The following is a 288,358-nucleotide window of genomic DNA, read 5'->3' as shown; positions in this document are numbered from 1 at the left end:
GGTGCCCTGGGAGGTGCCACTCACCTGGAGCCTAAGTTTGGATGAGATGATGGCAAGGGGGTTTCCAAGAAGCCCAGGTCAGCCAGGGAGGCCACGGGGAGGGCTGCCTCCACCTCCAAACCCTGGCCAGCTCCAGACACACGGAGGCTGCTGCAGATTTGCGGGATCGGCGCCGTCCCAGGCGGCAGCGGTGTATGTTATTGCTGGAAGGTTCACATTTTATCATTTAATCAAATAAAGTGCATTTGTGGATTACACAATCATTTGCAGGCCTTGATAATCTTTTTCTGGTGAGCTCTGCACTAGGACAGAGGAGGCAAACCAAGACATTTGTAGCTGTCTTTGGAGGCCCTGGCTTCCTGCCAGAAGCTCTTACTCCTTGGGAAAACCGGTGCAATTTGTATTGAAGAACATCCTGGTGATGGTGAAATACTAGATATTTATTTATTTACTTATTTATTTGGTCAACCAGGAGGTTTTGAAGTTTTTGTTCCCTGGAAAAATAATAGAACCATTTTTAAAATAAAAATCCTGCTTGCAAAGGGCTCAGAGTAAAGCACCAAAGTGCAGAAAGGTCTTTTCAGGGAGACACCCTCATCTCTGTGCCTTGAAAAAAGCAGTGAAAGCCCCACTACATGTTAGACTGAACTTATTTAAATACAGTTTCTGTACCCATCACAGTGCTCACCTGTTTGATGCTCAGCTGCCACCTGCTCCCATATGGCCATGAGAATGGTGTTTGGGGCAGCACAAAATTGGGGAAGATGAGGGTCTTTTTCCCACTGCCCTCAATTAAATCCTCCCAGAAACCTGATCAAAATTCAGTTAAAATGTGATTTTCGTAAGCATTTGAAAGGTTGGTAAAAGAAAACTTTATTTTTTTTAAGATAGGAAAACAAGATCAAAATAATCTTTGTTTTATTGATGCTATGGCAAAAATAGTGGGTGCTTAATACCTGCCAATGATGTTCTCGCTGGAGAGTAGGAAAACTGCAAGAGAAAACATGAAAAACATCCAGTTTATACACACACTAAATGCAGAGAAAATATGTATTCATCATCCACAGTACAATCAGCCCTGCCAGCCCAATCCCTCGGAAGACTGGCCCCAGGGCAGGAAGAGGCTAAGGAAACAATAAAAAACAAAAAAGCAGCCTAATTTGTGTGACTTTGGTCTGTGTGCTGGGCTCCTGCTGACCCCACACCCCAGGGATTCACCCTCTCCTCTCCAGGAATGCGTCCCCACAGCTGCCACAGCCACCAACCTCACTGAGGAGGGTCCCCCTGTGAGGAGGGTGCTGAGGTGACCGGCTGCACCCTGGCCTTCGTCTCCTGGTGTTCACTTTGGGACCCTGCAGAGACTACAGAGCAGTTTGGAGGTACTCAGAGTGACAGGGTGACACAGCTTTAAAGACAAGGATCAGGAGCTGGAAAAGATGTCCCTGCAGTGTGCAGAGCCTGCAGAGCCATGACTGCAGCATCACCTCACCACCGTGTCCTTCCTCCCAAGCACTTCTGCTGTCACCCTGTTATGTCCCATGGCAGGAAGGGCCAGGGTGCCCGAGGGGTAGAAGTGAAGCTGCCTCAACCCTGGTCGGTTCCTGTGCACCCCAGTGAGTGGCAGAACAGTCAGGCAGGTATCCACCTCTCTGTGCTTGCAGCGTGGCAGGCTCAGCTCCTCTGTGTCTGACCAGCTCCAAGGAGTTTGAAAGGCGACGAGTAAAATCAAATGACGCAAACCAATTTAACACGAGCTACCTAGGAAAGGAGCTGATGGGGAAGCATCTAAATCCCCCTGTGAGTGTCTGGAGCTCCTTTGGTGGGTGTTAACAACCACACCTCAGGATCTCCACACCCAGACATGTACTGCATTGCTGGCACATCATGATGGCATTTTGCATCACATCCTCCTGGCACTGCCACGGATTTACCCACTGCTCCCAAAGCTGCCTGCTCCATGCACCCACATCACCCCCAAAAACACAGGCAAAACACCAGCTTTAGCAAAAATGTTTAATCTCTCCTTGATGCATGTGTTTATTTACAAGTACTAAATCTGAAGAACATTAAAATAGGAAATAGCAGGATATTTACACGATCAAAGGGTGCTCGACCAGCCACGCTGGCCTGTTGCTTCAAGTCTGAAACAATCACAGAAAGGGAATCAGGACTCCGGAGGGTGATTCTTTTTTTTTTTTCCCCATTTAATTTTCTAAAACTATCAGAATTCTCTGCCTCTCACCGGGTCCACCTTAGGTTTTCCCCTGCCTTCTCAAAGGACAGCTTGTTGTGCGCTTTGGTCAGGAGCGGGTGAGCCTGCGGGGGTCCCCCCACATCCCCCTGCTCCCTGTCCCCAGGCTGGGGCCAGCTCTGGGTGTGACACGGGGCTCCTGCTAAGGGGGACACTGCCAGCCCAGGCTGCACATTTTTTAACCCCAAACCAAAGCGAAAGGCAACGAGAGCAGGGAGGGACCTCCTTGCTTGCAGTGGTGGGGACAAACCTGCATGGTCCAGCTGCCTCTGGAGGGGGGCCAGAGCAGAGGGCCCAGAAATGCAGGCTCACAACAAAGGATGCTTCTGCATCTCACCCCATTCTGGGGCAAGGGCTGCACCAGCAGTAAGAGGAGCCTTGTAGATGCTTCCCAGCTTCTCCACACCTTTCCCCCTTCCGAGGCAGGGTCTGACAGGGTCGGTTCTGACCCCACCAGGCCGGTCAAGGGAGGGTGGGCAGCTGCCTGGCACAGTTAAGGACGCTGGGCATCATGTGAAAGGCAAAGGTAGCACCAAGAAGCGCCAGAGGCTGCGGGCAGCACTGCAGTGCCCACCTCGCTGACCAACACCCTCCTGTTAGGGGCAGCAAGGGGACCCCTGAGCCGTGGGGAGCTGCTGGGGTAGCCCTCAGTGGAGCAAACCACAGACACCCCAAAGCTCTCCAGGAGGAAGCCAACAGGAACCCATCCCAAGGATCGCACTATGGGCAGTCAGCATCGCCAGGAGGCTGGAAGAGCCAGGTCACAGCACAAGGGGAGCCCAGAAAGCAGAGCCACACCACCGCACTGCCAGCCTGCCCAGCATGACCTCCTCAGGAGCCCCTCTGCTGCCCAAATCCATCCCAGACCCAACAAAAAACTCACTTGTCCCTCCAGGCTGGCTGAGGGAGCACCCCCAGCATTGGTGCTGGGAAAGCAACAGGCTAATAGACTTCAGCAATTAACAGTGCTTCCAACCCTCTGTGTCAAAAGCGAAATTTTCAGGGAGGTGTTCTTAGAAACACATCTCCATCCCCTCGGAACCACCACAAAACCCATGTGCTTGGCTGCCCCAACAGCAACCAAAGCTCCCCCAGACACTCTTACCACTGCAGCAGGCAGAACCCACTCCAGTCCTGGGCAGAGAGCTCAAAGCCATCGCTCCCCTTCCATCACACCGCAGTGGTCACCGATGCATTGCCTCCATCCTCCGGGCCATTTCCAGGGCCTCCACCAGCACCACGCAGCCAGCAACGCCACAGGGAAGAAGGTTTGCACAAAGGGAGCTGCAGGCACCCCTCCACCCCATCACAGCAGCAGTGAATCCTACAAAGGGACCCCCGGAGGGTTCTGTCCCACCAGAGCACCCAGGAGATGCTGGCAGCCAGCAGTGGCCCCAGCACAGGGCACACAGCTGTCCTTTAAGGCTCTCCAAGTACCACATTTGAGATGTAAACCTCTAAAGTCTTTCTTTTTGCTGTTCCTTTTTTTTTTTTTTTTTTTTTCCTTTTGGACGAGAAAGTGGCAAATTAATTTCAAATTAAAAAAAAATAGGTAACAGGTCTAAACAAACCTCTAATATTCAATACTCGCAGTTTGTTTTATGGGTTTTTTTCTTCTGTTTCTTAAAAAGATCAACTCAGACTAAAATCTAGCACAGTCATGCAACAGCCCACAGCTCTCAGAAATCCAGCGACAGCTCAGGGTTTGTAGGTTTGGGAAACAATTAAAAATTCTTTTTCAAACAGTTTTGCTGTTGTGGTTGGTTTCTTTTGTCGTCTTTTTTTTTTTCTTTTCTTTTTTTTAATCAGCATCTTCTCTCCTTTCCCTCCTTATTAAAACAAAACAAAACCAAACAAAATTACAACATAATGAGAGATGTGCAGTCTTCAAACGGTTGTTCTGCGTGGTGAGAAAGGCTTGGAAGTTCCTTCCACACCATTTGGTATCCTTTTTAATTTTTTTTTTTTTTTGCAGTGGTTGTTTGTTTTGTTTTAACTGGCTGTGTAAATTCATCTCATTTTTATATTGGTTCAATTCTCCTTCAGTTAACTATACAGCACCCCACTGGGGCACGAGAATTAGATTGTAACCACATATATATATATATACACACTTTTATTATTTTTTTTAATTAAAAACTTCATTATTTCTCCCTCTCCCCCCCTTAACTTGCAATTTAAGGGAATGGACAGAAATCAGCTGGGCTCCTCTCCGCTCGGATTTCGACAGCCATCCGCTCCTGGCAGAGTGTGGCCCCATGTGCTGTGGCCTGGGCAGTGACAGGAGCTCTCAGCACAGAAAAAGAAAGGGTTTTGCTCATTTTTTTTGGAAGTTTTTGGTCACCTGCTGCCATTCAGGGCAGCATTCAGCACCTTTTCATCTCTGGAAAACACAAGCCCACAAGGAACTGACATTTCCAAGGGGAAAGCTGAAGGAGAGACCTCAGATCTCCAGCGAGGCCCTGTCAGGGCAGAGGCAGCGGAGGGCAGGCAGGGTGACAGCAAGGAGAGAAAGGGGGAGAAAGAAGGAAAAGACAGAGAAAGAAAGGTCAGTCTTGGGTGGAAGGTCCTGCACACATTTGGGCTCCCCAGGTGGAAGAACAGTCCCATGGCAGCCAGAATGGCAACCCCTGCATGGGCTGGGAACCCAGTGGGGTTTGCCAGGGGGATCCCAGCCAGGAGTGCAGAGGAGCTTCCTTCCCTTTCACTGGGGACCTGGTCTCTTCCCCTGCATCAGCACAAAAAGATGATGGGAAAAAATAAACGTAAAGGGGCTTTGTTCAGGCGGCTCCAGTGCCAAAGAATCTGACACAAAAAGCCAGGCTGGCTCTCCATCAACCCTCCTGACAGCCCCAAGGCCCCACAGCCATCCTCCAGCCCACAACATCCCAGGGCAGGCAGGAGCAGGCAGTACTGCCCAGACCACCCCATGGCCCCTGAACTGGGAAAACAAGGATGAACTCAACAAAATACCAACCATCCTTCAGCAATCACCCAGGAAAAGAAAAACCAGCCTTGGGATCTCCCTTCCTCTCTGATTTTGACCTCCAGAACCACTCAGCAGCATTAAAATAACAGCATCTATCCAGCTAACAAAACTCCCAACTTTTTTTTCTTCAATTTTTTTTTTCGCACTAAACAACATTCAAATAAAACATGGCACAGGACGTATTTCAGAAATATCAAAGCTCCCTTTCCTGCCCACCCTTAAAGCCCCAACCCCAAATCTCCCCAGCATCAGTCCTTTAGCTTATCTCTTAAAATTGTTTTTGTTAGTTTGTTGCAAAAAATTCAGAATATTTTTCCCCTCCCATTTTTTGTTATAATTTTTTTTCCCTTTAAATTAAAAATTTTGTTTGTCTCATGTAAATTGTGCAAATATAGCAGTTAACACTAGTGGCAGAAGGCCAGAGAGAAAGAGAGAAGGGGGCAGAGACAGAAAGAGAAAGAGAGAGGAGGAGGAGAGGGAGTGGACAGCTGGGAGGAAGGAAGGGAGAGCAAGTCAAGTACAGTAAAAATAGGAGCCCACCCACCCTCCCTTCACCAAAGTAACAACAACATCCAAACGCCTTCCTAGAAAGCCCCGCGGTCCCGACCCTCCTTCCTTGTGGGCTCAGGGGCTCTGCCCAGGCAAGGGATGCCCAGCAGGTCCGTGGGGCAGGCCAGCCCTTCTCCTCTGCCCGCACTCTGCAGGGTCCCTGCTGCGTCCCGGCTGGACACGGGGGTTTGTCCGTGGGTCAGGGAGTTCTGTCGGCGCCGCTGCCGGCGTCGGGATTTGTGGTTTTCCGTGTGTCCGTGGGAAGCGTGCGGAGGCACGGCGGCTCCCGGCCGGTCCCAGCCCCAAAGTCTGGTGCCCGCGGCTGCCGCTGGCTGGTCCTTCCTCCCTCTGTCCGTCCATCCGTCCGTCCGTCTGTCCGTCCTGCCGCCCCGCTGCCGGACGCTGGCGCCGCCGCCGCCTTCTCAGCTGCTTAAGGCCATTGTGTCGATCGCCTGCTCCAGCTTACTCCGCAGTCGCTGCCTCCGGGCCTGCTCATCCTTCTCCAACGCAGCTAAAATCTGGGGAGAGAGGGGAGGAGAGAGGGTGAGGAGGTGCCCTCCAACCCAAAGTGGCTCCTTGTGGCCCAGTGGCATCAGGACATGGGGGTGTGGCCCCATGGGTGTCGGAATCTGAACTATTGATGGTTCTGAGATTGTAAAAAGTCTCTGTCTTTCTGCCCCGTTGCCAAAGAAGAAGTCATAATTGGTCTGTGCTGGTTTCCAGGTTGTTTATTCTGTTTATCTCTAACATGTTCTGCTGCCCTGCCCAGCTCTGTCCTGCAGGGCAGCGTGTGGGGCTCTGCCCTCAGTGGGATGTTACAAACATTAAATACCAGAAACTCCCTGGGCTGGATTTACAATAACGTGCCAGTATCTGTCACCTACGTTGGACAGTGTGTCCCCAGCCTGAACCAACAGAAAAATGCCAACACTCCAGTGAAACATGGAGGGCGTGAAGAAGGAGAAAAAGGACAAGGCACACCCAATTTCCTCCATCTTGTCCCCTTTAGACCCCTAATCTAGAATCCTAAAATTTTACTTTTGCACCTGTGCCGCACTTAATTATTACTTACATCAAACACTCAGAGTTGGTAATTCATCCTGTAAGATTAAAAACTCTTTTCCATGGACAGAGATCACAGACAGTGTCTCTGGGGGCTCTGTCCAGGGGGGTTCCTGACCCCTGCCAGGGTCCCAGGCTTGCCAGGGCAGCCAGAGGGATGCCCTGGATTCCGACACATGGGAAGTATTCTTGTGCCCCACAGGGCCAAAGGAAGTGCAAGGTGAAAGACACCACTTCGAGTGGTACCATCCACAAATTGAGCCCACCAGGACACCCAAGGGGTCTGCAGTGACACCAGGGACCTGCCTGACACTAACAAGGAGCCAACTTGCACATGGGAAGTGAAGAAAACATAGTCAAACAGAGAGTGAACCCTATGCCCAAGCCAACGACACCGTCCCGCCACATCTGTGACTCCAAAAATCCTGTAAGGCCTTAGGGAAGGAGGGGTTGTGTTTCAGAGACTGCAGTCAAACCATGAACTGGTTCCACATGCACAAAACCACCAGATCCACAGGGCTTCAGCTGCCACCACTGTTAAAACCTGTCTCATTTCATCCCAACAGAGGGACAGTGAAGTGTTGGAAGGGGACATCAGACAGATGCACCAGCAAAGCCTGGGAGCCCCCAGTCCTGTTCAAGGGGTGCTCCCACAGACACCTGAGAATGACTTTCCACCCTTGAAATCTTTTCTCTAAACAAGCTGATAAGGATGACAGACTGCAGGCTGGAGGGACAGTCCCCTGCCCTGGGCAAGATGTGACAGTGCTCCCAGGGCTGGGGAAAGACTAGCAGTAGCAGAAATGTAGAGGATGAGACTCAGAAAAGAGAAAAGTGAGTAACAAAGTGTAAAACAAAGGGGCAATTGCCCTCCCAACAGCCAGGAGTCTCGTCTCAGTATCATCATGCCAGCAGAGTAGAAAAGCTGATTTAAAAAAACAAACCTGACAGAAATCTCATCTCCTCGGGTGAGCTAGTTGAGAGAGCAAATTTTTTGCAATTATATATCAAGGCATCCGTCAAAGGGGACTTGATTAACCATTTCATTGGCTGCATAATTGGAAACCAACTGTTGTATAATTAATAGACCTACTAGGAGGCAGGAAAAGTCCATCAGGAGCCCTACAGGTAACTTCTTAATGGGGAATCAGCTCCCTTTGATTAAGAGCTGCTGCAGTGCTGGCGAGTTGTTGAGAGAGGCAGGCAGAGGCAGTGCTGAGGAGCATCCACCACACTGCCACAACCAGCCTCTGGCCACCAAGAGACTGGGTCACCCCCAGGCTGTTTTGGGGCAGAACCAAGCTGGCCCCTGCCTCCTTGGGCAGCAAGATATGCCTGATGAGGAGTCTCCTCCCAAAAGAGAGCTGAAAGCTACATCTGGGCACTGGTGTCAACTCCCAAGGAGAGGAAAAATCACCAGCAAGAGCTGGACACATCTGATTTACCTCCCCTGGCAGCAACAATCCAGGGCAGCAGCTGGACTGGGAAGAATGCATAGATTCTGCCACAAGCCTGCTACTGGGGACACTCCCTACAGATGCTCTCAGCCCTCAAGCTACACAGAGTAAAATACCTGTAGTGACACACAGAAATCAAAACCCACGTGCCTGGAAGGTGCCTGAGCTGGAACCAAGTGAGATTGGTCAGAGAAGTGAAGGGAAGCCTATTCCCCCTACCTGCCTCCTCTGCCTCTCCCAGCCAGACAGCAGTATATCCTGGAAAGCTGAGGTGCCAAATGATTCCCAAACTGACCATGTATTTATTTACTCCTCTCTTATCTCAGCCTTATGGAAACAATGCAGTCAAAGGAAACCTGTGCTGAGTGTAGAGACACCCAGGTTTGTCACCTGGTGTAAGGAGCCAGGACCACTGATTACCAAGATGCAAGTACCCAAATGAAAATTAATTATGATTTTCATTCACAGCCAATGACAGCATATTATTGCACTGAACAACAGGAAAAATTATTCTCTCCCATTTTGCATCAAAGAGGGTGCAATCGGGCTGCATATAATTGTGCTTAATGATGAAAACAAACAAAGGGAACAGCTGCGATTTATTAATCCCATTACAAATAATAAAAGAAGTTCCTGAGAGCTGTGAACACACTTGTGATGCTCAGAGAGCAGGCATCAGCAAGACACTCAACAGATGTCAGGCTGCTGTTGGCAGGCAAGAAGAGGACCTGTGCTCCTAAAGAGCAGCTCATTAATGTCATGGGTTCATCTCACATGTTCCCCTCTATGCTCTTGCCCAGGGCTTGGAGGATTTATTTAAGGATTGTGGGTCTTTTAGCCTGGAGGAAGCAAGCAAGCATTGGATGATGTCTCAGGGATGATAGCTGGACCACAGCAAATCTAGATCTTCCAGACTGCTCCACTTTCACTCTCATGGTAGCCACAGAGCTGTGTACAAACTGTAAAACCCCAGAACCCTTTCATGGCCAGCTCATTACCCAGAGCAACAGGGGCCTCTGGGATGTGCCATCCAAAATCATCTAAGCACTGGCACAGAGGTCCCACCAGCATGGTCATCAGTACATGGCCACCAGGCTGCACGGTGATCACCACACAGCATCTTCCCAAGAACTAGGAAAACCAGGATGTCCTCTTCCCTCCTGTAAAGCACTGAGTTCCATAGGATACTGGCCACCACAATCCCAGTGCTGACCTTAAACCCACATGCCAGGTCTGCTACAATCTGCCCATGGACCTCTTAAATTCACACCTCAAAGAGGCACTGGGAGAAGCCTCTTTGGATCGCTGCATGGTACAACAGGCACCCCATTTCCTCTCCTGGCTCTGAGTGGGAAGATGTTCTGGCACTCTGTCACCTAAATAGCCACTGTTCAAATACAGTCATCAAACCCCTTTATTGGGACAATAAAACCTGTACTATCATGCTATGTGTATAGACCTAGATTTTACTGTAGTTACATATTTTATTGCTTTAATAAGATGCAGGCTGTGGATTTGAGCAGAGTTTTGAGAAATTAATTTGTATAAAATACAACAGAGGAGTTCGTAACCATCCTTACTGACATTCACAAAACAAGCACTGGAGAGGCCACCACATCCTCTAAGATCCCTGGGGAGAGGAGCCAAACACCACCTGTGCAGTTCTACAGCATTGGTACCACCATGGTGCAGGATTGGTGGCAGTGGATAGGGGAAGCACACTGAGATAATGCTGGGAGCTCTGCAGCCTCATGGAGCTCATGTGCCAAATGTGTAGAAAAATAGGTGTTTCCCACATTATTCACTGCAGAAAACATGAGGAATGAGCACTGCCCACTCCAGCTCCTGGCTTCATGCCTCCCAAACCTTTCTTTCTCCACCAGCCCAAGCACAGACATGGAATATGTTACTATTTCACATTTCATGGAGTGTTTTTCCATAGGAAAAAGCAGGGGATGCAGAAACAAGGACAAAAGGACTCAAGTGGCAGCTCAGGTCTGACTCTGCCTCACCACATCTTACCTCATCCTTGTACTTGGTGATGTAGGAGTAGATCTCGTGCAGGGCACTCATGCTGTTGAACTGGCTGAGGTGTAACCGTGACTGCTCTGCCAGGTAGGCGCTCATGTCCTGGTCACTGATCGCTGGCATTTTAGCTATATCTGCATAATATCTGCCAGGGAGGAACAGAAGAGTGGGTCAGGAATAGGGACAGGCAGGAAGGGATGGGTCCCCACCACAATGGTCACAGAGAACAGCCACTGGAAAAGCAAGTGAAGAGCATCTTTCATCCAAGCAGTGACATACAATCACCCATTTTAAAACACTGTTCACTCTCTGAGCACCCCACAGAGCAGTCAGCACTGTTAAGAATGTGGTCCTGATGGAGCAGCACCCAGCTCAGTCCAATTCTGCTCACCATGCTGGGAAGCCAAACAATCTTTCTTGAAGAGTTTTCCACCCTCTCCTAAACTACACATTTTTTGTCCTTCCCATCCCATTGGCATGTTTTGCCACCAAACTACATGCACCAGGACCCTCCACACCTGCAGTAACAGACAAGGTTTTGCTACCACTCTCCTAAGGTCACCATGGTCCCTAAAGCCAACAATGGCCCTTTGCATTCAATTAAATACTTGGAGTGTGAACACATGACCCTGCAATCTGCAGCAATACACGTGCTGTGGTAGTGGAAAACCAGAATATCCAACAGGATGTTGATCACGACCCTGAGAGGACAAAGCTGCAGCACCCCATTACAGCAGGAGAGTTACCCCAAGCAGACACACCAGTAGAGTGGCTGCTGAGGACTTTTTGGAAACCAGGGCTGTGCCCACAAGCCTCATTTTAAAAGAAAGCCCACTCACAGCACACAAGCTCTGGGTGCTCCCAGGAGCAGCATTACCAGCATTTCCACCTGGAAATACAGAGTGCCAGCCTCTCTCAGGTTTGCTCTGCTCCTCATGACTCCCCACTTGGTAAAGTTTCTGGTACAGTGATTAGCATCATTTAGCTGAATGCTGAGATGGAACACTGCTGAAGCACTTGGATAGGAGCAGATGGCAGCAAGATCACTTGAGAAGATGAATATGAGGATCCACTCCATCCCACTGCACTGAACTCAACTAGTGATAAACTACTTGGGCAGTTTTTACAAAGAGGCTCATTGATACCCAGAAAATGATGCAAGAGAATTTCTGGATGCTACCAGGAGAGCAGTGGTCTGAGGTGAGGACCTCTGACTAAACCAGGCATCTCCTACACCCCTAGAGAGACCACCCCAGAGTGACATCTCCTAAAGCAGCAGTTTCACACTCCAGGTGTTATCATGACATTTAGGATGGGAAGAAACCATCATTTTTCAATACAAGTGTGCATGTCTCACATGGACCAAGATTCTAGTCACACCATCCATTTTCAGAGGACACCTGTGACCCCAGCAGTAGTCCCCTTGGGTTTCTCCAGGTTTCCCTCTTCCTAAGCCCTTCCCTGTGCTATTCCTGCCTCATATTGGCAGGATGCCCTTCTTTCAGCTGGTGCCTGAGCCACAGCAGCAGACAGACCTGCTGTTGGGACTGGCAATCCCACTCAGCCAGCCCCGCACCACTCCCATTCCTCCTCTGCAAAGCTTTGTGACTATAACTGTGCCAAAAGCCAGAAATGCTGATTATGCCATAAATCCCTGCAGTAGAGGAACAGTAGTAGACATAGTCACCCCCTGCACAGGACATCTCTGCCCCCTGCTCATCTCCCCCTGGGACCATAACAGAGGTAAGCAATGGCAAGAACAACTGTCACCACTGAGATTTCCCACCTCCTCCCCAGGGACGCAGAATGTCTAGACCAATGTTTAACTCTGAAATGGTTTTATGCCTTTTTTCTTCCAGACACATACACAGAGCTGAACATTTTTGTCATAGAGATGGCAAGGTCAGAGAAATTCACCTTATGAAGCTTGTGATCCTCCTACGGGACCCCACACCAAAGCCCCATCCAGCCCCATGCAAAGAACTTCCTCCTATTAAAATGCAGCTCATCTCTCATCTCAGGCATCATATTTCAGGGGCACCTTTCCTTCTGATCCAAGCCCTACCTTCCTCGAGGGAAGACGCTTGTCTTTGTACTTGCCTGTGAAATAGCAAGCATGCCAATGGTGCAACAGAACTATCTGTGTACAAGCGAGTACCCAAGGATGACTTAGGCTACAAAGTTCCACCCTTACAAACTAGAGAATGTGACATTTACTGTTGTCTGGACATCCTTCATTTAGGTCATTTTGTATTTGGTCAAGATGCTGAAAAATGGCCCTCAGTTAAGAAAAATCTTTAGCCCAGCACATCATCATAAAGGAAAAGTTGCATAAGCAATCTGAAATCTGCCATTTTTTAAGTTTCATGAAGTTCCACTTCACAAGATGGCAACAATTTAACCGTAGCTCTATTTGGAGGGCTTTGGAGGACATCTCCTAGGTTTCTCTCCCAAAAGGATAAAGCTAAACAGAGCATTATGCCTGAGTGCATCAATTTGCAATCAGTCTCATTCAAACTCTGAACCTTTAACACTACATTAATTCAGCAGGACAGAGGGACATCTCAGCTAACAGGGAAGGCAGAGGGTGTGGGAAGGTGTCAGCGGACCTGCTCCTCAGCACAGAGACTGCAGCCTGAGCACTGGGAAATGATAATTTTCAAGCATTTCAGCAAAACCTGCATGTATTGTTGTGATACAAAAAAAGCACTTCTCTAGTCCAAGGTTGAGTTCTCACTGCCCTTCAAAAGCAATCAAGCGAGGTGTTAGTAATTCCCTAGTACAGACCAAGTTTTTACAACAGAAAACATCAGACTACCTAATAGTGGAGGTTGCTTTTAGCTCCCCCTAAGCAAGTCATAAACAGCTCTTTAAAACAGCCACTGCAAACTCATTCCAGGAGACGATCATGAGAAAGAATCATCCCCCAAACAAGAGGGACCACCTTCTGCAACATTAGTACAGTCCCGCTTCAGTCAGCTACCAAGAGGAGCCTTCCCAGAAACCCACATCCCCACATCCATGAGCATCCACTGCAAGTCCTCCAGGAGAAGCAAGGAGCTATTGCCAAATCTACTCACCTTTCTACCCAGCTCTTGTAGTTGGGGATGTCCTTGGCATACAGTAGTTTGTTGGAGGGAGAGTCCTTTCCTAGCTTGTGCTCAGAAGTTGAGCAGGAGTCCATGAATGTCTGAGCTACCACGGATAGGCAGGCATCAGTAATACTGTTCTTGTGAATGTCGAACACAAACTGGGGGTTCTTAATCACATTCACCCAAAAACGTAGAGGTAGACTGAGGGACAAAGGAAATAGCAGTCAGCACCTGAAACACACCCTGCAGGCAGTTGGCAAATACATGCACCTCCAGTTGTGGAGAAAGAGCTTCGCATGACCCAGAATTGGGTAGGTTGCTTTTCCCAGCATTCCAGGGATGCAAACACCCTGGGTAAATGGCCATTCCCCCCTGCCCACCCTAAAAAGGCTGCAGTTCTCCATGAAGAAATTTCTCAGCACTGACAACACCCCAAAGGCAAGCCAGGGCAGTGCAGATCTGTGGTTTCTCCAAGGATCCACTCTCACTGAAGAGACCTTGCTGAGCCCGTGGGTCAAACCAGACACAGTCCCTTTCTCTGACATTAATAATCCCTTCGAAGTCGCTGTGTGGCATTTCACACATCTCCCGTGTCAGAGGAGGGAGTTGGCTGAACTCAAGGGACTCATTAGCACATTTAACACCAGAGGAAAATTTAGGTGGCCTCAGATGCTGGAAATAAAGCTCTCAGCTGTAGAGACAGCAGATCTCCTGGTGAGCCATTGACTGGTTGTTTGCTGCATACTGACACATATGTGCCACCCTCCATGGCTCCACTTCCCAATCCTGCTGCCCCTCTCCTCAGAGCTTCCTCACTCTGTCATCCTCCAGCACCTACTCTCAGTGAATACTTTTATCTTAAACAAAACACACTTTGTTCCCTAGGACTTTCCTAATGAGGGTACTGGGTGCATGTACATATTTCATTTGTGAAGGGAATGGCCTGGAGAAATTAGCTCCACATGTCGAATTAGCGCCCAGAGATAAGCACAGGCATTAGTATGCAAGAGCCTGCATGCCCAGCCCCTGAAGAGTGGGGCTTTTCTCCTCCCTTGCCTTTCACTCCTTCTTTTAATATAGGAAGCTGAGTTATAAATCAGTTCAAAGCACTTCCGCGCTCTCACATCTCCATTTAAAAATGTTTCTTTTCCTGCCCTGCTAATTGCAAACAGTTACTGAACTACACAAAAGCGATCTGGCTGCCATTTAACAAATGCCAGACACGGGGAACATACATACCCATCTCCAGTCACAGTAAAATCAGAGAGATGAAACCAGTGAGGCAGCAGAAATGAAAAATGCCGAAGGGGGCTAAGGAGCCAACACCTGCCAGAGCCCCAGCGCGGCACCCAGGAGGTGTCACAAGCTGCCCCGCCCCAGTGTTCAGCCAGCGATTAGCAGAGCAGGGGCTGGCTCTGCAGGCAAGGGCAGGGAGGATGTGCACACAGAGCTGTGCTGACTTTGGGCACGGCTGAGTGACAGCAAGAAGTGTGGAAACACCTTCAGGACAGCAGAGACGAGAATTGGGGCTGGCATCCCTGGAGGAGCCGGGAGGATGGAGAGGCCAAGGTGAGATGGGAGCACCGCTGTGCCCTCAGCGACTGCAGCCGTCAGGGGGAGCGTGCTGCTTGGGATCTGGGGAAGGGCTGAGGGAGCACTGCATTCCTGGGATTTTTTTCTTCGAAGGAAGGCATGCAAGGGATTTACCCACACCCCAAATACAGAGATATGGGCCTCTCTTGTCCTGGATCATTTCCAGGTTCATATTTCTGCTCCCTGCAGGCAGTCTTGGAAGCTGTGATGTTGTCAGCCCACCCCCAGCCCACTGTCCTTCTCCATTACCAGTTACTCTTCCAGGTGTGCCTGACATCATAATCATTGATCTGATGCTTATCAGCTTGTTCATCCAGGAAATCAAACATGTATTTGATGGCGAGGGGCAGTGCACTCCCACGGTGAGCTGTGCTAAAGATGGTCTCAAACAGGTCATCTACAAATTTCTGCAGCGTGCCCTGAGGAGGAGAAAGAGAAAAGGGCTGCTCAGCAACACCCTGGGCCAGCAGAGAGGTGAGTCTTTAACTAATGGTCAGCCTCTAAACCGATTTCACTTCTATTCCTACACCTGAAGGAGCAGCACAGTACAGTCTGTGTAACCCTGCTGGTTCTCAGTGGTTTATACTGGGAAACAGACACTGCAGTGATGAGCTATCTCCTTCACTCTATGATCTGGCATGCTAAAGGTATACAAAGAAAAACACCATATAAAACAAAAAAGTGCTGTATGTGCTGAGGGAAGTGGAACATGCTGCAGTGCCGAATGCCTTCATCCTTCCCACATCACCTGTTCTGCAGTTTTATCCCAAACACCAAAGAGACACCTATCCCAGGGAATCTCTGCTTTGCAGACCAGCAGCTGCTCAAGGATACAGGGAATAGTAAAAACACCAAAAGGTGCAAAGAGTAAACAGGAAAATCCACTCAGGGGATATTCACTGATGGTTTCAACACACAAACCCTTCACCTCCAGCTCAGAAAAGAGACCAAATGAGGACCTCTTCCTGTGCTAGAGCAGGAGGTAAACAGTGCGTACCACTTTTGGACAATATAAATCACCACCCTTCCCCATTCCAATTTTCAAAGCCAGGCACCAGCTCTGGGTCTCTGGGCCATACCTTGGTGGCCAACAGACGGGTCAGGTAGATCTCGGAGACCATCTTGCTGCCCCGGTCGCCCTCCCGCTGGTCCATGTGGTCGTGGTTTTTCACCAGGTGCCAGAGCTTCGTGCCGCTCTCCAGGTCGGGGGTGATCATGGGGGTCCGTGAACGCAGGCTGTCGGGGCTGCTGGCTGTCCTCAGCATGCTCTCTGCAAGCACAGGGGATGCTCCTACCCTGCCACCTCTGCCTCACCACCAGCCCCATCATTCCCCCTCCCTCCACAGGAGCTTTGGGATTCAGCCTCTGCAGCCACCATGAACTGGGAGCTCTGCTGTGAGCATACTCCTGTGACCATACTCCTGAGCCTGGCTGATGTACAGGGGCCAGGGCAACCACGGAAGGAATTCTGCAGAGCCTGTCCTGCTCCCAGCACACAAGTGCCAGGATCACAGATGCTTCCTGTGCCAGTTTGAGCTGATCACACTATTCCCTTCCAAACCAAGGCTGAAGTACAGCTGCCAGTACATTTGTGGCAGACTTCAACTCTGCTCTTTTAAGTGCTAAGTGCCTCTGTGCTTATTTTAATTAGATTTCAGGGGAATAAAAGGGAAAGGATCCCTTAACAGCAACCATCTAACATTTGCCTTTTTCCCCTGAGTCCAACACACTGCAAAGAAAGATGGCTCTGAGGGCACCTGCTCCCTCTCCACCACTAGAATAAGTAGCATCATGCAGGAGAGCTGGGAGTTTGGAGGACTTTGTTCACATGAGTTACAGATATAGTCACCTGACCTGTGCCTTGGTCCGCATGCCCAGCCCAGTGCCACCTCCCCAGCCAGCCCAGAGGAAGATGCCCATGTGCACTCACCATATCTGCTGAGGGACTTGGTGAAGGTGGAGGAGTTGGAGATGTTGTATGCTGAGTTCTGCTTGGGCACCAGGGCTACTGAGGATCCGTCCGTCACCTGTGGGCAGAAATGGGCTGAGCAGGCTGCCTCACCAGAGAGGCACAGGGGGAACAGCCCCAGCATGGGAGAAACCAGCCCCAGAGGGATGCAGTGGTACTGTCACCACCCCAGGGACATCATCTCCAGCAAAGGAGCCTGACATATCTCTGTGACAGCTGGGGGAAGGGGAAGGACAGGAACACACCAAAAGCTCAGCATGAAAATGGCAGGGTAAGGTCAGAGTGGGAAACAGCCTCTATGACCCCTGGAAATACCCATTTAAAAGGACCAAAAACACAAGGTGCAGGCAGGAAAGTGACTGCAGACCTCCTGGCCATGGCCCTGGAGAGCTGAGCTCAGGCCCTGACCAAGCTGAGAAGGGAGAAAAGATGCTCAAGCTCAAAGCAGCTGATGACTGCTTCATGTTCTCCATCATGGACAGCCTTACCTGGTAGTGGGCCAGGGTGTTCAGCCTCTTCCAGTCATTGTCAATCTTTGTGGTGACATCTTCATCCTGCAGGATGATGCGGGCCATCCTGCCCTGCCGCCACTCTGTCCCCAAGAGGGAGAAGGACTCGTAGTTAGTGGATAATAGGAGCACAAAGATAAGGCAAGGGTATGAGCACAGTCCCAAGGCATCAACTTAAGAGGCCTCCCACGCCTCTCTGAGCCCCAGAGCTGATGACTATCGAAGTGTTAGACAAATAAAAGCACTCAGGGACAGACAGCATCAGTTTGACCCTGGTGGCCTTTGCTCCTCTCCATTCCCCTGTCCTCCCTTTAAGAACAGGACTATTAACATTGCTCTCAACTATCGCTGGTCTCCTTGGATCTCAAGATACCTCAAGCCTCCAATTGAGACCCCAGAAGACACAAGGGGGCTCTTCTCCCTACCCCCTCCACTGGCAGGATCCACACTCTCGTGTCAGGGCTCCCCACACACAGTCAGTGCCACCAGCATGGCAAAAATGGACTGAACAAATCCACCACAAATGTGCTTCTATAAGGATCTGTTGATTTTCCTGCCCTGCATGGATTTATTGGCACTTCTGCTCTTAGTCACATCCCTGTTCTCCACAGGGAAATGCTTGGCTCTCTTACCCAGGTCCATGTCTCCAGCTTTGGGTCGCTGGGAATAGGGCACACCCTTGTAGACAGCATCCAGCAGCTTCTCCTTCACCTGGGTGATGGTGTCGCAGTTCAGCACCTTGACAGGGATCTCTGGGGCATTCTCATTCTCAGGGTTCACACAGTTGAGGGTCTGCACAGGGGCAGAAAGGGTCGAGTGAGAGGCTGTGACACACTGGCTGCAAAGGCAGGTCCAAGGACACAAGGCTACAGCTGCCTACAGGCCATGTCTTCTCAAATCCTGAGCCGCTGTGCAGTTGTAGTCACATGGCACATTCCTGCTCCCCTTTCCCCACCTCTCCCTGAAACTCTCAAACCTCCAATTCCCAAAAAGGAAGCACAGTGTCAGTGAAGGAATCCTTGCAAACTTTGCCCAGTGCAACAAAGCCTGTTGAGAACGAACAATGCCCAGGCACACTCCACTCCCCTCCCAAACCATCCCTGTGGAGACTGAGCTGCAGGTGAAGAACCAGCTGCACGCTCAGCCAGGGGAAGGGTCTGGCTTATCATTCAGCTGGACAGAGGATATGGCTCAGAAGGAAGAGGCAGAAGTATCTCTCCTGCAATAACCTCAAAGCTCTAACTTTGATCCCCACTGAACATGAGCTATGGGCTGTTCCATATAGCACAAGCTCAACAGCATCCCCCACCCAAACCTGCCATTGCCAGGGGTTTGCTTGGAGAGATGTGGAGCAGATTCAGTTCATGTTTGGCTTCCTTGGGCCCATGGCAAGAACGAACCTTGCCAAGAAAAGGCCCTGTTTCTGACCTTGTCTGAGATGGGGCCCACTCAGACAGGGTGAGAGGCAACCCAGGAATGCTGGAGAGAACAGCAGACAAAACTCTCTCTAAAGTATTTTGTGTGCTCCTGCTTGCACTAACCAGCATTTTGTAGTCAATCTGCTGCCGGATGAGCTTGTCCTCACTGAGGGAGTAGCGAGCCTCTCCTGTGATGGCATCAATGGGCCCCTTCTCCATCTGCTGCTTGATGGCACAGTAGAGCATGAAGAGAGGTTCCCCAGCACACTCCTGTGGGACAGAGGGTTGGAGTAGAGGAGAGAGAGGAGTTAGAAGGTGCCAGGCACCTGTTTTGCCTTTTAAGAACCACCACCATGTCAGAAGTCTCCTGCAGAATCAATCCCCACCCATGGCATTATAAAAAGTCTTCATCCCTTACTCAAGACTGCAAGGAGGGGGCGTCCATGGTAAAATTCATCCTGTGAAGGAGCTCACTCTCTCTTTCCAAGCCCACTGGAAGTTGTTTGTCTATCAACCTGTACGCTTAGATTTCCAGGGCTTCCAGACACTTCTAGGTGAATTCTGCTCATTCTGCAAGGCAAAGATGAGCTAAACAGGGTAAATTCAGGTCTACTAAAGAGCAGATTGAATCTGGGGACCTTGAGTATGGGATACAGCCTGTCTTTTGAGCTGCTCCAGACAAGAGAAGCACCTGAGGACTGGAAAGAGCACCCCCAGTGGGACAGCCTGGGGGCTCTTGCCCAGATATCAAAATGCAGTTCTGACATCTGCCAGGAGCCCAGTCTCACATGAGAGAACGCCAAAGGAGGTTTCTCCAAATGACAGCTAGGCACAGCCAGCCACACCCACTGGAAAGGAAAAGCAAGGGAGCAACCCTCAGACAACCCTGAGTCTCCAGGTGACAGAGGGGAGCAGGCAATGAGGTTTCCTGCAGTTAAACCATTTGCCACCTACGCATCTCCACTGCCAAAGCCTTGTAGTCAGAGCCAGCTTTAGCTACCAGATAGAGCCACATCAGCATCTATCTCATACATGGGAGGAAGGGAAAGGGAAACTGGACCAGACACTTCCCCCTAAAACATGCTGGATGCTGGATTCAGAAACACCAAAGGACCTGCCAGGGTTGGAAGCACCAACCAGCCCAGAGCCAGGATTTGGCATAGCAGGACTGGGAATAAACACCCATTCATAACCCAGGGCCCAAACAATTCCCCTGAGCTGCATCCCAATGAGCCCTTCCAGATACAGGCATTAGCCCTAAGGGAGAAAAAAGAGTACAATGGGAACAGAGAGGATGGAGAGAAGTCCCAGCAGATTTTACCCCACTAGCCCTCATCCCTCCCTCCCGGCCGCCTCACAAATAAATTGTACTTTGGTGCAAAGTGCGGCTGCTCTCCCTGTCACCATATGCTGTTAGCATCTCGTTAGCATCTGCAGTAATTAAAGAGACAGCTGCTAACGAGCAGGAACAGGCATACATCATCCCCAGACCTTCCGACAACATGCCTGTCTTTGAAATTATGTTTCATTTGCAAACTTGGCTTCATTAAGTCAGCTTGGAAAAGTGAGAGACCCGAGTGGGTGCTAGGCTGCACATCACCGGCTGCCTGCAAGGTGAGCTTGGCTGCAGAGTGGTGAGAGCCCAGGGGTCCCCAGGGCACCCCAAGCCTTCCCTTCCGGTTCTGCTGGAAGGACTTAAATTCCCGTTTTTAGTTGTTTGCAAAAACTCCTTGTGAAAACTCCGAGTCTGTGGAAGTGGTATGGATGGAGGATGGCTTGGAGCAGAACTCTTGCTTCCATCTGCCCTGGTTGCTACAGTCTCAGCCCACAGATTTCACCTCTCCAGTAAGGCATGACTGCTGCCCCCACATCTGCAGCTCTGCACCCACCTCTAGGGATTCACACCAAGAGAGGTGGGCGCAGTCTTTCTTACACTGACTCCTCTGTCTGGTCCTAGTGTGGACCCTTAAAATGCAACACATCATTCCCAGCTCATTGTCCCCACCAGCTCTTGAAGACCAGGACCGAGGTGTTGCTGTGGGTCACAGCTCACTGAGACAATGCAGACGAGGATGCTTTAGGGATCATCTTTGACAGAGACCAACAAAATGAACAGGGACCAAAGAAACTCATGCTGGACAGTTCATCTGAGATGAACTCCATCAGATGAAATACAGAAGAAGACCACTGAGATGTGGCCAGGCGGTCCCTCAGGTTGATGAAGGGCAGCCTGTTCCCCAAATATGACTGTGCCCACCCTGCCAGCCCTTATGCCCCCTTATGCTCACTGCTGGGGACCTGACTGAGGGGAGCTCTGAGGGCTCTCCATGGGAGCCAAGCTGGAGGAGGGCAGCTGCAGACACCCTGTGCATGCTTGTGTTGGTATGTTGGGAGCAGGCTGAAAAAAGCCATCTAATTCCCAAACTGTCTTACTGACTAGATCTAGCTCATCAGGCACCTAATATTGTGCATTTTTCAGCACTTGTCTCAATTTATCCACCTCCCTTTCCCTGAGGTGTCTCATTAAGAGTCTGATAAATGCTTCTACAGGGCCCTCCTGAAAGCGCCAGCCCTCACTGGCTCCCCACGCTGCTGGCCCTGGGCATGAGGGGCTGTCCTGTGCCTGTCCCCATCCCTCATCCCAGTGTATCTTGCTCTGCTCAGGGCAGGTTTGCTGAGAGCTGGGCACATGGCTGTCTGCCTCATTTACATGCACAATTACTGCAGTTTGGGGCACTTTCCCTGCTGGCAAGCTGTCTGTTGTGATACTCTCCATCTACTCCACAGCCTTCTCCTGCTGTTGCTGCCACCTGTGATCCTCACTGTCCAGAGACAGGTGAGAACAGCCTCGTGGGTCTCCTCTGGTGGGACCAACCCAGAAGAGGGCATGAGCACATCCTCAAGTCTCTTCCTGTTTTAACTCAAGTGACTCAAGCAGTGGAGTTTCAACCACTTGTCAAGGAGATGAATCCCAGCGTAACGAATTTCACATCCAGCAAGTTCATCCAGGCCCTCTGTGTATGTTTTTCTTGTAATGGTGCACATAGATCAGACCTTTCTCCTGCTGCTACCACCCAGAGACTGGAGGTGTTTTCCCACCTAAGTCATGGTGTAGCCAAGGACTTTTTTATAAAGAGGCATTTCCCTGGTTCCACCATCCCCACACCTCTCACCTGCTACTCCTTATCCTCTTATTGCTCCACAACTGGTAATGTGCCCAGAAGCCTCTCTGAAGGGGGACAAGGACAGATGCAGGACATTGGTGGTGCATGAGCTAATCTAAAGTAGCTTCTGAACATGGCCCAGTCCAGCCAGGGACAGGTCAAGGATGTCAGGTCACACACAGAAATACAGTGTCCACAAACTCTGCTGTGGGCATTCACAGGCTGTGCACTGCACTTTGCTCAGCCAAAGCATAACCCTGTTCACTTCAAGGAGCCTTGGAGGAGTCTATCCACAAGGAGAACTACTCCTGTCTGTCCCACCAAGTTCACAGAGCCCAGAGAGCTTTCTGCCAGTGTTCTACTCAATCCCACTGGCCACTACTGATGCAAAAGGGCCCTGCTGGACAAAGCCCTGGCACAAAGGGGCAGTGGGAGGTTTGACATCTCCCTGTGACCAGCACAGCTCTTCTTCTCTCCCACCCCTGGCAATCAATCTCCAGCATGCTAGATAGATTTTTATAGATACAGGCTATTCCTTGACAGAGGCAAAAAGCCAAGAGCATGTAAGTGATATTATAAATCACTTCTCGTTGACGATCACTTGAGTTCTGCTGAGACTCCTGCTCGCTCTCATCACTTGGCTGGAAATAGTTCAAACCTTCTTTATCTTAATGAGGGATGAAATCCCACAAAAACAGCAGTGTGCCACCCAGTGTGCCACTGACACCAGGCAGGATCCCAAGAAACAGCCCTGCTGCCTGACAAACCAGCTGCAGGATCGCAGGTACTGTTCACCCATCGAAGTCATCCCAAAGTTGCAGCAGGGCTGAGCCTGGGGTCCATGCACTGAAGCTGCTGCTGTGTAATCTGCATGGAAACTAGTGCAGCTGTAGCAGGTGGAAGCACTGGTGCTGATGGAATAAATGTTCTCAATATGGGTAAATGCACCAGTGGTAAAAACAGAGCTTACACTGTGGCATCCTCGTCTCCTACCCCGATGAAATTTGAAACAGGTGAATTCAAGCTAAAAGCCTCTGCAGCCTCATGCAGGTGCACTGGAGAGCTCTGTCCCTGGCTGTCAACAAGCCCCTCTAGGATGCATCCCCACCAGGACACCTTTGTCAGGGGAAGCAGCAGCAGAAGTGGAGATGCCTGAAGGAAATAATTCCCCTACCTCAGCACCTTAGTGTTGGAGATATGAAGGAAAAGCAGTGGCATTACATGAAGAGCACAACTCATCAAACTACAACTTAAAGAGGCAGAAACAGCCCCTGATCACAGCCATGTCTATAGGAGGATCAGCTCTCAGGGCTTTTTCCTCCTGAATTACACAAGCAAAGGCAAGAAGAGAGGAATGGGGACCACTCCAAGACTCAGCTGAGTTGCTTTGGATTTATCTTTCCTCAGGGCACCATTGTTAAAATCTCAAACCCACTGTGCATTAAGCAATCCCGATCTGGATTTCATTTCCCAATCTCAGCTATTTCCCAAAAAGGAGACCAGAATTGCATGTCAGAAAACCAGGATGGAAACAGAGATCTGGGAAGCAATCCTCCCTCTGGGAGGGAGCAGCAATGCTGAGGAGCATGTCAGCCTGGGCTTTGGGTAGCATGCTACCTGGCCCAGCGAGGCAGGAACCACCTCCCTGTCCACATAGGTTTGCCATCCCTTCCCAAACTCACCTTCAGAAACTTGTACAGCAGAAATGTGAACCAATTTGTCAGCATCTTCTCTGCCACTGACTCCGTTCTGTAGGGAAGGGAGAGAGCAAAGCCATCAGCAGAGAATATTAAAGGTCTCTGATCTCACCCATTGCCACCTCACCCTTAGACTATAGCTAAATTGTTTTTGGCTTTAAAAGGCTTCATCTAGAAAGGAGGCTCAAAGCAAGGTGCACAAGCAGGCAGCACAAGCTCTGCTGGAAAGCCTGCCCATCAGCAGCCCCCCAGGAGAGAAAAGCAAATTGGTCTCCAGTGTATTTGGAGAACTGCAACAAGTCAAGCTCAGCTTGTTCCACTGGGAGTCTCACCAGGGGATGAGAAGCTTTCTGCTTTTCCCTGGTACCTTCTACTTCAATGAACTTTGTCTCTTCTATGATGTCCCTTTGGAACCAGGCAGCTCTCTCCACAGGAGGATTGTATGAGGCACCTAAGCCAAGTACAATATCTCCAAATGTAGCTCAAGCTCCCCAGATAAAGTACAACCTGAAAGAAGGGCTAAGGTTGCAGGCAAAGACAGATCTAGCTGGAAGCCCCTTTCCCCACTGGGAGCTGCTGTTGCCTTCTGGTCCTGCAGTGCTCTCAGTACTACCATTACCCTGATGCAGGCCACCAGTACTGGTGACATGGGACTTCCCTGCAACCCCTCGAGCAGCCCTTGATCTCTAAAGCATCAAAGTCCAGGGCCCATAGTAGAGCAAGAGGACACTGACCACCACCAGCCCACTGGTACATGGCCTTGGTTAAAGCCACAACCAGATTTAGGTCTGGAAACTTTGACCCAAGTATGTTTTTGATCAAACTTATCCTCACTACTAATTCAGCTGAAAACAAGGGCATTAAAGAAGGAGGGAGTAAGAGCAGTGGTTGGAAACCTAACCTGTTTTCCATGTACTTTTGGATCACAGACACTGTGCCAGGCTTGCAATTTAACCCTTCCATGCCTGCATGGTGAAGTTTAGGGTTGCTGTGTGTCTCCTTGGAGTGGGGTAGTGATGCAGGAGTTTGCAAGTGTACACTGCTGCACACCCGCTTGCTCAAAAAAAAATCTAAAAATGGAGCTGTGCCTCTCAGCTTTGGGATATGCACCTAAAGGAACCAGCCAAAGCTGCCTTGAGAAAACCTATGTATTACCCCTAGCTTCCTAAAGCACAGTTCAAATCCAGGTGCTAAAGCAGCATAGCAGGGAAGGTCCAGGGAGTTGCCTGTGTCTGCTGGGGACAATGCACAAAAGGGAGAGCAGGATCCCTCAGATGGGTGTGAAACATGTGAATGAGGGTACTGAAGCCAGGATGTGCCACACCAACAGAGAGAGGGACATGGAGGCATGAAGGGAGCTGAGGGTGACACCAGACCCTGGTGAACCCTGCAGCCCTACAGGTGCAGCTAACATGCCTGTCTCTGCACCACACCTTATCTCTCTGCCATAAGATTAAAACTCCCCTTAACATGTCCATTATTTTTAACGTGGACTTCACTCCTTCTAAAATCTTCAGCTTATCCACCCTTTAATTATCAGATCAGCCACTTGCAAATGCAGATGGTCCTGAAAGCACGGGCAATACTAATAACCTCAGGGACATGGCTGCATTCCTCTTGCACCAGGGAAACAAATACAAATGGTTGACTCAAGAAACAAAATCCAGAAGGAACCAAAATGTTAGAGCTACCAGGAGTCCCACTGCCCAACTCCATGCACTGCCCAACTGCAATGCCATGCCCAGCAGATGGGCCAGGAGCAGCTCCCAAAGACCAGATGGCTGGGGCAAGAAATCCACTTTCCCAGAGTTTATTCAAGCTGACTCGGTCATATGGTCCCTTCCAAGGTTTTCTCTTGTGCTAATGGGGCTTAGCCCTTTTTGCCCTCCCTGGAACAGCACAGCCCTCCTTAAACCATTTGAGGACAGCATTACCTGAGCCTTCAGAGAAGGGAAGGCTCCATGCTCCCACCAGGAAAGAATAAGGGAGAAGGAAAGGGACATGTAGAGAAAGCCAAAGGTGAAGTGGACTGCAGCTATTTAGCAGACATCCTCCCTGGTCCTAGAAAGGACCTGACAAGCCCATAATGCTTATCTGAAGTGCCACCACTCAGGCTCTGGAGGATGTTTGTCTTTATCCATGATAGAGCCAGATGCCACAGCAATGGGGGGATTATCCAACAGCCAAATAAATAAATAGCAGCTCTCCCCAGTTAGATCAATGCTAATCCAGTTGCCCTGGGCAGTAAGCACACTCTCACACCCAACAGCAAGGCTAATCAAACAGATAGAGAAGCACAGCTCTCTGCACCGTGGCTTCAAGAACAGTGTCTCTTTGTTAAATATCACTGAGGGGGGCAGAAGCAAGGTGCTGGCCAGGGGACTTATCCCTGTCCTAACTGCAATGGCCCTCAAGCTCTGTGGCTGGGGACTGACAGTCTTTGAGCACTGGTGCAGTTGGGCTCTGCTCCTGTGCCACAGCCCAGTCACTGCTGCTGCCGGCCTCCTCATGATGCCTTTTATTTATATTTTATTGATTTACTTCAGGAGCTGGAAATGCATTCTAAATATTTCAGTGAAACCTGGTGTTATGGAGGATTGGAAGAGAAGAGCCCAAGAATGCAGTCAGGGGACAGGGGAACAGCAGTTGGCACCTCCAAGACCCACCCCACTCCCAGACAGCCATCATCAGCACAACACACCCCCTCTGACACACTGCTAATGAGATACTTTGAGACATTAAGGGCACCCTTGTAATGTGATTAATGAAGCAGAGAGAGTAAGAAAGCAACGTGCCTAACAAGACGGGCAACACGAATCTAACTGGGACCAGCTCACATCTGGATCTTCTCCAGGAGTTCTCCCAGGGCCAAGCATACAGAACCTTGATATTTCCTCCCCCTCTCAGCCCCTAAATTATCAGGCTAGCCCAGAGATCCAAGGCTTTGAGGGGAGGAATATCAGGAGATAGGCAAAGATTTCCAAAAGAGGCTCTTACTCCGATGCTGTTCAGCTCTCTTTATTCTGTGATGCCCAGGGGAAAGAGCAGGGCAAAAGAGGATGAACAGGAAGGGTTAGGGGTTTATCTAGGCTCTGGACAGGGAGGGCTTCTTGGCTCTCTGCCAGTCCTGTTGGGGCTGGAAGGAGGAGACCAGACTTATCTGATCAGAGTCACAGGGGTCCCAGGGAATGGGGAAAAGGCATGTCCTGAACGCAATGTAACAGAACCTGACAGGCTTTGTCCAGTCTGGCCATGCCATGAACATCAGTTTATATTTGAAAGATGCCCTGGGTTTCTTGAGCCTTTCTGGTGACATGCCAGCCCTATGCCTCTCAGCCATCCTTGCTTCTCTGCCAAAGGTGGTGGCACCAGGCTGCTGGACGTTGGGATGGGGAGGCACCGCATGGTGTGCAAAGGAAGAAGATGGCACGAAGGGCCTCGAGCTGAACCAGTGGAGCTTATTAATAGTTTTTGTTCAGAACTTGGTGTATCTTTCAATATTCATCAGCCCGTGATGAAGGAGAGCTCAGAGCTATCGTTAAATATTGATGGGGCAGGCAGACTCACGGCAGGGCTTGGCAGACTGCCTCCTGCTTGCACTTCCCCCGGCCCCAGAGAGACTCCCAGCTTGCAGAAATCTGACTGACTTTCCCAGGAAAACCCCCATGTGACTGGCAAGGCAGGTAAGCCCTGAGGAGACAGCAGGGAAGGGAGGACTCCTGCTTGCTGCCAGCCCACAGAGGCACCCACCAGGCAAGGCAAGAGCTGCTCCACATGCCAAGTGATGTGGGGGACCACCTGGTCACCTTCCCTTCTCCAGGTGACCTACAGCAACACATCACAGTGCCTGGCACCAGCATGTACCCTACCTGCACCAGCCTGAACAGCTGGTGAGCACCTTGCTGTCTCCTGGCCAGGCAGCACGAGCCCAGGCCAAACTGGAGTGAGAGCATCCCACAGGTGCTCCTGGCTGGGGCCAGGTAGTCCCACATCCCTCTTATACTTGCACACAGACAAGGAAATGCTTGACCACAGACTCAGTGCCCTCACTGCCACAGCCAACACCAAAGCCATCACTGGTGGCATCCTCAAATGACACCGGCTCGTGTCACTGTGCTCAGAAGTGCCTGGGCACTGTCCCACAGCTCCAGCCTCTCAGGGGGACACTCACCTCCGCAAAAGCAGCTTGGGGTGGTTCTTGCTCTCCAAGTTCTTCTCAATAAGGTCTGACAGGAGCTGTTTCAGCACCCCTGTGGCATACTCCATCTCGCCTTGCAGCGCCGTCATGATGAGCGAGGCCACGTTGCCACGGTCCCGCATGGAGAAGCTCCTCTGGGCCTCCAGAGTACGGATGAAGGTCAGCAAGAAGTGCTTCTTGTTCAGGAGCTGACCAAAGAGGGTCAAGGACTTCTCCACATTAGCCTGGACCTGCAAGGATAGAGCAAAGCTGAGAGACAGGAATGATGGGGAGGGTGACGAGAAGGTAGCTGGACTGAACCACACCCTGCATTTACTCTCACGATAGGAAATTATGAAAAAGGGTCAAAAAGCAGCTGGACTAAGTCTCTCCCTACTACCAAGCTTCCCCTTTGGTGATCAGTCTCAGTTCCTCCAGAAGAGTTATCTAGTTTGTAAAATCCCAGCATCAGGTTAACACAGTCTCAGGGCATCAATGTATGTATATGTCTGTATAGACACACCCTTCCACACAAAGATTCTCTCCTACTTTTGTGCAGACACATAAATATACTTCCCTCCCATAAATAAACACTCCTTCTCTTCCAAGCACACACACAAATTATAATTTTCAATTTCAGCTAACAAGCAGCTCAATTCCCACCCAAGTCACTGCAACATGCACTTTGGGTATTACATAGAAAGCAAATAAAGCCACAACCCTGAGCTCCACCAGCAGCAAACCCATGTGGTTTGTGGGGGGGTGGATTTCAGATAGGGAAATAATAGCAGAAATATGTCTCTGTCCCACTGCAGATACACTCTAAAAAGTCCCTGTACTCATGAGACATTTGAAGTTGTATTTCTCACCATATTTGGCCACATATGACCCAGCAGAGATTGGGTTTGGCTGCTATTGCACCTGCATTGCCATCAGCAGCCCAGGTCTGGCCAGTCCTGGCCACATTTGTTATCAGAAATGAGTATTTTTACAATACTCTATTTTCCCATTAGAAAATATGGTTTCGTCTGAATAAAAGCCTTCCTGTGATAAAACATCAAATTTTTTTTCTTTAATTCCCCCCCTTGTCTTCCTGATTGGGAGAATAAGCATTAAATTTCGCTTCATGTCGGTATTTAGAGACAAAACAACACTTTTCATTTCAAAACACCAACTCAAAATGAAGAACAGAGTTTTGACACATCAAATCATTTCACTTCAATCAAAACTTTGGATTGGTGCTCTTCAGTTCAGTGAAATTCCTTGCAGTTGTAACTTCCCTCTCCAAAATACTGGAGAGGGTTTTTTTTTGTCTCGCTGGAGAAAAATCCTGTTTCCCACCACTTTGTCAATTCAAAGCTCCCATGTTCAACTTGCTGATCATTAGCAGAAAGAAATGAACAACTGAGTTAAATATTTAATCAGGCTTAAATTCTTATAAAGCAGCCAGCCTCCCCCTAAACCCTGCAGAGGAAGGGAGCTGGTACCGGTGCTCACTGTGGATTAGCATGTGCATGAGCAAGCTTCCTTCCGTCACTTGCAATAGCTAATGTTACACTCTGAGTAAAGAGACAAATAAAAGCAAACCTGATTAAATTATATGAAGCTTACACAACTCTAGTTGCTTTATTTAATCTCTTTTGGGGATTTTTTTTCCCCCTTTGCAAGTTTAACCCCTCACTTCCCAGGCCAGGCTGAGCTGGTGTGCTCTCTCAGGCAGGATGTTTTGATTTAGGAGCTGGAAATAGACAAAGTCCACCCAGCCTGCCACAGCAAATGCAAAATTCCTGCTCTGATACCCTTTTTGATACCCTTTCCACTTTCCCTCTTCAGGGAAAATCTTTAAGAGCAAGAGCAGAGGTGAAAGGAGAACCAGGCATCTGTACAGACAGGAAGGGCTGTGCCCCAGGGGGACCTACACGCCTGCTTTGGCTCTGAGTATCCGGAAACCTGAGCTGCAAGGGGAAATCCATGGAAACAGGGTCCCCACCACCCTCCAGAGCTGGGATTAGGGGCTGGGGAAACAGAGCAGGCAGGAGGCCAGGGCCCACGCCATAGCCATGCTGGCGTACAAGAGCAGCACGTGCACTTGCAGTTGGTAAGAGCTTGTTGTGTTGTAATTAGTGACCGTGCATCTTGCAGCAGGGCCAATTACTTCTCCTAAATACATTGTGAAGCCCACGTCGACATTAATTACTGTGCTGGGTCAGCAGCGAGGGGAAGCGAAGGTCACCCCCCTCCTTCCTCTTGTAATCAAGAGTGGCCTCAGCAGCCCAGCACACAAGAAGCAATTGCTATGCAATTGCATGCACTAAATTATACAGAGGTGGGCAGGACAGGAGAAGAGAAGGAGCTGGTTTGGGGAGCAGAGGAAGGATGCCAAGGATGGCTTCTGCATGGGGAAATGGAGCCAAGCAAGCAGGCGATGTCAGACAACCCTGCTAAAAACAAGCGACCAGTCAGGCATCAAACAAACCCAATTGAATAAAGCAAGTGCTGTAGAAAATGACAGCAGCAATGATATTAATATAAATATTGATATTAATGTCAGAGAACGCAGTAACCATTTGGCAGCCAGTCCACATCCGCGCCGGCTGCCACGTGGAGAGATGCACCACGCCGGGCCAGCATCCAACCAAAGCATCTCTCCAGCCCGGGGGGCACAGGGGCTCGTGCAGGGGACTGTGCAGGGGCACATCCCCAGTGTGAAGCACTACAGAGACAGACAGACAGACCCACACCTCCATCTCTTTCAGCACAGGGTGATCTTCTATCCCCGGGAACAGAACCCGCATGGCGTAGGTGCGGTAATCCAGAAAAGGGATGCCAGCCCCATCCAGGTCGTTGGTCAGCTCGTTGATGTCTGTCTGCAGCTCAGCAAAGGCTAGGGCGGGAAAAGCAGAATTAAACAACACATCCTGGAGTCTCAGCACACAGCGTTGGCATTCAGCCCCTCATCACACCCCCAGCACCCCACGGGTGGACCCTCCCCAAGGCATGAATATTCTCAGCATTTCTCTTCCTGGCAGGCTGTGATTGCCGTCCCCATCTCACAGATGGAGAAATTGAGCTGCAGAGTGTGGGGATGACATCCCTGGAATAAATGAAGTGGCAGATTTGGGAACAGAACTGCCAGGTCCCAGGGGGGTCAAATCCCCCCTGCCCAGCACTCACAGCCTCCCAGGGATGCTGGGGGCAGGGAGGAACAGCAAGGTTTGAACAAAAACAGAGCTTCTTGAGGAAAATGTTAGCCTAAACCACAAGATTGCCCTCATTTCTTTTTGACCTAAATACTACTTGAGAGAAGAGCTTGAACACACCCACCCCAGAACCTCCCGATCCCAGCAGAGGCAGCTGTGACTCCCAGGGGAACATGATCCAGGGGGGTCCTGAACCTTTAATTGCACCTACAGGGAAAAGCTGATGGGAGAAGAGTCCTGGAAATGCAACAGGGAGGGGGGTTGGGGTGGGGGGAGAAAACCCTCAGAAAAATCAAATTAACAGCACTTTAAAGGGAGCTGAAAGCCAGGCAGAGGACTGCAGGCTTGTCAGCCTGATGAGAAAAAACAAACCGTCAGCTTGAAAGGCGTGCTATCTTATCTGTAACTAGTGGGACTAGAAAAGAGAAAAGGCAGGGAAGAGATTGTGCCTTTTAATTAAAAGCAGATCCTTTTATCTGCCAGCTGTGGAAGACAAGACACCATCCCCTCCACCAGCTCCCTCCCCTCTCCCTGTCACCAGTGCCATCCACAGGCATGTGGAGGGATGGGGACTTGGGGGAGCAAAGGTTTGTCTTTCTTTCCCCTTTTTATTATCTCGTTTTCAGCGCCTGCTTCATTGGTAGTGTCCAGGCTGCTTGTGGCTGTGGCTGGCAGGGTCAGGGCCTCTGGAGCCAGCTCAAGGGGATAATGGGCAATTAGGTTTTATCAGCAGTATCATACAAGGAATTCTGTCCAATTTCACAGCTTCTGTCTGTCACATAATGAGAGATCCACTGCCCACTCACAGGAAGCCATCGCTACCCTGCTTGCTCTCTTTTTTCCCACTTGGAGAAATGGAGAAGAACTTCTTAACTGGAAAAATCCCCAAATCCCACCTAAAATGAGTTCACTTCCACTGACAAAGCAGCTCTGCCCATTCCCATTCTCTCTCTGAAAGGCAGTAAGGAAAGGGTAAGAGCACACTGAGCCTTGGAGCAGCTAGAAACACCCAAAGACCCCCATGCTGGTGGCAAAGGGACCCCTCACCCTCTTTGCACTCCAGGGCCACCCGGGACTCCAGGTTGTCCATCTGCAGCTGGAGACGTTTCAGGGTGCGGTCAGCGTCCCGGGACTTGCGCTTGTAGGCGATGAGGACGATGATGATGATGAGGAGGAGCAGGCCGCCGCCGCCGCCGATGCCGATGATGGCGGGCAGGGTGAGCAGGCTGTCTGAGTAGATCTGCAGCGTCCCCGGAGAGAACTCGAACCCCCCAGCCTTGATCTGCACCACAGCAGGGGAAAAATGGACCTGCTGTCAGGGAATACGTGCCACAGGCAGCCCTCCCTGCTGTGCCCACCCTGCTGGGAACTGGGGCATGACTCCCAGCCCCTGGCATGGATGACGTGGACAAATGCAGGTATGGCAGGGGCTGATCTGGAGCAGAGTGAGGCGCTTTAATGGCATGCAGCACACATGCTGCCAGTGCACGTGGAGCAGGCAGAGTTTGATGTCTCATTCAGACAACATTACAGTAACAGATGGGATGTAAAGCAAGTTTCCCCACGGATGGGGAGCCTGGGGAGGACTGTGTTTGGTCTCTTTTAACATGGTAGAGTCCTGGAGCGTGAGCACTGCTGCACTACAACCCCACAAACAAAGGACCCTGCCTTGCAGCATGTGCCAGCACTGAGGGGGAGAGGTGGGAATCCCCCTGCCTTGCATTCAGTGCCAGCCAGGGCAAGTAACACCAAGCTGAGTGTGGGGGAGGGTGACAAAGTATTTGGTCTTACCAAACATGCAGTTAGGAAGAGGAATGCCTAGGGAGCAGGAAGATGACTCCTGAGGAACTCTCCTGCACATACACCTATTATCTGGTCCTCATTCAAGGACAAGCACACAGCAGGGCTGGTGCTGGGATAAAGACTGACATTCTGAGACACATGAGGCACAAGGAGCAAAGGCACTGGTGTCAGCACTTACTGTGACTTTGTGTTGGCCAGTGAGGTTGGGGGACTCGCAGAGGAGCTGTGTCTCAGACACCGTGAGGGTGCAGGGAGTGTCTCCGATCAGCACCGTGTAGTTGAGGCGGGAGTTCCCAGCAGCTGGTGGGAGCAGGTTCCTGCCCTTTGAGGGAACAAGGAAGGAGACTGTCAGTTCTCATGCAATGGGGAATGTTTAAGAAAACCCGACACATGGCAAAATCTTTGCTCCAGGACAAAGTGCCACCTCCACAGAGGGACATGTCCTACCTCTGCCCCTAGGCACAGACTCTTTACCTTGAGGATGAGAGGAGAGCTGGGCTTCAGCTCCAGCATCCCTGTGGGGCTGAGTGGCTCAAAGACAGGGTCTGGGTAGTAGACAAAATTGGTGGTGTTGATGATCAGCAGGGCCTGGACGTTATCCATGACAAAGCCGATCTCATCCGGGCGGTCGCCGAGCTCCGGAGGGCTCCGCTCGGGGTTGTCAATGGAGGGAGCGTAGCACACCATGGTGGTGTCGTTGTAGACAGTGCAGTTCTGCAGGAGGCACACAATGAGGTCAGACCCACTCCCAACAAGGTGGGCAGGATCAGACCCCACAAGGACTCCTGAAAGGAGCAGCTCTGGACACAGGGGATGGGCTCTTTCTGGCAATATCCTATAGATGTCCCACAAACCTCCCACCAGTGTTGAATGCTGAGATCTCAACCCTCTCCTGAAAGCACCTCGATAGAGGCTCTGCAGAGATATTGGTGTCTCTCTTGGGGGCAGCAGCCCCTGGACCTCAGCCTCTCCAGACCATCACACCTGAAGGGCAAAGGGTGCACTTTCTGCCCTGTGTAGCACAAGGCAATATTACTCCTCTTTGTGCTCTGCCCCCAGCCCCAGCCAGCACCACTTACATTCTCCCTTTCAGAGCTGCAGTACTTGGCCCGGATCCTGGGCTCTTTGATGGTGGCCAGGTTGGTGCCAGTCACAGTCAGCAATGTCCCACCACTAGAGACATGAAGACAGTGGATTAGGAAAGGCAGCTTGGCACTGGATGCCCAGTTTTAGGAAGGACGCAGCCATCATCTCTAGGCAGATGCCCATCTGCCCCAAGGGCACCATGCCCCAAGGATCTCTTATCCCACCCGTGCTGCATGGCTGGCAGGACCTGGCATGTACCAATGTCAAATCATTTCAGCTGACTCAAGGGCCAACTAGAGATATAAAACCTGGTAATTAATACTGACATCCCACCCTGTGTGCAGGTTTAGGGTCTGAAGATGACTCCCAAGCTAAAGCCAATTAAGCATTCACAACAGGAAAGCATCCCAAGGAGTACAAGCTCCTCTCTGCTACCCTTTCTCCACCACAGAGGCAGCGGGTGACAGGAGAGGTTGAACTCTGCCAGGTTTTCTCCATGACTTGGTGTTAAAAGCCCCGTGCTCCCAGAGACCTTGGCCATGCCTCTGGGGAGCTTGCTCCTCATCAACAGCCTGGGGAAGGTTTCCCTTGGCACTAGCTCTTAATGGATTCCTTTGCCTCCTCTCCAGCCAATTCAAGCCTTTTAGAAAAATATGTAAACATTTCAAAAAATCCCCCGATGGGAAATATTTTAATTTTATTTGCCGCCACCAAATGTCAAGCTGAAATTAAGCAGATCCAAAGCACTCTCTGCTCTTGCCCCCTGCCAGGCTGAGCACTGTAGGCCAGGAGTTAGCAGGGCCCTGGTGCCAAGCCATTGCTCACACTCCTCTTGCCACATCTCTGGAGTGCAGCCTGGCAGTTATCACAGCACTGAGATGTGCCCATCAGGAGCAGGAAATCCCAATGGGAAACAGTCCCCCATGCATCCCACAAGCTCCTTGCAATTCACCTGTTGATGCTCCATTCAGGATCAATCTTCTGGATGGTGGGGTCCTCTGTGTAGTTGTACTTCACCTCCGGGTTGCTCAGCTCTGCCCGGTTGATGTTGATGAGGATGGGGGAGCCGCCAGGGGTGTGCCCTGGGGGGGTCCTGCACCGAATCTCACGGGCGCTTCTCCTGGGGCAGAAATACACAACCTGTCAGTGCCTGGGCAGGAGGGAGGCCAGGGCAGCCAGGGAGCCCTGCCCCAGCCCCTCTCCCCTTCTGAAACAGCTGGGGGATGAAGAGAGAAAGGAGGAAAAAAAGCAAGAACAAAAATCCAAGAAATGAAACAAAAGGCAGCCAGGAAAGACTGAGCAGCTCCTGAGCGTTCCCATCGTGCGGCGGCTGCAAACAGCAGCGATTAGGGCTGATAACCAGTAATTACCGCAGGAAAATATTTAAAGAGCCGCTCCATTATCGTCCCTAATCTAAAAATTATCCACTTCATGCCTCAGGGCTTTGTGCTTTTAGAGAAAAATCTCTGTTCTTAGGGCTCTTCCTGCAGCCTCTGACACACAGAGGTTTCAAGAGGAGACACCTTTGGCCACCCAGGGGGTTTGGATCCCATGGTTTCTCCTGGCTTCCTAGCCCAGGCCTCTGGCTACTGCTCTGTCTGGGTGTCCCACTGCCTTTGAAGGTGCCTGTTGCCCACCCTCCACACCCTCTGTGCCCCTCACCATGAAAAAGCACAGGGCCGTCCCCCGATGGTCACGGAGACGTTGCTGCCGGCATTGAGGTGGGTGCCTTCGATGGAGATCCAGGTGCCACCAGAGAGAGGACCCCGGGCTGGGACAACACGGGAGAAAGTGGGCATCTGTCAAAGGAAAAGGGCATCCCTGGAGTCAGACAGGCTGGGAACTGAAACCCACATCCCCAGGCAGCTCCAACCAGGTGACAGGGCCACACAGGAGAGGGACCTGTGAGACAGCAGCTGGGCACAATACTAAAGCCTGGCAGTGCCAGCACATCAGTGGGGAGGCAGAGCAGTAGCAGCCTTGGAGAAATTCAATCATCATGACTCAATGCCTGATCAGAGAACCCCTGCCTCCCCCTCAGGAAAATGATGGCAAATTTTCCAATTCAGCCAGAAAACCACCCAGCATCACGTCCCTTTTGAGGTGACAGACCTGTCCCCAGCACAGGGCTTACCACAAAGGTGAAGGTCTTGGGAGATATAGCCCGGTAGCTGGGTGAGCAGTCACGGATGCACACTTCTACCCGTGCCTCATGCACCTTGCTCAGGCTGGCATCTCCAATTTCACACACAATCCTAAGAGATAAGAGTAAGAAACTCTCAGTGTCCTGGCACCAAGACACTCCTTGTGCAAAGCAAAGGTCTCAGGTGCCAGCAGATCCATGAGAAACCAAGGTGGTGGCAGTTGACACTGCCAGCCCTCAGACAAGCTCCCCAAAAGCCTTGGAGCTCTTCCCAGAGAACCATAACCAACAGGTACTTCCCTCCCAGTTCAGCCCAGTCAGCTCTATGTCTTTTGCAGCCACGGGCAGCATTTGAACACCATCACTGCTGTTCCTAATCCTCCTGAGGTGATTTGGAGCACGCCCAGCCCTCGGCAGGCACTTACTGTTCGGCGCTGATGTACTCGCTCTCGATGGGGATGCACACCACTTTGCCCACTCGGACACCCCAGCGAACATCTTCAAACTTCAGGCCCAGGTTCTCACCAGTGATGGTCAGACGGGTCCCTCCTTGTCTGGGGCCAGTCTCAGGGAACAACTAGGAGAGAGCATGGTCTGTCACCAGGACGCAGAGCCACAAGTGTGGGAATCCAGGGCATCCCTCTGGCTGCCCTGGAAGGCCTGGGACCCTGGCAGGGGTCAGGAACCCCCCTGGACAGAGCCCCCAGAGACACTGTCTGTGATCTCTGTCCATGGAAAAGAGCTTTCAATCTTACAGGATGAATTACAAGCTCTGAGTCTTTGATATAAGTAATAATTAAGTGTGGCACGGGTGCAAAAGTAAAATTTTAGGATTCTAGATTAGGGGTCCAAATGGGACAAGATGGAGGAAATTGGGTGTGTCTTGTCCTTTTTCTCCTTCTTCATGCCCTCCATGTTTCACTGGAATGTTGGCGTTTTTCTGTTGGTTTGGGCTGGGGACACACTGTTCAACGTAGGTGACAGATATTGGCACGTTATTGTAAATCCAGCCCAGGGAGTTTCTGGTATTTAATGTTTGTAACATGCCACTGAGGGCAGAGCCCCACACGCTGCCCTGCAGGACAGAGCTGAGGCAGGGCAGCAGAACATGTTAGAGATAAACAGAATAAACAATCTTGAAACCAGCACAGACCAATTATGACTTCTTCTTTGGCAAGGGGGCAGAAAGACAGAGACTTTCTACAATCTCAGAACCATCAATAGCCCAGATTCCGACACATAAGGACACCTCACTTGGGCAGGCTGCAGCCCCAGCAGCTGCAGGATGTGTGTTACAAGCTGCAAGGAGCAGACCAGTGATGAGAAATGCCAGCATGTCTGTAAGCTGCCCACAGAGCAGGAAAGACCACCCCACTAACAGCTGTATCCACAAAATCTCCCCAGGAACAAGCCAGGAGACATGAGATGTGTCCAAGCAGAGGGCTGGGGTATGGACACCCTGCTGCAGGCACAGCCATCTCCTAGGTGACAAGGACACAAGACTTGAAGGACACAGGGCAGCTTCAGCCATGGCTCCAGCTGAACTGGCAAGGAAGTCCCTGGATGTGCCTGGCTTTTGGCCAGGTGCCAGGTGCCCAGGGATGAGAGTCCCATGTCCAAGATGTCCTCAAAAAAGAAAGCATCTCCAACGGGTCCCTGCAGAGGTGAAATGGCAGGCAGGGGGAAATTTCACCAGCAAACCCTGTGCTGAGGCCAGTTGGGAAGGGAAGGGACCTCAGCACAGCACCACGCCTCATTTACCAGGATGATGCCAAATAAAGCACACAGGTGTGGCCTGACAGACAGTGGCAGAATGAGTGATGAACAGAGGTGTGGGCCCTGTTCCAAGGTACGTGGGGACACTGCCTCTAACCAGGCAATTACAGGCAGTTTTACATCAGTGATTGCTGGCCCCGAGGTCAAGCACCCACCTGCAGCACTAACTGGGATGAATGGCAGAGCTGCATGCCCTAAGTGGGCCCGGGGACACAGCTGGGTCCCTAGTGACACGAAGGCACAGCAGAGAAGGCAGCTGTGAGGGAGAGGAGAATGTGGGCTGGGTCAGTCCAGGAAAAAATCACACCCTGACCCTGGGGACGGGATGGTTATGTTGCAGGTGATGGCCTCCTCTGCTCTCCTGGCTGAGAGCAGCCTCTTGTCCCCTCTAGCACTGGCGGGCACTCTGCCTGCACTAAGCCCAGCTCCTGGAGAAGTTCAAGCCACGACCAAGCACATGTAAGCTCTTTCCATTCTTGGCAAATCTGAGCAGCTGTAGCCTTGGGGCCCGAGCCACATGGATCCTCCTCCTCCTCCTGAAGGGCTCCTTCCTGAACATCATCTCCACAGCAAGGAAAAGTGGATGAGCTGAAGGTGGGAAACATGCAGCAGTGGACAGTGTCCACATCCTCAACCCTGATGGACACATGGAGCCAGGGGCTGCTTTGGCACTAGAGCCACTGCCACTGGGATTAACTTCTGCTCTCTGGATTCACACTGGGCTGCTGACTTTCAGCACACACAAACTCAGACAGGAGCACCCAGTCCCCTTCCACACAGACGTCCTGCAGGACATGTCCCAGGCCAGCATCGGAGCTGGGACTGGTGCCTGAGCCCTGGGTCATGCCGAGGCAGTCACAGATCACTATTTACACAGCAACAAAACCCTCTGGGGCTGTGGGGAACCCCTGCTTTCCTCAACCTTGCTCAGCCCCTGCCCAGACCTGGGATTGGAGCTCGTTCTAGCAGCTGCAGCCAGCAGCAGGTTGGGTCTTCCCCTTAAGAAAAGCTCTGGCGGGGAGGCTGGCAAGAAGTGGCTGTTTGTTTGGTGTTTCTAAATGAGTGCTAAAAGCTGCTCCGGCGTGTTGGAGTCCTCCTCCTCCGCAGCAAAGCTGACAAGGGCCACGTGTTCGGGGAGGAGGGAGCCCGGGAATGAAATGACATCGCTGGCCAGCCAGCACAGGGAGGTCACAGCTAAACAAGGTGTGTGGGAGGGGGGAGCTGCCAAGGAGAGCAATAGCTGCTCAACCCCCCCTTTCCCCTCTCCACCTCCGGACCCCTGGCCCCAACAAACAATGCTGCTTTTCTCCTAATTGGTTTCATAGGGTCCTTTTACATCAACAAGCAAGCAGCTCCAGCGGGTAACAAGCAGTTGGCTTGCTCTCAGCTCTGGTGGCCACAGCACAGCCAGGAGATGCAGAGGCCAAGGGGTACCCCCTTCCCAAGGGTAAGGATGCCACTCTGAGGGTCACAGTGGGCACAGAGGTTTGGAAGGGGCTTGTCCCCACCACTGAACAATGGGTAAATGATTCAAGGGTGAAGAATCATGGCCATCTCCCAGCCCAGCCCCACCACCCATGAAGACACTTGCACTCCGGTGAGCTGGCCAGGAAGGAGGCTCCACACCTCCTCATGAAACCAATGTAGGAGACTCTTCTCCCCCATTGGCATATGCTGCTCTCTCTGCACTAGGCTTTTGTCTGGACCATTTGCAAGCATGCCCACAGCCCAGATGTGGGACTGGGGTAGTGGGAGGCAGCAGGCAACAGGCAGGCTACAGGAGCAGCATCACACCAACAGCTACTACACATCCACACTGACTGCCACCTCCCAGGGCACTGACGCAGAGCATGCCAAGGTCAAGTCCACCTGCTAGCAGATCTGTTCCTGCTACACCTGCAATTACTGTAAAATCTCATCATGACTCAGGGTGGGAGAGCTGTTACCATCAGCTCTGGACCAACTGCTGCGACCAATGCTGGGCACCATCAGCTGCTGGGAAGCTGCTGTGAGTGGTGTGTGTGTAAATAAATGCCTGCAGCTCTGGTCACCTGAACACAAGAGGAGCAGGGCACAGCCTACAGCAAGGCCACCCTAGCCATGACCTGCCCCACAGTGTTCTCCACTCCCATCATCCCTAGGGGTCCAGATTTTGGAAGGTCAGCCTAAGCACAGTGGGAAGCTGACAGGGAGCCCTGCAGTTCTGCATACAACAGCAAACTTTCATGTAGGGATGCAGGTTCTGAGGCTCAATTCCACTTTCTCAGGAATGGATCCCCTCTCCTGCCGGCACTCCACCAGCTCCAGGCAGCTCAGTAGGCAGGGCTCTTTGCAGGCAGGAATGTGCCTAGCAGGGCTGTTCCCCTCTCTTTCCACATGGCTGCCACTCGGCACACTGCAGGACTCATCCCTGTGAGAGGCAGGCAGCAGGCACTGGGAAAAGCCAAGACTCATTTCCAGCCTCCATCAGATAAGGCACTGAAACCCAAACAAATCAGATCCTGTGCTAAGACTCCAGTAATTAACACCTTTGAGGCCTGGCCAGCCCTGGGTTAGCAGAAGGTATCCAGCTGAAATACCCACCAGTCCCTCTTTGTGAACCTGGATCCCAGTCCAACAGGCATGTGAATATTAATACACACAATCTTAAAAGCAAAGGTCATAAAAGCTGTCAGGGAAATGGGATGATGATGAACTACTGGCCCCAGTGCACATAGCAACACAAGGAGCAACCTAGAGCTTTCCTGGATCTCTCAGTCATGTGCAGGAGGGGTCCGAATTTTGGAAATGAGCCAGAAAGTCCAGTCCACACCCGGTGGAGAGAGGATTTTAGGCTTGGAAATGAAAAGAAACAGAAAGCGACTAAACGCTGAGTAGATCTGGCTGCTGTGAGCTGCCCCTGAGGAGCCCCATGCCCATGTCCATCCCCCCATCGCAGTGCCTCGGCACAGGGCAGCACCAGCCGCCCATCCCCACGTACCCTGGTGATCCTGGGGTCGGTGCAGCGGCTGTTGCCGCTGCTGGCGTGCATCCAGCTGTTCTCGTGGGCCAGGCAGTGCTGGCGCAGGGAGCAGCGCCGCTCCGACACGCACCAGCCGCACTCGAAGCGCGGGTCGGCCTTGAGGCACAGCCCGCAGCTCTCCCGCAGCGCCGAGCACTTGTACAGGTGGGCTGCAAGGGCAGGAGGAGGGCAGCGTCAGCACGGGCTCCCCAGCCCATGGGAAAAGGTTTGGGGGATAAAAGGCACCTGCTCTTGCCCCTTCCCAACTCCCAGTGGGACAAACCCTCACAGGCAGGAGCCAGCAGCATGCCAGACTCAACACCAAAGTAGAATGCCTCCCAAAGCTCCTTGGAAAAAGCCTCTTGTTTAGAAACCCACCAAAGCATGGTGCAAACTATGGGCAGAGCTAGAGCAGGCTGGAGGCTGAGGGGGCACTGGGCCAGGTCCCATTCCTCACTCACCCTGGATGTTCTGGGGGTTGTCAATGACAAAGTTCCCATTCCAGACCACAGACAAGTTGACGGGCAGGTCACTGATGTCATTCCCTTCGTAGAAATACTGCAGGAGGAAAGAGAAGGAGGCAGAGCCTGTTAATTATCGAGACAAAATGTCCTGGTGGTGACATGCATAGAGAGACACACAATCCCATTACATGGATGTCTCCCATCAGCCCAGAGGAGAGGGATGGGGTCCTGGCTGGGACTTGCTGGCTAGGGACAAACAGGTCTGACAGTCATTCGTCAAAGCATCAGTCACAGCACAGGAAACCAGTGGGCTGGACTGACAAAAAAAGATAAAGCAGCAGAACGGAGGGTTTGTAAATAGACTCAAGGCCCATCAACCCAAAGGTCTGAAGCTGCTGCTGTTGAAAGAGGAAGAAACAGATGGTGCTTCTGCAGCACAGATGTACTTCTCCTCACAAGGCTCTTGAGCCCTTCCCCATGTCCTCCCCAGTCCAGGGATACGCAGTTGGATATCTGGGATTATGGTCATCACTAGTGAAGCTTGGGGAGGACAGGCTGGGCACATCACAGGAGTGGATTCAGTAGAGTCACCCTCCACAGTCCCCTTCAGCCCCATTACCCATAACAAAATGACAAAGCTGTGGCCACATGGCTGTGATGGGACAAAGTCAAGGACCACTCCAGTGCCACATCAGCCCTCAGAAAGATCTCGGGAGAGAGCACTCCTCCCCTCCACACCACATCCCCAGATGCCCCACTCCCAGCTCTACACTGTGCTTGGACATTGGCTGCTTTCTATTTCAGGACTGGAACTACCACCCTGAGTTTCCATGTAGGAAGGTGACACCAGGGAATCCTACCCCCCCAGCTTTAGGGGATCCAAAACTCAGGCATTGGACCTGCTGCTGTCCAGACAAATCCACCTCCATTTCTCCTTCTGTCCTGCCCAGCACCTTCTCCCCATCCAGAGCCCTCTCCCTTGCCTCAACATCTGAGTCCCAGCCCCAGCAGCACCATCAGTATTCCCTGCAATGCAGACAGAGAGGTTTAATCGATACGGAGGCAGGAAGGCATTTGGAACCATCCCTGACAGCTAATGACCTCCTTCGGCAAGAGATTCCCCGCTCCTCGCCTGAGAAAATGACAGGCGTGTCAGGAGAGATTAAATGAATGATTCATGGGTTGCTGGAGTTTGTTAGAGAGCAGTGGATGCACTGGGCTGGCCACAGCCCTGCCACTGCCCCTAGCCAGCCCCAGCATCACCTTTCCAGCCCCAGGCCATACCTAGAGGAGGTGGCCCCAGCATCTCCTCCAGCACTGCCTCAGCTGCTACCCCACACAGGACCCTCTGCAGTGGGTCTGTTCAACTCCACCCCTCCACAAGGCCAGGTATGTGCCCATGAAGGAGGCCAGTGTGCCCTGGAGAACAACACTTCAGTCTTCTCACCTGGCCATCAAAGCTGGTGCCTTCTGTGCTGAGTCTCTCCCAGACAGGCAGCATCACCAGTCCAGCATCAGATATGGCACCAAAATGGGGCACATGCCCAGTGTGAGACCTGGCTATGGCAACACACCCCTCCCTCAGTGCTACAGGCTGCCAGTGACAGCCACACCTGGTCCTCCATTACAGCTTCTTCTTGGTGATCCCTTGTCCACGAGCCACCGCACCCAAACACAGGGTGAAGGACCCCAAAATGCAGCCCTCCCCAGGGAGGAAGGCTGCTGCTGGTCAGCTGCACACAGCTGTTGCCAGACATAACACAGCCAGCTACAAATCCAAGAGCTCCTACACCATCTCCTCTCTACAGGCAGAGCCCCATCGCCCCCCACACAACCCCCCAGACATGGCACCTCTCATCATGTTCGCTCAGATGACTTTCACCACATCTCCACCATGCACCATCCACCACCAGAGCCTCTCAGCAACATTCCTGTTACCAGGCCTGGGAAGATGAAGCTAGAACTTGGCTAGGGGTCCAGATCTGTTCACCTTGCCCTATCCTACTCCACCCAAAGATATCCTCAACAGAACCACAACAAGGAGCTGGCCAGACCCATAGCAGTGAGCAGAGACCATTCCCTGGCAGCAGGAGGGAGCACATGCTGGGGAGGGTGGTGGCAGAGCTGGAGCAGAATTTAGCTGTGACGAGCCACGTGGCAGCATAAGTGAAATTGGCATTTTCAATTTGTACTCTGACATGTCTCATTTGGGGCCCTGGCATCTCGGGAAGGCATCCAGCCTGCAGCTGTCCAAAACATTTATTTGCATCTCTCTGCCCCGGCTGCTTTTGGAAATTAGTTCTTCTGGGAGGTGGGTTGGAGGAAGAAGAATAGGGGGAGAGGGAGGGAGAACATTAACTCTTCATGCACCAGTCCTGAGACAGCAAAAGGCCAACTGGATGAGAGACTGTCTCCCTCTGGGAAAGGACACAGCACTGAGGATGCTGACTTTGCTGTGGCAGGGAGCTGGAGCAGACAGTGGGGAGCAGCGGGAGCACAGGACTGTGACAAGGGAAGTGACAGACCAGGAGTTGTTACCTCAGCTGGTGTTCAAAGTGTGGGATCACTAAGGGAATGTGGATATCAATGAAAATGGTGTCCTCTGCATCTGCATGACTGTCAGCAGCCTCTAACCTGCCCTGCAGAGACAGAAGTGGGTTTGTGGCTTGGATAATGTTCCTGGTCCCTGTGGAACACTGGAGCTGGAGTCAGGACTTGGCTGTGCACAGGCAGGAGCTGCAGCTGCAGGGGCTCCAGGCTTGTCCTCCTAGGACTTGGAGATCCATCCGATCTAATTTCCAAAGCATCTCTTATTTTGAATGGTGTTTCCAAAAGGTCTCCTCACAACAGCCCTTGCCATACTGTAAGCACAAAAGTGGCCTCTCCACCCAAAAGCACAGCCACAGCCAGGGAGGCAGCAGCATCCAGGTAAAGCAGTAGCCACCTTCCAGCCCTGAAGGCCCCACAGCTGGTGGGGATCAGGCAGGGAGTGCTTACCAATCTGTCCATGGGAACCAAAAAAGAGTTCACAGACAGCCAACAGGTTCCATCACACTCGCTCCTCCCTGTTCCCAGCTAACATGGTGTTAAGCACCCATTAAACTCTTATTAACCTCCCAGTTAATCAATCCCAGTGGCTGGCAGCAGACGGATAAGCAGCAGGAGAGTAGGCCAGGATGGGTGTGAGTGGGGGGATGCACCTACCCAGGCAGTCCTACTGTCAGACCACTCTTCACTCTATAGAGGGGCCCAGGACCCTCAGCTGTGCCAAAGGATGACTTGGCTTGGCAATTGCTGAGGACAAGCTATGGGAAAGGGATGTTTGCTCTGGGAGCAAAATACAACAGGCACAGCCTGAGAGCAAACCGACAGTGCCCAAAAGTGATGTGCTCTGATGCAGTACAGCCCACAGAAGGGGATGGGAGAAGAGATGCCATCAAGTGAGCCAGCAATTGAGAACTGCCTGGCTCCTTACCTAACCCAGCCAGTCTCCCTGTCCCTCCCTGAAGAGCTTACAAGGCAAATGTGGAAGAGAGGACAGAGGATGTTTCAGCCCCACCCACCTGGATACTGGTGTTCCCAGCAAGGTCTCCTTCTGCAGTTCAGGCAAGAGAACTCCTCGCTAAGCCTTTCTCAAGGCTCTTTACCCAAAACTTATCTCAGGCATCTTCCCAAGTAACAACCACCAACCTCACATTTTTTTCGCATCTCTGATTCTCACACCCACCCTGTCTCCATGCAGGGAATGCCACCAGCCCTGCACACAAGGGCTATGGCTGTCACCTGCCCTGAAAGTCCCACTTCTGATTCTAGGAAGCCCACTGCTCACACACACACCAGCTAGCAGCAACAGGCACTCAGAGCTACCCAGCTTCCCTTGGGATGAGAGATTCAGCACTCTGAGAAGGTGCCTCCAGGGAACCACACAGGAGACACAGCTGCAGTTAGCAGGAAACACCCCAAATCTGTGGGCAGATTGCACTGAGATGCACTTCAGGATGCTCCTGCAAATGCCTTGCCAACTGGACAAGGCACTAGCCCTTCCCATGGCAGAGGAGGTAGGGCAGCCCCACAGCCATCACACCCCTTTCCACAGGGCATCCATCCCACTTCAGCCACAACCTGCCCAACCCATCCCTGGGGAAGGCAGCAGAGGGGCTGCTCCTCTGCAAGCAAACCCACACATCCAAATTTCCTGTGCAGCCCCCCTCACTCCCACATGCACCATCCCCCTGGGCTGCATTTCTGGAGGAGCGCTTGGGCTGCAGCTGTGTCCTATTTTTCTGTAGTTGATGACCTCAACTCCTTCCCTGCACTACAGGGACAGCAGTAATGTACATCGCGTCTCGCCAGGGCTCAACTGCAATTCATCATTATTTTATCTGCTGGAATTTAATTGGATCCTATCAAACTCTCCTGATACTCCCTTTTCACTTTAAACACTGCTGCAGGAAAGATAAATGTAGGCACTGCTAGGATGGAGAGCGTGGCTTTGTTGGCGAACGGAGCTGGGGCTGTGGGCTCCAATCCCGCTTCCCTCTCCATGGCTGGTTAATTAGAGATACATATACTGGAGGTGTGCAGTGCTCAGAACAGGGCATGTGTGTATGATTTATGTTCCTCTATAAATATACCCTGGGCCGAGTAAAATACCGTCATCCGCACAACAGCACAACTTGACAGTAACGCTCAGCCTCTGATTCTGCATCTCCTTTCTCTCTTTCCACATGGATCTCCTCCTTTCCTCCCCAATCACACACAAGCTTCTTCACCTGGATTCTTCTTGCCTCAAATCCAGCATGATATGACAACCTGAGACCCTGGGAATATGTCAGAGCAACACCCAGGTTCTACAGCAACAAAAAAATATCCAGAAAACATAAATCTGAGAGGTCTTACTTCACTTCCTAGCATCCACACTTGGGGCTGGGCTTCAGCATCCACACTGGGGTACCACACATGTGCCCACCCTGCCAGCCCAGCTTGCTCTGCACCCACATCACTTTGTCCCAGCAATAATGCTCACTCCAGGTGAACATCCCAACCCAAGTCCAGCCAGAGGGCAGGAACCTCCACAGCCACAGCAGAAACGGTGGGCAAGGTGGGCTCTCCATGCCAGGGGCACTGGTGAGAAAGGAACCAAAAGGGAGCCAGGGAGGTGGCACAGCTGCTCCTTACCACGTGGGGCTTTGGTTAAAAAGAAAGGGAAATAACTGAGGCATGATGCTTAATTTAAAGTGCTGAGACAACAAGCTCATGAAAAGGAGATCAGGGGTTCTTCCTATTTATATATTTAAAGGGAAACAGCAGCTCTGGGGCTATTTCAGCCTTAAGAGGAACATTACAGAGAGAAAAATCCAAAGCCTTGACAGTGAGAAACACCTGTAGCCATTTTGCAAAGGCCAAGACTAAATCAGATCAAGTCCAATGTTACAGGCATCAGTGCAGATTTGGGACTGTGGCACTTTTCAACTGCAAAACTGCTTCATTTTTGCAGCAGTCAGGTGGATGAACTCTGTTGAGAGATGTCAGGTGGGAAAGAATAGGCAAAGGCAAGGATATTTGGAAAATTAATCTCAGTAGCATCAACCTTATGCATTAAGACAGGTGACAGTTTCTCCATCCTCTGCTGCAAAAGGCAAGCCTGGAAAAGTCTGCCTCCAGAAGATTAAAAGCAATCAATTTGCAAAAATTAGTTTATTGGCAAAGATCTTAATTTTCTTAGTTAGGCTTGTCTTTTCTTTTTGCATCTATACAATACATGTGAAAAACCATTAGGGTTGCTTTTCTCTTGAAGAGCAGAAAGAGACCAAAGTGAGGAGGCAGCAAATGTTCCTTCAGCTTGGTTTATGGCCTGGGACGCTGGGGAATACCAGAGCTGGTCTCCCTTGAGCTTGCCAAAGATCTATTGGGTGTTTCAAACGATGTTTATAGTCAACACTCAGACCTTAATGAATGAACTGCTGAATATTTAACCAAGATGTCCTTTCTTCAAAGTGCTAACAAGTCATTGGAGTTTGACAAGCACTAAAACAAAAGACAAAGAGTTTTAAGGGGCCTGACTTATTATGCCTTTCATTCACCAGTGATTCAGGAGAGCATCCCTTATTCCACAGAGTATTTAACCTCTTGTTTAGATCCCACTGAACTCCTGGAAACACTGTGTGCTTAAATGTCTTTCGGCATCCATCCTTCACTTGGTGGGAGGATGTCATCCTTTTCCTATTTCTCCATTTGCCAGTGTTCTCCACACCAAAATCCTAACCCAAAGGATGAAGTGCAATGGAAGAAGCCGTGGGGCCATGGCTGGGAGAGCCTGAAGCACTATCAAGCAACCAGATGGACTGCAAAAAGGCATGAAGGAGACAAACACCACACAAGTGTGAATCTGAATCCCCCACACCATAATGCAGCCTGGCTCAATGCCCTCAAACATTAAAGCAGGCAAGCAGACCCTGAAAGCAAAGCAGCTTTTTTCAAGTCAAAACTCTATTTTCCTCTGTGAAGCCAACCTACACCCAAAAGCCACATCTCCTGCCTCAGATTGTAGCCCCATAGAGCTGCAGCTACCTGTTCCCCATGGACCTCACAACACCACACACATGCTCTTCTGGCAATCTGTGCTGTTTTAACAGCATCCCTGACAGTTTCCAGGTCAAACATCCACCACTGTCAGCCCATGAAGAGGCACTGGTTACAGCTGTCCTGTCCCTCTGGAGAAGAGCTGCAGAGGCCATGCAACCCTGGCAGCCACGGCATCCCCTGGGAAACAGGGAATGCATTCTGCTTCAGACTGTCCCCCCTGCCTGACAAGCTGAAACATACTGGGGAGAAATGAGTCCACATGGTTCAGAGCCTCTCAGCAAGCTCCACCTCTGCAAAGGCATAGGCATCTCTCCCCAGCACCCCACAGGAGCCATCAGGCTGCTGCTCTCAGCACTGTGCAGCCACAGCACTTCCCTACAGGAGCATCCTGCAGCACACATGTCCCGGACTGCTTCGGAATGAACTCAGCCAAACCTCACACCACAGAACTGGGCAGGAGACAGCTGCCAGCTCCAGGCAGAGGAGACCTGGCAGGAGGCTGGACTGGCTGCACAGCATCCCCCCAGGACAGGAGGCAATGGCTCAGGATGCTCCCTCCTCCTGTCCAAAGGCTCTCTTGCCCTGGGATCACTGGAGGAGAGAGGGAGCCAGTGCTCATCTTCAGTGGCTTCTAAATGTCACTTGTGCCACCAAAGAGAGCAGGGATCAGCACTGGTGTTAGGCTGCAAATGAGCTTTCACAGTATGAGAGATGAAAAACAAATTTTAAAAGGATTAAACGGGAGAGCAAAGGGAGAGGCTGGCTGCATTTGGATGAGGGCAGGTCGGTGTAGAGCACAGCAGGCAGCTGAGGCACTGAGCAATGGCAGCTCCCAGTGGGGCTATTAGCACCCAGAGTGGCTTTGTTCATGGGCCTAGTGCTCAATGAGAGGCACACACACAGCTCACCCAGGACAGAGAAGGCAGAGACACCTGCAAGAAAGAGCTGAGGTGACAGGGCTGCAGGGGCAAGGACACAGAGGCAGGGAGCGATGCAGGGAGCATGGGATCTCCTGGCAGGCAGGCAGGGGAAGGAGGCAGCTGCTGGTCAGATCAGGGATAGAGTCAGGGATGGACAGAGGCTGCAGGGGAGGAGGGGAAGTGCTTGCAGGGCTGGCAGGCACAGCTGTATGTGGAGGGCTCCACGTGTGCAATGGGACACAGAGGTGTTACCTCCTTCCCGCCTGTAAAATGGGACAGCTTGGTGTTGGGGGGGCTCCAGCACATCCGAGCCCATCTAGCTCCAGTCCAGGCAACTTTCTTCAGCTTTGCAAACCCAATTTCCTTGGAAATGCTCCCTAAAGCCTGGTGGCTTCAGCACTGATCCTATCTGGAACAACCCCAAGCAGCCTCCCAGTGCAGCAGGGGGTGGTGGCTGGGAGCCCACCTCGCACCCCACAGGCAACAGAAACCCTGTGACCTGCCACCAGAGAGCAAAACTGCCATGCAACAAGCTGGGGTGGTCCTGGGGCAGGCAGGAAGGAGCAGCCCACAGACAGGGCTCCTGTGGCACTCACCGAGGTGTTCTGGCACTGGATGCTGGTGCTGTTGAAGCGCAGGGCGGTGACGCGCGTGGTGCTGCCGGGGATGTGGAAGATGCACTCGTAGTTGCGCTGCCCGGACTGCGGCTGGGGCAGGTTCTTGGCCGTCAGGGTGATGGGTTTCACCACACCCACAGGGATGTAGATCTGGGTGGAAGGCAGGATCTGAGGGCAATCCTGCAAGGGGAAAAAGAAGCAGATGATGAGATGGGAATAATGTACAGCCTCCCCCAGCACCCCTGTGACCGTCTCCTGGCTGGCAGGCTTGGCAATCCACTGCAAAAACACCACCTGAGCACATGCTTGAGAAAATCCTCATGTGCAGCAGCCCCAAACCAGCATCCTATGCCTGTTCTGCCCAAAGCCCTGAAGACAGGAAAGAAGAGCACAGGAAAGGAATCTGGTGGCGGAGCAGTAGAGTGTTTTCTACAGCTCAGGTTGATTTAGGTGGGAGAGGATCCATCTCTGGAATCTGTAACCTAACACTGCAACAGCAACACGTATTTGGGCCGACTGGTAACAATATGGATTTCAATGCCATCATTGCAACCAGCAGGTTTCAGAGTCAATGTCCACTGGACTGTGCATTGTCAAGCTACCTGCTCAGCCCTCTGTTTCCCTTACAGCCTCCATCCCCCTTGCTTCATAAGCAGACAGAAGAGACTTTTCTCTCTTTGATACAGCAATGTGCTCCTGGAGTGTGGCAAAGAACCTGCTCTGCAGCAAATTTTGCTGCTGCTGCTCCTATTTGCACCAGCTCAAAGCAGTACCACCCCACCCAGCCCAACTGCAGGCTGCCCAGCAGCAAGTGATTGCAGCCAGGGGATGCTGCTGAGTCTGAGCTGGAGGGGAAAGCACCTCCCTGCCAGCCCCTGGGGAAGGAGGCATTGGGAGGGCAAAGCACTCCAATTTTAATAGCCATGGGCTCCCAGCTGCTCCAGGGGAGCTGGTGACTCTTGTGTACAAAGCACAGGGGAGCAGGAGGGAGCAAAAATAAATGAGCTCAGGTAGCAAAACAGCTCTGCAGCCCTGGCGGGCAACACTTCTGCAACAACAGCCTGATGCAATCCCACACCAACTTTGCTGAGCCGGGCAGAGGTCTCACACCTACGGCAGCTACTCCTGGGAGTGTTGGCTTGAAATTACATCAAGAGGAAATGACATGTGAGCTGCTTTAGAAACAGAAATGCAGTGGATGCAGCCGCTCCACTGCTCTCACAAAGCTTCCGATGGCCACAGTGCGGCTGCAGGGGCAGCCCTGCCCCAAGGCCACCAGCAGCCACGTGTGACCAAGGCTGCCCAGCTGCCTCCTGCCATCCTGCAGCAAGCCAGGCTGAACCTTGCAAAGTGCCAGGCTTTATCTCAGCCAGTGTGATTAATTAACTTTCAAACAATGCAGAGAAAAGAAAAAGAAATTGTTTCATTTAGTGAATCTTAACAGAAAAACCCAACCACTTTTACTCTTTGGGTTTTCTGTTTTTCACAAGTCTGTATTCCCCAAAAGCACAATTTTCAAGGGGAGAAGCTATTTACCTCCAAAACACACTAAAAAATAAAAGCCGAGAGGAACAGTAGTGTTAGCCCCAAACCAGAGATGGCAACAGGGCTGGGGCAGTCTGGGGATGCTGGGCACTGCTCTGCCACCTCCCTGCTCCATATCACAGCTGCCACCCAGCAAAGTGGGGCTTCAGTTTCCCCCCACTTCCAGAATCAGCTCAACTCACAGTGAGGAAACACCTCATGCCCATTGCCATTTCCATGGAGTGTCCCCATAACTGCATGGTGGTTTTCCCCCACCAGTTCCCAGCTTCAAAATGCTGTCAGAGGAAGCAGCCCCTGCCTGCTTGATCTCCACATTGCAGGGGGCCCCCATGGATGGCACAAGCCTTCCCCATGAGACAAATTCAAACTTGGCAGGTGTAAACTCCTGGCTCGCTCTCCAACACTTCCATCTCCTCCTTTTTCAGTAATTATTGCTGCAGCCCAGCTGGGGTGGTGGGTAAGTCCACGCCCCCCAGGCTGGGCTCACCAAGACTGTTTGCAGGCATGCCCAGGGAGCACAGCAGGCAGGTGTGTCCCTCTCCCCACACAGGCAGGGGGCTCATTCTGCTCATTTGCAGTTTGAGTGATCCCCCCATGATGTCACACGCTCCACATCTGCCAGCAGAAGTGTCTCATCCAGCAAAAATGTCAGCCTGTGCCCAAACAGGAAGCACCTGGCGCTGGTGGGCGCCCAGGGTGCCCGGAGGGGTGGGGGTACAAGGACAACTCATTTCCCCTATGAGCAAGTCCAACCACTGACACAACTCGGTCTGGCATTGCCCAGCACTTCCATCCCTTGGGAACACTGCACAGCCCACAGAGCTCTGTGTCCTGCCAAAAATAGCCCCTCCCAGCAGAGCCCCAAGCCCCAGGAGGAGGCAGCTATGAAGGCGTGAGATAAGCAGAAAGCAAGGCCCCAAACATCACACAACTCAGAATTTTCTCCATTAAAACCATTTTTCTAGCTGGATGAGAACATGACTTGGAAGTCCAGGTTTGTCTGGCGAGGTAAGAGCTTTAGAATGACACTGCAAATGCTGCCATTTGGGTTTCTCTGGCAGCTGCCAGCTCCAGCTGCAAGGCTGTGCATCAGCAGAGATAGGATGAAGGCCGTCTGGGACTGGGCCTGACCCCAAATTTGAGGTTCCTTCACAAAGTCCTCAGCCATTCCCACTGATGGGGAATGAAGAACAAATGCAAGCTGAACCTACCTAATCTGAGCCAACACACTTGTTCCCCACAGTCCAGGAGCCTTTCCCCCTCCACAGCAGATCTGCATCAGCAGGGGCTGTCTCAGAAGAGCAGCCTTGTGGGATGGGATGCTCCAAAGTCCATCACTGACCACCCTTTGCCCACCACTGCACACCACAAGTGGAAAAAAATGAACAGCAGCCTGTGCTGCTTCATCGCCTCTTCCCCAGCCCTGCACCCTCCCAGCAAAGCCACAGAGGAGGGGAATCCCCAGAGCCCAGGCTTTCAAGCCACCACAGCCAGAGGACAGGGACATCCTGACTGCTGTCACCGTTTCCAGGCACATTTGTGTGAGTCGTGGCTCCTACCCATGCCCATTCCAGCTCTGACACCCCCAGAAATACAGAAAAGCATTCCTGGCATGCCCAGGACACAGTGCCATGGATCACTCTGTTTTCCTACAAAACAACCACTCTCCCACTCAGGAAATTGTGGTGAACTACCCATGGGAAGGAGCAGAGACAGTTACCCTCTGTCCCTGCATTTCCTGACCAGTGCCCACCCCACTTCAGCCAACACACAGAGACCAAATCCTGCTTAAAATAACCTTCCTGCAGAGAGGATGGGGCTGGATGTCTACCATTAACTTGTCTGGTGGTGCCATGGGACTGGCACCAAGCCCCCACACCCACCACATCGCCCTGCTGGGGACCAGGATGGCCAGGGATGGGGACAGGATGTCTCATCCCAGCTGGGTCACAGAGCCCACAGCTGCAGCTACTCTGAGGGTGCCTCACCATCCCTGCTGGGAACTGCTGAGCCCACACCAATGTGCAAACAGGCTGAGCCAGGCAATCCAAACCTCAAACCAGGCACTGGTCCATTTCCCAGTGTGGCCAAAAGGTCTGCTGGGGGACACCCTGCTCACACTGGGGAGGGACACACGCTCCTGAGCAGGCAGGGCATGGGAGAGCTGCACACATCCCAAGGGCACCACCACTGTGGGGACAGTCAGATGCTTTGGGGTTCACCTGGCAGGGATGGGGGCAGATCCCATGGCCTCAGTGAGGGTAATGGGCAGATGAGAACTGCTGTGTTCCAGAGGTCTGAACACCACGTGTTGTATTTGCAGAAGCAATGCCAGGGCTGGCTGGAAGTGTGACCTCAGGAGCAGGCTTCTGGGGTGCCTGAGATAGGCAGGTTGCTTGCTCACTGGATTTCTTCACAGCACAAGCTAGGAGAAAACAGCTTTTTCCAACTTTCTCAGGTTAGTAAATTCCTCTGGAGGCAGCAGGACCCTTCCCACTGGGGCCATATAAAGTCAGTGGGAAACCCATTTAAGTTAACTGGACCCCCCTTCCAGAACAGGGACAGAGTTTCCTTCCCATAACTCTCCCTTCAGGATCCAAATCAGCATTTACTGTAGAGGCAGCAGAAGCTTGCCAGACCTCCATACCCAAGCCAAGCAGCCAGTGATGCCACCACAGGCTGGGGACAGCAGGATGTCCTGCAAACACCCTGCCAAAGGCAGCTTTCCCCAGTGGGTGGCATGGATGCTGCACAGGATGAACCCCCCACAAAAGAACATGTTCCTTAGCAAAGCAGTTGAGATGAAGAAGGCACGAGGTGCAGCAAAACAGTTTGTTTTACAGATTTCAACCTTCCCCTCTCCAAAAACAAGTTGTTCTGCAATGACAGTTCGAGCTTGCTCCTTCACAAACATCAAAGGAAAATGCTTTAGCGATTCTGCCTTTGTTTTTCCTTTCATTCAGCCTAAAGTGCTCCGGGCTTCAGCCGACTTCCCAAGCTGCCTCTCCCCACCAGCAAGCCCACAGTTCCACCAACATTTCCCTTTCCTCCCTCACTGCTCCTCAGGTAGTCCCAGCACCTCAGGAGAGGCAGTGGGAATGGTTTTCTGACTGAGTTTGCCTTCTTCTAAGCCCTTCCCCAGAGGGCAGGGGACCCTGACAGGACCAGAACAGGCAAAGGGTGCAGTTTCACACTGTCTTACCTCAGAGAGCTTGACACGTCCCTCCAGGAAAGAGCAGTCAGCAGCGTTGTGGGTGCAGATGTGGCGGTACTTGCACCAGTGGCAGGGGAAGGAGCCGTTCACACAGGACAGGCAGCTGCAGAGGGAGAGAAGTGGGCAGTGTTAGGGCACCATCAAGGCAGAGTCCACGGGGACATTTCTTGGGATGCTTCAGCAGGACAGCATTGCCTAGGTGATCCTGTACCTCGGGGTGGAAAGGATCCTTTATCCACAGGGCACAGGCCACGCACTGGGAGGGAGATGCCTGCACAACCTGAGCTCACAGGCTTTGCCCATAGCAGGGTGGGGGGATATGGTCTTTCAGGCACTGCAGGATTTGTGTCCCAGCTGAAGAGGCCACGTTCCCTCTTCTTCTTGGCAGGCTGACCCTGACTGCCCCACTCCAGCAGGAGCTGAGCTCCAGACTTTGGGAGCTTTATTTGGGTTCACTGAAAGACGATTTTAGTAAGAGGCAGCAGAACAAGGGCTCTGCACCACAGGGGAACAGGGGAGAAAGGGCCAGATTAATGCATGCTCATTGAGAGGAAAATTATAACTGGTGAAAGGTTGGGTCAGATTAACATTTCGGGACTGTAGGGCCTTTCAGGCACTCACAATAGGTTGTGTGTGACCCCCTCCCTCACCCTCCCAGCCCAGCCCAGCTCAGCCGCGTGTGCGTTGTGCCTGTGCCTTCCACCCCTCCTCAGCCCCAGACGCTTCCATCTCCCCCCCAGCCTCCTCCCAGGGCTCTTTGTGCACAGGGATCACTCCTGCTCCCCTCTCCCCATCTTTTCTGGGCGTGTGTTCAGGACCCAAGGATGCCCCATGCTCTGCTTTCCAATCCTCCTAGCAATGAAACCAGCCCCAAGGATCTGATGGCTCTCCCCAGAGCAGGAGGGGACACACAGAGTCCCAGAGCCATTCACAGGAGTGGCACCTCGACAACCTGGTCAGCTACCCTCACTAACCCCCTCCCAGGCACCTCTGTTTGCATCCCACAGTTGGAGGGAGGTTTTGGGGGTTTCAGTCCTGAGGAGGGAAGGGGCTGAGCCCCCCCTGCCATGCTGTCTGGGGGGGCATAGCAGACAGGTCCCACATTTAGAACACGAGCCTTCACAGGGCGGGTCTGCACCAGGCATGTCTGTGCAGCCCAAGCTGCTCTCCCAAGGAGGAGATGGGAGAGCTGCTGAGACATAGGCTAAAAGGCAGCAAAAATAATCAGCCTGGCTTCAAAAAAAAAATGAAAAAAAAGAGAAAAAGAATAAAAGAAAAAAGCAGCAGCACTAGTTTTCACCTTAGAAGGCTCATACCTGCTCCTCACCGATCTGAGCATCAAAAGGATCAGGCCCAAAGCAATTATATTTAAACAAAGACAGGCTCTTTCCCTGAACACAGCTCTGGCAGGAGGCAGACAGCCCTGCCCAGCCCAATCCTCCTCCTAATCACAGCTACCTCTCTGCCTCTACCCCTGGGAAACGACAGGAAAACACAGCATCACCCTGTGAGGCAGCTGAAAGACAATCTTCCTGGAGAAGATATCCTTGGTGGCAGAGCCTGGCATGCCAAATCCCTTGCCCTCCAGCAGAATTGTCACTTTGGAGGTGTGGGGACCTGAGGGGGCCACAGGGTGCAAAGACACACCCAAGGCTTTGCAGGACTAGGTCTCCCCGCCTGCCCTGGGGTTTCACACACCATTACATATACAGCCAGAGCTTCCCAAATCCATGCACACACACTAAGGAAATATTTAATTAAGCTGCTTGCAAAGGGGGCTGGAAGTCATTTCCATGTTTCGCTCACATTTTCACTTCCAAATGAACAGCCCTTTTAGCTTTACCCACAAATATGCTAATTGAGATGCTCCTTATGCAAATATATGCAATTTTATTTCAGCTGCAGAGATTCAACTTAAAAGCAGAGCCCCAGCCTCCTATCTCTGGTTGCTTTGATAGAGGGAGGTGCAGAGGGTGGGGGAAATAGGGAACACAAACAAAGGCAAAGGACAGTCCTGCCCTCCTGCTAAGGGCTCAGGCAGGACCAATGGACAGATAAATCCAGGATATGGAGGGGCAGGACAGGGAACATACAGATTAATCCTCACAGGAGTAGCTCAGCCCCAGAGAGGTCACATAAGAGAGAAGCACAAGCAGCCACAAGCCACATGCTGGGGCACAAGCTCCCAAGAATCGCCCCCACCATCCTCCAAAGAAAAGATTTTTCCAGTCACCAGGTCCTTCAGGATCTGCAAAGGGACTCCCCAGTCCTTTTCACCACCACACAAGGCATCTCAAAGCATCTGGGTGAAGTTCCTGATGCAGCCCTGCCCTGGGCACCCCAACCCCAACAGCTGCAGCTCCACTCACAGTTCTTCAGGATCAAAGCCAAATCTTGGCTATTTCAAGACCCTCCTCACCTGAGGATCTCCTTTGCCATATTGGAGGTCCCAGCTGGTGTCCTGGTCTCCCCTTGCCAAAGGATCTCCGGTTATCCTCCAAGTACACACTGAGGTGCACGGTTCCCCTTTCCTACTTTGGCTCTCCCAGTTGCTCTAACTTAACTGAGCCATTCCTAAAGCCCCATCCTCAGCGATGGTTTCCACACTCTCCCTTCTGCCACAAGGACATCAAATGCCACTGTGAGAGCACTCACCACACACACCTCGCTCTGCAGCATTTCTGCTGCATTTAGAGCCAGCCCAGGTCAAAGTGGTGAGTAAGTCAGCACCTGGGTGCCACTAACATGGTGAAACACTGTCGACAGCCTGCCTCAGTCCTGCTGGCCTCAGCACGGCTGTTTGACCACCACAGCACCCTGCAAGGCTGCCCAGGAGCTGAGGCAGGGATCCCTGGCTGCTGGTCAGGCTGGGCAGCCCGGCTGGGGCTGTGTCCCAGTGTGTCCGTGTGCCATGTGGCTGCTCCTGGCACGGGAGCAGGCTGCTCGGCAGCGTGATGCCATCTGTGCCGTCTCTCTCCTTCCCACGGTCAGGCACTCTTCCCTCATCACTTCTTGCCTAAGAGGCTTTCATCACTCCTGGTAATTAGAGGGAGGCTCTCCTTCATGTGTTGAAGTGTTCCGCCTCCCCAGAGCGTGCCAGGAGAGCAAGAAGCCCAGTGAGGCAGGAAACTGATGGTGGGGGTGCAGCACTGATATGGACCCACAGCTTGTCCCCCATCTGCCTCCTCCCCAGCCCTGCCAGGGGCCAGTGGGATGAAGCCCAGGCAAGCAGGGAAACGGGGCCAGACCCACTGGCAGTGCCCTCCTTGCCACTGTTGACCTGGTGAGAGTGGTGTGGCACCAGCCTCAGAGCAGCACTTCAGGGTCACTCTGTGCCACATGCCCCATCCCAAAACAAGTCCAGGCTCACTGCTGGCCTGAAACCTCCCCCAGCCAGGGCAGGCATCCTTGCAGGCAACAATGCAGCTCTGCTCAACTTTGAGTGCCCCAGGGTCAAAGCCAGAGCCTCCTCACAGCCCCAACACTTGCTTCGTCAAGTGTGAGGAGCCAGAGCCTCCTCACAGCCCCAAAATCTCACCCCACAGCTGGGCCAAAAACTCCCCTCCACTTCATAAATTATTCCAAACTTGGTAATGCCATGCTAGGGAAGGGGTTGCAGAGAAGCAGAGGTGCAGATAGGGCAGAAGGACAGCAAAGACCAGGGTGGGTACAGAGCCAAAAGCATCACTGCAGGATCAGCCCAGACCCAGGAGCAGCTTCAGGAACTGACTCCTCCCTGAGTGTGCAGGCACCTTCAGTGACCATGGAGAGGTTCCAGCTGTCTCCACACATGACCCAAAGCAAAGCTGTAGCTGATGGGAAGTGTGGAGAGCCAGCAGTGCTGGATCCAGACTCCTCACTCGCTCTCCTTCCTGCATTGCCAGCCCCAGGTGTGCCACGATGCCACGTGCCCAAAGCTCTTCATCACACGGAACAGCAGGGGCAGAAAACAAAACCAGCATCCACAGGAGCAAGATAAGGCTGAGCAGCAAACAGGAGCGGGCCAGGAGGTGTGAGCGCTGCGGGCACACACACACAGACACCGAGGCTATTTCTATGGCACAGCACGTCCCTGAAGGAAGGAAGGACATGGAGTGAAGGGCAGGGAGGAGGAACAGGGGGAAGTTGAATGGCACCAGGAGCAGAGCAGGGGAGGTCCATTAAGAAGGGAAATTATAAACACAGTGCTGATGAAAACAGCATCTGTACAGGCACAGCACAGCCGCCTGCGAGCCCCCTGACTGTTCCTCAGATCTCCTCTTGGCAGGAAGATGCATCCTTAGTGAATACTCAGCTCCAGCACAGCCTGCATCTGGAGCAGCAGCTGTCAGGGCTGAGGGGCTGAACTGCAGTGCTTTGGGCTTTATATCCATCTCTCTACCCTAGGGAGAAGGGGAAATCCTGAAGAGCAGTGGAACCTGACACTCAATGTCCCCCCAGCCCCACAGGCAGCTTCCTCACTGGTGCCCAGGAAAGGTGTGGGGTGGGAGTCAGCTCTCGCCTCCTTCCATCCCTGCCAATCTCAATCCATTTCTGCCTTTCCTTTCACACCAACCCAATTCTTTTCCATCCCTGCCAGCTTTTGCCAAGGTCCTTACAGGGTGGTTCAGAGCATCCACCATCACACTGGAGGATGCAGAATCATGCCCTGGGTTTTAAGATAATACTCTTGAAAGATACTCAGCTGCCTCCCTTTACTGAAGCATAAGACCAGGCTGCAGCAGCCCTCCTCATTCCCAACATACATGATGTAAACCAGGTTATCCTGAGCTGTCTCTGGGGCCATCCTACAGGATTTTCTACCTGCACCAGCTCAGGAACACACAGGGGTCTGTTACCACCACGCCACTCAGCCACAAAGACTCAGATACACTCACTCAACTTCTTGCAGCCATCTGTCCATGCCTTTAAAGAGAAAGCATCTGTAAGCATCTGGAAACGAGCAACAGTGGGCCAACGGAGAAGCAGCCACGCCATGTGTGGGCAGAAAGAAAGGCTGCAGAGAGGAGCCCAGTGGCACAAGGGTGCCAATGGGTGCCTCAGCCACCAGAACAGCCCTGCCCTGCCTTACCAGCACAATCCTGCTGCTCCCAGCCCTTGGGACATGCATTAAAATCTCATTTACTTAATGGAGGCTTATAGGGAAAGCCTGACCTGTGGGACTGAGACACAGCAGAGTCACATCTTTCCAGCCTGGAGGAGTTAGAGCCATTTGGCATGTCTGCCCTTGCCCTAGTGTCAGAGAAATTCAGCACCCTGCAGCTGATGGGACATGGGTGTCACACCTGTCACTACACTGAGGCACAACAATGAGGCTGGTAGCATCATGACCACCTCCTCGTCATGATGACCACATCCAGGTTTCCAGGATGCTTGGATTCCCTCCTGGAATCAGACTTGCTGATATGATTCTCCCCCTTTCCCTGTGCTACACCTGGATTTTTGCTTCCACATTGCAGTGGCAGGACATGCTGGTGATGAGCTGAGCACGTTGGTGCTTGAAAAACCAGCAGCTCTGCAAAACCTGCCCACAGAATTGAAGGAAGCACCAAAGGCTCTCATCTTCTTCTTCCCCATCCCACTCTACTTGCCAGCTCCCTTCCCACAGCCACACACTCCAAAAAGCCAAACCACAACAGGATTTATGAAACAGAGTTTCCAGAAGAGAAATCCAGCAAGGCAACATGGAAACAGCAGGAAGAAATAAATACATCTCTCTATTCCCTGGAATTGCTCACTAGCTTTCTGTGAGGATTCCCTACTCCCCAACCCCGCCAGCAAGCTCTGCCAGAGGCAGGCAGGGAGCCTGGTGTTACATCTTTATCTTAAAAGGGGACTCATTTCCCCACAAATGCTTTGAAGAAGGCGTTTAACTCTGACAAAGACGACCTCAACATCTGCCTGTGCACGCGCTGGACTGGGGCTGACTCATTACACGATCAAAGGTGCCGAGCGGCCTTTAAATGCCTGCACTTGATCGGTGTCCCATCGGAAACCCCCACGGGAATCCACCCTGGCCCTGCTCGGGGGTTTGCATCTCATTCTCCACTGCAGGAACCACAGCCTGTCCCCAGGAGCTGCAGACAAGCCTGTGGGCTCATCTACTCCCTCATCCACCCACATCCCCCTCTGCAAGGGCCCCATTTCCCTGCATCAAACCCTTGGCTTCCAGTCCCCTGTTAAATCCATACCCCACAGCTCAGCCAGAAGCATCCCCTGCCCAATGCCCAAGCCTTTAGGAGCAGAATCCCCAAAAGGCACCACTGCCTGCAAACACATGCCAGGGCCCTCAGGAACCCTGAGTACATAAAGCTGGGACCTCCACAAGCTTCCCAGGTAACTCCTGGAAAGGAATGAAGCCCCAGAGAGGATGCAAATTCCAGACCAGGGCTCCCAGGGACCCTGCACAAAGTATCCCAGGACCCACTGATGCTGGTCTGTGATGAGAACAGTTCGATAACACAGGCACAAAGCCCTGCATTAACAGATGGGACAGCGTTGGGGCTCTACCTGGAAGGCACCCCCTCTGCTCAGAACATCACAGCCAAACATACAGGCAGCGCAACCCCCTCTGTACCCTCCTCTCCTGTAGAAGTGATCAGATGCATCTTCCCTTCTGTAACCCCTCCCTTGGCCAGGCAGGCTTCAGCAGCCCTTGAAAATGCATGGGAAGAAGACCTGCCAAGGTGGTGGGAAATAAGAGAGCCAGGATGCTCACGCAGCAGCAGGATCATCCCCACAGCCCGCATTTTGCTGATGCCTTTCCAGATGTCTGCTGAAAATAAGAAGGGTCAGACTCTCCCCCATGCACATGGTGGAGCTGCATTGGTTTCCTTTGGAGCTACCCCAGCTGACATCAGCAAAGAGCTGCCTTACTAGCCTCCCATCTCCCCACAACCATCTGAAAAATCTCACTCAAACATTTTGTCTTCAGCTGAGAAATGATTCAACATGCAGAACTCTGCCTTCCAACCTAAGCAAAGCCGTCCAAATATAAAAAGAAAACATAACACACAGTGATCAGAGATCTCCACAGGAAAAACATTAGCCTCATGGAAAAGCACATTGTTCCTAATACAGAATTTATCAGGCTGACGTATAGATTTTCCTCCACAAAATATGAAACCTGGATCTGAAAGGCTATTAACTCCAGAGAGATCCATTAAAGACGCCTGTCTGCAAATGGTATTTAAAAGTATTGCATCATCCCAGGAGGAATTGTCATGCTCTTTGGCTACGATTCGACTGCAGGTCACATAGTTAAAACTACCTCCAAACCCTAAAACTCTTGATGTCAAAAAAATAATAATGTTCACCAGCTTAGAACATGGGCTTTTCTATCAGCTTCAGCTGGGGCCATAAATATTAATGCATCCATAATTAGCCTTTTTAAATAATGCATCCAAAATTAAACATCAACGCAGTAATAAATCAGTCAGGCTCTTTGTTGCAGGTTTGTTTCAGGGAGGTAGGGGTTTTTTCCCCTCCTGTGTCAGGCACATAAAATAAAATGCCAATTCCCTCATCACCTCTTCCCGCCAGACCACTGATTGGACCAAATCTGATGCCATTTGTACTTAAAAGTCATCTTTCTTTCATTTACAAAAATAAAAGTCATATCTGCTTTTTGATTTGCAAAATACTGACATGCAGCCAGCCCGAGCCAAAGCTGAGCTAATGTTATTGAAACCACAGGACGTGAAGGGAGACAAAGCTCATCTCAGAGTCAAGGTGAGGGAGAAAGTCAAGTTTGCAAAGTCTCTCCTCCCTCACTGGCACAGTGCTCCCAGGAGGAGCCCTGTTCCCTGTGCAAAGAGCAGGAGGGAAGGAATCCCTGTGATGCAGAAACTTTGCAGGGGCTCTCCTCTGACACATCCCTCCTGGAGCTCACTGCGGGTGGGTTCCCAGCCAGAACACCTGCACCTCACCTGCTCTTCCCTGATCAAAGTGGAAACTCTGAACAGGCTTTGGAGGAGTGAACTTCCCCCAAGCCAGGCTCAACACTTTGCAAGAAGACATCCAAAAGAGATCACTTGGCATTTGCTTCTCTATAATTACTGATCAGCCAGAGCACCACCATCCATGGGAGGTTTCTGGCAGAGAAATGAAATTTCTTGCATTTTTGAGCTCCAAATTCTTTGCCCAAACACACCCCAGCATCAGCTCTGCCGGTCCTACCACACAGTCATCCCCCACTGCTCGAGAACACTGTCTGCAGCTTCTCAGCAGGAGTTGTGGTTTGAGACTTTAAACACCTTGCTTAGACAGCACATCAATAATCCACACCTCCTCTATTTTATCAAATGCATATCTCAAGCTGTCTAAAAACCCTTACAGGAGTAGATTTCACAGCAGCCTGACAAAAAAGCAAATTCACAATTACTTCCAGTTAGGAAATTCTTGGGTAAACGCCCCAGGACATGTGGCATGTTCCATCCCATGTTGCTGTAACTTTCCAGCTCCCTCTCCACAGCAAGCCTGGAAAGCAGGTACCGTGGCAGGAAAGCACAGGCTTCTCCTTTTGCATTGCCAAGTCACTCCTATTAACTGTTTCCAGGAATAACAAGATGCTTGCCGTTTTTGGTCACATGGATTGATTTCTAAGGTCTGCAGTGCAGTAAACTCGCTTTTTCTTCCAAAGTTTTGCCAAACCCAAAGCCCTGTTTTTATGTGAGGTTCTAGCCTGACGCTACATGTTCCCACACACCCAAACCACCTGTGGGTTCTCTGGTCACTGTCCCAGTTTACACAGGCAAAAGGAGGTGGTTTCTCACTGTGAAAACCACTGTACTCAAATGCCCTTTCCTCTTGCAACATCAGCACCCACAAAGCTGAGAACTCTCTCCCAGTCTCACACCATCCCACCAGTCTTTTCCTGGAGCCCTCCCACAAAGTCCAGGCCACTTACGACTGATGGACGCTGCAGTTGTAGAAAACAAAATCCACAGAGGCAAATTTCTTCCCTGTCTCCTTGGATTTCAAGTAGAGCTTCACCACTCGCTTGTCCCCTGCAAGAGACCCAGGCAAAGAAAGGCATCAGAAAGGACACAGTGCTTGGCCCAACATTAAGTGCAAGGCTTGTGAGGGGCTGGAGGGAGCTGAGCATCACCACTCAGTCCAGTTAATTAACAAAATCCTCCAAGAGTGGCAATAAAAAGAGAGGATTCATCCACACCCATTCAGACACCTAAGAGGCCAGCAGAGCCTAAGTACAGCTCTGAGCCCCTACAGCTAAACACAGCCTGCTGGCATGGAGACTGGGGCATGGTACTGAAGGGGTGTTTAATAGTTTTGGGGTCAGGAGAATGTCCTAGATCCCATGGCCACATCTGCCCAGGAATGGTTCACAGATGGAAATAGTGTCAGCAAATAAAATCACAAAATTGATTGGGTTGGAAGGGACCTTAAGGATTATCTAGTTCCAAGCCCACTGCCACAGGCTGCATCAAAGCAGCTGTGTCCATAGCTTGGAGGAGACAAAAACACCAGCCTCCTATATCCCGAGAACCCAAGTGGTGTTCAGATCCCGAGACTGGGATCACTGTCACGGGAGGACTGTCCTCCTCTACCTCTGCCTGTGGGGTAACACGTGGGACATTTGTCTCAGGCTTTCTTCCAGCCTGGGGCACAAGCTCACCGCGGCCCCTGGTGATGGGGATGACATCCTTGGCAGAAGGAGAGCTGCAGTAGATCTTCCCATCCTCAATGCGGCTCTCTGACTCGGTGAAGTCTTCAAAGGAGCAGTTGACTCCTGCCGAGAGGTCTGGGACATTCCAGGCCTGCAGGACCAGCTAGGGAGGAGAGGCAAGAGCATCAACACAGAGAAATAGGAAAATAGGCTCCTCTGTGTCTGCCGTGTGTAAGTCTAGCCAACAGAAAAGGCCAGGGGGTGCAAGCCTTCCTCTGCCACCCACACATGGTGAGGAGACCTGCTCTGGGCTTTTGCAAGGGAGCTCCATCCATGCACCTTCCTGCTCAAGCAAGGAGCACAGGTTTAAATGAGTTAAGAGCTGGAATGACTCACAGCCTCTGTCCTCTGCCCTTGGCACACCACAAGCCATTATGCCTCAGCTCTCTACAGAGACCAAGAACAGCATTGAGACTGAAGTATCTTGCACAGAAAGGCAGAAAGGCACCCACTCCAGCAGAGGTGAGGAGGGGAAGAATGCACCTCTTCCTTCACAAAGTCATCCCCAGGGTCAGCAGTTCTCACTTTACAAAACGCTTGCCTTATTTCTAATTTGAATTTTTCACAGCTTCCAGCCATTAGTTCTTGTTATGCTTTTCGTTGATAGATTAAAAAGCCCTTTAGTCCCTGATATTTGCTCCTTGTAAAGGCACTTATACTCTGTAATCAAGTCACCTCTTAATCTTCTTTTTGATAAGCTAAGCAGATTGAGCTCTGGAAGTCTCTCACTGCAAGGCATTTTCTCCAGCCTTCAACTCATTTACATGATGTTTACGGGAGCTTTTCAGCCCCTCCCTTTGACAGCTGCACTCCAGCCCAAGCAGAGCATCCTCGTGTCATCCACCCCAGACCTCTGTGCAGCATCCTGCCATCAGTATGGAGACAATTACCCCAGGAGTGAAAATACTGCCCAGCTCCTGGCTTCATCCAGGAGCATCAAGAGTCTGCAGCGAGGGCTCAGCCCCAGCACCACTTTCCAGGACAGTAGGTGAACTTCCATCCATGGTTAACTTTAGACTGGGCAATACCAAACCCCAATTTCTCTGATAAACAGCCCCACTCAAACCCAGCTGCTCTGAGGAATTTCACCCATACCACCCTCCAGTCCCAGCAGGTCCCATCTGCAGCCATACCACGTTCATCTCCACATTACCAAAGAACATCTACCCCCACAGAAGTGCTTTCCAAACTGTTTCCATCCAGTACAATTCCCCTCTGATGAAAACTTTTTGAGATCTGTCACGGAGCCAGTTCTTAATCCACTTAACATGTGCTTTATCAATATTGTATAATGCTAATTTTTAATCAGAACGTTGTGTTGTACCAAGTGAAAAGCCTTGTAGGAGCCTAAAGACATCACATCCCCACAGTCTCTCTTCTAATTCAAGTCATAAATTCACCAAAGAGCAAAATGGGGTTTGTCAGACACAAACCCACTTTGACTGGCATAAATTATATTCCCATCCTTAAATCATTATAAGGTGTATTCTGCATTTGTTCTTTTTCTTCTTCTAATTCTGAAGTAAAACTAAGCAGTCTCTGGCTATTTGGTCCTTTATGCATCTGAGAAAAAAAATGAGCACCTTTTCTGTTTCTGTGGCTTTTCTCAACATTCGGTTATTTATTACAAAGTCATGTTATAACATACATCCCCAGGCCACAGAACTCCTTGGCCAACTTCTTTAGGATTCCTGAGTGCCAGATATCTAGGCCTGGCAGTGTATTACTAGTATATGCTGTTTCTTATTCTCTTCATGGTGCTAATGGCCTGAAAAATACTTCAGGGAAGTGCCTCATCCTTTCTGCTTGCACAGAGAGAGAGCAGCAAGTTAAGCATCAAAGTCTCATCCCAAAATATCTACTGCAGGCTGGAGTCAGAGACAGGCTATTGAACTGGAGCTAGAACGCTGGCCTACGAATAGCATTTTTGATGGGTGTGCTGTCATTATGGAGAAATATTTATTGCTCAGTTATGTCATTTCTGAATAATCATCAACTGGTTTACTATCTCCATCAAGATGGAGCCAACGGCTTGCCCTCATCACTGCCTTGCACTTTGCTCTGCTTCGTCTCAGATCTCTCTTCCTCTTTTTCCCTATTCATCGTCCAGTCATCAGTTATTTTTAATTGCCTCCTCTGCAGCCTTTGCCTCCAGAGGGTCAGGAGGTGGCAGGAGGAGTGTGAGGGAGCAGAGGTGTCTTACCGGGACCTCGGACATGGTGACTGAGATGTTCTTGGGCTGCACGGTGAGCTGCACGCACTGCCGCAGCTCCGAGGCGAAGCGCTGCGGCTCGTCCGCCCGCTCGCACCGGTCCTTGCGGGAGCAGCTGCGGGGGAGGAAAGCACCATGGTGAGGAGGATCCCCTGGGGTTCTGCAGGGCTTTGGGCTGGCACCATGGCAAACAGACCCTCTGGCATGGAAATGATACCCAGACAGGGACCTTGGATGACCGAGGCCAGTACCAGAGCTCTGCTGTCCCCTGAAACTTCAGGAGTATTTTGTATTCAGTTATTTGTATTTGTATTCTTATTGGCACAAGAATGCTAAACCCAGGAGCCCATGGGCAGGATGAGCAAGCTCTGGCAGCAGCTTCACCATGCATGGAGGCTCCTAAGCACAGCCTGGGCATCACAGGAGGGGATGACTGACCCTTTGGACCATTCCATCTCAGCATTTTGGGACCAAAGTCCAGGAGGGAAGCCCCCAAGGAGACCAGCGGTGGGGATGGACACATTTTGGCAGCTGTAGGAGCTGCAGGGACAATGCTGCTGTACTCACATGTTGTGGAGCACACACCAGCCGCAGTGGGGGTCCCGGGAGCCCAGGCACAGCTCACAGCTCTCGTACTGCTCGCAGCTCTCCACCGGCACACGCGTCACCTGCGGGGAGCAGGCACGAGTGAAGGGGGCCGGGCTGCTGTGCCCACACCCTGACACGGCAGAGACACACCCAGCACAGGCTCACCCTGGCCTGTTAGTGGGAAGGCAGGAGAGGGAGCAGGCTGAGCCCCTCACCATCACCCACTCCTCTCCCAGGCCCAGGCAGCACATCTGCAGGCAACACTCCCACCCCAGAAAGACTTTTACTCCAAACAAGTTCCTTTCACTGTTGCACCTTTGCAGTATTTGAGAGTGAGCTGGGCCAACTCACCTCCACATAGGCTCCCAGTGCCAGCCAGGCACCCATGGCTGCTGCAGCCCTGCTCTGAAAGGGTTACCAGTCCTTTATTAATTGCTCCTCCAGATTTGATTAAAATCCCCTCATTCTCCAAGCCCTTCGAGCTCTGTTACAACTGTTCATTTAATTACTTTCCACCAGCACTCTGATAACACCAAGCGTACCAGGGAAGAGAGTGGGCTTTATTAAGGAGAGGGGAGGAGAAGAGGGAGGACAGGGAGGGGGTGCAGGGAGAGGGTTCCTGCTTGCCTGCCACAAGGAATCTGCAGCACCAAGCAGCTGCCCATGCCTGCCGTGCTTGTGCCTCAGTTTCCCCACTGCTTCCATGGGGCAGCACCCACTCATTAATTAAAATCTGCAAACTTCTCTACTGAAGGCTAAACCTGGGGTGTTCTCCCTCCAAACAAGACAGCAGACCACAGGCTCAGCATGATGTCTACAGGGCTGGGATATGCTGGCCAACAGTCCCCCCAGGGTGGTGAGGACACCTGTAATGTTCCCATTTGTTTGACCCTGACATTGCTTTAGGCAGGTGGTAGCAGAGGGTAACTCCCTCACAGACCCTGCACAGGCAAGTGTCAGGTCCCAGCAACTGTGGTGGTCCCTGGAGGAGATCCCCAGTCAGGACAATGCAACTGCCCCCTTGGCATCCACTTCTGCAACATCTGCCCCACAGAGGGGAAGCTCAGCTGAGCAAGCTCTGGGACAGAAACAGCCAGGGATGGAAACACAGCCCAGGACAGCTGCATGGAGGAGCCCAAATGCAGGTTCTGCCCCACCTGGAAAACTTCATGTTTCCTGCAGCAGAGCAGAAACCAGAAACAGCTACTGGGAGGAGAAAATAACTCTGCTGTCCCCTCAGGACTGTCTAGACAAACCTACATTCCTGCTCCCCTCGTCCTTTCCCCTCCCAAGCCCTCGGGCTGGTGGCCAGGAGACTGTGAGGCTCCCAGCTCTGCTTGCAGTCCCACTCACATGAACACACCCCTGGATGGGCAGAGAAGCAGAGGTGCTGGGAGACACAGGGACAGCAACCCCAGCACAGCCACCCTGTGTCACCAACCAGGCATGGTGCGCTGACACCAGATCCAGAGAGTGTCACCACCATGACAGGAACCCACTTCACTACCTCCAGTTCAGCCCATGGATGGATGAACTCACACCAGCAGCCCTCCCACAGGTCATGGGGACACTAAGACAACCAAAACTTCCTATCATGTGCCCAGGCCATGCTGCCAGGATGACAGCACTGGATCCAGATTGGGTCTGTACCTCCAGTTAGCTCAGCACAGGCAGAGACCAAGGGGTGCACACTAGCAGTCTGGGGGTGCACCAGCCCTATGCTCCCCCTGCCCTGTCATGCAAAAGCAACTGCTCCAGAGGACAAAAAGTTGTTTAGAGCAAGGAGCTCCCGCTGACCTGCGAAACCCTTGCTCAGGAGGGGACGGCCAAAACAGGGAGGAGGTTTATGGCCAGCCACTCACAGCAAGGAAGGGTCAGGAAGCCCTTGGTCCCCAGGGACCACGGGAATTTCAAGCAGCTGCTGCTAACAATTAAAGCCTCAGGACAGTGTTTCTGCAGGGAGAAGCAGGGAGGAGCTGCCCCAGGGTCCCTAGGCAGCTCCAATCCCAGGAAGCAAAGGGCAGCTCCCCACAGACAGCTGCCAAAAAGGCTTCCCAGCACACAGGACTGTCTGTAAACTAGGGCTGCAGTGTGGGCTGCCAAGTCAGGAGAGCAGAGGACTGCTGACCCCTCCCCTTACCTGTTTCTCAGTCATGGCATAGATGTGCTGACGGTCAGGGCTCAGCACCAGGTCTCTCAGGATGGAGCTGCCTTCGTGGGCCACAACATTTTCATACTGCAGAGCTTGGTGCTTCCTCTCAGCTGGCAAGTCCACGAGGATCTGTGGGGAGAGCAAGGGGGGATGAGCATGATCCCTCACACACCTCAGCCCCCACCCAGGATGTGAGATACAGAATGTGCCCCATTAGGGACACCACCCCTCCATCCCACACCAGTCTGGTGACTCCACAGCCCCTGCAGCACAGCAAAGCACCAGCTGCTCTGCAAGCATCCCAAGCCTTTCCAGAAGACCAAACTGCAATGCCTCCCTTGCTTTACTACATTTGTGTGGTGCATTTGTACCACATTCATGCTGATGGCATTAATCTCTCTCCAGGGAGGGAGGACACATCCCTGGTTCTCACATTGCACGCCACTATGTGCTGCTGCTCAGCCCCAAAACCCCTGCACATTGTAGCATGGAGCAAATGAGTCCCCATCTTGCAGCAAAGCACCAAACCCATCGTGCCCCAGCGGTGCCGAGAGCAGCTCGCACAGCACAGGGCTCTGAGCCTGCCAGGCAGGACACTGCAGCGCACGCAGGCTCGGCTCCATCCGCCCATCCATCAGAGGAAACACTTGGACTCGTGACCAGGGAAGTCAAGAGGGTCTCAAGGAAGCTGGAGGTCAACAGGGGTTCAGAGAGCGCCTTTGTTCCCTGAGCAGGAACATGGCGAAGGCTTTAATCTCCTGATGGCTCACAATTACCTTAAAGCTCTTCCTAAGCACGCCGGTTCCTGGCTGTCCCGGTGATCAGGGCTAAACTCAGCTCTGCCACTTGGCATTCCCTGACTGGCACCTCCACGAGCCACAAGTACTTTTTGCTCATGCCATTACTTGTGATACGCCCAGATTCGGGCATGGGACAGCCTCGAGGGGGACAGTGCCAGAGAAATGCTCTGGGATGGGATGGGATGGGATGGGATGGGATGGGATGGGATGGGATGGGATGGGATGGGATGGGATGGAATGGGATGGGATGCCACACCAGGCATACATTCTGCAAAAATCCCAGCAGTAGACAGTGAAGCATCATTCCCAGCAAGACGGAGCAAACTCTACCTGTGATTATCTCCACACTGCTGCTGGCACACACAGAGACCTGGTCCAGCATCCCCATCTGCAGGACTCGGGATCCTCCCACAGGAGAGGGGCAAATTGGCTGCTTGGAAGCACCTTCCCACAAATGCATCCCACAACTCTGCCCTGATTATCACACCCAACCCCGCAGTCCAGCACTTCCATGACTACCCCTTGTGCCCCCTTGCAGCCGCCTCAGCATCCTGACCACCTCGCCTGCTCCTGCAGTAAATTGCTGCCAGCATTTGCACAGCTCCCAATCAGGAGGATAGGGGCTGGGAAAGCAGGATCCCGGTGTGCAGCTGATTAGCATGGAAATGTATGCGGCTCACAAACAAACCGGGGCCCGTTTAATTAGAGCGGCGCCTTTGATTCACTGCCAGCCTCCTGCATGCACCAGCCCCGGATTATTTTTAGGCAGTTTTACAAAACAAATGTATTTAATTAAGAAAGCGACCCCTGAGCAACCAGAGAGAGATGAGTCCTGCATAGCAGTGAGCAAAGGGGCTGCCCTCTCCCCAGGGATGTGACAACTGGGCTTGCAGGGCCAGGCTAACTCTTGGGAGCTCACGGCACAGCCAAAAACCCCCTGTACCTCCTTCTGAAGAGGATTGAAGAGCCTTCACCATAACCTAAAAAATTGTCCTGGTATTCCACCCCCTCTTCTCAGCATCCTTTTCTAGACCCCTGTGCAGACTCTGCTCCCCATCAGCCTCGCACTTGGTACCGCTGTATGCTGGGGAGCCCAGGGGTGCCAAAGCCTCTGCCTGCCTTTCTGGCAGGGGTATCTTTCTGCCCAGGTCTAGGACCCTGTTTGTTCCTACTCCAAACAGATCAGAGGAGGTCAAGCCCCAGACAGCTGCAGTACAGGGCCACATGGCACCCCTGCCCAGCAGTGTCCCTTGCTCAGTGGTTCCTAGCATCACCCCCAGAGCACAGCCCTGCCTCCCCACATCTCCTCATAAGCTGCTCCCCTGCCAGCTCTTGCTTTCTCCCCTACAAAATCCTTCCCAAGCCAGCTCTCTGGAGGAGAGTAATAACAGGGAGCACCCCTTGCACTGCCCAGCACGGCACCACCTCCCAGCTCACTATGGCAAAGTGACAAACGCACCTTTCCAATCCTTTTATGGGCCGCAGTTGCAGCACAGAATAATCGATACAGTTTTACCCTGGTTCTAAAATAGATCTATGGCTGCATGTCGCACTGGCAGTAATTTTTAACTAGCGGGGTAATTTCCCCATTACATTATTGCACTGTGCAGTGCTGGGAAAGAGAAAGAGATGTATTAAAAAAACAACAGACATGAAGCACTTCCAGTTAATTTGAGGCTCCAGGAAGAACCTAAAAATACTCTCAGTAGTCAAACGGGGCTGGAACCCAGCCTGACACACGTCAGGGTGTTCTGGTGGGCCATGCACACACAAGAACCCTTCTCTCTAGCACCTCTCCCCCTGTTAAGGATAACCTGTAGGTGTGTTTGGGAATCAGGAAAATGAAATTTGGAAGACTTGGTAATCAAGATGTTTTCTGGTTGGCCAAAGTGCAGGGCACAGAGGGAGACTGTGAGTTCACTCGTGGCAGGAAAACGCATCCTAACACTCCTCTCCAGCATGAGGAGATCATAGAATCACAGAAAGGTTTGGTTGGGGGAAGCTTATAGCTCATCTAGTTCTAACACCTCTGTTCCAACTCCCTGGTTTCACTATACCATGTTGCTCAAAGCCCCATCCAACTTGGCTTGAACACTCCTGGGGGTAAGGCATCCACAACTTCCATGAGTAACCTGAGTGAGCAGACAGACCCCAGACTCCTGCACACCAAGCAGGACCCAGCTGCCCAGAGCACCCACTGCTGTGCAGACAGAGGTGGAAATCCAGCATCAGGGCCTTTCCAGCAGGATTAGCCCAACAGGAACAGACCCATCCTGGTCAGCAGGGTGAGGATGGGCTGTTTGGACTATAGCATGGTGGAGCAGCACAAAGAATGCACCAGGAATGCAAGGAGCCTCCCATCTCTTCTTACAGACACTGGAAGGGGCTGCTTTCCTCCCCCTGCTTGCACCCAGGGTAGTTGGGAGCAGGGAAAGGGGGAGGATGCAGTTTAATCAGAGCAGACCCCTCCAGAAACACTCTCCTTCCTGCCCACCGTGGCTGCCTTCCCACCCAGGGGAAAAGACATTTACCATAAATAAATAAATAAATAAACGTATTAACCTTTCTCCTCATCCTGACGCTGATATAATTACCCAATACTAATAATTACTCACACTAATTTCTTGCTCAGGATTCCTGCCCTCACTTCTGCCTGCCTCAGGCTGGCTTCAGGCAGCAACTCAGTGGTGGTGCCTCCTCCCAGGAGCTGCAGGAGCCCCAAGGGGCAGCCAGCTCCTGGGGCTGTACTGAGGCACAGGAGCAGGAGTGAGGGTCAGCTTGAAGGGCTGCTGCCTTGTTAAGTACATGGGGAGGGCCAGAGGCACAAAATTATAAACTCCCTGCTTGGGTGAATCATCTCAAAGCAAGCCCAGGGGCTGCTCTGCCAGAAACCCATGTGCACACCCTCCCCACTCGAACAATGAGCCCACCCCCATGGGGCCAGCACCCAGAAAAACTTCACTCTAAGAGGAGTTTAGGAGCTGCACCCCCAGAAGCTGAGAACCCTGTCAAAGGAAGGATGAAGGAAAGAATGGGGGGCAATGCCCCAACCCCGGTGACCCTGGTGTAATGAGTGACTGCACAGTGCACAACCCAGCTGGACAAATGCAAAGTCTCTCCCAAGAGACCCAGAGATGGTTCTTGGGGACGGCTTTGTCTTGGCTGGAGAAAGGAGCTGCCATCCCATACGAGGCTTTGGGGGAGGCAAGCACATAACCTTGCTGAGATACAGCTCCTTCCATGGCAGCACGCTTCTCCCCCAGGCAAGGTGCCCTTCAGGCTTGTCCAGGTAAGGAGGCACTTCCCCACTGCCATAACCACTGCTGATCAGCCAGCCTCCAGGAGAAACATCTCCCAACATCCTTACAGCACGAGGCAGAGAGGAGGATCTCCCCAGAGCTGACTTTTGGAAAGACAGGCAATGAGAGGAACGTGGGGCAGCAGCCATGACCTGGCACCCACCCAGAGCTGGCAGCGGGTCCAGAGGAGGACAGGGCTTTACAGCTCAGTCTGGGCCAGGGACACCAGGTGGAGAGGGAGGAAGCACAGCTGGAGAGGGAAGGCAGCTGCAGACATGCCAAAGCTGCTTTTGGATTTAACACATGCCAGAAGAGGTCTGTGGGGTCTGGGAGGTATTTGGGTGGGCCACTGGCTCCTCACAGGACCAAACCCACATTTTTGGGGGCCCATGGAGAAGGCCCCCAAGAGACCCGATCTCACAGGGGACACCCCTAAACCCAGCACTAGGAAGAGGGAGCTGTGCACTGCCCCACAGCCAGTCTCCCTGCAGACACTCCCACCCCAGCCTCACATCTCCCCACCTCCAGGCTCTCCAGCCTCCATCCTGGCTCCCCAGTGGTCCCCCGCAGACCCCTCCTCCGGGCAGGAGAAGTGCTCAGTCAGGCTTTGTACTCTTATCTGTGCAGGGCTGTGATTAATTCGCAGCGGCTGGCAGCAGCTACAAGAGGAGGGCGCTTTTGCCCGCCTGCCACACTTCAAAGGCAGGGACTTATCTGCCTGAAACACACTCGGCAGCCTTTTCACGGGGACCCTTTTCCAGTTCCACGGGGCTCGCACGGTACTGACAGGCAACGCGAAAGAAAGGCTTATTTATGGGAGTGCATTTCAAAGCCTTCCCTCTTCCCTCTCAACACACGCCGAGGGAAGCACAGAGTTCCCCAGCCCCAGTGATCTCCACTGGGGACAGAGATTAAACAGGCAGGGACAAGACATGGCTGTCCCTGGAAGAGGAGAGGATGATGGAAAGAGGACCCTGCCCTACCGGTGCCCATGTCCTGGTCCCCTCCTGCCCTGTCATCCTACCAGTGAGCAGCTCTGTAGCACATCGCTGAGTTGGGAGGAGAAAGATGCTTTGTCATGGGTGGAGGGCAGAGTGCAGCCCCAGGAGTCAAACCTTCCCCTCCCAAGGCCATTGGGGCTCACAGCTCAGGCACCATGGAAATCCCAGGCTCCTACACCCAAATCAGCAGCTGCAAATGTCCCCTCCCTGAGAGCAGGGCTGTGTGAACACCCCCCACATTCTGCTTTGATTTTGGCACCATCCACCCAAAAGGCATATGATAGGCCAAATATAACCACAAGAAGAGTGGGTCCTGGCAGAGCTGCCCCTGCAAGCCATAGGGCCACCTCCCAGAGGCAACAGAGGGCTTGTGCAGCCTGGCCACACCGGGGCAGAGGCAGCAGCTGCTGCATAGTGTCACACAACACCACGCTGACAAGCCTACAGCAGGAAAAGGCAGATCCCACATCCAGCCAGGGCGGCTCGTGGGGAAAGGGATGGCCTTGGGGGGGTCAGCCTGCATAGCCCCTCTTAGCAGATGGCCTGGGTTCACCCCAAGGCAGTAAGAATGTGGGGACAGGGACACCAGCTGCCCCTCCACATGTCTTTCCCCAGGACAAGCAGCTGCCATGCACACGCCCCTCTCCAGTTTCCAAAGGAAGGGAAAGGGTTTAAATTAAATTTCTGGATCAGCTGCTCCAAGGAGACACACTCTCTTCTTCGCTTCACCCAGAAAGGTGCAGCAAAAGGCAGTGACAGGAGCAGCTGCCATGCATCATCTGTGCCATGGACACAGCCTTGAGAGCCTTGGGTGCTGGAGAAGGGGACACTGGCATGCTGGGGGTCAAGAGCAGGGAGGTCAAAGCAGTGGCTCCTTCTCCCTCCCAGGTTACCAAAATTTGATGTCCAGGGTGGTGAGGATTTGCCTCTGGCTTTGCTCAGACAACCAGGAAATTGGCATTAGGAGTGCCTCAGCCACACTTTACCAGGGCTAGCCCCACAGGTGCTCTGTGCCATGGGGCAGGAGCCGGGCACCAGTGGAAGGGTAGCAGCCAGCAGCCGGGCCACGGGCAGGGCTGTGGGGATGCATCTTGCAGGGGCTTGTCCCAGGGCTGATGACAGGATGGGCCCCACAGAAACATCCCAGCTATGCGGGGCAGGCTGGCGGCCCGGCTCGCAGCGCTCCCGCAGCCGGCTGCCAGCCCTCCCTGCCATCCCGGCAGCTGCCTGCGCAGGAATGCACCGGGAGCACACACACCAGACCTGCTGGGAGCCTCCCGCCAGACCGGCCCGCAGCTGCGGGCTGCTCGGGTCCGGCAGAGCTGGGGTCTGTCCTCTCCACCTCCCCTGCAAGAGAAGGTTTCACTGATTGCTCACGCAGGGCTGGGATGCTCCTGCCTCACCCCTAACCTGCCAAGGAGCAAGGTAAGCTGCCCGATTCCTTTCAGTGAAACCCATTCACTTGATAAAGATGAGTACAAGCCAGGCTTTTGTCCTGGGCCCAACATCACGCTGAGTTGGAGAATATTAGGATTTTAATCATATTGGTACAATAAAGCAAAAAACAAGGAGATACTTAATCTAAATCCATGCTCAAATGCTCAGCAACAAATACACCACCTCAGTGACACTGGCAGATGTGGCACAGGTTTCGAAGCTGTGTTACTGCCAATGTGCCATCCCTAGGCAGGATCCTGAGTTCAGCCGTGTGGGCTGAGGACAGACACACTCACTGCACCTCTCTGGGAGGTGGGGTGGGAGCCGAGTGAAGCACTGGGGTTTGTAGGAAAGAGAAGAGCAACCCAGGGCAGCAACCCTGCCGAGCAGGCCCCCAAAACACAGCAACACCTTCCCCAGAACTTCTCAACCACCTTTTCCTTTCATTTAAACTCATTTCCATCTTTTCCTCTTGTTCAGCCACCCACACAAGTGGTGCTCCACCATGCTAAGTGGGCTCAGCAGAGCCAGTTACACCAGCACCAGCCCACACAGCACAGCACAGGACTGACCAGCTCCATGCTCACCATCTGCAAACCTTCCCAAATTCTCTCCTGACCAGGTCTGCCAGCATTTCTCCATCAGCAGGATGGGAAGTACAGCCCAACACACTGTCCCAGCAATTTTGACAGAATCAAGACAATGTCAGAAAAATCCTTCCCATCTCTCTTTACCAAAACTGGACTGCTGGAAAGAGGGAGCAAATGCCAGGATAATGCACAGGGGATGCACCTTTGGCAGAGTCAAACCCAGGTGGGGGAGGGACTGATGGATGGTGAAGTCACAAGGAAGTGGCAGGAGGAATTACAGGCTCCCACTGGGAGCCACACAATGTGTGATGGGTTAAGGCAGCTGGCCCACTTTCCTCCCAGATAAAGCCCTAGGTCCTATCCCTGCCAGCCCCCAGCCCCACAGCAGCTCCAGCAGTCTTGAGCCATTGATTTCTCAGCTTTGCCCTTCAAAACCCTCTTGGCTCAGAGCCCAGTTCATATTGTCTAGTCACTCAGGAGCAAAATATCTCTATTATTATTGCAATTATTTCCCAATCAGCGTCGCTCAGGGCTAAGGCAGCCAGAGGGGGCCCCCAACAAGCAAATCAATGGGCAGGCACTGCCCTGGGGCTTCCAGGGACCAGGCAGGAGGCACTGGCAGCTGTTGAGTGGCACAAGGGAAGGGGGATGGGGGACCCCAGGGACCCCTCCATGTAATGCTCTGACCTGGCAAGGTGGCAGTCTTTGCTGACCCTCGGCCAAGCAACAGTGATGCAACTTAACCTCTGCACAGAGCGTGAGTGCAGCCTCCAGCCCTGCAGGATCTGAACAGGACCAAGGGCTCTGCCCTTGAGGCTAAAGAGAACTGACAGGAATTCCAGGGTGTCCCCGGGGGCAGCATGGCAGCTGCCAGGGCATCAGTTCCCTGGGGAGGGAGGGACAGAGCTATGCCTCCAGCAACACAGTGCCTGTGCCCATTCCAGCACAAATACCCTGTGAAACCCCAGCACCACATCCCACCAAAGAAATGTCCCTTGCAAGGGAGAGGAGCAAGGGCAGGTAAGACAATCCTGCTTTTTCTCAAGCCTTGGGAAGAAAGGAGGGAGGTCTGGAGGTAGGAAAGCCCAGTAACAAATGAAGAAGGAATTTTAGCCTTGCAAAATGGAAGGTAAGGGCAGGAAGAGCACAAAGCAAACTGCAACAGGGATCTCCTCTCTGCATCCCACTGTTCTCATGTAAAAATAAAGCCCTGGGTGACAGCAGTGAAGGGCAGAGCACATCACAGAAATCCTGGATTATTTTTTCTACTGTTCATTAATTACTGTAGGCATCCCAAGAGTCCCAGCAGGCCCCAGGCATGAAAGGCATGAATGAAGCCATGGCAATGTGTCACCCTCCCAGCTCCCACAGGACTCAGACTGCATGTGACCAGCCTGGGGTGAGTTAATACCTAAACCTTCCAGAGAAGGCCCTGGGGAGAAAGCTCTCACCTGAAGGACTCAATACTGAGTTTTCAAGACAAAATCCGTCTCTTCCACTGCCAAGGCACTGGCTCCTCCAGAGATCACATGGCAACCAGCCCAAACCCTTGGCTTCTGGTCCCCCTTGACACACAGCCCATCACAGCAAGCAGAGCAGACCCAGAGCCACCAGCCCTAGCCTCTCCATAGCTTAGAATTTGCTAGTTATTCTGCAGATCCAAATTATTTACCTCTTAATAATGCTGCTCAGCTCAACAGGGCAGCATAAACCTTCCTTCCTGAGCTTCCCTCAGCTTCTGCCCAGATATGGAACCAGACCAAGATAACTCCAAGATGAATGCCAAAGGCTTATCCCACCATCCTCACCATCCTGCCCACTTGGGACATGGAGCAATGACCGGGCAAAGGCTTTGCCTGTGGCCAGGGCTCAAAGCTTTGCTCCTTGAGAACAGGAATGGGGACCGCCCCATTTCCAGGGAAAAAAAGGCAGGGAGGAGGTAACAGACCTTCACCAGGGACATGTCAGGGAGGAAGTATCAGCTCCCAGGGCTGCAGCACAGCTGGAGATCAGCTGGATCCCTCCTCCAGCTCCAGGAAAATAGCTGTTTCCTTCCTGGTCCCTAAACAACACAGCAGCGAGAGAGGAGCTGCCTGAGGACTGGGCAGGGGCTTTGGCTTTGGAAACAGAGAGGCCAGTGTCAGGAAAAGCCCACAGAGTGGGGTCTGTAGAGGGGCATACCCCAGGGGGGGATCCTTTTCAGGTTACTCGCCCTGGTCAGCTCCCCTCCCACCCCAGCACCCCCACACACAGGCTCAGCACCAGTCAACCCCTGTTCCAGTGGGGCTGCCTGAGCAGGCACAGTGGCTCATGTCTGAATTTACCCATCCATCAGACTCCAATACCTCCTGCACCCCCATCTCAGCCCTCACTCATTCAGCTCCAACCACATGAGTGCACCAGCCACTATTTCCATGGCATGAGAGCCAAAGCCATTTCCTGCAGCAAGGGGACTATAAAAGGAACAAAATCCACTGCACATTCACCTCCATACAGGGAGAAGGACAACACCAATGGCACGGCAGGTTCAGCTTCACCCATTTAACATCAGCTTTGATCCCTTCCTACCCATCAGTCCTCTTTTTAGTGCACCTCTGGGCTGTCCTGGTGTTTTATCTCCATGGACAAATCACACCAGACTGTTCGGGAGAAGCTGATAAGCAATAAACAATCAGGGTCTAAATAGCTCAGGGCACAGTGACATTAAATATTAAGAGCCAGCACAGGCAGCACGACTGGGCATGCAGAGTCTCTTACAGATTCATGTACAAAATCATACATTACCTCATGGACTCCATGAGAATGAAACCCATGTCATCAGGAAAAGACAGAAAGTTACAGCCACACTTTTTCTTGAACTTTTCTGATCAACAGCTCCACTATCAACATGCCATGATCAAAATTCCAGGTCCTGCCTTTCCTCATAAAAGAGTCCCTGCTCCAAACACAAACACTTTCAAGATTAGAGAAGATATCCTCCAACATTCCATGGCCAGTGATCCTGGTGATAACAGCCAGCTAAGCCTGGCTTCACACTGAGCACACCAGAGTGCCTGCAAATATTTTGCTTGAAATAGACTTAGACCCTCTCACTCACTCCAGCTTGAGCTCTTAATGCTAAATTCCCTGATCTTCCTTTCTGTTCACATTTTAAAATTTCATTCCCATACTCTAAACTTCTGTCCCTCCTACACTATTTCCAGTGCAGAGAGCCACATCCCTAGCTACACTAGACCCTTCTATACATTTCCAAAAAGCCACGGGAAAGCTATGGAGCCATGGCTCCCCACCAGGCAGAATTCAGAGCAAAGAAAACCATTTGTCTGCAGTGGCCTCCCTACTCAAAACCAGGATGGAAATTAGACCTTCAGTCTGCATCAGAGCAATTTCGAAGGAAAGATTGAGAAGATTTAAATATAGAGATTGGTTTCCCTAAGGATGCTGCTCAAGATATTTAAGAGCTCAGTTTTTACACAGCGTGGATTTCCTTTGGAACCAATGCAGAACTCCCTGCCCTGCTTCTGCAGGCAGCAATCCTTTCTGCAGGCTCTCGGGGAGCAGGGGGTCCTGTTGGCCAACACAGAGCCTATCACTGACCACAGGGTGGTGTGGCCACATTTTATCCAGGGGGGCAAAATGGGGTGCAGAGGGGCTGGAGCCCACCCTGAGCTTTCCAGGTGTGACAGCACTCAGCCACAAATCACTGTGATCTCAGCTCTTGCAGATCCATGCAATGGGAAATTAAAAGCCTGGCTGTATCCTTAACAAGCTCCTCCTGGGAACACAGGGATGCTCTCTGAAAGCTTGGCTTTTGCTGAGACCAGACCAAACACATGCCACATACAAAACTAAGTTCTCAGAAGATCTTCAAGGAACACCTACCACCCTCTCCACCATTCCCAGTGCTTACAGGGGACGCCGAGTGGAGCTGCTACCCACGAGGACTTGCCAGCACCTTGGCCATGGAGCATTCCCACACAGGAATGCAGCTGACACTTGGCAGCCTGGAGAGAGCTGGGCTGGGGTCAAGAATATCTGGACCTTACCAGCCTGGTGCTGGAGGGAACAGAGATGGGACAGGCAGAAGCATAAACAGCTTTATCCTGAGATGCAACCCTGGCAGACACCCATCACGTGCCTGACTATCTGTAAAGGGAGGCCAAGGGGTGGGAAATGATGTTAATTAAAGTTTTAATTACTGTAACCAAACGAGTAGTATAATTACTTTATTCTCACAGAGACTTCAAACTGATTAAGGACCACGTGCACAATCTTCGGGTTGATGCGGTTTTTAATTAAACGTGCAATCAAAGGTGGTGAGGGGTGGGCAGGACGATGGCTCAGCCCTGCCTGGACCTCCAGGGACCTCATGTGAGGAGGGAGCTCAGGCTGGCACAGACACCAGGGTCAGCAGCAGCCAGTGCCAAAGGCAGCTGCTCTGGGAAGACTGAAGCTGCAGAGTGCACACTGTGTCTTGCAGGAATAGCTCCTCTCCTATACATCAGCCCTCAGCTTCACATTCCCCCAAAACATCTACCTTTACAAACATTTCCAAAACAGCCCCACATGGGCACTGAAAATATTAATAAACTGGTGCTGCCAACTGGAGGGAATGATTAAAAAACAATTTCGCAAAGGTATCCTTTTCAAATAATAATAATAATACTAAAAGACAAAGCAGTAGAAATTAAATTCCCAGTCCCCTACCTCAAATAAATAGTATCAGAATTTGAAATGAGACATAATTACCCCGGCAAGGTTAAAGCCGCTAATGCACACGGAATACAGAATCACCATCCATCATAATCATATCTCATATCGCAGCCATTATTTATAATTAGGAGGCACAGTTTAAAAAACACATAAAGACGCCCATGCAATGCAGTAATTCTTCTGTTATTGCTCCTGGAGGGCCAATCCTGCTCCGATTTGTGGAGTCCAGGATCAAGCAAAAGTAATTCCCTAAAAGTCATTTCCAAAAATCTCCTCTCATGAAGGGGAACCCACCTCAGCCCTCCCCCAAGCCATGCTGGCAGCAGTAGGGCACATCCAGGCTGCCCTGGGTTCCTCCCAGCCATTTCAAACCCAAGTGAGCTCACAAAGCATCCAGACATGAATTTACAATGTTTTCCCCCAAATGTCAGTGCAGTTAGAGTGAAGCTGAGCAGACAGCAGAGCCCCAGCCTGGCTCAGCAAGGCAGGGACAGGCATGCCTGATGGGCTTTGCCTGGGCTTTCTCCTCAGCTGGGTGGTTGGGGGTTTTTTACCTATTTTCAAAACCACAGAACGAGTTATAGCAAGAGCTGAGAAAACCAAAAGCTAACCCCAGAGCTGCTGAAAGCTGCCCTCCTTTGAAGTGTGGGCTTTGCAGTCTGCCCCTGTGCCCCGGTGAAATATTAACAAGCTTCCGGTGAAGCAGGAGGAAATTACACTTAATATATTCTGGGGAAGTCCGCAGACAGCAGTGCCTGAGCAGCAGAGCCTGGCTCTAGAGGGACCTGCCTCCAAATCCCCTCTCATGCCAGCAAGGAGGAGCAGCCAGCCTGCAGCCCTGCAGGGACATGCAGCAGCTCCTTCGCACACACAGGCACTGAGCAAAGCCTCACACAAAAAAACACAAAGCCCTTTGCTGAGAAAAGCACAGACCCACGGCCATGGTGGGGTACACAGCTGGTTCTGAGCCCCAGGAGTCTGGGAGAAGTGGATTTACACCCTTTGATGACAAATTAGAAAGCAACAGTGCTTGGAGATGGTGTCCTGGGGACATAGAGCTGTGATGGCAGAGGTGACAGCAAAAGCCCAGGTATAAAGCCACAGGAATGAAAGATGCATGAACAGATGTGTGTAAACCTAAGGTACAGTGTGTTTGTGGATGGAAAATCAAGCTGGGATAAGGACAAGGAAGAGCTGAGGCACAAGTCTCAGGCTCAAGCAGCCCCAAGAAGGATTTCAACCCTCAGCAAGCCAAAGCCAGCTTGCCCCACCAGTCTCATGACTCTTACTCACAGCAGAGCTGCACTTTCTCAGAAGTTTCATTAAGCTGTAAAATAAGAAAAAAATAAAAAGGGAAAAAAAAAAAAAAAGAGCCAGCTTGCAGATGGACATACAAACACACATCCCCCCCCAGAACCCAGGAAACACTTTTCAAATTAAAGTTGTCATAAAGAGAGCAAAACCTTAGCAAAGTTTTCAGCCCAGGTCCCAGTACTGGGGGTGCTGTACTCCTGCAGCACAAGAAGATAACAGGCAGTATTTGGAAGGAGGGAAACACCAGAAAGAGGGGCTCTGTGCAGAGAAGCACTGCCCCACTGCCACCATGAAATGGGGGGAAAAAGCCTTTTTGGGGTTCAGACACTGTTTCCACCTGGTCATCAGCTCTCTGGAGCAGGTTGTCTCCTTGCATGGTGAGCACCAGCCTATGCACCTCATTGTGAGTGAGGATTGACCTCCAGGGCTGCGCACAGGGGGATGCAGGGCACCTCTTGGGCCTGCCCTGAGCATTTTCCAGCTCCTCCTCTCTTTCAGACAGTCAGTGTACCACCCAGCATGCCAAGGACCTGCAGGCTTGCAGGAATCAGTAACTTTGGGGAAGACCACTTTGGGAATGCCAGAGAGGGGATACTCCCCACAAGACTATGGAGGAGGAATACTGCAAAGTCGAAGGGGAATGGGTCATCCCCCTGCAGCCAGTGCTTCCTCAAGCCCTGAAATGGTCACCAGCAGATCATCAGGCTCTGTCTGACATCCTTCAGCCATTTCAGCCCCAACAGCACACACCAGAAGGACTTTTAACATCAGTGGAGGCTGAGTTTACCACAAGCAAAAGAAGCAGAGAGGAGGAGGTGCTTTGCAGGCCTGGGCAGAGAATCACTATTTGCCCATCCAAGTGCTGAAAACTAATCCCCCTTTCCCCCTTTTTATCCCATTGAAAACTTGACAGAACCTCCTAGCGCTCTGCAGTTGAAATTGGCAGGTCTTAAATTAATTGACTGCAATTTTACACAACAACATGTTTAGCTGTGAGCTGGCCCGCAGCCCGCTTGGCTCGCCACCGCTCCCCAGACACTTTTCAAGCAACCTCCAAAACTTCATAACACATCGAAGGCAAGGCGAGCAGGCTGCCAACGTGACCCTCTCCCTGCCAAAAGCCAGCCCTGCCTCCCCTCGCCCCCACCCCGACCCTGCTCCAGCTCCTCCGCTGTTTTCCCCCACTCTCGTTAATGGCTCGTTAAATTATTCTTGTCATCTCGGAGGATTTTTGCTCCTCCAAATGCTGAGGAGCACGGGGCGGGCTGGGTTACAGGCCCGCTGCTTTACCATGGAAACAGCAGCCATGGGACCAATGCACGCAACAGGAGTGAGAAAAGTCAGGGTGGTTTTTTTATTTCAATCCACCCTGACGCATTCCTGTTCTCCTTCTGCTTAATACCCCGAAGGACAAAACCCAAAGCAAAAGATGATGATGCAGTGGCAGGTTTGTGATGTCCCCATCCAGGACTGAGTACCTGGGGTAATGCAAAAATACACAACCCCAGCGCCCAGGAACAAGAAGACGCCTGCAACACACCTCCCACCCACCCAAAAAACCACCAAGCTCCTCTTAGGAGAGGTTCTGGCGGGGGGGATCATGCTTCATGTGCAGCCTGCCTGCAGCCAGGCCCCCAGAATTCGGGGCTGGTCCCGGCTCGAGGTCTCTCCAAGCCTTTCTGCCGGCTCTCGCCAGACGCTGCTGCTGCTGCCTCGGCCAAGCACCCCAGGGATGAGTCAGCCCCAGCTCCCAGCCCCAGTGTAATCCCGTCCCCAGTGCCAGGAGCCTTTCCAAGGCATGTCCACGACATGAAAGGCGCGCTCTGGCCGCACTGCTGGGCCGAGAGCTGGAGGAGGAGAGGGGAGGATTGCTCCGGCTCTGCCGAGGACTTGGGTCGAGCAGCTGATGCTCTGCGAAAGCCAAACTGGGGGTGGGTTGTTTGTGTGATTTCATTGCTTGAACAAACAGAAACATCCTGTATGTGATTAAGAGCCTTTATGAAAAACACACCAGCACTGAGCCCCCACAGCTGGGACCAAAGGTATGGCTGTGGCTGGAAGGCAGCACGCAGCAGGGTTCAGCTTCTCTGGGGTAAGCAGAGCTCCCTGGCAGGTTCACGCAGCCACAGCACCCCAGGGATGTTTCAGAGCACGCACAGAAACAGACACCCCCACCAGGAAATCACCTCCCCCATAAAATGTCACTTTTGCCATGCCAACTCCCCGAGCTCTAGGGAGCAAGAGGCACAGCAGGGTTACTGACAGCCCACAAGCCGCAGGCGCTCCGGGAGAGGCAGCCAAGGCTCTAACATCACTCTGAAGCTTTCATTCTTTCCTTTATCACCTTCTGCCCCAGGATATCAAAGTACTCCACAAGTCTCAGGATTGCTCCTCTTTTTGGCTGCAGGCATCACCACCCACGGCTGGCACAGAGAAGAACTGGGAAATGTAGGCAGGAGAAGGGAACTGACCACAATCCTTCATCACCTCCCTTTCCCCCGCCCCAAAAAAGGGAGAACTCCAGCTCCTGCCAAAAAACAGGACTTGCCTGGACTTGTGCAGCCATCACCTCACAGCCCCTGCCCTCCACTCCAACAGAGCTGCCTCGAGGGAGCCACGCCAGGAAAACACATGCTTTTGTTTAAGGAGCACAGGCTGAGCAGGAAAAAAAGTACTTAAACGTTACACACTCACAGACCAAAAAAAAAAAAAAAAAAAAAAAAAAATTGAAGTTTTGTAGTTGTTTCTCTTTGGCAATGTTCAAAATAGAATAGGGTAAGGCTTTTGTTTTGCTGGGAGGCTTTAAAAAAAAGTGTATTTTATCCAAACTATTCTGGAAACATTCTTGACATTTATCACCAGAAACTTTTCCTCCAATTAATTGCCTCTATACAACTATCATTTTCCTGATGAAAAACAACACCAGAAACTCGCAAGCTATTTAAAAAACGTTCACTCTCTGTTTCTCCCTAGTCTTGAGCATAAACAGAATTTGGAAGGTTAGAGGGGTCAAAAACAACAGTTTTAACTCAAGAGCCTTGACCAGTGTGAGCTGCCACCCATGGCAGGAACACTGAGGGCAAGACTTGGAGCTCAGTAGATACTGCAAAAAATATCTCTGGTCCTCAGGTATGAGGTGTCACCTCTGGCTCAACTCAGAAATGCACAGTGGGCCAAGTCTCAGCTGAAAAATCCTGTACTTGGAGATTTGGGCTGGGTTTCTAGCCAAGGCTTTCACACCACAGTGGTGAGGATGCTCACAAGCGTGACAGCACGTGACAGGGGAAACCAAAGCCAAGCAGAGGTGAGTGGGATTCTTCCATCCCAGGAGGGAAGCATCAACAGCCACCTGGGCAGTACCAGAGCTGTTTGGATGCCCTTTATCACCTTCATTTCCAAAACAAAGCCCAGTCTCCTTTCTTCATCCCAGGTAAACAGGCAATGGGGAAGGACAACCTCAGCTGCATGAGGTCTGGAAGGATGAGGCTGCAGAAGGGAAGGCAAGTCGTGATGCTGGACTCCATGAAGGGTGGGACACAGATGGGCTCCATCTCTGGGAAAAGTGGCTAAAGAGCAGAGGGATGTGCTCAAGGCATGCCAAGCATCACATCCAGCAGAGACCACAGGTGCCAACCCAGGCTGTGCCAGCCCTGCCACAGCCTCCTGCCAGAAATACTGATGCTGCCATACAGCCGAGTTACCACAATTTGAGGAACACACCTGCAGATGGGCAGCAGCATCACATCAGCACATGACACGCAAGGTGAACCATGCTTTGAAATCAAGCAAGCACATTTATCCCTCCCCACTCCCTGCTCCTCCATCTCCATGCCAGAGGCAGCAATTTTTTACCCTCTTTTAAAATAAGAAGCCACTGGAGGAAGAAGCCAAAGCTCACACATCCTGCATCGAAGCTGACTCATCCCCCTGGGAGAGCCCAGGAATTCTCATTCCCAGGTTACGTGCTCCAGCCACAGGCTCACACTTTCCCACCCTCAGAGTTGAGGAGGGAAGGAGAGGCAGGAAGGAAACCCCCAGCTGAGATAGGGAGTGTTTATCTCACCTACTGGAAACACATCTTTAATTTTGAGCGTTGAGCATAAAAACAAGATCCCTTGAGGTTCATAAACATACCAGAAAGAGAAGGAGAGCAACACAGAGTAATCCTGGAGAAATAAAGGGAGAATTGAGTTTGGGAAATTCCCATCCCTCACACAGGGTGGGGATCAGCTGGCAGGAGCCATGCATGCAAGGTGCAGTTTTCAGGCATCTGGATCTTTTTAAAGGACTTTGCTTAGTTCTCAAATAAACTATCACAAGCATCACCCTCCCCCAGGAAACCAGGGCTGGTGGCAGTAAGCCAAACATGATCCTGTGTTTCCATCCAGGGGGGCAGAGGCTGCTCCCCTCCCTCTGCCAAGGAAGCTGCCAGTACTACATGTCTCCAAGGTCCTGCATCCCAACATCCTCACCAGGGATGCTGAGCGGTGAAATCTGTGTGGCTGTCACCAAGACACCCACTTTCCTTGACTAATTACAGATGCAGTCACCCTGGCCAAGACACAGACCTATTTCTGGAAACTTTCAAAGAAAAATAAATACATATGTAGAAAGAGAGAGACACACATGCGTGCACACATCAAACTGCATCATATTTTCCTCCATTAATTTTTTCAGTTACATTCTGCTCAATAACTACCAATTAATTTTTGACCACTGTTAACAGAAAGCAAAATGTCAGGGGAACCAGAGAACAGGCAGGCACTGACCCAGCCTCCCAGATCAGCAGGACTGCAAACTGCCCTACAGACCTCAAGCTTGCCCACAAGCACCTCTGCTGAGTCCAAAATCCATGTTCAGAAGGATTTGGCTGTCTTTCAGTAAAAATGTAGCTTTAAGTCCTGCTTGGGAGGAGCATCAGCAGTGACATGAGTTTGGTGGAGCTCAGGTTTCGATTGGGGTGGCTGCTGGGAGGGCTGGGAGGATGCAAGAGGGACAGGGCAGACTGCAGGTGGGAAAAGCCCTGCTGGGTACATATGGATACCGTGTCCTTCAAGGTGGGAAACATGACATGGGGCTCTCCAAGGACATTGGTGTGTCTCCAGCTTCCTCCTCCTGGAGCTCCACTGAAGAACACCACACCAAAATTTCATGAACATTTAACAACTTCACCGGTCACTAGTCCAGCTCCCACTCCCACAGCTCCAGAGGTCCATCATATCCAGCAGGGACAACAAGCTGTCCCTAGAAAGGCAAGGAAACCCCCTACCTTGGGAACTGCCTGCCCATGGAGCAGCATTGCCAGCATTAAGCCTCCAGCTATAGCAGCACAGGTTTGCTCTGCGAATGCCGGCACATAATTAAGATCTACAGGGCTCTGTCAATCAAGGGGAGGAAGAAACAGCAGGGAACCCTCTCCTGGGACACAGCAGAAGCCCACATGTTGCTGGTGCCAGGATGCCCAAGGGATGCTGGTGGGATGGCACAAATCCAATCTACCCCTATAGCAAGCAGCCTGTCTCTCCACCATCCAAACTGCCTCTTCTTACCTGCTTTTATGAACTATAAGCCCCCTAAAGCCAAGCCTGTGCTCTTACAGTGCAGCATAATTCCTAATTCTTGCTCCAAAGGGAACAGCCTCTTAGCATGCATGGGATAGTGCAACCCAGGATGGCCCTGGAGGGAAGAGCCAGCACTGCATGCACGGGAGATGGGATGCTACAGTGTTTGAGGCTTCAATCCAGATCCAGCCCACTAAGGGGGGGAGGGATTGGGCAAAAAACCTTTCCAGGGCTCCAGACACAGAGAGGAAAAGTCCAAGGAAAGCAGAGGCTGCAGAGGACAAGTCCCCTCCTGCTCCAAAACATTCTCATCAACCCTTCCCTTCAGGCCAAACCACGGAGCTTGGACCCACCGGCTCCCAGCATCAGGGAGCAGCATGGGAAAGCTGCACCACACCAGCACACACAGCCTGGAGAGCAGCGGGACAACCCCCCTCTTTTACCCTGGAGCACCAACCTTTCCCAGTCTATTCCCAAAGAGGGAGTGCCCAGCAGGGTGGAGCAGCATCCCCACTACTCCAGAGCCACGCACAGCCACGCTAGTGCACAAATTGCTTCATTAAATGTCATCGCATTAAGCCAGTTTCATGAATTTAACATTGTCCCCGGACTATTGTTTGCCTGAAAATTAAATTATGGCAACATTTATTGTTTCAACGAGTCTGTCTGTCAGGGAGAGGGCTGAAGGAGGAGATGCAGGCATAGGCAGGGGATTCAACTTCAGCAGTCGAGCTCCTGTGGACATGTGGCTTCAGTGAAGATGGACAACACATCCACAGCTTCCTTCATGGGGGTGGGAGAAGGGAAGAATCAAGCCCACATGTTGTTTCAACAAAAGCCAATCATGCCAGATGTGGAGACATGAGCCAAGCTGCCTGGAAAGGGAAACTATCTCTGTTTTGGTACAAATAAATGCTCTGATCAGCCCCAGCACCCACCGGCCAGCACAGAAAAGCATCATTCCATACCTCTCAAGGCACTGTGGACCCTGGCTACCTCCACACAAGAAGCTCAGGTTGGCAGTCCAGGGCTTTTTGATCTTTCCAGATTACAAAGCTTTGCCGCATACAGGAACACTCTGAGAAATTTCTCATTTATTCTTCCTTTTCCCTAGAGCAGCTCCTCTCTGCAGTATCAGAAACAAAGGTGACAACCTTTCGCTTTGTAAAGAAAACTACCAAATGAAGCGGACTATAAATAGCGCCCAAAACTGACCTGCATCCCCAGCCAAGGGGAATGAAATGAAGACAAGTGAACGAACAGCTTCAAGGTCAGAGAGACTTTTTTCTTTCCCCTTCATTCAAGGACTGGTAATTTTTACCCATGCAGGAGAGAAATCCAAAATACATCATTAGGGTTGTAGCTAATAAAAACCACACCAGCTTTTTTGAGCCCAGCGTTGTTTCCTTTGCCCATTCAGGGATTTTGGTGGGAGGGAGCTGCTTCCCCCAGCACCTGCTCTACCAGCAGAACCCCTCCTTGCATCCCAGGGCTGAGCACCCTGGTCATGCCCAGATCTGTCCCAGCACAAAGCCACCAAATGATGCTGCCCTCAAGAGCACAAAGCATGGACAAATTAAAGCACTATCACATTATCCTGCCTTTCTCTGCCAGACTGTAGGGATGCTCCCCACTACTTCAGCCCATTCTCCGTCTGCAGAGAGCCGGCTTGTCACACAGCACTGCCTCTCTCCCTTCTCTCCAGCTGCTAAATGGCATTAAAAGAACTAAGCATCCATTAAATAAAACTTTCCCACTTGCTTCCCATGTAGACAATTGATCTCACTGCCACGGGGAGGTTTCGTGCTGGCAGCTGGTCCATGGGTACACAAAGAGCAGGGAAGTGCCAGGATCAGCTCTGGTAGCACAGGTCATTCAGGGAAAGAATCAGAGAGAAACAGGGACGTTGTCCCAGGGGTCTGCACCCTCTCCACTACCCAGTACCCACCCCAGCTCCTCTATTCCTATTTCACCCCACAATGCCAGCCCCACGGGGCACTTTTCTGTGCCTTCCTCATCAGCACCAGCCTGCCATTAGCATCCTTTCTCCTGTCCCACTTCAGGAAAGCCTGTAATTAATTAACCAGGGCAGGGGACAAGAGACCAAACAGCAGCTCTTCCAAGCAGCCTGGGACTGACACCATCCCCACCTGGACTTGGAGACAAATGACCACCCATGTATCAAAGTCTCAGAGATGGATTACAGGATCCAGCAGCCACTAAGGGGCAGCTGGATTCTACATCCTGCATTCCCAAGTGCCATACCACACCTCCACCTGCTCTTGATCTATGATGGATTTTCCTCCCAGCGCAGAAGGGAAAAGCAGGGAGGTCAGCTCATGGGGATGTCTGACCTTCCCCGTGGTCGTGTCTCTCTACCTGAGGCAGGGCTGGAACACGCAGAGACCCAGACAACGCTGGAGCTGCCTGAGTCCCCTAAGCACACATCCTCCCTCCTCCAGCAGGCCAGGGGCTGAGAGCAAATTCCTCAGGCACCATTAAATCTGGGTTAATGGGCCTGCACAAAGGCGAAGCAGGACACCAGCACTGCCCCTTTGCACTAGGCACACTGACAGTCCCTGCCTCCCAAAGTGCTGCCTTCCTGATGAGCCAAGCCATCCTCCCTTGCTGCCTTTGGTGGGAAGTAGGGGTCATTCTCCCACCTGAAAAGCCAAAATTAGTCAGTGTTTGTGAAAGTTACCCAGTGAATAGGCACAATGGCTCCAACAGGAGGGATCCAACAGAGCTGGGCCCTCCCAGCTCATTTCCATTTTAATGGAGTGGCTTTTCCCCCTGCCCTATCCTTTTGGGGCCACCACAGAGGTCCCCAGCAGGAGGCACAATCCAAAGCAAGAGTCGTGCTCCCGCTCTTCCCAGCAGAATAGAGGGCACAGACAGGGGCCACAGCCCTGCATTCAGCACCAGAGAGGCGCAGAAGAAAATGCTCAGCAGCTTCACGCTTCAGCAACCAAACCAACCAGCTAGGAGGGAAAACCCACTGCTCACTGCTGTCGCTGTATGCTCCCAGCCAGCCAACACACCCCTTTTCCTAATAACAGCCCCCAGTGAATGTGACCCAAACATTTATGGGGGCTCAGCATCCCCATCAACGACCCCAAAGATTGCTCGTGGGCCTTGTTCTCCCAGCACTGCAAAGCCCTGGCCACCAATGCCTTACACAGCCCTGCAACAACAGGGGCAGGAGCAGCGAGGCACACAGTCACAAACCCCTGCAGGCTCTTGCTTTTTCCTTTCCCAGCCTCATTTCCACAATACTTCCAGGATGACAGCCCTGCCAGGGCACAGGATGGTCTGCAGGGACCAGCTTGGAGGTGATGCTGCCGTGTTTGGCTGGCACCTGCCAGCTCCCGAGCATACCCTGCAGGGCAGCACCGACTTGTCCCGAGGGACTGCCAAGTGGCGTTTTGCCCCCAAACCCCTTCACAGAGCAATCACAGAAGCCAGGTTTGCACCCGGTACCCTTTGGAAGTCACAGAGTCTTTGGGATCCACCTCCATCCCCGAGCCTCCTCCGGCTTTCACAAAGCTCTTCTGCCCAAAAGTCACCTTGCCTGACACAGGTAAAGTCCATCAGCCATGCTGCCGTTCAGGGGGGCTCCGGAGCAGCCGGAGAGGGCTGATGGATGGGGGTGAGGCACACGGGCTGATGGATGGGGGTGAGGCACATGGGCTGATGGATGGGGGTGAGGCACACGGCTGCCTGCGGGCGCCCGGCGCCAGGGAAGGCGAGACGTGCACCGTCAGCGCTTTCGCAGCGAAGGTTGGAGCAGGGCTGGCTGCTGCTGCTGCCTCCCGGCTGGCCCGGCGCCAGCCTCCCAGGCCTCGCTCACCTGCCGGCTTTGCACTGAGAGCGCAGCAGATGGGGGGAGAGAAGAGAGAGTTGCCGCTTGTGAGTCAAAAAGCCTGGGGGCACGGAGGGTGGGGGGAGCAGACTTCGAGGGCAGTGAGTCCCCTGACACTTCCTCTCCTTTCCCAAGGCTGTTATGAGGATGCTGGAGCATCCCTTGGAGCGCCAGGAGCCTGGAAATGTTCATCCCCATCCATCTTGCAGGAGGCAGGAGCAGGAACCCCAGTGGCATTCCCCTCCAGGAGTCACCCCAGGACGAAGCTGGCAGCTGCCTGGAGCCACGGCCTCGCCGCCCCGGCAGATCCCGGAGGCCAGCGGTTCACGATGAATTTCTAATTGTTTCCTCCAACAATGAGACATCCTGTTCAGAGCCGGGCGGCACAACAAAGCCCGATGCCGGCGAGCGGGGCCCCTTCCTGCTGAGCAGCAATGGGGCGATGCCGAGCGCTCCCTGCCACGAGCGAGGGGACGGGGAAGGCTCCGCCGCCCCCTCCCCACCACCCCATCCACTTAACACGCCTGCTCTCCAGCCTCCACCTTGATTAAAACAGCTTAACGACTCCAGCGAGAGCTCTCGAGGGGGTGGGGAGCCGCCAAGAGGTATTTGATGGATTCACTTTGGCAACCGTCGGCTACCTTGTCATGCCAATAAAATTATTGCCATTGATTGGGGAGAGGCGTGGGCGCACGCTCCGAGGAGCGCATCTCCCTCACGGGGCCGAGCACCGGCACCCACGGGGGCTGCGAGCTGTGGGGAGGGGGCTGTGGGTGTCCAGAGGATGGGATGGGGACGGAGCAGGAGAGGCCATAGGGAAGAGGCAGGAGGAACAAAAGGCCCTTGTGCCGGGCAGCCAGCTGGGAAGAGGCAGCAGCAGGAGAGCATTTCCAGGGGCTGCGCAGGGGTCGATGCCCAGGGAGTCCTCAAGGGTCACCGGCTGACACTGCCTGGTCCAGGGCAGGGTTCATGCCCCAAATCCGTCCTGTGTCCCCCCACTCACACCCCAAAAGAAAAGCCAGCCAAGGCACAGGCAGTAAGTAGGGTAGGCAGCAGCAGGGTCACGAGGCAGGCCAAGCCTTCCCGGCACACTCCAGGAGCCAGATTTCACGGGCGAGACACAAAGGGCCCCTTTTCAGCAGAGCTGCTTACCCCGAGCACCAAGCAGAGGGTGATGTGAAAGGATCTGTGGGGACACGGACAGGGACTGGTAGGGTGGGAGGGGAGCCTGATGGCTGCTTCTCTCAGCTCATGTGGACCATGATCAGGTCATGCATCATACCCAGGAGGCCAGCACATGCTTTTGTGATAGAAGAGAACCAGCAGGCAACAGGGAAATACCAAAAAGGCCTGGTCAGCAATTCCCTCTCCCCACAACACCTATTTTCTGTCCAGACACGCCGAGGGTTGTGAACACACTGAGGCATCCTTAATCCAAAGCTTTCAGAGAACTCAAGGGGGGGGGGGGGGGTGCCTCCATAGGCTGCCAAATCTACTCCCCCAAAGCACTGTCATCTCCCTGCCCACAGGACAGGGAGCTGCAGGGGAGCCCCTCAACCCTCTCCAGGCCAGGAAAGGAGCACCATGTCCTGCTGTTAGGGATCGAGATAACCCACTTAGTGTGAAGAGTTTCTTACTAGTAGTATTAGTTGTATTATTATTATCAAAGCAGTGAAATCAAAGCAGCCAGACATAGGCCCAGTTCAGCTGTGCTTTCTGTGGGAGAGAATAAACAAGCCATGGCAAGCGCAAGCCCCGGGGGGAGCAGATTCCCAACGGAGACACGATGCGTTCATGCCCAAGGCCAGCCAGTTCCAGGACAGAACAAGGAGCTACAAGGATTGCAGTGGTGATGGGGGAGACAGATAATCCTCAAAAAATGAGAGCTCAGCTGGCAGCGAGGGATGTGCAGCACGATGCTATCCTGGCTGGGATGCACTGGCTGCACTGTCCTGTAACCACACCCGCCTTAGGGATCTCCGGTGCCTGGGTCCCCACTGGTGCTGGGTGTCTCCTGTAGGGCTGTGGCAGGAGGGACAGCTCACAGCCTCCCTGTCCCACAGCAGCCAGGGACAGCTGTGGGCAGGGAGCCACCGGCTGCTCTGAGAGAGGAACTCAGCTCATCCCCCCCAAAAATAACCAGACAGCACCCAAAACTGGGTCAACCCACGAGGGCTACACTGAGCTCAGCAGAGCCCCAAGGCAGTGCTGTGTTTGCATAACAAGAAGCAGATGGCAGTGAAGGAGGGCAGCCAGGTCTGTACTGCACCTCCCAGAATGTCCCACTGCTCCAGCTTCCAGCTGCCAACCCAGCACGGTGCAGCTACTGGGAGGGGGTTGCACCATCTTCAGCACACCCTATTCAGTATCACGCTTCTTCCCTCTCTCCATACAACACTTCAAGCACACCCAAAATCAAGGCTTTAGCATACACAGCTGAAGGGCTGACATGGGTGCAGTGTCAAATGTGCCTTTCCAGCACATGACTGAGCCCTCCCATTGCAATCATACACACAGCTTCCTATCCACCCAAAAAAAGAGAAAGACAACCTGGGAAAATTATAACTGTCCAACAAAAACATTACCAACTGAGGACAGGTGGTTTCCAGGAAAAACCCAAGCATTAGGATGCAAGTTTCATTTCCCTTTCAAAAACACCCTCAGATATTCCTGCTGCAGCATGCTCATAGCTCACATCCCATGTCACTTCCCCATCCACAGCACTGTCAGACTACAGGGTTCAAGGCCAGGTCCCTGCCATGCCAGCTCAGGAGCACAGAGGAAGTGGTTCAGTGCCAGCTCCAGCAGTGTTGGAACCCATCCCTGCATTGTTCACCTGGGCATGGCTGGAATTCCCCGAGTGCCCCAGTCCCATGACTGCTGGCAGGGAGGACAGCAAGCACGTGGGACCGAGGGCTTTCCAAGCCTGGCCTCTCCACATAACTTGGGATCAGCCAAAGATAACTGCCTGCCTGGTAATGCTGCAGGACAAGCTGAGACTGGGCTGGCACAGGTTCTGCTTCTGCAACCTGCTCAGCATCCAAGAGGCTGTGATCTCCATCCCCCTGATGCCTTCCACATCCCAGCCCAAGCCCCTGTCCCACAGACAGTTTTGCAAATCTGATGTTGCCTGCAAGATCCTTCCACCCCCCCAAAGTCAGGGTCTCTGTGCAGCTGTGGTGGCAGCAGGTGCTGCCCAGCACCCTGCCCTCCCAACGGCAACTGTTGGTGGCAGGGCTGGGGAGAGGCTGCAGGGCAGCTACAGGCTCGCGTGGCTTTTTGGGGGGGACAAAGGGAGGCTCTGTCTGCATGCAACAGCCTGGACAAATGCTGGGCATGGGAGCTGCCATCCAAGGAAAAGCCAGACACGGCAGTGACCCTGGCCTGACCTTACCCCGGCCCAGATGGAGAGATCGGTGCCCCTCAGCAGAGCAGCATCCATTACAGGGCTCCTGGGGGTGGGGAGGGAGGCACCCAGCTGTCAGTGCAGCCCTTCCTCTCCCAGAGGAGATGCCAGGGCTTCTGGAAAGGGTGGCGGGGGGATAGCCGGCTACACCAAGCCTAGTGTGGGTGTTTGCCAAGGGGACAGTGGGAAACACCAGCAGTTTAAAAGCAGAGGGATTGCAACCACTGCTGAAGGTTGCACCCTCCCGCACACATCCTCTCTGCCTGGAGGAGCCACCTTGGCTACACTCGGCTGAACCCCTGCCAGGTATCGCATCCGCTGGCCGGGGACACACTGGTTCCACTCACAGACAGGTCAGCAGCCCCTCCTCGCCCTCCCCTGCCTCCGGCCCTGGCAGCAGGCAGCAGGATCAGGTGGCTGCTGAGGCAGCGCTTTGCCGGGCAGCCAGGCAGCCCCTGCCGCAGCAGGGCTGGGCTGCCCACCTCAAGGTCACCGCAGGGACAAGGAGAGGACCTCGTGGTGCAGGACTTGGAGCCTGCAAAGTGCTCCTGTTAGAGAGCTCTGCAACACCAGGGGTTCTGGGGGCTCCAGGCAGGATAAGCCTGTAAAACCTACATAGCATTCCAGCACTGAGACAGGACTGAGACCTGTCTCTTCAGTCTCATCAGCTCCATGTCCTCATGCTCTGCAGAGCCAGAGAGCCCCATCAGCTCTTTGGAGCACCAAGTTCAAAACTAGGAAAAAACAAAGCTTGAGAAAGCCCTGCAGGGAGGGAGGATGCTCAAACCACACCTAGGCATCAAGTTCTGGCTGCAGTCATGGCTGCAGCAGGAAGCCCACACACCAACCAGGCACCCACACTAGTTGAGCCCTTCCAAATGGCTCTGAAGGTGAAAAGACCAGGGAAAAATTTAAAAAACTTAGAATAAAAATCCAGTTTTCCATCTAAAAACCAACCACAAGCCCCTCTAGATAACTGAGGAACTAGAGGTGTAACACTGTCACTGTGGCTTTTTGAACCCTCCTCCCACATGCTCCTCCCTTCCCATCACCATCTAAAAGCTCCCATCTGGAGCCCAGAGCAGGAGAAGCCGGCAGCAATATGACACCAGTCCTTCTGGATCCCTATTGATCGGGAAGGGAGGACGAGCTGCCTCCATCCTGACAGCCCTGCTGCCCCCGTGCACCCTCCAAGGACTGCAGAAAGACAAGTAGAAGGTGTGGGGCTAAAGAGGACCCCTCCATCATGCCTCCCACCCCAACATGTGTTGCCCATGCCCAGAAATGCTGCTAATAGTCAGGGGCACAGGCACATTTGTCAGGGCTAGTGGGGGAACGGGAACAGAGCAAGTAGGACATATGGGGACTACACAATGGCATCCTGCTTCAGATTCCTGCCAGGGAAACCACCCTGCCTCCTGCAGGGCACCCTGGCCTGCACAGATCAGGAGATGTATCAAAAATGCAGAATGCTGTGCCCAAAACAGGGTGCTGAAGCACCTTATAAGTCACAGAGAGATGGGCCAAACCCCCAAGTAAAGCTCTGGTCCATAGCAGGGACCCCGCCAGGACCTTCACGTGGCCTCTCCCTGGCTGAGGATGTGTTAATGGAAGCTATGTTTATACAGGGCATGTACAGCTGTAATTATAGGCATGATGTTATGATAACAGGAAATCCGTGCCCTGTGGAGATGCAGGCAGAGAAAGGCACGCATGCAGCTATTTGCTAATTGCCACCGACAAGCAGCCTTTTGTGCCAAGGCAGGGTACAGGAAGTGAAGGCTCACCCACCTCTGCCCACCCTACCCAGGTCAGTGACAAGGCCAGAGGATGCAGATGGACAGAGCCTGCCTCGTGGCAGCTCCAGGGCAAGCCCACCTACCCCTGAGACATGACGGGATGGGTTCTGAACAGCCATCAGTGAGGACTCACCTTCCTAATGTAATAACCCTTCCAAAAAGGGCAGAGGTTTTGTAAATTCAGTTGGCAGAGAGAAGAAAGAAAGCCCTCATGGGCTCTTTGCACATTACCCTAAATATATCAAGTCACTCTGTTATGGAGGCCCAGCCCAGCCCTGCAAAGGGCCAGTGAGGCAAGGGGTCATCTCCCCATCAGCATCACTGAGGGCGTTCCTACCTTTTTGATCTTCCCGCTCCGTGTCCCTGCAAAGACAACAGTTTGTCCTCTGTAGTCATAGGCAGCCACCGAGGTCATCCCGTCCTCCTTATCCACAAACAGTGGTGTCCCCTCGATGGTGACAGTCCCGCCCAGCGGCTGGTTAAAATCCTGGCCACAGAAATTGTCGTCGATCTGCAGCGGCTGTTGGAAGAAAGCAGAGGAGAGGTGAGCTTCTTGCCAATGCCTCAACACGTTGGACCTCACAGATGGCAGCCAGCAATCTCCCACCTTCACCCCACAGCTACAGCACCTTTGGCAGCCTCCCACTGCAGCCATCCCACCTCATCAGCCAAGGCAAGGCATGAGTTGTCATTTCCCTAACATTCCCTACACACTGATGTAAGGCACTTGGACAGATGAACTGCATGCAGGCCCTCTCTACATTTGAACAGGCTTTGCAGACAGTGACCAAGGCTCTCTGTCTTCTGCATCCTAAAGAGCAGCACTTACAAATACAGCAGGAGCCAGTGGAGCATCCCTGCTCCCCGCTCCACCCCTGCCAATGCCATCTCAGACACGTAGGATGCCAGCACGAGCTCCCCAGCACACACACATTCCTCTCCTCCTCATCCCTGCACTAGCTTCAAAAAAAAAACCAACTTGGCAGCGAGGCAGGAGGGGCTGAATCCTGCACCCCAGCCTTCCCCCAAAGACAAAACACTTCCCAGACAAGGCTATGCCAAGGCAAACAAGTCAGGGCTCCTGGAAGAGCCTCACTTCACATAGCAAAGCCTCCAGCAAACACACTACCCACCTGCCAGCCCTGTTCCTCCTCCCGCAGGAACGTCTTCGGGAAATCCCCACATTTTTTCCATGCTGCCTTGCCCCAGACAAGGCGCCTGGCTCAGCTAGCTGCCTCCTCAGTTCAGCTCAAGCCCACAGATCTGGGAAAAGCTTTTGCAAGCTTTCACTCTGCCTGGGGAAAGGCAGAAGCAGGGCTGCACTGGCCTCTGTCCATTCTCACGGCCATGACAGCAGGCACTCCATCAAGGACAGTGCGATGACGGGCAAGGCAAAGGCAAACAGATGCCCTCTGTGAAAGCTGAGATGCAGGCAGGGGAGTGGGACCAGGACCAGACCCACAGCATTCACCCCTACCCCGAGCATCCTCACCCTGACCTGCTGAGCAGAACAAAGACCCTAGCCACAGCTGTCTGGCCTCGGGGGCACATGGGCCAGACAGCTTCACGTGGTCGACAGCACCATCAAAATCCCTGTTCTGTCCCAGGCAATGAAGGGCTTTGCCAAATCCCCAAGGGTGGCAGCGAGCCTGGATGCAGGAGGGTAAAGTAGCAAGGCAGGGAGGCTGACAGGGAGACAGCCTGCTCCGGTCACGGGATTCTTCCGCTTCACAAGGTTCCTTATATAATTTTGAATTTAAAGGGGAGAGAGGTTTTTTGGCAGGCAGCAGGCTCCAAATGCATGCCAGTCCCCAAGGGGTTTTAAATCCATACCGCATGTGTACAGAGCATATGGGAAAATGCAGAGCTCCCAAGCTCCACGTACGCAAGGGCAGTACAGAGCTCTGCAATTCCCACTCATCGCTGCCTGGGAAGCCAGGATCAGCCCAGACCAGCTCCCACCAACAGTCACCCATGTGGAGGGGAGGAAACACAGCACTTTTCTGTGCCCCAGCACAATACATTTGCAGCCACAGTGGCATCAGCCTCCCACAGCCATGGCAAGGCTGCTCGCCCTCCTCACCATGCCACCATTCCAGCTCCAGAGCCAGTGGTCCCAATCTCTGCTGCAGCAGGAACTCAGTGCTGTGCCAATCTTCCAAAAAGGAAGGACCAGTCACACTCAGCCCACCAGGCACTCTGGGGATGCTGGGCTGTCCCCTCAGTTACTCTAACTTCTGGTTTTGGGTGTTGAGTTCATGTACAAAGATCAACTCCTTTCCCCACCTGACTGTTGCTCATCCTTCCCAGAACTAGGGGAAATCCTACAGCTAGCCATGACAGACACGGGGATCCCCAAAACAGGAACATGGGGCATTGCACATCTCAGCAACCACCAGAAAAAGTGGGAAGGGAAATCACAACCTCTCTGCTCATCCTCTGAATGACAGCCTTGTCCTCTTCTATCCATTGGCCAACACACATACTGAGCATCCTCCTCTCCATTATGAGACTAGGAATTTTAAAACAGCAGTTCTAGAAAATTATCTTCCTAATCACAGTGAGATGCAAGCAATGCTCCAGCTGATATACAGCTCCCATCCAAATACCTGGGATTTCTCAGGTGCTTTGCTGGGGAAGAGATTCTGTCCCCCACAGCCCAAATAAACCCCAGCACTTTCCCATCTGAAGTAGCAGAAGGGTTCAGGGCAATGCCACAAAGGTATTCAAGCCCTGGCACCCCTGGGTGCAGGTTCTGCTCTCTCTGAGCTAAATCTGCAGCTTCCCCAACCCCACGGCTGCTGAATATGCAAGAGGAGAGATGTTTATGGTGTTTACTGCTCTCTGCTTTGTCTCAACATACTCTCTGGGAAATGACAAATACAGCTGCGCTCTGGGACCGAGGAACTCCCGCCGCCGCCATGCCGACACCACCTCGATAAATAATTACGCCGACAATTAGCTCATTAACAGCAAACTGCCTCGTTAGGGAAGCGCAGGCGGCACAGAGGTCGGGCCAAGGGCGGCAGTGCCGGGGTTATGGAACCACCGACATCCCTGGCAGATGCGGGCTGCGGGAGAGGCAGGGCAGAGGGACGGAGGGAAGGATGCACGGAGGGGGACAGCTGTCCCCAGCCGGTGCTGGCAGGGACCGACACGCACCATGGCACGGGAGCAGCAGTGACCTTGCAGCGTTTGAGCCTGCGGATGCTGGGATCTGCAAGAGACACTGGGATGGGCGGGAGGTGTCAGGATCCTCTCACATTTACATGGGTTTTTGCAGGGACCACAGCCTTCAGCCTATTGCAAGGAGGTGGGAGGTGCGGTGTTTCTTTTGCGGGGGTTGGGGTTTTTTTATTTAATTATTTTTATCCTTTTTTTTTTTTTATTTCCATGCTTTTCTTTGGCACCCCTCTCAGTTGCCCCTGGCTCAGACACCCCAAGGCAGCTATCTGCACAGCAGAGCAGTCTTCTCTCTCCCAGCACTACTTTTTCCTCCCCAAAACAGGGTCAGGAAATCCAGATTTCCTGGGGAAAGGAACCTGAAGGAGGGGGAAAGCAAGCCCACAGCACCAAGCGAGCAGGAGCGGGTGTCTCCTGATATGCCTTGTCTCATTGCCTCTTTTCAAGCCCACTTACGAAAGCAATGAGGGAGTAGACAGCACGACAAGGCTCGAATCACTCAGCATTATTAATTAGCCAGTAATTCGCCAGTTAACACCATTATAGGCTCACCCCATTCCCCCTGTGCACCTCCAGGGGCTGTGATGGAGGATGTGGAGGGATGCAAAGAGCCAGGGAGGAGGTTACAGGAGGCTGGTACTAAGTGCCAGGCTGGGATGCCAGATTTTTGTGCATTAATCGCTCAGGAATAATCTGAGTGTGGTACAGTTTGTTACCACCTGCATTCCTCTGGCCGCCCCGGAAAGGATTTGCCTTATCCTGGCCCACTTTCAGCCGGTTTGTCACCAGCCACTGTCCTGTGCCAGCAAGCTGGGCAGCAAGCCTTACTGAGGAGTCAAAACTCATTTTCTCTCTGGGGTAGCCCAGGGAAAGCTCATGCCACATCCCGCTGGCTCCAGGCACTGGCTCTGCCCACACTGCCAGCCCAGGAGTCAAGGGCTCCAGGAACTCTAAACTCCCTGCTGCAACATCTGCACTCGAGCTCCAGCCCACTGCCCTTTCCCAGCCCTGCTACACCAGTCCTTGTTCCCCCCAGTCTGGGGAGAGGAGCACTGGACAGATGTGCTGAGCACATCTGGCCCCAGGCACAAAGACCTCCCAGCCCTGCGCTGCGCAGGGGAAGGAAAGAGCCTGGCTACACAACACCAAATCCCTCTCACTGAAACACTGGGTGCAGTAAAGCCTCTGGAGAGGGTCAGGGGCAATTTAGGCAGAGGGGCTGGCACAGGGAAATGGCCTGGGTGCTTCCACAAGGTGCCTCTGCTGCGTTTGAAGTCCATGCTCATCAGTCTAAGTGCACCAGAGGAGTCCCCCTACAGAGCCAGCTCCCTTCCCCTTCTCACTTCCAGATCACTGGATCCCAGAAGGAGGGAGAGAGAAATGGGAAGCAGGAATTTCTTAACTTACCAGCACTGGAGAGGAATCACTAACATCTCCTGAGCTACCTGCCAGCCTCAAGACCAGCCTCAGCCCCTTACTGCCATGAAGGAGCAGAGCAAGAGAGCTCCTTGCACATTTCCATCTGGATGGGGTGTAAATCCTAAGCAACTACTAACTTGAGCAATTACATTTTACCTCCTTATAAATTAAAAAACAGCATTTTCTGGCCAGTCCTCACCACCAAGAGATGGTGACATACCATGACTGCCATGACTCATCCCAGAGGTGGCTTTATTTTATTAGGGGCACAGAAAGAGGGAACCAGTGGTGTGGTTTGGCCTGTGCTCAACACAGCAAGGAGCTGAGGGCTTGACTTATGATCCACTCATGTCCAGCCCCACTCTACCTGGCAGCTGGAGAAGGACTGGAATAGAAAACACCACCTGGTTCCTCTGGGGGAGGGAGTCACTCCCCAGCCCAACCCATACAAAAGCAGGAACCTCCACATCACGGCACACATCCTTCCACCTCACAAGAGCCATTTCTGCAGGACCCAGAGAGCACCTTGAGATCCATTACTCCCAGGGGCTGGCCACCAGGTAGCAATCCTAGGACCACCAGAGTTTAAAACCATGCCTGGAGTGCAGGGGGGCAGAGCAGCCTCCTCAGCCCCAGGGCACGTGGCGCTGGTGGGGCAGCGGGAGAGGCGAGCAGGGAGCGCGGGAGGCCGCGGTGAGCAGCTCCACTGCCACAGCCAGCAGCTGCACGGCCCAACAGGCAGCCGTGTAACGATTTCATCATTTTCCAGCAAAATTGAATTAGTTCAAAGCCAAAATCTGATTTGCGAGCCCAGCGCTCTTGACAGCAAACCCTTTACTTTGTCAGGCAGCTGTTGGCTGTCTCCTTCAGAGCGGCGGCGAGGACGGTGGGAGAGAGGGCAGGGCTGCTCCGCAGGGACACCCCCGCCTACCTGCCTGCACCTGGGAGCTTGCTGATGGTGCTGAACGCCAACAAGCTGGGCCCGGGGGAGGTGGGTAATAGCAGGTGGGTCAGGACCTCCACCAGACCCTCCCAAACACACACACCAGCAGCCCAAGCCTGCCCCAGCCCCATATCTGACTCTACTTGGGGACTATCCAGCCTATGACCTCTCCATCACCTGGAGTTGTAGCCTCCAGCAACTATTAGTAGTTTGTAACATTGCCCAGAAAAGAATGCAGTAACAGTATCAGTTCAATGAGCATACAAACCCCAGGAGCCAAACTGGGAGGTTCCCTGCCCACCAGGACTCGGAGGTCCCACACTGAGCAGCTGAGACACCAGCAGGGAGCAGAAGCACTCAGGTGAGAACAGGCAGGAAAACAGCCCTCAGGGGACAGAAAGAGTGCTCCCTCAGTTGGGAATCACTGCTCCAGGAGAGCAGCACTCACCTCCTGAACCTCTGGATGACAGTTTGCACTGGTCATTCCCAAAAGCCACCTCACTGACAGTGCCTCGTGCCCTCCCAGCACCCCATGGAGAGGATGTGGTCCCTCCATGCTGAACATCTGACCAACTTCTGCTGTCACCACCAGCCTCCCCACCTCCCTCCATCAGGTCTGTGCTCCCTGTCTTGCACATCCTTCTGCTTCCAGCACCTTCTGCTCGGCCACTGTGAAGTGCCATGTGACACAACACCTACAAACCCACATATGCCATCTGCAAGGGACTCCACAGCAGAGCTGCAGCAGATGCCCTGAGGCCTGAGCATACCACCCTCACTGCCCATATCCACGGGGAAAACACAGCTCAAATCACTGGGAAAGGTCCAGCTAGAGAACACCACCAGAAACCAGAAACAGTCTGGCTTGAGTAAAGACAGGTGGGAACTTACCGAGTTGATGCAGCCCAGCTCCTTATTCAAGAGCCAGGGCAGTGAGAGTTTTCCTTCCCCTCTGTAGCACGACTGGATACGCTCCTTGATCTTATCCTTGATCTTCTTCAACGTGAAGAGGCAGAGCACAGACTCCTTGGGAGGCTTAACCCTATTTTTCTGGCCCTGGGAGAAGATGGTGAAGAGGATATCCTCCTGCTCTGAGATGCCCAGGTACCTGGCCAAAGCCTTGCCAGGCTTGGTCAGGTAGGCGTCCTGGATCAGCCGGTACTCGATGCCGTCCTGCACGCAGCCAATGGGGAATTCCACATAGGAGTAGAACTTGGGGTCATCCACACAGAGGCGGACGATCTTGGAGGTGAAAAACTGCTCCCCAGTGGAGTCAGGAGAGGTCAGCTGGGTGTCCAGCTGCAGGGTCAGGTAGTAAACAAACTGCTCGCTGCTGAAGCTGTAGATGTAGTAGATGTCAAAGGTGGGGAACTTGGAGAGTGTATCCGAGGGGATTTTGAGCTGAGAGGAGACAAACTCGTCCTGGTAGACAAAGCCAAACATCTCCGCGTTCTCCTCGTTGGCCATCAGCTTGCGGCTGGAGAGAGTGGGGAAGTACTCTGACTTCCCGTCAATGGGCGTCCCAATGAAGAGCTTGTTCTGCCCATTCAGCACCTCGATGATGACACCAGACATGGTGCCCGACTCGTTGACACTGGAGAGGTAGTGCTCCTTGCGGTGGTGGGGCTCACCCAACTTGAAGAGGTCGTCCAGCCGCAGGAACTGGCAAATCCCCTGGGAGGCACTGCCGCAGGCAATCAGCCGATTCCCCGAGTAGTCCACCAGCAGCAGTTTGTTCACGTTGTTGGTCGTGACCAGCCCGTGTGGGCAGGATTGGACACTGGGCGGAGGGTAACACTTCTCATTGTCCTCCACGGGCCCCGTCACGTGGGTCCGCAGCAGTGTGAGGTTATTGGAGAGCTTGTAGATCCGATTGACAGCCCCCACGTAGACCTCCCCAGTTTTGTTATGGACCACCAAGTGTGTCAAGCTCCAGTCTGTAACTGGGAAAGTCCTAAAGGGAGATTTGGGGCTGCCTTCCGCCAGCGGTAGCCAGGTGCTCCCCAAGAGCAGCAAGGTCCAAATGTGGATGGACAAGTGATGCTTGAGCCAAAGGAGCCACATTGCAGCAGCCTCACATCCAGCCAAGGCCATGCCCAAACCCAGCCACAAAATAAATAGAAACAAATCCAAACTAAAGGGATGGGGGAGGGAGGAGGAGCTAATGGGAAACACTCTCCTCTGCTTCCTCTTCGCTCAGCATTCAGGGCATCGTGGGCGTGGCCAGTCCAGTCAACCCTAGAGGGAGAAAGACAAGAAAAGTGGGGTTAGGAGGCTTTCCTGCAGACTCAAGCTTGTTCCACCCCACCCAGAAGACTCCACTGCTTCACATTTTTCTAGCAGGCAGAAAAGACCCTGACTTGCTGCCCCAGTCCCACTCCACAGCAGTGCTGGGAATAGATGCAAAATCCCAGTTAGCAGCAAGCACAGACCAAGCCCCTACACAGAGGAGGCTCTCAAAAGCACCTTTTAAAGGAGCTGGGAGAGCCAAGAGCCCTGGCATGTTACCCACTTTTCTGCCACCTGCCTGCCAGGAGGGTCATGGGCAGGAGGGGCTGGAGGGAGCACGCGGGCATGGCAAGGACAAGCCTGTCCTTCTGGCATTTCTATGCATTGGAAAGCACAGTTCCAGACATGAGACAGTTGGTTTGAGAGACTCCAGAGATACAAGGGGGCACAGGCAGGGGGCATGGAATGCTCTGCCTGCTGCTGTGCCACAGCTGGGGCTCACCAACAGGGAGCAGGAAAGCAGTGGGGAGCCAGCCAAATACCCCACACAAGGTCACACCAGGGTGACCTTGGCACCCAGCAGCGGGGAGGAGACGGCCACAGGAAACCAATGTAAAGCTCTGCTCTCTGCAGGGTTCAGCAGCCCCTCCATTACACCCCATCCTTATCTTCTCCCTCCACCCTCCCCACACAGGCACAAGCACTAATCTGGGGTTGTGTAAACCCCACCTGCCAGCACACAGCCCATCCTACCATCAAAATCCATCCACCCCAGGTGGGACCAAGGTCCATGGCTGGGCCACCAGCTCAGTTTCCCAGCCAGTGAAGATAAGCCACTCCAGAAGGGAGTGGAGGAGGAGAGCATGTCTCTCTCTCCTTATCATCCATCTCTGACTCAGCCCTGATACCTCGAGAGGATCCCCAGCAGGGAGTGGCACAGGTAGGAAATATGGCCCGCGGTGCCTGGCAGCTGTGCCAGATCCCAGCCCTGGCGAGGCAGGGTGTCAGAGGGCAGCCAGCTGCCAAATCAGCAGGGCTGAGCGCTGCCCCAGCCACAGCATCCTGCCCTTGGCAGGGCTGTGGGACCCACCAGCTAGGCCCCATGCTTGGGGGGCTGCATCATCACTGAGCCAGCACTGAGCTAACCCAGCATTCCATCCTTCACTCTTGCTGCTCCCCTCCCAAGTTACAGAGCCAGACTGGGAGAGATCTAAAGAGAAGGAGAAACTTTTTCTCTCCTTCTCCAACTCGCAACATACACAAGACTCCCCTCTCCTTTTTCAGGGCAAGCCCAGCCCTGGCCACCCCTGCAGCCCTGCCAGCTCCCCTGAACCCCAGATACGTTGGGCAAAGCTTCTGCACCACTTCCAAACCCTCTCTGCAGATCTGCCTCTGCCCACAATGCTCCTCACCCTGCTGTCTTTGACTTCCCAACATATCCACCCCCAAGGCAACAGTCTCAAGGGACATTTGGACAATGGCACATGAGCAGTACTCAGACCAAATCCAGACGCCACAAAGCTCCATGGGTGTGGAGACAATCAAAGCACACCCTGGAAATCATCTCCATGCTCCTAATCACCCATTCCTACCACCTTTTCCAACACTGGGATCCTCCCAGCAAAGAATAGGTAGTGACAACACTATCAGGGCAAGGGCACTCCCAGAAGACACTCACACTGCTCAGAATCTTCATTTCTCTGAGCTTGTTGGTAAGAGAATAACAACAAGCACCCCAGATCAAAGCTTATTAGCCCCAAACCACATTGACATGGGACTGAGTAGCACTGTCAATACAAACCCACTGGTTAGCCCAGAAAGCCACAGCCCAGCAGCTGCAGGCACTGGGGTTTCCTGAAGAAAACCAGAGAGTGGTTTCCCACCCCAAGAAACTGGCACAGCTGTCACCAAGACACTGCTCCCACGAGGCTGAGCCCCTCAGAACAGCACAGTGTCTGCCTGGCAAGGAGACCAGCACCTACACCAAATTCATGTGTCAGTGACGTGCCAAGGAGAGAAGGAATGGGGAAGATGGGGAAGGTGACAGTGGGAGACTGGTGCAGCGTGGGGATGCCAACCAGAGCATCTCCTGCCAGGATGAGAGAGCACGACAGGGAACTTGCTTTCTTGGTGCATTTCTATGATTCATTGCTTCTATTTCAGGAAGTGGGTGAGAGAACTAGAGGTCGAGCTGCTGCCACAAACCAGGGCTAGAAAGCCCAAAAGGAGATTCCCAAATTAACGTAGGGAGCTGCAAATCAGAAGTTGGAACGAGAGCAAAGTGAGGCAGAGCTGGGGCAAGCTGAGAGATGACACTCTGCAGAGCTCCTCAGAGATTTCTGCTCCTAAATATACTACAGCAGCAACATCTCGTCCTAGTGACCTGACACCAGTGGTGGTTTTGTCCAGTCCTGCTTGAAACCATCAGCGAGAATTAATAAAAATAAAACAGCACAAATGGTTAGTTTGTCTGCTTTCTTTGGGATTCAGTGATATGGAACTTTGAACTAAAGCAGGGCTCAAGCCCACCACAGTGCAGGCAGTCCTGCACTGGAGCATGGGTGCAGCAGAGCCCCCACTCCCTGCCTGTGGCAGCAGCAGCCAAAGGGCATTTCCCTGCTGCCACACAGCCTCCAAGTGCCATGGAGAGGTCACAGTGCAGCTAAGGCAGGGCAGCTCCTCCACTGGCACACTCTTTAAACCACAGGGCACCTCGCCCTGGGCTCACCCAGTCCAGGGCCAACATATGACTGCCACCACAAACACATCCAGTGCAGTCCAAAGACATGGAAAACCCTGGGCAGATACCCTGGAGCCAAGCCCTGCCCTGAAACAGGCAGCAATAAAATAATTCACCCCAGCCCAGTTGCATGCATGCCAGCTGGGAGAGCAGGGCCACAAATGCAGCCAGGCTGTGCTGCTGGGCAGTAAGTGATGCAGCACTGAGCATCCCCAGGGCTCACCCCACAGAGGGGCCACGCTGCCAGCCAGACAGCACCACAGGCTTGTGTTTTTATTTCCATGTGCACACACACACAAATATATATATATATATATATATATATATACATACACATATATTTATAGAAGGAAACCAGCCATCAGAAACAAAGCCAGCACAAGAGCCAAATCCACCCCAGTCCCCTTCATCCCCCACTGGAAAGGACATTTGTTCATAGTTTCACCTCAAAGTGGCCATACTGGAATGACTGCAGCCACTACAAAACTTGGATGGGGGTTACCCACCCCAGAATGGCCAACACTCACACACCCCAGCTTCTTCCAATGAGCCCTGCAGCAACAAGCAATGGACATGCCCAGAGATGCCAGTGTCCCCCTTCCTGGCTGCTGGAGAGGTGGCATGGGGCAGCAGCATTCATCCCCAGAGATGCCAGTGTCCCCCTTCCTGGCTGCTGGAGAGGTGGCATGGGGGCAGCAGCACTCATCCCCCAAGTGTGAGAGCTCTCTGGTCCTGCAATATGCCCAAAAACCTGTGTTTGGGACAGGAGATCACACTTTGAGAAAAAAATAATCACTTTTGATAGCACAAAGCAAGAGTACTGGGATGGAAAAACTAACCTTAAAAGGCAAAGACTGGACAGAGAGTTAAGGACCACCTCTGCACTCATCCAGGCAGCAAGTCCAAGAGGCAGCACTAGCCTACAAAGCAGCAGCCCTCATGGGAGCACCCACAGACAGGGTTTAAACATGCAGACAAGCACAGAGGTGCATATCTGGCACTCACAGCCCCACCTGCCACCCCTGCTTTTCCATCAACACGACCCCAGCAGGTTCACTCCCAGCAAAACACACCAAGAGCTTTATAGCCTTGCACTTTAGCAAGGGAGGTTGGAGTGGAGAAGGTGTGGGATTGAAAACCCACAAAAGGGGAAATGGCATCTAAAGGGCCTTTACCTGCAATCCCTCCAAGTCACTTGCTGCTCTCTCAGCAAGAAGAAACAGTCAAGAAGGGACCAGCTACAAGCTGCCAGTAATTAGTAAAGGGGAGAGAGGGGAGATTATCCAGGGGAGAAAAAAACCTTTGGGCCACAGGAGAGGCAGCTTCACCCTAGAGCTAGTGTATTTTTAGATTCATCTGCCTAGGAAAAGCCTTGCAATGAGGAAAGCCTGGTGGTGGTACAAATTCGAGCTGCACTACATATGCAATTGCTGCAACAGGGCTAAACTTTAACTCCTTCTTTAACTGCATACAGTCATTGAAAACTATTTGGCTGGGGTCCCTCCCTAGTTAGTGAGTTAAATCATTAAAAACCTTATCCCTGGCTCAAACCACACCCTGATGAAATCAATGGCAGGCTCTGAAGCTGCCCCAATGCCCCAGTCTCCATTACTATCACCCAATCAAGAATATCTTCAGCATCTTCAGTTTCTTCCCAAGCTCCTGCCATCCCTCCCAGGCAGGGACTGAGGACTCCATCCTGCCATCCACCCCAGCTTCCACTCCTGTCCTGCAAGGATCTTCTGGGCAAAGAATTCAGCCTCTTTTATTTTGAGAAACAGGACAAGGAGAAGCAGCCCTCTACTGCCCAAGGGCTCATGAAGCTTGACCCTCAGCAAAAAGGAGCATAAAAGAACAAGCAGTGAGGAAATTAAATAGCATTTCTCAAGTGCACAATTCCCCTTCTCTGGTCCTCTGCAAGAAGTCATGTCATGCCAAGAACAGCTTGAACTCCAGAACAGCTCTGGAGCCACTACATGCACTCACCACCAAGAGACTGCAGGCTGCTCTGCAGAGCCCTTCCAAAAGGGCTCACAAGCATTTCCGACATGGAAACCCAGGCTCCCCACAACCACAGCAGCCCAAGGCAAGGAGCACATGAGGACAGCCTCAGCAGATCCTTCCAGGAAACCAGGCACGGACCAAGACCTTACACATTTCCCAGCTCCATCCAGCGACACCAGCAGTGAGTGGGTGGCTGTCCTTTGCCTTATTCCTACAGCTCAGCTGGGTATCCCAGTCCATACAGGGACCCTGCAAGGGCTGCTGAGGGGCTTTCTGTTTGCAGCCCACATGCTGGATTTGGGCTTTCCAGGGGGAAAGTGCACCCCACCCTCCCTTGTGCTCCCTGCAGCCGAGAGTACACAGACCTGGACCAACTCATGACTGGGATGGAGACCAGTGCACAGCCCATGGGTAATCATCCACATGGGACAGTCTGCTGCTTCCCATCCTACTTCAGGAAGTTTGTTCACCAGCATACACAGAGCACAACACCTCCAACCCCTCTGTGCCTCTCATCATCCACAGACCCCAACCCAAGGCACCAGGACACCAGCCATGGGACTGTGGCTTCCTACTATCAACACCCAAGTCAACTCAAGGCTTCAAACACCAGATTGATGTGAATTTTGTCACCTCAATCAGGACCAATTAATAACATCTTGCCCCCATCTTAAAAGCAAAGAAGTACAGACCAAATTCCCTGAAGGCCACCTCCCCCTTTGTCTTTGGCCCACACACTCCCAGACTCTGATTCTCACAACCCATCAGTCCACTGCCCCACATAAATGTCCCAAAAACCAGCCCTGCTGGCAGAGGTCACCTTGGTCCAGCTGGACCTGCAGAGACCCAGAAGGTCATCCACAAGCAAGGTCTCTCAACAGCAGAGAAGTCCAACAAGAGATCCTCTGGCCATCAGCATCCTTCCCTTGTCTGATCTCATTCCCTGGGGAATAATGTATCACTCCTCGCTCCCCAGTCTGCTGCTCCACATGCCTCACTGGGCCAGGGCAGCCACAAACAAAAGCCAAGATCTTACCCTCCCCAAATCAATGCCCCTCTTCCAGCCCAGCTCTCCAAGCTGCATTTTTACCTCTCTGTCACAAGCGCTTCCCCCAAATCCCAGAGGGAATCTGGAGAGCTTCCTCTTTGCAATGGAGTGCTGCCATAGGAGGATTCCTGGTTGCTGGATCCCCTCAACTCCAGCAAAGGGAGGTCATTCTGGGGTTGGTTTAATCCCAGCTAAGCTGACGTTCCCAGGCTTCTGCCTGGCCCCTTGTTGACACCAGCACTTGTGCTGCCCTGCGGCGAGACAAGCACGACTGCTATCACATTAGTTCTGATTAAAACAACCACAAAACTTCTCCAAACGAGCTTTTCCAAGCCATGTTGCTTCTCCTTCCCCTATCAACCCCCCATCCTTCCCCCTCTGCTGTTTCACTTATGCTGCCCCAAGAACCACAGCTGGAAATGGCTCAGGTCCTGGCTCTGCTTCCCCTGTGGAGTTTCCAGCTCAGCATAGCCCTGTGTTTTATTTTCCCAAAGTGATGCTGACCCAGGAGAAGTGAGACATCCAGAGAGAGAGCAGAGCCTCACCTGGCAATGGTACAGGCAGAGACAGGAAGAGGAAAAGCCCAAAAGTCCCCCCACAGCAACACCACCACAGGGAAAACTGTTCTGAGAGTCCAAAAGAAGCTTCATTCACAGCACCATGGGCAAAGAACATCTGATATTAACAAGGAGGTGTCACAGTGCCAACACAGCATATCCCACCCCAATTTCCCACAGCAAGGTGGTCTCACCCACCCAACCCGGGCAGAGCACACTTCAAAGTGTGGCTGCAGCCATGAGCTGCTGGCTGGGAGGGAGAGCAGAGCAAGGCTTCTCCTCTTCCTGCAGATCCCAGCTGCAGCCCCAAGCCACGTTAGGCACAGGCATCACCTTGCTGCTATGGCCTGACGCCATGCACGAGGAGCTGAGATTCCAACAGGCATCATCACATCATGGACGGGCTCCTGCAGCACAAAACCGAGAGGAGGCGGCCGCTCGCCTGTGCCGGGAGAGCTGTCCAAGCACCTCTGCCAAAAACCCACTTTCTGCTAATGAAGGCAGCTGGATGGCAGCTCCAGCAAGTGCCACCACCCCCACAGAAAGCCAGGGAGCCATACAAGGCACAGCCAGTGGGCCAAGAGATCCTGCTGTGCTGGGAGCTGACACGCTCCCCCGGCCCCGTGGCATCCCTCCCTCCCAGCTCTCTCCCACGCAGGCATGAGGCTGTGCAGGGCAGGACCTCTCCCGCGTGTGCCAGCATCCCCGTGTGTGCCAGCATCCCCGTGTGTGCCAGCATCCCCGTGTGTGCCAGCAGCCCCGCGGGCACCTCGGCCGTGCTGATAAGGAATAACAGTGGGAGCCGTGGAAGCCGGGGCTGCTGTCAGCGTCACCGGGCTCGGCAGCGGCTCTCCTTCGGAAACGGCGCTGCCTTCCTGCCTTCCTCCACCCCCATTTCTTCCCGATGACATCAGCCTGAAAAACAGGTTCTTGACTTCAGCAGGGCTCCTCGGGCCGATTCTGGTCCCGCCGGAGAGGGGAGAGCCCCCCTCGGCTCCAGAAAGGAAGCAGCCATCCAGGAGCCGGACGCGGAGATAAGCAGCAGCGGGCAGGCAGGGACCCTGCCAGCATGCCAACACTTGTAGGAATAAAAACCATGGAGAAGCAGATGGGGGTGGAGGGAATGCGATGCTGGGGAACAGATATAAATGTTTTACAGAGGCCGTGGCAGCTGGAAGCTGGGGCTCACACCCCGGCTCTGACACTGCTCTGCCACAGGGCAGCCAGATCTACCCAGTGCAAAAGTCAAATCCCAGGGCAAACTCCCATCGCACTCCAGCTCCCAGAGCCCAGCAGCGAACCCTCAGGCTGGCCAAAATGACAATACAGAACTTAACACTATCCAGCAAAGCCTTCTGAGGGCCACAAAGCTGGACGCGGACCAGCAGGGAACACGATCCTGCGAAACATCCTGCCCACCAGCCAAGCTCCGAGATTATTTTTAAACTCCTCCTAAAATATTTTTGGGTTTTCCTCTTCCCCTGTTGAAGCTAACAGTCTGCACAGGAAGAGCGAAGCAACGCCCGTACACAAAGCCCGGCCACACGCACTAAGCAAACAACTTATTGCCATTATAATTACCTGCGATGTTATCGGCAGCTCCACGGCCGGCATTCGCAGAAGGAAATGTGGTTTTCACATTGTGCCACTCGAAACGAGTGTGACCATCCTTCCTCCTCCCTGCCCCCCAGCAGCGCCCGCTCATGCCAACACCCTGGTAGAAGTGGAGGAACAGACCGTGGATGTGGGGCTACATACACAGGAAATTTCTCCCCCTAGTACAGGAATTTGCGTCTTCTCTTGCCAGGAATTTACTTCTGTGAGAGAGCCTGAATATTTTGACACACAAACAGTTGTTTAACTAATCACATAAAGCAAAGGAACCCACAGGGCTCCTACAATGACACCAAGTCTTGCCTGGATGGGGAAATGGATCCGCAAAGGATCGGCTCCCCAACACTGACACTACCCCAGAGGGGCTCAGATCATCCAAGCTTCCCAATAATTTTGGGAAACTACCCCCGCTCCCAACCCCTCACATGCCAGACTGCATCTCTGCTCCTCCAAACTCCCAAGAAAACATGAAGAGTCACTCAACATTTATCAGTTCAAAACACATGTGCAATTAGCAGGAATTTTTTTTCCTCCCTCCAGTATAATTATACATGTTTTAATGCAATTACCACCCCTGTATTTTGTACATTAAACAGTAGGCAACCCAAGGAAGAGAGACACTTCTATTTTTCTTGGCTTTGCCTTCCTGAAAATAATACTATGCTGCAAAATAACTCCGGAAGAAGGGCTTATCTTTACCAGAAAAAGAGGGAGAAAAAAAAAAAAAAAAAAAAAAAAACCGGGAAGAAGGAAGGAGAAATCTCACTAAGAGAAAGCAAGGATTGCTGTGTCCCTTCATGCTGCCCTCACCCTCCAGTCCCTACACATACCTATACCTGGAAACCGTCTCTGATACAACAGACAGGACTCAGAAGCAGCCTCAGCCCTTCGCCATCGCCAACAGAAAGGAAAACTGAGTCAAGAGAATGGTCCTGGTTGCTCAAGCTGGGGTCATTAGCTGGATTAAAGCTCCCGAGCTCCGGCCAGCAACACGGAGAGCAAAGTGCAGCTAAACTGCCCAAATTGGATTACCAGCACTCCCGGGTCTCCGTGCCAATTTGGCTGGCAGATTGCGGGATGCTCAGGATGAGGAGGTGGGCAGCAAGCCCCAAGGCTGATCTGCAGGTTGCTGGCAGGGAGGAAGAAAGATGAAGAAGAGATGGTCCCTGCACAGCATGTCCCCCAGAGCCATGCAGCCTGTCTCTGGCACCCCTGGCATCTTCTCACCTCGGGTACTTTCTCTAGCAAAATCCCTCACAATCTCAGCTCAAGGAGCAAAGAGGATATCGCACCCAGGCCACACCAGGCCCTGAGTTGACCCCAGAAATAAAAAATCTCCTCTGTTCTTCAGGCAACTCACGAGGGTCTCTGGCCCCAGGCACAGAGCAGCACAGCTTGGCACAGGGCAGGGGTGAATTTGGCTCTCATTACGCTGAGACACCATGGGGACAGAGGAATCACCCAAAATAGTCCATCTTGCACCATGCAAGGCAACTTCAGAGAAGAAAGAAACAAAAGTGTTTGTGGAGTGTGAGCCTGATGATCTGGATGTGGAGTTTTCTTCAAGACTCAAACATCTCGGCACACCAGCAACAAAGACGAGGTGTGCCAAGCCTTGGCTAAAGGGAAAATAAACTTTGAAATGCTTTTCATTCAGGTTTTTAAATGGTGGCTTCCACCTGGAACAAGGGCTGGAGGCAACAGCAGGGTGCTCAGGGAAGCAAGGCAAACAAGGACACCTTCCTGTGTCTGGCCACGCTCTGACAAACCCACGGGAAGGTGTGGGCTTGGCTACACCACATGCCGAGTGCAGGGCAGAAGAGCCAGGATGGCCCATGCCTGGCACTGAAACCATCAAAACTTATTTACTGTCTGCACCTTTTCTCCTCCACAAGATGTTTGCTCAAATGTGACTTCCAAGTGTAGCAGACAGACCATGTTGGGGTATCTATGCAGCTTCCATGCTGCACCCTGGGGAAGACTGAGAGGGGCATGGATGAGGCTGTGGGTCAGGGACAGTGTCAGAGCACAAACGTTCTCACCAAGCACCACATATCTGTAGTGGGATGTTCCCCAGGGCATTGCATGCAGCACTTCCCAGCTACAGCCAGAAAAGAAGCTGGTTGTCTCCAGCCTACAGCCAAACCAGTCACCTCACCAGTGGATGGTGGCAAACACTTGCTCCTCCTCATTTTGCATGAAGCCATGGCACTCAGCACCTTGCTGGGAAAAGGGGCCCAATCCAAACTCAGGAAAGTTAAGGAGTCATGGTACATGCTGAACCAAGCTCTACATCACTCATAATTCCCAGTCTTTGGGCCTTCCTCTACACACATGGTACATCAGCAAGCCATTCACTGGTCAAACCCTGGCCAGGAACCCTCTAATCACTATTTTTTTCCACATAGCACAGAAACTTGAAGGAGACATTTATGGATCAGAGACAACAACAATCTTAAGTTCTCTCAATACAGGCATTCCAGAGGTTCAGATTAATGAAAAATTCCAGCTTGCAGGCAGTGAGGATGGCATTATGGGCTTTGGGGTCACCCATGCCCACCCTCCTGTCACTCCACAGAGTCATGGCAGCACCTCTGCTGTCCTGGCTCTTTCGAGGCTCCCTTTCCATTGAGCCAGAGGTGCCAAAAACCACGACTGATTCACTGAAGACACAAAATACCAAGGCACCAGAACACCCTAAACAGAAAGGCAATTACAACAAAGCCCAGCGGGCCTCGGCAGAAGCCGGACACGGGCGATGCTCCCCGGTTCGCAGCAGCCGGCGTGGGCAGCACGGCAGCGCCGGTCTCTGCCGCTCGGAAATTGCCAGCTCAGGGCTGGGTCCGTGAGCGCTGCAGCCAGCAGCAAGGCAGGCAGCAACAAAGGCCCTGACCCACACTCAGCCTAGCGAACAAACACATGCCAGCTTCCTTCGTTCAGCCCGACCCCAGGGCCAGATGCTCGGCTGCGTTCGGCAGAAGTGGAACGCAGCGAAGGCGCGGCAGCAGCCGGCGCGGCGCTGGCACGGAGCGGGGCAGGGGCCAGCCCCGCTGCCGCCGCCGTGGAGGAGGGGAGGCGGCCCTGCCGCGTTATTGCCCTTCCCATTCCGGCTGCGCCAAGCCCCGGTGAAACACGCTCCCCGGGAGCCGCCGGCACGGCCCTGGCTCCGTCTCCGGCGGAGTTCAGAGGAGTTTGTTTATCCCTCGCTCGGGGAAAGGGCTTTGTGTGACGGAGCACAAGGGCTCTGCTCCGCAGCTCCGTGCACAGCCCGAGCGTGGCACGAATGCCTGCGCTCTCCTCCAAATCTGATGCTTCTATTAAAAAAAAAAAATAAATAAGCCAAGAAGGGAAAACTCTCCCCGACGTCGCTATCACCATGCTAACAAAAGCAACGTCGCCAAAACTTTAATCTTCAGGGTAGCAGCTGCAGAAAGCCCAGCCACCCAGCGGAGCAGGAGCCAGAGCCCCCGGCGCTGCCTCCCCGCAGCCCCTCGAGAGCAGCGGGCGCATCCAGGCGCTCTCGGAGGAGCGGCACCGGCAGCCAAAGCCACAGGCGGATGGGGAGCACCAGATCACACGCACGATCGGGTATTTTGAATCCAAACTTCCTTACCAGCCTTCCTTACAGCCCCGTGTCGCCACACTGCTGCCGGCACCGGCATCCGCTGGCACCAGTAGATCACTCGGCGGCGAGCGGGAAGAAATAAAAAACCTTCCCTCCTTGCAGCCACTTAAGAAATTATCCATGCATCCTCCCAGAGGCATCTGCCCCACTGCTTTCCCTTGGCTTCTCCACCTTTCCGCCCTGTTCGGTCACCAGTGTCTTAAGAGAGAGACATCGAGTCACTCATTTTGCCCACTGAGTATATACAAAAGACCCTGGGATTGTTCAGGAAGCAATTAGCCGCTGTTCAGAGGAAAATGGTGTTTTCAAATGGATAACCTTTGATGTAGTCAATAGCCTCAGCTCCTCTTTTTTTTTTTTTTTTCCTTTTCTTTTAAATTCTTGCAGCCGCACACGAAAGAAAATAAAAAATAAAAAAAATAAAAAAGAAATCCAGCAAAAGGCTGATAATTCCCTCCGACACAGCTCCCGCTCAGCAAAAAAGGATTTTCTCGCAAGCTGGAGGAAAAGCAGCTTCGGGAGGCGGCTCATCTGCCCAACTTTTCTCCCCTCCGTGTCCCGGAGCGTACGAGAAGGATCCATGAATATTCATCCCCCCCGTTAGCAGGTTCTGCTTTTGTTTTGTCCTCCCCAAGCAGAAGCCAGGGGGGAGCTAACAAGTGAGGTTAATGCCTGTCTTTTCTCTCCCATCCGTCTCCTCTTTAACCAGTGACCTTCATGTTAAGCCCTGTTTACACACCAGCCCCCCTCCCCTGGCTCCCCCTACCCCGGCGCTCGGCCAGAGGCAGAAGGAAGAATTTTCCCCCAAGGAAGACAAGGGAGGAGAAGGCGATTGCGGGATTCCGGGATTTATTTCAGCATGCCACAGAGATTTTGCAAATCCCTCCCCGATCGCACGCCGGAGCTGCCGTATGTGTTCGCTGGGCAGGAATGGAAAGGGGCTAAGGGACACCGAGCGCGCAGCCGGCTTTATTCGCCACCTTCCACGTTCCTACCGGCGGCGGGAGGCGCGCACCGGCGCAGCCCCGCGCACAGGTACCGCAGCCTCCCACGCCTCGCTCGGAGGTGCCCAGCGCTGCGCTGCCAAACTACAGCGCGATCACAATAGTAACGATCACAACGGGGGCGACGGCAGCTATCTCACCCCATCCCATCCCATCCCATCCCATCCCATCCCATCCCATCCCATCCCATCCCATCCCATTCCGCAGGGCGCCCGCGGCACCTCCCCGCCGGCGGCTGGGGAACGGGGAGCGCGGAGGGAGCGGCGGCGCTGTGGCTTCAGGACGAGCCCAGCCCGGATGGCGCTCACCGCGCCCCGGCGGGATGCGGGGATGCAAAGCAGCGAGAATACGTGAATGGATATGGGATAGCACAATGCGGGCACGGCAGCGGGGATACGGGGCAGTGCGGACACAGCGATGACAGCGAGGATGTGGGGCAGCACGGTGCGGGGATGGCAGCGGGCATGCAGGGCAGGGCAGATCCGTGATCCGAGGCGGCGAGCACGGGAAGGGCTGAGCCCGGTCCACGTCCCCAGCAGTGCCGGAGCCGGGTGGGCAGCGCGGCCGCGGGGCTGGGGCAGCGAACGCCACCGAGAGCCGGGGCGGGAGGGGAGGAGGGGGCGGCCAAGCCCCGCCGCTACACCGGGTAGGGAGGCTCCGCTGGCACCGGCTCCCCGCGGGAGCGCCCCGGCCCGAGCAGCTCCGAGATGGGAGGCGGCCCTCAGCCCGTCCAGCCCGTCCCTGCCCGGTCCCCGGCACACGCCGCTACGAGACCCACGCGGGGCGTGCGGCGGATAAAGAAAGAGGCTCGGTCCCGGCGCGGTTCTGTGCCCCCGCGGGAGGCGGCTCCCGGAGCCGCGGGGCGCAATGCGGGCTGGTCCCGGCGGCAGCAGCGCGGCGCCGGCCCTGCCCGGCCCAGCCCAGCCCGGCCCGGCCGCCGCGGCCCCTCCGCGCCCCCCGACGGGGCCGCCGTGCCCTGCCCGGGCCGGCCCCGCGCCGTCTCCGCGGCGGCAATAAATCCAAATTTTGTAAGGGGAGCAATAAAGCCAAATCCGCATTCCTTTTAACGAGCCGACCGATCGGGCTCATCGCGCCGCGCCCGAAAGTTGCAGCCGGGTTACTCACGGCTCCGGTCCCCGCTCGCCTCCGCCGTGCCAGCCATAATTGCATTCCACACCAAGCCGCCCGCCGGGCCGCCGCCGCCTTCTCCGCCGCCACTGCCTCCTTCTCCTCCGTCCCCTCCTCCTCCTCCTCCTCCTCCTCCGCGCCCGCCTCCCCCCGCCGCCGCCGCCGCCCGGGGCTCCGCGCCCGCCCGGCTCCCGCCGCCGCCGCTGCCCCGCATGAATGGGACGGGGCGCGGGGCCCCGACGGAACGCCGCCCGCCGCGCGCGCCCCCGCCGCGCGCACGCGCGCACGCCCCGCACCGGCGGCGCGAGCCGAGAGCCGGGGAGGCGGGGGCGCGCCCGCGCGGCCGCCTCCAGGGGGCGCCCGAGGCGGGAGGGGCGGGGCCTCCCGCCAGGCCACGCCCCCCGGCCGCCCTTAAAGGGGCGATGCCGCCAGGGGCGGGCCCCGCTCGAAGCGGTCGCCGAGCGGAGGCGCCGCGGGGGCTGCGGGCGGGGAGCCCCCCGCACCCACCGGAGCGCCCCGCCGCTCTCCTGCACCCCACGGCAGGGCTCCTTTCCCCTGGGCTGTCCATTCTGCACCTTCCCGCTGGCATCGCATCCAATCCGCCCAAAACTAAAATTACAAATGAGAAGAAAATTAATAAATGCCATTAAAATTTATTAGTTTCGGGTCTGAGTGGTTGTTTGTCTTTTTTTAAGCACGCTCAATATTATCCACTGTTCTAATCTTCCCCTGCTTTTCCCTCTCACCCTGCCAGCCAGAGTCCCTTCCCAGAGACAGCAGTGCCACCGTGGCACCCTGCCCCTGCCCTGTCCTGTCTGGTTAGGCCCTAATGAAATGCTCCATCATCTCTCCAGAGAAGGGACCTCTGTAAAAACCAGCAGGAATAAATAGAGTGTTTGTCATCCGGACCTCCACAGATTACACAAGAGACCTTTGAGACGGAAATGGCAGGAGTGGATCTTTCCAGATGCCCCATCAGGAGATGGAGATGTAAATGGTTATGGTTCACTGGGACCCCACCATTTGCTGCAGGACAGGGGCAATCGGTGCAAGGTGCCTTGTTCAGCCAGGTTTTCCTGGCTGCAACCAGCCAGACTTTGTCCCCACCAGCTCTCACAGCAAAGGGATGCTTTGTCCTTTACCCACCGTGGCAGTCTGGGAGCTGCCCCATCTGTGAAGGAAGGTGTGTGCTCACCTTGTGCAGGCACACACCTGTACATGTAGAAGTCTTCTGCAAGACCCCAGGGGCTGTGTGTGTCTACAAACCCAGAGGAGCTCCTTGCCCTCTCTGACAGGACGAACTCAATTCCAAAGCTGTGGAGAGCAGCACGGGGCACTTTGGGAGAGGACATGAAAGGAAAGCACAAGGCACAGGTGAGTCTCAAGTACCAAAACAGAAGAAAATGGACCTTCAGAGGCTCCAGTGAGAGCAGGGAGGAAAATGGAGGAGAAAAAGTGTGACTTGGTTGAGTCCAACTGCAGAGCTGCGTTCTCCTCAGCACCCTCAGCATCTCAATGCTCACACCTCACCCAGAGCCCATCTGAGATGATGTCCCTGCAAGTTGAACAACAAGGTTTTCTTCTCATTCATCCCCCATCCAGCCTTCATCAGCATCCATTTCCAAGAGGCCAGAGGAGCTGAGAACAGCCCGTTCCCCAGGGCACAGCATCAGTGGCTGCCATTCTCCCACCTCTTGTTTGTGCAGGGACACACATGGGGCCCAGGCTTAAAAGCTTTCCAGACAGAGAAGCCATCAGCAAGCTCTGCCGGCAGGGAAGTGGCTGGGATTTGGATCGCTTCCCCCAGACTGAAAGAAACACTTCTTTTTTTTTTCTTTTCCCTTCCTCCAAGAGACTAAATTTAGTGAATACCTTTCACATTAAAAACTTGTCAGGTATTCACATCCAAAGAGGCTGCTGCTCCTGTCTCTCGGGGGAGTTACTGAGACAGCAAAACCTCTTAAACGAATAAAAAAGAAGGGAGAGATATTCAGGCGATCTCCCACTTCTGCTTTTAAATCCACTCTCTGCCAGGGCACCTTGGTCCCATGGCTGCCATCTCCTGCCACAGAGGCCGAAAGAGAGGGGAGGATTCTCCATCCCCAGAGCGGGAGGGACGCAGCAGCACTGACCCCGGGCCGGGGCTGCCATTCCCGTGTGCCCCTGGGACAGGAAACTGGAGCGATTCCTTTTTGCTGAGAGATGTATTTGTCCACATACACCCAGCGACAAGGGGAACCACGGTGATGGAGCTGAGAAAAGAACGGGCACCCGGCTGAGATGCTCCACCAGCCCCTCCTGATGCACCAAGGAGGGAGGAAGAGAAAACAGAAAGAAAATCCAAGAACCACTCATGCCCGTGCCCAGCGAGGGTCAGGAGGGAGCTGGCAGGGGAATTCCGGGTTTGTGCTGGGTGGGAAACAGCCTCAGGCTCTCGGTGAGCCGCAGAGCTGCCGCGGCCGCTCCCCCGGCTCCTCGGCCACCGCGCCCGGCGGGCACCGGGACACGCTTGTCACTCACAAGGCTTCCCCACGTCTGGGCACCTCACCCCCGCTGAGAGCCGCTCGTTGTCTCGGGGAGCTTGGCCTTTTATACTGCCTCCCGGGGGTTCATCCACACCCCCCCTGCCCATCCTCGCCCCTCCCGCCCGAGCCGGGGCTGGCAGCGCGGCTGTGCCCCGAGGAAGCGGCTGCAGTGGCGCCTCCAAAGCTCCGCAGGGTGCTGGGGGGGCCGGCTGGAGGCTGGGGATGGCTCCGGAGGCAGCTGGACTCAAACCCCAGCGGTGAGGGGTGAGGGGTGAGGGGCTCACCCGGCTCCTCTCATTGCCCTAAACGCCGACTCGGCGCTGCTCACCCAGCTTCCAGCAAAATTACATCGAGACACAAACTCTTCTCGGGATGTCCGGGGCACTTTGCCTACGTTACCAGAGAGACTGAGGGGCATCTTGTTCTCCAAAAGCAGCCTGACAGCCGCTTTGTCAAAACCAGAAGCTGACTGAGAGAGGATTAAGTCACTGGAGAGAGCCCAAAGAGATGGGGAGGCTCTTCTACTCTGCCCTCCCAGTCTGAGTGGTGAGGGACCAAAAATAATCAGAAAAAAATCACAGTTTTTCTTCTGTTTGCAGTTTTTGATTGCTAAAAAATTCTGCTAAAAGGCAGAGTTTCACACAGTGCAGGAGTCAAGACTATGTTACTTCCCTTGGTTATCACCCACAGGTGGAAAAATTTTCAGAAGATTAAATCCCAGGAACCTGCAACCCCGGTTTAAACGCCCTGAACTGAACACACAGGGATGCGAGAAACCCAGTGGCCTCAGCCCAAAGGTTTTTAGGCTGTGAAATCTGACTGGCCAGAGAACAGTCTGGAATCCAAATGTGGGCTTTGGGGACCTTCACAGCCAAACTCTGCAGCTCTGCTCTGCCTGAATGGTCCCAGGCTATCCCCATGATGGGCATGGGCACCAGGAGGAATCCACTCTGCCCAGATGGCAGCAATGGGGGTTTTTCCCTCCTCCCACCCTCACAGACATCCCTGCTAATCCAGCCTCAGGAGCAGAAAGGCTCAGCAGCCAGGCTGGGGGGCAGCACTGGGTCTGACCAGAGGGTTTGTCAAAGTTTTCCAGGAGGCATCAGCAGCTCTTTAAGCTCCTTGACAGCCAGGATAACAAACTGTGTCTGTGGACCTCTGGGGATCCAGGGTGGAATTAAGATGAGTAATGAACAGAGCCATTTTTCAGGGGATCCCAGCTGCAGAGGCAGGAAGGGCAGGGGGCAAAAGGTGCTGGAGAGGCACACGGGGCAGGGACACAGGGAGGCACAGGGGCTGTCACCAGGGTGGCAGCATTCTTTCACTCCTGGTTCTGCCCAGAAAGGAAGGCACTTTGTTGTCTGCCAGAACAGCTTTCATCCTCTGCCTGCTGCTACAGGCCCCCTCCAGATCACGGGTATCCACAGAGGCAAGCAGCCCCCTCATCCAGCCCACCGTGCTCACATTTCTGGGAATTTGCTGGCAGAGGCCTCACTGGGCTGGCAGCACCACGGCTCATTTCAGTAATAGAGGATCTTCCTGAAGGGGATCAGGAGAGAGGCGAGTCTGGGAATATCCTCATTTCCTCAGCCTGTCACACTGGCAGTGATGCACGCCTAGATTTGGGAAGAGGTTTGATGGGATGAGTGCTGGGAGCTCTGGGGGCCCCTGCCGGGTCTGTGACAGGAGATTGATCTGGACATCAGTGCCAGGGAAGGACACACAGCCACAGTGGGGGGAGACAGACACCCAGTGGGATGGCTCGTCTGCTCTTCTCAAAGCTGATCCCCAGCTCCCAAAAGACCCGCCCGTCCCGATGACTGTGCATCCACACAAATCAGACAAATCCTGCATGCACCAGCCCATCCCCGCTGGCCAGGGAGGTCCTGCAGAGATCCCCTCCGGCCATACCTGCTCCGGCTGAGCTCCTTCCCAGCTCCTTCATCCCTCAGCCCTGTGACTCATGGCGGTGCTTAATTAGCAGGATGCCTGATGCAGACACCTGTCAGCTCCTCCGAGACAACCAGCATTTCACGTTAGCTGCCCCGGGGCTGTTCGGCAGGAACAGCTCGCTCTCCTATTGATATTCCTTCATCTCAGCCTATTTTCCAAGCCGTCAAGCTGCCATCTCAACCCTCCCAGGCCTGGCAGTGCTGGGGAAAGCAGCCTCATGTCCGTCAGCTCCTAGACTTTGATCCCACCTCAGCAGCCCCTCAGGAGTGCTGGAACCTCTTTGTGCTTCCCCTGGCAGCCCGATATCCCTGCACAAGGTGCACCAAGCACAGACTTTGAGTGAGTGGAATGTTGAAAATAGGGAAAAAGTCACTGTCCCATTACCCAGGTCCACTAAGTCTCCAAGATGCACTACCATGGATGTGGCATCTCTGCCACGCAGCGCAGGGACACCCGCGCCACCAGGAGCCTCGGCAGCAGCCAGTAGAAGAGACACTGGGAAACTTTATGTCCTTTGGAGCTCTCCTACCCCCTGCCCTGCCACAGACCACTGTACTGCTCTTTATTCCCACCTGCTCCACGCCCTCCCCTGCCAGGGTCAGCTGAGGACCTCTTCCATGGAGCAGATTCACCTCCTCCCTCCCTCTTCGGATCATGTGTCACTGTCCACTTCCCAAAGGCTTTCTGGTCCTCCACCAGTGCAGGGAGCAGAGATTCTGAGCTGAGCATGTGTGGGCACCAGGGAAGGCTGCAGCAGCCTTAGAACATCCCCCTGCATTTCATCCATGGGGAGAAGGCAGAAAGTGGCACTATCAAGACTGGATGATGCATCAGTCAGACAAAACTTCAGGCTGTAGCTCCCTCCACTCCTAGATGCCAGGCTCCATTTCTAGGATGGCTGTTTTCCCCATGATTGAAGTAATGGAAAGATCAACATCAAATCCTCTAGTGGCTCAAAAATTCACCTCTGTCACATGGAACAAGTGGGTGGCCATGAGACATCAAGGAGTCCCTTCCCTTTCTCGAGTACCCATGTAAAATTAAAATGGACAAGGAAGAAGCTGCTGTAAATAATGCATTCATGGTGCACTACACAGCTTCAGGAGCACATATTCATTGTCTAGTCTTATTTGAAGAAACCCAGCCCTTCCTGAGTCATTAAAAATGTATCCTGGTTTCAGCTTCATCCCATATACACTCACCACTGTGAAGCAGGTGGTTCAGTGGCTATTTTCATGCCTTCCCTCTCTCAGCTGGGCCTGGGCAGCCCCATGCTGTTACAAGTGAGGCCTCTGGGTCACATGAAAAATTCACGCACTTGGCATCAGGCGTTTTCCATCCCCATGCTCTTGCTCCTCCCTCGCACCTGAGCCCGCAGACCCACTCTGAGCTGCTGCCTCCCAGACCCCAGCAGCACCCTCCGAGCTGATAAAGGATGTTATGAGAACTGCTAAGCCCTGTCCTGGCCACTGCACCCATCCCACCACTTTTCCATCCCACTGCCTTCTCCCCACCTCCCTCTTGCCAGTCTTAGCTCTCCATCCCATATTCCCCATGCTCCTACCCTGCAGCTCCTCCTCACAAGCGTCCCTGCCCCTAACAGGACAGATGGCTGCCCCGGGGTGCTCTCACCGGGCCAAAGGCAGAGCCACCAAACCACACTCAGCCCATCTCCCTGTTGGAGGGAGCTTGTGGGTGACCACAGCAAAGCCTGGGGCAGAGGCATTATTCCCAGCTTGCAGCATCCTCCTTGTCTGGGAAGTGCTGGGAGCAATCCCCAGGGTGGGATAAGCTGGCAGCATGGCTCGGGCACACGGCACACACAGCCCAGGCACCCGCCTGGATCCTCTGCATCTCCCCCGCCGTGGAAGAGCTCCTCCAGAGTCTCTGCAGGAAAACCTGGGAGATAACATGTGCCTGCGACATCAGCAATTAAGGAACATTAATTATAATAATAATAATTATCACAAAATAGCATTTTTATGGCACAATATTATGCTGGAAGATTTACAACATACCGAATCATGAAATTCGTAATTAAAGTTATTTTAGTTTCTAATTTTGCTTTAATTCTATTCCAATAAAAGATAGGATAAATATACCTTAAAAAAAATCTGAAGAAACCATTACTTAAGATAATTTCTCTATACAGGGATATTATATTGCAGCACAGAGATCCCTTGAGGAGCATCACGAACCTTGGTGAGGAAGAAATGTTCAGACCTGTGAAATGCCAAGTGCACGAGCCTCGCCCCAGGGCAGCAGGACACTGTGGCCTGAGGGTGCCTGTGGTCTCTGGGCTTGAGCTTCAGGCTATGAACCCTCCCGAGGTGGGACTGTGTTCACTGTGTTCCTTCTGTTTGGGGTGGGAGCAACTGGAGAGCCTGGTACCCCCAAGGCAGCCAGAGGAAGATCTGAGCTGGGTTTGTTCCTCACATCACTGCCAGAGGAGTCCTGGCATCATCACTATGAGCATAATGGCACTGGGATGGAGCAGGGATGTTTCACTCTGGCTCTCACTCTGTCTGTGCACCTGTACCTGTGGTAGGAGAGAGGGCACAAAGACAGGACCCAAATCCCACAGTTCTATGGGAAAATTATTATTGACTAAAGTGGCTTTTACTGAATTGAAACCCAACCTGCAATTGGTCTGATGAAAGTTCATCACCACAGTAAGAAAAGGGGAGAGGGAGGGAAGAAAAAGGGGGAAATTCTTTTAGACATGGTCAAAGGTCTATGTCTTGGACGAAAGATTACCATTGTAAAAGGATTTTTCAGCTCCCATTTGTGAACAAACCCCATAACATTAACCAAGTCAAAATCAGAATACAAAACCTGATGCTTACCACAGCAGCTGACTCCAACTGCCCCCTATGCTGCAGCACAGAATCCTGAGTAACAATTGTATCACCCCACTCCAAGATGCACTTTAGACTCTCAGGTTCTCCACCCAAACAAACAAATCCAGACTCTGCTTTGCTGAACCCACACTGCTGTAAGCCTGCACCACCAGCTGGACTCATGTGGGTCCAGCCATCCCCACCTCGTGCCTCTCTGCATTAGGAGATCTGGGGTCACCATCAGCTGGTCCCAGACCCACTCGCCTGGGAGCTGCACCCCACTTTCCCTGCCAACACCAAATGGCACAACAGGAGGGGAGGGAAATGGATGAGCTGATGGGCTTGGGAGACCATTCACCTCCAGCACCATCCCTATGTACCAGGCAGCCCTGGCTGTGCCCCAGAAAAAGCCATCATGGGGTACCAGACATCACATCCAGGCCAGAAGAGGCAGCACAGACCAGCTGCATGTCACTGTCCCACAGTGGTTATAATCATTTGCCTGAAAGCCAGAGGATGTGCCACATCCCCCTGCCCACAATGCCATCCCCACAGCTGCCTTTAAGGAGCCCCCTCCTCCCAACCCCAGCTGTGTCTGATGCCGGGGCAGCTCCTCACAGCGATGGAGCAGCCACGGGGCAGGCAGGGACCCCTGCCCAAAGCAGCCAGCACGGCCGACTGCCTCCGAGCCCAGCCTGAGCCCCGCTCCCCCAGGAGCCCCTCTGGGACTTAACTCCTCCATAATTAATTTGAGTGCCTCTGTGCTGCCCACTGGGCCTCCCCAGCACAGATTACTCACCTCGCTGCGAACGCCGGCAACATTAAGGATGTGTCCGGAAGATGAGAGGTCTTGGCTCCCTGACAGCCCCTAACTGATGGCTGGTTTGGAGGCAGCTGAGGCAACACCAGCTCTCAGGAGAGCAGCAGGTCTGCCAGAGGGTGATCCCAGCACCCACATTTCCAAATGGCTGGAAGGGAGGCAAGAACTCCCCAAAAGCTGAGCAGGAATGGAAGGGTGTGCATTTGAGGGAAGGGTGAAGGCTTTAACTAGAAGAGATGCCTACGTTGCCAGTAAGGTCTTTAATTGATTCTGGGAGAGTGATTTCTAAATTACATCCTGACGTGTACACTGCAATCGATAAATGCATTAAGGAAGGAGACTGCATGGCCTGGGTTGTGCTGCTCCACACCATTCCCACAGCCCAGACCCTGCTCCCTGCCCCTCCAGCCACAGAGGAATCCCTGTGAGCAGCAGGGCCGGGTGCTGCAGCACCTGGGGATGAGCCCCACAGAGCATCCCTCTCCAGGAAGGTTCCCCCACACCTGGGAAGGATGCAGGCAACCCGAAACATTGCCTTTCCAAGGATTAGTGCCACGGTTTGGCAGCAGAGACAGAATGCTGTACCAGGCTGGGGCTTCCACTGCAGCCTTGAGCTCCTGCTCTTACCCTGCTCTCCACCACCTGGGTACTTCTTACAAACTAATTTGATCTGGAAAACCAAAAGTGAGGCAGAGTGGTCCTTCCCATAAGGATGTGTCAAAAATCCTGACAAGCTTGGCTGCCTGCCTATTTTAAGATGACAGGTTTAGGAAGAGGTTTACCATCTTTAGGAAGGGTTTAGTGATTTGAAGAAGCTGCCTGGAAGCTCCTGCTCTGCCTGCACAAACCCCTGGCACATCCCTGCTGCCAGAAGAGAGAGATGGAAGCTTGGAACACAAAAGCAAATACAAACACTTCAATCTATTTATTAAAAAAGTTTACAAAATGATGAGTGAAAGACAGCTAATGATGCATCGTATAGTTAGTGCCAGGGAAAACATTCTAAATTAAAGTCCTCAAATATGAAAAGAATCAACATTTAATAAGACAGCTAATGTATGTTATTTAAATGTCACTTCATTATTAAAAGTGTATATTTTTTAGGTTTAATAACCATGTAATTGAGGCATCTTTTCTATAGTTAAGCCTTGGCAAATATGTTTTTCATAATTAGCCAGTATTTATTTAACATGCAATAACCATCCCATTAAATTTAATGACTTCAATTATTAGGTACAAAGGGGCCTTTTTTAATGTCAATATGTATTCCTAAAGTCACTTCCCGGTGTGGTGCCATGAGGAAGCTCAGCCACCTGGGGGTGACCAGGGAGGGCAGGCCCCTGAGCCAAGCCATGGGGCTCTGCTGGTGCCTCACTGCAGGAATGGGCAGTGCAGGTTGTGGGGGTGCTGCGTGTCCCAGCCAGGGCTTGGGGGGCACAAAGAAGGGGATGCCGGCAGAAACCCTGCTGGCACTCCTCACCCCACAAGTCCTACTGCTGGGAGTGAGGCTGCAGGGCTCATTCTTGGGGCGGTGAGGCAGCAGAGGCTCAGCCTGACACGGCCACAGCTGAACTTGGAGCCCACATTAGAGAACAGCCCAGGGTAAATTAACTCCTTTAACGAACCATCCAGTACAGAGTTATTAAGCGGCTCGTAATAAACCCCAGCACGACACTGCCTGCTGCAATCCCACTGGGCTCCAGGCTGTAGAACCCCACTCCATTAGAAAGGAAAGCCCCATCCTGCAGACATGAACCACCTCTAGAGCCCATGCACCTTCCTGGCCCTTGGCAGGGGCTTTGCTGCCACTTCCCAAGATCTCTGCACCCCCATGAGCTCTTCCGCCTCTCTCAACCCTGGCAGGACCCCCAAATGCCTCTTCCCCATCCTTTGGTTCCCTGCTCTCTCTATGAACCTCAGCCCAAATGCCAGGGACTTGGATTTGTCTGAGGGGAGAAGTGCCCGAGGAATAGAGCAGGGGAAGCAAACTCAGGAACACAGAGGCACCCCTTTGGAAAGCGAAATCACTCTTGTGGGAAGCAGCACACCAGAAACACATCACCTCTGTGCTCTGTCAAGGGTGCTGAGTACAGAGCCATGGCAGCCAGCAAGTGAGGTGCTCCCCCAGGGACCCCGAAATGCCCATGGCCAAGACCAGCAGCCTGCATGGCCCCTGGCTTGCCCTGGGTGCAGCTGGGGAACCCTTGTGCTCCCCTGCACCCCAGTGACCACCTCACCTGGGGAAGTGATGCCAGCTGCAGACACCAGGTCAGGCCACATCCTCCTGACCTGCAAACCAGTGAGATGATGTTGGAAGTGCTCAGAGCAGCCAGGGGACTCTGAGGATGTGGTTGCAAGCTCCACTTTTCTTTTTGCAGTGGTTTTGGGCCAGGACAAGGCTTAAGAGACACTAAATCCTTGAAGGCAAAAGATTGTAGATTGGTTTATACCCCCAGCTGGGCTGGCCTAGGCTCAGAGTGACTTGGATCACCCTAGGACAGAGATTCAGCTCTAGAACAACCAGCATCTCCAAAAATACCCAGCACATGGCTCTGGTGCTTTTCTGGTACCCCCAAATTACTCCTCCCTCTTCCAGCCTTTTCCATCAGGGCATGATAGGGGCTGCAGGGCAGCCACCATCTCACTGCCTCAGTGTCCCTGGCACCTCCTCCCCCAGCTAAAACCCTCTGGGGCCATTTGCAAGGAATGGTCAAAACACAGCAAGGCTCAAGCAGATTGGGGAAGCATATGTCTCCACACATATCCCAGGGCATGGCGAGAGATGCCAGCAGCACTTCCAGCCTCCACATGGGGCTGCCTCGCTCGCTGCCCCATGTGCAGCGAGGCAGCAAGATTCAGCAGCGATCAGTGAATCCCAATTAATTGTGGTATCGGTATTTAAGGGACCCCATTGTGACAAGGCTGCCACGAGCTGGCTGCAGCCATCTGCTCCCCTGGCCTGGGGACCCTGATGCCTGTGGGGGATGGACCAGTGATTTCTGCCTGCCACCCTCTCCTCCCTGCAGCTTGGCTGGGTAGCTTGGTCAGGATGGCTTGCCGAGCCGATGGGGTTATTTAGAGCCTCAAACCAGGCGGAGGCTCCCATCGGCGCTGCTGCCAACCTGCGAACAGCTGCCTGCACCGATGTGGCCATAAATTACCCGCGGAGCCATCGGGGACCCGCACCGGCTGCAGCCCCGCACAGGAGCCCGGAGCAGGCAATTAATGCTCGTTAGCAGCCTGGCGGGGCATGGGCTCGTCGGGCTCCTGCAGCGGGGCTCTCTCCGCCTTTATACCTCTCCTTCCCCAGTGTCCTCTCTCTGCGCAACTCCGCCTGTCCCACCTCCTCCCCTCTTGTCGTACAAGTTATCCTTGTTTCCTCCTGCCCCTGTCCACCCTCGGGTTCCACCTGCCCTGCCAGCACTGCGCTCCAAGTTGCTCCGTGGCACCGCTCCCATCCCCAAAGCCGGGCCGGGGCTGGTCCCTGCGGGCCCCGCTCGGCTCCCAGCAGATGCCCAAGAGCCCGTGCGATGGCCGCGGGGACTTGTGCATCCCGTGCCACAGTCTCAGGGACCAACCCAACCTTTCCTGGCTTTCCAGGGAGTGAGATAAAGCCGTGACAAACCACAAGGCCAGCCCCACAGCGCTGCAGCCCGGCCCCCGGGGACACGAGGCTCGCTGGGCATGGGCAGGGTGCAGCCCAGGCAGGACAGCCCAGCAATGCTGAGAAGGGACGTGTCATCCCCAGTGTGACATCCCTGAAGCAAGCAAATGCCGCTTCTCACACAGCAGATGGCAAATCCTACAGCAGGGAGGGGAAGAGGGGTGCCCATTAGCACCCCCAGCTATCGCCTTAACTCTGCATCTCCCTTCTCAGGGCTGGGAGCCAGCACCAGGCTCCCAGGCTCTCCCCTCCACCACTCTCTTCCCTCCAGCTCCAGACATCCCCAAGGACACCCCACACAACCAGGGACCAACTTCTGACTCGTGTCCCCAGCCCTCTGCACCCTCGTCCATCTGTCATTGCTCCAAGAGGAACCACGAACCTGCAGCAAAAAAGGACCCTGGTTTTAAAGAAAATAACAATTCTAGAATAAATAAATAAATAACAAGCCCAAGCACAAGTCTGCTTTTAAATTCAAATGTGCAATATGGCCCAGAGCCTCAGAGCCAGAAGGAAACTACAGATTTGGGCAAGGAAACAGAGAATATTTCACTTCAGCTCAGTCCAAGCCGTCATGATTTACCCAGCAGTGAGAGAGGTGGGGAGAATGCTGCTCCCTGAGGGCTCTGCAGCTTCAGCATTCATCCCCATGCTCTCCACCCCCAGGCTGCTGCCCCTGGACTCAGAAGGTTTCTCCAGACTCACATCCCGCCTCAGCTCCCCATCATGTCCCACCTATTCCACTTCAGGGTCACAGCTGTGCCAGGATGGGGAGTTCTCTCTGGGGCTCCTGTTGGAACTTCCAGGTCCATGGGCATCACGGTCCTGCCCTGCTGGGACCCAGGACACTCCAGTCCCAGCGTGACACCGAACAGGACCCAACACCCAGCCCTGTGCAGGGGTTCTCTGGAGCCACAGACTCGCCAGTGGCCACAGTGGTGGCTGTCCAGCTCAGGCTGGGCACTTCTGGGGCAGCAACGCCAGGACCTTTTCTGTCTCTACACCTACCTGAAAGGAGGTTGTAGCCAGAGGGAATCAGTCTCCTCTCCCAGGTAACAAGTGACAGAACAAGAGGAAACAGCCTCGAGTTGCACCAGGGGAGGTTTAGATTGGATATGAGGGAAGATTTTTTCACTGAAAGGGCTGGCAAGCAGTGGAATAGGCTGCCCAGGGAGTCTCTCTCTTGGGCAAGGAAACGGAATATTTCACTTCAGCTCAGTCCAAGCCGTCATCATGGGCATCACTCAGACAATGCGGGAGCCCTTTCCATCCTCTCGGCACACTCGGGGGGCCGCTGCTTGTCCCGCACCAGGCAGGCAGCACCCGGCTGGGCCGGGACCCTCAGCGAGATGCGCTGCGGGCAGCGCACCCCGCGCCCGGGGCAGCCGGACCCGCCCGGCCCCGGCCCCGGCCCGATGGAGCGGCGGCGGCAGCGCGGGCCGACAGTGCCACCTGCTGCTGCTGCTGCCGGCACCGGGAACGGGAGAGGGACGGGAGAGGGACGGGAGAGCGACCGGAGAGGGACGAGGAGAGGGACGGGAGAGGGACGGGAGAGGGACGGGGAGAGGGACGAGGAGAGGGACGGGCGGGGGACGAGGAGAGGGACCGGAGAGCGACCGGAGAGGGACGGAAGAGGGATGGGCGAGGGACGGGGAGAGGGACGGGAGAGGGTTGGGAGAGCGACGGGAGAGCGACCGGAGAGGGACGAGGAGAGGGACGGGGAGAGGGACGGGAGAGGGACGGGGAGAGGGACGGGAGAGGGACGGGGAGAGGGACGGGAGAGCGACGGGAGAGGGACGGGGAGAGGGACGGGAGAGCGACGGGAGAGGGACGGGGAGAGGGACGGGAGAGGGACGGGAGAGCGACGGGAGAGGGACGGGGAGAGGGACGCTCGGACCCCGGCCCGCCTGTGGGAGCGGCCCCGCGGACGGGCTCGGGGCGCTCCGCATCCCTCGGCAGCGCGGGGTGCTGCTGGGGACCCCGCGGGAAAAATCACCTTAAATCCCCAGGCGTGTTTTCCCAACGCCAGCAGATGCCCGAAGCTCAGCACCATGAACCCCGCCCTAGGTGCGAGGACAAGGTGGGGAAGGACACAACGGGCATGGCTGTGCCCAGGACCATGCCTGGGACGGAGGAGGTGCAGGACACTGACTCCAAAGCCCCGACATCCCGGTGTGGATGAGACGTCCCGGTGTGGATGTGTTACCCAGCCCAGCGCATTCCTACAGCCACAGCCCCAGAATGACCCGGCGGGGCTGAAAGCAGTGGCACCCAGGATATTCCTGGAGCTGGGAACAGGAGCTCTCCTGAAAACAACACAGCTTCTCCTAAAACCATGAGGACAGCACCACAGGAGATCACCCCGGAGCAACAAGAGCCAAGTGGGGGTGCAGGGTGGCTCCCGAGGGGTGTGGCGGCGCATGGGAGGTGTCAGACGCAGCACGTCACCGTGTCACCGTGTCACCGTGTCACCCACCCGCACACGCGGCTGCCAGGGCATCACCCTGACGCAGTAATCCAGGGATATAAAGGCTGCAAAATGCTGTGACATCCCCACGCCCCTATGGCACATCACCCACAGCAAACACGGGGAGAAAGGTGGGGACCAACCACACGGTGTGAAGAAATCTGCTTCACAAATTACCGCTAGTACCAAATGTCCCTTCTTATCAAGACTGGACGGGTATTCAATTTTCTCTTCAAACGCCTGCCTTCTGAAATGGTAATAGAATTTCAAATCTAGGGGAAAAGGGAGGAGAAAAACTGAATATGCAAGGATTAACAATGAGAGAGACAAAGAAAGAAATAATACAAAAAAATATAGTCAGAGCCTTTGCAGGAATTAATTAAATACAAATATAAAGAGAAAATTAAGTCTCATGCTTAGGAGGGGGGAGAAAAGGGATATTTTCTGAGTTTAATTAACCTTTTTTTGCCAAGAACAATGAAGAGGAAGGGGGAAGGGAGGGAGAGGAGAGCAGAAACTCCTAATTGTTTTGCCTTGCAGGAGATAATTACAGGAGCCAGCCAGGTCAGGGTCTGCCCACACGGGTTTGGGGTGCTGGGTCTGGCTCGTGCACATCCTGGGATTGTGTGCACATAATAGCTCATTTGTTGGCTCTGACTGGGACCCTGATTGGGAGGAGCAAAGGCAGAGCTGGGGAGAGCCACGGTCTCCCAATTACCAGGGAGCTCAAGGAGGGGATGTCTCCTCCCAGCAGGACCACGGGGAAGGGGAGAGGGTTGAGCAAGTGGAGGATAGCTTGTGGCCATGATGGCAGCCAGGGCTGTGAAACAACCTCCATCCCCACACTCCTAAATATTTTGTTTTCAGGTTTGATATCTGTGGTGCTCAGAGGCATCAGTCACAGGGTGACAGCTTGGGGGTCTGATGGGGTTTAGAAGCAGCTGTTGCAAAATTAATGGTCTTTGTCACCACTGGCCCCTCCTGGGGAAAGTGGAGGATTCAGGCAGTGGTAGCAGGATGAAAAGTGACAGGACAAGGAAAGGAAAAGTGATGCTGACGTTTGCATGAGCACCTGCCTCCAGGTCCTTGCTCCAGTGCCTCTCTTCTCTACTGCTGGCCATGTGGGAGCTATTTGGCCACAGCCAGGAATGGAAGTGGGAAGTGACAGATTTGGAGAGCAGGACCTCTGGAAACATTACCAGCAAGTCAACACCGTGCCCAGCTGTAAGGAGCAGCATTGGCTCTGGGCACTGCCAGACACACAGGCTTACACCTGCCAGCAGCACAATGACACTCGTGCCACTCACATAACCAGGAGCAATGGAAATGGGCCACAGGCCTCTCCCACAAGGGGTGATGAACAGCACCATCCTCCTCCTCTGGGTCCCCATGCTGGGGCTGCTTGCCAGGAGCTGCTCCTGGAGGAAAGCACAGAGCTCTGGGGGCAAGGTGCTTCCTGCAAGATGTCCGGGGCGCTGTCACAAACAGGTTGCACGATGCTTTTCACTACTTCCTTTTGATGCCTTGGTGCCACAGGGTCTGGAGTAGGACCTGTCTCACTCTGACACCAGCTGGGTGAGGCAGAAACTTCCCAAGGATTGTCACATATAACATCTTGTGGATATAACATACCCATGGAGGTGTCCCCTACCCCTGCATCACAAGTTCTCAGATCAGTGCAAGGCCCCCTCCTCACCTCCAGCCCCACCTCACCGTGGTCACACCACCACCATCATGAATGTGCTTGGGTGGATGATGGAGAAGCTGGGGTTCTGCACTCCTGGAGGAGGCTGCAGGCAGCAGAGCTGGTTCTCCAGCAAGGACCACCTGCACTGAAATTTCAGTTGGATGACAGAGGGAAAAATTCATCATTCCCAGGCAAGCAGCTCCTGAAAGGCAGAAGCTGAAGACATGGACCTCTGCAGAGCAGAGCATCACCAGGACAGGCTACAGATTATCTGGGAAGCAAACAGGGTGATTAGTAAGTTAAAATCAACACCAGCAAGTGTTTATTTAGCAAACACAACTCCTCATCTGTCCAGGAATAGATTGCAAAATTATTCAAGAGTCTTCAGTGTAAATTATTCTCAGTATAAAGATTGTTTAAATTGCAGGCTGGGAATATTACTGTGAAGTGTACAAGGTATGTGGTAAATTATGTAACCTATTTATGTAATTTATAAATTGAGTTACATAAATTAGCTACACCAGGTACAGCATGAATGTCAAATTGTATTGTGACTCAATTGTCACAATAATGGCTCAGCATCAGATTATCTCAAGGATTAATCCAGACAGTACAAAGTCTGGATGTTACAAATAAATAAATATAAATATCAAACTGTACACTAATAGCTCAAACTAGAAAGTCATTAGCATTAATAAAGTGCAACCACTCAATTACTTGTCAGAGGAAGTAAAATGAGGCAGAGTCAGCAGGATCAGTTTGCTTTTCAGTTTGCACAGCTGTGCCCAGTCAGTGCCCTGCAAAGTGCTTTAGGGAAGGCAGAAAATACCTATGGCTTCTCCAAGTCCCTGTCTCACTCCTGGGGTAGGGACTATCTCTGTTAACAGTAAGGGGCTACAAAATCACTGATGACTTTGCATTAAGAAGTTTGGACTAAGGGCATCGTTACACTACTTGATACACTGTGCACAGGTCCATTAATTTATTGTACAGCTCTGAGACTCACCTGCCATACTCACTTGCCCAAATTTTCAGGGCTTGGAGAATCCTTAGAAAATCTGAACCAAAGCTATTAGTTACGTTTCCATGTTATGAGTCAAAGGTACATTTTCAGCCACTCCTTTTCCCTGAGCACCTCCTCTCCACTCCCATAAACTACTCAATTCCCAGAGTTCAACACAGGAGGGAAAATCCTGGGCCAGGCACAGCCTCTTTGGACATTCAGACACCACAAAAGGGAAGGTGCTTCTCCTGCAGTCAGCAGGTAGAGATTTGACATAACTTTAAAAATCTGGAAAGGACTTTTGGGATACTATGTAGGGATATACAGCAACAAGAAGAAATATTGCAGACTGGTTTATAAATTACTTAACCCTAAAATCTAAGGCTGGATGGAAGGGACCTAATTTTTGTGAATTATTTAGAGCAAGGAGAGCATGGAGAGCCAGAAGCTCTCCCCAGGGCACCTTGTTCACAGGGTAGCCCCATGGGCAGGAGCAGGGCTGAGTCACCTTCCGTGCTTTTTGCTCCATGGTCCACATTCTCAAAGGATGGTAAAAGGCTTCCAAGCTTCAGAAGTTTTCACCTTGTACTCCTCATTAAAATCCAGTTTTCTTTCAAGTTGAGCATGGCAGAATCCTGCCCTCCTGAGAACAGCTGTGACTATGTTGTCATCTGCATGCTTACGGTGCTGCAAGGTCTGTAGCAGTGTTAGGGCTCCCAGCCTCAGGGGTGACTGCAAAGAGATCTGGAGCACAATTCTCTTGAGTACAATAAATAAAACCTCACTGTAATGGGTGTGCTTGGTTTTTCCAGAGAGCAGAGTTTGGACCTCCAATCCCACAAGGTAAACACCTCCAATCCCACAAGGTGAGCACTGGTTGGCAGTGACCAAGTTCACAGTAAAAAAAAATTATAAAGATCACCTTAAATTTATGGTGTGAACGTGGGTCTATTTTTTTTGTGCAATTCCTTGCAGTGTTGAAGTTTTTTTACCCAGCAGAAGAACCACACTTTAAAACATCAGCCCATCAGTCACAAAGAAGCAAATGTATCTTTCTCCTGCTGCTACACTTGGATACTGTCACCTCAACATTGGATTCCTATAACCTAGAGACACCTAATCACCTTCATTGCCTCAAAGTAGCCTCAAATGAAACTCCTTGAGCTTTAGACCAGCAGTGAGCAATACAGGACCACCTGCAGCCTCAGAAGAGGACATTTGCTTTGTTTTCTGGGAAGCTGAGGAGCCAGATCCTGCTGGCTGAGGGTACTTTCACAAAGATAATCAGCTTAGAAGCATGAATCCTCTTTATCTGTTTGGCCACAGACTAAATGGCAACCCTTTCCTTCAGACAGCTAAGTTCCTTTTTCCCAGCATGGGTAAATGTGACCAATGAGCAGCTGGGTGGAACCAACAGCTGGCACTGAGGTTTCACAGCTGAATATTAAATACATTACTGAGCATATTCTGTTTTGTAAACCACCCTCCAGTTTGGGAATGTAAACTTCAGGACACCAGAAGGCACAATATAAGAATAACTAGAATTGAGTCTTCAAACCAATGGATGAGTATTTTCTTTTTGTAACTTCTTTAACTTAAAGACCCCACAGCACTGCACAAGCACTTGATTCAAGTCTGGAAGAAGCCCAGCACACAAATGGTTCTACTGCTTTCAGCTTACACTTTGTTTGGACACTCCTGTGTGCTTCCTCACTGTACACTTCCCACTGAGATGCAGTGACTGAACTGCACTTGGGAGCAGGCACCCAGTCTATGTGGCCACCACAGATCCACAGTGTGATTCATGTAATCCAGTGAATTCCAGTCCAAGGATGTCGCCAATAGTTGGCAAGAGCACTCTGGAAGATAAAGAGTAGAAGGGAAGAAGTCCCAATACAAAAGTTATTTTCCTTTGCAAAAGAAAAATAAGTAAGTAAGGATTAAAGGGACTACAAAGGCTGTTTCAGTGAGACAGTCCACAAAGAACAATTTCCCTGCCTTTTGTAATCTTTTATTTTGGCTGGTATGATTTAAGCTAAGTCCTGAACTGCCATTTCCCCTCTGTCTCATTAAGAGCTGCAAAGCTCCACTGCAGTCACTGGCCAGGCTTCTTCAGCAGTTGAAAGGCTACAACAGGAAAAGTAAAGATTTAATTTTTAAAAAGCCATGTTCGCACATGGCTTTATCAAATGGCAAGAGTTCAAATCTCTCCCTTGGTTCAGCCACTTGGAGGAGGACTGCAGGCAGCACTGGCAGAGTTCCTGTTTACTTGTTTTATGATGGTTGTAACAAGGAAGCCATTAAATTAATAGCCGTGCTTTATTTTTAATGTTATGTTTAGCTAATCCTGACTTACAATGGCACTCCCCACTCACAAAAAAATAAAAACCAAACTCACTATGATGGTGGACTCTGCCATCAAGAAAATGGGTACAGTGGGATGTTCAAGAGGTCACAGAAGGGAAAAAATAACATCCTTTTAATTCTTCCTGAGGGAATGTCACTCATGTCCTCCACTGGTGGCCATTGGCGAGATTCATTCAGACTGTTCAAGGACTAAATAACACAAAAGCTCTGCCCCACTGGCAAGGAGGAGATGCCCACCCAGAGACTCTAGCAGAGCTGCTCACATACAGATGTGCACATGCAGAAGGCACAGCTGGAGTGTCTGGGTGACTCCAAAATGTTTTCTGGTCTTAAAACACTGAAGGTAACTTGTTTTTTTTTAATTCTGCAAAGCAGGCAATAGGAAGTGTACAGGACTAAACTGCATGCACCAGTTTGCCAAAAATGTTAGTACTAGATGGGAATGAAGACAATTTACCCTGCAGCTGTCACCCCAACATCAACTCAGTATTCAAAAAGGATATTGAAACAAAGCTTTTAGGGATCCATAAGGAAGGGAATAGATTCCAACTCCTCAAAAAGATCCAAGTGAGCCCAAGGGCTTTGTTCCAATTCATGTCAATTAGCCAACCTGCTCCAAAGATACCAGAAATTATTTTTAAACACACTTTCTGAAATCAAAGGAAGAGGCAAAGTAGGATTCAAAATGAGTTTCCAGGTCCCTGCTGCCTCTTCTCCTACACTCCCTGGGACAGCAGGCCTGCCATGCAATAGCTCCCATACAGAACAACACAGGGCAGCAGGAACCAGACAAGTGCTATCAACATCTCGTAGCAAATGGCACAAACGAAATAGCTGGATAAAGCACAAGCCATTCCAATGAGGGCAACCAGGGAGAGCATCTAATTTAGGCCATTCACAAGGGGAAATCAGCTACAGGAGCAGTTTGTTACATAGCCCTGAGGGAACAATTGATTTCAACTTGGAAATAAAAGTTTGTGTGCTGCTCTCCCTAGGAAGATGACAGAGGAAAGTTTCCTGCCATGCTCTGACCTCTATAAAAAGTCTGAAAGAGAACACGTGTCATTAAATCCAAGACACACTTTTGACTGGGAGCTCTCCTGAGACCAGGGGCTGCTCCATTTGCTTCCTCTGGCTTTGCCCCAGGCTGCGAAACTACCACTCTGCCAGCACAATTACACACCAGAGTGGGAGATGGAGGGGCAGCATTACCAGCCTGAACAGCCTCAGCTCAAAGGTGATGCAGCCCAATCACTTCAGTCCACATCAACCTTCTCCCCCAAGGAATCAAGAACAAGGAAAGAGAGGAAAATCCACCACACACCAAGAGCAGAGTGATAGGGCTGGCAAGGCAGGTGAGCCAGTTCAGGAATACCACATCCAGCCCCAGACAAGATAAAATCTGCATGAATGGGAGCAGGTGTGGGGTTGCATGTCACAGGACACTGAACAGCCCTTCAGACTTCCATGGGTCCAAAAAAGGGCTGATAACATTTCAGTGCTGGATGCAACAGCCCACTGGAGTGGCACAAGACAAGAGAAGAAAAAGGTGGTCTGGAAACATATACAAGACTGGCAGTGAAGCACCTGAGGGAGTCAGACACAAACAATTTATCAACAAGTTACAGACAAACACTTTTAACCAGTTTGGAAATAAAAAATAACAAGAACTTGAAAGACAAATTGAAAAATTCTGCTTGGAAAAGGAGCACACAGCATGAGATCACAGGACTCAGCAGACTATAAAATAGGAAATGAGACTTACTCTTCTCCCCCTACAGCTACACAAAACCCTCCTACATAGATTACAGACATCCTTGGCAATTGCCTTCCTCCTCCCGCCTCTCCTGTTATGGACAAGGCAGAGAAGGTAGCTGCCTAAATGCAGAGAGGATATTAGATAAAGCATCTTGCAAAGTCAAGTGTGAAATATTAACAGCAGGAGGCAACGGGTTGAGTTTTTATGCAAGATCACAAATTCGGTGCTTGGAGTGCTGGTGATGTTCTTGCACACTGGAATCTCAAAGTGCTGCTTGTTGAATGTTTCATTTACAAAGCTACTGAGGCCTATTGGAAATTTTTTATCAGTTCTGTTATTTCCTGTATCTTCTCTAACTTCTCTGGTTTTGTTCTTTTCCCTTCCTGCAATGCTAAGAAATTATGCATGAATAAAAAGGTTGTTCTTTCTATTCATCTGGCAAGTTTTAAAACAATTCATACCCTTAAAGCAGGCACTCTGCAAGCTGTATTTTCACATGAAATTACCACAATTGTGCACATTGCATCCAAATCACCGGATGCATTTGTACACAAAATTACCCAGCTTGCAGAGAACTGCAATAAGCAGGCAAGCAAAATGGACATGCACTGCTCAGCTGAAGGGAGAACTGTGCTGCACCTGACCATAGGAAGGCTTGGTTTTAGTTGGTGAAACAGGTATTCCTGGTCACAAAAGAGCTGCTTTTTATCCAGCACATGCAGCACAGACAGCAGCGTGGCTGGCTGCCTCTGCCCCACGTCAAAGTTGCCTTTGGAGGAAACTGCCTCTAATGCAGCTCCCACAGTAGATTCAGACCTTGTTTATCCTGCTGTCCTAGTTGTCCATTAATGCCAGCTGTGGTGGTAGCAGTGTGGAAAGGACATCTATTCAACACTGGACACCAGGCTCCAGGAATAATGGTCCTGCCATTCTGGAGCATAACTGACACCTGCTGTCACAATCTTGCACAAAACCAAAATTGCTTTGAATATCCCACAAGCAGTCAAGGAGAGACATAAGGAGAGGGAGTCTAGGAGAAGGTGCAGGGCTTCTTCCTTCTTTTCAAGGGCTTTGGTACTACAGGAGCAGCAAAGATGAGGGAGAAGAGAAAACATTCACTCAAGAAGTTCTGTTACCTGCACATTTTTTACTTGGATAGCAGCTGAAACTCTGCAACTGAACTTCATCTTCAGCAGTTTCCTATTGACATCCCCGGTGATTGTATTTCCCCCCAGGCTCAGGTGTCTGAGCTGCTGATTAGGGCAACAGCAGCAACAAAATTGCTCCTGGGCACTAGGAAACACCAAAGGAAAGGGACTGCCTGAAAGGCAGATGGGGCCACAGTCCCCACGGACATGACTACTAAGAAGTTTGTAGACATTTAGCACAGAGTAAGCTAAAATCAAACCCAACACAGCAGGACAGAGTTTCTCACTTCAAGGTTGTGCCACAACTGAATGTCTGTCCTCAGAAACTTTTGGAGACAGAGTTAGGCAAGCCAATATTGAAATGCAGTGACAGGTAAGAGGTGTATTTTCAACTATCAATCAAGCAGTCCCTCATCTGGAGGTACTGGATGGCCTTTGAGTGCCACTTTGTCCTTGCTGAGCTGCAAACAGCCGCAATGCACCTGGCCAACATTAGCTGTAGCTGCTACATTTATGATTTTATGGCTGATCCTCACCCCCCCCACCATCGAGTTCACTGTCTGAATGATCACATCTGTTTATGTTCCACAGACACCTGTGTATCTTGAGATGACAGCAACTCCCTGAATGCTGTAATCAGTTATTTCTCAACAGAGGAATTGCCAATTTGGTAAATAAAGCTCATTATAAAAGAACATGAAAATGTATTACAGTTGCCTAACAGAGAAAATTGCCTAGCGCCGCCAAATAATCAGCCCTGGCATCACAGTCCCCCCCAATTTAGGGCAACTGAAATAATAACATGCAAATTGCTCATGCAAGACAATGCTGGATAGGGGCAAGAGGAAAATGAAGAAGAGACGAAATACATACTTTTCTCTTCAGACCAGCAATAATTTCAAACCTAGTCAGGGACAGACCTTGGTGCTCTAAATCTCTGCCTGCAGAATCAAGCTCTGTGGCTATCCCAAACAGATCCAAAAGCTGGCATGGCAGCAGCAACAAAAACCCACCCAGTCCTGCTCTAATAGATCTGAAGGCACTAATTGTCCTACTTTGTTTTGGAAAACTTGCTCTTCCTCCCTTAGGGACAGCAAGTTTGACCTACACAAAGATGCAGAGCTGGAATTTTTGCAAGATCTGAGACTAACAGAGATAAGCCATGCGTAAGCAAACATCACTTCTGAGGATGAAAAGCGTTGTGGCATCAGCTCTCAATAAGAAGGAAAGGCATTTTGTTTCTCTAATGGAGATGTAAAGCACTAAGTTGCTGTCTAAAGAAAAAAGAGACGAAGCAGAATATAACACAGAAACAATTCTCAGCCCCCCTCATCCATTTTCATAAACGCTGCATTAAACTCTGACACGACCTCCAAAAATCCATGTTCACATTCTTCAAAAACTGTCAGATACAGTCAGAGAGGACAGAGGAAGCTAATGCTGCCAGGCAGAGAAGCTGTACCCAGAGAAAAGAATCAGGTTACCAAACTAGACCTGCTCCCCTGGTTTGCTGACAGGCCTTTTGCAATTCTGCCACACCTACCTCTAGGAGAATAAGATTCCAGATGCATCCAGCTTCCTCCATTCCTCACACAGCAAGGAGAGGGCTCAACACAGAGCACAAGGATGAAAGGGACAGTGGCTTATGGCAGACACAGCAGGAACTGCACACAAGAGCTTGTGTAAAGAAAGATAATTTGGTCTCTGCAGCCAGCAGGCAAAGGTTTTTCCAGTATGATTCCACACTACCAGTTCCCTTCAGCCAGGACTTTTTAACCAAGTACTTTCAAATACGCCAATCATCCTGGGACCAAAATGAACAAGTTTTGTGACTTATAAACTGTGATTTGAAATACTCCTATTCTTCACACTAATTTGAAATTTTTGTTGGCATTGGCAATAGGCAGAAAACAGCAGTTTACAAACTCATGGGACTGAAAGTATCTCAGAGCAAATGGTGACTGTTCAACACTTTATTGTTTAGGAGGGAACCCTGGAAGGGAAGGAATGTGCCTGCTGGTGTAACCAATGGGAGCATGCTAGGAACAGTTAATCCTAACAAGCTACTCAGGGCTACTTCCAAATACTTTGGACCCTTTTCTCCAGAGCAAACAGAGGCGGACTCTTGAAACTCAGATGTTGGTTGGTGAAACCAAAGTTAGAACTGAGTGAACCAGACTTGTGTTGGAGCAAGACTCTAAGCTACAAGCTATGCTGGAAGCACTGGGGTTAACACAGTTCTTTACATTGCAGAACAATGAAAAGAAACTATAGCTTCCCCCACTCCTGGGACCCTTCTCCCAACCCCAGGAACGTCCACCGAGACTGATACATGCAGGCAGTTAGAGGAGGAATCATATTGTAGTGTCTTGGTCATCGAGGGCAGAAGGCACCAGTTTTGGTCAGTGTCTGTCCAGAAGGATGCTGGGGCTTCCAAGGGCATCTGTGGTCCCTGTCCTCTGCTCTTTGGCGGATGACGTTTATCCAGAATTAACTAACAGCTCCTGGAGAAAAAAGGAGACAAAAGAAAAAGGCAGTAAGCTAGTTATGCAGCTTTGTTGACATGGGAATGTTAACATCAGAAATGAAAGAGTAGCACTGGCAGGGTGTAAAACCCTCGGAAAAATCTTCAGGTTTCACTTACTGTAAAACACAAGATATTCAAGGGGAGAGAACTGTGGAAGCAAGAAAGCAGCTCATGACACCAAACATAAGGCTGATTCTGTGATCAAGAGCACGTGGTCAGTTGAAACAATCAGGATTGTAAATCTACTGGCCTACAGTGGGAGAGCACAGCTGTGGCTCCAGGTAAGCCTTGGAACAGACACTAAGTCCTGCCTTAGCATAGGAGGACATAGAAGCACTTTGATAAGCTGCCACCAAACACACACACACACAAACTCCCCCCATTTGCTCATCCTGGAACAGGATCAATATAAGAGCACCAGAGAAGTGAGAAGAAGAAAGATGGGGACTCAGAGACCACCCTAACTTCTGACATATCTGATAGCCTCTATCCTATTAAGACCCAAGCCCTCCTAAAATTCAAAGCAAAATCACATCTGCTTTGTCCCCACAGAAACCTACTACATGGTACCTCCTCAGATCCTGCAGGTATCTGCATATGAGCTATGAGCTTCTGAGGGATATTGTAAGACAGAAAGCTTCCAAAGTTTTTAGGATGGAGATTGCAAAGTCTGCTGTGCTCTATTCCTATTTTTATCTTATCACATCTACAAAGTCAAACAAATCAAACCAACAATACCATCAGCAGTGGATGAGAACACATGACACCAGCTGTAACACCTCTCCCTCTGAGGATCTGAGAAATCAGTGCTGGATCCCACTTCCCAGTGTGGGCAATTGGCTCTCCTGCAGCAGCAGTGGCATGGTGGTCAGTGCTACAGGAACAGCAGGATCACAGAGGATAAGCCCATCAACAGAGCCTACATGTTTCTCATGCTCTGGATACGTGCAGGTCCCTGTTGCAGAGCAGACAGTACTGATCCACGTTCAGAGGATTCAGCTAAAGCCAACCAGAGAAAGACAAGTGAACACTTCACTCCATACAGTCTCATTGCCCATTTTTATTAGGGCTGTGTTTGAGCTCAGTTCTACTCTCCAGATATTTGCCTTTCTGAGGAGAGGAGCTGTGCTTTCTTCAGCGTGAATCAGAATGGAAAACATCACAAAATAATGATGCTAGCACACTTGGCACTGTCTGTCAGAAGGTGAGGATGTCATTTGGGCTGCTTCTGCACAGCAGGCTGATATTGGCTGATACATGGCCAACTGAATATGCTGGCCTTGAATCTCCAAAGACAGCTCCATCTCTGACAACGATGAACTAGAAAAGCTTCAAAGAACTCCACAATAAAGAGAAAATTGTACACCAAATTATTTAGACAAGGGTTATGCAGAAATCTGACAAATGAACCATCAATAATACTCCACTGACTCTAATTTCCCAGGTAATTTTTCTCATCATTAGTGACTTAAAAGTTGTGCACAGAGCAATATATTTTTAAAACTCCAATAGCACTCACAGAAATTGCAATGAATGAAGCAGTAACAACTCACGATCAATTTTGCAATGAAGTAATTTGCTGTATTCACATTGTAACACTTCAGTAAAGTGTCCAGGAATGCTACATTTTGTGAAAAAAAAAAAAAAAAAAAACCCAAACCAAAATCACTTCTGTGCCTACTCTGTGGTTAACCTTTCTGGAAGACAGTAAAACCTCTCTTTTTAAACACTTTTGAAGAATATCACAGTTACACAATTTCATGTTCAAAATCATAACTACATATTTCAACCTCATCTAGTTGCAGGTGTCTCTATCCATGGCAGAGTGGCTGAGAATAGATGATCTTTAAGGTCCCTTCCAGATAAAACCATTATACAATTCTATGATATTTTAACTTATTTCAGGAGAAAATGAAAACAGCCAGTTCTTAACCTCAATGAATTCTTTCCAGCCTAACCTACCCACATACCAGGTATGCATTGAGCTGGAGGTTCACAAACATTCCTTGTGCAAAAACATCAGGTTCCATCTTACTCTGGATGATTAAACCTCCTCAAAATCCTTTGCACAGTGAGACTGGACCCAGAACGGATGGGCTGAGGGACACCATAACTCTGAGACTAAACCCACTCTTTGCCCACCTAGCTTTGCAACCATGCCAGTGCAGACTTGGCACCCCTTCATTTTCTTCCAACCTGGTATCCTCTCTGCAAGATGCTACCAGGTTGCTACAGCACTTACCTTGAGCAGAAAGAGCCAGGAAAGGGAAGAAGAAGCTTTTCCTCTTCTCCATGCCCTTATAATTGCATATGCACCAGACAAGGTAAATAGGAAACAAGCCCAGGCAGATTGCAATCACTGCTCTCACCAGACAGGATACTGCCAATTAATGGAGTTGAGGCTCAGATCGAAAAGATTTTTGTGCCTCCTCAAAATGCCCCTAAGTTGGCACTAGCTGGTCTCTGCTGCAGTGTTAGCAGAACAAGAAGTCAGAGATGAACAGCCTTGGAGAGTGCATCACACCCTCAGTCTGATGAGAGGGAACAGAGCCCTTCTTGCATTGGGAGGGCAGGTTACTTTTAATGCCACTGCCAAGGCAATCCAGGTAGAGACAAGGTTCCAGTCTTGATGAGCTCCAGCCCAGCGCCTCTACCTATGAAAATAGTGTCCATACAAAGGCTAATTCCTCATCAGCACAAACAGGAATGGCAATCTGTTCAGTCCTGACAGCCAGTCCAGCTGGAAGGCACACAGCACTTGTTTTCTTCCATGCCTCTCACAGCAAATGGGACCTTCGAGCCCCTAACTCATGTTCTTCCACCACTGTGGCACCCTGCTCAGGAGCTAACTGCAGTCAAAACGAGCTGCTTAGCTGACACAGCCTGCCACTTTGCAGCCCCTGAGGGAAAGCCAGTAGCTTTCCAGCTCTGGTTCCAGTTGAGTGAGGAGAAAGGGCTGAGCTCTGCAAGTAGATCTGCTTCACAAATCTCACTCCCGCTGAGAAGGGAGTCCAGTCAATGCCCAGAGCAGTTCTTGTCCTCTAACAGAGCTGAGGCCCTGGTATCCAGCACTGGGCCAAGCAAGCTTCAGCAAGATTTTCTAATGCACCTGTTCCTCTGTCCTGTTCCTTCTCAGTCTGCATCCCAGTGCAGAAGCTCGGGGCTGCCTGGGGGAACTGCAGCATCCTCTCCACCTCCCCCAGTCTCTGGCCAGCTCTGGGCCCCAGCTCTCAGCCTTGCTGGAGGCTCTCAGCCAGCGGAGGAATCTCCCTCCTTGAAAAGCCAGACCCTGAAGAACTTCCTCTCTCAGTGTTTGCCAGAGACGCTGTTTGCCAAGCCTCAGCTGTGTTAAGACATATTTATTTAACCAGCCGTTAGTCTCACAGGGTAAACCCTGCAAGTTCCCTCCACCATGTGCCTTGTCTTTGTTTTAACAACCCTTTAAGCAGTCACACCACAGCACTCACACATATGGGCACTGTGTAGCTATGAAGAAATCAGAAAGCAGATCCTCATGATAAATGACTTGGTACATTTGGAGTGTCAGTGACAAAGTAGAAATTAATCTCCATAGTTCCTGACGTGTGCAGGCAGCTCTCAACATCACAATACCTGTTGGCACACAGCAAACCTCAGCAACGTGACCACACAACTTTTTCATCTCAGTTAGTGTGGAAGGAGGCACAAACAAAATACAAAACTCCTGACCTGCCCTAAGATGGGTGTTCAAGGCCTTTACACTGCATGAGGCATTTGTTGCAGGGCTATTAGCACCCCAAAGCGCTGCAAGGGACGTTTGAGTCACTTTGGTTTGATGTATGCTGTAGGTATTTTTTGGTTATGTGCAATTTGTTCTGTTACACTCAGAGTATTGGCTATTTTGTGGAGCAGCTGTGCTGACTAATGGATCACAGCACTTCTGTGCCATATAGTTATTGCACAGAAAAGCCTTTCTGTCTCTCTCATCCTTCAGGAGTCCAACAGTTGCTGTCCTTGAGACTGGAATAAGGAGGGCCAGGAGCATGCCTGGCAGCAACAAAAAACATTAATTCAAAAAGCTATGAAGGGAGTTTTGTTTTCCCTCTTCTCTGTACTGGTGTTAATAGTTTTGCAAAGCAGGGAAGTTCACCCAATGACTTCTTGGCTACTTCCCCAGATGGTGTCTTCAAAGTTGGCTTGACAGCAGAAAAGACGCTTTTCAGAAAACTCACCAGACACATTGTCAGAACACCCCAGAAAGTGCTTTCACATGCAAGTCTCCTGGTCTACACACCCCACCAGCAGAGTGCTAGGAACAGAAAGAGTCTTTCTGGTTTCCTCCTTCCTCTCCTTTGGCTCACAAGAGCCCACTGCTTGCTTTGCTCTGCCTTGACACCTCCCCATTGCTCTGCATCACCCGAATACAAAGTTATTTACCAGCACAACTAATCTCCAGCTGTTCTGAGACTCACCTGTTTGTTCATGCATTATAACATTGATTTCCTCCAGACAGTTGTTCTGATCATTGTTCTAACTCGCAGAGAGCTCCCGTCATTAGCCTTGCTTAACAGGAAATATTTTGCCACTGACTGAGCAGCTCTGCAGTCAGCAGACTGCACAAAAAATCATCCTGGTTGGGGGCCTGCATCTCCCTGCTGAGCTGGTAACCCCAGACGTCGCAGTAGGGAACAAGCTCAGTGCTTTTGATTTTGGACATGTGCTAGGAAAGAGCAGGGCCAGGAGGAACAAACACAGCTCTGCAAAGGGCTGCTGCTGAAAGGATGACTGTTAATTAATCCACACACAAACCGAGGGCACTTTTTGCTCAATCGATGTTAATTGCATTTAATCTCTTTCTTGCCATTAAGAAAAGCCACCGGGCCAGGCTGATGTCGCTAGCGCCTGACATGTAGATTCCACCCACGTTTGGGAGGCAAGGCAGGAGGAGAAAAATAATGGAAAGAAAAGAATAACCCTTCCTCAACCCCTTCTGCATCACTGCACAATTTCATTGGGTCTGTTCCATTATTTAAACAATTTTTGTTTTCCAATAACATTACAGAGGAGCTCAAAGGATAAAAACCAGACATAGAGCATTTCACTACTAGTTATTCTTGCTCTCCCAGGTACCAGCTTAGAGCTTTGCTAACCTGCCTGGCTTCAGCTGTTGTGCTTCTGTAAAGGACCGAGATACAGAAAATTGCTTATGTGAAGTGGTGTTTGCTTTTTTGTCCTGGGCTGATCCCAACAGACCTGCCAGAGCCCCTCAATATGACCTACAACTGCTGACTGACACCTTCCATCAGCTGTGCTGAAATCTTTCTCCTCACCTTGCTACGGAGCACAACCCTAGCTTGCACCAAAGCACGCTGAAGCCTGTCTTCCTCTAACATAACACAAACCACTATTTGCTATTAAACAACCTCTGACCAAATTTGCCTTGTAGGACAGAACATTTTTGAAGCCTGAATTTCCCAGGTAAACCAACAGCACACCCACCAGTGATCTGGCTCTGATCTGGGGACTGTGTCTCTATCTACCCAGCTACCTGCTTGGGAAATGGGAACAATCCTCTGCAGGAATCAAGCCTGGGGACAGAGGAGCAGCTCCTGTAGCACAGGAAGCCCAAGGTGGCAGATTTCATGACTACTGGCTTATTGCTTCTGTGAGAGTCTTGCGTTTTTCCAAATCAGTATCAAGAACAATAACAATCAAGCCCGGGCTCTGTCTGCACCTTTCCCCCGTGGCAGCACACAATGCTTGCCCAAAGCCAATGCTGCAGTTTATCATGGATTTTCTTTATCCCTCAACAAGTGTTAATCCCAATGCCTCTCGCTGCATGAAGTGGACATATCAGAAGTGCCATGAAGGACTGGCTGAGTTTTAAGTGCTCTGAAATGGCTCCACTAGACTTGGTCAAGATTGCTTTAAAATCATTTCCCATTAGGATTGTGACCCTCTCTCTTTACAGCCAGTGTAATGACTGTATCTCAGAGGAAGGTAATTACATCCCACTATCTGTGCACATCAGAAACTGCACGCTCCAAACACTACTGTGCCTTTCTGGACTGAGTGGTAGAAGGCAATGCAGGAGGCAAAGGAGATAACGCTGAACACCCCTCCATCCTGCAACTAGAGTCACCCCAAGTGTTTTCCAAGCTCATTGATTAGCCCCTGGGAGGGATAAAGGGATCCAGAAGGCACAGAGTGTTTCTAAAGCAGAACAATAACAACTTGTACAAATCCAGCTCTGGTTTTGTGAGGATTAAAATGAACTTCACCCAACTGTGAATATCCGCTTCCAGAGCCAAAAGGAATGGAAAACCACTTACTGATGCAACAGTATTTCATTATTTCAAACCCTAAGCCAAACACTTCCAAAAATTAAGGAGAGGCAACAGTAACATTATTTGCTGGGGGGCATTGGCTGCAGGGGTTTAACTGCTGAACTGCCAAGCCATGCTCTGGGCACAACATAATGGAAACAGTAGACTCAAATATTGGCAACTTCTCCACACTGTCTGTCCTGCTCTTGCTACCAGCCTCCAGAATAATCAGTGAGAAAATAAAAGGAAAAATAACCCCAGAAGCCAAGAGATTTTGGATTAAGTTGTATAAATGACCTGTTACCTCCTTACACGAGGAAGAAAGAAATGCAATAAATACCTGCAAAGCCATCTCAGTATCCTGGATTAAATGGATTACAGAAATGGAAAGTACATGATGCAAGATGTTATAAAACAAGATGCCAGGGAAGTACAGGAATTTGAATCAGGCTGGCAAATGATCCCTGCAGACTATTGAGGAAAATTAATAGAGAGAGGGAGAAGAGAAAGGACATGGTAAGAAGACTGACTGATGAACACTGTTGTTAGGACGTGTAAATTCAGGATGTCAGACTTCCTCTTAAATCTACTTCAGTCTTGGAACAAAAATAGCAAATCCTACAGTGCTAAAAAGCACTGGAAATAGAAAAGTCAGATATGGAAGCCTCATTTCAGGATAGGTTTCCCCTGTGCATCCCTCAAGATTCAAGTTTGTGACTTTAATTATTCCTGGAACATTGTGTATATAGGGATTCAATGCAGGGATTACTAGCAGCATCCTTGTTATAAGTGCCACTTCTCAAACAAATTACACTTCACTGGATGTCAGTAACATACACAAGAAAACAAATTAGATAAAGGTAACAGGATGGCAAGATACAAGTCTGGTGCAACGAAGTTTCACAAGGTCACCCAGAAAAATAAAGGTGCTTAGAATTTAAACTCCTAAAACATTTCTAATTCCTCAGTGTATTAAAGCTCTGCGTGACCCAGACACAAAACCCTCAATACACCCTCCACACAACCTGAGACCAAGCCTAGCTGAGATGTGCTTAATTTGTGAAGAAATGCCATCAGGGAGCAGGTGGAGGAAGAGAGAAACAGGAGGTAGAAGGAGCAGCCCTAGTTGTCCTCCCAAATCCTAGGGATCATCCCATCCCATCCCATTCACTGACTGTTCACAGCCCCACACAGACAGATGGGAGAAACCAGGGAAAGAGGATGTAATTTTGTTTGGAGGCAAATATAGCAGCTCCTTGGCTGCAGGGCTTCTTCACAAGCTGATTCCAGATTTACATACTGCATTTTGTCTTTCCAGAACTCATCCCAGGATGTATTACTAACCTGCCCTAGTTCTAATGAACATATCTTTAACTCCAGAAATTTTCATGAGGATGGAAGCACAGGAAAGTCCAGTCCTTGGGTAGAGTGCAAAGAACAACTGAAAACATTTCACCTCAGTATGGCACTGCCTGTGCCTTTGAGATGGGATCTCAATGGTGGTTGTTAAATTCTCAGACTGGGGATTTCACCAGGTGCTTGCCAGTGTTACTAAACCCTGCAGTTTTTCCGTGCACTCCAGGAGGGTGAGCACAGTCTGGGGTGCATAAGTCCTAGGCTCTACTGTCAGTGATCTCCCAACTTCTTCCAGCAGCTGAAATAAATCCCCATCTGTTTCCCTTTCTGTACCTAAGAGTAATGCCACTTACCAGCCACACAGAGGTATGATAATTATTCGCCAAGAGAAGATGCTAAAGAAATGCAAAAATTCAGTTCTCAAGGGATCCATTCCTCTGTACAATTTGCATTTAGGCTTCAGAGGAAATCTGGTGCTTTATCTTGTTCCTTTCTGTCTTGCTTTAGCAGGCTCCTGCTCTGGATAAAGACAATTCCTCTTTGGGTCAGGGTATCATGTCCGCATTTAAAGTACGGCTCAATCCTGTCAAGTCTGGCTTCATACACCAAGAACAGAGGCAGGCAGAGACTTCTCCAGATATCCTTTTTCTATGCCTAATTTTATTTTTGTTCAATGATACAGTGAAATTCCACACAGAAGTATTATGAGCTTGACTGGCTTTATTTGTTTAACACTTCACATTTTCATTAAGCTGTTGCTACTCGGCAGCCAGTAATTTTATTTGTGTGATAGCTGTATTCATCTCACCCGCATGGGTGTAGATGTCACTCTCCTTTTCTTCTGGCTGAAGAGGCAAAAATCAAGAGAAAACTGGGAATTCTCAGGTCTGCTTGCAGATAAACGGGAGATTTGACTCCTACCTGTTTTTGTGAAACACCTCCCAAAGACTAGGGGCACCTACAGGTAAAATTCAAAAGAGGAAAAATATTATTTTGGAAGACTACCCTCCCCTACCCAGATACAAATGAAAAACTGAAATTATTTCAGCAGAATCAGCCTGTTTGACTCAGCACTGAACTCTCCTGCACCAGAAGCTTATTGCTGACTGAGCATTTACAGTGTTTGAGTATCAGATTGTGAAGAATTAATTATATGTCTAACTCTTGCCAATTTTCAAGTATCTTGAAATATCTGGTCCCAGGAGCTGCAAGATCTGATTAGATCTCAAGGAAGAAAAGTCTGGTTGGCTGGCCATCATCAAGCCCCAATTAGACAATCTTCTACCAAGTTCAGGCAACCAGACAGAATTAATAGCCCTTTTGAAATGTTAACGACTTGAACCGAGACAGTCAAATGCCTGAGCCACACCTCTTGGACAGAGGTTTCAGAAGTCAAGAAAGACTAAACATTTCACTGTGCCACTCCCCTTTGACGAGATCAGGGAGGGGAAAGCACTGGGTAGGTATTGTAAATGTAGGTGAACCTGGTGGGAAGAAATTATGATGTCTGACTCCAGTTCAGAAGGCTTAATGATTTCTTTATCATAACTATACTATATACATTAACATACTATTTAAAGGAGATACTAAAACTACATATTTACTTTTTCTAACTACCATATTTAACTCCCTCACAACTCGTGACCCTCTCTCCAGAGTCCAGATACAAGCAGATCTAATTGGCCATCAGGCTCAAACAATCTTCACCAGAATCCAATCAAGTAATTACCCCAGGTAAACAATTCTCCAAACACATTCCACATGGGAAAACAAAAAGCAGAAATAGAAATTGTTTTCTCTTTCTTTCCTCTGTGTTCCTCTATAAAAAAGTCCTGAGAGAGAGGAGAATGTGCCTACCATAGGCAGGGAATCTGCAGCCTGGGTTGGAGAGCACTGGGTGCCTCCACTGGGCACAACCCATGGATTGGGATGGAGAGGCTGTAACAGATCAGGAAGCCACGGAGACCTTGGGCTGTGAGATTAGATGGAGATGCCCAACCACAGACACACCCAGGCAGCACCTGTGGGAAGCTGCAAGCTCAGCTGCCCTGAGCATGGCACTGCCACAGTCAGTCCCTGGGCAACAGGGATCTGATCTGAGTAGTTGCCCACTGGCACCCAGCTCAACCAGTGCAATTAAGAGACCAGGAGATAAAATGCCCTACAATCTGAACCATGGGTCTGAGCAAATGAAAGGAACATGGTGAACAACTGGGAGATGAATTTTGATTTCTCAGTGTCTCCTCCTGTGTAAATTCCAAATCTTCCTTTCAAGATTAAAAACCTTTACCAAGTAAAAAACAAGCTCAGCATTTCTCTAGCTCCCTCTTATCCCTACTCACTTCAGAGGACACCCCAGTAGAATACCAGATGCTGGAATAAGCCACAAAAACCTTCTAAATAATTATCTCCTATCGCTTCCTCTGCAAATTTATAGTCCTGCATCAGTGTCAAGACAGAGACCTGCATCCATCTGTCTAAAGTACATTCTTTACAGAGGACCTGAAGGTGGAATGTTTAACGTTAGCATTTGAAAATGTATTCAGAGACTGGAAAAGAAAGTGACAGTTTTTAAGTGTGTTGTTCAATTGTCTTGTGGATGCTGCTCAAGTGGAGGGGGAGCTTTGTATTTTTTTATAATATGACAAATGATGCCAGTCCCATCTTGTAATTTTCCTCACTGTACAGCATGTCTGTTCATGATAGATACCAGTGCAGCTGCTTAGGTGTTCGTTTATCTGCTTGGAAAGTACTGTCTGTTTGGAACCAACTCATCCTAAAACAGCAGCCCCAGAGGGTGAGAGAGAAAAAAAGGGAGGGGGGTGGGGGAGGAAGAGACAAGGGAGTTGTGGACTGGGAACACATTCATGCTTCTCCTGTAAAGGTTCTGGAAAAAAGCAACCATCATATTTAGTTTCAGCTACATCCTCTCTTCCCCCCTCCTAGACCATTCTTTTCTACTGTCACTCAACACCTCTTTACATTCTCTTCCCACAAAGACCTCACCACTAACATACATTTAATTTCACACTTGAAACCTGTGGAAACAAAGCAAGCACTCAGCTGCCTTCTGCAAATCTTGCCAGCACAGAGGAGCCTTCAGGTCACAACCTGTACACTTTGCAGTTTAAGGGAACATTTTAAACAAAAACAAAAATGTAAAGGAAGGAGAGAGAGAAAAAAAAAAAAAAAAAACAGGAAGAAAGAAAGAGGACAAAAAAACCCAGAGTACTTTATGTTTAAATAGACTTTGAAAAGGAACTTGCCAATTTTCTATAACCAGGATTATAAGAGAATAAACTCAAATAATTTGTCCTTCTGCAGAGCCCTCTGAGCTGAATTTCCCTCTCTGCAAAAAGGCCAATATAGAAAAAAGCTCATAAATCCCTCTGACGCAAGTAACTTCACATTACTCTTGGGGAAACAGAGGCAGAGACAGATTCATTAATCCAAGTAAATGAATCCATGAAGCAGTCTGAATTCCTGAATCCCCATAATATCCCACACTAGAAACAGCAACCAGGGCCCAGCAATTTCCATGCCATGTTGCCTAGCACGAGCAAAGCAAGAGACTTGAACAGATGAAAATGTTTTTAGAAAGGACAAGTACAGTTATTAAACCTGCCCTAGCCATGTAGCAAAACCCATGTTTTGTTACTTTAAAATACCTCTCACAGTTTCACTCACTGCATCATTAATGCCAAAGACCAAGGTCACATATGTAAGATGCTGCCTCAGAAACCTGCTGAGTAGCAGAGACCTGCACAACCTGTCTGAACAGGTGGGTACAAATTCCTGAGGCTCAGCACTGTCAGGGTTAGCCCGCTGGTAATACTCAAGGCTAGCAAGGTTAGGGCTGGCTTAATCTGCCATCATTATTCTGCAGCCTGGGCATATCCTGAGAGGATCTTGCTACAGGCTGGTACTCTGTCTCTGACTTACCAAGTACAGTTTCCATGTGTGTATGGGAAAAGTGGGTTTTACAAAGCTGGTTATCAAGAACTTTTTAAGATCTTTTTGTTAAAGAATTGTTGAAACCAACACTGAATGAAACACTTGATTTTTAAGACAAGTAGCTGTTCCTTAAAAATATTATTTTAATTTTCTTTTTTTTTTTTTTTTTTTTTTTTTTGTAGCATAGCGTTTCTTTGTTTTGAAAATAATAAAACTTCACACGTAAGAAGGTGTCAGATGAACTCAAATTGTGTCAGGTACTTGTCATTACTGTGACTTAGAACTGGAACTTGCATTTAGGATGCTCAATATTTACTGTCTCCCTAAATTTAAGTTGACAGAAAGAGTATCTGCTCCTGCAGGCACGAAAGCTAATTCCACCATCTCATTTCCACAGTCAGTCTCATTCTCAGATGTAAATTCTCCTGAGTGGACCTGCTAATAGCTACCAAAGCACCAGCCTGCATGATGCTAACCAAAGACCTCCAAGCACAAGACTGAACTGTGCAAACCAATCCTGGTGCCACTGATGCCTGTGTGGGAAGGAAACAGTGTTCCTGCACACACACAAGCCCAGCACAGGGAAGGACAGGCGGGTCACTTGATTTACAGACAGCTTTTCCATTACTTACTGCAGCGTTCAAACAGCCAACCTGCTCCCCCTTCATCTGCTCTGTGGTGGCCATTTCTCCAGAGCTGCCCATCATTTCCTTATCAAGCAGTAAAAACGTAGGATCACTGGAGACACAGCTCAGCCTTGCTGAGATTTCATTCTCTCAGCAGGTTGTAAATGCCCCTATAATGTTGGCTTTTTTAATCTTGTGTTATTATTACCCGCGGCTGCCATTCAGTCTGCAGAGAATAAAGCGCCCAGGCTTTCAGGACCCACACAATGGCTCTGTGCATTTGCCAGTGGTTGGACAAACAATAACTCTGTGTTTCAGCTTTATTGGAAACCCTTCTGTTGTGGGAGCCTGGCTGCATGTGTCCCTCTGCCCAGGCGACGCAGAGGTGTGAGTGGGAGCCTCCGAAGTCGCTGGTGATTGCAGGAACACGTGCCTTGGCGCCGGCCTACGGAACCTACACAGAAGTGCACAGGCAGCTGCATGTTGCTGTGAGCCCACGAAAGACAGACACAGACCTGCAGAGCCAGTTGGTCTCCTCTACATCAGCCAGGGAGTCCGAAGCTCTAACAGGGCCCCTCTGTGAATAATTACGTTCAGCTCCGTGTAAACGGTGTTGCCAGCTCATAGGAAGGTGTGATGATATATGACATAACTGTGAAAATGTCAAAACACCACTACCCTGAACCACGTTCTTACAAGAAATCTTGGCTTCCACTTGAAATTTAAGATCCTGCTGCTTGCAAGAAAGGCTTGAAAGCTAGAACAACTGAAAAAACACAAATGAGAATGCAAAGAAAATTTGAAAAATGCAGAGCTCTTCTAATTCAGGCGGACTGTTTTGGTCAGCTCAGTATTGATTGCAGGGGATGCTGCAGATGCACAAACTCTTAGAGAGCTGCAAATGTCCCTTCATTCAAGAAAACAAGCCCTGCTGCAGACTCCTCGAATATTGAAAACCTAAGAGGAAAGTCCCACAAAACCACAAGGCTTACTTGTGAAACTGTTTAGAAATACACTAGGGTTATTTCATTTGTCTTCTGGTTTTAAGCAATTGAGTCACATTCTCACACCACTTCTGGCTAGACACGAGGGTAAGTTTATTGTATTTTATTTATTCCTTCCTTTTCCTTTTTTTCAGTAAAAACACAGAACTAAAATTCTCATGTACTTACAAAACTTCAGGTACAACTCCACAAAACTAGGGCAATAGAAAACATGCCAAATATTTCAAGGCTTGGCAACAGTGAGCCTGCCTGTCTCTCTGTGGCAGGAGGAATGTCTGTCTGTCTCAGCCAATGTTTCTGAGTAGGAATGTCTCATCCTGATAGCCCATGTACATATAAAACACCTTTGCTGTCAGCTCTCCAGGAAGAGACCTTGACATTTTGCAGAATACCACATCCCAACCCCCATCCCCCCTGAATAGCAGCAGAAGGCAGAAAAAAAAAATGGTAGATCTGAAAATGTAAGAATCAGGTGCTGCCTTCAGCAAGGATTAAAGTTAAAATGGAAAGGTAATGGTGAAATAAGCACAGCCAAGTCCCTGGAATTAATGCACCAAGGAACCTCCAGGGAACTTCCAGGTTTCCCAAACCCATGACCATGGCTGGCCTGTCCCACTCCCTCTTCCGTGGGCCAAGAGAAGAATTTGAAGGGGAGGTAACCAAGGCTTTGCTGTCTTAAACAGAATAAATAAAATGTGAACGGTTTCAGGAAATATTGTATTATCGTTGTGGTATTATGTGCTTTATGTACCTGGTGAGAGAAACTGCAAGCTTCATTCTGAGCTCTCACCTCACAGTAACTGGGCTGGCACAGGCAGGTGAGCTCTGCTCTCTGCGGACGCAGGAATGGGATTGCAATGCTCTCTTCCTGAAGAGAGTAATGAGGTGCCCAGAGAGCCTGCCGAGGTGTCAGAGAAACTGATGCTGATGGACCCTTTGCCAGGCCAAAGATAGATTAAGAATAACACAATACCAGCATAACAGCACCTTATCAACAGCCCTGCGAGTGCTAAGAAGTGAATCTGAGCGAAGGCTGTGACACCTGTCTGCATCACAGCCCTGCTATTACTGCCTTCCGACTTCCCGCACAATCCAAGTGTCCAAATGGCTTTGAAGCAAGAAGCAGCAAGACAGGAGGGTGAATCTGAACTCTGATCAGCTGTCTGAAGAGATGGTATGAATACCCTACATTTCAGTAATACTTTTCATCCATAACGAAGCTCAGACATCCATTCAACCTCCACACTCCAAACCACAGAAGTAATATCTGCCCAGGTAGAGATGGGCAAATAAACACAAGTTAAACGACTGTTCAAGGTCATCCAAGGACTACGAGAGACACACGTCTAGCAAGCAGATTACTCTTCCCTTTTGAAAGGCACACAGACACACACGCAGGGGATTGAAACTGCTTAGCCAGGTGTGGAGCCTGCTGTGATCAACACAGCTTCACTGAGCAGCAACTTTTCTCATTGCTGCTTCACCGGTGCTAAAATGTAAAATGCAAACCTTCATAACAGAATTCTTTCAAACAGATGCAAATAGGTGTGGGGATTTTGCATCTGGGCTAAGTTGCTGCAATCTACACATCTTATTTGTTTGCTAGTTATTAAATTACCCACAAGCCATCAACAATTCAAGTCTTTCTCTGAGAGGCAGAGATTAACTAGGAATTGCTATGCAGAAATGCTGCTCATCTCTCTCTCTCTAGCGAGATCAGCCTCATGATGAGTTGCGGACATTTGGGAACAAAGGTGAGCTTTTCTGCAAGAAATGAGAGGCACAGAAAGATGGGAAAATGATGCTACAGGGAGAAGAGGATTTATTCACAAGGCAAGAATCTATCAGGAATGGTTTCACACACGCACTGCAAGCCACAGACTGTGACCAAGCACACTCGTGTATCTGGAGCACAGGAAGCTGCACTTACATCCAAGCACTAATGCAAATGACATTCTCTGTGAAAGACCACGAGGCCAGTATGTAAATATTAATCTAACAATCTAGTTGACAAAGCCTCAGCTGATCTATAAATAGCTGGTTTATTAGCAGGTGATGCTGAAGGCAGCTATCCTGGCTCCATTTCCCACAATTCCCCGTGCCATCTTGTTTTTATTGACCCCGGAGAAACAAGGACTCTTAACTGTATGCAGCTCACTCCTCCACCACTACCTGCAGAGTAGCTACAAACACTTGACAACACAATACATATTTATCAATGCCCTTACACAACAAGGCTCCTGCAGCACCATGCACACAATAGCTCCCTGTGCTCAATTAAAGACAGCAAATGGTTTAGAAAAATGGAAGAACCATGCAGCCTTGCTTTTAAGCAGGAGGAGCTGGTCACTCAGGTGTCAATAGGCATTTAGGGAATGATTGACACAGAGCCTGTCCATCCACATTTACACTGCACTGGCAAACTGAAAATCTAAGATAGCAACATCTTTAATAGCTCTAGGCCACCAAAGAAGCATTTTACCACCTCAAAACAAGATGTCAAAATCCTGATCTTTTTATACAGTTTCATTTCATCAATTATTATTTTATAGTACATAATAAAATTTAAAAGTTTTTACCACTTCCTCAAGCTGCACATGCAGGAATCCCTTCTTTCACACAGGCACAAGACAGCTATTTAACAGCAGACAGCAACATTAGCAGAGTCTAGGGCCAGCAGGCAATACTGCATCCTGGTAAAAATTGCTGTGGCATTTGGAGCAACACACCAGAACTGCCCTAACTGCAGCATGGTCGGCAGCCATGGAAACCACACGAATTATGATGTTTTAGGCTATTCACATGGATTTGTAGATATTCTCCAGAAGTGCTCTAAGGCTTCAGTCTTTCTCTTGCTGCAAAGAACAGTGACAACATATTGACGAGTTGGGCTTGTAAATAGGGAGATTGAATTAGAGGAACAGAATAGACTTTGTTACCCCTTCCTCCCACTTGCTTCAAATTTCTAAAGAAACCTTCCAAGCACAAGAAGTTGCTGTGTCTCTCACGGCCATATGATAAGCAGAAATAAAAAATTAAAAACCACACAATCAACACTTATTTTTCCATAAGGTCCATCATATTCTTACAGCTTGTATAGTGCAGGCTCCAGAGTTTATCCTGACAGGGAACTTAGTGTGCCAGGCCCTGCACCAGCCCTGGCAAGGGCAGAGCTGCTCGTGACTGGGAGGTTCACACTGCAGCCGGAGCGTGCACGGAGGCGTGCCAGAGCAAAGAGCCCAGAACGTTCCCTGCCCCACTGCTGCACCCTCACCTCTCTACACTGCCCACTCACGAGGTGACAAGAGTTTCCAGAACACCCATCTGGTCTGCCACAGCTCAGCAGATCCGTTCCAAAGCATCACAGTGATCTGTGCAGTACGGTTCCTATGGAGAGGGCTTTGGATAAAGGACTGCTCCTTCATTTGTTGTAACAACAAACCTTTACAATTTGCTTTTTTAAAAGTTTTATTAAGCACAAGGGTTAAATTGACTTTATATGACTGCAAACGTATGATGGTCTTACAGTTTGTTTTTAAAACCACCAAGGACTCTGAAAAAAAATTTTCTAATGAAGTTCACTTACTAAATTGCCTTTTGTGGGTGAACATACTCCTCTTTTCTGGTATTTATAGAAATGAGATAGAGGAGCTTGACTTAGCTGAATAGAAAGTTAAAATAAAGGTGCTCTCAGAAATTCTGTAGAACTTATCAAGAGAAGCAATACATCACAAATAAAGAAATCAGTAGTTTTCATTAATAAATTAGGAAAAAAACCAGTATAATAATAGATCTGCAATGATCTTGAATAGATTATTTAATAAAACTGTCATAAATCTAATGGCAGCAGACACAAGCACCTAAGAAGAACCGAAACATTTTACATAGTTCAGTAAAAGTAAGATGCTGCAACAAGGTGTCAAAACAGCCTTCCCAGGAGAAATCCACACAGTTGCTGTTTCCTTTGCCTTTGACGAAACCTGCAGTGCCAAACAACTCAAAAGAAGCTTGAAGCTTGTTCTGTCCCCCAAATCTCTGCATTTCTTGTAGCTCTGGCAAAGCTCCTGCTTCCTTTGGCTGTTGTCTCCTTTCTGATCAGCATATCCATCGCCCAGATCCCTGATTCCACACCCCAGCCAGTTGTATTCCAGAAGCAGTTAGCAGCCAGCACCCAAAGAAAACTTTAACTAAGTTTGGCTCTGTCTGAAGCAAATTTTGAGCAACGGGAGCACAGATGAAATCCAACCTATCCAGAGTAACTCATTCTTCACACTTGTTTAAGCATGGTCACTCACCGAGGACAGACTGGCAGCCTTCTCTGTGGGCTGTGGATTCCACTGCACTGCCAGGAGCTGTGCTGAGACAAATGCACATCACACGTCAGTGAAGATGGACTGCACCCTTCAGCTCTGGGATGGAAAAATCAAACTGCTAGATAGGTTCTCTTCTCTGCCGGATACACTGATTTTTAGCAACGGGAAAAGCCAATTAAAGTTTATAAAGACACATTCTCTGCTGATTTTTCCTTACTGCCCACTGCTCAGTGCTGGTATAATGGATAATGTTCTGCCTGTGGGTGTATTTTCTAAGATCTGTCAGTTCTGACAGCATTTTGGCACCTGGATAACTCAAGATCTATACTGAGGGTCCAGGAATGCACTATTTCTCAGTAGCTGATGGGTACATTTTTCAGCAAGGCTTCCCTAATTAAAGGGCTGGAAAGAGATGGGATCAGATTGATAGGCTTTGCAGTCAGATGTTTTATGCTTAGTTTGATGAATTATAAATCACCTTTTGCAACTTTCAGAACATGTGAGAAGAACACATAAGAGAAACTACAAAAATATGTCCAGAATATCATAATGTAATTACTTATTTTCAAATTTTACCTCTGTCCCTATGGCAAGGCCATTAAAGACATACTCAAGAGAAGCAATGCTCAACGAAAAGAAATATCAATACAAATACCAAAAAGAAAAGTGAAGCTATGAAATGAGACACTGCTGGTCTGGGGATACTCCCACATGGAAGTGTTTTGCCCCAGGTGGGACAGAAGATGCATCCCTCCCCCTCTGAGCATCACCCTGGGCTGGGAACACCACCCTGGAACTGAGTGCTCAGCTCAATCAGCCATGTCCTCTGCCAGACTAGCAGGAAGCTTTCCCTTGTCCTCAGCCATCACAGCCTTGTGTCAGGGCTAGAGAAACCACTGTCAAATTAAATGCTTTGACTTTACTCCCTGTAAAACTGCAGGAAGACAATGTATTCAGTGCTGGCTTCATTGTCTCTGTCAAAGCCCCTTTCCTACATACAGTGAAATGCAGCTCCAGAGAGGCCACTGGCAAGACCTTTCAGAATAATCAGTTTGTTCTGGTTTTAATGGGATCTTTTAGTATTGAAGTTCTTTTTTTTGCAGGGTGCATGTGTGTGTGTGGAGAACAACAAAAAAAAAAGCCCAAACCCCAAAACAGGATGTGAGAGCTTGGTATCCCAGTGTGCAAGTTCAAAAGTGCCTTGCTGTCAGTGGTGTTCAGAACAGTGCAGACTTTAAAGCTATAGAGAAGAAAGTCACAGAGTAACCATTTGGAATAGGGAAAAAAATGTTGGCAATTTATACCATGAAAACAAAGAAATACAATGCAAAGCTATCAGGATTTGAAAAGCACTTCCAGGCACTGAGAGGTTAAAACAATTATTTGAACAGCTGGGAAAATTAAAATGGTAAAATAATAGCTACCCTTCAAAATTCTACAGATGCAAAGAGACTCTTCAATGAATAACTGATAAAGGGGAAAACACATTTTAAAAGAGAAACTGTTTCACGCATGAAGGTCATACAAGTAACAGCTCCTCTTAAGAACCCGGATTTCCAGACTTGGCAAGAGATGAAGAGCTGGGGTTAACACATCAGCCTTTTACCTTGTGGGACCTAGGGTAAAATCCTGAATACTTTAAGTTACACATGAAAGTGACTTTGGGCATATTCTTTCTACTGTTCTTGTGGAAAATGTTCCCCACTGTAGCAAAAGCAAGGTCAGAGGAGCATGCTGGAATTATTGTAGCAGTTTGTTTCCTTTCCCAAGGAATTCTTCCAGCCCCAACGACTCCAGCAAATGGTGCAATCAGAGCAGTCAGTTCAGGCTGTTTAACTGCTGTTATCTAGGGCTCCCCCATATATATAACCTTGCCCTGGCAAGAATGTGGTGATATGTGATTTTTCAGGAAAAGAAGACAGTCTGTAATAAGTAGCTTTACTATTCAAGAAAGGTCTAACTAGAAGAATAATGCCAGTCAGGATTGCAGTGTGTAAGCCATGGTATACACAATGCTGCTCATCACTGGGTACACAGAGGGACACATCCAGGGGACACACAACTGCAGCAGAGCCATCCCCAGGGCAGGGAGGAGCTGAACAAATACAGCCAGGGAAGGTTTATCTGCCATTTGGCTCCAGCTATCCCTGTAGGCAATCAATCCTCTCTCTCTGGTAGCTATTTTAAAAAAAAGAAACCAAAATCTTCAGCAAGTAGAGAAAAATTGACAACTGAATATGCAGCACTGTAGAGAAGGAATCAGCTGTACAGTGCCAGCTCATTTCTGTTCCTCACCCACTGCAAATGCACAACCTCTTCCCATAAACACCATCCAAACTGTTAACAGGACATCAACTGAACACACCTCAGCAGAGTCCAAAAACATGGATCTTTGGACAAAAAAAGGCAGAATCAGAACAGAAGCCCAAATCCATCCACCCCAGCAGTGAACTCTTCTATCATTCACACATATAATTTCACCAGTCTGCAACTGGAAAGTCTTAGCTCTTTTTCTATCATTTATTTCTAAAGAAAGAAATTAGACAGCATAAACACTGAGATCCTCCTGCAAGCAGACTTTTTCTCCAATCAAAAACATTTGTTTTTCCAGGACAACTCTCTTCAGAGTAGAGCCTACTTCACTCTACCCTGAGCACTGTCAACATAATTCAGTTGGCAATCATCTGGTATTGAGTCTTGATGGTGTCAGGCATCTCCTCTGGTGGGTTAGGCTGCTCACTAGGCAAGGATACTAAAAGAAAACATGAAGAGGATGAGCCTGCAGTCTACCCCATACAACTTGCTCCAATCACCTTGGGACCCTCAGCTACCTACACCAGGTTTGACCACTTTCAGGATCAGAAGTGTCCAACATGCTGCAGAAGGGAATAGTTGTGCCTATGCCAAACCAAAGTAGCCCGTGCCACAGAAAGTAACACAGCTGACAGAAGGTTTTCAATAAAGGTCTGATCTTCCTAAGGTCCTGAAGGACCCTGTGACACATTTTTATAAGAGTCAGAGCCCTGGTATTCTGCCAAGCTACATACATTTTGTCTAAACTGAAATTATGATTACAGCTTTAATTCAATATGCTCTCCTTCACTTCTGATCCTAATCTGCTGGCAGGAGCTGTTGGACCAGTAAGCACCTGCCTTTTTTTTTGCCCTTTAGGTGACTTCATCACTGTGCTGCCTGAACAGATGCCAGCAGCTAGATCTGCATAGCAAAATCATTCAGGAAATTCACCAGCTGGGTACAAAGTCTGCCTTAGCAGAGCTCCTACTCCTACTGGGAAACCTGCAGATCCATCTCTGGTACCTTTTCATGGCACTGGCTTTGGTAAGAACATAGAACTGGAATATCTCAGCTTGTCCCCTCACTGTACCAGCATGACAACCAGCCATCAGTCTTTTACCTGCCCAAGGTCAAACTGCAACCTGTAAAGCTGGTGTATAGCTGGGTAATGTACTCTGGGTCCTTCAGGGTTCAAAAGAGGGCACAAACCTGACAGAATGAAAAGAACTTGAAGCAGAAAAAGAAGGTGTCAGGCTTGCAAAGCACCCACCTCTTTCTACCCTTCCGTGGGATCTCTGAGTCTTACCCATCTTTCCTGCAGTCAAAGTCCCCTGTGCCAAGCAGCTTTCATGTTCAGTGAGGAGTGCAGGAGGAGCAGGGAGATGCAGAGGATTACACTATGTCCTTATGAGCTTCCAGCACTCAGAACCCGAAGATTTCTTTTGCTCCTCTCATCCAGCCATGTTCAGATGCATATTTAAAAATAAGACAGACACTGAACTCTGTTTTGCCCCTTGAGGGAATTGCAGCCTCCTCCTTCCAAACCGCCAGTTCAGTGCTGCAGGGAACAGGCAGCCTGGTGTCAGCTCCGATATAGGCTTTGAAATGAAAGGAATGCAAACGAAGGGGACAGAAGAGAGGAGAGGAGGAAGGGAGAAGGTGCAGAGACACTGGAAGGAAGCAGGTGAAAAAATGAAGAGAGAGGGGAAAGGAAAAATCTCAGTCCAGACTAGAAATGGGTGAGTAAAAGAGATGGAAGGAGGAGGAGGAAGAGGAGGTAGCAAACCCAGGCAATAGCATATCTCTAGCTCACTTGTTCAGACTACAAGAAAAAACCTACACATGGCCAAGAACTGTTCATGAGGAGATCAGTGGGATTTATACACATAAAATATATGTAAAATACCCACAGTCTGAGTTTTAATCACAGAACATCACAGAAGAGTTTTAGAACAATTTACCCTGCTTCTAGCTCAAACATTTGCTACGAACTCTCCTGACCTCATGGGGACCAACGCCAGTGCTAGAGTGGCACTGCAACCATCTGGAATACAGCACACCACAAAAAAAATCAACCAAACAAAAAATACAATGGAGAAAATAACTTGGCAGTGCTATACAGCACTTGATTCTGGTGCCAGTGAGACAAAATGGGGATTCCTGAACCTTCCACATCCTGCCCAAGAGGGTTGGCAATTACTAGTATTTTTAAGCTTAAGAGAAGGATTCCAAGCAGCAACCTCAGGGAAACAGGTTTAAAAAACATAGAAAGATATAGTCAGTCAATTGAAAAAAACCAAACAAACAAACAAACAGATAATCAAGTGCATACCTAGATGTAAACTTGCAAATAAGAAATGCCAAGTTGGGAATCAGGAGGGCAAGTTCCTACAGCTCTACAATGTGCACTTCCAGAAACACATTGGAATTTCAGTGGTACTTGAGAAATTCATGCCAAGATCAAAAAACACTTCCAACTGTTGATTCTGAAGCAATTATCTGGAAGAACACAAGCTTGCCTGAGGCAAAACACACAGTATGGTGTGAACTTGCCATCCTGTTGTCAGGATGGACCAGGTACCATGGTACACACAAATCAAAATTGATGAAGCCAAAGAAAGCACCAACAGAGAGAAAAAAGCAAGAACCAAGAATCACAAGGAAGAGCAGGCAGGACCCAGATGAACAGTTGCAGCCTAGAGGCTTGTGGAGCAGTTCAGAGCCACTGAAGAAATTCTCTTGCATATGTGGCTGGTGGGTCCAAATATCATTTGGATCCAAACCTGCTGGGAAGACCAACAGCTCCAGATTAACACATAATCCTTATAACCTTTTATCCACATGACAGTGTACCAGACATCTGTGCTTTACGAGACTCTTCTCAAGGGAAGATGCCTACTTCAGCCTTCAAGCACCACAACATTCCTGCTTCATGTTGTCCCTTAAGAAAAGCTTTTCATAGCAGCAATAAAAGTTTTTTGCACTGAACATCTGGAGCCAAAGTCAAATCACAACCTGGCAGTTTTCTTGGCTGAACAGGGATGCCATTGAAGCTGAGATTCACAGGGAAAAAGTCTGTATTGACAAAGGTTTGAGACAGCAGTTCAAGAGTTGAAGGGAGTCAGACTTGCAATCTGCAGGATTTTCAAGAGGAATATTTTGAACATTATCCTTCTGCTACAGCTGACATCCAGAAATTATTTCCCTTACTTCTCTCATTTAAATATTTTTTCCCATAACACTTATCAAAGCCACCACCTTCTCAGCAGGAACGGTCAGGACTTATCAGGTCTCCCAAGATGCTGAGATTAGCATGTGGGAATTCTCAGATCCCACAACTTAGTGAGGCAAGGATTTGGACCTGGGATTCAAGTTTTCATGTGGGAATTTCTGGTTGTATAGCAGATCTTGTTCCAAACACAGCCACTGTGAACCATGTGACAGGATATGAATCCTCTTCTGTATATTCTTTCTGTGTGATCTCCCTCCGTTTCTCCACATCCCCCTTTTCTCTACAGTATTGCAGCACTTCATTGATTCAACACAATCAACAAGAGAACATGAAGGCAGAGGCAGCTCTCAGATTGGAACAGCTGGTTTTCTTGATGGCATCATGTCCCAAAGAGAGGTAAGGAATCACAGGAAAAGAGACTGCTTATTCTCAACAGCAAACAACTCCAGACTGGAGAAGAAAGTACAACCCTGCTGACTGAGAAAAAGGCAGCAGTGGGATTTAGAATATATTTCACACTCTTTGATGGATCATGCTTGAAGATTTTGTGGGGAAGCAGAGCCCAGAGGAAACCATGCTTCAAAGCCTACCACTGTACTTAAGGGGCCTATGAAAACTTCATAAATATGAACCCCTGCTGTCCTGTCCAAAGCCCACCTGCAGACCTGCTGACACAGCCAATTCCTCAATGGCCATGCTCCCCAGCTACCACGCCTCACTTCCATCAGGCTTTGGACTAAGCTCCTGCCAGCCATGTCAAAGTGGGCTTAATAACAGATGGACAAGGATGACCAGTGGGGATTGAAAAAAACCCAGCCAGAAGTCATTGACCATTCACTCCTCTGAACAAGGTGTGACAGCACAACCACACTACAACCAAAAACCACACCAAGCACCCATTCCTGAGCTGGCAGACCTCAGGCTGTTTCATTCACACACAGCTGGCTGTCACATGAGTCCTTGGACACAGGACCACAACACTGCAAAGTTTCCTCCTTCCTCATCTCAGTTGCTGCCCCGCCTCAACACACAGCAGCAAAAACAAGCTACCGAGGAGCTGACAACTGCCTGCTCATCATCAGCACAAAGAGCTGAGGCCAGCAAGGATCTGCAGTTGCTCTGATCCCCAGAGCTCAAATTTTCCAAGCATTAAACATTTGCCTGAACAGCACAAAAAGAGGTGCAGGAAGCAAGACCACAGATTACCTTACATCCACAAGCCCTTTTATTTTTCCAGGCTGCTTACACGTAATACTCCATCTTTTATCTCATCCTAAAATAAGAGAACAGGCCTTACAGGATCAAGCTATAAACTTTTGAAAGCTTTTTGTAGCTTTCTCTTGCAACAAGGAGTTTGTTTCCATTTCTCAAAAGCCAAGAAGGAAATCAATACTTAGACAGAGAAGGCATATTCCAAAGGACAAATCTTCTCAGTTGCTGCAGTGCCACCCTTGTTGAGTGTCTCCAGTGAAGGTGATCACAATGGTAGGCAGAAATCAGCCCCTCAAACATTCAGGCAAGCCAGAGTCTCCAAGTGGAAATAGGTTGTTCATGAGCAGTCACTTGGATTCCTCCAGATTCATGTCTCAAAGTTAAGTTTTTATGTGACCAAACTCACGTCTAATAAAGAGTGAGTCAATATCCTTCCCCCCTGCACAAGCACCACTGGGGTCCCCTCCCTCCACCTAATTGCCTGTTTTCACAAGGTATACAAGACCTTATTACTTCAGAGCCTTTGTGCTTCTGAGGAACACGACTGCAACTCACCAGCAGGTTTAGAGTAAGCAGAGAGTGGGACATAAACCAGGCTCATGGATGCACAAGATGCTTACATGAGTCCCACTTCCTTAAGTAGGATAAAGCTCCAGACATGGCTTGTGGGGAGCCCCACGTTCAGGGGAATGCTGGTACACTGAACCCAGGACAGTGTCCCTCGTGTCACCTGGGCAGGCTCTGCCCTGCTCTCCAGGGTCTGCTCTGGATTTGGCAAAGCTCCTGACCTACCAACATCTGCTCAGTTTTTATACAAAGCAAGCCAAGGCTCTGCAAGGCAGTACAACATCTTTGTTGACATTTCAGTCCCTCAGAGAGAAGCTCTCCTTTGGCTTTGTGTCAGCCACCTTTGGCTGTGTCAGAAAACAGTGCATAGCCTGCTCTCTCAAGCAAAGCTGTTTGCCTGTGCAAAGGTTCCCAGCTAACAGACAGGAGGCAGCAGCTGGAGAAAGGAGACCTGGGATCACTGCACACAATCTCACCTTTTATTATTTAGCCACATTTACTGAACACAGCCTGGCTCTAATCCATCAGTGCAAGAAGCCTGCTAATACACTCACCTGATTGGAGAGACTTTCCTGCATTTTATGGGGTTTTATTGTAGCAAATGCCAAGGCTCAGCAAAACAAGAAGGCACTAAGAAGGGTCTCACACAGCCTGGGCTCCTTCCCAACTAGCACTCATCTGATACTGGATTAAACAAGGAACTTGGGAGCATCCTATTGTCTCAAGTTCACAACATAGCTTTCTGTGCACACAAGCCACCCATCAGCAGCTGCAAGAATAAAGTATGACTTTCACTTTTAATTGTGACATTAAAATGCTTGTATTTTTTTAACCAAGTGGCAGCCCATGTGCCTCAAGACATTTGATAAAGACTGGAAAGAGGGAAATGCATTAGAACATTACACCCAGTCTACCTTCAGCAATGAACCTGCTTCTGCTCCAAAGGTCAATCTGGACTCTATACAAGCTTTAGAACTTTAAGGTTGGCTTTTGCAGAACTGGCGCCATACAAGCTCTCCACAAAAATGTCTCCAGTGCACTCCTCTCTCTCACAGTGCCTTCAGCCTGTCAGCTCAAGGTACACACAGCTAGGAACACTCCTACCTGGATCACAGCATCCAATACATTTTTCAGTGGCTGTCTACTATTACAAGATTTGAGAAGATTTCCCGAGCCTGAGAATACTCCTAAATGCACTTAGGCTTGGTACCAAAAGATAAAATACAACCTTGATGTGCCACAGAAAGTTAAACAGTACTGACAACCCCCCAGGGGCCCAGAAATACTACAGAGCTTTGTAAACGATGGTAATCCTAAGTAGGCTGCATTGAGCACTACTGAAGACAAAGTTTCCAATAGTTCCTGCTGATACAGCCTGATGGAAGCTCTTGTGTTCAAAGTCACCAACTGGTACACACCTAAATCCATGAAGAGACAGTGCCAGAGAGCCCAGAGGAGCATCAGAAGTATCTCTGCAACTTCCCAGCAAACTATGTTTAACTGCAGGCAGTGCCTCTAAAGAAAGATACATCTCCTCCCTTCTTCCACCCATGGAAAGGAATCAGCAGAAGTTTTCAAACATGGAATGAAGATGACATTGAGATGGAACAAACAAAAAAATAGTAATTCAGTCTCCTTTTTAAATCATTTGGAGAGATCAGCAAATCTCTATATTGTATCTATAACCACAAACTTTCTTATATTGTCAAATAACTTATTTTATAAAGCTATCAAGTAGGTAACTGAAACACAGTGTACTACTTGCCCTACTGCCTCAAACAGAAGATAAAAACCCCAATTCTTTGATATTTAGAAACATGGGGATTTTTTTAATCTTATGCCAATATACTAATCTACAGTGCAAGGTTTACAGTTCTATCAGCAAAAAACCTCTAACTTAAAGAGTATTTTTTAAACAGCAGCTGAACAGGGACCCATCACATACCTGGGCACTGCTTGATTGAGCCCTCACAGGCAGTCAGAGAGAACCCACAATTCAGTTCAGTCCTGTATCACTCTCCTATTTCCACACCAGTCAGGAGAGTGCTACAGAGAAAAAAACTTCAAGAACAGAAAGGAGGTGGTTTTAATATAATATCTAAAGAAGAAAGGTGTGTCCTAGATAAAAACTGAACTGTTTCAGTAGCTGTGTCAGGGCATTGCATGGTACTAAAAAGAGAATAAACTCAAAACAACTGCAAGTCATGAGTAAGAAACATCCTTCAGAAAATAAGACAAATGTAAAAGTTTCATAGCAATTTGGTCTGAATGCAAGAAGAAAAAAGATTGCAGCTGCTACCATCTCCCTAAATTTTAAGCTTGCTTTTTGTCCAGTTATCTGATTTCCTGAAGATATATATTGTGAACAAAACTTCAAACAAGCAGAAAGAACATTTGAAATTCCAAGAGTCTCTACAAGTAACTGCAATGGGAAGGTATCATCTCACACCTGGCAGGAGGACACTGCTATCTCCCAAAGGTCTGCATCACCTGGACATGTGGGTGCTCCCTTCAGTTTTTAAGACAGTGTCCACACTTTACAAGTCATTAGGACATCCCAAATCATACTCATCAGCAAACTCAGAGAGGAATCCAGGGAACAAGCAAATGAATAAAAACATCCTCCATTTTCATATGAAACACTGGCATCAGGTTGGGGTTGAAGTACACACACCACAGAGAAGAAATTGGAATAATCAATGTGCATGATTCAAGCAGCTCAGGAGCTTGAAAAAAAGAAGTTAATCAGAATCGTCTTTCACCAATATTAAATTCATCCTGAGAAGGGAACTAGAAACTTGTTGGGACACAAAAATGCTGCCAGTGTAGTGGTGATTGTTGAGAGCTCCCAGTCCCTCAACAAAAGAATAGTGTAATAGTGTTTTATTAACAGCCCAAACCAAGGAACCCTGAGCTTTCTGTTCCACAGTCCAGAGGAGTAACACAAGAGATGAACTCCTCAGAAATACAAATCAAGTCCTTGTGGGCAGCAAACGTGGACTGATAAACCTAAGGGGAGAGAATGCAGAGGCAGATGGGCAGAGGTAATCAGAAATGACAGAAAGATGAGCAGGCAGAGGGCAAGCAGAATGCTTGAAGGACAGAGGCAGAGGAGCTAAAATTTTATAGCATACAGGTATTTTAAAAGTTAAATCAACAGCTTTCCAATACCATTATTTAAAAAATCATTCCCCCTAATATATTCAGGAAGCCAGCTGCTTGCAAAATGACCTTTAAACCCTGTGCACCATGCCTTATTAGACTAATTCAGAGCTGGAGATTGGCTGATCCTGGAATCCATTTATACAGGACAAACAAGCATTCAGCAGGGACAAGGAGCGAACACATTGTCAAAATAATTTTGTCTGCATTTCTGCATGCACACTCAGGCTCAACACAGTAAAGCAGCACTTCTCCAGCTTTAGAAACAAGGTATACCACACATTGCAGCACCATCCTAACTCAAGACTTCTCTTCCTGCTTCCCCTGCATTACAAAGGTTTAATTCTCACAAGTGTTGTCTTTCTGGACAGCTTCTGTGACTGCAGAGGTCTTTAAGTGCCTTTCACCAACTCTTAAAGGCCCCCAGTAAAGGCCTCTAACCAAAATGGATGTTATGACCAGAAGAATGTTTCTTGCCAGAGATGGAAGTATCAGCAGCACAGCTAACTCTAACACTGTGTTCAGATGACTGTAACACACTCTCTTCAACATGCCTTGTTCCTGTATCTGAAGCACTGGTGTCCAGAAAGGTTTTTTGCAATTGCTTTGCAAAGGTTTATCTAGGACTGAAAGCTTTAAATTGTTTTGGAAGCATCACAAGTATGTCAGGAAATATCTCCAGACAAGCAGGCCTGTTGGGCAGATAGACAGTGTCACAGAGGGGTGAAAATCACAATTACTGCAGGCATGATGCAGAAAGAAACTTTCCCTTGAAGTTTGGATTTTGTAACAGATGAATGCTCTACAGCCTTGGACAAGGAGGCTCTGTGGAGAGAACAAACACTAGCAAGCAGCATCAAGGCAACTTCATCTCTTCCTCCAGTGTGCCACAGTTCTGAAAAGGATTGGCTTCCCACTGACAGAGGAGCTCATCCATCATTCACTAACTTGCAAAGAAGGGCTACTCAAAGCAGTCTTGCTTGCTTGGGAGCAACTCTTCCACTTGAATGGGACCACTGCCACCACAATAACCCCTGCACGGTGCCCACACAGACACATTCAGCTGAGTGATGAAGGTTTTAAATCCCACTAGTCCTCAAAGAATACAGCCCCAAAACCTGCAACAAAAATACCTGATGGATGGTGTGTGGAGACTGCAAACAGCAGGAAACCATCTTGTGCAGACTATGATCAACAAAGAGCAAAACAAATCTTTGGTTTCCCCAGTTTGTCATGAAGGCTTTGGCATCGCTGATAAAATTTCCCAAGTTATAGCCAAGTTGTCAGAGAATGGATCTAACATTAGTATGGAAGTTATGGAAGTCAGGGCTACTCTGGAACTTCCTGGGAGTCTGAAAGCACTTGACCACTGACCTTGTGCTTCTAACCAGCTGCTGCTATCGACAGCAATTTTTGTGGATCTGTTTCAATCTAACTTCAGCAGCAAAACACATAGTTTAAAAATTGGAAATAAACTTCTTTCTGTCTAAGACTGCTTGGTCATCAGTCTCCTGGAATTAATCTGAGTAAGAATTTCCACTTCCCACTTGCCAACAGTGCTACAAATCTTTTGTGAAAGAATCTGGCATTAAAACAGCCACATGTATCACAACAGTCATCCCCAAGCAACTATTTTCCATACTAGATAAGCCTGACTGAATACAGGCTACAGCTCTTGGGAAAATGCTGCCTAGCACACCATACAGAGAATACAGAACTAAAGAAATGCTTGATCCATATAGTCCCACTAATTTAAACCTAAAGAGAAATAATTTTTGAAAAGAAAGAGAGAGAATACAAAGAGTAAAATTTTGATAGCAGAGTCTAATGAGACTTTTCAGATAGACCCACTCAAAGACCTCATCAGAGCATCAGGTCAGCTGTCTCATTCCTTACCAGCTAACTCTTATAATATTTTATTGTAAAAAAATTTTTAGACTATTTTTAAGCACTTTAAGGCAAACCAGATTTTAAAACAAGACTGTAGCAAGACCACATTTTAGAAGAAACAAATTGTCAAATAATTCAACTTTAGAAACTGTAGAAGTCATACTGACTTCTTTCCCTCTTTTACGGAAGTTGCTTTGAAAATCACCTGTAAAACATACATATTTAGATTAACTTTACCTGTAAATAGATCTGAATTCAGAATCATCAAGCACGAAACTAGACTCAAAAGAAATTATGCTTCACTGTAACAATGTCAAAATCCCCAAACAAACAAAAACCAGAAAATCATTAAAAAAAAATGCACAGGGACTGGGTGTTGAACTGTTAGAAAACAGACTGCTTATGAGAAGAAAAATACAGTCAGAAGTCCTGCTTCCAGATCAGGGCAATTGGATACAAGAACTTCAGAGGTAAAGATGATATAGCATATGGACTAAAAGAAGAGCCCTGAAGCACAGCCAAGTGAATCTTAAACTTATTTCTGCTCATTTTCTTCAAAAATTATAAACCTGTGGAGGTTTGGGCTTTATAGGGACTACAAAGAGCAGACAGAGAGAAGAATTTGTTCCTGTGGGTTAATAAGTGCTCACAACACACCAGGCTGTGGGGAGCATCAGAGCTTCATGAAGTGCTGAGCCACAGAGTAAATAAAGAATTTATGCCTCCAGTTTCGTAAATATCAGGTACAGGCAGCAGACATTTCCATTTTAAGTAGGCCAGTATTTACTCTGGAACATGCCTCATATATTAAGATGGTGGTTTGTGTCCTTTCAGGCAGCTCTATATTTTTAGTTTATCCACCAGTGAACTCTTGAGGATACGAGGCATTATGTAGAGACCCAAGATTCACCAGAACCTACAACTGCTGCCTTGAAAATCGAAACAATAACTTCATAATTAGAAGCAAGATATGGATCCTCTTCACCTTTGCAAATACCAGGTCAGGGTATGCCTGGGTACAGTTAATCCACTGCTCCTCTGTATTTATGACTAAATAAACAGCAGCTGCCTGCAGCTTGCAGCTCTCCCCCAACTCCCTTGTGGGGGCCATTTATTGAATCATAAACTCCTCTGATAGTGTTATCATCACAGCATTTGCACAAATACAGGTTGAAAGAGAGAAAGATTTTAAAAAAGAGAGAATTTCCTTTATAGAGAAGGCAAGACAAACCATTCACAGATATGCTTGCTGTGAGCAAGGACCGACAAAAGAGAGGCAGGACGGCTGTGTACCTGGATGAGGATGGCTGGGCACAGCATCCTCCAGACAGGAAACACACAGATTTATCTGAAACTACAAACCTGAACTCCAGAAAGCTCAAACAACCCTAAAACCTTTCAAGTTAGATATATTGTATTTCGAGCAGCATACCATGCGATAGATCTCCTCAATGAGGCTTCAACAGCCGAGACCTACCTCTGCAGAATCCCAGGGGCAGGAGAAAGCCTGGCATTTCTAGAGTACAGATACAGACATTGCTACACCTGGTCCAAACTTCCTTTCTCCAGCCACACACACTGACTGCTCCTCTCTATCCCAATAAGTACACAGCCTGTCTATAAAGTACTCTGAAATCCACCAGAATGGAAACAACACTTTAGCAAAAGCCTGATGATCCTGCATGATCAGATACCTGCAGTGCAGCCCGTGGCACCCAACTCTGTTTCTCTCAAGCAGAGAGAGATCCAAGTTGCAGAAATTAAAGCTCCCAGCAGGATCAAGAGCGCTTGAGCAAAACTGCTCCAACAGGATGGGAACTGCAGAAATACCTGCAGCATCCTCTCAGCAATCTAAGTCCCAGCCCACAGATTAGAGACAAACTTCCAGCAGAAGTGTAATGCTTTGCTTTGCGTGCCAGAAGGGAACTGGGCTTTCACTTGGAAATGTAAACACAATAAATTGACCATATTCCTTTTTATTATAGTCAAGGGCAAAGCAGAATATAGACGACTCAGGGTTATGTTAAAAGCCTCCCTTCACTGGAATTCAGTCAATCAGTATTTAGCAAGGGCTTGTTTGCACACAGCAGAGTGACTCACAGTAAATGTGTGTGAATTTTCCCTGCACTTTCATTACAAACCCTGAATGTTCATATACAGAGAAACTCACTGGTTTATTGCATCGTAATTTCCTTACATAGACAAGCCCTAAAGCCTTGACAGAAGTATGTTTACCTCTCTGTTATGAATAGCAGATTTGTGAGAAGTTGGACACAGAAGAGGGAGGAAGAGTGCAGGATTATGAATGGCTCCTAGCTCAATGTATACAGCTCCTATTGACAAGGGAAAACACATGTCTGAGTACACAGCTCCTGCTAGCTTGGTTTGGCCAGAAGCTAGTGCACAAAAATCTCACCTTGGTCCTTCTGTGGAAGACAGGCACCTAGAGACAGTAAGTATTCCTCCTGAAAAGGAGGAATACATGCTCTTCAATAACAGACATTTTTCTGCACACAGTTGCAGGAAGCAGGTTCTGTTTGAAATCTCAAATCACATTAATATATGGTCACCAGAGGCCTCATTTTCCAAGTGGCAGCTGGCTGGAGATTCCCTGGTATAGCCACCAATTACATAACAAAGTAACCAACTAAAATTTGCCTTCAACTCACATTTGTCTATTGGTGTGAACAGAATGCAAGGGCAGCAGAATGGGTCACAAACACTCTGAAAACCTTGCATGTGAGTGCATATCTGCACAGGGGAGGGAAGCAATTAACTAATAGTACTCAGACTTTTTAAAACAAAATCATTTGTTTTCCCCTTCCATCTGGACCCAAACTAAGAAATTACGCAGATTTCCACTGCCCACTCTCTTTTTCCTTCCACACCCCCTTCTCACTGGCACAAGATAAAACCATGGGGAAACAGCAGCAGCAATTTTCAATTCTCATTATCTAACGGCAGCAGTGGTTCTTGGTGAAACTCGCGGTCAATAAACTACAGGCAATTTTGAAAGACACAATGGGAACTGCCCCTCCTACAGCTGTCCCATTATCCCAGCTTTTATTAGATTTAAAGCCAGTGATTTTTATGCTGTAGCTCAAGTTCTGCAGAGCCATGGAAACAGACCACCAGAAAATATAAAACACTCCTAAATTAAACAGGAGCTATCACAGTAACTTCCTCTAAAGTCAGAGAACTTCCACTTAAGCAAAGCATGGGATGCAGCAAGGACCCCAGTGCCTAAAGGGGCTGATGAGTCAATGCTCCATGCAGTGATGCTGCACTGAGTCAATGGTGACGCGCCCAAAACTCAACATTTATAAAAGGAAAAGCTCATGAGCAAGTTAGGCAGGCCAAGTTGAAAGCATCCTGGTTACAAAGGTGGCCAACCAGAACAGGATCCTACTCCCATAACCATGAGCATACCAGAACAGGCACCAACTTTGTAGTCTATGCTCTGGATGTACCTCCCAAGAGGCAGAGGGAAATACTCATCTCTGGCTGGCAATTCAGCTGGCCTGTTTCGGATTACTCTTTAAAATCAGATGCAGCACACTCTACACATGCCTATTTCTCTCTGTTGACTACAAGAGATGGCCCAATAGCCAGAAAATATACAAAACTGCTATATCTCTACCATGCACCACAATAAAGTAACCTCTCCTAGGAAGAGGAGCTGTACACAAAAGCAATAGAAAATCAATTTTAAAACTCATCAAATTATTACCTAATATATTTGTTCATGGGGCAGAAATAACTGAGGGTGTGTCTCAGCTCCTGGCTCAGAAATGAGCACAACAACAGGCAAAGGGAAATGGGTGTCCAAAGGAATGGTCTCAAACAAACACAGTAAGGGGGAAGAGGCAAAGAATTATTCTCATCCACTGTAAGCTGTAATTTTCAGTCTAGAAATCTAGAGCTGGCTTTCTCTGAGCCTAATGTATACCATGCCCTGCAGACATTTTTACCAGCCATCAAAGGGAGCTTGCAGAGAAGCAGATGCTTCATTAAAGAATATTCAGCAAGCCTTATAAAATCCTTAGTAAAAAGCAAGTGAACAAATCACCACCATGCAAGTGAGATGAAGTCACACATCCAACTTTGATTACGTTTCCTCCTGCACTGGAAACCAAATTGTGTTTAAAAACAATGAAAAGGGTAAAAAATACCAAAGAAATTAAGAGATTCTGGCCTTTCTTTCCCACATTCCTCCAACCTGAATTTCCTGAAAGAGGAATGCGTGAGACAAAGCCATTTGGTATAAGATGCTAATTTAAACTTAAAGAAAAATAACAGCTTAAAAAGGGGAAGGGAGGAGGGAGTTTTAATCCTACATGATAAAACAACAGCTTGTGATTGCTACATGTATCTCAGGAGTCAGAAGAGTCAGTAACAGCAGTGAGGCAAATTGTCAGGGAATTGAGCTGTCCTGGGACAAAAGGAAACTACAGAAGACACATTGCCTTACAAAGGTTGTATTTGAATTTGTACTTGCAGAAGCCTCTAGTGCCTACCTCTAGCTGCAAGGTGTTAGTTACCTATTCCTTAGTCTCTCAAGCCCCTTCTTAAAGCATAGCAAGATTTTCTGCCACATTGTAATAATCCACAACAAAATAATGTCCTACACACTTCTCCTTCCAGGTAGTTTATAATAAGAGTGGGAAAAAATATTCTGAAGTTCATTGAAGACTCTGGGAATGAAGACAACCAGACAACCCCCAGTTTCTGGTTTATAAAGAAAACCTACCAAAACCTCCACCAAATCCAAAAAAGATCCAAGTTATTAGGATCTTTCACTGCCCTCTGCTGTTACCAGTCATTTAGCTTCCAATTTACTCTTTAATAATGTTGGGCTGGGGCTCAGGGCTGGCAGCATCCCAGCCCCTTTCTCAGGCGGGTTGGAGCCGAAGCTTGCAAATATGCTGAAGTTTAATGCAATCTGTCTTCTTTGGTAATCACATTCCGCCTGCACTGCATGCAATAAAGATGTATTGGTAAATGCATTTGCTAAAGATATACTCCACTGAAAAGGCTACAAGCCTGATTTAGAGGAGGCAAGGAGGATAACAGAGGCTGGCAATATATGCACCAATGCTCTGCACACAGCAACCAGGGGCACGGATTGTGCAGCAGCAGCACAGGCACCACTCTACTTTAAAGCTGAGGAAGAAAAAGAAACCACATGTTTTGGGAGCTGGGGACTTTAGAGATATCAGAGAAAAGCCCTTTCCCTGGCAGCTTTAACCTTGCTGATTTGCAGACATACAAAGACCTTCTTTGTAAACAGGAAGGAAAAAAATTCCACTAGGACTAGCAACAACATTTGGTCTAATATATCCTGACAATTTTCCCATCTCCTTCTGTCGGGCTTCTTCTGGGAGCTGGCTGGCAGCTTGTTTCACGTTATACTTAAATCAGGCATACAGCCTCTCCTCACAATGCTAATGCAGAGAAAGACTGCTTCCATGAAATATCCACCTCTCCCCCACCTTTTGCTTTAATAACCCCATGAGTAAAGTCTCAATTTTCTATTACCATCCTTTTCCCTACATGCACTTTACTGTATTCTCAGCACCTTTGGAGAATTTTCTACTCGCAGAAAAACCCAAAAAACAAACCAGAAAAATCTGCCCTTGAGGGACACCTGACCAACTGAATTCTCTCATGGTCCAGGACCATACCCTAGTTGCAATGTCCAAATACTTCATTTTCTTTTCCCCTTCACTTGTTTCAATAGCCAGAAATTCTTCCAAGGTACTGAGCAGCCACTGTCCTAAGGCATCAACAGAATCTACTGGGACTCTGCATCTCAGAAGGAAGAGCCATAAGGCTTCCTGGCCTCCCACACAAGATGAAGAGTTTTTAGGAGTATGGAATTTTCTTAACAGACAGCAGCTTTACCCAGTATAAAATCTTTCCCCATGCAGCAATGAAAAGAAGCAAGACATCCAACTGCAAAGTCCCACAACAGGAGATGTTTAGAGCCTGTTGAAAATGTTGCAGACATTGCCAAGGTGGATTTACTTACTGTTTGCAGTATACAACATCCGCGAAGGTAAAACTAGGGAAAATCATTGACTTTGAAACCTGGGAGCACTGGTTCTACTGTTGTGGTGGCAGCTTGGTACAACAGGACTCGCTGACAGGAATGAAGTTGGGATACACTGTGTGACTGGGAAATGTGGAATGAATGTGGGAAAATGGATCCCAAGGAAGATTTGTCTCCTATGAAGATTGCAATTTGACTAACAGATACCACAGCTCTCAAAAACACTTCTCAGAAGAAAGCAACATGCAAAACAAGACAGCAAAGCCAGCCAGTACAACAGAGAAGCTTTTGTTACCTTCCGAGCTGCACTAACACAGCGCTGATATTCCTTTGCCAGCTCCGAGCATTTGAGCACTTCACGTTTGTTTTCTTGGTAGCACTTCAGAATTTCAGACTGCAAGTTTGCACAGATAGGATCAGCATTCCTCCTCCTGCAGGGAAAACAAGCACAGAATGATGTGAGGAGTTCTCAACCACTTACTACCACTTTTCCATCAACACACATACTAATTTTATGCCAGAGTCATATAGTCCTAATAGAGAAACTGGTGGCAGCAGCAATCACAAATTTGGGTCAAATGACCAACAGTGTCTTTCAATTGAAAATCCAGGGTACTTAGCAAAAGAAGGAACACAATCTTTCTTAGCTGGTGTAGAAGGCTGTTTCACCCTTATTAAAACATCATCCCTTCGCAGTCAGGAGGAAAAAAAATCCCAAAGTCCAAGAGTTTCAATGATTTTCTCAACTCACACTGGAAATCTTTGGCAGAACTCAAGAATCCTGGCTGGGCCTGGATTCTACTAGATCTGTAACAGTCTGACAAGGAACTGAACAGACTTGTTGAATAAGCCACCTCGATCTATTGAATTCTCATCTATTTAAAGACTCCAAGAAATCCGGCATGGTTGGAAGCACTGCAATTCTCCTAGTGACTAGAAAAAAAAAACCAGCAAGACCAGATATCTGCTTCTTTGTATTTCTGCAGAAATTAGTATTCATACTCAGTAAATGGCATTGACAGCTACCCAGGAACAATTAAGGATGATGTTCCTTTACTCTAATGTGCATGTGTACATATGGCACATCATCAGCAACAGTACCAATAAAGGGGAAGGTCGTTGTAAAACAATCCCAGCAACAATGGCACAAACACAGTAATGACAGTGACATCAGCTGCACAGACAGGCAGACACACATTGCAGGCATTCACAGCACCATGGCCATGGTATGTTTTACCAGAGAGTAAGAGAACATATGCTTAGGTGTAGCAATCCTCAGATGTCGTCTCCTAAACCATAAATCCATTTAATTCCTCATATTTCCTGCTCCAATATGCTTAGAGATCTGTACCCAAATATCAAACACACCTCTTCTTTCCAAAGCACTTGATGCTGCAGGCAGATATTAATGCCATGCTATGATGTTTTCATCTCCACAGTAACAACAGGCACTCATTCAGCAAAAGGGCTTCATGGCAAGGCAGAGAGAGGGGAAACATGACCTGTCCCTGGGCATGTCACAGTCTTTCAGGTGAAACAGATTTCTAAGAAACAGGAAATCTTAAACCAAGATCTAAACACTTTTGGAGAGCTCAGATATGAGTTTCCAAATCATGCACATCTGTGTAAGGTGCTCAGGAAAGAAGTGGAAGGACCAAAAGAAGAACAATTTTGTCTTTTCCATATCAGCAACCTGGGTGCACTCTCACAATAATTTGGTTGAGATATACTCTAATTGATATTCAGTCCTCAGTCCTACTGCCAACATCCATGGACAGAGTAGGAATTTACCAGTATGACAGCCACACTAAAACACTGAGATTTGATCAGAAGCCAACAAAGATACTATACAGACTTCTTTTTCTACCTCTTCATTAATCTCACAGCTTTTAGAAGAAACTTATTCCATGCTCAGTCCCTAAGGGTTAGTGTTCATTTTTAATTTCTATGTTATATAGCAAATCACCTTTTAAAGCCTCAAAAATCCATATTCCAGAAAAAAAAAAATCTTCAAATTTTGGGATAGAAAAGAACCCAGAGAGAGCTTCAGAAACTCATAATGTTGGCATTTTGCTTTGTCACTAACTTTAATATCACTCTAATCAAATCAGTGAGACTGTGGAAATGATACCAAACAATACCAGGTCAGGAAATACCACCAAATCCCTCAATTCATTGAAAAAGTTAAGACTTTTAAAATTAGTTTTTTTTTAAACTCAGTGATGTTAAACTGAAGGGCATTTTGTATTTTTCGTATAGAAACCTGGAAGAGCTAAAAGGTACAGCATACCACAAACCAGTTTGCATTCATCTGAACTGAACAACATCCTAGAAATATTTAGAGGTTGTCATTGTCAGCAGAGAGAGCTACAGGAATTATTTTGCTTTAGATCACTGTCCTTCCTATGGTATCAGTCTTCACTGCCTAGAATAATTATGAAGTTAGGACTGGTCTCTGGGCTCAGACAGTGCTGCAAAGTCTGTGGCCCTCTTCCTTTACAGACCCCTTGTGCACAACCCACAGGGCTACTTAAAAGCCACACAGTGGTGAGCAAGAAGCCACAAAAAGAGTATTGTTGCCTAAAGCCTACCAGAAGCAGGGGATCAATCAGCACAGACCAGTATGCATTGCCCAGGAAGTATTTAAACCAGCATTCCTACACATCACTTCCCACAACACAGGGAGGATTTATTTAGTATTGTGTACCCAAAATCATAACAAGATTTTTCTCCTATATTTCTTCAAAATAAAACCTCAAGCTGTGGTTATGCATCAATTGTACCAGCTTCCCAAAACAGATTTAGAGATGCTAATCAGCAAATTGCAAAGTTGGTTTAGGTGATTATCAATACAAGTTACTGTGGAATCTGGGAGTAGATAAATTATCCACAATCAGCAGATTAGTTCTGGTGCCCATCTGGACTGGAAAGAGGCACCTGAATGCTCTGGTGAACAGCTGCCTGAGATGCTTTCCTCTCTGCACAGCAACCACAATGTCTGCCCAGTCTGAATCAAGGGTGGCACTCTCCTCTCACATTAACACTCAGCTTCAGGTTACAACATTTCCTCGTTGGGGAAACTGCAGCCCTATACACATACAGCAGCTGCACCTTACAGGTGTCTGACTTCCCTCGTACATACCTGAGACAAAAAGGAATTAAACCAGCACCATCTGACTACAAACACATCTGTAGAACGCAATGACATTATGGGTTGAGTTCCAAAGGAGCTGGACTTTCATCAACTATCTCCTTTCACCCTAGCTCAAGGCTGTTGGCACTAACTAATCTTTAGAAAAATTCATCTTCTGGACACCCAATCACACTGCTCCTGATGTGTCATTGAGGGTTTTTACTATGATTTCTCATGAGAGAGAAGGAAAATGGTGGAAACGTGATGAGGATTGTATATACAACTAGCAGAAGCCTTGCATGCTTTGACCTTTCTCCTAAAGTGGGTCAAAGTTTTAAGCATATGTCACCACCAAATGAGGTAGACAGTTGGCCTCTGTCTAAAATAAAATATGCTGCAACTGCCACAACTATTATCAAAACAGGTGTAAGAGGCTCATTTACAGCAGCTAGGAAAAAGGCAGGAGAGAAAGGCTGGGCTTGGAAGTTACAGCACAGTATCTGCAGATGGAAGTATGGAAGACAAGCTCTGACAATACTTTTGAAATAAATACATGCAGGACATACAGAATATGAAAGATTAAATCAATAAAATACACTCATCTGTTTAAAGGAGGAGGAAAGAAGAAAGTATGACAGGTTGGAAAAAGTAAAAGATGGATTTAGAAATAAAATTCATTAGCAGTGCCTCCCCCATCACAGAGAGGAAAGAAACCTTTGCCTTTTCACTGTGCAAGGGGCAGGAAGGCTGCATACACATGAAATCCATGATTTCAGAACTTCCTCTCCCCCTCCCATGGAAAGATTTAAATCAGGCCTTTGTCTACAAAAGAAGGGAGAGGTTTTCTTAAAATGAAACAAAGGGCATCCTTCTCTCTACTATCCCTTGAGGTAAGACAAAATGAGCACAATCTTGCTGCATTTTGACACTGAGAGTTACCAAATCCTTTCTATCACTGCATATTCCCCTTACTTTATTTAATAAATGAAATCTCATCAACTTATCCTTCTTCTATTATCACTGCTGACATCAATCTGATAATATTGGCTTGGCGTGGAATCGTGCTATTATATGTCCTCTTGATATTTAATTTAAGAGAAACGTCTGCAGTGGGGTGAATATGTGAAGCAAGCTTTTTATTACTGGCAGCAGTAAGGACGCTGGGAGTGAATTAGACATTCATCTTAGTCAGGGCCAATCTAGTGGCTCAGAAGAGGTTTTCTTCTTAACCCTCTCCTAACTGTTCAATAGCAGCAGGTAACAGCTGCTTCAGTCAATAACTGAATTCATTTGTCTTGGCAAATTCATTCCCACATGGATATAAACCCCATGAAGAAGTACAAAGTGTCTGGGAGGTTAAAGCAAGGTACTTGGAGAATTTCTATCATAAGCACTGCACTAGAAAGAGAAGTGCCAGTCTCAATGGCCATCAATTAATCAAGAAGCAACAGTTTCCAAAGACAAACACCCAAACTCACTGCAAAAAGCAATTAAGGCCATATCATCAGGATACAGACCCAGAGGCAGAAGGTTTCAAACACAGCATTATGGCTACTACTTAGGTGCTGCTGACAGGTACCCTTTTTGAAAGAATTATAGACTCAGTATTGGAAAGCAAGGGAAAGCTGGAAGAGGTCTATGCATTTGCTGATCCTTCCACCCAGCTGAAGATCTGAGTACCCAAGCAGAGATACAATTTCAGTGTTTTAGGAACTGGCAGCTCTTTAGCCTAGTGCAAAATCAGTAACTCCACAGTGAGTAATACACCATCACTCGGCTTTACTGGGAAGAACAGCAATTCCAGATGGAGTTAAGAGCAAGATCTTCTTTTTACATTTTACTCTGGGAAACCATTCAAGCTGAACAGAAAAACTTAAGACACAGGTTGATGGTTTCTAAACCAGACACTTTGATACCTCTGCTCAGAAACTGATAAACAAAGATATGTAGGATCCCTCATATAAGCCAACTTAAAAGCTGGCTCCAGCACACAGCTGCAAGCAGTAACCTAAATGGGCCAGCAAGCTGGAATTTCATGCGGGCTACAGAATCCAGTGACTGGATCAGCTGCTTTCTGCTGCATTATTTGACTAAGACCAGTGTCTGAAGTAACTTGAGCAAACCACATCAGTCACCACAGCCACTACAGCAGAGACAGCCCCAGACACCAGCAATGAGATGCATGGGCAGCACTGCCAGTAAATCCTTGGGCACACAGCAGCAGTTTCTGCATGTTGGGAAGGAATCGGACACGTTGTATAGCTGCTTAGTATGTTTATATATCCAGGGTCCATTACACACGTTTCAGAATAAGCTCAGTGATGCTTTGGTCACATAAATGTAGTGTGCTGCCAGGCTGCACTGTACATACATAAAACCCAATAGGTGGTTAACTGACCTGTAAAACTGCATCCTCCCTTGGGTAGCAGTTGGCTCTGATGGCTTCTCTAACATGTCAGAAAAAAATTACTTCAGACAGATGCAATACACAGCACACAGAAAGGTTTCATTCTCTCTCATTATTGCTTCCTTGACATTTACAGCAGAAAATTAAACACAATTGAAGCATTTCATTCACATATAACAAACTCATCAGCACAGAACAAACACCCAGGCAAGCTAACTTTCAGCATAGGATGCTCCACTATCACAAAGCACTGTGCCCTCACTACAAGCTATGGGGTTCCCTGATCCTGCACATCAGCTTGATAACATGGTTTGAATGGAAGAGGTAAGAGCTGTGTTACAGCTGAGTGGCAAGGGAAATAAGAGATGGAAGAAGCTTAATAGATTATCCAAATGTCTAGTAAAAAATCAGTAATGTTTAAGCTACATAACCTAGCACAGTGTAAACAAACTGCATGTCTCATGAGGCTAAACTAATATGATCAGGATGGAAGTATTTCTGATCAGCCTCAAGTATTCAAAGCACTGCTCATCAGGCTTTGCCACTGATCCAGGTGGAACAGAAATCTTGCAGAAGTAACACACCAGTTTAGAGCAAGAGGGGACAGACTAAAAGAAAAGGTGAAACCTCATGACAATTTTCAGAAGAATAGGGGTGCTACCCCTAAATTTCAGCTGAAACTGCTGTATTCCTGTCTAAATCCTTCTTACATGTCTTGTCACTCTTTCAGCAGCACACTCCTGCACACCTGCAGTATTTCCCCTCTCTCTTTCTCCCCTTGACAGCTGCATTTTAATAACAGGTCACCCAACTCTGTTTTTCCATACATTGTTCATGAAGTGCCAAATGAATGAATATTTTAAAGTACTGTGAGTTTCTAGGTGACTCTGTGATCCTACAAAATTTGTCACTCAAGTACTTCCCAATCTCAGTTCCTGTTTTGACAGCTTGTTTGAAACTGCCACCCAATTCTCCGCTGGAGTTCATGCACTCACTGCACCCTTGTTCTTCCCAGGACAGATACCTCCTTTCCTTCCAATCACAGATATGCAGAAGCTGTTCTGAAATCATCTTCTGTGTAAGCAATTAGATTCTATCATGGAGAACAAAAGTTACCACAGAAGTCCAAGTCTCAAGTGTCAGCCACTTGCTGTGACACTGTATTGCATTCAGTAGAAACAGCCTGCCCCAACCACATTTCATTCACCAAACAAAACAATAAAAACAAAAAAAACCCAAACTCTAGAACATACAGATTGAGGTAGAAAGTGACTAAAATCTAGCAGTTTTCTGTATCAACCTCTAACTTCGGAAATCAACAACAACAACTTGATTTCCATAATGAAATTGATGCAAAGAGATGGTGTGACCCATGCAATGCTCGTTCCAGCTCTCCATCTGACTTACTCCAGTGTGCACAAACTCCCATGTGCTCCAACATGGTTTATCCTCACACACAAGTGGTCATTTCTCATTTGATCAATGGGTCATCCTGAAATACCTTCACTTATACTTCACTGTGGTATGCCAAGTGCAGTTTCAACCAAATTTAACTGGCTTCCCTAGACCCCATAAGCTGTAGGCACTGGGTTGTGGTGGTGGGCTGTAGGTCTCTGGGGGAGCAAAAGGGTAGCAATAAGCAAAAAACTGAACTAAAACATAAAATAATATTATCCTCATCCTACTGAACCTGCAAATGCAATAACTAATCACCCCTATTAGCATTATGCATGGCAGATGGCAAGTGGTTTAGAATAATGAGAGACTTTTCCACACAAGTGGATAATTCCAATGGACATTTGGATGTAAATTCTTTACTGATTATGATGGTAGAATACTGAGCTATGAGAAACTGCCAGTTTGGAAGATGAAAGGAAAACTACTGCCTCTTCCTTCACTTGCCAAGAGACACAGAAGTTAACAGAACTGGATCTCCTGCCCACAAAGCCATGCACCACTTTTTCCCAAAGATGCCAAGCTACTAAAGTTGACTAGCAAAGATGAAGAGCCTAAAGTTAGCAGCAAAACAGTCTCTGGAAGCCAAGCAGGAATGAGTCAGAATCTTGTTGCTGGAAGGAGTTCTCTGAATCAGAAAGGAAGCTGGCTCAGCTCCCACAAGGCAGAAAAGCAATATAGCAAGCAATAACTGAATCTGAAAACAACACACAGCCCAACAAGTGACCCGAATAGGGATTTTCTTTCTTCAGATAAAAAATCATCTAAAAACTGGTTAAGATCTCAGGTCAGGAAGGGAAGGCATACAGTCTGTAGAAGATACACAGCACAAGAATATCTACAAGAATATCTGGGTTGTGACAGTGCTATAATGTCTGGGAATTAGTTGGGGAACTGTTGGTCTATTAAATACCTTCCCCAAAAGTTTTCTAAAGAAGGTAACGGAAGATGTGATATGTTGATTTCATATAACCACAAGACATGAGGGGCAGCAGGTTCAGTAAATGTCTTCTATGTGAGATGATCTTATAATAATGTCACACTGTAAATGAAATGTTCTTTTTTTAAAAGAAAACCCTGAGTACCCATTTGAACACCAGTTACTTTTCCCAAATGCCACTGAGTACTGCACTAGGTTCCTATAGTTTACTTCATGCTACACAAAGGGATGGACAAAAATATGAGTCCATTAGTATATTCTGCACTGACAGAGTGGCATGTCCTGCTAAAGATGCCAAAATAAATTTAGAGAGGAGATTGAAGCTGCCGGTGTTAACATTCAGGTGGGATTTGAAGCTAAACATTCACCTTATTAAAAAAATCCCCTTGCTTGTGCCCACATTCTCTAAACTTCAAAACCACAGTGCCCACTTTTACCAAGCTGTGCAATTCTCAACACTGACTCAGCAAAGATCCTCATTAAGGGGATCCCCACCCCTCAGACAGCATCAATAATGGTGCTTTCAAAGCAAGCACACACAAAAAGTCTTACAAGTCTGTTTTTGGGGGGAAGTTGGGAGGGTTTGTTTGGTTGATTTTGTTTTCAAGTAAATATTGTAAACTCAAGAACTCTGAGTTTCAATCTGTTCTCAGAAACTAGAAAAAAACCTTCTAGAAAACAATTTAGATAACATGGTTCTAAGATTGGAGAACAGCACATGAAGCATCTCAGGTGAAGTGAGGCTGTGCCTCCTGATGCTGCTCCAGTGTGCTGCTGGTGGTCCTTGCAGTCACCACAACAATGACCAGCTCTGTCCAAGGAAACAATAATCATCCCTGAACAAGTGCTCTTGCCTTCCAAATGCCAGTTTTTTTGATCAAATTAGTTTGAATTATAGTTGGTATGGTATGTATATGTCCCAGACATGTAAACAAGAGACACTGCCAGGACTAATAAGAAAAATGCAAGTATAGAAAGAACCAAACCCAGCAGGGTTCTCTCACAATAGGCTGACTATCCCATAGCCTAGAAACCCATTTTATCAGAGCAACTTCATGAATTATCTAAATCACACAAATAAATAACAAAATAAGTTATTGAAGCCAAATTTGATGGCAGAGACGGTTTTTCTCTTCTATAAGGGAGAAAAGGACTTCAATCTTATCAGCTCAGCACTAAACATCAACTTCCTCTGTGCAGATGCATCACCATGACGGCAAAGTGTCCACAGCAGTCCTGCACAATCCTTATTTTCTCAGAAGACAAAAATATAGAAGCTCTGACCTAAATAACAAACTATTTCCTGAAATTTCCCCCGCTGGTACTTGACTTTGGTGTCTTCTACCATCCCTCCAAGACTTCAATAGGAGGAGACTGACTCAACGGCAAGGACACAGAGTGTATAATCCAGAATCAGGAATACAATTACTGTTCAAAATAGCAACATTGCCCTTGAAATCAGTTGCAACTGAATTAATGACCAGATTGTTAGAGTGTTACCTCAACTTTGCCTCAGGCTGCTAATTAGCAAACAAGTCATTAATTCACTGGTAACAAGTGGTTTCTCAGGCATTATTGCTTCTGACATCTTTAATTCACCACTCTTTATGGAAAGCTTCCCCAGACAACTTTAACCTCAGTCCTTTACAGATCAGCCCCATGCTATTACCACCAGCACACTACACCACACACACACTGAAGACAGAGGCAGAAAAACACAGCAGGAATAGGCTAAGCTGGGTCATTAATTAATATTCGTGACACCTTTCCCAACTCAAGGGGAAGGTCAAAAGGCATTAAAAGTTCTGGATTTTGGTGTGGATCTGCCATTATTTGTAAATACATAATAAGATACTATGAAACCTGGAGAAACATTGCTTTCACTATGGTACACGTTGGAATATGGAATTCCCAATGTGAGGGCAGAGATCTGCTTTTATTTTCACTACATTCTCCACAATAAAGAGCTGTGAACTGAAATATTTCATGTCCTCTGATGCACAAAGTATGACTGAGGTTTATTTTAACAGCTGCACAAATATCCATGCTTTTGAAAACAATCTGGATTTGGCCTGCCAACAAACCCTGATCTAAGGGCTTTATAAAGGCAACATTACTACAAAAAACAAGTGCTTTTCATGTAAAAATCGATAGCAACAGAAACATCCCTAACAGACTACATGGAGTTTTTGGCACCTCTTCCTTTGCTATTCGAGTCCTTGCTCAAGATCTTATTTTATAAATGCCCAAGTTCTACCAAGGTAGCGGTGAAGAAACGCTCTTGCAATTTTGAAGAGACCCCAGTTTTTCTGCATTAACAGAACTGCAATCTCAGTTCACTGGACTCATCTCTCATCATGCATGAGAGGAAACAACACTGTGAACATTAGATTGAATGTTACTCATTTTACTAACTGGGCAAAACAAAAATCTTATTTAGAAGCAGCATCTTAGTAGTTCTCAAGAACTGAACTTCAGAAAGAACATTCAACAGCTTGGATAAAGCACACAATCTAATAAATTTTCAAGATTTAAAATTTGTTTCAAAAAAAGAATAATCTGGCCCAATTGGAAAATTTATGCAAATCCAGTGCACATATTCAACTTCTGTTTCCATATACCATATTCCTAAAGCAGTAGGGGAATGTATGTTGCTAGGAAATCAATGCACTGGTAAAAGTAGTTAACAACAGACCTTCCAGAATTCATAAGGAAAATGTTTACATGCTAAGGTAATGAGTGAAAAACCGTGTGAAGCAGAACTGAAAGTGATCAGAAACTTTTTCTTTTAGTAAAATGCACAACAGGTAAAATGACACAGTCAAAATTCACCCATATACTTTTACCCTCTTCTGAAATAAACTTAGGAAACTCATGCATTATAAACTATTTTAATTTCATACTAAAAGAAACTTTATAAAAGTGAGAAACAGAAAAGCTTTGACTAATAACCCATTGCTTTATTTGAAGATTATGAAACAGACTCAGTGCAGACAGAAGAAGGAACAACTAGCACAAACCAAGCATGAAGGGAAGAACAGGATTGGGACAAAGTTAAATAATTTTGGTGAAGATATCATCATTGCAGGGCATAAAAGTTCTATGTTGAAGTAAGGCTCTGGATGAGCTTTCAGCAATAGGCAATCTCTTACTCCTGAGTACTCGTAAATTTCTATTGGAGAGGCTCTTAATTTCAACAATAAATTAATCATTTATCTAATCCAATGATAGGAGAAATCCCAGAGCAATTTTATTTGAAAACTATGATGTCTTTACCCTTCTCCTTTGGCTTCACAACTGTCCATATAATAACTCTTTCAGACCTTGTCTCCTGGGCACAGTCCTCTGTTGAAATACTCAAGGCCTCATAGCAGACTTCAAGATTAACTCAAGTATCACCATATAATTGTTTTATAAGCTTTCCATATCTACATAAAGAAACAAAAAAATATTGTTTCTCTAGGTTCCACTGAATCTTGCCATTCTGAGAGGCCATCAGCCTCATAAAATCTTGTGTAATTCAATAAAATCTTTATTTTCATGAGTACCAACATTCTCTGTTGCCAGCAGACAATCCATCTATGAACGTTCTTCCCCTACTCTCACTGGGTCAGAGTGGTTTTCTACTCCACATTCAGCCAGGAGGATACTTACTACTTGCTAGTTTCTCTAATGTAATCACCTTAAATACTCATGTCCATTAAGTTTAAAGATCTTAGGACCATTAAATGAAACTCTCACATAGCAAGTCCTAAATTGAGTAAATCTCTTTGACAGTTTCTCCATTGGGAAGCTGCCTTGGATTCACAGCTGATCTCCAGGATAAGATCAACTGATATTCTTTATGCACTCCTTGATAACACCACAAAGCATATGCAGTCCCCTCAGCACAACATGCAAAGCAATAAAGTCATCAGTAAGCAGCTTCAGAAACAGTTCTTAAAACTATAGGGAGATCTCAGAGGGAAACTCAGCTTCAGAACAATTTTATCTTTTAACAGCTTCCTAATCCCCTCACCCAACTCCTGCAGCTTTACCTTTTAGAGTCACACCCCCACCCAGGCCAATTTTTGCATCCAAAAGTAACAACTACAAAAATAAATAAATATTTTTAAAAGTGTAAGACCACCTTCACAAAATAAAATAAATTACAAAAAACAAACAAACAAAAACCCAAACCAGCATATTGAGGATAAATCTAGAGTGCTGCACTAAGCCATAACCTCTTTACTGATGTTTTTTTCCTTCCCCTTAACAGATTCAGGGCCTGTAATAACATTTAATCCTCAGTCGCTAATCTAAATGTAACACTCAAAAGAAGACAAAGACAACGCAACAGAAAGAAAATTTGGCCAGTGCCTTTTGGGAGTGCTGCTTTATCCCTGGAGCGAGTGCATTAATACAGCCTGGAATGAAATGCCATTTTATTCTCTGTAGCAGGGAGGGGATTAGCAAGTTGTCTTCTCTAAACCCAGTCTGAGTCATGGCTCTGTGAACACTGAGAAAAGGATGTGGAATGAAGGGAAGGGTGGGGAGCACTGGCTTTTTATTTACACGCTGCTTCCTTTGTGGGTGGTTACTGATGTGCGCAGTTTGCTAAACAGGGAAAGAAGGCAGGGGAAGTTCTAGGTCCCCTGACTTTAATTCTGTTAGTTAACAAAAGAGAAAAATAATAATGCACCAATTATAACAACATAGTTGAGACAATATGTCCATGGCAACTATCCAATTCACCACAGCATGGAAGCAACAAGGGCAAGTTGCTTAAGGTGCTGAAAGCTGTGCTCAGTGGTATCATTGCTAGGATCTTTTTTCTGGGAGGAAATAAAATGGGTTTGACAGAGTGCAGAACAAAAGGAGGAGGAGACCCTCTGATAGGAGTTACGTGGAGACGAGAGCAGGCTGGCTTCAGGTGAAGAGATGAGGAACAAAGTCCATTGCACAAGTCAGGCCATGCAGGCATCAAGCCTTGAAGTGGAAACCAAGAGCTAATGACTGTGTCAGTGATTTAATATGAAGCTCAGCACTAAGTACTTCACTTTTGTTTTTATACAAAGGGAGATAGGAAGGTTTACTTGCCTACCTCGCAGGCATGCTGTGAAGGGCCACTGGTGGAAAGGTGTACAATATTTCTAAATCCTGCAATGCTTCCCAATCACTAAGGAGTGGAAACAGTCCGTGGAACGCTTGACCAATTTGCAGAGCTGTAAGTGTTGATAAAAGAATTACAAAAGTCATTAAATGCCAAGAAAACTCTGGGGTTTTGTTTCAGATATTTCTTCTCTTTGCTTCAACGCAGACTCTGAAAAACACAGTGGAAAGAAGCCCAGCCCTATTTCCTTTTTCCTCCATCAGCTCTGCTGATACACAGTAGCAGAGAACAAATACAGGGTAGACTGGTCTCACACGCTCAAGTGCCAGGGGCAGATCTCCACAGTGCAACAGGGATAGCAGAAGCTTGGGAAGAGACGCTGTGGTGAAGGAAATGGACTCTCTGCAGCTAGAGAAAGTGCCACTTCTGGTATCCTTTCCTTAAGGAGATATCACAGTCCAGCATCAGAAACAGGCAGACCTGTACCTCATGCATCCTTTGGCTAATATTCCAGTTCACATAATTTTGCAGGAGTGTCAGTTTATTCCTGCAAATCAAAGAATTAGATCTGCATGAATCAGTCTAACCTATCTTAGCACCAACTGTGCTTGTGTGTCTAATATGAAAGAGCAAAACAGGATAAGCAAACTATTCCTTCCAGTGAAGTCACAGGATCTGGTAGGGTATTACAATAAACAGGCTACAGAAAAACTTGAATGTAGGATGCCTAACAAGAGAACCACACAACACACAGACTTCAAGTCCTACCTATTGAGAATGGATGCCAGTGTAGGAAGGACCCTTCCCCTGACCCTGTCCCAGCCTATCATGACCCAGGTGTGAGGCACAAGAACACTTCAGGAGTGTTTGTACAGTGTGTTGTAGACAAAGCAACAATCTGAAAAGGGTCACTGCATGCTGATGGAAGTGACACACTGCAGGCTGCTGGGGGAAAGCAACGATTCTTGCTGCATGTACTATTAACAAAGGGCATTATCAGTCCCAGATCATGAACTCCAAAGCTCAGCTCACTGCAATCCTGACTACTGCTGGCAATTTCTAGAATGCATGATATTGAACTTCACCTTCAGTTTCACTCGTGCCACTCATCTTGTCCCTTTTCAAGACACCCCCAGCCATGTTATTTTTTCACACAAAATTCACATTAGGGCAGGCGTCTCTTTTTGCTACAAAGAAGACAGCACAAGAAATCTGTAGGAATGAGGTAGTTACAGTATGTACTAGTAAATGAAGAACACAGTCCCAGGTCCCAATCATTTCCTTTACCAAGTCAACAAGGATAAATCACCACTACACAAGTTCACAACAACTGATCACACATTTGCAGAAGCAAATCCAAAAAAAGATTTCATTGATCAAAGGCTATATGAAAGTTATGTCCTATGAATTTTTTAAATTTTATTTTAAAAGAGAATTTAAAATTCTGCGATGGAAAACAGGATGGAAATGCAAGCAATGTGTTAGCTGCTTTGTTTTGGCTTCTTTAGCAACTTATTGCTTGACTGTCCAAACAAAAATGTGAAATTACAACAGGTTATGTGACACTTTGGCAGTTAAACATAATTTTAAATAAAGACAGCACAATATACTGCACACCCCACTAATATATTCATCACTACTATATTATCTATTTATGCAATTAAGTATTGTACAGTCTGGATTGGACCCAACTGGACTACATATGCTGCTACTCCAGTTTATTGCATGTTGGCCAACTGTTTACCCAACTGAGATTCAAGTGCTGCTCTTGACAGCGTAATTGCTTTAGCCTCATTAATATTAAAGAATTATAGAAAATATTTTTTCTCGGGCAGCTGTTAGTGCATGTGGAACAATAAGTTATATAACACTACTGGCAAATACAAATATAATTTAAACACTATATATGTCTATGGTAAAAAGGCAACATTAAAGGTCCACTCATTGTGCTAAGGCAAATAAAAAAGACCAGAAAAATCATTGCACCCATTCTAAGAAAGCATTCATGAAATTACAATTTTAATTTGAAACTAACAGGCATGAGATTTGGACTGTTTACCTTTACTTTCCCTGGACAATGAAAACTTTAGAAGTGGCGCCATTCTTCCTACCCCCATGCACCAGCCCAATGCTGCAGTGTGTAGGTTAAGTACAGTAGGTCAAAGTTGGAACAGATTAAGCATGTTCCATTGCTATTTTGAAAACCCTAGTAAATATTCCTATTTAATATTCATTTTGAAAGTCCCTCTCTTCTCCCCCATCCTTCCTTGCAAGACCTATCAGCTTTATTTTACTAAATTCTGTCAAGCTTGACACAGAAAGAGAAGATGCCAGCTTGCACCTCCTCAGCCCCTCAGTACCTGACATTAAATACCTTCACACTCTGTTTACAGGAAAATCCAGAAGCTACACACAAAATGTTATGGAATGCAACTGGAACTGCTGAAAAGAACAAAAATAGCTCCTCACTTTATCCGTTCCTCCGCCTTGGTGGCTGCCTCCTGATACTGCTCGGATGTCATCTTGTAGATCTCTGCATTCTGAAACAAAGAATAGAATGCTCAGCTCTAAAAATTAAAGGCATATCAGATCTTATCTTGTCACAAAGTCATCTTCTATAATTAATAACAATTTCCAACAACAAACAGAATATTCAGTTCGAAGAACGCCAGTAATACTTAAGAGTCGATTTTATTTTCAACAAAATGCATCAAGACCACAACACAGCCTTCATTTCAAGGTTCATTTTTGTGAAATGAAAAAGGGGGAAAAGGTCACTACCAACCAACCATGAGTTTTGTTTATTCCATGTAACCACAAAAACAAGGTGTTTCCAGCACAGAGCTATTTTGAGTTGGGTCATGTTTTGTTCTCTTCTTTCATTAATTGCTGTGAAGGATCTTGTAAGTTACTGACATGCAAGTATCAAAATTGGCTGCTAGCACTGGAAAATCCATTTTACATTTCAGTGCTTCTACTTATGTTACTTATTCTTTAAAAGAAAATTATGCAGCCTGTTTCCCTTCTAACAACATAGGGAGGCGTATCAGGTCTCAGTTAAGGCGCTGCCAAACAGTCTTGAGTGTCTTGCTGCAGGGCTTAAGAGGTTTGCATTAAATTCTCCTGAACTTGCATAGAAAGTTTTAGCTCACAACTGCTCAGTCACTAAACGTGGAGGATGAATTCCTCCTCTGGGCTGCACTGAGGAGCCTCCCAGGCACAGTCAGCAGGAGGGAAGGGCTGCACTCCCCCAGTGAGGGCACTACAAGGTCTCGTGTCACTAAACTGCTGAAGAAGCTGCCTCAGGCAAAGCTGCTGGACTCCACTGGCAACCGCCTCGCTCAAAGCTCATCTGCAAGGTTCTTACTCTGAAAAGGCACAAGCAGAAAATATGCAATAATCAATCAAAAAAAGTGACAAAATGGTATTGAAAGCGAGGATAGCTATTCATTTAGGGCCAGTTCGAGCTGCTATCTCGTCTCTCTCCAAATTTGGTCATTTTATATAGAATACTATTCTTGCCCTTCTTCATTTATTTTCCCATAAATGCAGCTGGTCCTGCGCATGATGAGCCAACACTTACTGTTCAGTGGTTGGAAAAAGGAAAGGACAGATATAACTCAAGTTCTATTAGTGGTTCTGCCACTTGTGCAATCTTGGGCAAGTCACCATTTTCCATCTGCAAGTGAGGGATAACAGCTGCCTGTATCTCTGAAGTTGTGTGAAGCTGAGCTAATTGAAAGGTTTATAAAGGTTTTCAGAACCTGGGCTTCAAGGTGCTATATTTAAGTGTTTTATCTTTAGTGCCTGAATTTATGTTACATACCAGAAGAAACACAGAACAGATTTTGCTTTTTCAAAGTTTGACCTAGGAGACAGATTTAAACTGAGGAATCATGAAGGACTAACCACTTCAAAATGCATTTTACCGGCAAATTATCATTAATGTTTTTGTTTACTTACTCATTACAGAGTGGTCAAACTTCAATGCTATTAAATCCATTTTTCTCCTTCCCATATTGAAAAGTTCAGCTTTTAATGGTGCCTTTTTCTCTGGCCTGTAAACAGACCTCATGACTTACAGCTCCCTGCTGTTACTTATTCACACATGAAACCACAAGACCTGTGCTTCATTAATTAAATCTGCCATTAAAAATTAAATAATGTGAATAAGTAGATGTAAGCGTTATCTCCATTGGGCTTCAAAGGTCTCACCATTTCTCCAATTACTACCTAAGCAATTTTCATATTTCATACTGTCTGATTTCTCAAAGGGACTGGATCTGAGAGATCAGAATGAGAGAAAGTGGGAAAAAGAGAAAGCGAGATAGCAAATTTAAACATTCTTCGGGCAATAGGAAGTAGTCCCATCAGACACTATTAGCCTGCAGCACTCTGCAGTGAAACAGCAGTGGGAGAGGAAAACAGGAACAAATATGTTGTACGTGAGACCCAGCATGAGGTCGTGTTTAACCCACCTGAAGAAAGTAACAACAGCCAACAGAACCATTCGCTGGATGTGCTGTCGATTAAAGTGGTTGTGGCGCAACCTCACATACTTCATTAGAGAGTTCAACTGCCCAGTACTTCAGTCAGGCTCATCTTCAACAGCATCAGCTACAGGCACAGACAAAAATAGCTGGGAAAGGAACCCAGGCTTTAGTTCTGAATTCTGAAGCTGCTAAAGGCAGGCGAGTGAGAGCCTGAACAGAGGCAAGAATCTCAGTGAGGAAAAGGAGGAAAGACTTGGTCTCAAAGCAACCACCAGGCATCATGCAAAGATTGAGGAGGGGCATAGAACACCTTCAACCTGCAGATAAAGCTGCTGAGTTTTAGAAATTAAAAGGAAACGTCTTTCTCTATGATCCAACTGGGCCTCTTGCTGTTGGTTCAGACCTCTCCCCTCCAAAAAACTCTAAAACAAATAGATCAATACTTTGAATGCTATTAATCAGTACCTTTAAATGCTTGCCTGAGCAATAAAAACAGGGGGCTACCATTAAATCTGAGTTTGTTCAACAAGCAGATTTTAAAAATACATTTTCCTTGGCCTTTAGACCCTTTCCAACTTTGGTAAAGTCACATTCCCTTTTGTCCTAAACATTAAATGAGCACCAAATGGGCTAAATGGGCAAGAGAAGGGCCTTTCAGCATGGACAGACACAGCAGGCTCTGTGATCTGGGGCTTCTACAAACAGAATAATTTGCCAAGTATTCTCATCTATACTACTTCAGACACAAGATCTGCTTGATTTTCAGCAGTTTACCCACCATGCTATGGCAGGAGAGAACGTTCTAGTGGCCTAGAACTTTGAGGGCTTTGTAATATAGTTGCAAACAAGGAGCTAAGCCAGGAACCACCTGAGCACTTCCCCCAACTTCAGCAGGGTCGCCTCCACACAAGGGCTATTCAGCAGGATCAAGGTGTGGTATTTGCACTTGAAACAAAGTCTGAGCTGCCTGTAGTCTTAGTGAAGTCCTTTATCTTCACAAAACGATATTCAGAGGTACAGTAAAAGAGAGAACATTCCACATGAAATTACAAGACATGAACGCTGCTTTTAATTTACTTTCACATTATTTGATGCTTGAGATAAAATGGCAGCTCACAAAGAAAAAGTTGAACATAAGACCTCAACTATTATTAAATAAAGCTCCTGGCAGTCTTAGTTGCAGAAATAAGTTTAAAAACATGACCAAAGGACACCGTAAGAGCTCAAATAACAAAAGACACAGAAAGAATGAATGAACCACCTAAAATGTTTCACTTCTCTCAATAAAGCTGAGCCTTAGGGGAGTCAACTTCAGAATATCACAGCTTTGTCATATGGGGAGAGTGCTCTCCAGAGAAGACAAACAAACTAAGCAAAGAAATGTTAGTTTGAAAAATTTTTCCCTGCTATTAAATGATGGTTTGTAGCAAATAATAAAAACACCAGAAGTTGTAAAAATACATAACCAGAGCCTAAAGTGCAACAGAACCACTTTTCTTTACCCTGTGTTTTTCTACAACAGATTTGCTGCTATACCCTTGCTCTCCACTCTTCCAAAACACCCCTGTGCTAAAAATTCCCTTCCAAAGGGAATCAGTTCTAAAACTTTGAGCTAAATTTGGAATAATTTTAATTCAGCATTCCTCTTTGGCTGCAAACATGCAGAGAAATTCCAACACTCACTACTACACCTCACTATACTGCCCAGGCCCTTTCCAGAACACATAGCAAAGAAAGTATGAAAACATAATATCAGAAAGACTGAGTTCTCAGGATTATTTCAGGAGGGAAAGTAATTGAAACATAAAGAGAAAACCCTGCCAGCTCATTCTCACACTGACATCAAACCACATTCCTTACAACTTCAGTGAAACATGTGCTACTTGCAGTAACATGTAAAACAAAAAACTGAGCAAAACAAGCATGAGGAAACCAAAATTAATCAGCTTTCAGGTGAAATTATTTGTGAACATCAAGCAGCAGCATTGAAAACCTGACACTGGGATGAAGATTTCTCCATCAGTTTCAGTTTGGGTCAATAGATCAAAAGGCGTCTTGATTTAAAACCAACAATCCCAACCACCATCACCACAGATATCTTGAGATATTTTGGCACCTCAGAGTATAGAAGCTTGTCAGTGGTCACAGTGTTTAGAGATACAAAGAGGATTAACAGCTGTTGAAATGCTGCCAGCCTAGATGAATGCCAGTGATAGCTCTGATGAAACGGAGCAGGGCAGTGGAAGCCTTGACAAATGCTGCAGACGACAGCCGGAGATTGGATGGCACAATCTGCCTCGCACCTGACAGACGCGGTGCTTCGATCCCTTCTCCTGACATCCACACTCACCAGCCCGCAGCAAAATGCCCTTTGCAAGCCCCTCTCAAACCCAAAACAGCACAAGAGGCAGTGCTGTGAGCGGGGCAAAACATGGTGTGCCCCACAAGGGCAACGCAAATTTCTGAGAGAAACAGGTAAGGAAAGCAAAGATTACTTCTTACATGTCAAATGTCAGCTGGAAGATATTCAAATTCCTGCTTCCAGCTGCTTCTGAAGCCAGAAATAAGACCTCATGCCATCCAGAGGAGCAGCACAACTGTGGCCTGCCTGCACACTCTTGGGGACAGGCAGCACACATGTCCTGGATGCAGCTGCTGCCATGAGGAACATGGGTCAGTGGCAGCTTTGGGAGCCACCTCTGCTGCCAGCAGTGCCTCAGGGCAGCAAAGGTGCACCCAGGTTCCCCACACCTCAGCAGGTCGCTGGTTCACACACGCTGTAGATCATTCTCACCACTCAGAAGTCTCACACAAATGGCTCCTAACAGATTTGAAAAATTACCCCGTGTACCTGCATCCCTCCCACAGGTACAGAGGCAGATGAGTCAAACCAATCTGTTCACTGGATGACCCTATGGATGTGTTAAAATCAACCCACTCAATCACTGCTATCAGCTTTGTCCAAAACAGGGAGTTTGTTTCTTGCAGCATATTCTGAAATTCCCAATCTCTTCACCTCCTGAGCTCACTCCTCTGGCGTTTCTCCTCAGCCCATTGTGTCAGCATTAGCTCATTCATGTTGCCTCTTTCCCATCAAATGCACATAAAAATAAAACCCTATTAATAAGGAAGATAAACATGCCTATAGAGCATATCACTGGAGCACAGAAATTAAGGGTTAAATTGCTTTTTTGGAAAGTCATATGCTTTTTTTCTTAAAAGGTAACAGAGAAAAGATGCAAGGAACTACAAACAGCTTGCTGATATGAAAAAAAAAAATACTTTTTTTCAGCCAAAGCCAACTTCTAAACACAGCTCTGTTGTTTGCTGTTCATGTGTGGGTTCATCCATTCCTCCCGCTGAGACCAATAATGAAATGAGAGCATTGAATTTGTTCCATTCTATTCTTTCCTTCGGCAATAAGCTGTGAGATCATAAATTTTGGATTAAGATTCAGAGAAAGCATAAAGAGAGTAGTGTCCACAGTAAGAACACAGGCAAGTTAAACTAGTCAGGAGCAGTAGTACATTCCTCTTTGAACAGATCTTCTCATGTCTGAAATATTATCCTGAGTTGAAAGCAAAATATTAATTCTGTAGCATATCTAGAAAGCTTCTCAAAGACAAAATCCCACAGAACACCTATCTCTACAAAGCTTGAGGGAGGCAGAGCTGGAGAGAAGGAACATAGCTGGGTTTATCCTATAGAAAACAAACTAGGTACAAAAAGGTTAAGCTATAGTCCCTAAAGCACATGGTGACTCAAATAAAAATATTCATCCCAGGACTTCCCAGAACCAGGGTCCCACACAGAGATACTCCATCTGAGTGAAAATGGGTTTACAGACCCAGGCTGCAATCCCACACCAGAGTCAGACTGTCTATGAAGGTACCCTGGGAAGAGTCTAATTAAAAACAGGTACCCCACAGCAAAATGGTTTAGGGACTTCCAAAAGCTTCAAGTGCATCACTAGAGGCAGGCAGAAAAGCCACATGTTATCTTCAAGTCAGAAAGGCAACCAGCAAAAAAGAAACTAATACTACAGAAGCAATTAAAAGGAGAAGAAGGAGAAAAGAGAAAGAAACACTGTGTTTATATGAGGTTGCTTTAAAGCACACCCTTCTGAAAGACTACAAAAAAAGCATTGCCAATTCTTTAAACAAACTCTGGAAAATAAAAGCGGCTTCAAAGAGAAAGGCCATAAAATTCCAGCAGGTAACTCAGGCTTTCTGAAAAGGACAGCAACAGCTTTGTGAAAGGCCCAGATTAATGCCAGTACTGGTGTAGGGGAGTATCACCCCACTCTCCTCCCAGCTGGAAGTTTAGCTAAGGTGAGAAACTCACAGTAAATGCCTGAATCAATTACACCTGACAAGTGCAGGTAAACAGGCTTCCCAGGCATCGATTAAACATCGAGAGTTTTCAGCATCTGCTTCAGAGGAGTCCTGCATGTGGCTGCCCTGTGCAGATAACACAGTGCCCATGGCACTGAGGGCACAGCACTGCCTGCCAAACCCCAGCACCTGTGCTGGGCACCTGACAGCTCATCCTGCAGGGCCACCTGGGTCCTACCAGCAGATCCACCACACAATCAGATGTGCTCTGAGATCACAGGATGCTGCCTCAAACAACTGGGCATTGTCCCTGAGAGAGTGACAGGAATGCAGAGAAATCGATGCCAAAGGAAACAGAGAAGAAAGAAGGAAATTGCCAGAATATCAAGAGTGCTAAGAAATGCAGGCGGAAGTTTCACTCAAAGGCTGACCAGCCTTTCAAGGGGGAATAAAGAGGGGAAAAAACCCCATCAAACAAAACTGGCAGCCATCAAATACTTGTCATACAATAAAAAAGATACGAAGCACACTCCCCTGTCAGGCCTGTCACAGGAGCTTATTTTGGGAAGGAAGGAAGGAAGGAAGGAACATTTTAGTTAAAATTTAATGCCATCATGCCAAAGCTGGTATCTGACAGAGCCTCCAACAAAACTCCCACCACCTCGGACAGTCATGCTGCAGCTAAAACTTCCATCTTTCTCTGCTGAGAATATCCCTAAGTCCCATTTATAAACTGCAGCAGCTGGCTCAGTTAACAGTTCCTGTTCCAGTTGAAAAAAAAAGCTGAGTTAAATTCATGACCCCATCCTTTCACACAACAGGTAGCTAAGGAATGCAGTACACTGTGTTCCCAGAAGAAGGCAGAATAGAGGAATCCAAGGCAACAGGATGCACAAGAGAACTGGAGAATACTGAAGAAAATGCATCATATCTATACACTTGCATGGGTAAAGGAACTGCAGGGATGAGAGTCACTATAAGAAACAAAACAAAAAAAACCACAGAAAAACAGAAGTAAGCCAAGCCTGGAAGTTCCACCCCCTCCCAGGGTTTTTCCTCTACCCCCAACTACAAATTATTCTCCACGTGCAGTTTCCAGTAAATCAAGCTTTGCTAAATAACCCCGACATGTGCGGGGCTGAGAACCAGCCAACAAGCAATGATGAGATGTCCCTGGAATGATTAAGGAAAATGCAGACATCTCTCAGGTTACAAGGAAGCCTGTTGTACTCTCCCCTTGGTGCATAGCAATGCTGCAAGCGCTGTTCTGAAACCTCTGATATTCAAAGGCTCATTTGGTTGACAAGGAGCCTGTGGATTCGTGGACAGATTGTCACACAAACTGTCAGGTTTTTAGAGAGACTATCAGACCTCTCTTTGCCTACGTTATGGAGCACATCAAAGACACAGAAGATGAACCAGACACAGACTGCACAGATCTGACAGAATGGTGGGTGTACATATTCAGAATACTGTACTGCTGGGGGGTGGGGGGAGAGGCTTAATGTGAATAATCAGGGGCTGAAAGTTCCAGAAATGTGACAGTTTTTGGCAGCAATTCCCATCTTTGCATTTATTTATCGAAGGGAGAAAATCTGCCATACTAGAGGCAAACTTGAGAGAGGAAGAAAAATTGTATCAGCAGCAATTTATTTTGCCACTGTACTTTTTCTTTATTACTATTACTCCCAGCGCATTTTCTGAAGGTATTTGTATTTTCAGTCAAGGTTCTCTCACTGTGCTTGCAGGCTCTCTTCCCATTTTATCCTGTAGGAGAGACTGGTTTAATGATTACAGCCAAAAAGACTGCTAGGACTTCACAGGTCACTGTACGCGGTTAATGACACAGACAAATCCACACTTTCAGAAGTGCCTGCTGGCTCACTGCTCTGTCTGGAGATGCTCAGAAGCTCATTATTCAAAACTTCAAGCTCAACTTATGGGTAATCAGCACATCTGAAGAAATACACCATACCCAGATAACCAAAAAGTGACGAGAAAAAAGCTATTATAGAAAATACTAACCTTAAGCATTAAGGTCTCACTTTTAAAATGGGGACAATGTTCACTTATCTTCCAGTGAGCTAGAAACTTCAGTTAATGAATACCTGGAAAATGTTCCCAGCTCCACAGTTCAAAAATAGTATTACAAAGGATAACTTTATGTCATTCTCCCTTATTAGTGATAGTTGGACAAACATTATAAAGCAACAATGTATTTTACAGGTGGCAAAAAAAAAACTTATTAAACTATTTCTACAAAGAAATATTAATGATTATTTAGAAAGGAAAATAAAATATGAAACAAAACATTGATAACAAGAAAAAGAAAATGGATTAACACAGATTCCATTGGCCTGCCTTTACAATATCACTGTCACATAACCTCTAGTTTGCCGTGCAAGGCATCAGTTATTCCAGAGAAAGGAATACTAGTATTTTTTATATGTATTTTACCATTCAGAAGATTGAAAATCAGCACACAGCAAACAGAAAATAAATACGATGTTTATCCTAAGATAAAAATAAACCACAGGGAGGACAAAGGAGAAAGGATGGCAGAAGGGATAAGAAAGAACTCAGAAAATATTTGTAAGCAATTTCCTTCCCATCATTTGACAGTCTCATTCTCTCTGCTTTTAGCAATCTTCTCTTTCACCTGTTTTTTAATGCAGCTGTTTTGCCTCCCCTAAAGGGGTTTTGAAGAGACACCTCTACAGCTGGCAAAGAGGGAAGGCTCCAAAGAGAAGCCCAGAAGGACCACACACCTCCAATCAATGGAGAGAGGCATTTTCACAGCAGGGCTATTAAGCTGTGAACATTAAAATGAAAATCAAACACCCACAGAGAGCAGGAGCAGCCACACAACTCCTTCATTCCCCTACTCTGGCAGAGACCACTCCAGACATAGCTCTGAGGCAGGATGTTACCTGTGGCCTTACACAGCTTTTGGGCACCACCAGCTTAATAATGGAACTTCCATTACAGAATCCAGACAGAGGAAAGGCAACAAGGCAGGTCTCACTTTTCGCCTATTAAACAATAATAGGAATAATTACTTATTAACATAAATAAACCTGAAATATCTCACATCTTGCTGCCAAGGCTTCTCAGGAACATAGACGGAAGAATGTCACATGCACAGTGCACCACACATCCATAGATGCAAGATAATCTACTCAGAATTTAATCTCTAAGCACAGTCTGACAGTAAGGATTATTGCATACAAGCAACAACAGACCTTGAACTTGGCCTTAAACAAAAAATAAATACAGGTAGACTTAAAGTTCCAGAAGAAACATTTTGGTATAAGCATCCTAATTATCATGTGTTTGTTGCTGTAGCTGATAAACTTTGTAAGAAAAAGAGGCTTAGGAAACAGAGTTTTTTATAAATAGATATTTTTTCCAGGTGCATAAAAAAAAAAAAATCAGTATTTCAGCTGTATCTGGACAAGACCAAGCAAAAAATTCAAGCTCTTCAACTAGAGACAGCCTGAGCTCAGACAACAGGAACACAAAGAAGGGACAGAACTATGCTTTTGCTGGGGAACAACAGGAGGGAATAAAAGCAAACACCACAAACACTTCAGACCTGGAGGTAAATCCTCTCTCCACAGAACAAATGAACACACAAAACCCAGCACTGTTGTTTTCAGCCAGCAAGGACAAATGCTGTGTTCCTCCCTGGGACACACTGTGACTATCACAGAAATCAACAGTTAGGACACTACTGTGGGGGATTTTTTTTGTTCTTCCTGCAACAAACCCTTGTCTCTAACTGAAGGAAGAGTTCTCAGTGCCACACGAATGAGTGATTAGCCATCAGGCATAATGGCTTTTTGCTGCTGCCATAGGAAGCTGTATCTCAACAAATGACTTAAAGGTGAGAGGTGTCATACACTACATTTAATTCCCTAAACAGCCAAAGGAAATTCTGCGGTATACATAACCATTATGAAAAATGAGGTTAAAAAAATGCACATACATGCTCAGACAGGCACACAATGCAGCATTTTTACACGCCCATATGAGTCGTCTTCTCTGATCAAGAACCACAGTCCAGGCAGTTCAAAGCTTGCTGCACGTCAGGTAAAATTAGATGATTTCTGTGTCCCATCCAGTGCATCATGAGACATCTCTGGGGAAAAAAAAAAAAATCCAAAACCCAGGCACTCCTCAACTGACCCAGGCGTGCAAGCTCAAAGCAACTTTGCAGCTTGAAATTATGAAAGAAAAATTTGGCTTCTGTTCAGAAGAATGGGGACGCAGAAGAAAAGAGAAGGAATTAAGCCGGTTTTCTTATTAAAAGACCTGAACCACAGTAATTGAGAAGGAAAAGAAAAGTTAGCTCTTCTCATAAAATAACCTAGTTATTGCAAGTCTTCTCAAACCAGAGGCTTAGAGCTTTATCTCAGCTCCCACATTTTCTTCTCCCATCTCTTGCTCCTCTGTGGCCTCTTGGTGATTGGCACAGATTCAGCAGCTTCTCAGTGTATCCTGGCTCTGTGGACATTCCTCACTGTTGCTGTCCCCTGTGCAGGGCAACATCTTTTACCTGCTGGCCACTCCACTGCTGAACACCTACCTGGGCAACCTTTCCACATTTGTCAAGGTACAACTCCCAGATTGTTCTACTGCATATGAGATGTATATTTATTATTTTTAACTAAAACAGAACAAAATTATCCATTATTTCGTGTTTATTTACAATGGAGCTAAAATGCAAATGGGCGAGCCAGGAAATCTTCATTTGAGGCAAGGTGTTTAACAGCAAACTGTGGCTGGGATCATCCCTGGGGCAGCAGAATGTATGGCCAAACCATCAATTAAACCAAGAACCAACCAAACAAAAATCCACCCCTCATCATCAAGAAACCAGGAGATTCTGCAACACGCAAAGCAAGTTTGCAGTGGCTGAAGACCTCACTGTGAGCCTGATGGTACACATCTATCTAAAAACATTGAACATGTTATTTACAAGCTACTTCTGAGTCACCCTGGTCTCTGGGGAATGTGCATTATATGTTCAAGAAATTGGAGTAGCTCTTTTATTTATGTTTCTTTTAAAATGACTGGCAGATGGGGAAAAAACCTTCAGAGAAGTGGCCCCAGGCTGTCATGAAACATGTATTTAACACACCCACAGTAAACTACTAAACACTTCAGAAGGTACAGCCGCTGTAAATATGGAGTAGTTCCTTTTTAAAGCTGATCTTTGGACTACTTAATTCAACACAAATTTGAGATCTTCCAGGGAGTCAATTTATAATTATTAGCCATATTTTCCATTAACATGATGACAGCATATTCTGTAAAGGCGGAGCCATAATTTTAAGGACCTTTTCAAAACAAATCCCAGTGTTGGCTTTATTTTTAAGTCACAATAGGAATGCCTTTTCCCTGCCACATGTGGAAGGACCACTGTGAGCTGAAATAGAAATCTCAGATTCCCCAAAGTCAGGCTCTTATGCAAGTGAATTCCACACACAGGGAAGTTTTGTCTACCTGAACCAATTTCCAAGACTAAATCTAAATCTGGAATATCCCTAGAGAAGCACAAGCTTCAATCATTGAAATCCCAGCAGACACACAGAATCCAGCCTAAGGTCTGGAACACATTTAATCAATTCACTGTGCTAACTCTCTACAGCTTCATAAAATAGCCAATAGTGCAATAACAGGGCCAGAAATTAATTGTACACTGGTTGGTGAATTACACAGAAATAACAGGCAGCACTGGTATTTATTGCAGCAGGGTGATGTAGCTGCTGTTGAGGTACAACTGACCTCAGTAAAAACAGGTGAGAGACAGGGAGGGGGTGGGGTGTGCAAGTGCTGCTTTCCATTAGAAATGCAGCACTGCTTTTACTGGTAACACTTATCTATATAAATATACACACACATATTTATAAATACCAATTCTGCTTATAAACAAGCATGTAAACAGCACAAAGAGGGATGAATCAGAAATTTAAACTATTAGGCAATGAGAAAATTAATTAAGGGCAAATTGGGTTGAATAAAAAATGCCAAGAGAGGATATCAGAAATATAAGATAATGGGGAAAGCTCTCAGAAGTTAGACAAAAGAACCTCTTGTTTTGCTCTTTTTGGACTAGACTTGACAAATGCTCCAGTGTTAAGTTCTAACAAAGAGACAAGATCACATTCTAGGTCTTTTTGTTCTGCCTTTAACAAGTCTTCATAGTGATACACTGATGAGACCAGATACCAGATTGTTATCTAAATTCAGCTGCTAAATTCAGTGTTAAGACACTAAGTTCAAACCACACATTGCCACATTTATTTCACAAGTCGAGCCTGAGGATGGATTCCTCCAAGATGAAGCAGCCCATAAGCATCATTCTCTCCCTCTGCAAAGATACTCTGAATGCCAGGGAAACAAAATCACCGTAAGGCTCTGACAGTTCACCCTTCAGCACACAGACTGCAAACGCATCTCTGCACTAATCGTGCAGGCTGAAGAGGAAGCAAACACTTAGCTGCTGTTTGCATAGAGGCTGCTTGTAATTTGATGTAATGTACTGTACAGCAGTCAACACATATTGAAGGGAGAATATACACACTGCAGAGAAGGCAGAGAGGCTGTGCTGACATCTAACACATTTTGGTTACCCTATTATAGATGTTCTTCGAGTTCATCAAATTACCAATCAATTTATCTGATCTCTAAAAGCTGTGTACAGAGGTATATTAACTACTAAACATCACAAGCTTTCAGCAAAAAAGTCATTAAATGGGTAAATTGAGCACAAGGTACTGGAAGTTGGTTTGTTGGCCAGCAACAACAAGGAAAGAACCTCTCCCTGCAGACAGGGAGACTACAAGGAGCATTAGCCTCCTCTAAAGATGCTCTTCAGCCCTAATGGATGCCTACAGAAAGTAAAAATCAGGGATGCTGCCCTCCCTGTCATGCTCTTACCCCAGCATGACATTTCATGTCTGAGAAAAATTGAAAAGGAGAAGAGGATGGAAGGCTGGAACCGGTTCAGATTATGATTTCAGGTTTGTCCCCTTTTCAGTTTGTTCCCATTCAGAAATTTAATTCATGCACAGGACAGGATCTTCCATTCTCTAAACATCAAAGGTTGTGCCCTGGGAGACTGATAAGAGCCGCTGTCACTTGAGAGCAGCATCCACACAGCCCCAGACAGGCAACCTGAGCAACTGGAAGTGATCTGAATGATTAGGATGGATCTTGTCAACCTATTTCAGAAAACTACACTGGGGATTATTCTTGTGCTCAGAAGATTAAATCAACAGTTTGATAAACTGGGTGCTTTGCTGTACTGCTTCCACTGGCTTGAAAGACAAAATGCTTTCTTGGATCATAGATGTTGTAAGTTCAAAGAAAGCATTGGTGAGTTTGTGAGAGGAAGGGTCCCCAGCCCCAGGAAAGGTTGGGGATGAACAGAGAATAGAACAAATTGGATAAGAAATGAAAATGTAATTGTAAAGAATATTGTAAGGTTCAATTACGGAGATGAGGACAAGAAATTCTTCTGAAAGGGAAACACATTTTTTGAGACCACAAGTTCATTTCACACTAGCTGTTCTTCTTCCAGGTACCCACAGCACTGGCTAGAGCAGGAAGCTGGTGGCTGGCAAGACTGTGACTAGAGGCAAACAAAGCAGCCTTTACACACATGGCAATAGCTCACACACAGCCCCAAGACACTACAGGAGAAAGCAAATGGTGTCAGTGACACCTGCCAGGACATATCAACTCATTTATCAAAGGGCACCGAATCTTTAACTCCCACTGAGAGGGCAGAAGGTTTGGTTGGAGATAACACCTGAACACAGCTTGTTTTTTCAAAGGTAGGCAAGTGATCCCAAGGTCTCATGGATACAGACAAGCCTGGCATCCCAACTCAAGGAATGGATTTCTCATCCCCTTCAATAGAAATCTCTCCCCACCTTTACTAAGTGAAATCAATTTGTGCAGCCCCACAGTCTGCTTTAAATTGATGATGAAGATCCAACATGAATGTATTGTTCTGGAAGGCTTTTTTGTTCAGGCTTCTTTCACTTTTTTCCTGCAGAAATTTTTATTGAGACAAGTTACCAGCCATAAACCAGAAATGACAGTGGACTTGCATGTAGGGGTGACCTTGACACACCAAAGAAGGAGACAGCTCCAAGAAGAAGGATAAAGGCCAATAGGAATAACAAACAAAAATAACTTCGCCTCCCATTCTTTACACATACTAAATGCTTTACAAACATGAATTAAACGGGAAGTACAAGGGCAAAAAGAGATTAATTTAAACAAACCAAACAAGATGAATGCCACACACAAAATTACAAAATTTGTGAAGTCAAGCAGAGAAAAAGGTGCAGTCAACCTTATTAATAAAAAAGGTATATATTCAATGCATTCCTTTCCCACTTGCACAAATACTCTACAGCTTATGAATACCTCTTGTGCTACTTACTGCTCTGAAAAACTACAAGCAGAAAAACGTTGCATATTAATGCACCCACTGCTCACAGTAGTCCACAGCCGCCTAACAAGAGATAACGTGGGAGCCAGAGCTTAGGAAAATCCAAACAAAGAAAAGGCATCATCTACAGCAAGGAGTTTCACTTTATCTTCCAAGATTACCTTCAGCTTTTCTCTGCTGTTTTACTCTACTCCAAAGCGCTGCCTGTGTTTTTGTTGTAGTGTAGACCTGCCCTTAGCTTTTGGCAGGTTAAACTCAGCAAGAGGCCAAATAGCAAAAGGAGTAAAACAAATATTTACCTGGAAGAAAGTATACAACTAATATGCTAAGTAAAATATCCTGGTATCTGAAGGGTTCCAGGAGAGACTGCACTTCTTTCTTACACTATTTTTTTAAAGGACCTTTCTACTACTTGGAGAAAGCAGGACAAAGCATACACAGAATCCCTAATAAAAATCCCAGTTACCTGGGAATGTTACCTATTTACAACAAGCTCCCTCCATCTCCCTCCCTGCTTCTCAGTAACAAATAAATGCATGAAAAAACATCATATTGAGCATCTCAAGTTGAGTGTGTCTAAGGATCTCCCAACAGATTATTAGTCTAATTCTTTCTATCCAGAGGAACACTACAGTACAAAACCTCATTCAAAACAGTTGAGAGAAGACACATATTTTATGAAATCATTCAAATTACATGGATGAGATGTAAAATTACTGAAACAAGTCAGAGTTAGAAGTTTAACCACCTATAACAAATTAGTCAGGTCTCATTACTGGATTACTTATTGGAGATGAGACAGTCACACTGGAAACACAGGTGTGGAATGGAATGTCTGTATCACCATCTCCAACCCTGCAATCACACACAGTCATACAAGAAACAGTCAATTGAAAGGAGCCTTTTCCTCTCATTTTCCTGATTATCTAAATATTTCAGGCACTCCAAAACACACCCAAAAGACAGAAACACTACAACAAACTACCAGAGTTAAAGTGAGGAAGATGAAGGGTTTTACCAGTGTAATGATCCTCTGCAAGGAATTTGTTCAATAAAATTTGATTAAAAATAATCTCTAAGAAGCATGAACCACACTGCAGGCAGAACAAAGTCCACCATCCCTTCCCACACACACAGCCCCTGACAAACTGACAACGAAGGGTGCAGCAGGAAGAATATTCCCAGCAACTAATCCCAGCATTGCCTTAATCCCAGTACACCCACTGTATATATTCAAGTCTGCACTCAAAACAGAGGAATGCTGCCAGTAGCAGCAGTGTGTGGCATTTGCTCAACACAAGTCAGAAGTGCAAATCAAGTGTCAGGCACTACAAAGAAACAGAGAACCAAACAGTGATTCTGACACAGCTGCCACACACGTTCATGGTCCCCCTGCATCGTGAGCACTGTGCACACAGTCCTGGTTCACAACCCTCTGAGGATTAAATACATGAGGAGAAGCTCCAAAAATGACTAGCCAGGATGGTCAAAGCACTTGGGGCAAATACCCCATAACCTTGCTTTGATCATAGAATGGGTCAGGTTGGCAGGGACAGTGGGTCATCTGGTCCCTTACCTCCCTGTTCAAGCAGGGTCATCCTAGAGCACACAACACAGGATTATGTCCAGATGCTCCTTGACTGCCTCCAGTGAAGGAGCCTCCACAAGCTCTTTTCCCATCAGTTCAATTCTTACAGTTATCCCTGGACATTCATTTTCAGTCACAGCCAAGACCAGAACACTGAACTAGATGGATCCTTCCTGCAACACTGAACTGCTGCACTCATTGTCTCATTTCTTCCAGTGCTTTAGGAGAAGATGCAGGGAAAACCCCAAGAGGTGAAACACTGCAATTATTTTTTCATACATGCCTTTTCCTGTGAAAATTTTAATAAGATTGTCTGGAGAAACTGCGTTTCTCAAGATATGTTTGAAATAAGGTACACCTATAGTTCATCTCATGCAAAACTAAAGGGAAAGCCTTCTTAGCATTTTTATAGCTTTACAGTTTCACAACACTTTGCCCTCCCATTATAAGCTATTCCATCATATATATGGAATAACTGAGATAGATGGACTAAATAATTGTTTCAAACTCCCAAAAGAGAAAGGCTATTAGAAAATGAGCAGGTTTTTCCTTCCAATTCTATGCTCTGTCCACTAGATTACAGTACTCTTTCAAAGATTACAAAATAAAAGGATAATGTATTCACACAATCTGCTGCATTCAAGAGAACTACCGAGTTCAATTCTGGTCAATACATCTCAAAGACAGAGCTGCTAAGGGGAAAAGAGCCAAAAGACAAACAAATAGAATGAGAAACCCAGAAAAAATAATTCACACAAGCAAAGGCTGAAAAGGTAAGGACTGGTCAGTTTAATGGGAAGGTAAAAGAGGGAACAGAAGTCTGTAGATAATGAATAATGAGAAGAATTTCTTTTATCTCTTTCACATAAAGGATACTAAGTGCAAAAAATATTTGAAACTGATAACAGAGAATTTATAGAGTATATAAGTTAACCTGTGGCACACACTGTCACATGATGTTGGAGGCACAGAACTAAACAGGGCTACAGGAAAAATGCCTGAGATTCACAGAAGAACAACAGCACTAAATCAACTTTTGGTGAATAAAAATACTGAATGAAAATAAACTCTTGTGTAGCAGGGCATGTGTCTGCCTCCAACTGACAACATTTAGGAAGACTTCTCAAAGATGCTCTCCCAAAGTTTTGTCACTTTGTTTTGGTGATTTTTTTTTTCTTCCTTCAAAGCCTTTACAAACTGACCGCTATCGGAAGAAACAGGGTAATCTCTGTGTTTGATTCACTGAGCAGCTCTTACATTGTAAGGAGTATGTAACACAATTACTCTTAGAATCCTACTGGGAAGGTACTGAGGTTTTAACATCAATAGTTCAAAACATCCTTCAAAAACAAATCTTTAAATCTCCTACTGCTGAATTCTGTTATCATGCAGAAGTGGGGACAAAACCAACCTGGGCACAGCAGGGTAGGAGAGAGGGGAATTCCTGATAGCCTGATCCTCAGAAGGAAAAATTTCAGCTTGCTAACTCCACACTGAGCCATATTCATTCACTCCCAGCCAAACACCTCTGAACTACCAGTGACCACACTTCAAGTGACCACCCCCTCCTAAAACAGCAGAGAAAGCAAAATTCTATTTCAGAGCTCTCTCCCACCATCCTCTTACTGAGAGCTTTTTTTCAAATATTGACATACACATCCACAGATATATAAAAATATATCTAAGCCTGAGTTGGAAAGCTTTAGCACAGCGGAAGGAAAAATATATAAATAAATGTCAAGGTCTGCGTGTATTCAACAAATAAAAGCAGAATTATATAAAAGCAACAGCTAATAAAAAAGATTGTTCTGTGCTGCATTTTCCATCTTTCCAACCATTATAGGAATAAAATTATCTTCAGAGAGGATCAAAAACCTTTTTCAAAACTAATACAATTAAGCTTTATTACACTGTTTCAATTACATTTCTCTCCTTTCCCTTCTAGCCCCCACCACCTCCCACTCCAATCCAGACTAACGGTTGGAGGCATTCTTCTATTTTATTACCAGCAAAATGCTAGTCTTTAAGGGTCAGAAACAATCCAGTGTTTCAAGAGAGGAAAGAAAACCTGTTCTTTTTATCTATTTGCTTTTGTACACATAACAGCTAGGAGAGAGTTTCTCTGTAGCTCTGCAGCTTGAATAGGACTATGGGCAGCTCACCTTACTCCCCCAAGAAGATCCCTCACTAAAATATCCATCATGTTGTTTATAATGGTCCCTGTAGCAAGGGACATGGACTTGAAAACAAAAACGACAACAAAAGATTTCAAAAAGAGGACAATGAAGCCTGGACACAGACTTCTCCCCACTCCACTGTCCATAAAGGACAGACTCACAGGTTTTCCCTGTAATTTCCTCTTCATGAAACCAGATCTGGAGAGAAGAACATAATAGAAGCAAACAGCATGGGATCAAGAAATTGCAAAAATTCCCTTTGCGTATGAACATATGGACAACTGTGATAATTAGAACGATAGCTGCTAGATTGTTTGCAATTTCACTGAACAATCCCCATTATCTAGAAACAGAATTTAAAATACAAATGCAACACTGACTGGTAGTTTTAATAGTTTATTTTTAATGAATTGTACGGATTAAAGAGTTGCAAAATTGTATTGTGTGAATTTGCTCACAGGCATGTTTTACCACTGAAGGCTCAAAAAATGCAGCATGGACAGTCATACAGTAGGAGGGAATGAAAAGAGGAATAGATATGCCAACAGCTCCCTACCGTTTATATAATCTACAATTTTCCCATGTTCCATACTCACCATCCTGCTACATATTGGTAGTAAAACTGATTGATTTCTCAGTCTCTTTACAACCCACTCTTTTCATTGTTTGCACTTCTTTTTAGTCACATAACACAACTACAAGTCGAATGTATGCAACTCCCTGTCAGGAGGTCTAATTGCTTCAAATTGGAGAAGATTATTCTCCACATTTATTAAAAAATAAAGACTACTTATAACATTATTTCATTTTGCCAGGAAGTGAAGAACACATTACTTCATAAGGAACAGCATGGCTGCTTCTATTTTTATAGCATCAATTTTTAAAAACTCATCATGGTAAACAATTAAACAGAGAAGCAAATCCCACGTTTAGGGGAGAGATTCAAATCCCTAAATGGATTTTCAAAGGTCATTTCAGGCTTAAAAGATGCTTGACAGTGTCTCTTTAAATCATGTTTATTTCAAAGGCTTATCCAGCAAGAAGCAGGCAGTGTACTGCAGCACCAATCTTTGAACTGTTTGGCTCCCCAGAGAAAAATTGTTAATACAACTTTAATTCATATTTATAGCAAAATTTATGTTGTGGTGGTTGATTTTTTTTTTTTTATTAAGGAAAGGATTTTTAACAAAAGGAATAAAAACCAGGGCACTTGTTTGTTTTTTTTCAATTTAGCTTTCACCTAAATCCCAAGGTGAAACAGATAATAGAGTTTGAAATACCAAAAATATTTTTTTAAATATCATCCATTTAAAAAAAAACCCCTTTATCTTTCAAACACAAATTACTCAAAAGATTTGCACAGCTTTTTCATCACTTATGTAGGGGGTGGGGGGCAGATAAAACACGGAAGGCTGACAGTTCCAGGTTGCAGCACAACACATCTTGGTTCTCTGTCTTTTGGATCCACACAGATCCATGTCCTACCCCTGCAGGGGCCAGAAATAAAGACAACTCAGCCTCACCTTCTTCTCAATGCGGGCCAACTGCTCTTTATAGAAGTCCTCTTGTCGCTTCAGGTCTGCCTCCCAGCCTTGGAGCTTCACAGCCTGGGAAGGACAACAAAACAGCATCAGTAGAAGAAGAAATTAAAAACAAACAATGCAAGGGAACACATAAGTTGCAGACTAGAAGGGCCTAAAAAAAAGGGATCACTGCTCAGTACTCGTGCATGGGATTCCCCCTTAGTGGAACTACATACCTTAAGAATTGCAGCTCGTTATGGGTTATCCCTCAACGTTTGAAATGCTCTTATTAGCATCCTACTCTAACTCAATCTCTTGGGTTTACACTTCTTATTTAATGAAAATACAGAATCATAGGAAGGTGATGCTTTCCCATTCCTTTTTTCAGAACTCCATCTTATCCATGTCTGTTTTTCTATGAATCATGACAGTCATTACTCAAATTTTCTTCCTCTTACCTTAAAAAAAACCAACCAAATCCCCTCAAATCCTTCTTTTTATAAACCCTTGCCCCTTAGAGTGTCCAAAAGCTTCTAAGGATTAAATATTTCCCTACAACAGACATAGATAGGACTATCCAGATAATTAAGTACTCTCTACACATGCTCTCTATGCATTTCCCATCAGTACCCTCAGAGTTCCTCTGGCTGGTGCTGCAGACTCAGAGGGAAGACGGCTGTCAAATAATTTCTCTTCTATCTTACAAATTATAAGTATGGCACTATCAAAACAGTAAATCTGGTATTCATCAGCTAAATAGTGCTCAATTAAAAAGTCTGTGTGGGCACAGCAACAGCTGTAGCCTTCTAGCTCCTTACAGCCAGCATCATTTAATTATATTCCCACCCCTAAACTGAACTAGCATTAAGAAAACACGACATTGATGGAACTGAATCAAACTTTTGAAGTTTAAAAATAACAAGCAACAATAGCAAGAAAAGATGGCAGTTGTTCTATATCCCCCATCCCAACTCAAAATCTCTGGGGCCATGAAAGTTAACAGCAGGCAGAAGACCTTTCAAAACCAGAATGATTAGCCTGCTTAACATGGACACAAACCCTGCCAGTCCACAGCATCCCAGCAACATTCTCTTAACTTCTAATGATGGCACAACCACAGAAAATGCTGGTCCAACATGATTAAGCAGCTGGGACAGAAATATCCCCGTGGGCTCAGACCTGTCATTTTACAGCCAAAAGCCATTGCTAACGAGAAAAATTACATCTGAAAGCAAGTTGCTGTGCATGTCCTTCCTTCTGCTCCCCTGCTGATGGAAATACAGTGGGATAATAGGGCTTAGAAGAGATTTTAATCTAGGCAGTGAGAGTGGTTGATAAGCAAGCAAGAAAATGATTATATGAAATAGGAAGATTGTAGGGGTGTGGCGGGTTTCTTTGTTTGTTTTTAAAGAAAAAGAAATAATTTCGTTTCCATGTTTGCTATCCCAGAAAACCAGGTCAGGATAAGGCACAAGCAGTAGAGACTCATAACTAAATCTTCTCTGTCTCAAAGGCATATGTTTAAAAACAAAATCTCTATCTTTGCTTTAACCTATAGCTGCTATAGAACTTCCCACCTGCAAACCAGCTGGAACAGGATGGGGAGAGGGATGAGAATGAGCTGCCCCATACATGCAGCCTGACAAAAGAGAATAATCACAGCAACAATAGGGGCACCGATGGGCACTTTGTAAGTGCCAGAACTATAACCATTTTCTGGTAAGAGAACCATAGCTATTCCTCTGAACCAATCTTCTACACAGAAGAGAACTAAGCAATTTCAAATAAAATGAAACAGATGTAAGAAGGTGGGATGGTCTGTTGGATGACCAAAGGACCCCAATTCTGCAGGTTTTCTGCATAACACCCATAAAATCAGATTACTCTACAAATGACTTGTATTTCCTTAAGGGAAAAGTAAGTAAGGAAAAGAAAGAAGAGTAAGACAGTACTGACCCCTCTGCATGATTCAGATGGAAGCTGCATCATATGATGGGGAAAAAAAATTTAAAAGAGAGTAAAATAATAGTCTTATAAATGCAAGAAAGTTTCTGTTTAATCTAATAATTATGTATCAGTGCTAGTCTCCTGGGATAGTGGATATTCTGGAAGTACAAACACAATGCATGAAACAATACCAGTGCTCAAGAGGCTTTATTCTGTTTCTGGCAATACATGGATCACAACCCATACACTCACTCAACTTTCCAACCCGTGAGTTTGCCTGACATCATTCACCAAGAAATGCAGCACATTTACCCTTACAACACCTCTGGAAGGGAACACACGCCAAATACCTAATCTCTCAAGTTGGGTGCTGAGCTGCAGATGCATTAGAGGTGTGCTGCTCTGCATGATGATGACCCATGGACTGCCAAGTGACCTTACTGGAGCTGGCAGTGAATAATGCCTCCACACCCCTGCACCCTGCAGCACACAGACATTCTGTTAGTCACTTCCCCAGGGTCTCTTGCAAAACTGAGGTCAAAGAACCAAATCTGGATCTCCTAAGTGCAGACTGTAACCACACAGTGCTCCCCATTCCTCCCTCAAAGTAATTTCTCCCATATTATCCCCCTTTGTCCCACTTATCGGCCATAATGTAGGATGAACTAGGGTTTACAGAGAAACTTTGTACTTGCAACACAAACATATTTTCAATGCCTTGCTTGTTTTCAAGAGCTGCTCCTGTTTCAGTGCATTGAAGTATGCAGAGAAACACTCTATTTGTGACAGATCTGCTTCAAAGTTGCTTTCTGTTTCCCTCTATCCCCAGCTGTTATTACTAGAAACTTTAGTGCACTTTATGATGATGTTTGAAGTACAAATGGTATAGCAGAGCATGTGTCATCTGAAATATTCACTGTTCCAAACTGGGTTAGGCAACTAGGGACATTTTGAATGAATATAGGATATTTATTAAGAGTTCCTCTAGTCCTGCTGCTTATTCCCTACCTGAAGTCAGAAGCCTGTGATGTCCCAGACAGAACTGGCTGCTATGATTACAATTTCACAGGGGATTGAGATTGCAAGTGCCAAACAAAGCATCAATAGACTTTTTGGAAAAAAGGCCTTTAGAACTAAAAAAAGGAAGGAGAAGAGAAAACATGCATGATAACACTGATTTGAAAATCAGATATCAGAAAGCTGCATTTCACTTCCAAGCTGCACAACTACACTGGAGCTTGAATATATTGTGCAAGAGGTGACCAAAGCCCAGAGAAGACACCTAAGATGTGTAGAACACAAATACTATCACGTCCAAGAAGTATGAACACAGAAACAAAACAGAGACAGGGAAGAAAGAGCACACTCAGCTATAAAAGAAAGGAATGCACCCAAAACATAAAAAAGGGGAGAAATTTATAAAATAGCATGTATGCAATTGGCCATTGCCCTCTATACAAAAGCTAGGTTTAAGATGTATTCAAGAAATGCTCAAGAACCTCCTGTGATGGTGTCAGAATATACAAGCATTATATTCTTACAGAAGGAGAGCAAAGGCATACTACTAACACACTGCTACAGCTTCCATGGGCATGGATCCATGGACTGGTTGGATGCTCTTTGAAATTTTTCCTCTGGTTTATCTTCACTTTTTTTTCTGCAGCCCAAGGTTTTTCAGGTTATCTCAGTGCTGCCTTGAACAGTGACAAAGAGCCAGGGCAGAGTTATGTGATTCCCTGCCTCCTTCTCTCCCTTTATCAAGTAACCCATTTAGAAACAAACAGTGCAAGCACATTTCTAAAGCTATACATTATATACTGGCTCAACTAAAGGATTCAAGTACTGGCCTGCTAGCTGACAGACAGGCCAAAAGAAATATTTTACAAGCTCCTAATTGAGGTAATGAAATATTATTGGTTCATTCTCTAGGAACAAAACCAGACACTCCTAGCCATGTCCTGTACTGACACCAACATGCCACACATCAGACTGTACAACTGATCTAGAGCTGGGTTTCACTCTAGCTATAACCATTCCCAGATTAGCTTTGGCTTTGTTGCACCCCAACATATTACCACATTTTTATTATTTTTAATCACAGTCCCACCTCATCACCTTGTTCAACATGAAAACTAGGGCAGAAATCTGTTTGGAATAAAAAATGGGCTTATTGGCAGGGTCAGATGATAGTAAGGAATGTGGCACCTGAGAATAAACTGCAGTGTTAGCACAGACCACATCTGACAGCTACCACTGGGCTGTCTCCCTCCTCAATACTGTTTGGGTTCTAGGATTTGGAAAGAGGATATGGAAAAGACTCTCCTGGAAGACAGAAAATCCAAAAACTCTCTCTCCACAAAGGGCAACTCAAGCTAGAAGGAAAGGTCCAAACCTCAGCCTATGAATACTTCCTAAAAGCCAAGTCACAGCACTTGGCAAGATTACTGCAAAAATATTTATCTTCTTGGCAAAGCACTTCCACCACTCACAGACAAACTAGCAAGATGATGCCTAGATAATCAGTCAGAAGCAATACAGGGAAATAAGCTACAAGGATAAAGCAAAGGGTCTCAAGTCTATCAAATGCCTAGTTTCTACATCATCCTGTCTTTTCTGAGAGGAGTTATCAGTCTCCCCCAAAGGTACACAGTTACATCTCTGCAGCAGCACAGCAGAGATGTTTTGGCTGGGCATCTCAGCTTGCCACACTTCACAACTGCAAATTCTAATACCTCAGGCTTTCCCAAGTCTCTTCCAGTCCTGGTAGCAGTCCAGGTGGCAGGAGAGAAAAACAAATGCTATTAAGAACTCCAAGATGAGAAGAAGGAATTGACAGAAATTCACTAAAGAACAGGGGTAACTCCAAAATTAGCTCGCTGGCATGTTCCTGGCCAAGTCTAAAGGGAATGGCAGCGCTAAAAGGGCAATACTGAAATAATAAGAGGCAATTTTTGTACTTCATGCCCAAGACTGAATAGCAGAACTTTACAGGGAGGCTTGTATCAAGCAAGTAGCCATGGGGGAGCCTTGACTCGACCTCCACTGGCATCAGCAGGAATATCACCATTACCGTGGAGCTGTCTGCTATCGCTATTCCAGACACAAGGCCTACAAAATCACCAGCTTTTTGTCCTACCTTTCATTATATTGAAGGCAGGTGACCAGGCTCTATTTTAGAAACCAGATGCAACGCAAGGCCTTAAAAAGCAATACTGGTATAACCTTCATTTCCTCCTGTTTCTGCTACTCTCTTAGCCAACAATACACATCACCAGATCAAGTTGGTTTCAGCAGCTGTAAGCTACACAAAAGGAACCAGTGAAAATCTTTATGGAGGAAATAATATGCAATTTTCTAGCTGAACACCTTTTAAAATGTAATGACAGAAAATAAAATCCTGCATCTGTGCTCAGCAATAACAATCCGTACACGCGCAGTAACAACATGACACTTGGAATAAGCAAGATCCAGACAAAAAAAGAGAGCTTACCCAGGCATCCAAATCCACAGGCTTGGAATAAAGACAGCGAAAGACAGAAAGGAAGGGAAAGAGAAGAAAAAGATAAATCAGTGATTTTTGGAGGCTGCCTGCTGCTGCACAATATAGCTTTTAAGATGACAAGTTAAGAAAAGTTCCTTTAAAATGACAAACATCTTAAGCAATGCAGTACTGTCCCCTGTTGGGAACTGTGTTTTGAAAGCAAAACAAAAGCACAGGCACTCCCTAAACCAAAACCAGAGCAAAGTCCCCAAAGCCTGCAGCAGGACCCCCATTTAGGGTGGGAGCTAAGCAAAGGAAGCTGGGAAACAGCCAGTTCCAGAGAGCCATGCAAGGTGCTGCACAGTGTTAGAGACACTGATACACAACATGCGCCAGTGAATGTGCCAGTGCTAGGCAGACTCAAAAGGAGGTGGTCAACAACTGCTTCAAATTATGTGCCAAGAACAAGTAATCTTTTAAAGGGCATTTTCAAATGCACAAGCTGACCTACGTAGCAAGTCATCTTCTTCCATGGACAATTTCAAAGTGATTCCAAACAGAAAGCCATTTGACTGATCAGGCTCCCAGTCAGATTCCCCTTCATAGGCAACTGAAAACCTCTTGAGTGCACAGTTCAAACCTCTGTCAAAGCCAAGCTGCTTCCACCTGCTTCTTTTCTTTTGCCTACAAGCCTATTTAAGTGTGCAGACAAGCAGATAAAACAGGCTGCAATATTGCCTCTTCTTTACTTGTTACTACTTTTTTCTTACACAGTAAGCCAGCAGCAGCAAAGCAAGTACAAGATGATAAACATTTCATGCCCATAACCACCTCCTTTTGAAGCCAAGGCATTTATGAGGCAGGCACAGCTCTCATTTGCTGTCAAGAGCTGCAAGCCTTCCCTGCCTCTCAGGGCTACCTTCAATCAGCAGCACATTGGCTAAGCAGGAACTTCAGAATGGCTGGCCTTTTTTCATTATGATTATTTATTTGAGGGGAGTTGACAGGGCACAAGGAACTTTCCTCTTGGTCATAGTTCACTGCCAGAGGGAGCAGACAGTGGAGGGTAATGTTTTTATGGGATCTGCCATCATTTTAATGGCACACAGAGACTACTTCATGTAACTGAGGGATGATGTGTTACCAGATATGTGTGTCGTCCATCCTCGTCCTTTGCACCAGCTTAGAGGGTTGGAACTGAACATCTACATTTCAACTGAGGGAAACCAATTCTTCCCTTCTGCAGATAGGTTTGATATAGCAGAATCAGGTCCTTGGCCAAACAAACCAATACACAACAGGTGTTTACTGGTAATCACTGACCAATCTTGAGAGAAGCTGAATTTGAATAACATTTTCCTTCCTGATGATTTTTACAGTCAGGACAGATGCGCTTAATTGTGTTTTTACATTTTAGCAATTACAGGTCTGTCCATCCTCAGCAGATGGACAGGAGGAACACAGCACTCTTCATGGTGCCTGCTATAATTTCAGCAGGTAGGTCATGCTTACCACTAACTCTTTAGTGGATGTACATCTGCCATCCCTGGGTGCCTGAGCCATGAACTGACACATTGCTGCTAGACAAACATTCACATGACAAAATAAACAAAAGGAACTAACTCAGTGGCTCTGGACAGGGCTGAGAAGTGAGAGCAAGGAGAATGAACCAGCCCTATCACCAATATGTGCCCCGTAAGATACAATGCACAGAAGCAGAATCAGGGTTTTAGAGAATATAACACTGTTACTAATCACAGAGCATTTCTTCTGCAGTACTGCCAATACTCTTATTCTGTCAACCTTCAGGAGAGGGAAGAATTATTACTCCAAGAATAGGAATAGATACCCTTCACTGAATGGAAACAGGAAAATTAGAATGTGTAGTAGTACATACTGCTGCACTGGAAAAAAAAAAATACTAAATAAAATACACTAATAAGATAATATAAAAAGGAAAACTCAAAAGGGCTGCTGGTTAAAGTTTTGCTAACTTCCAAGCATGTGCCAAGATCTTGCAGACCTGCATGCACCAGTCTTGATAACAAGACACATAGCCTGTCCATTAATATTTCTGAAGTTTAAGCAATCTGTTTAAGAAATGAGCAATATATAGTTTCCTTGTTTCCTAATGAGCTTCACTTTCAGCTCCCAGATGGCAGCTTACATGTTTTATAATTTCAGCCCTGGGATACAAGTCATCTTTCAACACCTTTTGTGAATACTTCTGAACTCTTCTGTTTGAAAAGGTTTCTTTTCTCTTCCAGGTAACCCACCGGACAGCAACCACAGGAACCAGAATAAATACTGGACTTAATTGGTTGAGGTCAAAACACAGACAAGATATTCCTCTTAACTGTATCAGAAGCAAAAGGTTATTGAAACAGGATATCAGGCCAAACCAGCAGCCTCTGTCCTAAGGATTCATACAGACACTTGGAGAAGACTGGCTGGATATGGGAACTACACAAGTAATACATCTATGCTTCTGCAAATTTCACATTTGAGCATTGATTATTCAGGCAGGGATGCCTTCCCATATATGTATCAACAGTACAACTTCCAATGGAATCAAGAAAACAGCGCCAAAATCTTATTTTGCTCACAGGGGCAATTTCCAGCAACTCTTCCCAGACACACGACACTGCATCACCCTCACGCATCATGCACACCACTCAAGTCTGTCACACTCTGAGGAAATGCAAAAATGGCAGTGAGCAATTAAAACACAGTTCTGTGATTGGCAGGGAGGGAGGAAGTATCAGCACAGGGCAGCAGCCTTTGGCAGGACAATCCCTTTGTCACCTGACTGGAACCAGCTTCCCCCTGAAGTCCATTTCCTTGCCATAACTCTGTCACAGAACAGATTTCACTGCAGTGTGACCAAGGACTCAGGAATACAGACTACCAGCTTGGTAGAGATCTCCTACTTAAGAACTCAACACAAAGTATTTTTAGGGCCACTGCCAGCTTTGGGAGCGGAAGATAGAGTGGGAGATGCAAGAAATGAGAGGCAGCAGGTGCCCAAAACCCAAGGCAGCTGTTGGCAACAACTTTTACACTCATATCAGTATCTGAAGAACTCTGCAGCACATATTCTAACATCTTGATGACCAGACTTCATCACTGAATGAGCAAACAGTCACTTCTCCTTAAAGAAGTAATCCAGCTCTAAATTTATCATGGTCCACAATGATAGGAATTCAAGTATTTAAAGAATATATCTAGACATTCAGTATCCACTCCAGACTCTTCAACTTTTCCAGTTTAGTGAAAAATGGAAGTAGTATCAATATTAAATGTAATGAGAGTCTGAGATGTAACCAACTGACAATGGAGAAAGAGAAGGAAGAGTCACCGAACAGCAATCAATTTTGAGGAAAGGCGGTGATGAAATTGCTTAACTCTAATGCATACAGACCATACACAATTCTATAAACATGAAGATGGCAAGCAGCCAAAAAAACCTTGGCCCGTTTATGATTCAGGGACAACTGCATCCTAATACTTATGGCACAGCTGCAAATAGGTTTGCAATGGTGACCGTTCATGGTTTTAATTTAAAACAAAATTAAAAGAAACCTATTTTATAAAATCCAATGTAAACCATCTGCTTTCATTGCTTGCTATAATATTCCAGCCCATTTCTACATTCTCCTTTTCCCATCGCCACTTCTACATGCATACATGCAGTTTTCATTCTGCAGGCTGCCAGCAGACAAGGCATTCAATGGTTTTAGAAATCTTGCAGAGCATAGGTTCTCTAGAGATGTATGCTCAAGATGCTTATTTCTGATAGTAGGTGAGTAAACAACTCTCTCTAAATTTTTATCTTCTTGCTTAAATTCCTACTCTGCCTATTAGACTTAAGAATCTCCAAGTCTCTGACCAATTTAGGACAAGAAAAATAAACCAAACAACCAAAACTTCAAAGAAAGGGCATAATAAAATTTTGTATTAATTATGACTTTTGATCCCAGAATATATTTCAGACTGAGTCAATGAAGTATTTCTCGTAAAGCTAGAAACGAAGGCCACTCAACTCTTCTTGGATATTTCTAGCTCATAATCATTAATGCAGACTCCCATTACACTAGCCTAAGGGTGGCATATGGCTTTCTAGGGATAGGACAGACGGGGGAAAATAAGTTATGCATGCCTACATCCCAATCTCATTGCTGTGCCTGCACAGGGGGACAGAGCTCTCTCCTGCCAGATTCCTAAATACCAAATATATTAGCTTTCAAGTCAAACACAGTACCTCACACACCACCACTGTTTTGAAAAAAATCAAGATGGCATTTATAATCAATCTATGTGCCTCCAAGCAGTAAAATTTATGAACCCTGTGTGTTCGGATGGAATTCCCTTACCACATTTGCTCTCAGACACTACACACAATTTTTACCTGCTCCTGTACAAAACAGGTATTTGTAGGCACAGCCAATAGATACAGGCTAGCACAATAAGATGAATACAAATTTCCTGCCACCAGATTAGAAACCTATTTTTTTGTATAATTTGAAAGTTATTATCGCAAATACTATACAATTTAAAAGAAATGCAGTTGACTTTGGGGTTGCTTTTTAATACAGAAAGACTGTCATAATTACATACCTGGGTAAGAAAACTCTTGAAAGCCTTCAGCCATGGTCATGCATCCTCTGTCTGCCTATAAATTCTTGTGCAGGTGGAGAATCAGGCACACTTTCAAACAACACAGCTTGTTTTTGCCCCTCTGAAAACCTTGTAAATTTTCCTCTTTTCCCTGCTCCTTCATCCCAGACATACACAAAGCACACTTTACACAACCTTACAGGGTCAGTATCATACTGGGGGCAGATTCCAAGCTACCAACTTGCCAAGGTGCATGTGGGAAAGACATACAGTAATTAACATTTAGTATAAATCATGTGGATTCCGAAGCCTTACTGGAAGGACCACATAAAGCACAAGGGACTCAAAATAAATGGTCTGAGGTAGTCCACATACATATTCACACTTGTAGTTAGGTGTTACCTATGAAGTAAAAACACATGGAAAGAATAATCAGAGACTAGCCAGGAAATTAAAAGCATAGAAGTGAGGAACTTGATCGCAATCTCCCTTATTTCACCAATCACTTAGGACACACAGGCAGTCAGCACTAAATTTCCCTACACCAATTCCAAAAAGGTACCTCCATCTTCACCTGCAGCATTCCCATACATCCTAAGGCACAGTCAGCGTTATGAAAAGGCTGCCAATTAAGTTGTGGTTTTGAGCTGCAGACAAAATGTCCACTAGAGACTCTGATCCTTGCTTCCAAAGCACTTGCAACCCACTGTGTGTTTTAGGAAGAGAATATCCTGGTTCTCAAATACAGGCACACTGGCTCTTCTCAAGGCTGTGATAAGAGAAAATGATGCAAGGTTGCATCTTTTAATAAAGTCCAAGTGTATCATCATGAAATCATCTGTAAAAAGAAGAGTGTAGATTCAGCAATAACAAGGATTCCAGGCTATTGTAAAACTGCATTCTTTATTTTTACATTGCAATCTCCAGGGCATGATTGTATCAAGAGCAACTCACAAATCTATGTCACTGCCAGCAAAATTTTGATTTCCATTTGATAGGACAATTTGCAAAGAGTAGTTTTCCCATTGTGCAAGTGCTTAATGTTTCTAAAAAGTACAAGAATTCAAAGCTGATTCAATGACCATTTACTGGGCAATGCAACACACTCTTGCTTAAGGCAGATGGCTCAGAATATTCAGGAGGAAAGCATTTTCTCTTTCTTTGAAGGAGCAGTACCTGGAAGTCTTATCAACAAGGATCATGAACGAGATGTTGCTATTGTTGAGAAGAAGGTGGCATAGACCAGGTGCAGCAGAAAGAATTAAGCAGTCTGAGAAATTTTCCTTATGAAAAGAAAACATTTTGCTGTCAGTGAAACTTCTTAAGCTCAAAAAATTATGTCACATGCTAAGGAACTGGAGAAGTATTTATTTCTGGACCTTTTAATCAAAAGAAAGAAGTTTGAAATTTAGCTTTAAAATAGGGTGTGCTCTAAATATAACACTCGGATGACCTGAGAGAGGAAAGATTCATGCTCTATGAGTTTGCAAATTTAAAGAGTCAATACAACACAGTATCATAGAACTCTAAAGACTGATAGCTATATTTATTGTAGTACATACTAGTTACAAACACATCTCCACTCTGTTTGCTCTGTAATTATAGTTGGGACGCATACATTCATTTATTTTCTGTAGACTCCTTTTGCATGTTACACCTCCAAAGTCAATGAAAGTAATTTTAAGAACCTGTTGATTGATTGATTTATTGATCAAATAAGTTGGCCAGTGCAATAGACTGGAAATAACCAGACAGGCAAGTGATCTGATAAATATTCCTGGAGACTAGTCACTATAGGCACAAAGTCAGCAGAAAAGAAACCCTTGAAGGCTGGTTTGGGCTTCTTTTAGAATGTATATTAACAGTTGGGCCTAAATCTTTATTCCTTATGCAGGCCTGCATGGTCAAGTGCACTCCCCAACCAAATATGTTTGAGATAACTGTGCAGAACCCAGTGTTAGCTATCAAATATAGGTCCTATAACCAGAAACAATGTGAGAAGAGAGGGGGTGAGGGTCTTATACATAACTTTAATTGGGAAGCAGATACTTCTCTCTGACCAGGGGCATGAAAGAAACCCAGGCAGAGGATCATTACTCACAGTTTCCAGTGCTGGCAGCTGTTTTTTGGTGATTCTGTGGTCAAACTTCACCAAGGCTTTCACTCTGCTCCAGCTGAAAGAAGCAGCTCATGCCCCTGGCTGGCACTGAAAACCACAAACTCATCTATCAAGTACTGACTGAGATGGCCTATTTTTTTTTCCTTTAAAAACTTTAATTGCAATTTAATGAGGTTTTCAAAGAAGCATTTTGGCAGCTTATCACAAAACTAAGCTGAACACATCTTGTACTCCTTTTACACTGTCCGCTCAGTTGTGTGAAGAACTGTCATCCAACTCAAGCAAGAGGCAAATTAGGCTTTAACTCCATTACATAGGAGTGGTTTTCTATGAGGAAGAGGAAAGGCACACTAACAAAGCAGGAGGCAAAGATAAAGCTTTCACTATCGCTGTTATTTGTACAATATTTTAGATAATATTTTGGCACTGTGTATTTGGGGAGTTTACATTTATGCCCAGGACAAAGGAATTAAATGTCCATGTCAATAGCTTCTTCCACAAGCATAAAATTCTAGCAGAAAAGACACACATTCAAGTTCAGCCAAAATAAATTAGTCAGTTCAAATTCACAATCTCTCATAACCTCTCAACATTTCTGAAAATAAATGCCACTCTTAACAAAACAACCTTTAAAATAAAAACCTTAAAATGTCTATTTATCTCAGAATATTATCCTTCCTGCCTGTCATATATTATATATTACATACATATAAAATCAAAAGAAAAATCCACTCAAAGAAACCAACACTCTAATGCTCCCTTTTCCATTTAATGTTTGTTATACACCCACAGAGATCTTAAAACATTTTAAAGGATCAAGCTCTTCTTCTCATTAGTACCACCATCACGTTGCTCTGAACTGTGGACATATAACCTTTTGCACCTTTTCACTCTATTGAATCAATCTCCCCTGGCAACTTCTGGTGTGGCACTCTGCTCCTCCTGCCTCCGGCTCCTCTTCCCTCACTAATTCTGTGTTCACAACTGTGAAGCACAAAATTAGACGTTTCAAATTAAGCAAGGAGAGAGAACGAGAGAACCTTATTAAATCAACATTAGCATCAGAGTGTCTTTAGAAGAGAAACTCAATTGCAAAATATTACTTGTCTCTGTAAAGCTCTTTACATTGACAGAAATGAGAGAGGCAGCAGATGAAGTGACCTTCCTCCATCCCCACCTTCCTCCTCACACTAGTCACAGAGCTCAAGTTGTAAATGCAGGATCCTTTTCAGACCACAGCCCCCAAGGAAGAAAAGCCTACCTTGAACTCAAAAGCACTAGAACTGCCAAGTAAAAAGGACAAGATCTACTAACACAATGTTGGGGAAGAAACATGCACACACCAAACAGGGTACCAACAGACAAATGCACACTGCCTTCTCCTCCTGTAGTGTACCAACACACAGAAGCAGACTGCCTTCTCCTCCTATAGGGTACCAACACACAGAAGCAAACTCCCTTCTTCCGAGCTTTCCACAACACTGGTTGCTCTCTCAAGTCACATTACGAGTTACAGCCGAATCTTCTTTTCTTACAAGACAAAGAGCCATTGCAAGTTTTAGTTTCCATTCTCAGTCCCAAAAATCAAAATTACTGACATGATGGTGATGATCAGCATATTCTGTTCCAAAACACCTCAACTTTCAGAACACAAACCTCTAGCTGCTGACCCGATACCCTTAAACTCTTTCACTGGAGTGTCATACCATTCCCCTGTGAGGGATAATTAGACATGTCGTTAAAGACAGAAATCACCTCTAATACTGCATAGTCTTTAAGCATGACTTTTCCTTGGCATTTCTTGATGAAGAGTTGATATTTGCACCTTGTGTCAACAGAAGGAGTGTACACACCTCACAGCATTGAGCAGCACACTATGGACTTGTCTGTCGGGTGCCACCTAACACAGGGAGTGTCTTGGCAGTGTCTTGTAAGGAGGGATTGCAATGTGTGCTGCTACAGTCTACAGAAGCAAATCCTACTGAAACAATTTAAGAACAAAAAGTACATATTTCAAAACTCTTTCAACTAATTAAAATCAATGTTCAGAGTTCCAATTTAGCTAGGGAATATTACCCCAAGGACAAGAAACATGAAACTAAAGCTCAGTTTCTGGTAACAAAACAAAGCTTTCAAAGCATTTTTGGGGAAAACAGACACTACCCAAATAGAAATGGAGGCTGAAGCTTTTGATTTCTCTAGTCCTCCAATGCAATGGAAACTTATTTATCAGCCACACATTACTGAAAACTCTGCATTTTGCCAACAGGTTTCTAAGTGCAGACTCCCTACCAATAAATGGCGGTTTGGAAAGCCAGAGGTGCTGGCAGTTCTGATGCCTCTTCAGAGCAGTCATGAAAATGACCACTTCTTCATGTGACAACCATGCCTACATGCCATCAACTAAGCCCTGGATAAAGCAGTTACTGCACCAGGGTAAAGACAAAGTGCACCAGGGCAAGAGCAAGGAGGAGGAGGATAAAAAAACACCCACAAGAGCTAGTGACAAAAAGCTATCTAGGATGTTAAATCGCTATGGGACATCCTTGCTCCATAAACCAAAATGCTTCATTTCCACCTCAAAGGGCAACAGTAGCCATACAAGACTGTTTGGAGGCTTTCAAAATAAAAGGGTCAGAGGAAAACAAGTAATTTGCCATTCAATTATTAAAGCTGAAAAATGGGGAAAACAGAAAAGCCAGAAAGATACACTGAATCTACTGTCCTAGGCTAGCTCTTGATGCTGACCCAGGCTAGGAAAAAAGTCTTTATCAAAATATACTTAACTGCCTGCTAGAGGCCTTCCAGGAAAGGACCACAGCAAGCAAAAGCTGAAAATATTTTTTTATTTTTATCTGCTGCACCTAATTCTCCCCTAGCTTTTCATTGGCAGTCTGACAACTACAGGAGCCCTCCTGCCCCTTGCAAGTCACATCCCTTGCATTTGAAGGGGTTATCACATAGTGCCTTTAATTCAGTAGGACACTACTACAGTCACCAACTAAAGTAATCAGTTGACATTCATATGCCCAACACTTTCAGATCTGTCATACCTCCATTCTGAAAAATTTTCAGGAAGCAGTCAACTTATACAAACCACACAAAATGTAGAACTAAAAGAACAGGGGAGATAACATGTGCAACTTCTACCATCCAATTCTGTTTCTTACAAATCATTACTCATTTTGATAATTCAGCATGTACCAGCCCCACAAGCAGAGAGATAACTAGGTATTTAAAGTCACTAATAACTGAAAACTTGGAAAAGCTTTAAATGAAAGACCAATATTTAAAAAACAAAAATCATAAAAAACCACTACCTTCTGAGAGGCTTTATTTTTATTTACTGACAACATACCATGCTATTCACCTTCAAAGATCTGAGAGAAAATCAACACAAGATTTTTTGAGATAACTACTATTCCAAGAAAACTAAAGCACAAGCAAGATGCAACGATTTGTCCTGATTCATGCAGAAAATGTTAGACAGGATCAGGACTGATAAGAGAGACCCAAACCACAGAAGAAACCAAGATTTTCATCATCCTTGTATTCAAGCAGATTACTGAAAGGAAAACAGTCATCGTGTACTGAGGCTTGCCTGTTAATATCCTTCCAACAGGGCACAATCAGAAAATTATCTCAAAAGATCCAAGTATAATGGGATGAATGGTTACAACTATTTGAGATGAAGGGAAAGAGCTTGAGCAGCAAAAAAGCAATCCCTATTTCATTCTGAAGTCTCTAAGGGATTCAGGAAGCAGCAGGAATGGTGGAAAGCCATCCACCAAACCTAGGTAACTCATATTGCTTGCAGTGATTAACTCACTCTGGGGAACAGAAACACTGGAAAAGAAGATGCAAGACAGATGCAAAGCTAAGAGCCACAGCAGCCTTTCTTTTAGTAGTAACTACTGGCCTGCAGCATTTATCCCACTTTTGAGACATCAGTAAAATGGACCCATCTCATCAGCACTCACTTTTTCAAGCAGCAAATCCAGAATTAATATTCAAGGGTTCTGTGACTGACATAATTGCAATTTTAAAAGGGCAATTAATCATCAGTCACGCTGGTGGCTGACTTGCCAGGCTGGGATCTTTTCTCTCCACACCTGACAACAAACTCACAGGAGGCAAAAGCATCACATGTGGACAAAGCCAGTAAGTGCCGTTCTCCCTCTTACCCCAACCCTGGGCTTAGGGGATTTGTTACTATTCTTTCTCCCATGCCTGCCCCATTGGGATAAGTCCCCCACCCTTTTCTGCAGCAGTCCAGCAATGACCAATAAATCATTCTTAAGTGAGATGACCAACCAATATCCCCTGCCATGTGGATAAGGAAAGCTTTTCCACATTGCATCTCACTCATACCAGCCAAGAGTGAGGCAATGGAACTCCAACACCTACATCATGAAATTCTCCTCATCTCCCTGCTTTCCTCTGTATCTTTGCATAAACTAATTTCTTTTCTTTTTTTTTTACGAGTGATATCTCAATCCCAGTCTTACTTGGAAAGTGAATTACAAAGGTGAGAGCACAGCTCCAGAGAATCAGGTAACATAGGCAGATGATGGAAATATCAAACCTGGTAAGTGGATTTTATTGGATGAGTCAGAAAAGCCACTAAGTCAGTGTTTACTTCTGTGCTCCTATGGGAAGGTATTCAGGCAAGTTTTACACAAAACCAAAATCCCAACAACTGTTCTGGGTATCAATCCTGTCACTTTAAATTCCTTCTATATGAGCACCCGTTGCCTGATATGAAAGGTATTTCAGCCAATAGGATTTAGAGAAGAGATGTCTGGAAATTGTCACTCCTGTTCAGGTTCCCAGAAAGAAAGGTCCAAGACTAAATTACTGTAGGGTGAGTATTTAACCTCTTTAGGAAGTACAGCTCTTTCTAAGAGGAAGAAAGCCAAACTGACCACCATATTATGCCAGTCTTCTTATCTGGGAAGTGCATAAACCACTAGAGTTATAAGTACCACAGAAAACAAGTATGAGATTGATGGTAAGATTTAGAGCTTAGCAAGCTGCAAGGTCTTCAAGTGACATACTTAACACTATGTCCTTGGGCCAAAGAAAATACGTAACATATTTCTAGGCCAAAGGAATCTTGCTCAAACAGGTGTCACTGCTGCTAGCCAGGTGCAGTAAAGACTGAGAATGCATGTTGTAACACAAGCTCTATAGTCCTCCCTTCCTCATTCTAGACAGCCAGCAACCAAAAATTGCCTTCGCCATAACAATACAAAGGGAAAAAATTCAGTGCTTTTGTATGGGAAAAAATGTAATTTCAACCCTAAGAATTCAGTCAGGATAGAAGCTGGAGCACAATTACATACTGCAAGTCTTGGCCAGAGCTCCAAACAAAGGTAGCTGGCAGAACATCTCTGCCACAGATAACACCAACAAATGGCCTCATTTCCATCTATTATAAAATAATACAGAGGTTATGCTTCCTCATACCATCCCCATTTCTATCAGGTGCCTCTCAAGATTTGCTCTCTTTTTGACACAGGCTCCAGGTGTTCTTCATCCACAAACCTCAGCGCATCATTGCAAGTTAAATGAGGTGTCTCCAACACAGTCCACTCAGCTTTGTGAAACTAGAGAAGTACAATTATGAGCCCCCTCTGGCTTTTTCTGCCTTCATTTTGCAAGGGTTTAGAAATCTTTCATAGATCACGTTATTCCCAAATAGACCTTTACCTTTCAATGACACAAATATCATATTGCTCACGTAACCTCTACTCAGATCAGGCTGACCTTGTCGTCTCCTTTAACAAAATCACTCCTCAACAAACAAGTGTGTGGTGGTAAGAAACAGCAAGTATTTCACTCAAGCATGCATCTTCTCCCAGTTCAAGAGTAAATACCCTGACTCTCTGTTTCCTCACAATGACTGGCTGAATCAATAATTTTTACTGGGCTCTTCTCCAGTCTTGAAGGGTGTTTACCAAAAAGAGTCAGTAACAAAGCAGGGAGGGGGAGAAAAAAAAAAGAGAAATACAAAGAATCTTCCTTAAACACAAACAGGGTTCACGAGCTGCTGCCCAGGATCACTGATGCTTCATTTCTTGCTTTTCTTCAAAAGAAAAACAAATACTTATGCTTCCAAATTTTCCCAACTCCTACAAGCTTAATGTCTCCTATCAGCACTTGCTCACATCTTTATCTTCAAGCCAGTATTATGAAGTTTTGATAAGCTTTTTCCTTCCCAACGTCTCTCACTCCACACAGATAAAAACCACTATTAGAAGACTGAGACCAAAATCATTGCCTCTTCTATTGCCTACATTTAGCAATCAGCAACTGTCTGAGTATTGTGAGACCCAAAGCACTGCCATGTATTACACACTTATCTCTGCAAAACCACCCTGCACAAGTGACAACTTCCAGGCAGGGGGGAGGGGGAGTTGTGCAGCTTTGTGATAATTAAAGCATAGATGAGTGTCACTGCTGTGGATAATTATGCATTAGCAGTGAAATTACTTAATGGAATTAAATAAACTAAGCCAAATGCTTTGTTTTAAAGTGATTTTAGGGTCTGCAAAAGGTGCCCAACTGACAGCCCAAGAGAGCAAGAATGACAGTCCTTCATCATTCACAGAAACCACACAACCCCAGCACAGCATGGCAGGCTTCCCCCTCCACCCAGGTAAAAGGAGAGCAGAAGAGAAGCTAAGGAAAATTTCAACCTTCTCAGTCAGTCATGCTCTGATCTATCTGATGAGCACCCACACAGGGACCAGGCAGCCACTAAGCAGAGGAGAACAACTGACTGGGGTAATTTCCTAAAAAAAATAAACCAGCTCTGACAAAATGGGTTAGTTCAAACCACAGCCAACCCAACAAGTACCCATGAGAAAAAAAAAAATTAATCAGTGTCAGTACAGACAAGACTCCAACCAACAACAGAAACAACAGGATAAGTAGATACATGGCCCACAGTGAAACCACCTCCTCCCACCAAACCCATGAGGCCTTTCCCCATCCTCTCCTCTTGCCTCACCAATTGCCCACCTACACACAACTAACATCACTGGTCTCATCTAGATGGTTTCAACAGCATTCTCCTGCTTGTTAGAACAAGGACTCTCAAGGTCAGTCAGAATTTATAAGGCAGCCATTTCATCTTTTGTGCTTCTCTGGCTACATTCCTTCCTAAAAGATGCTGAACAGAGGAGATTCTGCTGGGTCTGAAAGCCCTGCCAACACCAGGGCCAATTAAGAGTTTCAGGATGATGCATATTAAAGTTATTATGGGAGGCAGTTATGCAGGCAGAATAAATCTTAACTGAACCTTTAAGTGGTTTTTATAACTTGTTTCTCCTTCTTGAAAACAGATGAAAAGATACAAATCTCCTGCCTAAGAATCTGCAGGAATTCCAGTCAACCACCAGCTTCTCTCTCAAAAGAAGATTCTGTGCTAAAAGCAGTAATTCATTTCAGCCAAGGCCAGCTAGATCATCTTTATGTTTTTAAGCTCCAAATTACTCAAATCAGTGAGAAACTTACTATATCAGTGAAGACCGACCTGAAATACTACCTTCAGAAAAGCAGTGCAGATACATTTCAAACTTCTGCTGAGAGAAACTCCATTTTCCTTCATTATTGGTCTTCTCAGTCTACACAGTCTAATTGCAGATAGTCAAAGCCAAAGAGATACAGATGTAATGGGAAATTTTTACAGAGGAGGCTTTGAAGAGTATCTCATTAGAAGGCCAGAGTGCAGGTCAAATCAGGGAATCCTAAAGAGGATCTGAGGAATAGAGGCAGCAATCTCTGTTTTGATAGCAAACATGAGATGCCATTAGGACAGGATCTGCCACTCTCTTCCACCACTTCCAAAACCAAACTTGCACTCAACAGCTGTTATCTACCCCTCCAAGAAACATTGCTAGAAACCAACTGGAGAGCTGAAGAACAAATACAAATCAGAGGTGGCTGAGAACATACCACACCATTTGTGTGAAAACCTGCACTGTCTTCACAACCTTGTCCTCCCCTCTGCAGCCTGAAGACACAGCAATGCCACAAGTTCCAGATCTGTACATTAAGCAGGAAAGACAGCCCCAGGCAGCATGGCCAGACAATGAAAGACAGAAGCAGTTTGTATATTATGTCAGTACACAGTAGCCTCACAACTCCAAATGATGACAGACAAGAGGCAATGTTTTTAAATTGAAAGAGGACAGGTTTATGTTAGGGAGAAATTCATTACTCAAAGGATGATGAAGCACTGCAACAGGTTGTGCCAGAGAATCTGTGGATGCCCCATCCTTGGTAACATTCAAGGCCAGGTTGGATGGGGCCCTGAGCAACCTGATCTAGAGAATGAAATCCCTGCCCATGGCAGGAAATTGGAATTAGATAATCCTTAGGTTCCTTTCAATCCAAACCATTATTTGATTCTGCAATTTCTTTAGGAAGCAATGAACTCCAACAACTTAGTGTACACTCATCCTGAAAAATATTATGGCAACTCCTGGAGAACCTAGAAGTCAGAAGGAAAACAAATAAGCAAAAACGTTGAGACATTTCACTGGTATGCAAGCAATTTGAGGGCTCAGCAGTTCCTGCTCCACCCCTGGAAAGGAGACTTCATGGGTGTCCCTTCAGTGCCACCTTCAGGAAATACTCACTGCTGCTTTCCAAATGATCTCGACACTGCTGGAAAAAACTCAGTGAAAAAAAACTGGAAAAAAACTCATCGCTGGCAGGCAACTGAAGTGCATATTAAAAACATTTTAGTTCCAAAATAAGAGTATTATAACGAGAATCACATCCCAAAGAACTGCAAACCAGAGCACAGACGTGCTTGTTGTTGCAAGATCAATGCACAAAGCAGCTGCTGGACTGAGCAGTGGGTTTGACCCCAAATAAGAAACGTAATTTATCTCACAGATTCTGCATGAGGCAGGTGATAGATTTTCCCAAATTCTACATTCAAAGGGATATTGATGAGGATATTCTGTTTGTGGATTATCAGATTCCCTTTGCACCACCTCATCTTAAAGGCTCACTTGAAAAGCCAAGAAACACTCTCCCTCAAAAATAATTATAAAAACCAAGCTATCAAAACTGCTTTGGTAATGAAAGCAGAAAGTTTGATACGAATTCAGAGTCAGTAATGAAGTGAAAAACACAATGCATGGGTCAAAAAAGACATTCTAATATCATTTATTTATTTACACACACGCCTGCAGAAGATGTACCTTAAGCTTCTGGACAGTGTATTGACTTAGCAGTAGATGGCATGAATTTTCAAGGAGGAAACTTAGCTCCCAATCACTCTGCATCATAGCTCTTATCATAGGCAGATGACTCGATGAACTGCACAGTGGGGCCTAACCAAGCTCAACAGCAACATCTGCTGGGCAACAAGCAACTAGAGGAAATGACTACGTGAAAGTTTGTTACTCCTTCTTATAAACATGTGAACTTTTGCTACAGTTTTAGAATTCCCAGTAAAATACATATCTTGTACAAAAAGCAGATGTAACTTCTAAACATATAAGCAAACAACAAGGTACAATTCTTCCTAAGCTTGCATGTGCATGTGGTCAGAAAAACCTATCATCTACCATTACCTGCTCACCAAGATATTTCACAGTAAAACACTGAAATTAAGTGGTATTAAAATTCCTCTATGCTGGAGAAAATCTATTCTGTCTAGCTGGTTCAATTACACCTGAAAACACCCATGGTACTCCTTGAGCTACTTTCTTTCCTAAGGGAGCAGCCTGCACTTGCAAGGCCTGAGGCAGGGAAGAATTTATCAACCACATTAGTCCCATCCACACAGAGGAGAATGGCAGCTAAGACCATTAGTGCTTCTCTCCCTGCAGGTACCATACCATACTCCTTTATTAAGCTCACAAAAGAAGCCTGCTATGGCAGGATGACATTGGAGCATAAGCACAGGTAATGTTCCCCACTTAAGCTGAACACACATTGACACTTCATCCAGATTAATTACAATGAAAACTCCTATTTTTACAGCAGATGCATGAAATTTGATGGATTACTTGTAAACTAGTCTAAAAAAAAGAAAATACAAGTTGTTGACAACAGCTTCAAGGTTGCATTTAGACATTCAGCACAATCTGGAATAAGGGCAGTGACCTGAGTGGTGGCTTCTGAGCAGCCATCAGATGGGGAAGGGTGTTGATGCATCCCACTTCTGTTCCCAGGAGAGGAAGAGTATCAAAATCTTACTTGACCATGGAACCACCTCTTTTGCAGATCACTTTTTAACAGGAAATCACAGGCAAGCAGCTTTTCAACAGAACTCTGTGATAACCTTCAGTAACACAAAGCTTTGAAAAATTACACCACAAAATGCTGAGTCTTGAACAGGAAACAGCACAGCAGCTGGGGAGACAACTTTTTAAATGATAGAAAACTATAGGCTGGACTGATGTTCATTATTTTTAAAATTGTAGCTGGCTTCGCAGTTTAAAGCTGTCAAGCTTTGAGTTTAGTATTTATATAACAGAAGTCTTTTACACTGAAAAATTAGGAAAAAGGGTTAAGAAACATGCAACCTTATTTTCAGCTGATATAGTGATTGTTGTTATTGCTGTTGCTTTGGGAGGAGTTTGTCTGATTTGGGTTTTTTTCAGGGTGCTGCTTTTGTGTGGTTTGTTGGTTTTGAGGGTTTGGTTGTTTTGGTTTGGCATTTTTTAACATATCTTTATTTCCAATCTCCCTTTTTCCACATTTGGCTGTTAAACTAGGAGAGACTATCATATGAAAATACAAAAATGAGTGATTACTCAAGTCTTCAGCTGGTAAGGGAGCAGCTTTTGTAAGGAACCTTTTATGTATTGAAGTTCGGAAACTGGGGTGGGGTCAGCCAGAGTCTCAGCTTGACAGTGCCAATTACAGCTACAGCAAGATGAACCAAGGAACAAATCCATTCTGCTGAGAGGATGGAGAGAAAAGAAGAGACATGAACCTGTATCTTTGAAAAAATAAAGGGGCTTGAAATCATCTACCAGTCAGTGAACCGCTTTTCCCACGGCAAAAGCATCAGGCTGAAGATTCAGTGAATGTAAATGGCAAGCTCTCAGTCCTAATTGGAAGAGCACTGGTTATTTAACAAATGTATCCTTAGTCTAATGTTCTATTCAAGTAAATATTAAGCTTTTTTTAAGCTTTCTTCTTCTGGACAGTAATTATACATAGCTCTGCTCAGTCTGTTTGATCAATTTTTACTCGATTCCTACTGTATCATCCTTCAAGTTTGCCCATTATCACAAAGTCTTCAAGGCTAGAAAGGCTCTAAACCCCCTATGTAATGCACAGACGGGAAAAAGAAATACAGCTAACTCTAATACCTTCCCTTCCTCACAAGCTTGCAGGTGTTCTATTTTCACTGTCTAAAAAATCAAAGTCATCAGCTCATTTCCTTTCCTTTAGTACAGTCCCTTTAAGAAGATACTTTCCATCATGTTTTACTCAGCACTCATAAATAATACAGATAATTGCAGATGGCCATAGCAAACAAGCTGAGAAAGTATACAGATACAGCACAAAGAAAAAACAAAAATTCTGATGTGCTCCAAAAGCAGAAAGAATTCCTGGCAAATAGAAGTGGCTGCATCCAGGTCATTTTTTTAGTTGATGTACAGCAATCTGAGAGCCAAAAATAATAAAGGGACAGACTTCAGACAAAGCTATATAAAGATGCTGGCAACTCAGTTTCTTTTACAGCAACACATTTTCTACCTAATCCTCATGTGCAAAACACAGTTATTTCTTCCCTAAAAATCTGCATTAGTAAGGAGGACTACTAGTCATAAAAAGATAAGTTTAAACCTCCAAAACAGATAAGCAGTGTTCAATTAGGAGGATATTATGCTGACTATAATAAGGAACTCAGAGAGAGTCCAGCCAGCCACCCAAGAGTTAACATCACGCTTTTCTCATCAAAACCTCTTCCAAGAGGTTAAGCACACAATAGACTATCTAAAGCACAGCTAGAAAGGCTGCTTGAAATTCCACACATGTGCCTCAGCAATGTATTTCTATTAATGTCCAGTGTGTGTCAGCGTGAAGATAAGGTACCAACATCATGTCCAACCAGCCAGCTAGAGAATGGGACGCCGTGTAAAACATTGTCTGATGCTTAGGATCCCGGAGAACAGCGGCGTTTGCAATCTCACCCGCTGCACACGTGCCTGATAACACCAACAACGAGGAGAGGCAGCAGGAGCAAACCATCCTGCAGCTTTGGGAAAGTAAAAAGATGGAGAGACAAAGAAGGAAGCAAGCAAGAATTAAAATAAACATCAGCAAATTGAGGCAGGTTTGAGGACGTCCAACTGGAGCAGAGGGAATAAACAAACTGGAAAAAACCTCAGTGAAACTTAGTCTTTGTATCAGCTCACTTTAACTGTTCTTTAAGGTGAGAAATAAAAAGTTACATCAGTGTTTATTTTGATTACTCACACAATACCATTTAGAGTCAGTTTGAATCTACTAGTATCAATCCAACAAAGCCATTTGTACTGGGACTTGTGGAAGACACTGCATTTGAGGATGATCTTGACCAGGACACACCTGCTCTGTTGGGCCTGGCTCTGGCAGCCTGAGAAGCCCATGTGTTGCCATGAGCAGCTGGGGAATTCCACACTGGAATACCCGTGCCAGCTGTGCTGTGCACTGACAGGTGCTATCACACAGATACATTCCACCCCATCAGGAATCTTCCTATTAGCTGAACAGTTTGCTAATTTAATCTGTAACTTACCTATGCTTAAGAAAGGCAAATTGTATGTGGATGAAGGGGTGGAATGAAGTGATTCAAACTAGGACACCACAGTGGATGGAGGAGGTGGCGATCCACGCAACAGTTAAGACACAGTTCGGCCTTTGGGCCCATCTTGTGCTGCTTATGCCCCCCTCAATGAGCTGTAAATTAGAGCAAAATTCTCTACTACACAGTAGTCTGATAGCAGAATAAGAAGACTCAGTACTAGTTTTGTTGGACCAGTCACAGAAAAATATCAACATATTATTCTCCTATTTCTTTATGAATTTAATATTTTGCAGTTATACATAGGGGAAAGTGAAGGCTAATCTTATCTTTTACTTATTAAATGATGAAATGGCTTTACAGTAACCCTAAATCAGAACAAATGAATCTTGAAGAAGTTTCTGTGGAGTACACAGACTTGACAGACAAAAAAAAAAAGTGTGAAATACAGGCATGGAAAATTGAAGGCAAGACAGGGGAAGCAGGCAGCACCCAGACAACTTCAATTTGTTGCAGCTGTTGGATTTTAAAAAAGGCCAACCTTGTGATAAGGTCTCTTAACTCAAGAGACTACAAAAATGAGAAGCTCAAACAACCATCAGCTGCTGAAGTCCACAAAAACTCTCCAAACACAAATTAACCTTCAGTCAGGAGATAAAAGACTAGCTGCAAAAATTGGAAGTTATTAAAAAATTCTATAAATGTCTGACAAATCAGAGCAGCAGTAGCAGGAAAATAAGCAGTACATAGGCAGACTCTTACCCTTAGCCAGGTAACACCTTCTCCTTCCCTCAAGAGAAGAGGAAGTTCTCTTTTGCATTGGCTGTGTTTTCAATTTCTGCCTTTATTGTAGTGCAAGCTCTTCAAAATTGCTTTAGTTAAATTTAGACCTCACTGATGCTCCAGAGAACAGAAGTTATTAGCTTGCTGGAGGTAGAAGACATGTAGATAAAGCCTCACCATGCCAAGCTTAAATTTAAAGCAAACCTTTCCAAAGTCCATAATTTAACACTTCAAGGTTATTTTCCATAGGGATCCCTTAAATGTTTAATGTTTTAATGGTTTCACCAAGTAATTCTTTCACTGAAGAAATAAACCCACTTTTATAGTAGAGGGTAGCAGACAAAGAGCAGCCCAATTGTAGGGAAAAGGAGGGATGTTCTGGCCTGAGACTATAGAATAACAAACTACTAATTTTAAAGTCTCCACATAGTAATATATTTTCTTCAGCAGAAAGTCTGGAAGAGTGTCTCAGGCTCACACAGCAAGATTGAGAGGGATACAAGGCACAAGGACTGAAGCTATTTAAATCCCCCTGTCAATAGTTTGCAACATTTGGTAATAAATCATTAAGTCTCAAACCTAAAAATACATCTTTCCATTTGTATCAACATATTGAAAAGGCAGCTTCATTTAATTAGTGAAAGAATTAGCTGTCAATTAGTGAGGGCAATCAAAAACGACTGCATTGCAACTTCCAGCCCAAGACACTGCCACTCTTGCTAACCTGGCTGGGACTCTTACCTGGCTCTGCAGGCACTGAGGGCAGGTCTGTGTGTTTGACAGACAGCCTGTGAATGCTCTGCAAAGAGCCAAACCACAGCAAACCATGCTCACGAGGATGTGCTGCTCCCACACTGTAGGCAGGAATGAAGAGTCTAATAACTAAATGTACCACTTATTTTCTAAAAAAAAAAAAATTAAAAATAATCTAAAAAAATTATATTTCATAAACACATATAAAAACCTGTTGCTGACAACTGCAGCATTAATGAAAATCAAACTGAATGGGCCTTTTCCTCATTTTCCACTATTATTTAACACAAGCCTCCATACTTTCAGATTTCAATCAATGTTTTCTGCCTCACCCATTAAAAACTTCAATCAAGAAATACAGAAAATAAAAAGCCAGGAAACACCAAACCTCAAGTGTTAGCCATGTCACCTCCCAGAACCAACCAATTTTTTACACACAGGTTTACAGCTTTAGAAAGGGAAGGGTTCAGCTCAGTGTGCTGTGTTTTAGCTGTAGAGCCTACAGCACCAAATAAACTGTCCCTGAGGTGAGCAGTTTCCAAACCATAACACAGAACTCACAGAGACAATACCTTTCATTACATCAACTCAAATAAAAACAGGGAGGAAAAAAAAAGACAAGTTTTGACAATAGAGACCTGACCTTGAAACCAGCAGTGTCACTTCACTGATGGCTCCACACTGCCACAGTTCCAACAAACACCACGCTACTGCTGGGCCTCATCCTGTCACTACAGCTTGTCACAATGGTAGGAGATTACACACAACAAAGCCCCAGTTAATCTAGGAATGCTTACCTTTGGCTAATCAGCCAGGATGAAGCTGATCCCCAGCTTATCACAAAGTAAATGAAAGCCTTAACAAAGTAAATCATGTTCAGCACAGTTTCTGAAACAATCTTCAGTACCAGCTCAGCTGCATCTACTGCTCACACTGATCAACAACAGTAGGGAATTCACAGCAAAAAAACCCACAAGATTCACTTAAAGCTTCATCAGTTACTGGGAATATAAAGGAAACATTGTACAAATGGGCTGATTGGATCATTCCTGCATCCCTATAAAGTAAAAAAGAAAATATCTGATCACCCCCTAACAACAAAATTCTCCTCCATTGTAGCAATCTATGAACTGGCTGTTTATGCTGTTTTCAGTAATTTTAAGCAGTTTTACTTCCACATTCTTTGAAATGGAGAAGAAAACATACCAGTTAAAATGTCAGCAGCCCTATATACACTAAATCAAGGGTGGAAGTGTCCAAAGTATGTCATAGCATAGCCCAAGAATTCAGAATGCTACATTCACAAAGTGATTTTATCAAAACCCACTGCTTCATCAAAGACATTCCCAATCATGTATTCTTCCTTCATCCCATCTTTCCTGAATCAAGAAGAGGAGATGAGAGGCTCTGAAAAACAAAGATATATCTGGGCAAGAAATCATCTGAAAGAATTCAATGGCCTACAACCAATTACAATCAGCTACTGAAGCAACCTGAAACAAACCCATATTCTTATATTTCCTTTCATGCCCATTTGAGCCACGCTAGTCACAACAGCCCAATGCTGGAACCACCAGAAAGCAAAGGCTGCCATTCAGCAAGCCAGTGAGCAGGCATGATCAGAAACACTGGGAATAGCAAGTCATCCATCATGGACTGCTGGAAAAACTTTCCAGCAATTATGAATTCTCTTCTCAGTCTGTTTCAAGCAGCCAGTGCCTGTCAGTCTTGTCTGAAACAGCTGGTCATAGTGCAAAGTCTGCCCTACCATCACCCCATTTCTGAACTCCTTCTTTCAAAGTGAGGAGGAAGACAACGACTTTTGGTCAATAACTCTGACAAAGCCATTATCCTTGGGGTATTTAATGGGGAGATAAAAACTTCAGGGCTTTGCACAAATCATATTAGTTCAATGCTCAAATCCGGGTAATGCTTCTTTTCAAAGTATTAATTTCATTTATTCTATTTGCTCTCCCTCTGTCCTGATAACACAAGTGCACATGGCCTCTAAATGAGATCCTCCTATTTTATAAGTTATAATCCTCCCTTTCTCGAGTAGTAATGAGATGTCTTTGCTTAATCGCGTTTATTCACCCCCCAGATTCTGCTTTTATCCATCCCCATTCCACATTGATTTGTCTTAAAGGTTTCAGTGAAAACCATCAGGCACAGAGTCCCTGGCTCCAAGAGGCTTCTGATGCATATCCTACACATGCTGCTCAACCTTCAGGGATTACAAAAGCAAAAATGAGGAAAAAGAGCAGCTTTGTTTGCAAAGTTTCCTTTATTGGTAGGAAGGAGGAAAAAAAAAGAAACCCAAAAGAACTGAGAAGTTAAGGGGACAAGTTTTGATTAATTGGAAATGAAAAAGGAAAGATTTCTCGCATAGGGGAATGGTGAGACTATTCACAATGTAGTCAAGCAATTGAATAACTTGACCGACAACTTTGCAAGTTCCTCATGCTAGAAATAGAAAAGGATTTAAAGATAGCTGTGTTAATTCTTGGGTATTTCACATGAGACTTAAGGCATGGCACCAGCATTAGTTAAACACCCTAGGCCTTGCTCTGAAACACTGTACATATAATCCTTGTTGTGTTGTAAGTACCCACAACATTAAATTATTCCAAGACTCCATTCAACACCATGATCCTGCAGTGCTGCACAAACAAACAAACAAAAAAATTATCTCTAATACAAATTGGGGAGAGTTCTTCTACAGCAGCTTAGCAGACTACTTTCATTTGAGCCAGTCCCCAGGGTTAATCAAAAAGCCATATTCACTCAAAGAGGAAAGTAAATGCTGCACTATTACTTACAGAGCTGTTTTGTTTCTTAAACTAAAGCTGTAAGGAGTTTTACTCAAAACCAAAGGAATCTAGAAGCTAAGTACCTTGTTCAAAGTCATTAAAAGAAAAAGAAAGGTCATGACAAAAATGTAGAAAAGGAGACAGGTATTTAACTCTAAATCCCTCTTGAAACCAGAAACTTCAAGGAGAAAAAAATTAGCTAAATAAAATATACAAACCACAATAAAATAACAATAAGTTTTAATCTGCACCCTGCCCTATAAACAATCCAGTAACTGGCCCCAGAAGCTGACAGCAAGTTCCATATCAAAGGTTAATTCTAGTCCACCCTCTCTTTGTGTGCACCATAAAATAACACTGAAGTACTTATAGCAATACTTCCAATAATAAAAATCAGTGAGTGAAAGCTATAAAGAATAGATTAAATGACATGCAATGTTCAGAACAACCACAATGAAATCACTTCAAAATACAGCTATGGTACTTGGATTTATACAAGTGCAATGGTTACAGGGGAATGTTCCAGCACTGCTGCAGACAACAGTACAGAAAAGGGCTACTAATCACTGAACTATTGATATGTTAAGAGCACAGGGCAGTTCAAGATCTTAATGCAAATACTAAAAAAATGAATAAAATTTTCTAATTATATGTGGCATAGTTCTCAATTTTTACCAAATTAAGTGCTCCTTAAGAAGCAAATTATTCATTTGTTATTTCTTTCATGGAAGTTGCCCAATTTTTAATCTCATTTCCCTAATAGGTCACAACTACAACAAAAACAACCCTGGAAGTTTCTCTCTTATAAATGTAAGCAGATAATTTCCATTGCTATCTGCACCTGGATTACAACTAGATACCTTGAGTTCCACTACTATCTTCTACATGAAAGAGAAGATTGACACAAGATATGGATGAGCAGCTCATAACCAGTATTTTCCCCATTTGCTGGGGCTGAAAAACAGAAGAGCAAGAAACACTCAAGCCCTATTCTAGAAGGCAAAGGAGAGACATAGCTGGAGTAGGATTGAGTCAATACAATAAGGTAACCATGCCCAAAAGGAAACTGCAGCTGAGATAAAGCAAGTCTGATAGGGATCCCAATAACTTAAGTCTGGCCACGACAGTTCCTTTTTAGGAAGATATCTAGAAGCTGACAAACAATAGCTCTGTCCTCATCTTTGCAAGGACAGACTAGACTACCCCATTTTTTAAGGATCCTAAATTTATGACTGATCAAGAGATAGTTAAAGAGCAATGAAACATAACAGTTTTTCATTCTTCCACCACATTCTGGGCTAACACACTGTGGTCACTATTTATCACAAGCGGACCCTAATCGGATTTTTACAGAGCATAGTATGGGTATGCAACACTACAGGATTGAAAGCTAATTCAGATAATAAAACAGCTTTTCTATGTGAGCAGTCAGGTTCCACTCATTTTAGAGGTGTCCTCTTTGCATTTCACAAATATTGCATGACTCTGCTAGTCACATTTTTTTCAGGATTACACTACACCTCATTGCAGTAGGACAGGCCTCTATTTTGAGCAGTCATATCTTTAGATTGGACAACAAATCCACCGACAACTTCTTCCCCTTGCTCTTACAGAAGCCAGTTAATTGCATTCATAAAGAGAATATTGTCTCTCTAGTGAAAAGAGTGTTAATACTGCACCTGCTGACCCAAATGTCCTTTGCACAGGAGCAACAGTCACCGGCCTCAGACATCACTGCTCAAGCTCAGCAATGATCCCAGCACCCCATGGCCAGGGTACAATCTGCTAAGAGGAAATTTCCTGCCACACAGCAGCCACTCACAAGCTGTAACTATCTAAGAGAGCCATCTCAGACACCTACCAATCCAATCATACACAAATTTTATCATGGAGACAAAGCACAGTTGGGACCAAAACCACAAACAGACCAATTCACAGAAGAGAATTACTTTAAAGACTGTTAACCACCAAAGTGAAAATACAACCTCTTGCTTTCAAAGCCTCTAAGTCTTAGAACATCAGCACTTCCAAGGGTATAGGTGGGAAATACTCTTATATATCTGCTCTGTTCTCATGCTCTCCATCAGCAGCTGCTAGGAATCACTGCCAGAGACGGACTACAGCTATGAAGACTTTTTCTTTGAATCACTGTCGCCATTCTTATATAAATTTTATTTATTCAGTTCCCAAAAATATCTTTATATTATAACCTCTAAATGCTTCACATTTTGCCTGGGGAGGCTAGGCCTGTTAGCATTTAACATATTAAAAAAACCTCATGGGACTCTTCACTTTCAAGTACACATTGGTTAAGCTACAGATCAGTAGGATGAAAGAACCACAATAAAGATTATCCATACTCCAGTCTGTTCTTTCTCTAAGCCATCCTTTCAGTATGCACCAGGCAAGGAGAATTCTCTTGGTCTAGTTCTCTCACTAAAGTTTTAACAGCACAGTCTAAAGGAATGAGCAGTTGGATCTCACTGTGGCAAGCATGGCCCCACCTCACTGTCACGCTCTGACACCACTGCAGGTCAGGAAAAAGTGGCAGCTCCAGTAAGACTCTGAACTAGTTACAGACAGTACACCATTGCCATAGGGATGGCAGTATGTAAAAGAAAACAATATAAAATAGTAGCACGTGAATATTAAGCACCAATGACAATCCCAGTGTACTGCAGTGATTGACAAAAGCTTTTTGCTCTACTCAGCCTCATCTCAGCATACTTGTGCCTCTTCTCAGCACTGGTATGACAGCAACCTAATGGGTCATCATAACACCAAGGTGCCTGACTAATAGTAAAAGCTGCAGCAAGAAGTCCCCAAAAGTCAGTCTGCCTGCTGGGCAAGAACAAATTGGTTTGGGAGTCAGTGGTGTGTTCAAAAAAGGGTTTATGCTTTCTGGGCTCTAAAAATCAATCCTAGACCTTCCTCAAAGCATTGCAATACTTGACAGTTTTACAACAGCTGTTCTGTTACCAGATTTATAAAAGACTCAAACAAATGAAAACATGATTACTTTTTATCAATTTGTGTACATGCACTATTATACCCTAGAATAAAAACAGAGCAAAGTCTCAGGATATATCAGGTCAGCAGAATTTAATCCTGTATATATTGAAACATTTATTTCATACACTTGAGAGTTCAGAAGAGTTCTCTGAAGCTAGACAAGGACCACATAAACACACACCCCATACTCCCTGCCACTGGTAGAGCTGCACAGCCATTGTTCATGCCTTGGCAGCACAGAGTGACATGGTGCAAGTGGAGCTTGCAGCTGCACTGCGAGCCAAATGTTAAGTGATGAGTGAGGTGAGGAATGTTTCAGCCTAAATCCAAGTTTCTAAGTTCATCACACAAGTGACATTAAATGAATCCCCTCAAGCAGAGCCATTTTAGCCTGTGCAGGTTGGAAACATAGCAGGGGGTTTGTTACTTACCAGCTGGGCTGCTCTCTGCCTCTCCACAATAACACTGTTCCTTGCCTTGGCCTCACTGGCTGCTTCCCTTTCTCTCTCGGCCAGCCAGAGTAACTCCTCTTGGACCAGTGTCTGTTCTTCCACATACCTGTATGAGCATAAAAGAAGAGAGAAGGTCATCAGCAGACTTCTGGCAACATGGCTTGTCATGGAGTACCCCTGCTTAGAGCCAAAACACAAATCCAGAATCTATTTGACACAAAATCTGATCACAGTCCCATTATCAGCAGGAACTCAAAAGACCAACAAACTTTAAATATGACCTGGAATTCCAGTGAGGTACAGCTCTGGCAACAACAGCAGGCATAGCACCACATAAGCTTATAATTCTATTATATTTAGCTCTATTAAGTACTTAATTATCACCTGAAAAGAGTGAAAATAGGAAGCAGTTAGCCAGACAAATAGACATTGCTTTGGAAAAGATCAAGGGATATACAACAATAAAAGGAATCAGCCTGGCTGACAATGCTGCTCTTTGGCTCTTCCACAGGAAAGAAAAATCACACAAAATGTATGCAGCAACAGCACTGAGAGAAGCAGTCCTGAACCAAAAAAGGCTTCAAAGCCTCAGGTATTAAAACATAATCATAGAATAGAATCACAGAATTGTTAAGGTTGGAAAAGATCAAGTCCAACCATTAACCCTATGCCACCATGTTCACCACTAAACCACATCCCCAAGTGTCACATCCACAAGCTTTTTGAATACTTCCAAGAATGGTGATTCCATCACTTCCCTGGGCAGCTTGTTCCAATGCCTAACCACCTTTTCAGTGAAGAAATTTTCCCTCATACCCAACCTAAGCCTCCCCTGGCACAACTTGAGGCTGCTTCCTCCTGCCCTGTCACTTGTTACACTTGGGAGAAGAGACTGATCCCCAATCTGGCTACAATCTCCTTTCAGGTGGTGTAGATCCACGAGGTTCCCCCAAGTCTCCTTTTCTCCAGGCTAAACTCCCCCAGCTAGTCCCGAGCAGACCTGTGCTCCAGCCCCTTCCCCAGCTCCCCTGCCCTCCTCTGGACACACTCCAGCACCTCAATGTCTTTGTGCAGTGAGGAGCCCAAAACTGACCCAGGATTTGAGCTGTGGCCTCACCAGTGCCCAGTACAGGGGGACAATCACTGCCCTGGTCCTGCTGGCCACACTATTGCTGACACAGCCAGGATGCCACTGGCCTGCTTGGCCCCCTGGACACACCTGGGCTTGTGTTCAGCCACTATCAAATACACACCTATTATGCTCAGACTGAAGTAAAACACAGACATATGCATACATAGATATATTCCCAAATGAGTTAAACTCATTATTGTCTTTTTCAAGAGCTTCACCTCACCTCCTGTAGAGATCCTGCTCTGCAGCAGAGTCACTTGCCTTTGGTGGCTGAATTCCTAGAAAGGAGAAGAGAAACCTGTGACAACTAATAGTACTATAAATGTAGTCCTTCATCGCATCATAAATTGTTTTAGGATAATTTTTTATATTACTCATCAAGAGAAAAAAGAAAGGTCAAGAAAGTTAAGTTTGATGGATAGAGTTTGATTTTATGAAACAGACACACCAACAGCATCATTTTCAAACAGGCACACTGAATAAACCATGCTACAGAAAACTTCTATGTGAGGATATTAACTCCTGAAATCCTTATATATACTGAAATGTATATACACTGAGCATGATTGTAGACCTATTTTCCATTTCCTTCCTCTAGTTCCAGTAAGTCTTCCTCTTGACCTCCTTCTCTCCTTGTAATTAAAAGGGATTCCACAAGTGAAGATGAAATTGGCAGTTCAGGCCATCCATAAAGCTAGATATACATTCAGAAAAGACATAGGCTGACAGCAAACAAAACCCTAAAAGCAAACCCTAATGTCATTTTTGTCTGGATGCCTTAAACAAATCCACACTGCTGATATACATCACCAAAGTCTATTTGAGAACCAATAGAAATCAAATTGTTTTCTGACATGTAAAGAAAGACTTCACAAACCAAGTTTAAAGTTCAAAGTTCACAAACCACGTTGTCATCATCCACTCAGCCAGCTGTGCTTAGACAGGTTATCTTTCCCTATGAGCTTCTTTCCATAGAATAAAAAGCAGTACTTCCCTCACCCATGCACAATATACACAATATGCACAGCAGACAACAAGGCAGCTTGCCAGAAATTAAAAGCAAAATATTTCTGCCTTGTTTACTGCACGTTGATCTGAAATGCTAAAAATGCTCACAGAGTGATACAGACTAACCAAAGAGCTCCTCTCACAACGGGGCAGCACTGAAAACCACCAGCACCCTCTGTGACAGGCAGTACCTGTAGGTCTGGGTTTCCCTTCTGCAGCCAGTGAGGATGGAGCTGTGCCATTGGATGCACGGGGAGATCTCTGGTTGTCCCTTCTACTTTGAGAGGATCCTTTCATCCGGTTCACTACATCTTCAGTGAGCTGAAACACAGAACCAGCCAAGTCAGCTTTTCACTGCAGGCCTCCCCGTTTGTTACTTCCCATGATAGCACAGAAGCGCTCTCAGTTTCCTCACTGCAATTTCCCTCCAGTCCACGCAGTCAGCACTTGCATGTTGACTTTACATTTTTAAAAGCCATACCCTATCAGTAAGTGACAAAGTCTCCAATCTACTGCCTGACCCTAAAAGCTTCACTAGACAATCATTCACAAACACCAACAAAGGTGGAGACCATCCCTAAACAAGTCAATTCCTTGTATAGGGAAAAATTTACCAGAATTGGAAGGAAAGGAATTAAGCAGGTTTTAATCCATCTTTTCCTCTTCTTGCTCCATGTTTGCTAACCCAGCTCAGCATGGCAGCCATGCTGCAACCCACATGACAGACAACAGCCTCCCACCCACATAAGGCTACAAACACTTTTGCAACCTCAACTTCATTTTCACCCCCTGACTTGGGTTCAAACCCATGAAAAAGAAAGAAAAGTTAACTTAAAGTTTTCTGGCAATTCAGTCCAAAAGGCTTCTCACAGCACTGTTAAAATTTACCCCTTCCTCCTGCCAAGGTCAGAGGGTCTGGCTGCAGAACAAAACCAAATGAGGCTGTTCCCCACCTAGCTTGCCACAGTAGAAGACATATTTTCAGCTATACCACTACTACCCAACTTAATAGCATTTTTTGTACCATCAATTTACATTATTATCATGCCCAATTCCTAATTTTAAAGACACAAATCCTTGTCTATATCCTGTAAAGATAAAATAGGCAAAGACAATTTTACCTCCATTAAATACTTTAACAAGTATTTACAAACAAGATAGGCACAATCTTAGCTAACTTTTGTCAAATAATTAGTCAAAATGGGATGAAAAATAAGCAGCCACAACAACACTCTGAAAGTTCATTTCTGGCAGATTTTAGGGAGAAATCATATAAAAGGATCATGAAGCAAGAGCAATGAAAATTATAGTAGTAATAAAAAAAAAAGCCCAAAACTAACATGTAAAAAAAAAAAAAAATATATATATATATAAACGGGAAAAACTATTCCTTAACGGTAGCACCACCACTCTCTAGGGCTTATTTCCACAACACACACTTGTCAGTCTCCGACCGAAGGTGAAGAAGCAGTTCCCCGCTGTCCCTCCCGGAGCATCCCTGTGTGCAGGCTCTCGCCTCGCCCTGCTCACACAGCGGTGCTCTGCCCGGGCACCGTGAGCAAGGGCAGAGCTGTCTCCTGCTGGGAGCATCACGCTGCTTGCGCGGCACAAACGAGGTCACCGAGCAGCGAGGAGGGAACGAGGGCTGAGAGCAGAGCTTGGAAGTGAAAATAAAGAGCTGGCGTGCCCCAGCTCGACAGCAGCCATGCCCAGGCCCCCAGCCCTCTTTCTCACCACTCTCCCCATCACTTCTCCAACCCCCCACTCCTTCAGCCTTCCCGGTTCCACTCCCTTCGTCCCTGCTCCCCCACATCTTCCAGCGCTCCACCTCGCTCCCCCCACCGCCCGGCCGGAGCCCTGCGCAGCCCGGCTCCCTCCGCCCCCGGCCCCACGACACCCCCGGGCGCCTCACCCGGATGCCCTGCAGCACCCGGACGCGCTCCCGCTCATCCAGCCCGAAGGACACGCTCCTGCCGCTCTGGCTGCTCTCGCTGCCGCCCATGCCGCCCGGGGTCGCCCCGTCCTCGCCGCGCCCCTCTCCCGCACCGGCTGCCAGCAGCGCCTCTGCCCTGGCAGCGCCTGCCAATATACCCGCTCCCCATTGGCGGCGGCCGCGGGGCGGCCAATAGCGCGGCGCGGTGCTAGCGGCCGGGCGCGGTGCACGCTGGGGGATGTAGTTTTTTCCGCGAGCGGGCGGCCCGCCCGGTGCCGGGGATGCGCAGGGCAGAGAGGCGGCTCCGGGGCAGCGGAGAGCGCCGCTCCTGTCCCGCTGAGCCCGCCCTCATGACCGCTCCTGTCCCGCTGAGCCCGCCCTCATGACCGCTCCTGTCCCGCTGAGCCCGCCCTCATGACCGCTCCTGTCCCGCTGAGCCCGCCCTCCTCGCCGCTCCTGTCCCGCTGAGCTCGCCCTCCACGCCGCCCTGGCAGTGAACGCGGCACCAAAACTGCCCGCACATCTTCCGCTGCTACACGTCCAAGGCACGGCGCTTTGCCAAGCTGAGGAAGGATGACCTCTCGTCAGGCACAGCAGCTGCGCTGGGAGCGGAATTCACCTTGCAGCAGCTCTGCTCCAGCCAGCGGGGCCGTCCCCTGCCCTGACACACACGGGCGGGTCCTGCACAGCTCAGGCCAGGCTGATACAGTCCCCGTTGCCAGGCATGGCTGAGCCAACAGCCAGAACAGAAGGAATGAGATAATGCAACACAGAGGCAGCTGAACCAAGAAATAACAGCTTTGGAGAATCTTTTTCAAACAAGCTTTCTGCATTCCCAGAAATATGGGCCAGTTGGTATCAATGTGCTACTTATCTACTCGGCCCACTACTCCTCAGTAGTGCATGGGAGCAGTTTTAAGTGTTTAATGCTTATTGCTCACTGCGGTTAATGTGGCAACCAGAGCTTTGCCTCAGTCGGACATGGGCCAATGTTCAGGGAGTATCTGTGAGTCTGCACCCCCTAAACCCCTCTGGATATCCAGGTCTCTTCTAGAGCACATTCCTGGAAGTAGGGAATATTTTTGTTAATTGTGCAGCACCTTGTATGCTGGAGTCAGCCCATTGCTCAAGCTCTCAAGACAAGGGCACTGCATTGTGCAGTGTGAGCTGCCTGCACCCCAGGAACACCCTCACCAGCCAGGCAAGAGCACAGGGGCGCCTGAAGCTCCCTCACCCACCTCCTGCTCATTTCATATCTGCCACCTGCCCACTTCATTTGATGGTACCCGGTTTTTGCACTGAAAGAGCCCAAGAACAGATAGTCCTTACTCACCTCTTCTGTCCTCTCCAAGGGTTTCACAGGCCTGCACCATTGCTCTTCCAGGCTGGTGAGTTCTCAACCATGTGATTACCCCTCCAGAAGTCTTTCCATAATTGTGATTACTCCTGTCATCCTTCCCTAAGCCTTTCCAGGTGTACACTCCCAGCCAGGTGGCAGACATCACCTGCAAAGATCCAGGAAGGCCAGCTGGCAAAGGCAAACAAAGCCACATCACACCTGTGCCCATGCCTTTCTGCCATTTTTTTTTAAATCTTCAAGTTACTTTTCCTCCCCAATATGTCTCATTTAAGAAATAAAGCATGGCCATTTATGCCAAACTTAATTTTATTTATTTTACAAACAAAAATATACATTTATTCTATACTTTCTTTTCACCACCCCCCACATGTAACACACTTTGCTCAAGAACCACTTTAAGATGGCCCAAAGCATTATATATACATAAATACATAACAGGAGGAAGGTCAGTCCATGACCTAGTGCAGAAGCTCCTCAGCAGCAGAACATGGAACATTCCAGAAATTCTGGAGTCCTGCCAGCAAAGGACAGGATGGATGTTGACAACCTGCACAGGTGATCCTTCAGCACTGAATTCAGATGGTAAAAAAAGGCAAATTCATAACAGGCTCTTCACATCACCAAGAAGGGCAGGTAATTCCTTTCACTTAGGGTGTTGAAAGTCAACAAATGGGTTGACTTGGGTTGGAAAAGCAGTTGCTCTTTTAGTTCTCAACTGCTTTGTAATCTTCATCTCTCTTGACTCTGTCCAAGGCCCAGGGAAGCTTTGAAGGCTCCCTCACCCTTTCTAACCAGCAGCTCAGGATCAGTGTTGTGAGCAGCACCGGGAGCAGCAGCACAGCAATTCAGGCATCACATCACCCATCCCTTTTACAGCAAGCAGCCCAGCGTGGCTCAGGCCGACTGACAGCAGTGACAGAGGAGCACGGAACACTTCTCTAACGTGACAAGGGCTGACTTGGCAAGATCCTTGTCCAGCCCTTGCAGTCATTGCACAAAATGGAAATGTGAAAGGCTGTGACCTACAAGAAACTACTCACTCCTAGTACACAGATAGATGGAAGTCTTTTTTCCCCAGAAGTAAATAAAAATAAAAAAGGGGGGTGAAGGGTTGGGTGGGTTGGAGCATTATTTGTTTTCAAGGTGCCAGTGCTACTTAGAGGCCTGTAGGGAATAGTACCCAGGCAGACAGAGAAGCTGCATTGCTCATAAACAAAATAAGATAAGCAAAGGCCTACATAGTTTTGGCAACCAATATGAACTGCACGTTCTTACCCATGTTTTCTTTCCCTGTGGTGGGAACATCTGGTAGCAAACACCATTCCCTACCTGCTAATGATCCAAACCAACACCTCTACACTGCACCTTGCTTACTCTTACCTCAGTATTCTTCAGGAACAGAGTAAGTTGGGGCAAGAGATTCACACAGTCCCCAAACACTGCAAGTTCCCTTTTTCTACCATCCCTAGTGGGAAGCTGCTTACACCAGATCTCCACCTATCTGGTGGACTGGGGTAGGAAAGCACCACCAAATCTAGAGGAATACTTCATCCTTGGAAAGCACAGGATATCCCAGAAACCAGACTGATGCAGCCTTCACGTGAACAGTCACTGGATTGGAACACCACGTCTTGAAACTGCATGCCAGACAGCTCAGACAATAGGAGTCCCTCTTCCAGCACGGAAGAGGTTAATAAGAAGTACCAGGAAGTCTTTAAAAGGACCACTCCCCACATGCACATAAGCATTTTCAACATACTGAGCCATAAAACTTACTGAGAGCAGCAGCAGTCTGGGGATCTGAACTGCAATGTAAGGGAAGGACACTGCCAGAGATACACATCCAGCTCCCACTCTTCTCCCACTGCAGCACACCAGCCAACTCAATTCTAGCACACCTAAGGTGTTTGAGTTTCCAGTCACTAAATTCTGACAGCTCAGACTCATCATAGGCTTCTGCTCTGCCTCAAGCACCTGAATGTCTCTGGAGCCTTCATCTGCAGAGTCACCTTCCTCCTTCACAGCACTCTCTGAGCCCCTGCCAAAGCCATGAAGCAGGGTGCAGATGGAAAACACACCTACCTCACAGGTTTTACTCTTGAAACTCATCCCTGATTCAGTGTTCTTACTTAGACTTTCCTTTGAGCTCAAATGCACAGCACTACAGCTTCCAGAGACTGGTTCACAGCTCCTTCAGCTCAGCTAGACAGCAGCACTGCTTGTCCTTCTGTCTCCCTACTGTTCAGTCACTTCACATCCCTGCCGTGAGCTACCAGCCTTCCCCAAATGTTCTCTGGGCACAGAGAACAGTTCATTCCTCTTCATACCTCTTTTCCCCATACACTGAGAACATTCCTTTTAACCACTAGCAATTCCAACTCACAATTTTCAACAGTGTTAGCTGAAACCAAGGGTGAGCCCCAGTGACCAGCTTCACTCATCAGACACTATCACCACCTGTGCTGTTGTATTATGGCAAGGTGCAGGCAGCCATGCCGCTTAGCCCAGGAAGATCATCTTTGGTTTCAACCACCAAAATCTTTCTATATATGTACAATATAGCAGTCAAATCAGCACCCTCATTCCTAAACATCATTGCTCTAAGTGAGAAACAAGTGCTTTCAGTCACTGAAAAGGAAGAGGTGCCAGCCAGGACTATCTTCTGGGTCATATTCACATCAGGAACGTGGAGGATCAGGAAAGTTCAGTGTTTAAAGGTTTATGAACAAAACCACTCTACACTGTTCTCATGTAGCAACAGAAAGCGTTCTTCCCAAAAGGGTTTGGGCTGCCAACTTAGTGCCACAATAGGTGTTGGAAATCCTAAGGACAAGAGGAAAGCCATGGCAGGTAGCCAAGGAGAGGTTTCCAGTGGACATCCGAACAGCTGTGGTATCAGGGAGTTTGGAAGAAAGGAGGAGCACATGTCTGAGGTGCCCTGCCTCAGGCATTGATGGATTTCCAGCGGTCACTGTCTATGCTGTTGATGCTGCCCACGTGGTATGGCATAGAGGCCACGTCGTCCAGGTAGGCTGTGGTGTCAATCTGAGTGCTCGAGTAGAACCCAGAATCCATTCCTTCCTTCTTGGCAACAGCGTAAGGGTGGGGTAGGTGCACATCCACATCCTCAGGTTCATCCACCTGGCATTTGTAGGAGAAAAGGATCTTCGGTTCAGACCTGGAGTGATGAAAGATTTAAAATCCATGTGTTACCAATGTCGTATCACAGCTACCTATCCTTAATTGAAACTCATCAGTGTTAAGAAATTGTACATTCATACCTCAAACACTCTTTAAATGAGCTTTTGGTCTACAAATTGGTGGCAGAGTAACTGCCATAAAGTAATGCTAAATTAAGCTTTGGAAGAAGTCACTTAAGAGAAATACAAATGGCAGAATCCTGACTCTGCTGTGGGAAAAGAGTTCTCATCTTCAGGAGCTTTGAATTACTGAGGGCAACAGCACCCAAACACTACTGAACTCCACAACAGCCTGGCTACTGACACAAAATGAGTCAGAACAGGAGTATACTTCAAGCTCTACCTATGCACATCATGAAAACCAAAATACAAACACTTGTAGATCAGCAGTTTTCATCTTGAACTCCAATGTTGCCTTCTAATTTCAAAGGGATGCAGAAGTACATTTTTATATTTTAAAAGCACTTTATCTTCTTAGTTATTTTAAAGCCTGCTATTTCTCACTAATGACCAACAAATACTAAAGCCTACACTGAACCACTCGTTTCCCACCAAGGTGCATTTCCCGCGAGTGGCCACACGGCGGCGCCCCCGGCCTGAGAATGGACCTTCCCAGGGCTTTTCACTAGTGGCGTTTGGGCCACGGGGGAGTCCTCGGCCGAAGAGTTACTAAACTCCCACATCCTTTCTACCAATCTACCCCAAACCTACTCAGAAGACCGTTTCAACTCCCAGGGCTCGATTCCTCATTAAGCATTTAGCTATCAACTTCAGCAGAAAAGCTTTGTACTACAGACAGTGCTGATGCTGAAGAAGTGATCCTCAGAAATGTGTGAGGAATACAGCCATCAGATCTGCTCTGCATGTAAAGGAGCCCTGCACAGAAGTGAGCAGCAACGGGTCACAGAAATTCTTCAACGGCAGAAATTAAGACTGGCTCTCTAACTGGCATTCTAGTTGCTGTCTTTATTGTACAGACTGAGAGAACCTGAGTGCAAAACACTTAAAAGACAATTTATATACATACATCTAAACTCATCTTCCTGGCTACTCACCCAAAGAAACCTTTCAGGAATGCCACATAGATGAGAGGTGCAAAGAAGCTGAAGTAAAGGAACGTGGTAGCATCAACACAGCTGTCAACAACAAAAGGGAACATGAAGGGATTTAGTATTCAAGAACAATACAGCTAAGGTAACACCACTTACATCCTCCCAAATGATCCAATTTTCCTCCAAAGTGTCCAAAGATTAAGAAACATCATGCTAAACAAATTTAAACTGATGCAAAGCAATAGCCATTGTCATCAACATATGTCACTGCTTCTAGACACTCAGGGGAACCATGCCAAAACCCAAGGTCTGACCAAGAGCAGTCTCAGTACTCCCAATTTTGACTCTCAAATGTGACACTGATCCCTGCAGAACAAGACTCCAGGTATAAGGGTGTCTCCATATTTCTAACAAATAGACAATCTCCTCTCTTATTACCTACTAATGGCCAGACATTGGTGGATTCACACTATTACTCTCACTCAGCACCTCAAAACAACTGCAGTACACACAGCTCCACAACCTCTCCACTGGGGAGTTTTCTGATTACTTAGGACTCTTTTGGCACAAACCAGAACCAACAGGTTTATTCCTTCTTAGGAACACAGCATAGGTTTGTTTTCTTGGGAGAGGCAGTGTTAAAGGACACTCAAAGAGAACACAAGATCCAGGCTGCAGACCACCTCCCCCAGTGTACCTACCACAATCCTTCTATGATATCCACACAGAGGAGGGCACTGCCCAGGCCCTGCACCAGGTTCAGCAGTGCCAGAATGCCAGCATAAATATAAAAACTCTTCCTGGCTGTGGGAAAGACATGGACACATGTGAAGCTCAACCTCAAACACCCATGGAAATCTGTTTGATGGAGATGCCAAATGCAACAGAAGCTTCTCACCACCTTGTCTCTAAGAACTGCTGAAGAATTAAGACTGCATTTTCCTGTCCCATGCTGGCAGAATTGATGGTGGTAAAATGGACTAAACCATACCCTCCTGCATGTGTATATGCATACTCAAGATGGGTTTGGAAGGCAAGGTTACAGCAACACATGCAAAGATTTGATTTGCAGGTGTCTGGAACCATTGTCAGTCACATAAATGAACACAAGAAAAACTAAACAAAAACAACCCAGCTGAACTAGAATCTGTGCCCTTCCAATGTACAGCACTAATAATACTGCTCAGGAGACCCCGAAAGGAGTAGCAGGGTGTGCTGGAGACCAGGCATATCAGGCCCAGGACCTGTGCCTGTGACATGTGACATACATAACCCCTCCCTCAGGATACCCACAGAGGGATGTCAACACTAGTTAGAGAAAGAGCTCAGTACAAACACCTTAATAACAGCTTCTCTCTATTCAAGAGCTGCAGATATTCTGCAACAACAGCAAAACCAAACAAACAGAATCATCTTGATAAAGTAAAAGCCCAGACAAAAATTATTGAGTATCTCCCACTTAGCCTTCCCTTCTCAGGGAATGACTAGCACACACACTTTACCATCATGTGTGCATTTCAAAGGAAGCTGTTATTAAGAAGCCATTTCTTAAGGCTCTCAGAAGATTATATATTTACATTATATCTGTATCATTAACTGAGCAGTAGGTCTTGTTTTCTTAATGCAATTATTTAGCTGCTAAAGTAGCAGTATAACTGCTCTTACTCTGCTTTCTAAAAGACACAACATACTATTTTTTCCAGGGATAGGTTATCAGTCCTTTGCCACGTTATCTAAACTCTGAGACATGGAATGCATCTGCAGCACAAACACATAGAGGAACTTTTTACTCCCATCCATGCTTTATCCTGATGCTGTACCCATCTATTCTATGGAAAACACTACAGTTACCTACAGGGCAAAGAAATCCGGTCTTTCAGAGAAGTTTTTGGAAGAATCACCACCAAGGAATAGACCTGTTGAGACAAAGAACTAACAGTTCCATGGCTGCTTGGCAACTCAACTCAACAATCGTTGCAGGGATGGTGTGTGGCATTATGCACTCCCTACGTGTCTCAGGGCAGAGGCACAATCCCTTAACATTAAACACAGAACAGATGTGAAGGCCCCACAACTCACCCCCATCAGCATAAAACAGCTGAGAAACACAGGAGGGAAGAATATCTGAGCTCAGGAATACAGCTGGCCCAGCTTACACCACTCCCATTGCACCTTTATTCCTCAGCTCCCCCCCCCCCCCCCCACATGAGACAAATGCTGTGCTGCAGGAGGGGGATTAGGGCATTACTGTACTCAAATCATCCTCCTTGCTCCATTTAGAAAATACAAAGAAGCTATCAGAGTGTGTAACACATTCCCAGTACTTACCAGGAAGAAGAAACAGGAGCTGGCAAGCCAAAAGTGTCTCCCACCATGACCATAGATATTGAAGTCTTCTGCTGAGAGGTGGGCATCAGGGTATAGGATTTCCAGAGTGCCCTAGGAGAGAAGTGGCACCAACATGATACTATTACAAGCTGTATCCCCACTGAAATGCATATTTGGACAAGGGACACTATGCTTAAAGAAGTTCAGAAAACAGCTGGCCTGCTCCCCACCCTCAACCTAACCAATCCCTGCTTAGACCAAGTTATACTCACAAACAAGAAGAGGAAACTAAAGACAAGAAGTGAGGAGAAAAAGAGTGGCAGGAATCTGCATCTGAAGGAAACTGGCACCAGCAACATTACAGAAGAGAGACTGAGGTGGACACGGGATGCAAGCAGTTGTATGTCTAAAACAGCTAAGAGCTCCATTTCAATCTTTAAAGTAGATCTTTCTGCTGAAACACCCAGAATATAGTCAATTTGGGAAAGGACACTGTCTTGTTTAGGAGCTACCCATACAGATAGTGGAGAGCAAAGTTCTTGTAGGCACTACTGAACCCAGATATAGCTCTAGCACTTGATATTTTATGAGGCTCCTCCAGCTTCATCATGTGGTAATGACCAGCTCACTGTCTCTGCAGCCAAGAGCCTGGTCCCAGAACAAAGCTCTGTGTGTTACTCTGGCACTGCCCTGAGTACAGAGACACAGGCTGACCACTGACATGCCGAGGAGGAGAATAAACCCAGACACAGATTGCATTGTTCAGGGACATGAAGACATGCCTAATAAACTGAGCCAGCAAGGCAGCTGCTAATCTGAAGAGAAGCAAGAGCTCTCAGCTCTCAAAGATTCAGCTCTGCACTGCCCTTACTTGGCAAGCACATGGTTTTCATGGCCCTTGAGGGAAGATCCAGAACTTGTGGCTCAGGTGTGGAAAAACCTCACTCTTGTTCCCAGATTCACTAAACAATGCAATCTATCCAAACCTCATTTCTTCACCTTATCTGAGCTATTTATGCAGTAAAGAAGACAAGCAGATACTATCTGCTTATACACTGCCACAAACATTCAGTCTTCCTCCAAAACCTCATCTGAAGAGCAAAGCTGCCACTTTCAGATAGGATTCTCACACTTAACTGTTTAACATCAAGCAAAGTTCCTTCTTTTGCAAATTCTTCTGCTTCAGTGTACTCACCTGGGTTACAGAATATGCCAGAGACAGCACAGTGGTGATTGCCAGCACACGTTTCACGCTTGACTTGCTCTCCAGGTGACCTGTAATTATGGGATATGGAAGTGACTCAGGATGTAATCCCAGCACTGTTAAAAACGGCTCTTTTCAGAACCAATAAAGGAAAATACTTATTTCCACAAGCCTTCAAGGGAAGGTTAAAGCTGACTTAAACCCTATTTGGAGAGTTGAGCCTTTCACAGGCAAAAATCCTATTTACAAAACCAACAGATTTTAACTTGCTTTCCTCCTGTCCACACTAAGAGAAAACAACTAAGTCCTTCTGCCAGGGTTACAGGGAAAAAAAAAAAAAGTAATTACTCCAGCATCAAGTACACTGAGATGTTATAAAGCTGCTTCTCAGGGAGAAGAATTGATGGGAGGCTGGGGTAGAGAAATCTGTACTGGAATATACTGAAGTAGGCAATTTCCAGAAGCTCATTCCAATCTAAATTATTCTATGAGCCTTCAAAAGATAAAAAATACACTGCTCGTGTCCCACTGACACGTGCAACAGTGACACCCACCCTCTCCTGTACCTCTGACCCACAGGGAGAGGCATTTTCACTTGCATAACTGAAAGAAGTAGAATTACAGTTGAAGGTACAGATGAAGTATTTGAATGCAACCAGGATGGATCAAACTAATTAAGGATGGGATGAAGGGGACCATCTTAAATAAAATGGGCTTGAAGCAAACATCAGACTGTTGATCTTGGCATAAAAATATTACTTAAGCTGTACACTCCACTGTATGAGTGCAGGACTAACCAAGCACATATAAACCCTTAAGTCACACTCGCCATAGATCTGTAAGAATAATGAGGCCTTCAGCCACTTCTAATGAAAACTCCACGATTTGCCCTTTGTATTTATTCTATAGCCTCTTCACTTTATAGAATCAGCATCACCATAAACTTACAAATGCAATCTCTGTGGAAGGAAAGGCAACAGGAAACATTCAAAGCACTGCTGACACATACCAAAGGCAAGGCCTAGAATCACCACACTCAGTTCAATTGCCAGAAGGAAGAACCTTGTGATCTCCCACAGGATCTGAGGGATAACAGAGACCAGATAAACATGATTAGATGGAGCCAGGAACCAGTTTGAACTTAATAAGGCAAAATTCCAAGGGATGGCAGCTTCTGGTCATTTCCACAAACCCTTCTCATGCTTTGTAGGGATACTGATCACATGCTTGTTCCAAGCCCTGTTTGTGCCTGTGGAACAGAACAGTTGTGTGGGAACAAGCAAATAGCAGCTCTAAAGAGAGGAAGTGGCCATGGATTGCCACCATTGAGGATTTGTCACTTATTTCAGATATGCTCTTGCTGCTCCCAAAGAGCACAAGCCCATGATAACTTCAAATATTGAACAAAGCCAGTTCTTAAAGCAGTAGACATGCCTGAACAAACTGTATTCTGCCCTCTTCCAAAGGTACTGGTCCTTAAATCTAAAGCATAATCAAGTAAAAAGCACTCTCCGTTCCAGCCTGCCATTTGCAATCTCATGTTTTATTTGATGAAACAAGACCAATAAAAAGCAGGTGAGGCAATTTTTCAGGGAGTCATGCAATAAATCAATGCCAAACCTAGAACAAGCACCCAGATTCTGGCTTATTAACCCTTTATCTCTGAACACTGAATGGTGCTCTCTTGAAGATATGTAATATTTTAAGAGGCATTGGATAAGACCCTTCTAATCCCAGCAAATACACAGTGTGTGTGTGCACATATATGTAAGAGAACACAAAAGAAACATAATAGAATAGAACACGTTTACAGAAAAAACTGTCAGAGTATCTGTCTTGCTACATAATTTCCCAAGTATCTGTCTTGCTACATAATTTCCAACACCAGAGCTGAAGAAAAACACCTTTACACCTCTTCATTATTCAAGTCCTGGACCTACATCTGCTGGACAGAGGTGAATGAAAAATGCTACAAACATCCATTTGCAACAGCAGCTCAGCACGATGCTTTGACAATAACATTAAAGGGAAAAGCAAGGAAACCACACTGATCCCAGAGAATAAATCCTGAAGACCTGTACTCTGTATGTGACTCCTCTTTCTCTAACAGCTCAAGGACTGCAGAGCTTTTTGTTTTAAGCAGTATTTTGCGACAAGTCAAATTACTGCAAAGGAACAGCACATACTAAGATATTTCCTGTTTGCTAATGGTTCACCCTGTGCTCAGAGTGCTCACAAGGATGTTCAGGTGTCAGTCTCAAAAGGAAAGTTAGTTTTATTTGCATTCAACACAAAAACTTCAACATTTTCAAAGAGCCACTAGAATACTGCAAGAGTAACAAAGGCCAGGTCTTGCCTATCCATTAAAGGTATCTGAATGCTTATCTGTTGCAAAAGAGAATAATTTCATCCCTGTAACAGGAAACCTTTGCTGCCACTATTTGTGTGTCTATTTTAGGAAATCCATTGTTTTACCATCCCGGATGTTGTGATGATTTAGATCCAGCTATCAAAACAGGATTCCATAGTACACATAGCTAAGAGTACTGCAAAAAAGCACATTCTTCTTGTACACACATAAGAGGGAAGTCAGAGCAGATTGCTGTAATAAGAAGTACACAAAGCACAGCCTCTAATGTCAGTGTTGCACCTACCTTGTCAGCAACCATGGCAGCATCAGAGGCACTCACAGTCATTGAGACAACAGCTCGTGCAATGCCAACTAAAGCCACCACAAATACCTGCAAAAAAAGAGCAAAAGTAAGCTTGTGTCAAAAGGCACATATGCAGCAGCGATCAGAAGCCCTTTTGGAACACCGTTTTCAAGTCAGCTTTCAAGCCTGATAATGTGTACTAAGAATTTCCTGTGGCAGACTAGAGTTAATTTCCTGAAAAAGATTCCTCAGACCCATTAGATAGGAACAGTGCCTTAGAATTTAGGAAGGAACAATTGTCTCAGCCGTCAGATTAAGCTCTGAAGAGTTCTTCACACAGTCTTTACAACAGTATCTTTAGTCTTCCCTTCATTCCACTGGGGCAGGAGAGGAGAAAAACAAACAGACAGAAAACATATCCCTCTGAATTACACAACCAAATGGTTGGTATGTCTGACTAAACCAATCACATCAGATAACAGAAACCACTCAATACCAACTACCACACTACACAATTATGACAAAACTAAACCTGCAGTTCTCTCACTCTGTACTAACAATACTCAGAAATGCAGAGGAAAAGTCACCTGCAGCCACCAGCTTCAAAACATCTTACCCTGCTGCACAGTGCAACACAGAGATCACCAACTCACTTCATGTACATCAAAGCATGACAGCTCAATGAGGCTCAGCTACCCTGTGCTGTTATAGCCATCCCATGCAATTAAGAGCTCAGTTGGATGTATCTACACTCCACTGTGCAGACTTACACTCTAAGAAAGTGGATTTTTCCAGATAAAATTCTCTAAATGTCAGGCTGATCCTAATGATGAAGGTAGGAGACAGCTAAACCTATCAGAGAACCAAGAGTCCAAGCTGATTCTAAGGTGGTTGTAGAATGGAAATGACCAATAAGTGACCCACAGATGAGTTTCTCTTTCTTAGAGGAAGAAGGGACAGCAACAGCAAGAGAATACAACACTCCTGGGGGGAAAACTCCATGACAAAACACTGACAGAAAATAAGGGTCCCTGCATATAATGGTGTTCTAGAGTTGCAACAACTCACTGCAGAGAAATACACATATCTTTGTTACCTCTCTAAGCAAGCAGAGACTCTTCCCAATCTGTTAACTCCACATTAACCACCAACTCCAGAGAAAGCATTCCTCTAGAACACAACAAACAGCCAATTTAAAGGAAGACCTCACAGAACACACTTCCATCCTCATTTCCCAATAACATAGTATGAAACTGAGTTAAAGCATTTTCCTCTAAGACTGTGTGCTGGATTTGACTGGGATAGAGGAAATTTCCTTCACAGTAGCTGGTGTGGGGCTGTGTTTAGGATTTTTGTGCTGAAAACTGTGTTGATAACACAAATATTTTCATTACTGCTGCACTGCACTTACACAGAATGCAAGACATTTTTTGCCTCTCATGCCACTCCAGCAGCGAGTTGGCTGGAGGTGCCCAAGTTAAGAGGGGACAGCTGGAACAGCTGACTCCAGCTGGCCCAAGGAATATCCCATATGGCATCATGCTCATCACATAAAGACAGGAAGAAGGAGGAAGGAAAAGACTTTCAAAGTAACGGTGTTTGTCTTCCCAATAACATGTGAGGAGGAGCCCTGCTTTCCTGGAAACAGCTGAACACCTGCCTGCCCATGGAAAGTGGTAAGTGAATGCCTTGCTTTGCTTTCTCTGTGTGCACAGCTTTTGCTGTGGCTTACTAAACTGTCTTTATCTCAACCCACAAGTTCTCACTTTTACTCTTCTGATTCTCTCCCCTGTTTCAGTGAGGGGGAGTGAGAGAGCAGCTGTGTGGGGCTGTTGCCATCCAGAGCATAAAGTCAATTCACTTCCCTCCCTTTGGTTTATCAAGAGTTTTGTTTTTCAAAGCCTCTGGCACAAACCTCTACTGACCACGTGCACTACTGGAAACACATAGAAAGGTTTAAATCCAGACTGGAAATAGTCAGCAATATTTCTAAATGGTTGAAACATTTGTGTGTATACCTGGTTATCCAAAACCATGCAGAAGCCCAGAAGCCCAACTCTTGGCCTGAAAGAGCTAACAAAACTTCCCAAGAAAGATTCAGGTGAGGCTACTAGGTCAGATTTGGTTTTGAGCTTCTTGGGTTTTGCCATGCCAGTACCTGAACACAGATCAGAGAAAGAGGCATCCATCTAACCCAATCCAAATATACATTCACTTCTACAACCTGTACTAATCTCACTGAGGAAGAGCAATCATATTATGTTATATTCTAAGGCAAGCCAGGATATCAAAAAGCTTCTGAATGGTATTTATAACAAATTCAGGTAGGTCCTGAGCGGCATTTATGAAGTCCTCTAAGCAGTATCACAGAGCACCACAGGACTAGTGAGAGGAGCACAGCAAGACCTTTGATGTTTGTGAACTGTAACTGTACTGAATATTCTGTTTCCACCTTAAGAACTATAAAGAACATCAAGTAAGGACCACTTTGACATGATGTGAAAGAAACTAACAGGATTGGGTTTCTAATTCCCAGACTAACCAGAACTCTGTCACATAACCACTTTCTCTAGCAGATGACCAAGCTTTTCAACAGTTTGACACAAATTATTCTCCTTTCACTACCTCAATGAAAAGCTGGGCTTGTGTCCCATGCTACTTACTGCAAAGAGCAAAGAAAACATAAGATACTACATTCCAAGACAGCAAAGCAAGAAAAGAAGAAAAATGGAAAAGGAAAAAGTAAAATCATCACAGGAGAAAATCCAGCAGATCTGGCCCCAGAACCTATTAAAAGCTGAATTCCAACAGTGAAAAAAGTCTACTTCTTGCAGTATACCTTCAACAGAAAGCAGCTTTTATCCCTGCAAGAGCTGCCCTAGGCTCTCCCCACTAGTTCTGTGATATTGTTCATGAGTGATAACAAAAATAACACTCATTAGTCCAAAGGCACAGAGTGGTACTCACTAGTATGTAGAATGTAGTGAAGATTGGGCTGGAAGTGACCCGGATTTTGGCCCTGGCAGAGGGCAGCTTCCAGAGAAGAAACATAAAGAAAAGCACATTGGGAACCAGGAGCAGAAGATCCCAGTAGCGGACTCTGCAAAAAGCAAATAAAACAGGTTTTATCCCAGTTCTTCAGCCTCTAGAAAGGAAGGCACCAGCCCCAACCCCTTCTCAATCAAACTGAGAAACAAACAAAGCTCATTCCTTTGATCCAGGGTCAAGACTGTGGTCCCATTTCCTCCAGCTCACCTGGACTTCCCAATGTCTTCATAGAGCAACAACAGGCACTTGTGTGGCACTGTGATGTTCGTGTCGTTGATCACGTGCGTTGTCATTGGGGAGAGAGTTGTCACATTATCCAGTGCCGTCACCAGGGCAGTCGAATGTGTGATGTTGTCAGACATGGAGAATGTCATCACAGACATCATGGACTGGAACATCCTGTCCTCCTTCAAGTCCAGATAAAACAGAGCAAGACAGCCACAGCAGAGGAAAAAAAGCAATATTAAATCAGTTGTGAGTCACAGCTGAAAAAACACATCCTTGACATTAAGCCCCTGCACAACTGCTTCCTGCTTGGTACAGCCAATTATCATCACGTCAAACACTGTATTACACAATGAAATGCCACCTGCCCAAAGTCTGCACACAGCCATTAGGGTGGTCAGTACAAAACCACACTGATATCAGAGTAACAAGCACCTTCAAATGGTGCTATGTGGGATTAAATTTTGTCATTCTTTGAGCTTCGGCAGATTCCTAGAAGAAATCAAGGCCCAACAGCAATAAGTGGCATCATCAGACAGAGACAAAAACCCTACTTTACCAGGGCATTCATTCTTGGTCCCAAGATCAAGAAGTGACAGTCAATCATTTGATTTCTGCAAAGAAAAGATGAAGGTCCCTCCAAAAATCCAGTTGCTCTTATGAACTCTGAAGTCTGAGAGCAGGGAAAGCCTCACATACACTCACCTAAAGGGACTGTACAGTCTTTACCTTTCAAACCCAACACTGGCAAAAAACAACATACAGCATTCTTTTTCTAACCCTCTGCAAGACACCAGAATGATTCTATTTTTGAGCAACTCTCTTCCCACCCTAAAGTAGAACCCTGACTGTTAAGGTACTTCAGTAGCTACAAGCTAAATACAAACACAGGGTCTAATCACCCCTCCTGACAATCCCCAAAAGAGAGATCATAAACAACCCACAGATGCAAAAATTATAAATCTTTGACAGCCGACATCTTAAAGATGCACATTGCCAGGGACAGCACTCTGCGTGTTCTAGCTAATCTGGGGTTTATTTTTTTTTTTTAATCTCCTTGTTTGACTCCAGGCCTGACTTGCGTGGTGAAAACTGACAGCCCCCATGACAGGGCTCAGAAGGTATTTTCCCTTAGAGGTTCTGAGTGAGTCACAAGTTGGAAAGCATCAGCACAGCCCTGTGTCATCTGACGAGCTTTTAGAGTTCAGTAGCAGCTTCTTCACAAATTGCTTGAGACTGTCAGTCACAGGCTATTCTTTCTCTTCAAAGGCTGAGACTCTCCCTAGGTTCTCTAAGGGGCAAGGGAATCATCCCATCCTCAGCCAACAAACCTTCCCTTCGATTCACCCCTGCTGACAGATACTCCTTGAGCTGGGATTTTCTTTTGTGACTGCCAGAGAGGCACCACAGTAAATAAACACACAGACCTGGAAGAAGCAGCTTTGCTCAAAGCTGGCAAAGCCTGGACCAAAAAAATCTACTTCTAAATAGAGGTCCCAGCAAACGACCTTCACATACCAAACTTATCTCTTGAAGCGTCTTCTCTTCCCTCCAGCTACTCACTTCTCTGAAGAGAAGAATTTTCTCGTAACAATTTTGCTCTGTTCTCTTCCTCTGTAACACCACTACATGCCAGTAGAGGTGAGGCCAAGAACGGTCACATTTGCCAACAAAGAAAAATTGCTGCTTGATTTTTTAAAAAGCTGGGGAGCTTTACTTTTTAAAAAGTAGAGAAGAACCTCACAGACCACAGGCAGAATAACATCATCAACTGTGGACCATCACAACCTCCTAGTAGCTCTTCTGGGACAAAGAATTCCATCTGCCTGTCACACTGAAAAGAGCTCAAATATAAAGCTGTGCGAGATTTACATTAGCAAAACAACTTCTTATGAAAAGAGCAAGTAGGCTCCATTATTTTTTGCCAGAAGCCACCACTATCACACAACAGCAGCTGCTGATAAGGAGAGGAGTTGGCCACACGTAACAGAACTCCAGTCACGAGGTTTCAAAGGGCAAAGCAGAATCAAGCTCACCTCTCAGCCAGGCTGCTCATTACAGCCTGGTCCTTGTATTCTTCCTCCCCACATGAAGTGTACACAAAGCATTGCTACAGAACATCCAATGTGATAAGAAAGGGCAGCCAAGGCCACCAGACAGACAGCACTGTGGTCATGCTTTTCTAATAGCCTACAGCAAAGATGTGGAGAACTGGCCCACTCTTGTCCAAAGCAACACCAAAAATCCCCAGAGCAACAGGACCAGAATTGATGGAAAGGATCCAACCAGGGGTTGTCATCCACAGCAACACTGCTCCTTTCAGCAACTGTCCTTGCCCTGTCTAGGCCTAAGTAAGTCCAGTCAGCTGAGCATATCCAAGAGCTCACTCACCACACCCTGCCTCCATGGGACTGCCTGCTTCAGCCAGCCCAGCCCATGGTGGGTAAAATCACCCCAAAGCAGCATGGAAAGAAACCAGTGCTGCAGTCGTGGTGCCCCCCTTTCATCCAGCAGGCAGCTCTATACACCAGAACACAAAATAACATTTTTTTCTACACTCCAGATGAAGTCAGGCTGACTTGGTGAAGGCAAATTTCTCAGTCCAAGCTCTGGATAAGCTGCATTCAGACTAAGAACACGGGCATGGCTCCTGGGCTGCAGTGACAGAGCATTGGGAAGGGCTCTGCTGCACCTTCAGGAAAATGTTAACTCACCAATGCAATGGTCCTTGAATCATGGCACTGTAACAGTAACAGTGAAATTCAGACTTCACATCACTGACAATTGTTTGTTCTTTCCAAGCCCACCTACAGAAAGGTGAATTACAAACTGCACAAGTTGCACCTGTTATTAAAAAATCAAAAGTTTTCTGACTTTCTGCAAAAAGCATCAGAAAGTCTCTTAAGTACCGATCATGATAGGATTAAGACTGCTTCTTACAACACCCTATTTGTGCAATAAAAACTGCACTGACCACATCCTTGCTCAAATAATGTAATTGTTACTTCAGTAACTTAAATGCTTAAAAAATACCCCAGAACACTAAAACTAAGAAAACTTAAAAAAAAAAAAAAACAAAAAAAAACCCCCAAAATAAAAGGAAAAAAAACCCTTTTTCTTCTTTTGTTTTCTTCCTTTTTAAGAAGTCTTTTCAACCCTCTCTTTTGGTCACAACAGTTGCATTTTTCGTTTCACTCTTAGAATTTAAGACAGGGATTTTCCCTCAGTGATTGAGGCGCTCCCTTCTAGTTTCACATCTCGTTCTGAACTAAGCTTAAAAAGAAAGGAACTGCAAAGAGAGAAAAAAAAAAAAAAAAAAAAAAAAAAAAAAAAAAAAAAAAAAAAACTGAAAGCAGAAGTATCAACAATAAGCCCAAACCCCCAGACACAGAGCACTGTGGCCCAGAGGCGGATTTCAGAAATGCAAATCCCGGGGTTTTTCTGTTTTGGTTTGATTCCCGCGGCAGGCACGGAAAGCGCGCTCCGCGGGCTCGGGGCTGGCGGGGCCGCGCCGCCCGTCCCACGGGCTGCCGGGGCAGCTCAGCGGGAGAGCGGCTGCCGCTCCACCCCTCCGCGGGCCGGCGGCGCCTCTGCCCGCCGGGCTGACCGGGAGGCCCGCGGCCCCGCCGCCCCGCAGCGTCCCTCCCTGCGCACCGCTCCCCTCCCGCGGCCCCGCTCCGCTCGCACCGCCGGGCCCCGCTCGTACCCAGCCCCGCTCCCGCCGCCGCCGCTCAGTCCCGGGGTCCCGGCCCCGCCATCCCGGCCCCGGCCCTGCCGCTCCCCTCAGCCGGGGAGCGTCGCTGAAGAGAGGCCGGAGCGCACCGCAAGCGGAGACGCGGCCGCCGCAGCCGGGGCTTAGCGGCCGACCCCAGGGGCGCTATTGAGAGACGGTCCCCGGGAGGTGCCCGGCTGGACCAATCAGAGAGCGAGTCCTGGCAAAGGTCCCGACAGAAGTGGCGGAGCGAGCCAATCGGAAGGGTCGGGAGGCGGGACTAAGGGGGCGGGTCCGCCGCGCTTTAAAGGCGCCTTGTCCCGCACACACCCGCGGGTCACCAGCCCGGCGTGGAGCGGTGGCGGCGGGCAGGGAGGCGACCCTGGGGCCGGCGGTCTCGGCTCGGCCCGTGCAGGGCAGGTTCTGTCCTTCCAGCCCGATCCCAGCCCCGGCCCGGCTCGGTTCGGCTCTGTCCTTCCAGCCCGATCCCAGCCCGGCTCGGCCCGCACAGCCCAGCATCCCACCCGACGAGGAGCGCTCTGCCGCCCTGCTCCCACCGCCACGCTCCTAAACTCACACTGCTCCGCGGGAATTCCGTACGGCCGCTGGATGCAGGGCAGGGCGGTTAATCATTGAGGGAGATCCGATAATAAGTTCCTGCAGGGAGGGATGATTAACAACCTGTGAGTTCGGCTTTTAAGGAGAGTTCAAAGCTGGCTGAAGAAACTTGAAGTAGCTTGGACAACAGCTGCTAAAGGGAAACGCCATCGATAATTAGCAGGATTTTGAGGTGCAAATGCCAGACAGGCTAAAGAGACGCTCAGTATCGTAAACAAGGAAGTAACTGTGGCAAAACAGCCAAGATTTATTTAGGAAATTAAAGGAAATAACCAGCTAAGCACCGGCACGTTATTCTCAGCAGTAAGAGCTGGCGGACAGGGAAGTTTCAAGGAGGATGTTTCTTATCCGAGTCACTGCAAGGACTGGAGTTCTGAAACTCATTCTGGCATGAGTTTCTACCTGTGGCTGTAGGGTTTGCTTCTGTAGGAATGCAAGGCTTTTGCTACCCTGAAGTTTCTGTTCAGAGCCTACAACTCTTTACAAGAGCCCTACCTTGGTGAAGTTTGCATGTTCTGCTCTAGCAAACACCGTAACCAGAGGGTTCCAGGCCCTCCTCACACACAGATAGATCTTCCTCAGCTTAAATCTGCTTGATCCTCTTCTTAGGTCAAATTTTCCAGCTGCTCCTCAGCAAGCCTCATGAAGGGTTTGTACCTGGGGACTTGCCTGCCTCAGCCCTGTTCTTCTGATTTTCCACTGGGTTGGAACAGGTTTTCATGCTGGTGTCATGCCTTTGGAATGACATCTGGAGAAGCCAGTCCTTAGCTTGTCTCATTTCACACTGTCGTTCAGGTTAATGATATGTTGCAATATTTTGACACGTTCCATTTATGGATCCAAGCTGACACCAAGATCTCTGAGTTACAGAAAGGACAATTCTGTTTAGAGAGAGGTGGAGTGTTTCTGCCTAAAAAGTGTCTTGGTAACAGACAAGTAAAATCCATGTCTTCTCACTTGTAGCCTCAGGCACTAACTAGTTGAATGTGTTACCTCCCACATAACTGTGTCAGAAGGAGAGATTTTGCTTTCCAATCCACCTGCTTTTCCCATCTGATTCCATCTGAGGCTAGAGCCCAGTATTTGGGACACCAGATCCAAAAGCTGTTTCATGGTCAGGAGACTGCTGGGTGCCACTGCAAGGACCATGACACTTTAGCTCCTGCCTTCCTCACCTTGCTTCTGTCAAACAGGAGGTGGGGCATCCACACTTACTGTTCCTCTGAATTACCCAGCCTTGCCTGTCAGCCACCACATGGTGTGGCAAACATAACTCCCCTCTTCCCCCCTCCAAGGACTGCTCCATGTCCTTAACTCTATGCATCCTTCCTTCCATTCCAGCTGAGCACTGCTGCTCTGTGCATCATCTCCTCCATCCAGTGCTTAAAGACAGCAGGGGTCACTCCTTTGTCCTCGCTGTGCCACCTGGTGCTGCTGGGCTGAAGCAGGACAAGAGGTGATGTTCAGCAGCCTTGAAACAACCCTGGGGGCCCCACAGAAAGCTGGCACCTGTTGCTGTACCTGCTGCAGCCTGCTGTGCTGTGGCAGTCTCACCTGCCTTGCAGGCATCAGAGGTAGAAGATGCAGACATGGTGTCCAGGACAGCATTACAGTCCATGTAGTCAACAAATTCCACTCTTCTGAGACATTTTATCTCTCTCAAATACTCTTTCAGCTTTTATTAGATCAGACTACTGAACAGGATATTACTTCTCATCTGAAACTGCTGTGCTGTACAGGTGCTGTACAGGGACAGATGTGCCTGTCTTGTTTCAGAGCTGTTCTACCAGCCTACTGATTTCTAGTGTTGGGCATAAATTTGCACCACAGGATACTACCTGGACTGCACTCCTGTGTTTCTGCCCCTTTTCTTTCAAGGGGAATTCATTCACTAGGGCTATTCCTGTGCTGCAAGAAGCCACGAGTCTGCAAAATCCTAGTGGTATGTTTGGATATTCAAGAGTTTGGTACTCAGGTGAGGTCACCCCAGTGAGCAGCCTGGGCCCCATCTGCATCTCAGCCCTTTCACATACCCAGTCCATGTCTCTAGTGTAGTAGAAGGAGCCCTGTTCCATACATGGCAGCAACCTGATTTTAGGGGTGGTTTCTGCTGCCCAAGCTCAGCTCTTGTCAAAGAGACAGAGCACCCCAGCTCAAGAATAGGACCACTTGTAGGTGGCACCCAAAGTTAGCCGTGAAAACATGGACGTGGTGTGTGTTCTTCCAGGAAGGACAGACAGAAAATCTGTCTGTCTATCCAGCTGTCTGGTGCCTGGAGAGACAGTGGCACCCTGTGGTGACACTGGCTCATCACAGTGTGTCATCTGGGCCTTGTCAGACAGCTCCACCTCAGCCAGGTCTCGGGCTACCTTCCCTTAAGCCATAGAATCATTTGGGTTGGAAGACTGGACATTAGGAAAGAATTCTTCATTGGAATGGTGCTCAAGCATTGAATAGGCTTCCCAATGAGGTGGTGGATTCGCTGTCCCTGGAAGTGTTCCAAAACCATGGAGATGTGATGTTTAGAGACATGTTTTAGTGGTGGACTTGGCAGGGCTGGATTAACAGCTGGACTCCATGACCTTGAGGATCTTTTCCAACCTTCATGGTTCTGTGATTTTGTGACCTCTAAGATCATCAAGCCCACGGTGGTCTCTGGAAACCTACAAGTGGGGGCATCCTGGGGGTGTCTCTGTGTTTGTTTCGCTCCAAGCACCAGCCAGATCCCTGTCATGTGTCACAGAGAAGAGGCTGAGCCACTCTCCTATTTATATCATGATGCTCCTGCTTTGCTATATTAGTACCAGCCTGAATCATCCAGCTGGGCTCCTGGAAGATCCATTTCAGATTGTCAGCTGCCTCTTCAGTCACTTTTGCTTCTGGTGTCTCCTGTTTCAGGGTCATTGTCTCACACCCGAGTCCAGCCAAGAGCAGAAATAGCTTGATACTAAACAGTGGTCAGAGACCCTTCAGAGAATGCAGATCTCCAAAATCCAAACCACCTGCTGTCACGCAAGACCCTGTGGCCTGGAAGGAAGCATTCCATCTCCTTGCTAAACATCAGCCTGTTGCTTGTCTCTCTAAATTCCTCTGCCAATCTCTATGGGACGGGTGCTCTTCTTCAGTTCCTCTCATTAATGGCATTTGCTTGCTGCACTGAACAGCTGGAGAGACAGATGTGTCTGCCCTGTTACTTCCAGCACATAGAGGCTTGCATTAAAAAAAAAAAAAAAAAAAAAAATTAAAAACCAAACAGATAAACAAACCCACCCCCCCAAAACCACAAAATGCCAGAACCTCCTTCCCACGTCTTGTAGTTCCAGCGAGAATCAGAACAAAGATGATTGAACGGGTCAGTGGCAAACCCTGTCCAGCAAGGCTTGATTTTAGCTCCCAAAGAGGCAGCCGTGAGCACGGGAATTCACGGCGGGATCTCTCCCGTCACTCGGGTTCGCGGGAGGAGGAGATCCCTCAAGCCCAGAGGGAAATGTTTGCCAAAGTTTGCCAGTGCCGCCCGAGCCCCCTTGGTCGCTGTGGGTGGCGGGGGGTGGCGCTGGGTCCCGCCCCCGCTCATGCATATTCACAATCAGGCCCGCCCCTGTATCCATTATTCATGAGGTTTCGCGCGCTTTCGGGACCACGTGGTTTGGTTTTCGCGCGGAATCGGCGGCGCGGGAAGCGGCGGCCATGGCGGTGAGTGGCCGTGCCGGGCCGGGCCGAGCTGGGCTAGGCTAGGCTAGGCTAGGGGAGGGGAGCCGTTCATTTGGGGTGCAGCCCCGCGGTGCGGGGCTCGGGTTCTCCCCGCTGCCGGACACTTGGCGCTGCGGCTGTGCGGGGTCCAGAGAGGATTTTGAGTGGGGGGGCACAGTGGGGGCGCGCCTGGCGGTTCTCCCGAAACGCCGAGGGAATTTTCCTGCATGCCCGGCGCCGCAGAGGAGAGAGCCGGGGCGGGGCAGGGTCGGACCCTTTCACTCCAGTCCGGCTGCGCTGCGAGGATGGATTTACCCCCATCTCTCCCCCCCACACACAAATATGTTTCCATATTGCGAGGAGGGCTAATTATTATAACTCACGGTGATCCATATGGCAGAGGCCCCTGGAGGCACTAGCCCCGCTCTCTCCTGCGGCCCCCTGCCCTCACCTCCCTGCCGTCCTTGCAGGACTCCTCCGAGTCGCAGGCAGCGGTGACCAGCCCCGTGCGCAGCTCCCGCCGCGGCGATGCCTTCACGTCCAGCCCCGGTCGGGACCTGCCCCCCTTCGAGGATGAGTCCGAAGGGCTCCTGGGGACCGAGGGGCTCCCCGAGGAGGAGGAAGAAGGAGAAGAGCTCATTGGGGAAGGGATGGAAAGGTAAGAAAATCGTTCGGAGGGTTGTGTCCGGTGATGGGGTGCTGGGGATGGCAGTGCAGCCAGCGACCTGGAGGGAGATCTCAGGCCTTGTGGGATCCTCTGCTGTGCTGGCAGCTGTGGGGAGGGTGCTGAAGAGCTGCTGGGCAATGGAGAAAGGTAAGAGTATAATGTCACTTGAGTTCTGTGAGAACTGAGCAAAGTGCCATCATGGTCCCGGGTGGGTAAACCAGGATCTGCCTGGATGTGTGATGTGCATTCAGCCCAGCTCTTTGCTTCTGCAGGTGTGAATTTTGATGTTTTACTCAGCAAGGTCTGCCGGCAAGCTGAACTTTACCAAAGGCTTGGATGCTGACATTCCTAAGCATGGTGCTGGAGCCCGTTTACTGCAGGGCATCTTCCACTGGGAAGTGCCTTCCTGCTCAGCAGCGTTCTGTCATGCTGCAGAACAGCTGTCCTGACACCTGCCCAGGAGTAGCTGGAGAAGGGCTGCAGAATTGCTTTCCTGGCCTGATTCCCTGCTCTGTGTGTGTGTGTGCTAGGGACTATCGCCCCATCCCAGAGCTGGATGTGTACGAAGCAGAGGGCCTGGCCCTGGACGATGAAGATGTGGAGGAGCTGACTGCCAGCCAGCGGGAAGCTGCCGAGCGAGTGATGAGGCAGCGGGACCGAGAGCTGGGGCAGGGCATGGGCCGCATGAGGAGAGGGCTGCTCTACGGTAGGTGCAGGGAGCTGTACCTTCCTGTGTGCCTGATAGTAACCTGGCCCTCAGAGGGAGCTGGGCTCTCTACTCTCAGGTTAGTAGGGAGGTCTCTAGAGCTCCAGTGTGCCTGGGCTCTTAATGAAATCACTGGCTGTGGGCTTGCCTGGGTTCTCCAGTGCAGGATCCCTTTCCTTTGGGTTTCCTAGGAGCTCATTTGGTGTCCTTCTGGTCACTGCTGAAACAAATTTAGGATCTTGGGCCTGTGTCAAAGGGTTGGGATTCTACCAAGCTGTGCGGTAGAGTTTGTTGGTGTTGATGCTCCTGTACAGACTTCTGTGGGCTGATGGAAGTGTCTTCGATGCACTTTCAAACTCATTCCTTGGTCAGTGCATTAATAGACTTGAATGTGTGCTGTTGCATACAAATCTTCAAATTCACACCCTTAAAGTCTTGGCTATCTTGTGGAAGATGTAGGAGCAAGTCTAGAACTGGATTTAGGCTGGACCTGGAATGTCTCTTGGTTTGTGAGGCTGTGACCTCTTCACTTCCACAGCCTATACAGTCCCACTGTGACTAATCCATAGAGTGGGAATGGGAATCCCAGCTCTTGAGCAGTTTTTCCTCTCACCCCTTAGACAGTGATGATGAGGATGAAGACCGTCCTGCACGGAAGAGGCGGCTGGCGGAGCGTGCTGCCGAAGGCGTGGAAGAGGAGGATGAGGACATGATTGAGAGCATTGAGAACCTGGAGGACATGAAAGGGCACTCAGTGAGGGAGTGGGTTTCCATGGCAGCGCCCCGGCTTGAGATCTATCACCGCTTCAAGAACTTCCTGAAGACCCACGTGGACGACCATGGGCACAATGTCTTCAAGGAGAGGATCAGTGACATGTGCAAAGGTAGGGCTGGGTCATTGGAGGCTCTCTCTTTCTTTATGTGGGTCATGGTACTTTGTGGTGATCCAGTACAGAGGTGGATATTTTGCTGCTCTCTTTGTTCCAGACATTGAATCAGCATTTCAAGAAAGCTTGATGCTGATGGAGATAAATGAATAATGGAAACATGTCTACTGTCTTCTTTGATTCTGGCTGACTAATTAGAAGTCCCCTGGCATCTGCTCCTCATTAATATTCATTTCGTAGAAATGCTAGCAGAAGAATATGCGGGGCAGCAGACAGTGGTCTGCAAGTTTGTGATCTGAAAGAGACAACAATTGCTTGCTGTCTGCATCAGTTACTTTCTCACACTGGAAACTGCATTATCCAGCAAGGGGACACAAATAGACCTTGTGACTTTGGAAACTGTGTCAGTGTTGCAGCCTTGTATTCTGACTAGGCACTGCCAGAAGAAACGGTCATTAAGGCTGTCATTGATGAGTTTTAAAAGCAGAATTTGTCACATCTAGGAACAGCTCATGTAGCTGTACTTGTTGTATTTCTTCTTTATATTGAACAGAAGCTTGAGCAGTGGAACAGGATCAATTTTGTAAAGCTAGGAAATAAAAGGCATTTGTCTCATCCATTTCCACAAACATAAGACACAGGAGGTTTTTTGCCAACCATTCAGCATACATAATGTCTCTCCTATTAACTTCTGTTTCCTGGAGGTCTCTGAGAGAGTTGTGTATTGGGCTGAGGCTTTTGAATTTCGGGAGCAGTGAGCCCGGGAAGTATCTGTGCAGAACTGGAGAGGAACAATCACAGGCTTGGTACTGATGAAGAATTTGTCAGAGAAATAAATTTAAAAGGGTTTTCCACCCACTTCCAAATTGGTAATCTCTAAACTCCAGGGAAGGTGCAGAGATCTATTAACTGCAGCCTGCAGGATACAGGCTTGTATGTTCTGGCTATCCTTTGGGGACTCCTTGAGGAGTGAACAGACTGAAATCACACCTTGTTTTTTTCTTAAGAGAACAGAGAGAGTCTGGTGGTGAACTACGAGGATCTGGCAGCCCAGGAGCATGTCCTTGCCTACTTTCTGCCTGAGGCCCCAGCAGAGATGCTGAAGATCTTCGATGAAGCAGCCAAGGAAGTGGTGCTGGCCATGTACCCCAAGTATGATCGGATTGCTCAGGAGATCCATGTCCGCATCTCCCACCTCCCTCTGGTGGAAGAGCTGCGGTCACTCAGGTAAGAGCAGAGCTACCAGCAGTGGCTATGGGGCTTGCATTAGGCTTTGGGGTGCTCAGGACTCACCTGTGAGCTAAACCTCTGGATAATTTAACAGGATAGCTGAGCTTAGCACAGGGAAAAATCATACTAAGCATGAACTTTCAGCATCCCTGAGGTAAACTTGTGCCTTGCAGCAGGAGTTTTTCTGGAGGGTGTTTAACCTTCTGATGCCTGCAGGCATCCAGCGTATCTCTGTCTCTTTTTTCAGGCAGCTGCACTTGAATCAGTTGATCCGGACCAGTGGAGTGGTGACAAGTTGCACAGGGGTCCTGCCTCAGCTCAGCATGGTCAAATACAACTGCAGCAAGTGCAACTTCATCCTAGGACCCTTTTTCCAGTCGCAGAACCAGGAGGTGAAACCCGGTTCCTGTCCGGAGTGTCAGTCTCTTGGCCCGTTTGAAATCAACATGGAAGAGGTAAGAGATTGTGTGCTTGCCTGCTTGGGAGTGGCTGCTTGTCCTGCTCTGTTCCTCACAGCCCTGCTTTGACTCCCACCCTTTGTACAGCTTGCTGTGCCTAGAGGGCTCTTCTGCTATATCCAGGGGGCAGTGAAGATAGGTCTGTGCTCTTGACCTGCTCTTGATTCGGTTTATCAACCAAAAGTAATTTATTGCCACACTGTAGGTGTTTGGATTGAATCTTTTGCCACAACCATCTTTGTGGTACGCAGTTACTTATTCCTATTTTAGAAATGCAGAAGCACCCTGTCCAGATCTTCTTCCCAGGTTAGGTCAGTCTGTCCTGATCTGTCAGCTAAGGAAACCAGAGAACAAAATGGTTGATGAGGAGCTTCTGACTTTCATTCTTTTCTTTGATACCTTTAACCATCACAAGTAGAGCATTCTTCTCCCAGGAGCTGGTCTGGTATTTGGGTGGACAAACACTGTGGAGGCTAAAACACAGTGGTGAGATGTAGCAAAGTGCTTTCCTGTCCCCACTATTGTCTATCACACCCTGGAATTGCTCCTCACAACCTCCATCCTCCCATGTCCGTAGTTTTCTAACTGAAGTACAGTAAGCGTTGGAATGGCCCTTCTCTCGGAGGTGCCTGTGAAGAGCCATGCTGGACTTGCTGGGTAACTTGGATTTTGTTGCTGCAGACAGTCTATCAGAACTATCAGCGCATCAAGATCCAGGAGAGCCCAGGGAAGGTGGCTGCAGGCAGGCTGCCTCGCTCCAAGGATGCCATTCTCCTCGCTGATCTGGTGGACAGCTGCAAGCCAGGAGATGAGATTGTGAGTACAGTGTTCGAGTCTCGGGAGAGCACAGGGTATTTTTAAATTCTGACAGTGACATCACAGGGATATCCGTGGGGATATGACAGGGGGGTTGTCCTCAGATGCATTTGAGCCTTACCTTAGAATGGAGAAGGGGCTGTTTTGTACTGTGCAGGCACTGACAGAGCATTTCCTGCTTCCCAGGAGCTGACAGGGATCTACCACAACAACTACGATGGCTCCTTGAACACTGCCAATGGGTTCCCAGTGTTTGCAACTGTGATCCTGGCCAACCACATTGCCAAGAAAGACAACAAGCTGGCTGTTGGGGAACTGACTGATGAAGATGTGAAAGTGATTGTGGGTCTGTCCAAGGATGAGCAAATTGGGGAGAAGGTGGGTCAGCCTCAGACATCCCTTCTTTTCCTGTTGATAGCTTGCCATCAGCTGGCAGCTGGATCAGAAAGTGATGAAATGGGTCAGCTGGCCAAACAGGGTTAAAGGAACCCAGAAATCCCAGTTCTTTTTGAATGGTTTTCTGTAGCTCTCAGACAGCTGTTGGTGAGGGTTGGTTATAGGAGGGAAGTAAATAAGGAACCACCCTTGTAACTTTGGAGGTAAAATTTTCTGCTTCTCCCTTTCCTTCTCTGAGCCTTCTACATCACAACAGGGCTAGAATACAGGTGAGAGACACTCAGACACGGCTTATACTTGATCAGTTTTCTCTCTCTGTGTCATAAAAGCCAAGTGGCAGAAGTGTTCTGCGAGGCCAGTAACTGCATCTCCAGTTCTCTAAAGTGGGTATTGCTTAGCTTTAGTTGGGGTAGAGATTTTAGCTTTTCTTCCTCTACATGCTGAGACCTGAATCCAAAAACAAGCTCCTGGATTGGTACATGTTCACTTGTGTCAGATTTAATTTCTGTAATGGGGGACTTCACTCTGTTGCATTGGCTGTGCTGTTGTTAAAGTGACTGCTGTTGCAGTGGATGAAGCAGCTTCTGTTGAGCCTTCAGGAGTGTTTTAATACAAGTAGTCTCCAGCATCAGGTTATTTTCAGGAATACCCTTGAGAAAATAAGCCAGTTTGTAATATTTGATAATGATGACAGTTTATGTGTGGCATAGCCCATTCAATTACTGTCACGTGCAAGGAGTAAGCCTCTGATCAAGGCCTCCAGCTTTACAAGAGCTGATAACAGGCACTGTGATGTGCCTTGTGTAGAACAGGGTTGCGTAGGCAGTGGCAGCAGTTTCCAGCACCAGACTAAATAATCTGCCATGCCCAACAGCACCATTTTTGTGAAGCTCCTTTAGGCAACAGTGGGTGGGTCATCACCTTTGAAAAAGGTCTCACGCTGGATAATTAAATACTCTTTGAAGACAGCAATGTCTTAAGAGTAGCTTTAGGTATGGCACCTTGCTGATGTTTATGCAAGATTCTTTTCAGAATGGGAACTGATATTCCCTGGACAACTCCTGGTTTCCCTTTCAGATTTTTGCCAGCATTGCCCCATCTATTTATGGACATGAAGATATCAAGAGGGGCTTGGCTTTAGCTCTGTTTGGTGGAGAGCCCAAAAACCCAGGTGAGTGTCACTTGTGTCCTTTGGTCCTGCCTCACTCAGGGGAGGGCAAAGGGGCTGGGGTTTGTGCCATTACAACAGGGTCAGTTAGAGTTGTCTGTGTGCCTTGGTAACAGACAAGGTTTAGCAGACTGAGGGATATCTGTGATTGAACTGGCTGTTTTATCACACTGAAAACTCTGGTGTGACAGTAGAAATCCTACAACTGAAAACAGCTCCAGCTGCAAACCTGGGCAAGTTTTTGTCCCTCCTGTAGGAGGTCACATTTAATGCTCCTTCAGAGGTTTGACCTTCTTGGCACCCTGATTTGTTATCATCTCCTTAGAAGGATATGTCAGCAAGGTTAGAAAGTCTGTTGTACAGAGATTACTCCCTCCAAAACTGACTTTCTTTCCCCCTCAACTTTCCTCTAAACTGGTTGCCATGACTGCTGATTGCCGTCTCTTCAGCTTTGTGGTGTTCAGAGCAGGGTTGCTGCCAAGCCATGCACTCAGCTGCCACGTGGTTTTCCCATTGCTTTTGTAGGTGGCAAACACAAAGTTCGTGGTGACATCAACGTGCTTCTGTGTGGAGACCCCGGTACTGCAAAATCACAGTTTCTTAAATATGTAGAGAAGGTGTCAAGCAGAGCAATTTTCACCACTGGCCAGGGTGCTTCTGCTGTGGGCCTCACAGCCTATGTGCAGAGGCACCCGGTCAGCAAGGAGTGGACTTTGGAGGCAGGAGCCCTCGTGCTGGCTGACAGAGGTGTCTGCCTGATTGATGAATTTGACAAGGTGAGCCCAGCTTCATCTCTGTGTGAAGGATTAGCTGTGAAGTGACCAGCTGTACCTCTGTCCTCTGAGGACACACTGTAACTCATGGTGACATCTCCCAGGTGACCAAAGTGCCCGCAGTTTGCTTAGGCTTGTGCTGGTCCATTGTGCAGCTTGCTGCCTTTTCAGAGCATCTGGAGCTGATTGCCCTTGCTGTGTTTGGCAGCGGGGTATAGGTATAGTTTACTCTAAATCATTCTTGCTTTCCTGTAGATGAATGATCAAGATAGGACCAGCATCCATGAAGCCATGGAACAGCAAAGCATTTCCATCTCCAAAGCAGGCATTGTCACATCCTTGCAAGCTCGCTGCACCATTGTTGCTGCTGCCAATCCCATAGGTAAGTGCTGAGACACCACAGGATCATCTCAGGCTCTCAGCATAAGTCCACGGTCATGAGAGCTGTGGCACAGCTTCCCCTCCCTCTGGTTCCTTCGAGTCTGGAGCAGAGCTCAAGCAAGCAGAAAAGTCATTAGTAACATACTGGAGGTCTGTCCTTCCTCCAGAGCTCCAGCCTTGGAGCCTGTTTGACCTGGGTTATCTGTGTGACCCAGGTGGGCGATACGACCCGTCGCTGACGTTCTCTGAGAACGTGGACCTGACAGAGCCCATCATCTCTCGATTCGATATCCTGTGCGTGGTGAGAGACACGGTGGACCCAGTGCAGGTAGGGGCTGTGCCAGGAGTCTGAGCCTGCTGGGCCCCGCTGCTGCTGTTGGGATGCTCAGCTGCAGCTGCCCTTTGAGTTTCTTCTGTGCAGTGAGTGTGCTCAGTGTTGGTGCACTGCTCTCTTGTAGGATGAAATGCTTGCCCGGTTCGTTGTTGGCAGCCATGTCAAGCACCACCCAGGCAGCAAGGAGGCCGTGAATGGGGACACAAACGAGGTCATCCTTCCCAACACCTATGGGGTTGAACCCATTCCTCAGGAAATCCTGAGGAAATACATCGTCTATGCCAAAGAGAAGGTTCACCCCAAACTCAACCAGATGGACCAGGACAAGGTGGCCAGGATGTACAGTGACCTCAGGAAGGAGTCTATGGTGAGAATACTGAGGAAAGGAGGGAAGAACTGTATGTATCTAGACTGCAAATCAGCCTGAGACTGTTCCAGCATATGTTGACACATTCTTGCCATTCCCATCACAAAAGTCTGTGCCACTGTTCTGTGAGAGACAGGCAGATCCTGCAGTGTCTGCTGAACAGATGATTCTCCATCTAAGTGCAGAATCTTGCCTGTTGATGATGTGTGGGCTTATGGAATGGACACATGTATAGTGCCTGCTGTGGCAAAGTCCTTTTGTTGTCACCCAGTCTGGCAGGCCTGCAGGAGATATTTGCATTCACTCAGTTCCACGTGCTCCTGGTACATTACAGGGAGCCATTATCTGTAGAAATGCTGTTCTCTTTTGTCCATGGGATGTCTCAGGCTCATTTTATGCTCTCCAAGTGAAAGAGGAATTTGTTGAGGTGTGAGGGAGATTTTTGGTGCTTAGGAAAACTATACTTGTTTTGATTGGCCTTTTGTTTTTTAGCTCCTAAAATTTCCTGGAGGAAATAGGATTGCTAATCTTGGAAAGGCCCTAAACAGTGTCACAGAGTGACCCCACAACACCCCCTTGCACTGTGCTGAATTCAGATGAGCAGGGAAGCTGTGCCAGGCTGTGTGGCCGTGCCAGCAGGTGGCAGAGCCTCCTTAGCCTGAGTCACCCTCAGAGGTGCAGAGAGCTCCCTGCAGTGTGGGAGGAGCTGGATCCTGGGCCAGAGGGACCTGGCTCGTATCCTTCAGTGAGCACTGCCTCCTCCCCGCAGGCCACGGGCAGCATCCCCATCACGGTGCGGCACATCGAGTCCATGATCCGCATGGCCGAGGCGCACGCCCGCATGCACCTGCGCGATTACGTGGTGGAGGACGATGTCAACATGGCCATCAGGGTGATGCTGGAGAGCTTCATCGACACGCAGAAGTTCAGCGTCATGCGGACCATGCGCAAGGTGGGCACCGCCTGAGCCGGGGGCTGTGGCTGCACACCAGCTCCCACGGTTCAGCTGCAGCTCCTTGCGCTGCCCTGGCTGTGGGAAGGGATTCATGCTCTGCAGGGTGTGGCCTGTGGAGACAGGCACTGAGCCTGTGGAAGTGGAGTACTGTGGGTCTGAAGTGACAAGGAAGTTCCCTGTCTGACCATCCAGGAGCCACTCTGGCAGTTGCACTAACGCCACCTGGGCTAGGACCAAGGCCACTTTACAGCTACACACACCACACAGACAAGGTTTCCTTACCAGTTTGGCCCCAGGTTTTCCCATAGCAAAGTCTCAAACATCTGGATACTTAAAATAATTTAATCATTGGACAATAACAACAGCTCAAGCTGGGTGCCTTTGAGGAGGGACCCCAAACAAGGCACTGTTCCGTGACTGTCCCTTGTTAGTGTGTGGTGAGGCAATGTCTTTGTTGGGTCTGAGAAGGAAGCTCAACTCAGCTTCCCTTGAGCTTCTGAGTCAAAAGCACTGCCATGTCTATTCTTTTTTGACACCTTCCCTGCTATTTTGGCACAGGGCACCTGCTGCTGCTGCTGCCAGGTGAGCAAGCCAAGCAGGCAGTTTGTTTCTTCACGTTTTTATTGGGCTCTCAGGGTACAGTTAACCACAGGGTAGCACTCACTGTGGGTTAGTGTGCAGTCTGCCCTGTTCTCTGAGTAGCAGGGGCTGGCTCTGAGCAGCTCTTGGCTGGCCACACGCTGGCATTTATCCACTGTTGAGTGTCTGCTCTCTGTCTGGACGACTCGTGGCCTCTCTCTTTGGCCTCAAACAGCCAGCCAAGTATGAGCGTCTGCTGGGCAGGCACAGGGCAGTCTGGGTGAAGGAAAACTGCTCTGTGCTTTGCCCAGGGCCAGCCCTCTCATGGCTGTGTCCCTGTGGGCAGCACAACTTCACAGCAGTGCATTGCTAGCCCCCAAGAGGGACCAGCACCCCTATGGAGATTCCAGATGGGAATAAAAGCAGTCAGCAGAGGAGTTGTGGCTGGCAGAGGGCTGCCACTGCATGTGCAGGTGGCAGCTTGGCAAAGCCATGGTCACTTGAGCTACACTGAGGGCACAGGTGACTGCAGTGTCACTTGGTTCCCTGTGTGCTCTGTGGCTGGAGGGGTTGGTTGATGCTGGGCACTGCAGTGTGTCACTGTTCTGATCCTCATGGCTCATCTCATCCTCCCTCCCAGACATTCTCCCGCTACCTTTCATTCAAGCGAGACAACAACGAGCTGCTGCTGTTCATCCTGAAGCAGCTGATTGCAGAGCAGGTGCTGTACCAGAGAAACCGCTATGGAGCCCAGCAAGACACCATAGAAGTCCCAGAGAAGGACCTGGTGGACAAGGTATGGGTCTATACCAGCTGCCTCTGGGACTGGTTCATGATTTCTCTGCAGCCTCAGAACCAGAGGCATTCTGAGACTTCTAACGTCCCGTCCTGCATTATGATACCATGAAAAAGACTGGTGTTAATCAATATAACCCAGTATCAGGATTGTCTCCTCTGCATCTGCTCCATAGTTCAGAAGTTCTGTATTCTTCCCTCTCTGTTCTCGTACACCCCCATAAAGCTTTGGGGTTGGAATGCTAAATCCTGTGGTATGGTGCTTATGCAGGTGAACGAGAACTCAATTTCCCTGGCATCTGCATTTGAAGAAGCAAAGAGCAGAAAAATCTATGTGTATGAACTTTTCCAATCCCTCCTGAGGCTAGCTTGCCTCCTTAATGCATCTTCTTCCTCATCCAAAGATTGCACTTCTGAATTGGCCTTTTTGTGCAAAACATTGACTTTGCTTTGCCACTAAAGCAGAGGGGTTTAGTGCTTTTCTGCTCTTTGCATCAGATGTGCAGAGTGCCTACTTCCAAAGCCACAGCTTGACGTTGCCCAGGTGACCACCCCCAGTCAGAAGTCTCCCTTGCAAACTCTCCTGCTGGATGAGGTTTTGGGGACTTTTGGATAGGAGGTACATTCTATCTCTGGTAGAAGTAAAGGGACAAGCTGAGAGCAGGCAGATGCTGAGCTAGCATCCTCTCTTGGCTCAGCTCAGCACTGCCAATGCTCCCTCCTCCTGACCTGCAGTCTCCCCTGCTACTGCAGTTCTGGTTCCTGCTGAGCAGAGCAGAGATTGCTGACTATCAAATTTTATGCAGCCTCTGCTATGGAAAACCACGTGGTTCTTACTTTGATTAAATAAACATTTACCTCTGCTCCTCCCAGGCTCGGCAGATCAACATCCACAACCTCTCAGCCTTCTATGACAGTGAAGTGTTCAAGATGAACAGGTTCAGCCGGGATGTGAAGCGGAAGCTGATTGTCCAGCAGTTCTGAGGCTGGCAGCAGAGTCTGCCAGTGCTTCTGTGAGATGAGACCTCCACCTTTCAGCCCTCGAGGATGCTACAGAGATCCTGAGCCAGAGGGACTGAGCTGCACATCCTCTTGCTTGCTTTGTGCCTTATGGATTAAGGGAGTGCTGAGCTGCTGAAGACCTTGTGAATAGAACAGAATTAAGTAGTTAAATGCCCTGTCAAGTCTGTTTAGCAACTTAGTTCACTATTTTGCCTTGTAGCCAAGTACAGCAGGGGAATATTGCTGGCCATCTACATGACATGTTTTCTGTTCGTTTGTCACTCGTTGTTATGGGCTCCTCTGCAGGAGGGACCAAGTGGGAGCATTTGGAAAGCATTATCCATCCCCCTTGGATTGCAAACACCCTCAGGGATTCTCTGGTCCCATCTCTGGTGACTGTACAGCCTGATGGGTGATAATTGAAACTGCTTTCAACTCTCCATGAACCAGCCAGCCTCTGCTCCAGGCCTTAGTGCCTGACACTTGACATTTCCCCAGGTGCCCACATGGTTTGACCTTGTGTTTGGTTTCTGCAGGGGAGGAGGGGGGAGGCAGAGGAAGATAAGAACTAAAACAAAGCATAGTTCTTTCTGATCTTAATGATGATGTGTTTGGGCACTGAAAACTCCTTCAGTACCTGTTGGGGAATCTCCAGAAGCCAGAGTGGAGAGACTTCCCTTGCCTTAGTGGATGTTACCTCTGTGTAGCTGTCAGCAGGTGTGAATTTACAGTTTAATCCATGTGCTACCTTTGACACCTAAATTGAACACCCTCTCTCACACACATTTGTTGAGGGTGAATTACCCATGGTGCTGGTTTTGGGCATGGCAGTGGAGGAGGCCTAAGCTGGATGTGTTCAGGGAGGATGAGATGGGCTCAGTGTTCACATGCAATTTTCTTAGTATGTGTGTTTTAAATACATTTGTTTTTCAATACGTCTGCATTTCCTCTTTTGGTAACTCCTGCCACCAAGAGTAGAAGTAAGCATTTAAGTGAGTAACTTGGATGCTGCGTGAACTGCTCAGCAGTTTGTGGGGTTAGTTTTGGGTACAATCACATCTCATATTTGCTCTTCAGGTTAGTAGGAATGACAAGTGCTGGCTATCAGCTCTAGCTGAGATGTCTGCGGACTGATAGCAGGATGCACTTGCCCTGGACCATGCCATGAATGCTGCCTTTCCCACCAAGGACCTGCCTGCAGTGCTTCCTTTCTCTGTCTTGTTTATGTTACTATCCCATTCCAGCTGTCCCATCACAGTATTTCCCACCTCCCTTCCTTTCACACACTTGGGTTAGACAGCTTTATCTCATGCCTTGGCTGCCACTTGGATTCCAGTCTGGGAGAAGCAGTAACCCTCTGCAGGATGCAGCTGAGCTCTGCAGTGAATGTGCTTTTTCCTGGCTGGAGTTGTGGGACCTTACAGCATCTTCAGCCTCTTGCCTGAGCTCAAGAGAATTCGTGAGCTGGCTGCTGCAGTTGTGTGCTGGCCAAGCAGAGGTGTCCCTGGCTGTCAACACTGCCACCGTGGGGTTTGTCCCAGTGATGTGTGTGTGTGTGTGTGTCCTCCCAGCCTGGAGCCAGCAGTGCTTGAGCCCTGCTGGGGGCTGAGCACATGACTCTCAGCCTGAAATTGGCTCTGTGGGTTGCCTCCTGTCTGCCAGCTCCCTCCTGTGCATTTGTTTAACTGTTTTGGCTGTTTTTTTCCCTTCCTACTGAGTCTCTACCAGGGCTTTCTGCAGGCAGTCCATAGGGAGGCATGCTGGTATTCCTTCCTTGCCTGAGCAAAACTTTGCCCCTGAACATAGTCCTGGATTGGGGATGGTCAAGCTGCTGTGTGCCTGCAACTGTCTGGTGAGGTCCAGTGTGGTTCCTCAGGGACACAGCTGTTAGCACCTTACCTCCTAATGCCAGAGGCCACAGAGACTGTCCCTGGGGAGAGCAACTGCCCGTGCTTGCACACTGTGCCCAGCTCTGAGGGAACCCACATACTTTGCTGGGGAAGGTCCTGGCCCTGAGAGAGCAAAACCAGAAATAACAAGGGCTGAAACAAGCTTGTCAAGCAAACTGGTGTGTTTGTGTCAATGAATGTTGGGTGCAGGAGGAGGAAGAGGCTTTGTGTCATACTGGAGAAAGAGAAAATGCTTCCTAAACCCTTGCAACCTTGTGAAGCCTCTGCTATGCCTGTAGTGACCCACAGTTCAATGGGTGGCCAAATATATCACTGCAAACTATGAGAGATACACGGGAATGGAGCAGGACTCCTGATTTTCCCAACTCCCTGCCCTGCTGCTGGACTGGGCTGTAAGGCACAGTAAGTTTTGTCCTACAGCTTTCTCCTGCCTCCTGTGCTCTGGTCCCACCTCACTTGGCA

General features: G+C 47.8%; 4 protein-coding genes across 8 annotated transcripts; 1 reads left to right on the top strand and 3 right to left on the bottom strand.

The window, feature by feature from the left end:
* Positions 1-1,999: 1,999 nt before the first annotated feature.
* Positions 2,000-118,376, bottom strand: PLXNA1 (plexin A1). Of its 2 annotated transcripts, none has more exons than XM_021532004.3 (32): positions 118,223-118,376; positions 103,168-104,514; positions 97,069-97,251; positions 68,938-69,078; positions 66,777-66,877; positions 66,201-66,324; positions 63,947-64,100; positions 63,218-63,317; positions 54,298-54,412; positions 49,530-49,730; positions 41,426-41,522; positions 40,944-41,134; positions 36,613-36,764; positions 36,179-36,299; positions 35,707-35,843; positions 34,997-35,164; positions 34,038-34,131; positions 33,433-33,672; positions 33,137-33,280; positions 32,203-32,437; positions 30,697-30,839; positions 27,950-28,206; positions 23,764-23,830; positions 19,041-19,187; positions 18,132-18,291; positions 17,479-17,582; positions 16,952-17,048; positions 16,101-16,291; positions 15,271-15,440; positions 13,417-13,629; positions 10,331-10,481; positions 2,000-6,307 (listed from the first exon to the last, which is right to left on the bottom strand). In XM_021532004.3, exons 2-32 carry the CDS (start codon positions 104,368-104,370, stop codon positions 6,212-6,214), a joined length of 5,697 nt encoding a protein of 1,898 aa, XP_021387679.1. In that variant the 5' UTR covers positions 104,371-104,514; positions 118,223-118,376; the 3' UTR covers positions 2,000-6,211. The 2 variants fall into 2 exon arrangements, with proteins under 2 accessions (XP_021387679.1, XP_021387690.1); XM_021532015.3 differs by lacking the exon at positions 118,223-118,376 and adding an exon at positions 116,082-116,317.
* A 24,040-nt stretch (positions 118,377-142,416) lies between these two features.
* Positions 142,417-251,547, bottom strand: CHCHD6 (coiled-coil-helix-coiled-coil-helix domain containing 6). 2 transcript variants are annotated; one of them, XM_021532034.3, is made up of 9 exons: positions 251,361-251,547; positions 249,640-249,769; positions 248,664-248,718; positions 247,288-247,414; positions 220,003-220,023; positions 214,566-214,649; positions 194,450-194,520; positions 179,249-179,384; positions 142,417-142,962 (listed from the first exon to the last, which is right to left on the bottom strand). In XM_021532034.3, the coding sequence occupies exons 1-9, from the start codon at positions 251,448-251,450 to the stop codon at positions 142,939-142,941; spliced, it is 738 nt and encodes a 245-aa protein (XP_021387709.2). In that variant the 5' UTR covers positions 251,451-251,547; the 3' UTR covers positions 142,417-142,938. The 2 variants fall into 2 exon arrangements, with proteins under 2 accessions (XP_021387709.2, XP_021387720.2); XM_021532045.3 differs by lacking the exon at positions 220,003-220,023.
* A 1,482-nt stretch (positions 251,548-253,029) lies between these two features.
* TPRA1 (transmembrane protein adipocyte associated 1) lies at positions 253,030-270,747 on the bottom strand. 3 transcript variants are annotated; one of them, XM_021532076.2, is made up of 11 exons: positions 270,742-270,747; positions 266,435-266,634; positions 266,147-266,279; positions 263,180-263,266; positions 261,535-261,607; positions 260,517-260,596; positions 259,322-259,432; positions 258,849-258,909; positions 257,695-257,797; positions 256,997-257,077; positions 253,030-255,919 (listed from the first exon to the last, which is right to left on the bottom strand). In XM_021532076.2, the coding sequence occupies exons 2-11, from the start codon at positions 266,623-266,625 to the stop codon at positions 255,685-255,687; spliced, it is 1,155 nt and encodes a 384-aa protein (XP_021387751.1). In that variant the 5' UTR covers positions 266,626-266,634; positions 270,742-270,747; the 3' UTR covers positions 253,030-255,684. The 3 variants fall into 3 exon arrangements, with proteins under 3 accessions (XP_021387751.1, XP_021387743.1, XP_077642250.1); XM_021532068.2 differs by lacking the exon at positions 270,742-270,747 and adding an exon at positions 270,159-270,336; XM_077786124.1 differs by lacking the exon at positions 270,742-270,747 and adding an exon at positions 269,167-269,292.
* Positions 270,748-274,420: 3,673 nt separating this feature from the next.
* Positions 274,421-286,921, top strand: MCM2 (minichromosome maintenance complex component 2). Its single transcript, XM_021534204.3, has 16 exons — positions 274,421-274,475; positions 274,943-275,130; positions 275,670-275,845; positions 276,466-276,729; positions 277,740-277,959; positions 278,210-278,417; positions 279,102-279,236; positions 279,423-279,614; positions 280,710-280,803; positions 281,326-281,576; positions 281,829-281,955; positions 282,170-282,282; positions 282,413-282,655; positions 283,425-283,607; positions 284,830-284,985; positions 285,858-286,921. The coding sequence occupies exons 1-16, from the start codon at positions 274,470-274,472 to the stop codon at positions 285,966-285,968; spliced, it is 2,667 nt and encodes an 888-aa protein (XP_021389879.1). The 5' UTR covers positions 274,421-274,469; the 3' UTR covers positions 285,969-286,921.
* The last annotated feature ends 1,437 nt before the right edge of the window (positions 286,922-288,358 follow it).

Source organism: Lonchura striata, chromosome 12, assembly GCF_046129695.1.
Source record: "Lonchura striata isolate bLonStr1 chromosome 12, bLonStr1.mat, whole genome shotgun sequence".
Classification (NCBI taxonomy): Eukaryota; Metazoa; Chordata; class Aves; order Passeriformes; family Estrildidae; genus Lonchura; species Lonchura striata.
This window is presented reverse-complemented; position numbering and strand designations above follow the sequence as displayed.

Coding starts and splice junctions, on each gene's coding strand:
- PLXNA1 (XM_021532004.3), bottom strand. CDS start 104,370: ATGGCCTTGGCTGGATGTGAGGCTGCTGCAATGTGGCTCCTTTGGCTC. Junction 97,252..103,167: donor AGCTGGGCTGCATCAACTCG/GTAAGTTCCCAC, acceptor TTCTTCCAACAG/CCGCTGCAGATCGACGACAA. Junction 63,318..63,946: donor CCCCATCACCAGGGGCCGCG/GTGAGCTTGTGC, acceptor GGTCTCTTGCAG/GGGACAAGCGAGTGGTGAAG.
- CHCHD6 (XM_021532034.3), bottom strand. CDS start 251,450: ATGGGCGGCAGCGAGAGCAGCCAGAGCGGCAGGAGCGTGTCCTTCGGG. Junction 214,650..220,002: donor CTGTGGATTTGGATGCCTGG/GTAAGCTCTCTT, acceptor TGTCCTTCCCAG/GCTGTGAAGCTCCAAGGCTG. Junction 194,521..214,565: donor TGGCCCGCATTGAGAAGAAG/GTGAGGCTGAGT, acceptor TCTTTGTTTCAG/AATGCAGAGATCTACAAGAT.
- TPRA1 (XM_021532076.2), bottom strand. CDS start 266,625: ATGTTCCAGTCCATGATGTCTGTGATGACATTCTCCATGTCTGACAAC. Junction 263,267..266,146: donor TCACTACATTCTACATACTA/GTGAGTACCACT, acceptor CTTTTTTTGCAG/GTATTTGTGGTGGCTTTAGT. Junction 255,920..256,996: donor TTCCTGAAAGGTTTCTTTGG/GTGAGTAGCCAG, acceptor TCATCACTCCAG/GTCTGAACCGAAGATCCTTT.
- MCM2 (XM_021534204.3), top strand. Junction 275,131..275,669: donor ATTGGGGAAGGGATGGAAAG/GTAAGAAAATCG, acceptor TGTGTGTGCTAG/GGACTATCGCCCCATCCCAG. Junction 281,956..282,169: donor TGCTGCTGCCAATCCCATAG/GTAAGTGCTGAG, acceptor TGTGTGACCCAG/GTGGGCGATACGACCCGTCG.